Raw genomic sequence first — 288,358 nt, 5'->3', positions numbered from 1 at the left:
AATGAGAAAAGCTTGTGAATAGGTTTGAGTGTATATGTGCGAAAATATTTAATCACAATGATGGTGAGGAGGTTGGCCTCAGGAGGCAATCTCTCAAGGGGCATGGTAGGAATTCTAAGCTTCGTACAGATCTTAGAGAGATCCGCAAAGTGGAGTTTGAGAGTCGTGCCAGGGCAATTTTTCCAAGTAGGCAGGATTGGAACGAGATGAAAATCTGCACCGCAGCTGGTACCTCTGTCTTCACTCCTAGATGGCTCCAAGATGGAATCGCGAGTCGAAGCAGGGACTTTCTCTAAAACGGCCACTTTATCTATTTCCCTAAAACTGCCGAATACTGCTGGTGTTTTTTCAGGCAGAAGTCTTTGCGATCCTGCAGGCATGCTTTGGGAATGTGGGAACGGAGAGATATTAGCACTTTTTCCAATAGTAAAGCCGCGATTAAGGCCCGACGGCGCCATAGAGCAGATTCAAATTGGTCAACTCCTGTAAGGAGGGTATTAAATATCTTGGGTGTGCAGGTAATATTTCTCAGATCTGGGTTCCACGGCATAGGAATATAGAGGGACATGAAATTGTTGATGAGCTTTCCAGACAATGGACTGAATTGGTCTCAGAGACCTCTTAACCGCGCATCGGCATCCCCCTGACTGTTGTTGAAAAGGCACAACTTATTTCTCAGGAAAGCGCAAATCAGATGGAGCGCCATTTCTTCATGTGCTATTTCAAAAACCCCTTGGCCCCAGTAAAATATACAGAGGACTCAGAAAGTTCCGGGCACCCCACGCCAATCAATTTCCAAACTCGTAACTGTGTTTACCGCGCATTGGATGATCGACACACATGCGAAAAAGCTAGATTTGCCATTTAACCCCCATTGCAGAAGCTATGGAGACCTTTCAGAGAAAGAGACTGTAGAGCACTTTCTTTGTAAATGTCCACGTTTGGCAGTTAAACGATTAAGATCACTGTGTACAGGTTTCTTCGACATCCTGGAGCAGTGCGCTAAGCTAAATCCCATCAAACTTCTCCATTATATCAATAGCTCTGGCTGGCGTAGATATCAGCCTGTTGAAGTTGAGACCTTCGTATGGTATTAAAGCTCTAGTGACACTTGGGGAGTTCCAGAGTGGTACTTCAACCATTTCACCTACCTACCTACCAGGGAAGCTCATCAATCTGCTGTGCTTCCAGTGAGTTTGAAACCATTGCTAATGTGCCCTTGCTCTCCATATAAGCAAGGCTGGAAACACTGGTAAATCCCAATGTCGAGCGTTTAGAAATTTGGATTTTCTTGACATACGGAGTCTCTAACACGTCCTACTACTCCTCTCCTCTTGTTGATCTTTACTCAGCCTGAAAGACGCTATGATTCGGTAAGCGTATGCAGAGTTTCAGTGAGAGCTCTTTTCTGAACTAGAAAAAAGCCACAAGCGAGCCGAAAATCAGAAGCCGCAGGCATCACTCAACTTCACGGCTGTTATGTGCGAGACGAGGGAGAAGTTAACACAAACGCACTGAAGATAAACGCAGTCATTTACGAAGTAGTTCACCTTGTCTCTAGGGCAGAAATTTGTTTCACTATTTTGGATTTTCGCTGTTATGTTTGTATGAAGGGACGTCATGGTTCTTCTCTTAGAAATCCCGGTTGTGCTTCTAAAGTTCCTATAGGAGGATTTGTTCGATCTGGTTTCGTTGAGCTGGGAGGGAACTGAATATATCTGTGATCCGAAAAGGAGTGAAAGTTAAACACCCTCCAATCGGAGATTCGGTACATAAAAGTGGTAGAGGTCAGAGTGAGACCAAGGGAGGATCCCTGAGAGTAGCAATAAAAGAGAGGTTCTTACCCCTGTTACAAATAATTAAGTCTTTGCTTAGAATAAAATAAATAATTTGACTCAGATCTTGCATATATGTACAGGGAATTTGCGATTGTACTTATGATAACGGCGGTTTTCCATCATCTCAATTCAGCTAGGACCCTCCTTAACAGCATGAGAGGCAGCTCCATTTCATCATCGTGTACCATATAGACTGAAATTAGCTAGAGTTTTCTGGTAGAGTCCTTAGTTTTATAGATTTATTAATACACAGAAGCTGCCTCCACCATGAGCTTATCTAAACCCAGTACCCCTGGAACTGCAAAGACATTCTCCCTGGTATTGGTTGCATAGACCTACGCTCTCGAAGTAGATTCAGCAAGACGACCCAGAGACTCTACATTTAGCAGAACCAGTACTGGCCGAAATCGTCCCTCGGACTTCGCCACTTTAACCATATTCCAGTTGTGCTAGGAGAGTTTTTTTAATGCAAAATTGCAAACTTATCATTTATTTTTACACTGGACCGACATAGGAAACATCAGAGAGTTGTTGCATGTGGCAAGAGGCAGAGAAGCTTTTAACGAAAGCATAAACAATATTTTTTTAAAATTTTAAATTGTAAATTGTAATTGAATTGTAATGAAACTTGAATTGTACGATCGCTTACGTTCGAAAACGAGCATGCAAATAAAGAAGAAGAAGCGGAAAGTTTCGGCTTACAATAGGGGCCGAGTTCCTTTAGAAGATTCGGACGGGAGACAGACAAGGGCGCGCGGACGCAGAGGCAAATCCTTTTTGTCCACCGACTCCAAATTGATTCCCTTCCAGACCGTCTCAAGAAAGGCCACTGCTACCCCATACGTAAAAGCCGGCCATCAGTCGCCCCAAACTATTCGCCTCTAAGTGCACCAAACAAGGCGGAGACCCAAAGTTCTTCCTTATGACCTTCAAAAAATTCGTTAACACACAATTCCTCCCTGGAAATGGTGCCATCTTCCCTGTCAACTTCCACTAACCCAAGAAGAATGCAGTCTCCCCGTGCAGCGAATTTCCTAAATGATATAGACAGTCTTCCACCAGTTTTAAGTAATTACATCAGTGACCATTGCCTCTTAACCCGCTTTTCTCTGGCGGTGCGCTCACACTTACTCTCTCCATTGCCTGCTCCTTGGTGCTGAGTATACCTTTAGCGTGCCATTGTTTTAGTAACTATGGGCCGATCAGCGAAGGATCTTAACTTTTGCGCTGGCTGCCATTTAGGCCAACAGAAAGCACTTGAGCACAGAGATGTCTCGGAAGCCCATGGAAATCCAAAGAAGATGCCCTTACTGATGCAGACCATCCCCTCCAACTCTTGGACGCCGTGAGCCCCACACTGTACCGCATATGATTCCCTCGCTAAGTAAAGCGGATTTCCGATTACACACCCGAAGATGGCATACGTTTTATGGGGTTTGTGCAGAAATGAGAAAGTTTTGTGGTATTACTGGACTAAAGTAAGTTTACAATAAGCGAACTCAAGCAAAATTATTAACCAAATTTATAAACGCAAATATTTCTACATACGAAGAGAAAATAGCAAGTAATATAAAAGTCCTTTCAAGAAAACTTAAGTTTATGTTGTTGTCTAAAAGAAATGAAATGACAATTGCACAATTTAACGAGATAAAAACTTAAATTTTTACAGCTTTCGCATAAGGAAACTGAATAAATTTCAATAAATTGCCGGCAATTTATGCAAAAACGGCAGCTGTAAAACAGTGAATACTTCTCGTCCTCAAAACAATTTTACACAGCAAAACCACAGCCTGCTTCCTGGAGGCGATAAATAACAGCACTTAAACGATTTACCTGCAGTCACTACTCACACGAAAGCAAGATGCCACTTTCAGCACAATTTTCGCACACCTGATGGGGAAAACGCTTGCAATACACCAACACATTGCCATGGGTGTGTGTGTAAAGAATGGGTAAATACCCTGCAGGAAAAAGCCAAACTAGTACGTAAATCTTCTAGTCCAGGTGCCGGCATTTAATAGAAGAAATCATACCAGTTCGTCATTGTCCAAAAGTAAATACCTTAAATTTAATTTCTTTATTACTGTTTTTAAAGAATATGTTGAAGCTTTTCTAGGATTTACTTATAGCGTAGGTTGAACCAATTTACGGTTTTTTTCTAATTACTGTACTAGAAAAAAGTTTCATTTAATTAAAAAAAACATACGTTTTGTACACTTTTCATATGAAAAATATAGAATATTTTAATATATATATATATATATATATATATAATATGTTTTTCTTATATTTATTAGTTAATTAGTGAGCAAAAATTTTACGCAAAAATATTGGATTTATTTTTGCCAAACTAATATTTTACTAGTCTGAAACTGGTTATTTTAGAAACTTACTGGGCTAGAAATTTTAGCAGACGCACAGCCGGACAATTGACATTTCGAAGGGCATCGCCGGGTTAAAAATACCACTTCCTAACACCCAAATATAGAACACAAACTTGTTTAGCTGAAAAGTGAATTGCTATTATTTTAGTTTACAACTGGTAGTTTTCCCTGCAGGGTATGTTTATGTTCACACATTTCGCACAGCCCAACGACAGCCCCACTTGGTGAAATTGGGAGATTTACTTTTATGAGCAGTCAGAAGAAAAAACTTCGTTAAAAAATTAATAAAATATCCAGTTCGAGTGGTTGAGTTGTTGTAGGAAAATGTCCCGCATTCTTCACTTCGTACGTAGGTAGGAAATTAAGTTCGTAGCAATTTTACCGAAAAATTGTATTTAAACAAAAATCAATAATTATATCAATAAGTTAATCAGTTATATCGCACCCTAAATACAAAAGAGGCACAACTCAAAATTTTCCACACTCGAGCTTGACTTGTTTACAGTAGCACAGAAAACAAACTATGTGACATATCACGCTGAAATTTGCCATGTAAGCTTATAACAGTCCTACCAAAAAACGAAAAATTTATTTTTGCCATATGTCATCCGCGGACCGTTTTATTGATAACGTCTCGTTCATATTTGAGCAGAAGTACATTTTGAGTTGCGACCCTTTTGTATTTAGGGTGCGATATATTCGCCGTTGCTGCTTACAACCTCTTTCCACTTCTCGACCAATTTGTTGATGCCGTTCTGCCAAAAATCGCCTGTTCTGGTGTCAAAGAAGTTGTTGAGGCAGTTTTTAAGGGCCTCTTTGTAATTGAAAGTAACGCCTTTCATATGGTGTTACAGGGAGCGGAAAAGATGGCAATCGGTCGGTGCAAGGTCCGGAAAATACGGCGGATGCTGAAAGACCTGCCATTCGAGCTCTTGAAGCGAGGTTTTGATAACTTGTGTAACATAGGGCCTAGCGTTGTCGTGAACGAATATGGTTAGACCATGTCGATCCGGTATTTTCAGTCGAATAGCCTCATTTATGCGATGTACTTGGACAACGTAGAGCTCCCTTTTGACCGTGGCATTCTTTTCGAGCATTTCCCAGTGCACCGTGCTCTCCCAGTCCCACCAAACACATATCAGGATCTTCTTTGTATGAAGATCCGGGTTGCCTCCTGACTTTGGCGTATTTCCTGAAGCCACCCATCCCTTTCTTTACTTCATATTGCTGTATAGGCACCATTTCTCATCTCCCGTGACGATTCGATACAAAAAGCGCTGTTTATGACCGCATGTTGCTCGATGGCGAGCGAGATGCTGAGAGGCAATTTTAAGGCGACTTTTTTTGTTTTGTTTCGTTGAACTTTTGAGGCACCCTGGGTCCCAATTTTTTGGTAAATCATATTGAATGAAGGTGACTGAGAATGGTTTTATGGTCGCAGTTCATTTTTTCCATCGATTCCCAATTGGTTTGGCGATTTCTCCTCCGCTCCTTCAAAAGTCATTTGAGACGTTCTTCATCGAATTCGAAGGCCTCCCTCTGCGGGACGTATCATCGACGTCAAAGTTACCATTTTTGAACTTTACAAATCATTTACGTGCTGTAGACTTGCCTATGACACATTTTCCATACACGTCGCAAATGTCTCGGTCTGCTTCGGCAGCTTTTTGTCTTCGATGAAATGCAAAGAAGAACAGGTGTCGAAAATGTTTATTTTGCCTCCTGGGTGTTTCATTTCTAAGCCTCAAAACTAATAAAAAATTAAACAACTCAAAAATATAATTAACACAGTTTTGTAGAGCAGAAAGAGTTCTATCGAATGAATACTTGTCCTTTACCAACCAGCAAAAAAATCGTTGCTTCTCTTCAAGTGTTTAGCGTGGAATCCAAGTGCCCGAAATTATATTTGTTTTTGAATTATTGGCAATATAATTAACAAGTTTTTTCAACACTTTGGATAGAATGGGTAGCAGTCAGATAGGTCGGTATGACGTTACTGCGTACGCTGATTTGCCTGACTTGTTGCACGTTAAGACTTTTGCCACTCCAATGGAGAAATAATTTCTCATTGATGTGTGGCTCTATTTGCCTTGCGTGAGCTAAGCGATGCATTTCACCCCGCCTTCACTTTCGAACAAATTAATAGATTGCCAATCGAATGGATTCAGGTGGTTTGCAAAATTCCGAAGTGGTGATTTCGCGGACCATGGCCGGCCACCGAAAAAGTTTGAGAACGCCGAATTGCAAACATTGTTGGATGAATATGATGGTCAAACGCAAGAAATGATGGCAGAGCAGTTGGTAGTGACCCAAAACACCATTTCCAAACGTTTGAAAGACATGGGCATGATTTGAAAGGTCGGAAGATGGGTGTCGCATGAACTGACTTGATGACAATGCACCGCCACATCGAACAAGAGCGACCCGGGAATTGATGGAGACGTACGATTGGGAGCCGCTGGTGCATACGGTTTACTCACCAGACTTGGCGCCTTCCGATTATCATTTGTTTGCATCGATGGGCCACGAAGAAGCCAAAAAATGGCTCTATGATTGGTTTGCGGCCAAAGATGGCCAATTTTTTTTACGCGGCATCCACAAATTGCCTGAGAGATGAGAAAATGTGTCGCTAGCGATGGCTATTATTTTGAAGATTAAATTTGTAATCATTTTTTTGTTAATAAACGTTTGGCATTAAAAAAAAATCACATTTCATAGGTACCTGGTATATGTTCGGTGTTGTTCGTAGGCAAAGAAAAATGGCTTAAGCTGCATGTATTTTTGACAATTCTTACAATTAGTTTTTTAAGGCACTGTCGACCTTTCTGTATGAACTTCTGCATTCATGCGCGCCAATTGAAATTCCGCTACACTAAGAAGAGCCAAATAATCTACTTTAAAAAAAGTAGTAGAATAAGCACCATTTTAAAGAATATATTTTATAATATATAAAAAAATTCAACATATGCCACTGTCAGTATGTGTGAAATCATCATCTAACTAAATGTATTTGCATCAATAGAACCAAACGGATATTGCACCGGATGAGCTGCAAAGCAAACAACAACTACAATCACAAAGTTATGATATAAAACAATTGGCACACACATCCACTTTTATTGACATTCTATACTAGTAAATAAAGACTTATGTGCTAAAATTCCATACAAAAGGATAGTGCGAGGGCGATCCAATAAGTATCCGCGACGAAGCAACGACGGTAAAACAAATTTCAGACTGAGTGATAGGTTTTTTTTTGTCGGGGCAGCCTAAAAAGTACAGCACTCAGAGACAATTAAAGTCCATTGTACTGCACTCGGATTCACTTTTTGATTTTCTTTAAATCTGCTCGACCTCCGAAGAAATCTAAGTAGATCTTGTGGTACCAAGGAGTCAAGGTGTCGCTTCTTAACACATCAATGCCAAAGACCTCAAGCCTGATTCGAACGAAGGCTGGGCAGACGCACAGAAAATGGTCCGCCGTCTCATCCTCCTCTCCACATGCTGGGCAGAGTGCACTGCCTGAGATACCTACATTTTCCATGTGCTTTGCCCATAGAATGTGGCCCGTTATCAGTCCAACCAGCCTCTTACAGTCTCCTCTGCTTAGTGACAAGTGGAACTGCGACAGTCGATCGGATATGATAGGTAACATGAGTTTTGTCCATCTGCAGCCTGTCTCAGCCTGCCAAGCTCGCTTTCTTAACCGTGGCTTCGATGGCTCCAGAAGGGAGTGGCAGAACGGGCCAAGGAAGTTAGCCTCAGAGCCCATTCTAGCTAAAGAGTCAGAGATCTCGTTACCCGCGAGAGTGAAAGTTTGGATTTGGCAGCTATTCGAGTAAGACGTATTTCATGATTTTCGCTAAGACTGAAAAAGAGCAGCATTGTTCGGTAATTCGCTTTTTGTTTTTGAAAGGGGAAAAATACGAGGAGATAAAAGCAAAGTTGGATGCTGTCCATGGGGACGCTTCGCCATCTATGACCACAGTTAGATATTGGTACAGCGAATTTAAACGTAGTTTTTGATGAGGAGTGACCAGAACGCCCAGCAGATGCCCGGAAATCATTCAAAAAGTCCACGAAATGATTCTCGCTAATCGACGAACGAAAGTGCGCAAAGTAACAGAGACCAAAGGTGTGTCGACTAGAATGGCAATTAATATTTCGCATGAAAAGTTGGCGATGAAAACATTGTCGGACCGATGAGTGCCACTATTGCTCACGGAGTGCAACAAGCAGATGCGGCTGTTGACTTCGAAGCAGTGTTTGGAACAATGTAAGCGAGAGCCGAAGGAATTTTTTCGTCGAGTTGTCACCGTTGATGAAACCTGGATTCATCATTACACACCAGGAACTAAACAACAATCAAAACAATGGATTTCTCCCGACCCAAATCTGTTCCAAAGAAGGAGAAGACAGTACTATCGGCCGGAAAGGTCATGGCGACGAGTTTTTGTGATGTGAATGAAAGAAAAAGGCGTTCTTCCTTCACTGGAAAATGGTACAATGAGTTATTGCACCGCTTTTCACAAAAAAATGAAGGAGACACGACCACATTTGGCGAAAAAGTAGGTTCTGTTTCACCACAATAATTCACGAACTAATTCAACCGGAGTTGTCGCCGCCAAGCTGCATAAATTGCGTTATGAATTGATGTCGCACCCCCCGTATTCACTCGATCGGGCTTCCTGCGACTTTTTCTTATTCCCAAACATTAAGAAATGGCAACCGGGAAAAAAACTTAGTTCAAATGAAGAAGTCAACGCCGAGACAGAAGCGTATTTTGGAGAGTTCGACAAATGCTATCTTTTGGAGGGGTTAAAAAAATGAACAGAGTGTTCGGAGAAGTGTATCTTTATAAATTGGGACTATGTTGAAAAATAAAATTTTGTTTTTGAAAAAATGGTACCGTTAGTTCTAACACGGGTATTTATAATTATTATTATTATTATTATTATTATTATTATTATTATTATTTGTTGTTGTCGCACATAGTGATGAAACAAAAGATTGCCCATATTATAGATTACGCGCATTTGCCTTGATCTGGAACCACGGTAAGTGCGTCGACTCCTAAAAACTTGTCAAACTTGTCGCCATGAAAAAAAAAAACAATTCAACCGAATCGTTTGCAATTTTAATATGTTGTTCACAATATCAATGGCTATCGCCCGTACTAGAATTATATAATTATTTCAATTATTTCGTATTTTGTTGATTAAAAAAATGAAAAAAAAACCCAAATTCAAAACCGCGCCATTTTGCCATATTTTTTCTAGAACGGGGCATAGCTACAGTCATTTTTTTTTCTTGTTCACTCCTCTCGGGAGCATAGAGCCTCGTCAAGACTTGTCTTGTGTTGGTTTCATTAATCTATTTGATTTCTGACAGGGTAGGTGATTATTCTGCCACTGCCAGTCGTAAGTGGTGGAAATGCCCACCTGTCTTGCCTTGCTTAGGAACAACGCCTTCTTACTGCTTGAAGCGCCATCTGCGTTTCACATTTTTCTGGCAGAAGGATCGCACAGATGGTTGAGGACTTCGCTAAATTTGGTGTGTCTGCGATATTACCGCGATTGCTCGCTTCCTCTTGCTGGCGCCACTGATGCAATGTGTAACTGTTTGCTTTTGCTTGTCTTAGCAGCCACAGCTAGGATCATACTGATTAATATCACTGTGAGTTTCAATTCAATTACAGTCAAATATAGCTCATTCGATGCAAAATTAAATTTACTATAATAATAGAGTACTAAAAAAAGTCCTCAATAACGGATAATATCGTAAAAATGATGTCAAAATTGAAAAAATGGAGAAAAAAACAAAAAATTCCAAAAACTTACAACTACAGCCTCGTAAGTTTTCAACTTAAAAAATTTATGAATACACTGTCAAAAAGGCTTGTTCTTCTTCTTTCGAACTAAAAAACAAATTCGAAATCGGATGGAAAATGGCGAAGTTAGGTGCTATTGTTCACATCAACCTACTGAAAAACGGTTTTTTTGGCCATAAAATGAGATTTTGGGGGTGTATTGGAAATTTCTCCTATACCATTTTTTTTAGTTTTTCTATACCTACAAGTTGTGCTGGGTCTCCATAAAAGTATAATATCACTGTCGCACAGTGTATTTTTTTTGGTCTTTGTGTTTCAGATAAATAGAAGAGCCAAAATGGACAACATCATCCAGGTCCAATTTTTCAGGACGTTCAACTTCAGCGCTATTTTTAAAAATATTAAAATTAAAATTTTTTTTTTCATTTTTGTATGTAAAAGAAGCGGCCGCCGTAGCCGAATGGGTTGGTGCGTGATTACCATTCGGAATTCACAGAGAGGTCTTGGTTCGAATCTCGGTGAAAGCAAAATTAATAAAAAAAAACATTTTTCTAATAGCGGTCGCTCCTCGGCAGGCAATGGCAAACATCCGAGTGTATTTCTGCCATGAAAAAGCTCCTCATAAAAATATCTGCCGCTCGGAGTCGGCTTGAAACTGTAGGTCCCTCCATTTGTGGAACAACATCAAGATGCACACCACAAATAGGAGGAGGAGCTCGGCCAAACACCTAACAGAAGTGTACGCGCCAATTATTTATTTTTATTTTATTTATGTAAAAGAAGTTAAATAAAAAGTCGGAAAAATTTTAATATCGGTTTTCATTTTTTTATTCTAAAAAAAACTTAATAAATTTTCAAGCTCTAGACTCCTTAAAGAGGGTGCATGAGTCGCAGGCGCTCACCACAACATTCAGATGCTCACATTACTGCTACTGTAGCTGTCAAAGCTTTTACAACTGGCCAGTGTGAGAACGCGAAATACGCTGACTCAGGGCGCGCACACACTGGATCACTTCAACTTATAAACTCCTTTCTTGTATGAATTTTGCATACAAATTCTCAAAAATTATTACCGGCTTGGCGAATTTATACTTTAATTACTTAAAAAAAAAGAAGAAGGAAATATTGTTATCAGTTATTTAATATTTATATGTAGATATAAGTATAATGCGCTGCACCTCTCCGCTTGTTTGCCAATTGATGAAAGCTCGTGCCCTAAGAATGCCGCTTGTGTGTAGCTCAAAATAATCGAATTAATAAAAAATATATATACGAGTATATATATACGTATATATATACAGTGTTTTTCATCGCATGCAATGTCATATGAGTAAGTGTCAGGCGGCCTGCGGAAGCTGTCTGTGGCCGTCATGACATGTCTGAAGCTTGTGAGTGTCTCTCGCAGCAGCGACGGTAATGAAGTGCCATTCAAGCGTGATATGAAAACCGTAAATGTAGAGCGAAGAAAAGTAGTAGATAGGAAATGAATCAACATGAGTTTCTTGGTGAGACGAGTCTTTTGTGGCAGCAGCCTCGTTACACACTTTTTCACCATTGCCTTCATAATCACAGTGTGCGTTATACTCGTATGTATGTGCGTATGAGTACAACTGTTACAGTTATTCACTTTATTGAGTTTTTCGACGGAAAAATAAAGGAAAATGGAAAATAAGTAAATTGGAAATGAATACTATTTGATGAAGAGCGCAATAAAGTAGTTACATGGAAAAAATTAAGGCTGTGAAAGGAGAAGTCGACCGACCACTTTGATTTATTTGAGAAAGGCTACAATATGGCATTTCTAGCGATTTGCCTCAACCGTCTCTAGTAATTTAAGATTTTTTGTTATTACTTTTTTTACTCCATTTTCATTAACCCTACAGGAGGAAATTTATTTTTAGTAGCATCGGCATGCGTTCGTTGGAATCGGATTTTCTCTTATTAGAGTACCAGTGGTTTTAAAATTTCAAAACTTCAGCCACGTTATACAAGGTGAAGTCCAAAATAAACAAGACTGAGCTAGAATAGAAACGACAGGAGCTTTGCGCTGATAACTTCAAGTTTATTTATTCAAAACAGTTCCCTCTGACCGCGATCTAAAAGCTCTTCGAAAGCGTTCCTCATGTCATTGACCGGAATGTCCTTCAAAATGTCGGTACAAGCCTTTTGGATGATCTCTACGGACGAAAAACGTTTTCCTTTCATGGCCAAACACAATTTTCCGAATAGGTAGAAGTCACAGGGAGCCATATCAAGCGAATATGCTGCGTGATTGATGGTTAAAATGTGATTTATAATCAAAAAATCAGTCCCAAAAGTGGATCGATGAGAGCGTCAGTAAGCGTCAATAAGCGTCAGCTTCCTCCTTCGCGGTATTCAGGGCGACGAATTCGACGATTGTGATGCAATAAACGCTTCAAAACGCCAAGATAGAAGATTGCATTGACGATTTGGACCGTTGGCACGAATTCCTTGTGGGCAATTCCCTTGGAATCGTAAAAACAAATGAGCATCGACTTGATTTATGACTTCTTCAAACCGTGCGTATTTTTGGGTGGTGGCTCCTGTGGGGCCTTTCATTTGACACTTTGACGCTTAGTTTCAGGTCCATGTGGAAAACACCAGGTTAATGTGGAAAACAGCACGGAACTGGTGATCCAAAGTTATAAAGGAAATTCTCGTATTTTCTCGCCTCTTTAATGAGGTTTTTCGAGTGTTGAATTCTGAGCAAATTTTGGTCCTCAGTTAACTCAGTCAACTTGTGCTGAATGAAACGTGCAGACCTTTCGTAAGCCCAAATGATGAGTTAAAATGCGATAAATCGATGTTTTAGAGATAATCAACTCCAATTCCTTGAATTTCAGCCATGATTTCGATTCATTTCAGATAAATTTAAGATAATTTTACCAAGTGGAGTTTTCGGTGATTACTGATTTTGGGCGGCCCCTATTTTCATTGTCATTTATGTCCTCACAACCATCTCTGAAACGTGTAAACCACTCATGAACTCTGCCACGAGATAGGCAATCGTCACCATAAACTTTTTTGATCAATTCAAATGTAAAATTAACGTTTTATCGATTTTAAAACAAAATTTGATATTAGCTCTTTGTTCGAAACTCATTTTTGTACCGATGACACAAACATACTGACACCTTAGATGCAATAACTTCGCTTCCACTTAACCGAATGTCACCAAACTTTCACTGGAAGGCAGCTATGAATGTAACTTCCAATGCATTAACTCTTTAAAAAGATGGCGAGATCAAAAACATTTTTCATGACGGGAGTCTTATTTATTTTGGACTTCAACTTGAATATAATTCTGGTTGGAGCGTAGGGCCAGAGCGAATGTATTGAAGTCATTTCGATTGTGTGCAAGTAGTTTTAAAGAATTCCAGGTTGTATTAGAGTTTGTCAAGTCCGTATGCGGCGCCAGGAGGTTTTGGGTCTTCCATCATTTCTAAAACCGTGCGTATTCCAGCATAGAGCAGCCCTGCATGCTTCACCGTCATCTTTGCGCAAAGTGTGGCCTATCCAGCAAAATCGTCTGCATTTGATGAGACTTTGTTGGCCGAATTAAGCAAACTCCTGATTGGAAATAACACGAAGCTACCAGATTTTCTAAATTTTACGCAAGCTGGCGTTAACGAATGTTTGCAGCCTTTGCATAAGCACGAACGTAAGTGAACAGCATTCTCAGCCATATGGCAACACTGCTTTCACTCGTAGCTTAGTTTTGATTGATATGGAATTTGAAACCCAATGTTGCACAACTTAGAAAACGCTGCACGAGCTTTGTTGATACGGTGTGAGATGTCTTCAATTGTTCCACCTGCTGGTGTTATTTTACTTTCGAGGCAGCAAAATTTCGTCTCACGACGTATCTCTTTTCTATACACAATAAGCCAGGGGGCTTCGTTTTGCGTAAAATAACTTCCGTTTTGCTAGCGTTTGTTTTAAGGCCAACTTCGATTGCGACAGCACTGAGCTGGTCCAAATTTGTTTGCATATCTGAACTTTTGACGGATCGAAGCGCTATGTCAGCTGGGTACGCTAACTCTTCTAAGCGTTCATAGAAGTTCCAGGGCACGTAATCTATCATCCTTGAGAATTTTCTTCATAATTCCACTCTCGGTCAAAGGTGTCAGGTCAGGTTATGTCAATTTCTCGCCATTTGCGGGAAGTTTCGAATTTAAGCTTGCGTTTGAAAAATCTGTAGCTGAGACTAATCGAATGTTTTTTAATACTTGCGGAGAGACTGTAATGGAACAACTTATTGTGAGTGATACGAACGCATTAGGAACGGCGATTTTCAGTTCGAAGGCTGGCATAGCGGTTGGGGATAGAAAATTAATAAAAATTCAGAATTGGTGGCACAACCTGATCAAGACTCGTCTCAACACCGCACGAGCTGGAGCTAAGTTTTGAAGTGCAACAAAGTTAGTTTTAAATGGATATCGCACAAAGTATAAGAAAAATAAGTTAGAGTCCTTCTTTAAATGAAATTTGAACTTTAAGCATCCACGTGCTTCTTTTTGTTTGCATTTAAACTAAGCACTAAATATTATCTTGTAAATAAGAAATAATATCCACTTTTTTAAAGTCAATTCTCAGTTTTGAAGTCAATTCTCAGTTTAAAGCTGCATGCATGTGTGTGTGTGTATGGACACCCTCCAAAGGGTATGTTGAGCTTAATTTTAACCTTTCGTGCATTAAATACATTTTGGTTGTTGAAAATGACAGCCGAGCATCAAATGATGGGACCACCGTGCATACATCACAAAATAAGCCAAATAACACTGTGCAACACAAAAAAATATCTGAGGATAAACTTACAGGTAAGGAAAAGAAAAAAGTTCAAGAATAGGATAGAAATAGAGCGAAAAACAGAGATAGAGAGAAGATACCGATACGGAATACGGATATCGATATGGATAAAACCGAAATTGAATAAAAAGAACTAATTACAATGGGGCGGCCGCCGTAGCCGAATGGGTTGGTGCGTGACTACCATTCGGGAGTCACAGAGAGAACGTAGCTTCGAGTCTCGGTGAAACACCAAAATTAAGAAAAACATTTTTCTAAGAGCGGTCGCCCCTCGACCGGCAATGGCAAACCTCCGAGTGTATTTATGCCATGAAAAAGCTCCTCATACAAATATCTGCCGTTCGGAGTCGGAGTCTCTCTATTTGTAGAACAACATCAAGACGCACACCACAAATAGGAGGAGGAACTCGGCCAAACGCCCATTGTACTGCATCCGGATTCCCTTTTGATGGCTGCAGAAGGGAGTGGCAGAACGGGCTGCGGGCCAAGTAAGTTGGCTTCAGAGCCCATCCTAGCTAAGGAGTCAGAGGTCTCGTTACCACCGATACCCACGTGTCCCGAGACCCATGTTAGCAACAGGCTCTTATGTCTACCGACATAGTTGAGCCTGGATTTATAGAACTCGACTACTCTTGAAGTAGTTGAGGGACTGCCTAAGGCCATGAGCGCAGCTTGGCTGTCGCTGAAGACACATGTAGATCTGCCTCTCTATCGGTTTTCCACAGCAGGGTTCATCGCTTCTTGAACAACATCCACCGCCGCTTGAAATACAGATGCATGCATTCCAAGAGCAAAGTGCAGTTTTGTTCCGCTGGATTCCACGTGGACCCCAAAGTCGCAGCTGTGCACGGTCCTGGAGCCATCCGTGAAAATTCAAAAACAATGTTTGGCGGGCTCATTTTCAGAGTTTGACCACAGTTGAGCCTCTGGCAGCACCACACTGTATCTCTTTTCATGTACGACTCTTGATCGCATGGAGTCAAGGGGCATGGGGAGAATCGTTGTGCAGAAGTCCATGCCTTCTCTGTTGTCCAATGCCGGACAAGGGCCATACCAGTTTCCATTGTGTTTCAGTCAGCAGATGGCCTTTAAGACCTCTCCTTGGATGAATGCATCAAGTGGTGGTAGACCAACCAGAGCATCTAATGCCGGGCTGAAGTGGTCGGTACTACTTAGTCATGATGGCAAGAATAATGAGATGGCGCCAATCGGGGTACCGTTACTTTGCTCTCAGCACATTTGATAATGGGTGACGTCTAATTACCACAATTGGTGATCAGTATGGTCAGATTACCATTTTCGTAACTTGATTTAGCATTTTTTTAGTTATTTGTCAAACTCGGCGACACTATAAAGGACTGTTTTACCAACATTCCAGCAAAAAAAATTTAGCCATAGGTATGTGAAACGCGCGCTTTTTAAATGAACAATGACAGAATTTTTTAAGGTAAAAAAGTAGATACTCTTAAGTGGAGAAGATAGAGGGATCATTTATTCCAAAAACAAAAAAAAAGAAATCATAGTAAAATCTTCGTAGTATTCCATATAAAATTGTTAAGCATATTCCATATTGGAATGCAAGATTTTTTATGATTTTGTATGCCTTTCATCCTCAGGGCTAAAGTTTAATACCACCAAAAAAATGAATCAGAACAGATATAACTCCTTGGCGTCTTGAATCAAAGATGAATTAGTGCCACTACCAGAGCAATTGCTAGGCAAACATGGACAAGGCGGAATCCACGTCTGTCTCCAAGAGTATTATAAAATTGAGTAGACTTCAAATTAGGACCTTAGTAGGGGCCCTCACAGGACATTGTCTCATAGGAAATAATGCAAGGAGATTAGGCGTTTACATGCATGATTTCTGTCGTAGCTGCAGGAACGAGGAGGAGTTGAAAACAATTCAATGCCTTTTTTGCACATGCACAGCTCTAGCCAGAATCAGGAAGCGATATTTAAGATCCTACTTCTTAATGAATATGGATGATCTGTACACTTTAGGTATCAACAACCTTTTACGCTTTGTCAAAAGCTCAGGATGGTTCAATATGGAAAGGGAAATGTAGCCCAGCCCCTGCGGCTCACAACGGACCCATTTTGTGATCTAAGTGGCATCGCTGTCTCTATGTGCGATGCAACGGCCAAACCTAACCTAACCTAAACTTGGCATCTGGTTCCATATTCCGTCGACGGAAAATTGTTATTTTGAAAAAAAAAACTGACTATCGTTGCACAGTGTAATTGAAATTCGCGGTACATTAAACACAATACCTCTTTCAAGTTCGATGAGTAAGCAATTTTCGTCACTCGAAGAAATGCAAAAATCCACACCTGAGTGTACACGCAGACATGTGCGTGTGCACGAAATTGCTTTTTTCTAATACATATGGCAACCATATGTGTGTGTGAATGTAATATTAGATATAAATATATGCAAATAGCCACACATGAAGTTGCTGCTGGAAAGTTGGTGATTTCCTTTAGTATTTGAAAAGGCTTCGATTGCGGATAGTCAAATTACAGAAAACCCTTCGGCACGCATAAATCACCACTTATTCGGCTCACTCTGGCAGCCTGTGTCAAGTTGACAAATTTTCCTAAGCATCTACACAGAGACAATGATAAATATGTATATATGTATTGATATTGTATGCAGATATTTGAGTAACTTGCCCATGTTCACGGAAGTGACAGAAAGTAATTCTGCTCAGTTCTCAGTTCAGCCGGAGGGATATATTGGTATATTTAAGTAGGGCCTCACGCGCAAAAAGTAGCAGATTTTCTAAAATCATACAGGCCGTGGCAAGGCGAGAACAGTCGGCCCAATGAATGCTTTAAAAAAATATTTCAGCTAAGTTGGCGTACTTGAAAAAAAATTGAATAAAATATTGCGATTATACCCACCTGTGTCCGATATTATCTACGGCAATAGAAGGCAAAATAAAGAAAACGAAGGTGGTTAAAAGCAGATGCTTAACAGCAGTCCAATGCCTCAAGCAGATGGGCCTGGATGCAAAGAATGTTTGATGTTGGCAATAACTCCAATTCATGGGACATTTTGCATATAATTCGAAAAGGCTCGACAGGGCGGATACTTCTTTATGACTCCGGTGTGGGGTAAGAGAGGGAGAGAAGAAGAGGAGAGAAGAGAGGGATAAATAATTATCATATTGCTATGGCAGGGCTACAGACTAACCCGCTGCACTCAACTGTTGCAATGGCTACAGTCCTTCGTTGAAATGGTGACAGTCTTTTTCTGATTTCACGAAACAGATTTTACCTGCAGGGTATGTGTTATACGCCTACACCAATATTTGAGATGTTAAAGGCGCATTTGATATTTTTGTCGATAGAGTTTGAGGCAGATTGTGTAGCAGATTTAACAAAAAGCAGCTGGAAGGAGACAAATCGTAAGAGCATTAAATTTAAAAGCCAAATTGCGTTCAATGTGGTTTAGTCAATGTGATGGGCTTGAATGTTTGGTGCGCTTGATGAGCCCACATGATTTGTAGATATACATTTAATCAGCCAGGTATGTATTTCATAAATCTGATGAGAGTTTGAGATATGATGGCCTACTAAGGAAACCATAGTGCATTATGCGGCCCGTATATTATCGATCGCTCAGATAAAACTTGGCACAACAAAGACCACCAACAGCAAACCATTGATCTCTGATACCACTTAATTCAGCGCAGAAACGAACTTAAAAGGTAACTTATCAGCGATGGCTCCCTTAGGCCAGCCTACAGAGAGGTGGCGAAGCAAGTAAAGAAATCGGCCCGAAATGATAAGAGAAAGTTCGTTAAAGACCCTGTTAGCGATGTCGAAGCGGCAGCAGGATTAAACAACATGAGACAGCTGTACCGCATAGTTGGCCGCCAAACCAGGCAGAGGAGTAACAGCAACCGGCCGATCAGAGATCTGAATGGTGCTTTGCTGATTTGATGATCAGATCCGCAGTTAGAAGGAACACTTTGAAGCAACTAGCAATATTGCTCTTACTATTGTAGTATACCCAGCATTGAAGTGGACAGCACAACAACAACCAGCAATAAAATAACAATAACCTGCCCCAGCTTAGCGGCGATTACGGATGCAATTAAGAAGCTGAAGCTCAACAAAGCGGCTGGCGAAGATGGCATACAGCCTGAACTAATGACTGCCGACCCGCAAATATCAGTGGAAATTCGGGCGAATGCATACAGAATGGGGGAGTTCGCAAATCTCCAGGCGCACTAAACTACGAATATTCGGCTCATGCGTGAAGTCCGTATTGATGTACGGAAGCGAAACATGGCTGGTCTTTAAGACCATCACACAGAGGCTGCAATCCTTCATCAACAAGTGCCTCCGCATCATCTGCAGAATATTGTGGCCAAACACCATCAGTAACAATGCAAATCAAACGCAGAAAGTGGCGATGGGGCACACGATTAGGTCACACGTTGAGAAAACCACCAGATAGCATCACGGGAATGGCACTTGTCTGGAGAAGGAAGATGTTGCGCGAACTAGCAGATGCCGGCATCTCATGGAACGGTGCAAAAACAACAGCACAGCACATGGGTACGATGGAAGAGTCTTGTCGAGGTCCTATACTCCCGGGAGGAGTGCAAAAGGATAACAAAAAGAATATTATCGATTAATTCGAGTTAGGCGACTATTAGTTCTGCCTTTTCCAAACTGGATAAAGAAGCAAAAAAGAATAGGAAACTAACACTATACAAAGCTTGTGACTAACACTATACAAGGCTTGTGAAGCTTGGACGATGACAATATTCGACGAGACGTCGTTTGGAGTGTTTGAGAGAGAGAGCGCCAATTAAGAAGAAGACTAGGATATAACACGGTTGACTACTATTCTGCTCTACTCCCTTAGAGGAAACTCTGAAAAGTTTGCTGTGAAAAAAACTTGTGGAAAATAGATATAATTGTGTTTTATGTGAGTTTTAAGGAGCCGGAAATCAAGTTTTTTTTTCACGCGAACTGCGCATCTCTTTTTGCTTTGCGAAGAATTTGTAATATAAATTAAAGTAACAACAATTTAGAGAAGTTCAAGCAACTTTTGTTTAGCTGAAATATTTTACAGATTGCATTTTTTTGTTAGGACAACTGGCAAGTACATCACTCAGACACAATTAGGTCCATTGCACTGCACTCGGATTCCTTTCTAAATTTCTTTGAATCTACTCGATCTCCGAAGAAATCTGATTCGATCTTGTGGTGCCACAGGAGCTTCTTAACCCATCAGTGCCAAAGACCTCAAGCCTGATGCGAGCGAAGGCGAGGCAGACTCACAGAAAGTGGTCCGCCGTCTCATCATCCTCTTCACAAGCTGGGCAGAGTACACTGTCTGAGATGCCTGCCTTTTCCATGTGCTTCGCCCATAGAAGGTGGCCCGTCAACAGTTCAACCAGCTGTCAGCAGTCCCTTCTGCTTAATGACAGAAGGATTTGCGACAGTCGGTCGGACATGACAGGTAACATCAGTTTAGTCCATCTGCAGCCTCTCTCAGCCAGCCAAGCTCGCTTTTGGGTTTTAATTTGCTAACCGTGGCTTTGATGGCTGCAGAACGGGCTCCGGGCCAAAGAAGTTCAAATAGTTGAAGTACCAATCTGACACTCTCCAAGTAGCACTAAAACGTGGTTTTGATGTTATTATGGGACCTCCAACAGGCAGATATCTACGCCAGCCAGAGCTATTGATGTAATGGAGAAGTTTGATGGGATTCAGGTTAGCGCACTGTTCCAGGCTGTCGTGGAAAGCAGTACCCAGCGACCTGAATCATCTAGCTGCCAAACCTGGACATTTACAGAGAAAGTGCTCAACAGTCTCCTTCCCTGAAAGGTCCCCACAGCTTCTCCAATGGGGGTTAAATGGTAACCCTAGCTTTTCTGCGTGCGTGTCGATCGTTTAATGACCGGTAAACACAGCTACGGGTTCGGAAATTGATTGGCGTGGAATGCCCAGGACTTTCCGAGTCCTCCGTCTTTTGTACTGGGGCCAAAGGGTTTTCAAAACAGCACATGAAGAAATGGAGCTCCATTTTTTGTGCACTTTCCTGAGAAATAAGTTGTGAAATTTCCCTTTAACAACGGTTAGGAGGATGCCGATTACTTGGTGGGAGATCCTCTTGTATATTTTTAGATGCATTTATTCTCGTTTGCTTTTCTTGCATGCTTTAATTGCTTTACTTGCATTTAAATTTTTTTCTTTGCAAACTGTCCAAACACAAATATTGCAGCCTTGGCAAATCATACGCAGTCGAATTCAGAGAATAGTTTTTGTTTTGTTCACTGCTCGCTAGGTAGGTGGTTAAAGAATTGAAAGCGACTATGAATGAGAATCCAAATTTTGTGGAGCGAAACTTATGTCGGATACTTTGTATTCCATGTCGTCTTTCTACTTCTATTATTGCTGCTCTTATTTGCTCTTAACCCTTTTGCAAAAGAATGTTACAGGATTACCAAAATTATTTGTTTTCTTCAAACTTTAACGAAGAAATAATTTATTGCTGATAAGTCTGTTCTTGGTGATAAGCGAGTTTTTGTTTGCATATTATTCCGTCGAATGATGCAAAACGGTTAATGGTCCTCTTCATATTAGAATGGCGGAAGAATTGCTCTTCACACGAACAGAATGAAATTTGTTTACGTATAGAATGTTTGAGTGCATACGACGCCTAAATGCCGTATGGTAGTTCGCTGCAGCAGAACTGCTACTTTAATGCGAGGCGGAAGCTGGAACAAAAAATGGGGGAAATACCACCTCTCCACCTCTACCGCCTCTAGAAAAAGAGTTGTGCTGGTGGCAGAAATGTTCCACAGTGGGGGTTGTGTATTGCGCATTGTTGTAGTATACAAATACGAGTAAAGTGCGCTTTCAATATAAAATTTCACTAAACCATTGAAAGGTGCAGACTTGTGCTAGACTTGTTCTCGCGCCTTGCATACTTGCAGGCGAGAGAAGCAAAAATGTGTACAACTCGTTTAACTGTAGTCACACAGTTCGTGATAGCAATTCAGCATTTTCACCAGTTTTGACTAAATATACATATATGTATGTATGTATGTATGCTATGTATGCTAATGGAGAAAATGCGCAACACCGTCAGGGGGGAAAACTATGAAAAATTAGCGAGAATTGAGAGTCACTTCAAACTGGCACTTTGTTAGACGAGAATTGGATAACCTACAAAATTGCATACCAACAAATTTTCTAGAAATTCATATTAAAAATAGTTTGATTGTGAAGCAAAATTTGTGGAATTCCTTTTATAAAAATTTTAAAATTGGATTGATGTGGGTTTGTTAGTTAATGAACTATTACTACAAAAATAAAGAACTTTCATGAACAACAGAGAAGAAAAATTGGTCAACATGTTTAGATGCTATCATTTCTCGAGGTCTGTATGAAAATTTACTGTCATTTACCAATAAATTCATGTTTCCAAGTTCCCATACGCATTGTTCTTGCCTCAATTTCTCTCCTACTTATTTGGTACTCAACGGTGATATGCTTGAAATTGAAGTGTTTTGCACGTGATTTGGTCAAGTCTCCAATACACAGGGGTCAGTTCAATGTGCCAATAAGCAGCCCTAATAACTAAATCGTATTAATGTAAACAATAAAATGCCAACAACACTCTTGAGTGCTAAATCAACGAGAAAATCAGTACTTAAGACTGCGGCGACGGCAATGCCCTTTGCACAGTCAAAACAATATTCAACACTACCGGTGCAGCGCGGTGGTGGGTGTAAATAACAACAAAAGAGTAAAAAATGCAAAGAGCATTGCAAAAGTGTTGAGTAGCTGCCAACGATATTGAGAGGAAAAATAACAACAAACAGTCACGAAGTTAAATGTTCATAAATCGGGGAAAAAGATATTCATGTAGATGTGCAGAATTTAGTAGTAGAAAATGGAAATATCGCGACCTGGTTGTAATGTTATTTGGTTTGGTTTTCTTACATTGTTTTTGTTGGAGTGCTTCACACAAACAATGTTTTCAATGTAGTGCGATTTATGTTTTTAAAATTAAGATTCACTAAAAATTGCATGTTTATGAGCGGGGAAGTGACCCCCTATCTAAACACTACCTTAGAACCAGATGTGAGGCAATATCGAGTAGGATTTTCGAAATGGAAAATGGAATTGGAGAATCAATATTAAATCTTTAGTGACTCGCTTCCTTTGTATTTTATATGGGGAAAGAAAATACCATTGCGGTACTCATCGGCATACCGATTTAGACCATGGTGAAAAGATTGTTAGAGGTGTACTACCTAGCAGACTGTTATGTTATTCGGCTCTGTGCGAATTTGGCAGACATGCCGACACAAAATTTTGCTTTAGCTTAGTGATACACAAAACGAATGACGTAGAATCCAAAGTTTCCCTCAAAAATTTTTTTTTCACTATACCTAACGAGCAAACCTGGTATCTATCATCTTTGGATTTACGCGTTTTTCTATATTAAGCACATTTTTTTAGCTTTTTCGTCGAACTTCTCATCCAATTTGTAGTGTGCGCCTTGTGGTACAAATGTCAAGTCTGAATGGCAGATGGTTCTTAGGAGAATCTTTTTTATGGCAAAGAAAAATTTTCCAATAATTTGATGTTGGATCTATCGATTGGTAGCCACTTACAAATCTATTCGGTTAAGGTGTTGGGCCTCTTCATATGTATGTACACATGTAAAATTCTAAAAATCTACAATTTTATTTTCGTGGGTTGAAAATTATTAGGGGAAGAAGTTTTGCTATCATTTGTGAAAAATACTCCTCTAAAATTTAGCCGAGATCATTTATCAGTTAACTTTTTAAGGGATCCCGGTGTTCTAAAATTTTCGAAAAATTTATATGTTTTCTTGATATTTCAAAAGTATAGGCTTTTAAGAATATACTGTCAACTATTTGGAAAGATATTCCCAGTATTTTCGATACTACAGCCGATTTAGCAGATCGTCAAGCGGCCATTCTCCTAACTTTAAGCTCATTTATCTCAAAACTACTTTTTTCGGCCTGGTGTTTCAAAAAACAAAAAAAAAAAAACTATTCAACCGAATCGTCTGAAATTTTAATCTGTTGTTCAAAACACCAATGGCTATCGCCCGTACTAGAATCATATTATTATTTCGATTATTTGTTTGAGTAAAAAACCGAAAAAAACCCGATTTTTAGAGTTTCAAATTCAAAACCGCGCTATTTTGTCAAATTTTGGTTTTTGTGTTTTTTTTTTTTATTCTAGTACGGGACATGGCTACAGTCATACTGATTACTAATTTTTTTCATTTTTGTGTTTCAGATAAATAGAAGAACCGAAATGGATAACACCGTCCAGGTCCAACTTTTCGGGAGGGTCAACTTCAGCGCCGTTTTTTAAATTATTAAAATTAAAAAAAAAACTTTTTTTTCATTTTTGTATGTAAAAGAAGTTAAATAAAATCCTAAAAAATTTAAATATCGTTTTTCATTTTTTTGTTGTACGAAAAAAATCCTGGAAATGCTCTAAATTTTCGAGCTCTAGACCACCGAGACCCCTTAAGTTATAATAAAAATCGTACAGCACAGTGTAAAGTACTGCTCTGACGAAGCTTACGTACTCGTATGTTACGCCCCTTTGAAAATCCGTCGAGGCGTCGCTGCATACATTAGGAAGCAGAAGCACGTTGATATTTTGCTCTGGTTGCCTTTACGTATTTGAATATATCTCGAAAAATTAATGGAATCCCAAAATGAGACTTTCAAGTATTTCTGAACATAGCCTCAACTGTTAATAAAAAAAAAACAATACAAAAAATTTGAGAGGGTTGTTTTTAACAAATGTGTTAAATAAATTTTGTATCAAAAATTTTTAACAAAAAGACAATATTGTTTTCTAACATTTTTTTATCCAAAATATTTTTTTCAAATTTGTTTTTCCAAAAATTTTTCTTTCCATAAGTTTTTTTTCCAAACTTCGTTTTTTCCAAAATTTGGTTTCCAATTTTTTTTCAAAAGTTTTTTCCCAAATGTTTTTTTTTCCATAATTATGTTTTTCCAACATTTTTTTCCAATATTGTTTTTTCCATAATTTTGTTTTTTAAATTTCTTTTTTTCCAATCTTTTTTTTCCCACATTTTTTTTCCAAAATTTTGTTTTCCAATTTTTTTTTCCAAAATTGTTTTTTTTTAATTTTTTTTGCAATATTTTTTTTTTCGATAATTATTTTCCCAAATATTTTTTTTTCTATAATTTTTTTTTTCTAACTTTTTTTTTTCCAAAATTTTTTTTCCAATATTTTTTTTTCAAAACTTTTTTTCTAAAATGGTTTTTTTCAAAATTTTTTTTCCAAAATTTTGTTTTCCAATCTTTTTTTCCAAAATTGCTTTTTCAAAATTGTTTTTTTCAAAATTTTTTTTTCGATAATTATTTTCCCAAAAATTTTTTTTCTATAATTTTTTTTTCTAACTTCTTTTTTTCCAATATTTTTTTTTCAAAACTTTTTTTCCAATAACTTTTTTTCCATAATGTGTTTTCCAAACATCTTTGCTTTTTCAAAATTGTTTTTTTCAAAATTTTTTTTTCGATAATTATTTTCCCAAAAATTTTTTTTCTATAATTTTTTTTTCTAACTTCTTTTTTTCCAATATTTTTTTTTCAAAACTTTTTTTCCAATAACTTTTTTTCCATAATGTGTTTTCCAAACATCTTTTTTTTCAAATATTTTTTTTCCATACTTTTTTTTCCAAATTTCGTTTTAACCAACTTTTTTTTTCCAAAATTTTTTTTTCTAAAATTTTTGTTTACCATGCAGGTTTTGTTCCCAATATTTTTTTTTCAAAATTTTTTTTCCAAAATTTTTTTTCTAAAATATTTTTTTCCAAATTTTTTTTTCCTAAATTTTTCTTCCCAATACTTTGTTTTTCAATATATATATTTTTTTTAATTTTTTTTCCAATATTTTTTTTTCATAATTTTTTTTCCAAACTTATTTTTTGAATATTTTTTTCCCTAATTTTATTTCAAAAATTTTTTTTTCCAAAATTTTTTTTTCCATAATTTGTTTTCCAAAGTTCTTTTTAACCAAATTTGTTTTTCCAATATTTTTTTTTTCCAAAATTTTTTTACCAAACTTCTTTTCTAAATTATATGTATATAAAAAATTATAGACATGTTAAAAAGTACCGAATATATTTAACTTTAAGGGGTTACAAACGTCCAGCAGCGCCAAAAATGCGCTAAAAGGAAAACAGTTTTTAGAAGGAATAGAAATAAGTATAGAAAAATAGAAATAATTATAAAAAAAGTGCATACATTGTTTATTAGTACTTAAACTTTATAAAAAAATTTATTTTAATTTTTCTTTACAAAAATTAGTATATAAAAAATCACGTGACCCAAAGTACAATGAAAAAAAAAGTTGCTCCACGGTCTGCATCAATTCTACTTGAAATGTTGATGGATCTGTAAAAAGTAAAAAAATTCTTGTAAAATAAAGTTGTAGTTATAGTCTGTCTAGCCGGATTTTTGAATTTCGAAAAATTTTGCAATTTATGGCATTTTAAAAAGAAAGTAAGCGTTTTACGTCATAAATGTCACACTTTAATTATGTTCATAAAATTTTTATAAAGCACTTTCGAATATTTTAAAACAAAGCGCATCAAAAAATATTAAAATCTGAGTGAGTTATCATGCAGAAAGTGCCGGAAAAAGTACAATAGTTTCGAGTAAAACAGGTTTAAACTGTCAAGTGCATTTCGATCGAGGTTGCGCGCATTTAAAGCACGCACTTAAAATTAATTTTTTAATTTATTTCGTTAACTTACGTCTAATCTACCATTCCAACTTCATATTATACTCGTATGATTTCCTGATCAGTAAGCAATTGTTGTTGTTTTTTTCCAGTCGACGAGATGTAACGCCCAGTTGTCTCAAACGAAGGACAGCTACCTGTGCGCATCAAACTCTCGTCAGGCAATTACATTTTCTACCAAAACTTTGTTGTATATGGGGAATTTTTACAATTGACTTCCATGGAAATACGCCTTAAACTATAAAGAATAATAAGGGTTGGGTACTTAATGCTGTATGATACAATATTCTGTTTACAAAATGCTGTATACAAAATTGTGTATTTCAGAATTCTGTATTATAGAATTCTGTATACGAAATTCTGTATTTCAAAATTCTGTAAAAAATATTCTGTATTGCCGAGATGCTGTATTGACGAAATTCTGTATTGACGAAATTTTGTATTGACAAAATTCTGTATTGACGAAATGCTGTAAGTAAATGATAAGAAATTCAAGAAATTTTATAAAAAAAAGTCCGCACTTTTTTTCTTCAGTTTCGATAGAATCCACCGTATTTTTGCGTAGAACTCCTTTTCGCGTGGGCGGCCTTCAAAAAAATAACCCTCATCAGTCCGACTCCGGCTACGCAATCCACCGTATTTTTGCGTAGAACTTCTTTTCGCGTGGGCGGCCTTCGGCTGCGCTTCAAAAAAATAACCCTCATCAGTCCGACTCCGGCTACGCAATCCACCGTATTTTTGCGTAGAACTCCTTTTCGCGTGGGCGGCCTTCGGCCGCGCTTCAAAAAAATAACCCTCATCAGTCCAGCTCCGGCTACGCAATCCACCGTATTTTTGCGTAGAACTCCTTTTCGCGTGGGCGGCCTTCAAAAAAATAACCCTCATCAGTCCGACTCCGGCTACGCAATGCACCGTATTTTTGCGTAGAACTTCTTTTCGCGTGGGCGGCCTTCGGCTGCGCTTCAAAAAAATAACCCTCATCAGTCCGACTCCGGCTACGCAATCCACCGTATTTTTGCGTAGAACTCCTTTTCGCGTGGGCGGCCTTCAAAAAAATAACCCTCATCAGTCCGACTCCGGCTACGCAATGCACCGTATTTTTGCGTAGAACTTCTTTTCGCGTGGGCGGCCTTCGGCTGCGCTTCAAAAAAATAACCCTCATCAGTCCGACTCCGGCTACGCAATCCACCGTATTTTTGCGTAGAACTCCTTTTCGCGTGGGTGGCCTTCGGCCGCGCTTCAAAAAAATAACCCTCATCAGTCCAGCTCCGGCTACGCAATCCACCGTATTTTTGCGTAGAACTCCTTTTCGCGTGGGCGGCCTTCGGCCGCGCTTCAAAAAAATAACCCTCATCAGTCCAGCTCCGGCTACGCAATCCACCGTATTTTTGCGTAGAACTCCTTTTTTCGTTGACTTTTGTTAACACAAAATTTTGTTAATACAGAATTTCGTCAGTACAGAATTTCGTCAATACATAATTTTGTCAATACAGCATTTTTTTAAGACAGTACAGAATTTTGTTTTTACAGAATTTTGTAAATACAGAATTCTGTAAATACAGCATTTTGTCACCGCAGAATTTTGTTACGTTAATTTACAGTATTTCGTACGAAAAGAATTTTGATATACAGCATTTTGTAGGGATCCCGAATAATAATTTGTAAAAAAAATCAATTTTTTGAAAATTCTGGACGTATGTAACCCCTTAATAAAATGCATACCAAAATTTTCTGTATTCAATAATTATCGAGATAATTTCATTTCACGCCTAAAATACTTGGATCACTTAACATGGAATCGCTCATAGACATACAAATGGTAGGTAGGTAGGTAAGATGGCAAGAATACCCCAAGTACACTTCAAGTAGCACCTGCGTGCCGTTTTATACCATAATGTGGACCCCTACCTGTGAAAAGATTTAGGGAAGAGAAAAATCATTTAGAGCCATCCAGTGCTATTGATGTAGTGGAGGAGAGAAAAGGGATCTAGGCTGGAGAATTTCTCAATTCATCCCCAAAGGGCACGCTCAGGAATATCAAGCGCCTAGCCGCCAGAGCCGGATTTGCATAGAAAGTGCTCAACAGTCTCTTTCTCTGCAGGATCCCCACAGCTTCTGCAATAGGGGTTAGACATACAAATACTTTTGTAATAATGTTTCTCGAAAGCATAATCCTCGACCTGGGCGGTTATTGCTTGTAACCACAGATTTCATAACTGCCAAACGGATGGTCTTCAAGAACGAACAATGCAGTTTTCCTTTGGATTTGAGTAAGAAATGGTAATTCTTAACTATATATATATATAATTGGCGCGTACACCCTTTTTGGGTATTCGGCCGAGCTCCTCCTCCTATTGTGGTGTGCGTCTTGATGTTGTTCCACAAATGGAGGGACCTACAGTTTCAAGCCGACTCCGAACGGCAGATATTTTTATGAGGAGCTTTTTCATGGCAGAAATACACTCGGAGGTTTGCCATTGCCTGCCGAGGGGCGACCGCTATTAGAAAAATGTTTTCATTAATTTTGGTTTCACCGAGATTCGAACCAACGATCTCTCAGTGAATTCCGAATGGTAATCACGTACCAACCCATTCGGCTATGGCGGCCGCCAATTCTTAACTACACCCATAAAAATTAATAGAATAACGTTTTTTAGAAATAAAAAGAAAAAGCCAATAAAGTTTTTGAATAACTTTTTTTATAAATAAAAAAAATGATTTTGACTTACACGTATTTTTGTTTTTTACCCCAGGAGTTTTTTTTATGTATTCAAGTAAAGTTTTGATGAAATCTGCAGTGATTACCGGCTTCAGTTGGCTCATGGCCTATGCCTTTATAGGCAATGCGGATATCACCGGTGAACTCTGCCGTAAGACAAACAATCGCCACTATAAACTTGGTTTATCAACAGAAAAGTTTTGGTAAAAGATTTTACATGTTTAAAAGAAGAAACTTTATTTCGACTCCTTGATTGATGCTCACTTCAACACCGCTCATACAAATATGCCATTACTGGCCAAATGTCCTGACGCAATAAGTCAGCCACGCAGATGCGAAGCACGTAACTGCCAGTAGATGATTTCACTAGAAATATCCAATTTTAAAAAGCCGCATTGACTTTGTAACCCGCTGTTTGTGTGTGACCCACCTTGCGTATGTGTTTGTAACACAAATACACTTACGAGTATATTTATGTGTGTGGGCACACATAAAGAGCTTTCTTCACTGTGTTAGACACTTAAAGATTATTGCCCTCAAACAATGGCCAAAAATTACAATAAAAACTTCACAAAGGTACCCAACATTTCTATGTATGTATGTGTGTATGTGTGCGTGCATGTATAGTATGTATGTACTAACTTAATTCATTACATGAGCTGTGAGCAAAAGTGGCCACAGAGGACAAGGAGCGCGTCGCGCCTCCTGAGAATACGGCTACATAAATCAAAAGCCTAATAAAAAGTTATTTCAAACTTTCCAAAGTATTCAGCCAATCCCGAAGAGTATGGACATACTATATGTATGTATGTGTGCATGTATTTATGTGTGTATTTGTGTAGGTTGGCATACATACTTATGTACTTGTCTGCTCGAATTCTTGGCATTTTAACTCTCTTTTGAAACATAAAAGTGCAGATTTTTGCGCTTTTCTTTCTTTCTTGTATTTTTTGGAAATTCCAGTGTAAAACTAAGTATATTCACTTAGACGTCCCGCGGTCATATCGTTCATTTGGGACTAGGACTTATTCTAAAGTATTCTAAGTCAGACTGCGTTATTTTTATTAGCAGTGTTTATGTATTTCGACAGTGAAAAGCCAGACTACTCAGCCAAAATGCCAGTTAATGAACTGTTATTTGAGGGACTGACTTCTTTGACCAGTTTGAGAGTGACTAGTATTGTACTAGTTGCAAAATTACCAAATATGCATCCATTACCACAAATAAGAATGTTTCAAGCACTAAGGCTGCATGCAACGAAGATTAGGGGAATATAGGTTAGGTTAAATGGCTGCCTTTGCGAGGGGCGCACTTGGACAAAAAAAAATTAAAAGAGGTCCGTTGTGATACCATACAGGGAGGGGAGCAAGAAAGGGGGAGGAATCAGATAGAATCCGGGGCTTGGATTAGAAGATTTGGGAATGACGACCAACGAGTGAAGATCTACGTTTCTGTTAACCGCTTCAAGCTGCTGATGAATTTCACCACATTTCTGATATTTAAGTACGCAATATCCGTTTCTTGTAGCGAAAAAGTGAGAGTGCCAGATGTTTAAACTTTGGCCCGACGAGAGCAGGGCAGCTGAGAAGAAGGTGCTGAGATGATTCCACCTCGTCCTCCATACAACTTCTGCAGAAAGGACTTGACGCAATGTCAAGCCTCACTGCAAGGACACCTAATGGACAGTGTCCGGTGAGGATGCCTACCAAATTCGATAGCTGTGGCTTTGTGAGCCTTGGAAGTTCTCTCGAGCGCCGCCGATCCACCCGTGGCCAAAATGACCTCGCGACTTTGCACGTTTGCGCACTAGCCCAGCGCTCGCTCAGTTGACACGAGGCCCATATTTCCGGTAGCAGTCCACAGGTTCTTAAGGGAACTCCAATTTTCTCATATTGTGATGAAGCTGTCTCAGACGCTGTCTGGCCAACTAATCAGCCCAGCTGTGTCTCTCTATGCCGCTGTGACCGGGAACCCAAATGAGCCTAAGTATTCCGATGCAATCGAGAGGGAAGTGAGGCATTCCCCGACTAATTTCGAACGCACAAGCAACGAAACCAGGGCCTTAATTGCCGCTTGGCTGTCGGAGTAGATATTTACCTCCTTTACTGTAATTACAGAAGCGAGCAGACAATCTACAGAGGGAAATATAACTGTTAATGTATTTGTCTGATTTTCTTGTCCATTATGAAGTAATTCACTAACTGAAACTACATTGGGGCATGGAGTTATTAATTAATTCATTAAATTCTTTGAAAAAGAAGATAACAGAAGAATTATTTTAATTACAAAGCAGCAAAATCTCTGGGAACAAGAAATCTATTATTTTTACGTAAAATGGTTTACAATTTTTTTATGGTCGATTTTTAGCTCCTGAGCGATGCTACGACTACTAAAATGCCGTTCAACTTCGATTATTTCTGTGATTTTATCAACATTAGCGACATTTTCTTTAACATGAAAATTGCCTGAGCGGAATCGACGAAACTAAAATTGCTCGTAATTAGCCGTTAGAGCATCGGCACCACAAACTCACAACAATTTCAGCGGCCTGTCTTGCATTTTGGCCTCTGACACCGGAAAAATGTACCCAGTTTTCTTGTTGTTGTTGTAACATTATAAACTTTCCCCATACATATACGGGAAATGCTGTAGAAGTGACATTCCTTGGCCGGACATAAATCCGGGTCGTTCCAGTTACGTAGAACCGACTGTCGTGGGAACGAATTTCGTAGGTTTATACGGTGTGCCTGTCTTTTACTCATAATATTATTTCTGGAGTCCCTATTTGTTGGAAAGGAATCGATTTAATCTTCCCCAGCGATCTCTTTGGAACCTCTACCCTTTTTAAGGGGACAACTTTAAAACTAAGTATGCCAGTAATGCTCCCATTACTCGTGCTTTACGGGAATGTAATACCGTTCACAATGATGTTGCTCTCGATTTTTCGCTTTCAAGAGTAGCTTTTTTAAATCTCTTGAATTCTATGTTACATTCTGCCAAAAAAGGACCGGGAATTGTTCAATAAAACGCAAAATAATTGTTTAATCGTCAAAAATTTATTTTGTCGCCATTCGAAGCAATATACAAATGCCAACGCTTAGTCCAGTCATCAAAACACCTTTTAAATGCGTTTGAAGCGATCTTCTTCAGCGAATTCTCCTTAATGGCCTCTATCGGCTCAAAGTGGCGTCCGCGGAGTGGAAATTTAAGTTTTGGGAAACGGAAAAAGTCACAGGGAGCTAAATACGATAAATCTGGTGAATATGGTGGTTGTTCGATGATATTTGTTGAATTTTTGGTCAAAAAAGTGTTCCCAATTTGAGCCTACAAAGACGGTGCGTTATCGGGTGCAAGATCCATGAGTTTTCCTTCCACAAATTGGGCCGTTTTCTACGCACATTCTCTCAAACGTCGCACAACTTCCAAATAATATTCCTCATTTTCCGTAGAACCATTTGGAACGAATTCCGAGTGTACAGCACAATGATAATCAAAGAAAACGACTAGCATGACTTTCATTTTTGACCGACTTTGACGTGGTTTTTTGGGTTTCGGCTCATGTGGATGGCGCCATTCAGCCGCCTGTTGACTGGTTTGCATGTCAAACTCATACACCGACGTCTCATCACTTGTTATGATGCGCTGGATAAGCGTTGGGTTCGAATTCCCTTGCTCAAGCATGCCTTCAACCACCTTCTTCCGATGAATTTTTTGAAAGAAATTCAACTCTCTTGAAACGAGTCGAGCATCTTGGCGTGTCATGCCCAACCGATGGTGTAAAATGTAGCGAATTGATTTGTGAGACACCTTAAGATCACCAGCTACCTTCCTCAAATTTAAATGATGGTTTTTGTGGCCCCATTTCCCTGCCGTTGTCGACGTTTTCATCCGTTGAAGACGTTGATGGGCGACCAGATCGGGGCAAATCTTCCACAACTTCTCGGCCCTCGGCAAAAGCCTTATACAACTCGTAGACCCGTGTTGTTGATCAATCACACTTTCCAAAGGCTTTATGCAACGTTTTCAACGATTCGGCACACGAAATCTCGTTCAAAATCAAAATTTAAGACAAATTCTTTGTTCAATATTTTTATCCATAGTGAAAATCGCAGAGCAAACCTTTGGTTGACTGATGTAATATAATATAATTAAATGCCAAAAACAACCTAATTGACAGTTCACCCTCAAATTCTGCGACACTATAGAGGACAGTTGCACCAACATCCCAGCAAAAAAAAATTATACATTTAATGCGCGCTTTTTAAATAAACAATTCCCGATAAATAAAAAAAGTGAAAAAAATAAAATTAAAATAAATAAATGAAAAATGAATAAATAAATAAATAAAATAAATAAGGGTATTGCAGCATAAATTTCGAAAGCTCGAGAATGAAGTCGCTAAGCCAACTTGCATACAAATGAATGCTCAAGTTTCGCTGGCTGCCTTGCCTTGTACCTTCATTTAATTTGAAATTTATGCGGACGAACATATATCGATATTACTTGATTGTACAACGGATACTCTCAACTTACAGCTGGTTGCAGCGAAATTTCGCATAACTCAGTGAAATATAAGCACAACGCATATCCGCATATATGTAAGTATTTCTGTAACTGTTCTATGTATTTCCCCTTTGTAGAAATTGCTTTTATTGACAATGATGAACAACAGTGCTGTGAAAATATTTACATTTCTGAGTGAAGTTATTTGTTTGAACCAAAAAACAGTAAATCATTCGGAAGACTGCTCAGTGAAGCTGAAAAGTAAAGAAAAATACCTTTCCGAAATGTGCATGTGTGTGTGTGTGTGTATGAACAAAGTACAGCGGTTTGGGATACAAAGGCAATGAAAAAAGCATTCAACCTGACTGCCTAGCGATCTGGAATAACTCTGGGACAGCTACGAGTACTTGCATATGTATGAATGGTGTGAATGGTGCAAATATTTATTCCGAATTTTTTCGAATATTCCTATTTTATGGGTCAATGTGTCCATTTGAACTACAGTGGATTGAACAAGAGTAACTCCTAACTTATTTTAACAGTCTGCACAATTTATTCGTTTCTTATTGAATTTTAATAATTTTTTACGAAAATATAGTTAATTACCCTATAAAAACCATTTAAATCCAATGTTGAAACTTTGAGCAAATTAAAAAAAAAAAAAAATCAACAAATTTCCATCAAAATTTCAAATTTTTTAATCAGCACTTTTAGAAAAATGTCGAGTACTAAGTTTTACAGCCCCTAAATTTTGGCCTTCGCTTTTGGCCAGATACACCAAATTTAGCGAAGTCCTCAACCTTTGTGACATCCTTCTGGCAGAAAAATGTGAAACACAGATAGCGATCCAAGCAGTTAGAAGCGTTGTTCTTAAACAACAACAAGTGGGCATTCCCACTATTTAGGACTGGTAGCGACAGGCTAATCACCTACCCCGCCGGAAATCAAAACCAACGCAAGACTGAGTCTTATCGTGGCCCTATGCTCCCGAGAAGAGTGAACAAGAAAAAAAAAAATGATACAGTAAGGTGGCCTCGACAGGCAATGGCAAATTTCCGAGTGTATTTCTGCCCTGAGAAAGCTCCTCATAAAACATAACTGCCGTTCGAAATCGGCTTGAAACTGTACGTTCCTCCATCGGTGGAACAACATCAAGACGCATGCCACAAATAAGAGGGGGAGTTCGGCCCAACACCCAAAAGGGTATAAGCGCCAATTATATACTCGAACTTATATTTATATACTTTATATTGCTCCAATTTTATAATATATTAAGACTCAAATCTATAGAGAAAACAATATTAAAAAAAAACCGCATCAAAAAATATCAAAAACTGTTTGAGTTATCAAGCAGATATTCTAACACCCTCATGGATATTCTGCGTTCTAACATGGCCGCGCTTAGGAGCTGGACTGAGAGTGGGGGACTCACTATAAATCCCGCAAAAACTGAAATAATTCTCTTCACAAGGAAACATATAATCTCCCCGCTGGTTTTTAAGGGTGTGGAGATTCCTTTGAGAGAGAATGTCAAGTACTTAGGACTCATATTGGATAGGAAACTTACATGGAAACCTAATATTGAGGAAAGAGTAGAAAAGGCCAACGTTGCATTATATACTTGCAAAAGAGCGGTCGGTATAAAATGGGGGTTAACACCTCGCGTTACTCATTGGCTATATACTTCGGTAGTAAGACCAATCTTAATATATGGAATACTTGTGTGGTGGCCATCTGCTCTAAAGGCGAGTTACGCTAAAATGATGAGTAAGGTCCAAAGAACAGCTCCTTTATGCATCTCTGGTGCTTTAAGGACAGCCCCAAACAAAGCGCTAGAAGTGATAATAAATTTGGCTGCACTAAATCTCGTAGGGAAAAACGTGGCTGCCGCCTCGGCGCTTAGATTCAAAAGTATGGCGCTATGGAAAGAACGGCGGTTTGGCCACGCCTGTATTTTGCATACTCTAAACAGTCACAAACTAGAAATAGACTATTCTACTCCTAGACTTACCTTCGATAAGCTCTTCAGGACAAGTATACCGTCATAAAGGGAATGGCAGACAGCAAGACCATGGAGAAGGGGGGAATTAAATTTTTATAAAGATGGTTCCAAGCTAGAGGAAGAAACAGTAGAGCACTTCCTTTGCAATTGTCCAGCCTTAGCTAAAATCCGAGCAGGTTGTCTAGGCAAACACTTTTTCAATTCTCTTACAGAACTATCTGGCACGAGGATTAGAGGATCCTGCGCTTCATAAGAATCTCAAAATGGTCTCATGAAAGTAAATAAACAAGTTCCCGTGTTGTACAGTAGTATTACAACGGACCTGTAAGGTCTAAGTGAGTTGGGAATACGGACCGACTACCACCATAACCTAACCTATCATGCAGAAGGTGCCGGAAAAACGAGTTGAAGCTTTCAAGTGCAAACGAAGGACAGCTACCTGTGCGCATCAAACTCTCGGCGGGCAGTTCTGTAAAAAAAAAATTGATTTTTTTTCAAATTCTTGACGTATGTAACCCCTTAATGGTTAAAGCTCCGCACCGAATAGTGTCGACTAACCCCACATTGCCTTGTTCAATATTTGTTGTCTTGCGGTTTTACGTTGTAAACACGCAGTATGTATGTATATACATACATATATACATACACGTCCTGCTATAAAGGGGGAGAGCCACCTTTCTCCAACGCGAAGCACACCAATGCCAATGTTTAATCGATTACTGGTACACGTAGATAAAGGCGCGGCCTTTCCATCGCGAAATACAGCGCTTTGACGCTATGCAGCCGCTTAGTTTCCGCATCTGTGGTTGCCCCATATCAATAATTTACCGGATGAGCACTGGCGTGCAGTTGCGGCAGCAGTAACGCGCCAGAAGTCCGTATTATCGCAACAGCGTGCAATTATGTTTCTGCAGCTCTACCATAAAATAAACAACCTTAAGAGGTTCGACCTTAACGTTCGCTTTTAACTTTCAAGATTTTTATGGCTTTAGTTTTCTTTGAATTCGGTCGAATTTCCTCGTTTTTGATAATTTATGTAAAATTATTCTGCTTTCGTTTGCAGGCACTTAAACTTCTTCCGCTTCAATTCAAAACCGTACGCAGCTGTGCGGAAAAGCACTGCGGCCTTTTCATTTTTTATATACTTGTATGTCTACTCGTAAATATGTAAAGGGTGGTTAAATTTCAAGGACCGATGTTGAATGTGAACCACACCTAAACGTCAATGACACCGTTGGACTTCTTTCTTTGAGGCTATTTGAAAAAAAAGTGTACGTCGATAAGCCAGCAATAATTCAAGAGCTAAAGGATGAGATAATTCGGCACATAAACGGCATAGAATCTCAATCATGACTCAGCGTCATCGAAAATTTGGATCATCGGATGGAGGTGTGCCGCCGAGGCCCCGGCGGCTATTTGGCCGATATTTTGCTCCATACGTAATTGAACCATACCAATATTATCATAATAAAGAGAAATGGTAATAATTTTCTGAAAAAATTTTATTTTATTCAAAATCAACACCGGCGCTGGAAACTTAACCACCCTTTATAAATGCACATACAATTACTACTTCCCTGTAATATATCAACATGGGAAATATAGTCTTGATGTATCAAAGCTTACAAAATTTGCCACAAACGGAACGAAGTAAAATTCAAATACAGGTTTATCAGCTCATATAAATCATTTTTTATCTACATTTTATCCGTTTCTACTCAGCTTTTCCATTACAATCTCATGGGCTAAATACGCGTCAGGTATCCACATTCCAACCTTGCCTTCAATACTAAGCGCGCCGCTTTTTGCCTTCGCCTGCGGCAAACCGAATTCTGTTCTATATATATAAATGTATGTATGCATGTATGTGTATGTAAATATATATTTCACTCCATGATTTTCTTTTTTTATGCTTTAGCATTTCATACTATCAGCATGATTGCCTGTGGTTTCACTTTCTGTGGTTGTTTGCCCACAGCAGACACTTGGTCATTTTTGGTCACGCTTGTCCGTTCACTGTCATTGTGTCCAAAATAAATAATGAACTTTGACGTGTCTGAAGTTAAATAGACATAAATATTCTTGAGCTTCATTTATTGTCACTTCTGTTGAATGGCAACTTGGTCAAGTGTGTAAATCATACGTATCGCTCGCTCATTTGCTGCGAGAGTGCAAAAAAACAAAAAAAAAAAAAAAACAGAGAATCAAGAAATGACCACAAAAGCTTGTGAAAATTCATGGATATATCTATTAACAGTATCTAAGTAGATAAAATGTGCATTTACCTTTATTTAGGGAGGCATGAATGGAAGAAAGTGAAGATTTCGATACCTCAATCGTTGACGACGGAACTGTCGTTCCGCTACCCGACCATGACGAGACCACGATAACGCGGCTAAAGAACAACAAAGCCGCAAGAGTCGACGGACTATTCAAACTCGACGCTGAGGAGCTGCACCAGCTCCTATGCAAAATATGGTCGGATGTAAGCAAGTCTGCCGATTGGAATTGAAGTGTGCTCTGCCCGATCCACTAAAAGGGTGATGCCGAAATCTGTGCCAATTACCCCGAATTGGCCCTCTAAATATAGCGTATAAGGTTCCAGCGAGCGTTGTGTGTGAAAGGCTGAAGCCCACCGTCAACCAACTGATTGGCCCTTATCAGTGTGGCTTTAGACTTGGAAAGACTACCATCGACCAAATATTTACAATACGCCAAATCTTGGAAAATACCCATGAAAGGAGAATCGACACACACTATCTTTTCGTTGACTTCAAAGCTGCATTCGACAGTACAAAAAGAAGTTGCCTATATGCCGCGAAGTCTCAATTTGGTATCCCCGCAAAACGAATGCGGCTTTGCAAGCTGACGTTGCTCAATGTCAGCAGCGCCATCAGTTGGGATGCACCCCTCCGAGCCGTTTGATACCAAACGAGGTTTCCGACAGGGTGACTCGCTGTCGTGTGACTTCTTTAACCTAATGTTGGAAAAGATCGTGCGAGCCGCAGAACTTAATCGCTCAGGCACAATTTTTTATAAGAGCATAAAATTGTTGGCGTACCATCGGGGTTCTCTTAGTTTAGCCTTTTCCAAACTGAATAACGAAACAAAGCGAATGGGTCTGGTGGTGAACGAGAACAAAACGAAGTACCTCCTGTCATCAAACAAACAGTCGGCGCACTCGCGTGTCGGCACCCACGTCAATGTTGAAAGTTATGACACCTAGTAAGAGACTCCGTTCAGCTAGGAACCAGCACTAATACTGATAACTATGGCCGCCTTGAAATCCAACGTAGAATCTCTTTTGCCAACAAGTGGTACTTTGACTTCTGTCTTCACTAATGGCTTCAAGATGGTATCGGGCGACGGAGCAGGGGTTTTCTCTAAATAAGTCGATTTAGTTTTAGTTTTAAGCGAGGCTCTGACGACGTTATTCTGCAGATCCAAATTAGTCAAGTCCTGAGCAGGAGCGGATCAACTCTCTTGTATGTGCACTCTGTACTGAAATTGCTGATGAGCTTGCCAGGAAGGTGACTGAACTCTGAAAGATGGAGCTCTATTTCTTCATGTGCCAATTTGAAAACCCAGTATAATAGACGGAGGACTGAGAAAGTTCTGGGCACTCCACGCCATTAAATTTTCAAAGCGTCCATTGTACGATGGACACACACGCGGAAAATTACCTTTCGTCGCAAGTGATGGACATGTTTATTTGACCTCTTCGCGCTCTAGTGCTTGTCTATTTGTATACCGCAGCTGTCGACTTCTCAAGTGTCAAATATGATTGACGTACGACGCCATTTGTCAAACATTTTAAATCTTCCTACAGGGTGACTAATATTGCAAATTTTCGTATTGTTTCTATTGCAACACCCAATTATTCCGCATGAACGGGAAATGCTGCTGAAGTGACAGACCTCGGCCGGTAACATAGAAGTGAAAATGCAATTTTCCATCTCCCGTTTTTGCTTCTTGTGTCAATATTGTATGATGCATTGCGAATAGTTTTATTTTAGAGATCGGTTGCTCAAAGGTTTCATGGATTCTTGAATCACAGTTCGAAAAATTAAACCTTAAATAGCTCTAAATACGCTTGAAATCTTGCCAGAGGGCTTTCTGATTAGTGGAAGAAGACGAAATCTTGCTCAACTCTCTTTTATGCCAGATGACTCAAACAGAAATGCAAAATTGTGGTTTTAAAATGACTCTAAGACATTGGAATTTCCCAAGCTTCCTCTTGAGAGATGAGCCATTACTCCTGAATCACCGTGGGCCTGCAGCGAACATTTTTTCACTTTGTTATGGGGCTTCAATTGCCAAGTAATGACTTGTTGACAGCAGGCAATCATTACAAAGTTCTTGGGAACTACTAAAAACTACTCTTTCTTATAAGCAACTGGTGAAGGTAATGTGTGTGTCACTCGCTATGACTGAGGTACTGACGTACTCTTTGCTAGGAAATATAAAATTCTGTAGTTTAAGTTATCTTCTGTGAACAGAGTGAAAACTAAATCCAAATCCAATCCAATCCAAATTAAATACCTAGGGGAAATTTTAAACCGAGTAGAAATACTATCACCACCTAATAAGTCTTTAACCGAGTTGTAATCGAACCACATATCGTGCACAGGTTGCCTATAGCTGTGTTGTGACCCAACCTGTTTGCGGGCCCACCGTCTGGTGGCAAGTGCTTAACTAGATTACATTGAAGAGCGAAATGAATTGTGTCAGCTTCGTTGCTTGCTCCGATGGTCGGTCTTCTACTCCTTCAAAGGCTCTACATATTTTATTCCTTCCCCCAGTGTCAATCGTCTCTAGGCAAGCTATCTACTTTTTCCCCCCTTCCTTTCTGCTGTTTTTCAATGATTTCTCACTAAATTCGAGCCTTCGTTTAGTTGACCAATGTTGAGCCTTTCGTGCTAAACAGACAGAAGTAAAGAAGATGACTCTTTGGCGCAGAACTTCTCTGCTACTGATCGATTTATTCTTCTTTTTCTTCTTGATTGGCGCTATAATCGTTTACGCAATTTTGGCGGGTTTAACAAAGCGCACCCGTTGGAAACACCAAGTGAAGCCAAGTCTTTCTCCAGCTGATTTTTCCAACGTAGGTGCCGCATCCCATCCGACCCAGCCATCGAAGTCGCTGGATCTTTATTCTTTATTAGGCAGGTGTTGATATGCGCCCTAGCTCTATTACCGTTCTCAAATTTCTCCTACGACACAATGGTAAGTTGATAGTATGGCGAGAAAAATTCTGAAGGTGTGGCCAATATCAGACCGTTAATCGTCTCTCAGTGCAAGAATCAGCTGTTTGGCTGACGTAACCGGGAGTATGACAGTGGGATGCTTACAAACAAAATTAAATTGTGCTGGTGATATATGAAAAAAAAAATCAAGACAGTTTACACCCACGGATGGATAACGAGTGATTGGATGAGTGCGTCAGTACGTGGGGAATGGGTTTCTAAGTACTCTTCCACTTACTCTTCGTGGTATCGGCCCGGCGAATAACGTAATCTTAGCTGCCATTCAATCCTCGCGTACATTACTTCTTCTAGATTGCCGTAATAACCGCTTATGCGATTTTGGCTGAATTCCACAAAGCGCGCCAGTCGTTTCTTTCTCGGGCTAACCGGCGATGGTTGGAAATACGAAGTGAAGCCAAGCCCTTCTCCACCTGCTCTTTATAATGCAGAGGAGGCCTTCCTCTTCCTCTGCTACCACCATCTGGTATCGTATCGAATACTTTCAGAGCCGAAGCGTGTGTATCCATTTGGACGACATGACCCAGCCAACATAGCCTCTGGATTTTTATCTATATCTCTATGTCGTCGAAAAGCTCATCGTTCCATCGCCTGCGATATTCTAACCTGCAAAGGTCCGAAAATCTTTCATAGAATCTTTATCTCAAACAGTCCAAGCAACGCTTTATCGGATATTGTCATCGTCCAAGCTTCTGCGCCATACGTTAGGACGGGCATGATGAGAGCAATCTATAAGGTCTGTCAGTTTTGTTCGTCGAGAGAGTGATTCTCCGTTGGATTTCAAAGCTGACATAGTTATCGGCATTAATACTTGTTCCTAGCTAAACAGAGTCTCTTACAACCTCGAAGTCATAACTATCAACATTGACGTGGGTGCTGATACGCGAGTGCGCCGACTGTTTGTTTGATGGCAGGAGGTATTTCGTTTTGTTCTCGTCCACCACCAGACCCATTACCAGCGACTTATTATATATATACATTATTGGCGCGTACACCCTTTTTGGCTATTTGTCCGAGCTCCTCCTCCTATTTGTGGCGTGCGTCTTGATGGAGGGACCTACAGTTTTAAGCCGACTCCGAACGGCAGATATTTTTATGAGGAGCTTTTTCATGGCAGATATACACTCGGAGGTTTGCCATTGCCTGCCGAGGGGCGACCGCTATTAGAAAAATGCTTTTTCTTAATTTGGTGTCTGAGCGAGATTCGAACCTACGTTCTTTCTGTAAATTCCGAATGGTAGCCACGCACCAACCCATTCGGTTATGGCGGCCGCCACAGGTTACAGAATATCCCACGAAACTGCGTCGCGTACGACACAATCGGTTCCACAGGCTAAGCGAGCCTGCATACACTTTGTGCAACTTGACAGCTAACCCAGCGTAATAGAAAAGGTTCTTTATTAGAAAAAATATGAAATAATATTTATTAATGCTAACGTGGGATACAAATTTCTTGACGGACAGTTCAATATTTTACGAAAACTTTCATTGGCTTCAACTGCTTGAATAACTCGTGGCTATTCCAACTCACCGCAAGAACTTTGTAGTCATGTCATGAAGCTTGATTGCTTGGTTTATAATATAATACGAAATAGGAAATGTATTAAATGAAAATGAGTTCTCACCAGCACACAAAAGTTCAAATAAATTTATTTGCTTTTCTATGATATTTAGCTATTTTCCCATAATGCGGATAAATGTTATCACTTTGTGGCATAAAAAGCCGATAAATCTATAGAATTGGCTGAAAGATTGTGAGGTCGAGCGGAAAAAAAATATTTCTTTAGCAAACAAAAAGTGATGCCTATAAAAGAAACGCCCGCATTTGTTGTATGTGTGCCAGTGCTCAGTGCGGTCCTTTGCTGAGAAAATGCAGGGCGTATAGCTGATTTGCTGTTTGCTAGCGCTAATGGCCCATTATTCGCTTGTTGCCATTCACATTTTGTACACACATGTATGTATGTATACATATGTATGTATGTATACATACATACATGTGATAATTCGTATGAATTCGTATGAAAATAAAAAGCGAACCGGCCGCCCAAAGAAGCTGCCCAGAAGAGATGTGAGCTCAATTTTAAGGGAAATCCACCATAATCCGAGAATTAGTTTTCCGAAATTAGTTCAACATATCGCCAAGACATCCGGAAAAAGGGTCTATCTAAGAACTATTAAGGGATGTTTTAGTAATAGGGGATATTTTTGCAGGACACTACGTAAAAAGCCTTTGATTTCAGAAAACCCGTCGCCTGCGGCTTGAGCTTGCACGGTCACATTTTGACAAGAGAATGGATTTCTGGTCAAAAGTTTTACTTACTGATAAATCGAGGTTCAATATATTTGGAAGTGATGAACAGTCTTAAATATGGTGGAGAAAAAATGTGGATATGGGAATGAAAAATTTGATAGCCACGGGCAAGCATGGCGGTGGGAGCGCGATGGTTTGGGGAGCTAGGGAGAAGGGAAGGAAGAAGGAGCCTTGGGATTAGGTAATGGTGACCATGCACTTACGCCGACGTCGACGGTGGCTGATTTACGCTCGTAATTAGCCGCAACAAGCTTTTGATGAACTTCACCACATTTGTTATATTCAAACTCGCTAGAGCGAAAAAGTGAAGGCTCAGATGACTAATTTTTGCCAGACGAGTGCAGGGCAGCTCAGAAGAAGGTGTTAAGATGATTCCACCTCGTCCTCAAGACAGCTTCTGCAGAATGGACCTAAGGTAATCCCAAGTCTCACCGCATGGAGACCTAACGGACAATGTCCGGTTACACCCACCAAACTCGAGAGCTAGGGATTTCTCAGCCTTAGGAGTTCCCTCGAGCGTCCCCGATCTACCCGTGGCCAGAAGGATCTCGCGACCTTGCACTAGCACTAGCTCGGCGCTCGTTGAGTTGACCCGAGGCTCATCTTTCCGGTCTGCTCCTGGACACCTGGACAACAGGTTCTTAAGAGAACCCTAATTCTCTGATTTTGCGACGAAACCGTCTCAAAACTTCCCTGTCTAGCCAGCTCATCAGGCCAGCAGTTTCCCTCTATGCCGCTGTGACCAGGAACCCAAATGAGCCTGATATCGAAGTATTCGGATGCATTCGAGAGAGAAGCCAGACATTCCACGACCAATCTCGAACGCACAAACAACGAACCCAAGGCCCTAATTGCCGCTTGGCTGTCGGAGAAAAAATTTACTTCCTTAACGGTAATTACCGAAGTGAGCAACCAATCCACTGCTTCCTTAATTGCGGCTACCTCGGAAAACATTACGATGGTCCGGAAGCCTGAATTTGAGCTTGAAGGAGAGCTCCTCACAGAATACCTCCCCACCAAACCTTCCGTCCAACTTCGAGCCATCCGTGAACATATTGGCCATGCCTTGCCGCCAAATGTTACAGCCCGCCCACTTATCCCTCGAGGAAATATGAGTGGAAAAAGTTCAGCTCGGACCTAGCGTGGGTGTACAATGATCCAGCACCATGGGGATGAACTCAAAAATTTTTAAGAATGCTAGAGTCTTAGGTCTAGCTTATGGCCCGAACCCCTTATTCTGATTGCGGCGCGTGCAGCGGTAGTTTTTCCTACAATGTCCACGGGTGCCACATTCAGCATAGCGTTAAGCGCTAGAGTAGGAGTGGTACGGAGCGCCTCATTGATTGCAATGAGGGCAGACCTTTGTACCCCCTCCAGCTTCGTAACTGATGCCAAGAGAGGGTAATTTGTTCTGAAATTTATATTTAAAACTTGTCCGTCAAATAGGGGTGTCCGTTAAGAGACGTTTCACTGTATTTCAATTAACATCTACCGTAGACACCTGGACACATCTCGAATCGTTCTTTGCTTTATGTTACAAAATATTTATACAAACTTGATACGAGTTCGTGGTATGATTGGCATATGTGACACCTTTTCCTTCTCCCAAATGAACTGCTCGGAGCAGTGAGCATAGTTCCTCAGTTTACGTATTCTTCTTCCAAAAAATCTCAAAAAAAGATACCCGCCGTCGTTAATTTGCTAAATCTTGGCGCCCTATTCACATCAGCGAAGCAAACCGTCTCGAAAAAGGCGATCAATCTTGGCGATATCTTGGGGTCTGGATCGCCACAAGACTTTGCTTCAGACAGCATTTAGAAAATGTAAGTTCCAAGGCGGCTTCTGTCAATGGTGCCCTGACGCGACTCCTCCCTAATATACTGTCGACTACTACTACTGAGTAAATGTTAATATACTATATACGACTACTGTCATTGGTTGCTGACTCTATAATTCTTTATGCAGCACCTATCTGGGCGGGGACCAAAAAGTCTAATCTACGGGAAGTCAGCCAGGCATATAGGTAAGGGGCGCTGCGTGTAGCTTGCGTGTATAGAACGGTGTCTGATGATGCAATTTGCATAATAGCTAGAAAGATATCTCTGAACCTCTGAACCAGGAGCGCGGCCCACACCAGCACAAAAAGCAGCTGAACGACTGCTGACAATAGGCCGGTGGCAGCAGCGGTGAGATGAGTCACAAAACGGACGTTGGACCTACAAACTCATACCACGTATTGATGAGTGGTTAATGAGAAAACATGGAGACACCGACTATCAACTCTCGCAGTTGCTCAGCGGACATGACAGTTTTCCGGAATACCGGCACTATTTTAAGCTGGCAGTCAGCCTTTTCTGTCCAAACTGCCCGAATACTGACGAAAACGCAGAATACGTCATGTTTTATTGCGACCGCTTTAGAGAGGAACGAGCCATCCTGGAACAAGCCCCGGGTCATCAACCATCTCCCAGCGCTCTCATACGAGATATGTGCGCAACCAGCGGTAAGAAGGAGGCAGCGCAAACGGTCGCAAGTGTGATCATGACGCGACTTCGCCATATTGATTGGGAGCGCAAAGCGATGCAGCAACAGAGAAGGCGAACAGTTTCTGATGAACCAACAACAAGCACAGACGCTTGAGTGAAACACTGAATGGAGTATTGTGGAGAAGACAAGACGGTAGTGAGTTAAGATAACATTACTGCAAGTTTTCCGTTGTCTCCTTTACTTTGGAACCACCACAGTGGGAGTAATTAGTACATGCATATGCCTGCAGGAGAGGAGCCTGGACACAGGTACCTGTTGTGTCTTCGGACGTAAACGCGGCTCTACCCAGAAATTATACTATTGTGGTCCCAAGGTAGAATTAGAAGAGGTGGAGGATTGTTATAGTATTAGTGGGAGCGTACCCCACATACCATTGGTGTGATGGCACCTCTGACATTTTGATTTCAAGCTCCCGCTCCAAAAAAAAAAACAAAAAACCGTCGCTACTCAATTTCCACCATTCCAGATTTAGTGGAATTTCAAAATTTCAATATCTACACACTGACACACCCTGTAAATAAATACATAAAATAATCACTTTGCGCTTTATATCATCCAAGCTCATAATTTAGAATTATTATTGTGGCATTTTATTAAAAATTCTTTTATTTTTGGTACTTAGAATTCTTTGTTATTTCTTTGAACCAAGTGAATTGTAAAAATAATAAAAATTCCCCTGAAGTGGAAAGAGTACGAACGGATGCAGTCAAAGTTACTTTGTTGAACAAAATGTTAATTAAAATATTTACAAAGAAAACAGGCACAAAAAGTAACAAATGAGAATTTGAGAAGTCCTTTGACCTGTTAAAATTGTAGCACAACAAAACAATTTATAAGAGTGCTGAGACAAGCCAACTGTGCGAGCTGTTGCATAATCTTTACTTTTCATTTACTGCCTTTTTTGCCGTTGGCCTAATATTACCCCAACACTAGTGGCAGAGCGGCGAAGGAGTGCAGAAGGCGAAACTAAATGTAAAGAACGGAAAATGAGTAAATGTTAATTAACACGCACACAACCACATGGCAAATCACTAATTATGGCCCTACTGCTCTTAGTCGCCTCTTGGGAAATGTAAGTCATAATTATCGTACGCCTATGGATGTGTGTAGCTTTGTAGGATAGGATGCCTCAACCTCAAAATGTCATCCAGCATTTAGGAAAGAAGCGGTAGAACAGTGTACGGGTAGAGATTCATTGCTATCTTCTAAGTTTTTCGTAAATTGAGCTGAAAGTACGCAAAAAAAACCTCGAATATAAAATTTGAAGCCACATAGATTTACGGATCAGTTTTCAGAACTTCTTTCATCCCTTTCAAAATCCTTAACCACTTTATTTCTCATTCGTTCTTCTTGTTATTTTATAGAAACCTTAAAAAAACAGTGCACTACCCAGATGCTCCTACAGTTTTAAGCCGACTCCGAATGGCAGATATTTCGTAAGAGGAGCTTTTTCATGGCAGAAATACACTCGGAGGTTTGCTACTTCCTGCCGAGGGGCGACCGCTATTAGAAAAAACCTTTTGGTGTTTCGCTGAGATTCAAAGCCATGTCTTCCGAATGGTAGTCACGCATCAACTCATTCGGCTACGGCGGCCAAATTAACCGAAGTCTTCCTTATGACACGAGGTCACATGCCACTCGAGGTCAGCATGCAAATAGGCGACACGTCCTTAGTGACCCGAAAAGTAGTAAAGTACTAAGGTATTCAACTTGACTGCAGGCTTACTTTATGAGCCCAGACACGGCATGCGGCTACCAAAGCAGCAAAGGTCACGGGTATGCTAAGATTAATGGCAAACATCGGTGGGCCAACACAGAGTAAAAGAAAGCTAATTATGGCGGCCACAAGCTCAATTCTCCTGTACGGCGGCGAAGTATGGGGAATTGTGCTAAATTGCAAAGCCAAGCGCAAATCACTGGAGGCTATGCAACGAACAGCGGCACTCAGAGTTGCCTAGCCTACCGCACTGTCTCAGGTACTGCAATTTTGTTGATCAGCGATCAGATACCCATCGACCTCATGATCCTCGAAGGAATGGATGCGTGGGACTCCAAGAAGAAACACGTCATCACTAGCTTCCCAGAGCGGAGACGCCAAGCCATGCTGCGGTGGCAAAGCCGATGGGACACTGAACCGAGTGGCAGATGGACGGCGAAACTTATTCCATCAATTGACAAATGGGTTCAAAGGAACTTTGGAGAAGTGAAGTACTTCTTAACTCAGTTCCTCTCGGGCCACGGATACTTCCGGAGTTACCTATACCGTATGGGCAAAGTAACCGATTCCAAGTGCATATACTGCGAAGCACCTAGCGATGACGCTGAACACACGTTTTTTAGTTGTGACAGGTGGCTCGCAAAAAGAAATGCTCTGAAGGAGCAAATCGGCGACATCGCACCGAGCAACATAATCAGCAAAATGCTCGAACGCGGGGACAACTGAAACGCGGTAAAGAAATACATCGAGAACGTACTACGAAAAAAAAAGATTAACCTCGACACAGTGCAACAAAGCGAAGCCGCACAGATAGAGACGCAAGAAGACGAGCCTATAGCATGAAAGCTGGCTATAAATATGGTGAATCCAGACGTGGTTGAATAGAATTGGTCCTTTATGGATGCCATTCTGGGCCCTCCCGCAGTAATATAGAAAGCAGTTCCGGGAAGGGTGTCTCCCCAGAAGGAGAGGAGGGATCACACGACGCAGTAGACGACGGTCGCTGTAAGTGCGAAGGCAGTTTGAACCCTACCTCACCCATCAAAAAAAAAAAAAAAGGAGGAAAGGGGAGATGACAGAGAGAAAAATAAAGGATGGAATAGAAACAGAGACAGAGATAGAGATAAAGAGATCCTGTGAGAATTTTCTAGCTTCTTTTGCAAATTTGAAAATATCATCCAGCGTGAGAGAACGAATTTCACTCATTCTCATGACATCGGATCCCAAAATTCGTAGGCTTGCTTTAGCAAATGAAGGACACTCACAGAGAAAATGCTCAGTACTTTCCGGTTCCTCAAGCAAGACAATGGTTCCAATGTCGGTCATATGCTAACCTCATGGGTTTTGTTCTGTAATAGTACCGACCGTCAACCGTCAACTTTACGAAGTTTTAGAAGAAAGTTCGTCAGTTGTTTAGGCTTGCCCCAAAATGCTTTGCAGTTCTGCAGCATTCTAGACTGGACCATCGTTCTTTATGTAGAGTGCATACAAAATCGCTGATTCAATTTATGATTCCTGTAGAACTGATGCCGATTGTTGGCTTTGGTCTCTGTGGGGTAACCGCTGATCCACGGTTGGCCAATTCATCACTAAGCTTCTTCTTACACTCTTGAGCAATCTTTGAGGTTTGCTTTACATTTTCCAGAACCTTCAATGCATCCTGACTGTCACTATCGTTTAAGTACCATCCGTCTCCAGGAACCAAGGTTTCAAAGCAACTCTGATGGAATAACTTCGCATATCTCTCTTGAATATCATAAACGTTTGATTTTTAATAGTATTGAAAAGTGAACCTACCAAACTGCATATATGGAGATACTGAATAAGTTGATGCGGAGCACACCTTCTTCAAATGCGAGAGTTGGAGCACAGAGAACAGCTCTGAACGAGCTTTGGTAATAGGCGAAGAAACATGGAACGTTATCTCAAATTTTGTTGACGGTATTGTCCGAAAAAAGAGGTGTGAACAGGAAGCTTTTGCTGTTTTTCAGAACTGGCGACTCTGGACGCAGGGTGAGTAAGTGAAGGTGTCGTTCTTAGGACGCACCGTTTTGGACCTTTATCTCGAAGCAATGCGAAGCAGTCGCGGGTTGATGGAAAAACCTAAAAGAAGAGGAGGGATGTTTTTGAACAAACCAGATCACCAAAAAGAAAAAACAAAAAAGCAATATAGTTTTAAAAAAGTCCCTTTTACCATGAGACAATTTTTGTTATATGAATAGGGTACTTCTTGTCCTATGATGGTCATGAAATCTAATGACTGCTCAGACAATTAAGTAATAATATTGGATAGAAGCTGTCAAAAGCAGTTTACCTGTAAACGGCCATATTTTTCCTGGTTAAGTTTCAAGTTTGTTTTGCCACATCCACCGTATAGTCCGGACCTTGCACCATCTGATTACTTTGTGTTTCGATCTTTACACAACTCCTTCATTGGTAAAAATTTCAATAATGATGATGATGCCAAATCGTACCTGATTCAGTTTTTTGCTAATAAAAACCAGAAGTTTTATGAACGTGAGTTTATGATGCTGCCTGAAAGATGGCAAAATATCATTGATCAAATTGGGCAATACATTACAGAAAAGTGTCTTTGATTTTCTAAAAAAATCCGCAATTACTTAGTTGCCAACCCAATAGATGAGTTCAGCTGCAGATTAAGAAGCTCAAAAGCCTATAAAAAACTGTAAACTGATTCTTGGTGCTGAAAGGCAATCAAATTTTGTCGATATGTGAAGTAATTGCAGCCACAAAGCCCTCCATCCATTATTTGTACATATTTTGCGTATAGCTTAGCTGCCCAGTTGAATGATTCAGCTATAAAGAGGCGAAGTTCTATATAAGTTCGGCGAACGGCACTTGAAGTTTGGAAGTAAACTTCCACAATTTGTAAACAGTGTGCGGCAGTAAGTCTTTGTGTCGTAACTTTCCAGTGTACACTGACAAGAAATGCCAAAAACATTTGCTTACTTGCACAGCAGCTTTTGAGGGATATCCATAGAGAAAGTTTCTTGTGTGACGACGTGTAAAAAAATGTATATGTATGTGTACACATATCCATCCTGGTTTTCATGGATATGCCCCGTTATGCAGCCTTTAGCAAGCCTGTCTGCCAGCTCGTGATGGAGCAAAGTGCAGTGAGGTTGTGTCATCCTTTGTTGTGGCTAAAGTTGTTGCTGCAGTTTATTGCTTTTGCGCTACTTGCGGTTGCAATAGCAGTTGTGAACATGTAAAAGTATGAAGTCATTCTCTTATATGGAGTGTTCAGTTAAAAATCTGAGATTTTTTTCAAAATTTCTAATGTTTCCCGTTGTAAAAAGTTGAGTAAACTTTAAAGTTCGGTTATGCTAGGTTAGTTGGGTTACATGAACTCTTCTTATAACGCCTATATTTGGTGATCACAGACAGACAGTGAACAGGAAAAATGTCTCCATTCTTATCCCAATACGTCCTTATACTATTCCGATATTTTGAGGAATCTAATCAGCAGCAACAGCCAGAGTGCTTTTAAACTCATCAGATCTCCGAAGATGTGAAAAAGAAATTTGAAGTCCATTATTTAAAGTGCGTATTTATATCGAACGTCTTAATTATTTGTAACCACGCAGAAATTCTTATGCGGTGCTTCGTACCAAGCGGTTGTGGGCAATAGTTGAGTGTCGTGTTAAAATTCTCGTGAGACGATTTTTATTTATTTTTGGGAGCCTTAGTAAGTTTCGTGTCCTTTGTTCATTGGCTGCTGGCCAAGGTGAACGTGTCGCTCTGCAGATATCCAGAAAGGGCCGCCTGCTATTAGTAGCTGCCCTAGCCTTTTTCTCAATTTGTAAAATCGTGATACTCAGCGGGTCTCCTATACTTAAACTCGATCCCCAAGTCAAGTAGTATATCAGACTCTTTCTTCGCGCACTCATCCGCTTGTCGATGCATCCCCCGATCGAGAACAGATAAAATGTGTGCTGTCGAAGAGGGTGTGAGGAGTTAGTTCTTTACGGAGTTTTAAATCTCGCGAACGTTTAAAATGATATCAAATTCTCAGACGTATGGCCAAAGTATGTACATAGAACCGGGACGATATTTGCAAATTCTATGTTAGTTTTTATTTAACTTTCGTTCTTCCTTATACTCCGCTTGAGAGCATAGGGCCCCGACAAGACTCCTCCTTCGTACGCGGTTCCGCGCTGTTGTTTTTGCACCATCCCAAGTCATGTCGGCATCTGCTTGTTCGCACAATTACGACCTTCACCAAGTATTCTTTGGCCGACCATGACCTCTGCTCCCTTGCGGGCTTTAGTCCAGTGCCATTCTCGTGATGCTATCTGTTGGTTTTCTAAGCGTGTGACCTATCCAGGTCACAGGTAAGATTCGTAGCTGCATCCGCGTAAAAATAATATAAATATCTTCTTGCGCTTCCACAGCTTAGTAGCGGCGACATGGTGGCGGCAAGCATCGAGCTCGGGAAAACCGTTTTTTGGCTAGCCTCCGCCTATATGGCCTATGATAGAGATGCCCCGCCGGATGAAGTCCGTACTCTGGTGCAAGAGGCAGCTCCGAAAAACAAAGATTTGGTTGTCTCCTGCGACGCAAATGCTCACAACATCCTGTGTGGGAGCAGCGATACTAACGCTAGAGCTGAGTCACTTCGAGACTTTATTTTAGAAAATAAAATTAGTGTTTAGAATTTAGGCTCAGAGCCGACTTTTGCTACTATAAACAGAGAGGAAGTTCTCGACATCAGCCTGGCTTCCAACATGTTTTCTAACCACATTAAGAGATGGCGAGTTTCAAACGAAAATTTGTTCTCAGACCATCGGTATTTTGAATTCGAAATCGACACTAGGTCTGCCCAAGTTAGTCTGTTCAGAAATATTCGGAAAACTGACTAGGGAGTTTACAATAAAAATTAAGAACTTTACTGCCAAAGAGAGCCCCCAAAAACCCCATTACATGTGGGGAGCTGGATAAACTGGTAAATCAGGTAACTAAAGCAATGAAGAACTCCTTAGCTGCCAGCGGTTCGATTGTTCGACTCAGAGGGAAGTCTAAACTACCTTGGTCGTCCAAGCATATAAACTCCTACGAGAATCCCATAGAACACTATTTAATCTGGCCAAGGCCACGATAAGGTCAGAGGACTGGCAAGCTTATAAGGCTGAATTGAAAGACTACAAAAAAGCAATTAGAACTTCGCAGCGTGAATATTGGCAAAATTATTGCAAAGAAATTGAAGAAACTTCAGAAACGGCCAGATTAAGAAAACTTCTCTCAAAGACGCCATGCAACCTAGGTATCTACAAGCTCAAGGGAATACATGGACTACTTCAAGTGAGAAATCATTAGGTTTTCTCTTAGACCCACACTTCCCAGAAAACAAGCCGGTGGAACAAAACGATTCTGCCAATAAAGGCAATCCGACCTAGGAAGTCTTTTAGTTCCAAACGCAAAGATCGAATGGGCTATTAGGAAGGAATTAGGACTGGACCTATTCGTTCGACTACCACACTACTGCAACGTCTATCAAGCAGAGGTTCTAGCTATAAAAGAAGTGACTACATACCCAAATACGCACGCCGTAACAAAAATGACTATAAATATATTTTCGGATAGCCAGGCGGCCATCAAATCAATGAATGCGGCTATACTAAGATCGAAGGTTGCACAGGAATGCCGGGCGGCCCTAAATGATATTAGTGACGTATTCAAGGGCAGCCTTATTTGGGTTCCGCAGCATAGAGATATTGAAGGAAACTATAAAGCTGATGAGCTAGCCAGAAAAGCTACTGCTCTTCAACTGCTCAGTGATAAAAATACCATTGGAATACCCATGGCCACGAGTAAACTAATAATAAAAAACAAAATTATTCAAGAGGCCAATAGGTCATGGGAAGATGAAGATTCATGCTTAACAGCCAGGTTGCTATGGCCGCAAATAAACAAGAAAAGAACAAAAGAATTGCTTAGTCTCTCAAGAGCCAATATCTCGAAGGTCGTGGCTTGTTTCATCGGTCACTGGATATTTGGCAGGTATTCCTCGAGACTAGGAGTTTTCTTCCTTGAATATTGCAGAAGTTGCAGAGATGAGGAAGAGGAAGTAACAGTTGAGCACTTCCTTCGCAATTGTCCAGCCTTAGCTAAAATCAGAGCAGGTTGTCTTGGTAAGTACTTTTTTAATTCTGTTGCAGAGCTGACTGGCGTGGGTAAATGTGGTTCCCGTGTAGCACAGTGATATCACAGCGGACCTGTAAGGTCTAAGTGAGTTGGTTGTGCAGACCGCCTGCCACCATAACCTAACCTAACCTAACCTATCCATCGTTGGTAGTGAGCATCCTCATTATATCATAGCCGTATTAGCTTTGTGGGGATACCAAATTCAGATATCGTGGGAAGTAGGCAACTCCTTTTCGTACTGTCGAATCCAGCTTAGAAATCGAGGACAATGGTTCTGTGTGTAGAAGTACTCGCAAGTGAAGAAGTCCTCGAATGCCATTAACTAGGGATTGGCCAGGACGGTTCTTCTGAATACGGTCTAAGCAGCTCACAACTTCTGGGCTCCCGCCCAACTATCTTCTGGTTAGCATTTCTGGCTATCCTCCTCTAATGAAAATCAAATCAAAGCCTCGGATGAGAACTGCCTACTCTGATGAGGACCCCTGCAAACGAACTAAGGATTATGATTTGAGGGCATGCACCTGGAATCGAATCTCTGTAAATATCGCATCCGAATCTCTGCGGAGATTTCAATGTTTGCAAGTGAATGCCAAAGGAAAAGGCTGTACGACCGGCTCAAACGATTTCGTGTAATTCAGGTAAGAACACATTAGGCTGTGTCTAAATGGTGCACCTCCTATTCGAGTGGCGCAGATGATAGAATGATTTAATTCATCATTTAAATCCGCATTTGCGTCACTTCCAAATACGTACATGAACACCCACGAGAGCTGTCACTGCACAATTACCGTTTTCGAGTCACATGTACTGGCATATGACTGCCATCACGTTTCTGTGCGATACCAACGTCATCAATAACAAGGCAGTGCACTCACTGCAATCTCCCATTGCTATTTATTAGGGATTGTGAAGCTCAAACACATGCACGTACAGACATACATAGGTAACAAACACATCGAAAATGGTATCAAACGGTGTGTCACACTGCGACATTGATTTCCATTTGAATTGGCAGTTTTACTTGAGCTTCATTTAACTTATTTTCTGATGACGTTGACTTTCACATGTCAGCTGCACGAAGGAAATTTTCTATGGACTCGTATGCAAGTGCAGTTTTTATACAAAGCTTACTTCGCTGCAGTTTATTCTTAACGAATACATAAGAGTATATTAAGCCGAAAAATGAATATTTCACTGTGGCTCGGAAATAGTTACTATTCGTTTCAAAAAGTATTTTTGGCAACGTTACCATTTGCCACGTGAGGTTTGCTGCCATCCCATGGAGAATGTGAAAAACGAGAAAACAATGTGGGAGTCGAGTTCGCCGATCACGCGCTTTTACCCGAGATGAAGTCGCACCAGAAGTGAACGCATCTTACGTACAGGACGTCATTTGAGGGCCATCAAAGGAGCTTCGTTGTGCTGTTGTGGAAATGTTGGAATCGTTGCGTAGAGCTACAGTTATTAGACTATTGGCGGAGCCTATAATAAAATATGAGTCACTTGTAATAAAGGGGTTTTCAATTGGCGCGGGTCGATTTTGGCGCCCTGTGGCAGCCATTTTGTTTTGGTGACATCTGTCAAATCTTTTGTTTATTATTCAGTTGTTTATGCCAAATCATCATGGCAAGTTACACGATTGAACAGCACGTTCAAATGAAAAAATTTTTTTATCAAAATGAGTGTTCACTAACGCAAACGTTGCGTGCATTGCGCCCATTTTTCGGTAGACGTGGTGGTCCTTCCAATTTCTTATGGCCCATATTGAACCATATGGACCTAGACGGCATGTGGTTCCAGCAGGACGGCGCTACGTGCCACACAGCAAACGCCATTTTATTCCATTTCAACATCTACCCGCCCTTATTGAAAAATTATATATATTATTAGTACGAAGTAGTACTGTTTCTAAGTGGAGGTAGCCGCAACTTACCTCTGTAATTAGCAGAAAGAGAGGATTGGGGTTCCCTTGACAATTGGTGGTCTCTTCCTGGAAAGATGGGCCTCGCATCAATTCATCGCACGCTGAACTAGTACGCAAACTTGCAAAGTCGCGAGTTCCTTCCGGCCACGGGTAGATCGGCGGCACTTGAGAGAACTTCTAAAGTTAACAAAGCGGCGTATCTCGAATTTGGTAGGTATTCTTACCGGACATTGTCCGTTAGGTGCCCATGCGGTGAGACTTGCAATTGCTTTTCAAGTCCTTTCTGCAGAAGCTGTCGGGAGGACGTGGTGGAATCATATCCAAAACTTCTTCTCAGCTTCCCTGCTCTCGTCGGGCAAAGATTTAGACATCTGGGCTTTTACTTTTTTGATACACCTGGGGATATGGCGGGTATAAATATCGCACATCCTGTAAAATTCATCAGTAGATTGAAGCGGTTAATACAAATGTAATTAGCCACTGTTGGTCGTTATCCTCTAATCCAAAGTCACTTCTTTCTTTTCTCCAAATGCAATTTTAACAGAATAGAATATAAAAAACCCTTGAAAATGCTAATCGAGAGCGCAAACTTCTGCAATTCCACAACTCAGAAAGAAACTCTCCGAAGAAAGAAGTTACTTTAACTCATTTTAGTCCGAGGGTAAAAGATTAATATACTCCATCGTTCAACGGTAGTGAAATGGCAGTTCCATCGTCCGACGTTCGAGATCTTCAAAGTCTCTCTCAATTTCGCTGTATTTTCTATTTAACACAGCTTTGGGGTGTATTCCTGAGTTATATAAAAAAATATGACATATTCAGCGGGTATGTTAGCGTGCGATCGCCGAATGGGTTGGTGCGTAACCACCATTTGGTAGTGCCCGAGTTCCAAACCCGCAATGAACAAGAAACAGCAAACTGATAAACAAATTTTTTCTAAAAGCTTTGGTCCCTCATTAGGCAATGGCAAATCTACCAGTGTATTTCTTCCATGAAAAAAGTTGCTCCTAAAAAACCATCTGCCGGTCGGAGGCGGGAAAAAACTGTAGGTCTCTACGTTTGTAGAAAAACATCAGGACGCTCACCACAAATAGGAAGAGGTGAATGGCAGGGTAAACAACAAGGATTTATTAATAAAATTTTCTTAGCAAAATCTAAGTGCTTCCATAACTGGGCTAAAGGCACATTTGTTGCACACCTCTTGAACTTAAAGTACTCCGTGCAAAATGAGGGTGTAGGCTTCTTTAACCAGCTGCCATCTACACGTGGAAGATGTCAAATCGGCTACTGTGCTGTGAGAGCTCGGAATTGTTATTGATGGATACTATCCATTGGGAATCTAGACGGCGAAAAACAATATAAGCAACTTCGAATTCTTTCCGCAATAGGTGCATGGGAAATGAAGAGGTGTAATCATCTTGCATCTACTTTCCAGCTGCTCTGGTTTTGCAAGGCTAAGATTTAAACATCTCGAGTCTGACTTTATAGGCCTAAATTAGTACCTATTCTCTTCTTCTTCTTAATGGGCGCGATAACCGCTTACGCGATTTTGGCCGAGTTTAACAAAGCGCAGCCAGTCGTTTCTATCTCGTGCTAACCGGCCCCAGTTGGACACACCAAGTGAAGCCAAGTCCTTCTCCACCTGATCTTTCCAACGCGGAGGAGGCCTTCCTGTTCCTCTGCCAGAGTCGGAGCCTTTGTATCCATTCGGACGACATAACCCGGCCAACGTAGCCGCTGGATCTTTATTCGCTGCGCTATGTCTATGTTGTCGTAAAGCTCATACAGCTCATCGTTCCATCGTCTGCGATATTCGCCGTTGCCAACGTGCAAAGTTCCAAAAATCTTACGCAGAATCTTTCTCTCGAACACTCCAAGCGTCGCTTCATCGGATGTTATCATCGTGCAGCTTCTGCGCCATACGTTAGGACGGACATGATGAGAGTCTTGCAGTTGTCTACTTAGTCCAAAGTAGCACTTGTTGGCAAGATAGATTCTACGTTGGATTTCAGTTGGAATTAGTACCTATTAGGCTCCGATATTTCCACCAGCTGAGCTGTTGCAGAACTCTTGATGGTCTTGGGTTAGGCTAGGTTATAACGGTTGGCCAGAGAGTGGCCCCACTTGAACGAAGAAGTGAAGTTCAAGGTGAAGCAAACCGATTGGACGAAAGGAGAGAGAGGAGAGGTGTGGGGGGTTGAGTATTTGTGGATTCCAAAGGGGACCGATTTACGGTTGTGTTAACCGCTTTATGCTGCTGACGAACTTCATCAGATTTTTGACGTCAAGGCCTGCTATAACAGCAGACGTAGACAAGAAGTGAGAACCAACATGCTGATATGATTTCACCTCAACCTCCGCATAGCTGTCGCGAAAAGGACAATAAGTAATTCCAAGTCTCACGGCATGCATACCTCGCGAATAGTGATTTGTGAGGACATCTGCAAAGTGTGAGAGCTGAGATTTTGCCGTCCCATCAGAAGATCCACTCATGACCAGAAAGATTTCGTGGCCTTACAAATTTGTGTACGGAACAACATTAAGACGCATAATTACTTATATATAAAAAATTAAATCTAATAGTCCACAATTCAATTTATGTTTCATATTTTTTTGAGTATTGGCCTTGCAGAATTTTTCAGCAATGTTCAATGCTCTGTTATCATTTTCTGTTTTTATTCCAAATCATTTCGTTGGTTTTGTTAACGGTCAAATTTTTGTTGTTGTTACTGCGCTAGAAGAGACCTTGACATGCAATCAATGTCAGTATGAGCAGTCAAAAAAAAGCACAAACCGTTCTCATTCCACAGGTGGAACTATTTGAACCATCAAAAGAGAATCAGAGCGATTTCTCTGAGCGTTAACAGGGTGTACACAAATGAATGCCGGTGTATGTATACACACACATATATGCGCCTTGTGGATGTAAACATGTGAAAGTACTCAACTTACTGCATGCGAAATATTTTAGTTGAGTTGAAGCTGTTAATTTTTATCGCAACCTAATTTCATATGCATGCAATAAATATTGCTGATAATGAAAAATTATCGCATGCGATACATTTTTTGCTAAAAATATTTTCCAAATAAATAGCCGGCTTCCTTATTGTTCATGTCCGTAGTGAAAATTATGTTTTTTTTTATCAATTTAGCGAATGAGCTAAAAATTGGTGTTATTGTATATTTATTTTACATCCGTTAGACAGTTGAGGCATTGATCCCATATCAGCTAATTCTGTGGATTTCATGACAAACTTCAACGAGGGAAATTAAATGAGACTTGAACGTGGAATGTTCCTACATTTGGACACTTAGAACTTATAAACACTATTACTTAAAGCTAGTACCCATTTCTTTACTTATTACGAAAACTTTCCCATAAGAATCCATAAGTCGGCTAGACATCTTGGACCTGTACCTAGGGTCTACTGAGGATCACAGCTAATCTATTACGTTTCTAATTGAATTTAACGAAAACAAAGGAAAGTCTTCTCAGCATCTCGCCTGCCATCGAGCCACACGCGGTCATAAAAAGCGCTTTTTGTACCGAATCGTCACGGGAGATGAGAAATGGTGCTTATTCATTAATATGAAGCGAAACAAAGAGTGGGTGGCTCCAGGAGATATGCCAAAGACGAGAGTCCCGCCGGATCTTCATACAAATAAGATCGTGATATGCCTCTGGTGGGACTGGGAGGTCATGGTGTACTAGGGAAGTGCTCGAAAAGAATGCCACGGTCAACAAGGAGCTCTGCATTGCCCAGCTATACCGCGTGGGTGAGGCAACTCGACTGAAAATACCTGATCGACATGGTCAACCTATGCTCCTTCGCGACAACGGCACGCCACATGTTGCACAAGTCGTCAAAGCCGCACTCCAAAAGCTCGAATGGGAGGTCCTTCCGCGTCCGCCGTATTCTCCGGACCTTGCACCGACCGATTACCTGCTTTTCCGCTCCCTGTCAAACCATATAAAGGGCATTACCTTCGATAACAAAGAGGTCCTTAAAAACTGGCTCAACAACTTCTTTGACACCGGACCAAGCGATTTTTGGCGGAACGGCATCAACAAATTGGTCGAGAGGTGGGAGGAGATTGTAAACAGCAATGGCGAATATTGATTATATTGAAATTGATTAACTTATTGATATAATTATTATTTTTTTGTTTAAATAAAAGTCTTGGGTAAAAACGCTACGAACTTATTCCCCAACCTAATAGAATTCTGTGCACGAAAATCGTAAAAAATTCACATTCTTAGTGCTGCTGTGCAAAAATGTATACTTCCTTCGAATACTTAAAACTTGTCCTTCGATATTTCGCATGACTTAAAAATACCATTCAAGCTTAGGCAAATCTAAATATTCATCAACTGCATTACGATTTCTAGAAATCCTTAAAGACCCACAGTGTTTTTGTTGCACAACGCAACTTTGTGAAGTTTCCACGAACAATCGGAAAAATAACGCAAAGTTGCAGGAGTTTTGCATAAAGAAGAATCAACGAAAATTATACGAGTATATAAAATGCCAACATTAATTTGTACGCAAATATATTTACAGGTTGTGACACACATTCACACACACAGGCAAAAATAAAACTATCATCAATAAATAAACAAAAGAAGAGTAAATATGGGTTGCTGCTACTAGGTTGTAAACCTCTTCCAGCGCTCCTTTATACATTTTTCTTTCCATCCAAGAAAACATAGTAAAATCTTTTACGAACCCAAATCAACCCAACCCTTTTTGGCAGAGTGATTCGGTGACGCGGGGCTGGGCATACCATATTTCAACTGATTGGTCATTCGATTCAGCACTCAATCTCAATTTTATTGTTTGCCATTGAGAACAACAACAATTCACGGCTAGACCACCCCATACCCGTAGGCATAACAACGCGCGTAGGAAATTTCCAAAAAGCGTTTGTCATCAATGCGAAAGTGTGGATTTAGTACAATAGAAGCGATAGTTGAGTGATTTAGGCTGTCGTGGAGTAGTGCGTTTGTGTTTGACATGCAGGCAATAAAAGTACTTTGTTGCGGAAATATTCAACAGCCGTTTCTAATAACGGTCGTTACTCGGCAGACAATGGCTTTAGGCTATGAAAAAGCATCACAAAAAAAAAACAAAGTATCTTCCCTTGGACATCAAGCTACTGCACACAAATTGGAAGGGAAGTGGGGAATAAATAATAAATTGAACAAATATTCGAAAAATTGTAAGAGGTGGAAATGATGTTAGATAAAGTTCATTTTTTGTAGACTATTACAACATCAGGTATAGTTTGAAAAGAAAAACGTCTACCGCTCTATCAAAGCCCCTACAGCCCCTAAAAAGAAGTGGAAAATGTCATTTTTTGTATAAATTTACGTAATTGCGGGTGGTTAGTTTCTCTATTTTAATTTTTGTATAAGTCTTCTTAGCGCGCCCACTAACCACACTGTCTTAAATAAGTTTTGTACAGCTCCTTCACAAGCAACCAACCAAAGATGAAAAATTATTTATTAGGGAGTGGCAAAGTCTGCTTTAGTGTCAAATTGAGGCATAACTGTACGAGAAGTGAGTGTTGCTCTTATAAACCCATTCCGTCTCTCGTTCCCATACACTTTTGAGAACGCTTGAGTTACTAGTTTTACGCAACGCTCCACAGCTTGCGTGTGGCATGGAATATTTGTTAAATCTATGGTTAATTTTGGTTTTTTGGTAGTAATTTTGGTCTGAAAATCGGGATCATTCTTATCATTGTCAACTTCTGGAGTTATCTCTGTTTCAGATGCTACTACAAGAAGGTCCAGGTAAGTTGGTCTGACTTAAGTGACGATCTTTTCTCTGCAACTTTAATGTAGCTTTTGAGTTTCATTGGTATCTACTGTCCCAATCTTACCTTGTCCGCGATATCTTTGAGCATATAGAAATTTGATTTCTAATGGCGGTATCTTTCTATCTTTAGGGCATGTGCAGTTGATAGTTACCGGCCTGGGACAAATACACCTGTCAAAGCTTCTTTGCAGGACGAAATGTCAAATAATGTACTTGAAGATTGTTCAATAAAATCATTTACTTCTTTTGTTTCTCAGGTGTGTCTTTGTCCCGTGAATAAGATTTGCGAAGAGTGTAGTATCGATCATGTAGATGTTTGATCTTTTGTACAACTCTTGTGTGGGAAACTATTGGAAGCCTTGGAATAAAGGGACTCAGTCTGATGAGCTACAGTATATGCTTAACTTCTGACTAGAACTGGCAGCAGAAGATTCTACTGTCATTTTGTACCTTACTTCTTGGCAACATTGCATAATGTCGGTATTAGTGGAAGTAATTGTGTAAACTATGTAATTCAAAAGAACATCGAATAGACATTTTTTTGACCAAACCGCGCTGTTCGACAAGAGTGAAAGCAGAACTGGTAATGACCAGAGAGTACTAGCTCTTCTGTGCACTTCGTTTATCGGTATGCCAGAATCAAAAGCAAAATGAAAAGAAAGGCGATGGAATACAAGTAATCAGTGGAAGACAATCTAAAGCACAGACGTGTTATAGTAGACGTAAGCCGCTTTCATGCAAGCCTCATTTGGCATAGGCTTCCTTAGTAGATTTGGTGTAAAATTGGTGAAAGTTGATCGCTCAGAACCACATAAATGGATAGATTAGTAAATTAAAAATCTACTATTCAATGCTGAAAGTGCTATGTATAAAAAGTAAGCTCGATCTTTAATCATTTACAACTTCTACAAGTTTTCGTAAATCAGCTAGATTTGGGATAAAATTTGTAAATTTTAAATGCAATGTGGCAAATTTCTTTTTTTCCCTGCTATTACGATATGATTTGAAAAAATTTACGTATTTCATTCCGGCCTATTGTACATTACCCTGATTAGACCCATTATTACATACGGCTCTGTAGTCTGGTGAAAGGCTACGATTGTTAATTCCAGCGTAAAACCCCTAAACAGACTACAGAGAAGTGTGTGCTTGGGCGATGCCCTTAATGCCATTCTGAACTTGCTACCTCTACATCTTCAAATTCGAAAGGAAGCGCTGAAGACGGCGTACAGGCTCAAGCTAAACGGAGTCTGGAGAAAGGGGGGGGGGGGGGGAAAACACAGGAAAACACAAAAAAATGGTATTCCTGAAGAAAACACTGGCCACTGTCAGCTATACCCCCAGTTGTCGGAGCGGTGCGCACTCTTCTCGATGCCAGCGGACATTCGGGTGCCTTACGTTAGGTTCAATAAGAAGTATAATGTTTTGATCCCAGCTAGAGATCAAGAGTTAAGTCTAGAAAACCTATTAACGGGATTTCAGCACACTTTCTACACCCTGCGGATCCAGTGATGGTGGCGGATCTGGATGCTATTTAGACAGGAAACCGTGAGGCAGATGAGCTGGCCAGATAAAGGACATGTGAGGTGATTTCCCCGCAAAGGGAGACAATTGGGATCCCCCTGACTACCTGCAGTCTGCTCCTGGAAAGACAACTCAGCGAGCGTTGGGTAAGTACACACTAGGCCGGGTCGATTTGTGGGGAGGCAAAAAAATCGCCCATTGCTCTGTGAAAATCATATTCTAGGGATCAAAATCATACCTCTAAAACGAATTCTGATGTCCCCCAATTTGGGTCGAACTTTTTAGTTTCTTTTCTCATGTAAAGGCCAAAAATGGTGATATTTTGAAATGATTATATGGGGAACCCCTCAGGGGAGTTCCAGGGGGTGTGCCACTGGCATGGGTGGATCGGCCGTCCAAAGTTAGTGGGGGTCGATCATACATTTGGACTCGATTGGAGCACTCTAAATGGGTCAAAGTGGGATTTTTCGTTCGACCCAAATTGGGGGACATCAGAGTTCGTTTTAGAGGTATGGTTCCTTCGGCAAAGTTTCTTATTTTGATCCCTAGAATACGATTTTCACAGAGCAATGAGCGATTTTTAAATCAACCCGCCCTAGTACACACACTTTTAAGGTCGAAAATCCTTCTGGCCACTCGGGCGAGCTTCTGCGGTTGATAAAATATCAGCTATCGAATCTCGAGGTTTTCTTACAGGACACTATGCGCGAGGAATGCATGCTGTGAGACTTGGAATTACCTGGAGTCCTGTTGGCGTCGGATGTATGGAGATGAGGTGGCATCATCTCGGTACCTTTACTTTAGCTGCTCTGGCGGGGTTAAGATCTATGTATCTTGACTCGTACTTCTTTGCTACGCCTACTGATATATCTGGCGTTGACATTAAAAATCTGATGAATTTCATCAGCCGCACAAAGCAGTTGACGCAAACGCAGCACAGTCATCGTTCATAATCCTCACACTCTAAACTCATCCTCCTAACCATCTCACTAGCACCTTTCCCACCCTCTCTCCTGTCATACTATCGGTTTTCTCTTTCACCTTACCTCCTTCACAATGGTATCACAAAAGGACGACTCCGTTTATCTTCATCCGAGTGTGCTCATTCCTTGGGCAACCATACCAACCTAACCTAACCTAGACGAAGACACGTACTTAGCGTGCCTGCGCTACAGGACAGATGGATACGGTATTCTTAACAGAAACCTATGCCATCTTGAATGTAGCAAAGTGGTCAATTGAGAAAAAGTGGCAGGGTAGTAGTGTTGGCATTTGAAGTGACAGCCCAACTGCACAAAGAGCCTTTGCTCACGCACGCTGCTCTTCCAAATTAGTCGGTGAATGTAAGGTAAAACTGAACAGTGTTGCAAGACACAAGAAAGTTTGTCCTATTTGGGTGCCTGGACATTATGGTATTACAGGGAATGAGTTAGCTGACAAGCTGGCTAATGGGGGCTCTGCAAGCATATCACTAGGCGCTGAACCCTTTCTAGGTGTCATTTCCGCATCGATTCAACTATGGATGGACGACTTATGAGGTCTACCCATAGAAGACGTTGGTCTGCGTTGGGCTCCTGAAGAGTAGCCAAGATCTTTGTGAAAGAACCAAACAGGAAATTAGCGACCTTTCTGCTAAAACGTAGTAGGAAGTACCTGAGAGTACTTGAGGTGGGTGTAATCACAGGACAAAAAGTCAGTGGTTAGCATATGGCTACCATAGGAGTCTTTGGCATCCATTATGCTTATCCTGTCGTGAGAATGAGGACACTACAGAGCGGCTGGTTGGATTGATGACGGGCGACTTTCTATGGGCAAATCACATGGAAAAGGTGGATATCTCAGACAGTGCACTCTGCCCAGCATGTGGAGAGGAGGATGAAACGGCGGACCATTTTCTGTGCGTCTACGCAGCCTTCGCTCGAATAAGGCTTGAGTGCTCTGACACCAATGTGTTAAGAAGCGACTACCTTGGCTCCTGTGGCACCACAAGATCTACTCAGATTTCTTCGGAGGTCGAGTAGATTTCAAGAAAATTAAAAAGGGAGCCCGAGTGCAGTACAATGGACTTAATTGTGCCCGAGTTCTGTACTTGCTAGTCTGTCCCAACAAAAAAAAAATGTCTCTGTAGCTGTACGGCATTTTCTAGAATCAGAGTTGGGCTGTTTGGGTACGATGTACTGAGTATGGATAAAGTTCATACACTTCCTATTCCGGATCACTTGAGATTCATCAGTGAGTCCAAAAGATTCGCGGAAGAGTGACCTGAAACGAATTTTTCCGTCTTACCATCCATTTTGTAGCTATCCTGCCTCTCTATTTTTTCTACTCTAATCTATCCTGGTGTAGTGCAATGATTTTCCTGACTGAGTACTTCGACTTGGACCAGCCCCCCACACGTCTGAATGAGGTTGATTAATGGTTAGCAACGAATCAGTTCGGAGCTATGTAGTACATTTCACTGTAGCAGAAAAGACAAATAACCTTATGAGTAAAATGAAAAATCGATTTTTTGAAAATTCTGCTTTAAGTAAATTTTATGCGGCCATGTACTTATAAATATAAATACAAAGATGTTCATACATAAGAGTATGAGCACTGAATAAAGGTGAGAGGCGGTTGCTTGTGTCCTTTACTACTCCGCTCAGCATTTTCCCAAAGTGATGAAGTATCTCACTGTGCATGATTTTCAGTAGCCATTTCTTTACAAGAGTAATAATGAGTAATCAAATTGCAAACAAAATTGAGGAACAAAAATTTTTGTAAGTACCTACAGAACTTAAAGTAAATACAGAACAAGTAAGGTATACCCCCTACTGAGTTGGAAAAAGCATATTATTTGAGAAGTTATACGGTATGCCCACAACAACAAAGGGCGTAGCAATAGGGGATCTAGGTTGACTAATAATAATTGAGTTCTATACTCCGAACTCTTACTTTGTCCGCGACTATTCTCTCCCACTCTCAATATTGGCTGTCACTCAGTGCCAGATTTTCGCGGAAGCAACCTAATCGCCCCTGCCTTTGCTGCATACGCCCTTGACATACCCACTGCGATACGAATGAGAACACATATGCGGATGAGCGCATGTGAATCATGTGTATGTGTGCGTGATAGTATTTCTCTAGTTGCTAAGGGGGCGTCCATAAATTACGTGAGATGTTTAAGGGGGGGGAGGGGGTCGAGCCAAATCTCATCTAATCTTACGTTGGAGAGAGGGGGGGGGTCTCGGCAAATATCACGCAATTTTTTTCTGATTGAAACAAAAAAATTGTACATGCTTAAGATTTAATCTCAAACGTAATCGTAGTATGATTAAGATCATTCACTAATTCGTTCAAAAGAAAATAATTTCATTCATACTTCGACGTTATACATTACTACTGTCAAACCACCATATTTGTTTTACACCAAATAGCTCAATTTAATCTGAATTTGCGGTACAGTGTAGCCCGTCGGTTGTTTTCGCGCCACTATGAGCCGAACGCCCTATCACTCAGGTTGACGTTTGACAATTCCGGACTTTAAAGAACATGACGGAAAATCATTTGCTCCATTTCTAATACGCGTACCGATTCAACCGCTGAATGCCTTCATCAGCACGCCTATTGATCTCTATTGCCCAAGTATACGTGATGATTTAGAGAAAATATGCTGCAGTACATGCGGTATTTACTTCGCATCTATCACAAGAGCTGCAGAGCACAGGAGAGCAGCTCACATTGCACCAGCTAAGCAAGAGCGTATGTTCCGCAAAGTGCGACCCTCACGGATTGTCACAAGACGAGCTAATGAGTTACTGTGCGCAAGCGTCAACGGCTTAGAGTGGCTAGATTAGAACGAAGTAGAAGGAGCACATGATTTTACTGAAAATCATATGGACATGTTGGTCCCAATAGTCTCTCTTGAAACCGCGCATGATTCTCCATGGACTGAATTAGAGTAGATATTCTTTTTTTAATCGCAGTAGTTACGATTTAAGTCTTCTATTGTTAAATTTTTATTACACTTATAACTCTCAGCAATATTGATTACTAGTCTTAACTAGTCGTAAATAAAAGCACGAAGCAATTTTTTTTTCTTTTTACAATAACAATCCAACGCGTTTACATAAGAAACCCACATTTTGAAAAATCTCACGTGAGATTGGGGGATGGGGGAGGGGGTTGAATAAAATCTCACGACATCTCACCAGGGGGGGAGGGAGGGTCAGAAAATTGAAAAAAACACCTCACGTAATTTATGGACGCCCCCTAAGTGTTCACTGTAGATGCCGTACATTTATAAGTGGCATAAAGTTTTGCTGCTGAGAACGACTTACGAAAACTAAGAAAGAATTATTATATTTAGTTATTTCCTCCAGCAAAGCCCTCCTATGCTTTCGATAGAAATCTTGGTAATAAAAATTATTAATATGCCAATACAGTTAAAACAAAGAAAAAAACACACACACGAAACATCACTAACTTGCCTTGCTATCAGAGGGGCACTCGCTTTCTTGTTTTGGTAACGCATTTACACTTGCAATTCATACTTACATACATATACAGTAGGGTGGCCGTTATTCATGTGGAAAAAATGAAACACCTTTTTTGCGGTTTTACTAGAAAAGTAAGATTACCTAAAAAACTGCAAATTATGAAATCTTAAGCCAATCGGAAAAAATTTAGAGGTTCCGACTAGAGCCTAAAGTTGAATAATAAAGAAAAATGGATATTTTTTTAAATTAATCTCAAGTTAAGTAAATTAAAAATATTTTAAGTATATTTACTATTCACAATTTTCACGTTTAATATTAACGTCTCACGTTCATGCACTTAACCCTAGAACACACACCCAGAAAATACCACGTAAACACACACCCGGGATACGTTTGTACCCGGGACCTTATTTTGCGGTTTTTTTAATGCTTATTCAACTATTTAAAAATAGAAATAGAAAATTCTTTATTTCAAACCCATCAACAGAGCATTTTTATGAGAGATTTACACATAAAGCTCTCAGCCTCCGTTTGCAGCAAACAATCAAGTTGCAAAACTTACTTTGAATTTCCAGGTTATATGGCCTACAACATTTACATTATTTCAAAGAAAACTATTCGAACAGGCTTGAGGTAAGTAGGAGTCCATTATACCGAAGCTTAACACAAGGAATGGTAATTTAATTCAAGTATAAGACGCAACAAATAACATTCACTGTATTCACCCTCTTGCAATGAAATTCAAAAGAAATTAAAACTCAATAAACAAACGAAGCTGCTAACGCTTAAATACTTCTCCGATTTCATTCACTACTCCTGTATTTGTATGTCAAATGAGACCATTCATGCAAGAGCTACTTGTATATTGTAACATATGTATATAGGGTGTCCCGTGGCGAAGTAGGAATTACAACCTAAATTTAAAAAGAATCACTACTACTAAAAGTCGTTTCGAGATAAACGCGTTTAAAGTTTTAGGTACAGGAGCCCGTGGACCGCTCTCTACCTAGTTAATAGGCTCTGTAGAAGCTATAATATTGGGAATTTCGCATGAAAAATTCACAGTATGTATATTCTTAAGATACTCTACTTTCAAAATATTGAAAAAACAAAAAATCGTTTTTTTTTGAAATTTCAAGGGGACCCGATCTCCATTTTGGAGCTGTAGACAAAATAGTTTCATGAGATAAATACAATTTTTGAAAGATCTGAAAAGTGCAATACGCAATATACATCACAAAGGAAGAATAATTTCGCATTTAATCGCACCCGCTGCTCGCCCTTCTGTGAATTTTTCGACCCCACTCCCATACATATGTATATGGCATGCACATACAAATACTTTTCTTGCACATTTTACAACGAATTGCCGCAAGCTTCGCACCAAGCAGCAAAGGCTTCTCCGATAATCGACTGGGAGATTCTTTGAATCAGGGGACTCTGTCAACAAAATGATACGTAGTTAAATACAGAACATCTCCAGAGTAAAGCCAATAAACGGAAAACGGTTTACTTCATCTGAATCTAAATTCTACCGAACGAATTATATTTGTTGTCTTCCTGTTAATTGAATTATGTAAGCAATGCGGGGTAGAGAGCAAATCGAACGTCATTTTTTAATGCAATTCGTGGGTGTATTTTGTATTTGTTGCAATTTCATTTACTGTTGTTTACATTGCAATGCTGTGCATTGATTCTTTAAAATTCATTGAGAGCCGAGTAGCTGTAAGATAAGCACGCAAGCAAGAATGCGCCTTCTCAAGGCCGAGGCGGCAGCAGAGAAAATAAATAAACAAAAACAAAAGGCATCACTCAATTGTGAAATTCGCCAAGAACAAAGTAACTGCGTAACGGGACGCGCCAGCTTCTGTATTCTCTCCACTCTGGCAGAGAATATTGCGTTGCTTTTATGAGTTCTCTAATCGAGCGCATTTCCGGGCGTACAAAGTGCGTGCGAACGTACTTTTTTTTATATGGAAGAAAATGGTTAGCACTGACAACAAAAAAAAAAAAAAAATCTCTAAATTCTACCGTATTTTGTAGTCACTTGTAAGTTGCATTTCGAGTAAATTGAACTGAATATAAAACTGCGTACCAAAAATTACTCTAAAAATTCTGTTTAAAAAGTTTGAAATTTCGGTTGAAATTTACAGAATCTTTGTGCTAAAATTTTTATACAAGGTTTGAAAAAACTATTTATATGTTTTTTGTTGTACTTGTATAATAAGTTAACCATTTATAAAAAACGAATAGAAACTAATGAATTGAAAGTAAAATCGAAAAAACCGGTCAAATTGCCGCACATCTATTGCGAGTAAAACACGCCCGCTCAACTACTACGATTCTTGGTCCATTTGCTCGTCGCATAGTTGCGTAAACATACGAGTATTGATTGCGTTTGACATTTTGCATATTTCAAATATGCACTTTATAACGTGGAAGCAATAGAGCGAAGTACTTTGCATGCGTGTATGTAGTGTCAGCGTGTGTGTGTGCCGCTGAAGTATTGCCACACTCGCATTTATTGTGAAGTTGATAACTGACATTCAATTTCGCTGCCTGCAAGCACACATACACACATACCCGCTTCATTATGTTGCCATTTTTCTTTTACCTCCATTTTCTACAACTATAAAAAGCTGAAATTTCTTATGCAGAAATATGGAATATGGAGTGAGGCATATCACGCATGCTTGATTGTGTGCGTGAGTATTTACATATGCAATTGCATACATACAAGTATACACAGCCATTCCAAATAAAATTCAATAAGCAGCGCATTTCCATGGAAACGGGAATGCTTTGAGGAAAAAAATTTTAGAGAAAAAAAGCGGTAAAAATGTAATTATGTTAACTTTGTGATGCATTCAGTTTAGGTTAAACACTTTTGTGTGAGTATGGAATGCATTTTTGAAAGTAAAAAGAACAAAGGCCATTTAAAAATTATTTTGTAAGAAAACCATACCTATTTTACCTCGTTACTATTATTATTATTTGGTCTATGAACAAAAAATTCTTACAGACTACTCAGAATGAAAAGTAGAATAACTATCGACTGTGATTTAAATACCTAAAACAAAGAGCTGTTAAGTTTCAAGGGCCGGTGTTGATTTTGAATAAAATACAATTTTTTCAAGAAAATATTGTCATTTCTCTTTATTATGATAATATTGGTATGGTTCAATTACGTATAGAACAAAATATCGGCTAAATGGCCGCCGCGTCCTCGGCGACACACCTCCATCCGATGGTCCAAATTTTCGATGACGCTGAATCTATGCCGTTAATGTGCCGAATTATCTCATCCTTTAGCTCTTGAATTGTTGCTGGCTTTTCGACGTACACCTTTTCTTTCAAATAACCCCAAAGAAAGAAGTCCAACGGTGTCAAATCACATGATCTTGGCGGCCAATTGACATCGCCGCGACGTGAGATTATTCGGCCATCAAATTTTTCGCGCAAAAGAGCCATTGTTTCGTTAGCTGTGTGACAAGTGGCACCACCATCCTGTTGAAACCACATATCGTCCACATCTATATCTTCCAATTCGGGCCATAAAAAGTTCGTTACCGGCCTCATTTTGGAAAAAATACGGCCCAATGATGCCGCCGGCCCATAAACCGCACCAAACAGTCACTCTTTATAGGTGCATTGGTTTTTCGGCAATCACTCTTGGATTATCATTTGGCCAAATGCGGCAATTCTGCTTATTGACGGATCCACTGAGGTGAAAATGTGCCTCATCACTGAAAATTATTTTCTTTGATATGCATTTTGATTTGAACCCCCGTTTTCAGAATAAGCCTGAATAACTTTAACGCGTTGTTCGATTGTGTATCTTTCCATTTTTCAAATTGAGTTGGTCTGAAATTGAAAAATGTTAAATGAAATGCAGAAAAAACTTGAAGTTTATGTATGGTTCACATTCAACATCGGCTTTTGAAATTTAACCACCCATTACTATCGAGTTGGTTGCCCTGGCAGCTGCAACTCGTTCTCGGATTAGTTTTAGTGTTTAATTCTAATAAATAAGTAAGTAAATCTATATGTTCTTGCATATGTTCGTATGTGTATGTATGTATACAAGGTGAGGTCCAAAATAAACAAGACTGAGCTAAAATAGAAACGACAGGAGCTTTATTTTCATAACTTCGAGTTTATTTATTCAAAATAATCCCTTCCGGAAAAGTTTTTCGAAATAGTGTTTCAGGTCATTGACCGGAATGTCCTTCAACATGTCGGCACAAGCCTTTTGGATGGCCTCTACGGACGCAAAACGTTTTCCTTTCATGTCCAAATGCAATTCTCCGAATAGGTAGAAGTCACAGGGAGCCATATCAGGCGAATACGATGAGTGATTGATGGTTAAAATGCGATTTCTAGTCAAAAAATCAGTCTCAAGAGTGGATCGATGAGATGAGGATTATAATGCGATAAGCGCCAGCTTCCTCCTTCGCGGTATTCGAAACGCCAAGATAGAAAATCGCATTGGCCCATTGGCATGAACTCCTTGTGGACAATTCCCTTGGAATCGTAAAAACAAATGAGCATCGACTTGGTTTTGGACTTCTCCAAACGCGATTTTTTGGTGGTGGAAACACCACGTTTCATCACCAGTTACAATGTTGTAAAGGAAGTTCCTGTCTTTTCTTGCCTCTTTAATGAGATCTTTCGAATGTGAATTCTGAGCAATTTTTGGTCCTCAGTTAACTTGTGCAGGATGAAACGTGCACGCCCAACGCCCAAATGAGCAGTTAAAATGCGATAAATCCATGTTTTGGAGATATTCAACTCCGATTCGATGAGTTTCAACGATGATTTCCGTTCATTTTTCAGAAATGTACGAACAATTCGGATGGAGTTTTCGGTGGTTACTGATTTTGTGCTGCCATCAGAAATGATTACACAAAGTATGTTTATTTTCGTTTATGTCCTCACAACCATCTCTGAAACGTGTAAACCACTCATGAGTCCTGGCACGAGATAGACAATCAACGCCATAAGCTTTTTTCATCAATTCAAATGTTTCGGTAAACGTTTTACCGATTTTAAAACAAAATTCGGTATTCGCTCTTCTTTCGAAACTCATTTTTGTACCGATGACACAAATACACTGACAATTTAGACGCAATAACTTCGCTTCCACTGAATCGAATGCCCCCAAGCTTTCACTGGAAGGCAGATATGGATGTAACTTCCAACGCACTAACACATTAAAAAGATGGCACCATCAAAAAGATTTCTATGACGCCAGTCTTGTTTATTTTGGACTTCACCTTGTATATGTTGATGCATATGCTTGTATGTGTGTGTGGGTGTGTATATGTTTGGCTTCATTTTTGGCAAACCTAAAACATATCTTCATTTTCAATATTCCTATCCTTTAAATACTTGCAGAAAATGTGGGTAATGTGAAAATTGTATTCTATTACATTATAACCAACATTTCAGCCCACGTAGGCGTATACGCAACAAAATTTAGGAAATACCAGAATGCTTGCTGGCACAGGCATTGAGACAATTTCATACGCCAAGTCATTGCTCTCGGTTCTCATTTCTACTTCTAATGAGTTTGTGTGTATGTACACATGCACACATGCATATTTACGCACGTGAATGGATTGAGCAGAGTTCGTTGACTGCGAATGATGAAAATGTGCTAGCTTATGAGAGTGTGAATTATCAAGTCACTATTTATTCATTTCATTTATCTGCTAACAATCTAGAAAATATTAATATTTATTAATTCATTTAAAATTAAATTGCAGTTGTATTTAGTAGAGGTGAAATTAAAGCAGAAAAGTCTGAGATCAGTTTAAGGGAGACCACCACTGTGAACGCGTGAAAATTAAGTGATCTTCCTGAATTTTTTTTTAAGTAGGGATGATTATTTGAGGATCGGATAAATTATAATTTATTTAAAATATATTCAACTATATTGACACAAATTTTTATTAAAAAATATTGAAAATTACAATTGTTATTAATATTAATGCAATGACGTCATAAAAAACTGATGCACCCTGGTGGCCACGAAACAGCAGTGAAAAATTATCTGAAAGCAAAAAACCAAAAAAATTCTTAATCTATACATCAATGGCTATCGTCGTACCTGGCGGTTTTTGTTTTTTATTTGTTTTGAAAAAATGGTGCAGGTTTGAATAATGAGTTTGTGTTTTTACCTTTTTTTGTTTTCGAAAGGCTTGAAAAAATATTAATTTTTGGAATTTAAAAAACGGCTATGTACGACTGTAGCAAATACATGTACAAAAATTAAAAAAAAATTAAATTCGGTTCATGAGTCTTCGAGAAATCGAGACCAACGTGTACAGAAAAGTCGTTTTGAGAAAAAGGCGTTTAAAGTTTTCATTGGCCGTTGCAACTCACTACCTGCACTTATTTTATTAGGTATAACTTCGTCAATTTTCAAGATTTTAAGTTGACATATTTTTGAATACATCTACTTTAAGAAAATGCAAAAAAAACTGTGGAGGTTGAATTAGTTTTAAAGGTTTTTTTCGAAGATTTGGGGCTTTATTGTGAAAAAACGGTACAAAATATTTTATTCGAAGTATTGGCCATCGCTAGCTACAACTTTCGCCCATCTTTCGGGCAATTTCCGGATGCCGTTTCTCCAAAATTCTGGCCGCTGCTTGGCTATCCATGACTCAACCCATATTTTGGTAGCCTCGTACGAGGAGAATCGCTGGTCCGCCAAATCGGGACTCATATGCCGGAACAAATGATAATCGGAGGGAGCTATGTCTGGACTATACGGGGGGTGGGGTAACACTTCCCAGCCAAGCGTTCCAAGGTATTTTTTGACAGGTTGAGCAACATGCGGCCGAGCGTTGTCATGTTGCAAAATAACCTTGTCGTGCCTTTTTACCGTTTCCGGCCGTTTTTCTTTCAATGCCCGGCTTAAACGCATCAATTGCAGTCAGTAACGATCCCCCGTGATTGTTTCGCCCGGTTGGAGCAGCCGTCGACGTTGATGCGTGGCCGGGCAAACCCCATGATTTTTTGCGTTTTGGGTTATCGTAGTGGATCCATTTTTCGTCGCCAGTCACCACCCGATGCAAAAAATCCTTCCGATTTTGTCGCTCGATCAGCAATTCGCACGTAAAAAGTCGCCGTTCGTCGTCGCGCAGCTTCAACTCATACGGGACCCAATGTCCTTGCTTTTGGATCATTCCCATCGCTTTTAGACGCTTGCAAACGGTTGATTTATCAACGCCCAATGATTCAGCAAGCTCTTCTTGGGTTTGGCACGAGTCCTCGTTTACCAATTCCCCCAATTCCGCGTCCTCGAACTTTTTGGGCTGGCCAAGACGCTCCTTGTCTTCGGTGTGAAAATCACCACTTTTGAATCGTCGAAACCAGTACTCACATGTTGAAATCGACGGAGTATGGTCTGGGTAGGCCTCCTGCAGCAATTCACGGGCTTGGGCTGTATTTTTTTTCAAATTGAAGCAGAAAAGCAAAGCTTCCCGCAAATTGCGTTTCGACGGCACGAAAGTTGACATACTCGGAGCACGAAAACACTGCGTTGTTTATACTTCAGCGAAATGACAGATACTGATAAACAAAGCCTAGGGATGAGGCTTTGTCATGAATATATATTCAGTATTGCCAACGCGATAAAGTGATAAATAGCGCCATCTGTGTGTCACCTTTAAAACTAATTCAACCTCCCAATATGTTTTTGAAAAATCACAATGGTGTTTCCCCTTAAACAATTTGAAAACTAGATTCGGTGCAAGTTTCGAGGTGGTCGCAAGTACGGAGGTTTTTTTCCATACAAAGCTAAATAGTGGTTTACTGTTAGCAAATCGAGGTTATTTGCTGTTATTATTTTATTTAGTTTACTAGTTTTTATTATATTATTAAAAAGCACTTTAAAGTGATAAGTTTCTTTTGAAATCAAGGAAATTTCGATTTTCGTTTGCTTTGTGTACATTTCTTGTTCAGCACCACCCGGATTCTGAGCCTCCGCAGCGCCATAACATCGTTTAAGCAAGCATTGTTTTGCACTGCCTAATCCAAGCAAATATTGAATGCTGGTATTGCTTTCTTCAACGTAATTTTATTCATAATTAGTTCCTTCACTGACTGTTTCGTCGTCTTCATTGTAGTATGGATTCAACAATCGATTGCTTGATTTCAGATTAGGAGACTTGCTGCAATGGTTCTATGTACTTCCCGAAGCAAAGTTGCAATTGCTTGAGTATTGGATGCATCATCAGCTGTCTGTAGTCGTAACTCCGAAAAGGAAATGATATCCTTACAGTCCCAGTCCGACGCTTTTTCAAACAGTGTTTGAAACTGAATTGAAGTTGCGTAAGAGCATCCCATGCACGAGAATATTGCATTTTTCAGGTTGATATTTCGCAGTGACTCATAGATAGGTTCTCCACAAGCAACAATGTGCTTGTGTGACTTAAGAGCGATTTTTGTAGTTCAAATTATAGTAGTAAGTCTTGTAGTGTTTTCAACCAAGGGCTGTATTAGAGCCGTACGGTTTTTATTTTTTATTTATTTTGATTACATTACTTATGATGTCAAATTTCGGGAAAATGGCCATTTAGATGTAGATGACCCATCATAGGTGATGATTTTTAGATTGCAGCTGTTGACAGTGAGCGCATCTTTGCAGAAAGAACCAAAACCTACACCATAAAGTGACTTTTTTGAAGTGTCGAAGCAATATAGTTTCCCTGAAATTTCTATAAGGGTTTGAGCTCATGGTGAACAAATTCAGAGGGTGTGGCCCGCAATACAGTCTTACTTATGGTGCTGAAATCTGGACACTGAAAGCTAATGATATAAACCAGCTATTGCTATTTGAAAGAACCATAATGAGAAAAATCTACGGTCCTATTCGGCTTGAAAACGGCACGAATCGCATAAGTTATAACAACGAAATTGAAAACGTTTTTGGTGGTGAAAATGTATTACGTTTTATTAATTAGATGGCGGATTAGATGGATTGGCCACATCATAAGAATGCGCAACGAAAGAATCCAGAAAAGGGTGGTTACTTTGCATCCAAATGGAGGAAGAAAGAGAGGCCGACCACGAAAGAGATGGCTTGATGTCGTAGAAGCAGACTTAAAAGCTTTGAACCTTCGTAATTGGAAAAATGAGGCAAGAAAGAGGCTGAATTGGAGGAGCATTGTTGGTGAAGCTACGGTCCACCACAGACTGTGAAGCTAAGAGAGAGAGAGAGAGAGAGTCTACGACCACGTAGCTTCGTTGCCGCTTGAACAAGTGTCTGAATACGTGTGACATGAGCGGGTAGAATTCGGCTGTCGAGTACCCGATAACCTGGTAGCCCAAGTTACTCTCACAATTTCGTTTTTCACTAAGCCTGGTAAGCTTTAATTTTTGTAACCGAGCTCTTCTCCTATTTGTACTGTGCGTCTTGATATTTTTACACAAATGGGGGCGGACCTACAGTTCTAGGCCGATACCCTCTGGCAGAAGGTTGCTTTTTGAAGAGCTTTTCCATGGCAGAAATACTCTCGGAGGCTTGCCATTGTGTGGCAAGGTGCGACCGCTATTAGAAACCACTTTTTCTATAATTTGGTGTTTCAGGTCCGATGTTTTGAACTTAGGCACTACCGAATGGTAGCCACGCACTAAACTATTGGCCTACGGCTGTCGCTATCATTTTCTTCTATAATAGTTTAGTTTAATTGTTATTTCGGAGGATCGATTTATTATTTTTACACCTTTAAAAATACTATTTATACGCGCCGACCGATTCACAATTTTTTTTACCGCACCACCTGAGACGGTACGGTCTTAAATATAAGACTGCGCTCTCAGAGAGTGCTTGACGTCACACTAGCCTAGTTTTGTAGTGTTGCCCTTCGCAATAAATTTAGTGGTTTTTTATAACCCAAATGAGAAAATTTTTAAGTTTGGGAAAATTTTAAGCTATCAAAATTGTAAGTTAAAAATAACGCAAATTGCATAATTAGGATCTTCTTCTGATCCTTCAGTGAATTCTCCTTACTGGCCTCTATCGACTCAAAGCGGCGTCCGCGGAGTGGCAATTTAAGTTTTGGGAAAAGGAAGCTGTTTGATGATATATGTCCAGTTTTTGGTCAAAAAAGTGTTCACAATAAGAGCTCCGTGAGCCGGTGCGTTATCATGGTGCAAGATCCAAGAGTTTTCTTTCCACGTATTGGATCGTTTCTTACACACATTCTCTCTCAAACGTCGCATAACTTCCAAATAATATTCTTTATTTACCATAGAACCATTTGCATCGAATTCCGAGTGCACAACACAAAGATCATCAAAGAAAACGAGTAGCATGACTTTCACTTTTGACCGACTTTGAGGAGGTTTTTTGGGTTACGGCTCATGTGGATAGCGCCACTCAGCCGCCTGTTAAGTGGTTTGCATGTCAAACTCATACACCCACATCTCATCACCTGTTATGATGCGTTGATAAGCGTCGGGCCTAATTCCCTTGCTCAAGCATGCCTTTAATCACCTTCTTCCGATGAATTTTTTCAAAGAAATTCAACGAGTTGAGCAGCCATGCGTCTTGGTGTCTCATACCCAATTGGTGGTGTAAAATGTTGCGAGTTGATTTGTGAGATACGCTAAGGTTGCGAGCTACCTCCATAAAACTTAAATGATGGTTTTCCAGCACTATTTCCTTGACTTTGTCGACGGTTTCATCCGTTAAGGACGTTGATGGGCCACCAGATCGGGGCAAATCTTCCACGACTTCTCGGCCCTCTGCAAAAGTCTTACACCACTCGTAGGACCGTGTTTTTGATAAAACAAGCTCGCCTTAGGCTTTTTGCAACATTTTCAACGATTCGGCACACGAAATCTCGTTGAAAACACAAAATTTAAAACAAATTCTTTGTTCGATATTTTTATCCAAAAAATGGCAGAGCATACCTGCGGTTGACTGATATAATTACGCTCAAACTCTGCGACACTATAGAGGACAGTTGTAGCAACGTTCCAACAAAAAAATTTAGACATTTGTGTAACGCGTGCTTTTTAAATGAACAATTCCCGATTTTTCAGACAGAATGTATACCTGCTTCAATACCACAATTCATTTCTGAACCAGCTGTGTAGACTGTAGTGTCGAAGTCCTTTAGTAAAAACCCCTTACTCCATTCCCTCCGAGATGGAAAGAGAGTTTTAAAAATTCCTGCGCCTAGTTATTAGCATAGAAAAATATGTAGTATTTTTATATAAAATTAGCTGTACCCGGCGCGCGTTGCTACGCCAACAGCTAAAATAAATTTAAGAAAAATAACTTTAAAGAAAAATCAGTACACAAATATTCAATTCATTCTAAACCATTTGGCTGATTTTGTTTATTTCGAAAAAATTATGACATTACAAAGTTTAGTATCAATTCGATGCTTATTGAAGTGCTGTGGGATACTCAATATTTCTTGTTTTTCCATCTGGTGCGTAGACGAATAAATCAGAAGGATTTCCGACACGTGAGCAAGCCACAAAGAGCTGTCCATGTGAGAAGCATGGATTCTCCAAATTTTATCCCCATACTTGTAACGATTGTCCTTGTGCTTTGTTAATAGTCATTGCGAAAGCGAATCACACCGAGAACTGTACGCCTTTGAATTTGAATGGCATATCTGTCGGGATCATTGGGATACGTGACAATAGTACTTCTTCACCTTTGAATTTTGCAGTCAAAATTGTTGCTTCAATAATATTGTTCATCATTTTCTTGACTAAGAGTCTGATTCCGGTGCAAAGTCGTGGTGGATTTATGTTTCGAAGAAGAATGATGGGAACGCCAATTTTCAATGTAAGAACGTGCGGCGGCATGCCTGGCAAATAAAGCGAATTCAAGAATTCAGTTGGATAGTGGACAACCTCGTCTCGATTCTCCACAGTATCGATGGACTTATATGTTGTCGTTTCACTGGGTATTCCATGCTGAGTGGTGAAGTTGATGGTATTGACATCGATGCTTTTGAGCCACTGATGGTTTTTGTAGTTTTGTGCAATGTTTGGGAAAACTTTTTGCACCAATTCGTCGATGCTTTCTGTGATCTTACAAAAGTTTGCTGGCGGGGTGATACATTGTGTAGATTCAACAATTTCCATTCGCCCATTTCCAATATCCATCTATGAACATGTCATATTCGTTTCCTCTGTGTAAAAATACATGGTCATAATAATTTGTATGACAATTGGTTGCTACTCTGCAGCGCCACCTGCTGGCGAAAGGCATCAATGAGCATATTCTACAAACCTTCTCCGTGGAAAAATACATATATATACCAATTTTTATAATAATCGGTCCAGTAGTTTTCGAGTTTATCGATGACATACAGACAAACATTGATTTTTATATATATCATATACAGGGTAGCCAATATTCGACGGACCCATCTGGCAACCCTGTATATTTTGACAGAGACGTCAGATCGCTTAATGACATAACGCGTTGAAAGCGCCAGTCCAAGCAGATTTTTACCATGGAACAGTACATGCCACGCGAGCGCTCCCGAATTGTTGAAATTTACATTCAACAAAAGAAGTCAATTGTGAAAACTCAACGTGCGTATAAAAAATTAAATAATGTGAAAAGTGCTCCTTCTAAGAACACCATTAATCGTTTGTACGAAAGGTACGACCAAGGTTTGTACTACCAAGGCGATGAGAGTATGGCTCTTGTACGGGCCAGTGTTGAGACGTCGCCAAGGATATCCCAAAATCACCGTTGGGCATTGCTCGGACCACTTTACAACGAATTATCCGCATTGATTTGCATTTATTCCCGTATAAGATTTAATTGACGCAAAGATTGTTGCCTGCGGTCAAGCCTCGTCGATTGGAATGGGCACAAAAACACATGGGTCCGTCGAATATGGGCAACCCGTTAAAGAAGATGTAGTGATGTAAAAATGTTCCTTAATTGTATTCTCATATTCTCAATTGCAAAATGATGCAATTTCTTCAGTGAACTGGAATATCAATTGAGTTTTGTTTTTCATTTTATTTCATGCTTTAAATAGGTATATTTGCATTTGGCACACCCTTTATTTTTGAATTATAAGGTGTGTAGAGCGAATCGTATTGGCAGTGACGTCAGTCAACAACAGATTCTACACACACTCACACACTCATCTGTGTACAAATTATTACGTAGAAGCGGCTGAAGGTGTCACCTGAAGGTGAACGATTTTTTTTTCGCGTAACGCAGCAACTCGCCTATGATGAAATGTAGCTACACACACACATATGCATATATTCAAGGTGTGAAGGTTAGCCGCGTCATGGCAGTATTAGTCGCGTTGGGTGAATAAGTTGAGATCAAGGTTGGAGGAGCAGATACAGAGGCTGTTGGCAACATTGGCGTCCTTCCAACTGGCCTTTAATGAACGACGACGACGACGCCGCTTTAACGGCTATTTGACATGCATGCGAGTATAAAGCAGAGGTAAAATGGTGGAAAATAGTTAAATTAAATGAGGTGTTGAAAATTTACATTCAAATATATTTTCTACATTACCCCCGTAAGTAGGTCAAAATATGGTTCCATGTGGTGCTTTTTGCATGTGAGTGAGTGTGTGCACATACATATACATATACATATTCATAAGCTTACATACACTTCCTCACATGCTAAAGTGCCATGCTTTTGAAAATATTATTCATTTTACTCATGCAACAACAACTTTACTTCCTAGAATCATATGAATTGCGATGAGTGGCTACAATGAATTTAAAATTTAATTTATTTCTGGGAACTTTTCATACTCTTGGCCGTTTGGCATATTGTATTAAAGGTCAAAAGTTCAAAGTTGAATTAGAATTGCAGCATAAGAACTAACTTATCAAAAATTAAAAGGTACGCAAGGGTGGAGACTGGGTATAGATTGTATGAGATTTGTGAGGAAAGATAATATTTGAGCCGGGGCAAGATAATATTTGTGACTTGGCGCTATTCACAGCTACTTAAATTGAGACTGTTTGGGCAGCATAAAGACTATTAAATAGTCAGCACTTGCGACCGCCGTAGTTAAGTGAGTTTAGTTGTGGATGCCAGCTGTGGATGTGAAATGGCAAATGATAAAGGGTGGCTAAGTTTTAAGGGCCGATGTTGATTTTAAATAAAATACAATTTTTTTAAGAAATTATTGTCATTTTTCTGTATTATGATAATATTAGTATAGCTCAATTATGTATGGAATAAAATATCGGCAAAATAACCGCCGCGGCCTCGGCGGCACACCTCCATCCGATGGTCCAAATTTTCGATGACGCTGAGGCATAATTGGGCTTCTATGCCGTTAATGTGCCGAATTATCTCATCCTTTAGCTCTTGAATTGTTGCTGTCTTATCGACGTACACCTTTTCCTTCAAATAACCCCAAAGAAAAGAGTCCAACGGTGTCGTTGACGTTTAGGTGTGATTCGCATTCAACATCGACCCTTGAAATTTAACCATCCTTTAGAAAAGTTTCTGTCACAGATCTCTTTAATATTCATTAATCGTATCTTAGATTGAATTTGTCTACAAAATATTGAGAATTAGTTGGCCCGAATACGGTCTAAAGACGTATATACCCGCATCATATTATGAAAGTCTACACAGACCTTTGCTATCGGACCTCATCGACGTTTCGATTATGCAGTTTCTGAATTTTATACAGAAATCCCAGCAATAAAAATATGCAGCTGCTTGCTTTAACTGCGTCGATGCCTAGCACTAAATTAGCAATTAGAAGTCCACCGCTTAATTCTTTAACTGGCGAGGTGCGAGAGCGCCGACTGTTTCTCCGCTAATTGGAGATACTTGACTTCGCTTTGTTGACCTTCAGATCCATTCACTTTCCTCGTTTATGTCTTAACTCAATGTGCGCTCTTGTAAAAAAGCGATTTAGTGCTTTAGTTCGAATAATCTGTTCTAGCATCAGATTAGCCCATATACAACCATGCGACCACCTTCTTTAGCGTGGCTGAAAAGAAAGCTTGGTGATGCTTACCTTACGCAGGAACGCATCGGTCACGTCTGCCTTAGGGAATATCTCCACCGTCCTCAGCTGGCAGATAACCCATTTTGCCCAAGATGCCCTAATGCAATCGAAAGCGTGGAACGCGTGACTTTTCATAGTGATCGTTTCGCACGAGAACGCGCAATATTTGAAAGAGTTTTGGGATACTCACAAGGGACATGAGGTTGCTGTAGTCCTATCAACTTCACTCTCATCCAGTACCAAGTGCGAGGCGGATCGAGCGCTTGCTGGAAAAATAAGGCTACATCTACAATTCATTGAATGGGAGCGCACGACCCAGCAGCAGCAGGTACAGTTGCAAGTACGACATTGAGTTGAACTGTTTCTGGACAGGACAACGATAAACGCTGACATTTGAGTCAATTACTCACAATAACATCAGACAGGAGACAAGGTGATAGTTCGTAAATACCTTGCTATCGCAAATTTTCCGATGTTCCACTTCCTCCACAACCATCTACCAAAACAGTGGGAGTAGTGGATACTATCGCTGGCGTAAGATCTGCATACGTCCACAAGAGAGGTACCTGGATGCAGGTGCCTGATTGTGCCAATAGACATAAAAGCATTTCAATTTGGATGAAATGCTTTCAGCGCTCCCAGGGTGGAAATCAGCCGATATCACCACATACCACTATGTGGTATGTGCAGACTATGCAATCTGCCTCATAGCTAGCTCAAAATGCCTATAAACATCCGGGCAAATGTACAGAAGAGGTTGTACTGCTCGCAAAGTACCAAACCGACAGAGAAACTCAAGCAAACAGTACATTTTACCGCGAACGTTTCACCGCAAAATGGTAATCAAAATGGGACTACCAATCAAAAGGCCGGTAGACGTATAGGTTGATGCCACGGATTAACGAGTGGATCTGTCGAAAACACGGAGACGTTGAGTTTTTCCTAATGCAGCTTTTAAGCGGACACGGATGTTGCCAAAAATATCTGCATCATATCCCAAATGCTTGGGCGAAGAGGAAACTGCTGAGCATGTGACCTTTTATGGCATCAGGTTTGCTAAGGTACCCGATGATCTAGCAAACAAAACAGGTGTGTTTCTAACGCCCATTAATATCGTTCCACAAATGTTTGAGTCGGATGGAAAGTGGACAGAGGTGCAAGCTTTTGCAACACGAATTACCGCGAAACTTCGCATGATTGATTGGAGGCGAAGGAATGATGCCGGACGAATGCAGCAGCAAGAAAAGCGGCCATATTGATGAAATTCAGCAAGACGAATAGCAGACGAATGTAACTGTAACTTTGTAACTTTATCAAAAATTTCCATCACTCAAAACCATTTTTTTGTTACTTAGTAAAAAGTTATTCAAGACAAAATTGGATGATTAATTTTGCGCCACATTATATTCCCTTATCAAATATTTTACATTTTCTTTCTCACACGCTTTACAGGTTAGGTTAAGTTAGGTGGAAGCGGTTGTCCACTGTGGGGCACACTCAGGCTTATGGCCCATTGTGATGCCGCATGCGGAACTTGTCCTTATCTCTCTCTTCGAAAACCAATGTGCACTTTTCAAAAAGATCCTTAATTCGACAGAACCGAGATCTTCCAATTCATTAAAGCAGGACAGTGACACAGAAGGTGCGGGATCGTCTCTTCCTCTTCTTCGTCTAGACAACTTCTGCATAAGTCATGTGTTTGCACACCCATCCGCTGGACGTGCCTGCCGATTAGGCAATGCCCCGTAATAACTGAAATCAGTGTTTTAAGACTATGTCTTCTCTTCTTAGTAGAAGTTCTGTGCGTTTAGCATTGAGAATCGGTCACAGCTGCCGGGCGATTTTGCAAGTGGCTTCATTATGCCATCTTTCATTCGCTACTCTTACTAATTTCTTCTATTTATGTCATTGTCTGTGTACTCATCAGTCAATTTGGTACCTATTTTCGCTGGTTCATCGGCTTAACAGTTACCCTCAATGTCGCAATGGACAGGTACTCACGTTACCTTTAAGTGAAATAACTCAGCCATCTCGTTAAAAGATGGAGGTTGTCGACTGCTTTGCGAGGGATTTTATTACCGCCTGGCTGTCAGTGAAAATGTAGATATCACCTCCAAGTATTGCAACAGTGTACCAGTGTCACGGCTTTCATTATTGGCATCAGTTCAGTCTGAAAGATACAACAGTAGGAATGCTATAGAAATTATAAAGAAAATGAACTGTATTAATAGCTAAAATTCATATTCAATTTTGTGAGAAGTAAGGCGAGAAATGTTGAAAATTTGCAAAAAATTCACACATTGCGCTTTCGGACAACGCCCTCACGAAGCTGTATTTCATGTAGTGCATTACAAATTTGCAACTACTCACACTTCATGTAACTTAACAACTGAAGTGTTGATTGAACTCGCGCTCTTAATGCTTTTGCACCACGCATTTCCTGCTCGAATTTCCAGGATAAAACACTTTGCCCTCAAAAACAGCGGCGCAAAAACAGCGCCTAGATACATTTTATAAATAACGACAGGTTCTGGCGGCGCATAAAAAGGCAGGGAAGTGAAAACTATCAGTGGAAGACATGTAGGTGGAAGTGTTTACCTTTTAATAAAAACAAAAATGGAAACAACAAATCAGTACCAGAAATAGAAATACGCGCTTTGGCTCAGTTGCTTTTTATGAATGAATTTTGCAATTAAGCTGCGCAGAGTGGAAAAAGTGATTGCAAAGCGAGTGCTCGGTCACGTCTATGCCAAAGAAATCAATATTACAGGCAAGACCCACCGATAACATCTGCACACTCTATTATGGTGGGCTATAGACTATCGAAAAACAAAGGCAGCCGAAGGTGTCCAAGTGCAAAATTTAGAAACATAAATATTTACATTCACAAATAAATGACTTTTGCATGCATTTTTCGTCGTTGAAGATAAAATCGTTGACACACAGTTTCGTGCATCTATAAATGCACAAAAATACATAAATAACACCTGTAATTGCGTAAAACAACTACACAGTTGCTGATAATACTCGTATCTATGAAAGGGGGAACGTTTAACATTGAAATTTGTAGTAATTAACGTTTCCACACAACTGTTTTGACGATTTTGTGTACACAGATAAATTAAACTATCACACATTTGCCTGGTCAGAGTGCAAAAGTTTGAGAAAAGAACACGAAGATTTTACAAGGCGGAATAAATGCGGCATTATTATGAGAAAAGGAGGAATTAGGATGAGTCAATTTGTATGGAACATTTATTTGGACACCTTTTTGCCACCACCTTTGACAAAAATCGTAGATAGCCAAGAAGGAAAAGTCACAGAGAGAAAGAAAATTGAGAGAACGAGTCAGGTGAGAATTTTCCAGCTTCTTTGGCAAATTTGAAAATATCCTTCAGTATGAGGGAACGAGTTTTACTCATTCTCATGTCATCGGAACCCAAAATTCGTAAGCTTGTTTTAGTAAATGTATGACTCTCACAGAGAAAGTGCTCAGCACTATTCGGCTCCTCTAACTGACAGGCCCATCAGGTTCTCATTGATTCCAATGTTGGTCTATGCTAACCCGAAGAGTTTTATCGTTTATAGTTTAGAATATTACACGACATAGTACCGACCATCAACCGAATGTCTTTTCTACCAAGTTTCAGAAGATAGTTCAACAGTTTTCTGTTCGGGCTTGTCACAAAATATTTTGCAGTTTTGCAGCATTCTAGACTGGACCATCGCTCTTTATGTAGATTGCATATGGAATCGCTCATCCAATTCATGATTACTGAGTTTTTTGTATTTGGAAATAACTTCCTTAATAGTTTGCTTATGTTCAAAGTATATTTTGCCACAATTAAGGGATGTGACCAACCTTTTCCACTGAGAGGTGGCAGATCGCCAAATCGTTCAATAAGGCCAAATGGGACCAAATACTGATGGCACTTCGGAGTAGGAATGTGTCGACTTATCTGACCATAAAATATTGCGGGGTGATGATCGACAGAAGACACAGTTTTAGAAAGCATCTGGAATACGCAAGCTCCAAAGCTGCAAAATCCTGCCCGGCTTTATCGCGACTGATGCCCAATGTGGGTGAACCAAGGCAACAAATGTGAGCATTGTTAGCAAGCGTCTGCAACTCGATCCTGTTTTACGATGTGGAAGTGTGAGGCGACGTAGTTAAATATTCCAGCTACTTGAGACAGGCTAACGGGTGTACAGATTATGCAATGTCAGAATCATTAGAGACTATAGGACCACATCTGACGTAGCAGTAAGGGTAATAATAGGCAGAGTCCCCCTCGATATAAAGGCAAAATGTATGTTATGAAACAAAAATACCAACATGCAAAAAACGCGCGGATATCTGGTAACAAAGCCTCACTGAGGCACGCCCTACAGAGGATCGATGATATTGCTCTGCAAAATTGGCAGACCAAATCGAACGATAGTGGGAAGGGAAGAACCACTTTCACTATGATCCCCGACATACAGAAATGGATCCGGAGAACATATAGAAACGTTACCTTCATGCTGACACAGATTTTAACTGGGCATGGCTATTTCAGGCAGTATTTGTACAAATACAAGCACACAGACTACCCATTCTGCCTATACTGCCAAGGAAAATATGAAACTCCTGAGCATGCCCTGTTGGAGTGCTCTAGATTTGATGGGGAACGGAGCACGTGGCGCTCAAATATCGGCGAGAGCATGACAGCTGCTAGCCTAGTACAATATATGCTAGTGTCTGAAGAAACGTGGAACTGTGGTTGTAACGCAGCCTCAACAATTACACTGTGGAACAAATTCAGGTTAGCAAAAATTAGGTCCATTCTGAGAGTGGCGAGTGAAAATAGAGGCGAAATTAAAGGACCCGTAACGCGCCGTTTGTTTATGTTAGTTCGAATTTTTTTTTAATCGGCCTTCAAAGTTTGCAGTCAAATGCCGATTTTCAGTATATTGTTTATATGGGTTTTCGGCTATAACTCGTCGACTAATTGATATTTTTTCAATCTGTAAAAGCCAAATTATTGCTAGAGACCTGTGCAACAATTACAATTTTTGAAAAAATTGATTTCGAAAATTTGTGTGGTACTTATGAAGCAAAATGTTGGAAAAATTATTTTTTTTTCATGTTTTTTGAAAATATTTTCCACAAAACTAAGTGTTTTTTACTTTTTTTGTGGTCTATAATATGCTTCTCAGTTTCTTTATTGAATTTCATTTGAAAAAAAATTGTCTTAGTCGATAATTTGCGCTTTACGTATACAGTCATAATACAAAACTTGCCTTTTTTGAGCTTAATATTAATTTATTTCTCATTTTTTATTTACCAATTTTGTTCAGTGTTTTGGTTTTGAAGAAACATAGGAAAAGAAAATATAAAAATATGAAAAAAAATCTAATTTTGAAATGTTAATAATGAAAAGTTTTAAGTAGAAAAATAAAATAAATTAAATTAATAATTTGGCCAGCTGCCGTTTAGCAGGCGGCTGTGGATCAACATCACTGCCCTCTCTAATGTCTTGGTCATCGTCATCATCATCAGAGAGATCGATTATTTCGTCCAACAGATATTCTGGATTTTCATCTGTGTCTTCCCCTTCTTCCTCTGTTTCCTCGTCTTCCTCTTCTTCAAAGGTGTTTTTATACCACCAACAAATTTCAGCGAGTATCGCATCTGGAGATTTCTTTCCTCTGTACCTGAAACGAAAACAGTTTTCAATCGTTAACATGTTTAAATTGTGCACTCTGACTAAGATATTAGAAAAATCTAGGAATTCAAAATATGCACTCTATAGTGACCTTATTTCAAATGGAAGCGCAGTTTGGTGATGACGTTCGCCTTGCTCATCAGATTCAGTTGGCAACTGTTGAGCGAGTATTTCAAGATGCTGATGCAAGAGATGAATTTTGTATGACATATTAACCCCAATTTCAGCGAAAGCTGCCAACCTGTTTGCAACAGATTGCCTGTAGTTTTCTTCGCGTTCTTTACCCAAAAGTCCTTTGATGACTGCTTTCAATGCGAGCCATGCATTTAATTCTCGGTCTGTCAGAACTTGCTCAAAATCTTGACGACTCATTAGTTTCCGTATGTCGGGACCATTAACAACCCCTTCCTGAATTTTGGCCTTACTTAGTCTTGGGAAAATGTCTTTCAAGCGGTTGAATACTGCTGGTCTTTTTGCGATACATTTCAAAAAATTTTTAGCAATGCCAAGTTTAATGTGGAGCAACGTCAACAAAATTTTCATTTCAGGAACAAGACTTTCGTGTAGCCTATTGTCATTAGGCCATTTTCGCCCAATTCGACTACTCCAGTTATGTTGTTTGTACTGGTTTCTTCCTTTAATACCTTCTCCGTATCGTGAATCCCAATCGCACAAAAAACACGGATATTTTGGACGGCCAGATGCTGTTAAGCCTGTAATCAAGGAAACTACTTTGAGGTCGCAGCAAATGCGCCATTGGTGTTCGTTATATTTGACTACTTCCAGAATGTCTTTCCATTTTTCGAAAGTTTCACTAGTGTCAGTGCTATACGCAATCGGAACAGAAGGCATTCTATTTGTCTTGTGCAAAAGCACAACTTTTAAGCTGATTAGTGAACTATCGATAAAGATACGCCAATCATCTTTTTTATAGGTTAACCCTATCGCCTCCATTAACTTTTCAATATCGTTGCAATAAGCGAAATTTTTTGCATCATTGACATTGAAGAACTTTTGTAACTCTTTTTGGCGTTTTCGATATGCTGTTACTTTTGTACCTTTCGTCAGCAAATTATTTCCTTTCAAAAATGAAGCCAGTCGTTCTGATTTTTTCTGAGTCAAACACAAATTTGCAACAATTCCATCCAATTGGTTTTGTGTTATTAGGATTGGGTCCTTTGATGTTTTATAGGATGTACCTTCACCAGGGTTGAATTCTGAGGAGAAATCCATGGGTGTAGCAGCGGTGGTTGTAGTACTGATACCTGCTTGAAGATCAGTACTTCGGTATGTTGGTACTGGAACGAATTCTGAGTGCGGTAATGGTAATTGGACACTTGACACTGCTACATAAGTTTTATTCTTTGTTTTCCTTCTATTCAAAGTTTTATTGTAGTTGGTACATCCATAGCAATTTTCTTCTTGATGTGGGCTATTATCTGACCACATCATTGGTACACCAAAAGGCATAGCCTTCCTCTTTTCACTTTTCCATTGCATAAGACTTGAATAGCAATTAAAGCAAACTTTTTTAGGGGCATAGTTTACGTCATTGATAAACTCTTGCGAGAAATATTGTCTATAGATTTCCAAAAAAGAATCAGTCACATTGCCGCATTTTTCATCGCTTACTATGAAACGTCCACAAATATTACAAAAATGGTTCATTTTACATGTTGGTTCCGACATTTTTAAAACAATATATATTATAGATTGTTTTTTTTTTGGTATTTTTATGAAACTGATACACTTAACTTAAATCACTCACAAAATGAAATAGGTTCCAAAAGAATGAATAGCAAATTTTATCACGACCGAGCGAAAATTAAAAGACATCAGCTTCGGCTGAGTTTCGAGTCTTAACTGAATCTTTATTTTTGAAATTAGTTCGCATGCAGATTGTTAAATTTTTTAATTCTCATGCTGTTGTAATTTGAAAGTTTCCACTCTTGAAATAACAAGTTGTAAATAATAAGGTCTACAAGTCGCAATACGTGCTTAAATGTCGCTATGCCAGTAGATTATGATCATGGCAAGGGCAAGTAGTAAACAATTCGCCGAAATACCTGTACCGGACTATTTGGACCCCCTCTCCTGTCGGTATGAATATTGTGTGGGTCATAGTATGGGAAATGGAATTTTGTTTTTTTCAGTTGTCTGCCGACTTTTGCTAAGAGCACTGTGTGCTTCTTTTCTAATACATTATAACCGTTATTTAATCAATAAATATTACACTTAATTAAACTGTTGTTTTAATCATTGAGATTTCAACACAAATGTTTACAAATATTATTTTAATAGCTATTGATTGTTCCTGGAAATTCCCTTTCTTAATTGTATTCTGGGAATTTCCTTTTCCTTAATTATTTTTGGAACATGCTTTCTTCTCGGAAAATCCCTTTTTTAATCCATACTTAGCATTTCCTTTTCTTTAATTGTTTTTGGAATGTTCCTAATTCTTGAAACTTCCCTTTTTAATTACTTCTACCGAAATCGATATTTATTTAATGGTTTTGGGTATTTTTAATTACTATGTGTTTACCAGGAATTTTGGGTTTTTTTACATTAGTTTTATGTAATGAATGTGTGTATATCGCACAAATTTTCGACTGAAACTATATTTTTTTCCATGATATTTATGTGATGGATTGAAAACTATATTTTAGATAAGAAAAAAAGCGAAAAACAATGAGTTGCTTGCCAGATATTAAGGAATAATAAGGAAAACGTTAATTTTTCGAACATTTTGTGACTTTCGTCTAAGTAGCTGCCAAAGTATTTAGTCCCGTAATTTTCTTTTCAAATTACATTTATTTAAGAAACTGAGAAGCATATTATAGACCACACAAAATGCAAAAAAGACTTAGTTTTGTTGAAAATATTTTCAAAAAACATAAAAAAAAAATAATTTTTCCAACATTTTGCCTCATAAGTACCACAAAAATTTTCGAAATCAATTTTTTCAAAAATTGTAATTGTTGCACAGATCTCTAGCAATAATTTGGCTTTTACAGATTGAAAAAATATCAATTAGTCGACGAGTTATAGCCAAAAAACCATATAAACAATATACTGAAAATCGGCATTTGACTGCAAACTTCGAAGGCCGATTAAAAAAAAAATTCGAACTAACATAAACAAACGGCGCGTTACGGGTCTTCTAATTTCGCCTCTATTTTCACCCGCCACTCTCAGAATGGAAATAATTTTTGCTAACCTGAATTTGTGTTATGCGAAGGCTGAGACACGATGACAACGAACGCAGCCAAATGAGTGAATAAGCATATCCTGCCCCCTCGAAGGAATATTTTAACTGGTAATGCCGAGGGGAAAAAGCAGAACAGCGAGGCGATGGGGTGGTTTAGTCCGAATGCACTCCGAAACTCAGTTCAAAAGAGCATCGCATGTGAATCGGGCATACGTATGAGTCGGCTCATACGTATCTTTAGAAGATTCCACCTCCCAGGTCCGCATACCAAAAAAAAAAAAAAATTCAGTATTTCTGTTGAACTGGTGCCGATTGTTGGCTCTGGCTTATTTATAAAAGTTGCAGGTTTTTTATATAACACTGCGTTACAAAAACGAACTTTTTTTCTGTCCTATGAACCAAATATACCTTTCCGGAAAGGGGAGAAAAACTAAAAATACACGTGTATCGGCGATTTTCATGTACACGTCAGAATTTTTTTTTTTTTATGTATAAAATATAGAGCTCGTAGTCCGCCTGTGTGAAAAACTTTGGATCAATTTTTAACCCTTTTTCCGTGATCCAATCGCGCTGAATTTCTGCAGGCAGACTCGTGGAAATGTTTTTATTATGTAAAATTAAAAAAAAAAAATTTTATCAATTCTCAGATTTTCTTGAAAAAAAAGTTTTTCTAAATTTTCGGCATATGTAACTTGAATTTTATTTAAATTTTTAAACAACTTATTAACCTTTAATTCATTGTTTCATACAACACATTCTGTGTCGTTTGTGTGTTTGTTCCGATCATCTGACTACTAGGAGACGTATACTTTGACAATTGTTTTAAGTTCTGTTGCGCGAAAACGTCTTTCTGTATATTTCATCTTACAAAAAATGCAGAAAATATTCTAGACTGCTTATGTTCCTTACTTGTGGTATACTCCAGAGGTCGTGTGCGACTATTGCTATAGAAATTTATGCAAGTTTACTGATGGAAGGTCAACAATAAAGTACTCTGTACCAACAATTTGGCTACCACGTACGGAGCACTGCAGTGAACTGTGCTACTTTTGCGTAACTTTTACTCAAACTAAAGGGTACCAATACTTTCGCCGCAACAAAATTCGCTACGCTAATGTAGAATCGGTTATTCCAGTGGTTCTGTACTCACCAGAAGAACGTATAGCGGCTTCAATGGAGAATTTTGATGAAGTTCCCGAATTAAGGGATGAAGAACCAACAGTAGCACCAACAATGCTATCAACATTTCTTGCATCGAATGCGAGATGCGGGGAACCAGAAGTATCGGAGTTTGTACCAACACCCAGTGAACTTGGGACTGCAGTGCCGCATTTAGTAACGCAAGCCGACTTCAATGACCTTGTACGAGAAGGAAATTTGTCAAAGAGAACAGCCGAACTCTTTGCATTACGCTTTAAGCAGTGAAATACGAGTATAGTGGCGGCTATTCCATATGACGAATTTTTTAAATTGCACGAAGATCGGGAAAAAACCTGGCTTATTGTTGTGATATTGATTCGATGTTTGAAAAAATGCTTACAAACAAATGCTTACAAACGCAAAAATAAAAGGCCTAAGTTTCTTTAAAAGCATTAAAATTTTTAATGCACTAATTTTTTATTTTAATATAATAAAATTAATAAAAAAATTCGGGGTTTTATATCTCTATTGTAATGCGGAGTGAAATACCTTTCTTTTGATACCCATATCGGCATATCTCATGCAATTTTTTTTTTTTTAATTTCGAACAGGTGGCAACCCTGTGAAACATTGTCAGTGGCAACACCTAGGTGAAAAGTCTAGAAATGTGGTACACTATCTGTGTGCCCAATTTCATTTTAATCCGTTAAGCTAATTCTGAGATCGTGTGGCTATACAGATATGCATACAAGAATTGCTCGTTTAAAGTTATAAAATACAAAAAAAAAAAAAAATTGTGACGTGCACATGAAAATCGCCGATACACGTGTATTTTTATTTTTTATCCCCTTTCCGAAAAAGTATATTTGGTTCATAGGACAGAATGTGTGTAACGCGGTGTAATAATAAAATAATTTTTAGTTTAAATGCAATATAAATTTAGTACAGAGTTTATAAAAATCGTTTATATCTTCATTTATCGATTCAAGAAAATGTCCATCATTTTTGTGGCAAACAACTTTTTTCAACGCCGCGCCAAATAGAAAGGAACACACGCACACATGCCATATTATACGCCCGCAATTGTACGGCATGTCGTATTGCATCTTCAAAGGATATTTTGCCTTAGAAAAATGCTTAAATAGTACAAATAAGTACATATCAACTCGCATGTAAGTGTGTAAGGAATTATAGTGCTTCCTTCGATAATAGACTCGCACACCAACACCATTTACATCAGAGCCATTCGCGTGCAAGCATACGAGCTCTTAGTTATAATCATGCGGATAATCGGCCGTAATCGCCAGCAAAGTACGCGCACATGCAAACTCGTTGGCGCTGTGTGCGCCGGCATTGGCATTCCACATAAGCCACTCAACTGTGGCAAAAGACGCTCGCGCCATGCAGGAAAATGCGCTAGTGCCTGCCTAACTGGAGCACTTCAGATGTATTCGACACCGTAACAACAATCCAATTTGATTGTGGAAAGTCTTATATAGACTTTGAATTAGTCAAATGTTCTTTGTTTTGTATTCTTGTTCACTCCGCTCGTGACTCTTCCATCGTACAAGATTCTTTAGAAGGCGTCAAATGTACTCTCAGAAAAGACCTGTGCTATAATCGAGTTACATTCAGTTTATACGATTGGTGCATCACATCATTTTCTTTCGTATGGCTGTCGATCGGTGTACAGATGTGGTGATTCGACCCCTGCATTGTAATGCTACCGAAATCCCCTGCATTTGCATCGATTTCCATACAATTTTTTTTTCATTTGAGCAAGATTTAACAGCGAAAAATCGGACCATACGAGTTCTTTCGAGTGTTAATATTTGTATGTTCGCCACCGTGTATGTATGGAAATACATACCAACATATGTTTGTATATACCAAAATATTTTTTTACTATTTTCTGTTCCTTGAACCCACTAAGGATACATATACATACATATATACACACACACATGTACACATAGCTTCTTCTTTTTCATCCGGCCAAGCAGTCGCAAGCCAGCCAACCAAGATTTATGGGATTTCCACGCCACAAAATGATAGCTTTTATCTGCACTTGAGTGATAATTGTGTGCTTTAATAACAAATACAACAAGCGTAAGTGTATGCGCTGGGGTGATTTAGTGTACTTTGTCATCTGCCCGCTTGAAAATATTTATTTTACGCATCCATCAATTATGGTTTAAGGAGCTGTAACATTTTTGTGCATGCAGCACTTGACGTTTAAAGCGCTGGTGTTCACAGCTGCTATAAACATGGTAATAAAAAAGTGTGCGTGTGTATTTTGTGGCGTTTTGTTAACTTCAGGCGACATAATGGGCACATTTGCGACATAATTGATTTGCGTGACAAAATTTGTCTGCTCTGGCCAACCACAAATCGCATGACCACAAGAAAATATGAAGACACTAGAAATACACAAATTAATAGTATCTAATGCCTTACTTTCTTCCTTCGGGGAGGAGTAATTTGTAGGTTTAGAACAGTGCTGTCCAGAATGAAATATGTGAGTGTATAAGTGAGAACGAGAGAATGGGAGCAGCCCAGTAGGAAATTTAAACCAAAATAAATAAATATTGGATTGGAGTAGAAAATTTGAAACGTTATGTAACTCCTTATATGTATTTGGGTTTGTAAATCTATATTATATCTCTAGTAAAATCTTTAATATGAATACTTTCATGGCAGCTTCTTAATAAAAGTACATTCGATAAATGACTTGATGTTAAACTGTGGCGCTGCTTGGAGCAAATGAACTTTAAGTCCGAAAAAATTTTCTCACAAAAATATGTTGGATATAATGATTCTTCTAAATTTTTCCAGAATTCAATATTATTTCCGTGTGGTGGAACGTTTTCGCTTTGCAAGATGATTAGCTCGGACGGAATTGCAAATTCATACTTACTTATATCGCATTTGAAGGGGTTTTCAAAGAAGTAGAGAAATGGTTGAAAACAAACAAACAAAATCCTGAAATCTGTCTTCAAAATTGGTTAACAATTGTTCGAGAATTGCAAAATGATCACTCGGCTTAACACCCTCATGTTTCGTAATAACAAGCGAAGTTTTCGGAAAATGGGCATAATCGCCAGGTTGAAGCTCCCTTAAAAGCAAAACTAGTTCTGTTTGGAATTAATGCACATTTTTCACAGCCTTGTTTATTCCTGTTCCTTTTCCTTGAAGCTTTAATTGAGTTTGTTCAAAAAAAAGGTGACATCAGCCAAAAATGCTAAATCCAAAATAAAATGGTCATCTCTTAAAGATCGAACTAGGGTGTCTTCATTACAATTAATTTCAAGAAATTGCAAAACTTCTTCCCTCAACTCAAATAACCTGTTGAGATAATCGCCACGACTTAGCCAACGAATGTCTGTATACATTTTTAGGCCATTATGAAGAGCAGAAGTTGTTTTTAAAAAATTTACAAATTTTCTGTGGGTGAGGGAATGGTGTCCTCCCCGTATTTCACTGATAATCTGTTCTGCACGTTTCATGACAGGATGACCGCTCAAAAATTTTGAAGCGAGTGCAACTTGATGAATAATGCAATGAAAATGTCTCCCAGAAATTCCATTTTTATTCAATTGGCTAATGAACCCTTCATTCTTACCGGTCATAACGTTTGCCCCATCCGTGCATACTCCTACAAATTTCTTTGCATCGAAAAGTGAAAAAACTTTTTCATTTACTACGTCGAACAAGATCTTTCCTGTAACATTCCCACAGAATGTTTCAAGAGAAAACATTGTTTCAGTTATTTCATAATTTACGTTAGCTGTCCGAACACATATCGCCAATTGACATAAATCATTAATATCGGTGGTTTCGTCCAAGCATTAGAGAAAAAAATTGGCAATCATTAATTTTTTCCTTCACTGCAGATTGAATGTGTATTCCAAGTTCATCAATCCGTCGGGCTACTGTTTGGCGGGATATGGGTATATTTTTAACTAGCTCTGTATCAAGATTCATTTTTTGAAAAATTTTTAGACAAATGTTTTGAACAAAAACACCATCTATAAAAGGCCGGCCTTGTTTAGCAATATATAAGCTGATCATGGAAGATAGCTCAGCTTTCATTTTTATATTTGATTGCTTAACAACTTCCTCATTTTCTACTTTAGCCAACCACCCTTTGAATTTTTCCGAAAAGTCTAACTTTTTTTCTTCATATGATCCCTGACTACCTTTTTTGACTAAAATTTGTATATTTTTGTGGGAGGAATCGAAATGCCTTTTGATATTACATCTGTAGCCTACTTTGAACGACTTGTAACATAAAAGGCAATGCAAGTCGCCAAAGGCCGTTTCTAGCATAAAAAAGTTCTCACAGGGCATTGTATTGTATACACTAAGCGTCGCGGGCAAACTTGGTGTTTATTCGTTGCTGGTTTGCTAACGACTGAACGATGGAGAGTAAGAATAGGTGTGATCAATTGATCTATGAGATGGACAGCACTGGCTTAGAAGAAATGCGAATATAGGAATTGCTTGTCTGTTCTTTCTGCGAATATATTCTGCACATCAGCGTAAGTCTTTTCTAGTTGAAAAGTGTGAAGTCTATGAAAAATAAATGACCATTTTCGTGGTACAGACGAACAGACTAAGCAATTCTACTTCATGCACTCATTGGAATATGATTTATTAAACTGAAATATTTTTGGTGATTTTCAGAATTTTTTTCGTTTGCACTTTTTGAGGAAATCGACCATCGACTTTAAAAAATCGGCTCTCTCCCTTTAACGCCAACAATTGATTTAGCTGTTCGTAAACCTTGCAAATTGTTAATGGTTTTGCGTTCGTATACTTTTTTGTTATTTTTCTCTTTCAGAGCGAATTCTCGGAAATTCAGTTACTGGGTAATTTTTACATGCATAAACCTATTGACTTTCTGTTAAGATGTACAGTGGCAAAGAGCAGTCGCTGTTAAAATAGGTAAGGTTAGGTTGAAGCGATTGACCGCTGTGGGACACACTCAGGCTCATAGCCCATTGTGATGCCGTGTGGGGAACTTGTCCTTATCTCTCCTTACTTTTCAAAAATTTTATTAGGTGCGCAACTAAGTTCTCGCTGTTTTTTTGATGAAAATGCAACTTTATTCTTAAAAAATGGTTACAAGTGAATTATGGAAAGTATTGCCCATCGCTGGCCACTACTTTTCTCCATCTTTCTGGGAGATCTCGTATACCGTCGCTGTAAAACTGTTCATCTTTTGAGCCTATCCACGGATCAAGTCATTTTTTGATATATGACGGTCTGGTCGATGATGCAGTTTGGAGGTCTAAAACCACTCTGATAAGATCCAATTAGTGAGCTGGCATATGGTTTTAGTCTTTCACACAATACGCTCGACAGAACCTTATATGAGATGACGATAAGACTGATCTCCCGGTAGTTGGCCCATATAGTAGGGTCGCCTTTCTTCAATACAGCGCAAAGGACACTGAGATTCCAACCATTGGGCCTGCTTTCTTCTAGCCATATTTTACTTATAAACTGATGCATGCATCCAATTAGCTCATTGCCGCCGGCCTTGAATAGTTCTGCTGGCAGTCCAACTGCTCCGACTGCCTTACTAAATAGCGACACTGACCTCGTCATAGCTAGGTGGGGGAATATCCACCCCGTGTTCTTCAATTGATGGTACCGGGCTCATTTCCCTATCAGCGGGTATTGATAGCATCATCGTAAGTCAGTAATTTAGTGGAATGTTTCCTCCATAATCTCAGTGTCAGCTTCAGCTTCGTATCTGTAACCGAATTCCCATTTTCATCTCTAGAAGAAAGTACTCGGGGCTTGTAACCTGTAACCTTCGGTTAGACGCTTGACCTTTTGGTGCAATTTTTTGGCTTCATTCCTGCCTCGGTACACTTCGAGTACCTCTCGCTCACGCTTTTCTTGCTCCCGTTTTTCCATCTGAATACCTGTAGGCATCTCTCTTCTTTTCTACTTTCCCGATAGTTGCCTCGCGTTGCAAGAGGCTGCAGCGGTCGTTGGTACGCTGTGTTGCTTGGCAGACCGCCTGATCAAACCATTGATTCGTAACCAATGGTTCGTTCTGCGGCAGTGCGCAAGGAAATGTGTGCCCAAAGACCGCTGGTGTCGCCGGGTAGGGAGTTAGGTTGGGGAAGCAACTTCGAAAATTCAGCGGCGTATGCAGCAGCTATCCATTGTGATTGCAGCTTATCGGGGTCCAGCTTTCGCTGTGCACTAAAACGTTCTCTGTTCTCATTGCATTTTTGTTTTTTTTGTCGGGACAGACTAGCCAGTACAGCACTCAGACACAATTATGTCCATTATACTGCACTTAGGTTCCCTTTTTAATTTTCTTTAAATTAACCCCACGTCCGAAGAAATCGAAGTAGATATTGTGGTGCAAAGGAATGAAGGTAGTCGCTTCTTAACACATCAGTGCTAAAGACCTCAAGCCTGATTCAAGCGAAGGCTGGGCAGACGCACAGAAAGTGGTCCGCCGTCTCATCCTCCTCTTCACATTCCGGGCAAAGTGCACTGTCTGAGACATGCGTATCTTGGCTGCAACAAGATAGTAGGCACAGTCAATGTTGACACCCCGAAACGTACACACGTATAGCAAACTGGAAGCATGCCTTCCACCGGTCACAACTTAATCGATTTGGTTGCTAGTGCGTTGATCAGGGGATAGCCATGTGGCCTTGTTGATGTCGAGGCCATATTAATATCACAGAATGAATATAAGTAGACAAACTCATTTTTTGAAAATTTATGGAACTGGAGCTGCTCTAAAGCCCACGCGATAAAGTGATTGCGAAACAAAGACTGAGTTGATTTCTTTTGATCCTACAAACCAGCCGATCTGGTTCTTATGTTCTTAGATTTTCTTGCACCGTAAGCGATGCACATTTTCGATATCGGATGAAAAAGAGCTGTCGGCGTTAGAGCAACCTATCACTCTAAAGTAAGTTTATTTTCGGACGAGCCTATATTTATTTAATATGAAAAAACTACGTTTCTTACAAAATAAGTATGGTTAGGCTAGGTTATGACCTGTTGGATCAACTCACTTAGACCTTACAGGTCCGTTGTGACACCAATGCTCGACATGGGAATCTCATTTATTTTGCTTCGTGAACTATTTTAAAGCGCGGGATTGATCCAATCCCCACGCCGGACAGTCGCGTAAGAGAATTGAAGAAGTATTTAACTATAAAACCTGATTTGGTTTTGGCTGAGGCTGAACAATTGCAAAGGAAGTGCTCAACTATTTCTTCTTCATCTCTACAACTTCTACAATATTCGTGGGACAGAAGCCCTAGTCTCAAGGAATGCCTGCTAAATCGCCAATGACCGGTTATGCAGGGTTTGATTGAAAAGTAATGAGCCTTCCCGTGAATCGAACCGAATCGGCTGGTGGGGGAAAATGATCGTTGGACCTTCCCCTTCCACTAGAAACCGGTCCCAGTTCGCTGGCAACAGCGGTGCAGTCAACATCGCTCCGCGTGTGAAAGCTGTTTTAAAAGAGTGTTAGGATTTTGCAGTGTCGAAAATGCAGCGGTCGTTGGAGCAACGCTACTCGATCAAATTTTGCGTAAAGCTAAACGAAACGAGTACCGAAACCATTGGGCTACTCAAGGAGGCTTACGGGGACCAATCTATGCCCAGTGCCCAGGTAAAACGGTGGCACAAGTCGTTCAATGAAGGCCGGGAGGACGTCGAAGACGAACAGCGATCTGGAAAGCCTTCGACTACGCAAACAGACGAAGATGTGAACCAGGTTCGTGAATTTTTGAACATTGACCGTCGTGCTAGTCTACGTGAGATCAGTGAAGAGTTGAATTCCCGCGCTTCAAAAGAAAGCTTAAGGGGAGGCGTTTCGACTCCACCGAGGCGATCCAAAAAACTGTGACAGCCGAATTGAATGCGATTCCGGCGGATGAGTTTAAAAAATGTTTCCTGCAGTGGAAGGACCGCTACCAGCGGTGTATTGACGCTCAATGGTCCTATTTGAAGACTATTAGTTGTATAAGCCAAAAGGTTTAATAAAACTGCTTAAAAAAAATTAGGCTCATTAGTTTTTAATCAAACCCTGTAGAAGCCACGACCTTCGAGATATTCTCTCTTGAAATGTTAAGCAGTGCCTTTGTGCTTTTATTATTTGCGGCCATAGTAGCCTAGCTGTTAGACACGTATCTTCATTTCTCCCTGACCTATTGGCCTCTTGGATAATGTTGTTTTTGATTATTAGTTTGCTCATGGCCGTAGGTATCCCAATAGTACCGCTATCACTGAGCAGTTGAGGAGTAGTACCTTTCCTGGCTAGCTCATCGGCTTTACAATTTCCCTCAATGTCTCTGTGCTCCAGAACCGAAATGAGGCTGACCTTGTATACGACACTAATATTATTTAGGGCTTTGCAACCTTTGGTCTTAGTATAGCCGCCTTCATAGATTTAATGGCCGCCTGGCTATCCGAGGTTATATTTATTGTAATTTTCGTTGTGGCATGCATATTTAGATATGCAGCCAAAATAAGTTTATCTAAGGTTATCATTTTCATAAAATATTAAATTAAGCACAAACAGCCAAACGTCTTAAACTTGCAAATTACCATGGCAGCAGAATCACAATTGCCATCACAATCGGCCATTTGCAGTTAGTTGTCAATCGCACCATTGTAAAGAAACTTGTGGCGAATTGCTGAAGATACCAAACAAAATACTTTTCCAGGCATTGCTTTGTTTATTGTACGTCTGGAAAAAGCAGCATAAGCCATTTTGTATCCAAATCTATGCGCAAACAAAGCACTGAATCAACAAAAATCAGTTTCTTAATTGAAAGATCTTCTTTTCGAAGTATTCGTACATCACAAAGCTTTAGGTGCTTATGTAAAACCTGTACAGACACATACCCATGGCCTGCATAACTTGATTTCCCCAACCATTTCAACTGCTAATATAAGAATTATGAATAAACATTTATTCATATACAATATACGCTTTCTGCCCTACACGAATATTAATGTTCCTAACAAAGGGTTGAAAATACAAATTAGAAGCACACAACACAATAAATCCCATCGTCTGCATTCATAACCTGAACACAAGTGCCAGTGTGTCGGAATTCCCTAAAATTAATATTACAGTGATTGAAACACTTCGCATGCACCCACTCACACTTAACTTAGAAGTCAGCCATTGAACTTAAAGTGGAAGTCTGTAAGAAGTCGCACTCGCGGCCATTCAGACACATAAAGCGCAAACCGCACAGCAGGGCGTATGAGTAACACGCGACGTGTGTGCGAGCGAAATGCCAGCGGTGGCTTTGTTGTGGTTACCTATGTGCTTACATGTGTTGTTTACATGACCTTTGTGCACGTTGCAGAGTGCAATTACCTTCATTAAAATATGCGAGATAAATGCGCGTACATCAGCTCATCGATATTCAAAATCAGTAAATGGCGAGTGCACCAACAACAACGTGTGGCAAATGACTGAAATGGCGATGGCTAATTTGAAGTGCTTTTTAAACGGCGCTTCAGCGTGGGAAAATTATTGAATATGATTGATTTATAGCATTTTTGCTTTATTTGGGATGGACTATCCGTACAGTACCCGCGGGTTTGTTTGCGTATAAAATGAAATTCATTAAATAACTTACAAGCATTGCGTTTTAAAACGGAAAGGCACGTTTTATTTGAATTTTATGGTTTCAGTTGAAATTTTATTTTTATTTTAAAGCATATAAATTATTATTATTATTTTTATTTATTGCATAACAAAAAAGGAGTAATCTGCATTAATCGGTGGCAGCTAAGTTGTAAGCCAATCATTTATAAAAGGTGCAAAATTTTACAATTAAATAGCAGTGTGTGCTAGTTGATTCTAACATAACCTAAACGTCATAAGCCAAGCTCAGACATATGTAAACAAACTGCTTCGACACATTAGTGATTGTGTTTTGGTATCATACATTTTTGGTTTTGCGAAAATGTCTGATTTTGTGCCGAATAATCGTCATTTGCGGGAAGTGTTGATTTTCCTCTTTCATTCGTTTCAGTTGCGAAATTTTCCAGTTCTTTAAGAAATCTAATTGTTTGGGAAATGAGAAACTGAGTATGCAGTATTACTGCATAAGGATTATAGTTTTACGTGCACATGAAATCTTTGGTGGATAGTAAAACAATATGATTTTTGTCGCTTTTCGCTGTTTCGTATTTTGGTTTTAGCAAATCTTCTTCTCAAATTAAAAAAAATTGTGAACCTGACGTTTTCTGTTGGAGGGGAATTATTTTGAATGAGACGACTTTGATTAGAATGCGTAAATAAATATTGTAAAATTTATAACTAAAGTTATTCCTAAGCCATAGTATAGTTGGTAAACTTTTTCCAGCCGCCCTCTAACATAGCACATCCGATAATACTGAGCCCATCTAATATTAGCTCCAATTTCAAAATATTAAAAATACTCACGAATATGACGAAGTGTCCAGTTCAAAATGAGTTGCTAAAATTGCATGCACTTTAACATTCGTTAGATTTGCTCTATGTACACGTGAGGGCATTGTAGTGAATTTGATGCTTTCAACCAATTAGAAGGTTTAGCTGCATTTCAGTGGCTATCAATTTACAGCCTCCCCAGCTTACCAGCCGGCTGTGTCAAAACGTTTTTATGTCACGTTATTTATCAACAATGCAGAACACCCACGGCATGCACACATTTGCTTGTGTTAGTGTGAAAAAGTTTGCTCACAATTTGCCAAAGTTTATTTCATCTATACAATTTTTCCATATTTCAATTCGAAATTCGCAGAAATACTCAATGCAAAGCTTTGTTGTTTTTGTGCTTGCCAGCGCACTTGACTCTACTGTGCGCTGATGCATGACAACAGCACAGTAAAAACAACATCCATACTCGTATATGTTAACATGTATGTTAACTTACAAAAAAAATGTATGTATGTGTTTACATGCAGGCATGCGTTTACATGTTGATGTTTACATACCACTGCTGTGCTCTTTTAGCGAAAAACGTGCATCCGCTACCCTGTACGCGTAAGTTGAGAGCAGCTGATTGGTGTAAACAAACGTAAAATATATCAACAAGGCATTTGTCTTGCAAATACTATTAAAACAGCAAAAAGAGAAAATATTGAATAGATAAGAATGCCATCCACTTCTGCAAAGGCGCCACAATCCACTCGCAGAGTGACAGAGAGACAGATTGAGAGAGAGAGGGAGAGATTGAAAGAAAGTTAAGTACACAAACGAGAGAGAGAAAGTGGTGGAAACTGTGCTGTTCATTGCCGATTTCGAATAAATATACTTATTTGTGTGCATATAAACATATATACATATATGTATGTATCTGCATATGCATGCGTTTATTTACTACAAATTATAATATGTGAACGTGTCCTGTAGTATATTGTGAGTAGTAACATATATATGTAAAAAGTAGTGTATAAAAAGTGTACACGGAAGTGAGACCTTAGTAATCAAGCACGAAATTCAACAAAAGTTCTTAAATGCGGTTTTATTATAGCAATACTAACGAGCCGCACAGCTGTGAAAAAATGAGCAACAGCGTCTATATATGTATATGGATAAGTATGTATGTATGTATACACATAGCGTCTATATCATATATGAGCGTGCTGAAGATCTAGTGCCGTAGAGGCGAATGGTAACGGAAGCAGGTCTTCACACCGAACTGTGATACTATAATGATATCTATAATTTATATACATATATACAGCCATGGTCATATAAATAGCACATTTAGACTTTGAAAGCAAAGAGTTGAATGTGTTTTTAAAAAATTATTTTTTATTGGGGAAAAAGCAACATAAAACAAAACTTATTTACTTCAATTTTAGAACAAAAATTGGTTAGAAAGAATTTCAGTTCTGATTTAACTTAGGAGAACGTTGATGACTCAAGAAACCTCCGGGACACATAAGTAGCACATCCTAAAAATTTCCAAATAAAAGCAAAAATAGTAAACAAATCAGATAGTTACGTTTTAATATTGTTTTACCAGATTAGTATTTTTTACTATTTCCACCGTTTTTGATTACTTCCTCAAGCCGTCGCTCCATGCTTTCTACAAGCTTGTGGCATCTTTCGTTTGGAATCGAGTACCAAGCCTCCTCAACTGCGGCCCACAAATAATCAAAATTTTAAAAATTTTTGTTAGCGATTTTGACCTTAACGTCATTCCATAAATTTTCTATTGGATTGAGCCCAGGGCTCTGCGCCGGCTAATCCAGTACATTCCTTTTTGTCTCTTCTGAGCCATGGCTTCACAGTCTTTGCAGTATGCTTTCGATCATTGTCCTGCATAAATGTCCAATTTAATGGCATAAACTCAAACACAAATGGCTGCATTTTATTCTGGAGTATATCCAGATACTGAAACCTATCCATTTTACCAATCACGCGAACAATCGGCCCAGTACCAAGCCAGGAAAAAGCACCCCAAATCATGATGCTTCCGCCGCCCTGTTTAATCGTCTTTTCTGTGAACCTAGGACTTAGCGCTTGATTTTTTGGACGACGTACAATAGTTTCCCATCTGGTCCCATCCTATTTATTTTGGTTTCGTCGGTCCAAAGTACGTTTTTCCAAAACTTAATAGATTTGTCTTTGTGGGCTTTTGCAAAGGCAAGTCGGTGTTTGATATGTTTTTTTGAGAGGGGTGGTTTTTTTCTGCTTATGCGGCCAAACAGCTGGGCTTCGTTAAGTCGCCTTCCTACAAGCTTTCTGGACAACTGTAGACCAGATTCTTGGTTTATTTTACGCATTATTTGCCGTGCCGACTTAAAAGGATCTGCTTTGCTCTTGCGTATTATAGCTCTATCCACATTGATATCAGTTGTTCGCGGCTTTTGTTTTCTTTGCGTTTTTTTGCTTAGATAGGATGAATCTTTCTTAACTAAATTAAGGGAATTATAAACCATTTTTCGAGAGTAAATCATCATTTCAGGTATTTCTGCATAGCTTTTTCTGTTTTGACCCATACGGTATATAAGAGCTCTTTTCTCCGGCGTGCAATCTTTCCCACGCCCCATTTTTAGTAATTACAGTAAAACTTTATTTAAAAAAACCAAAATTATACTAAAAACTTAATATATAAGGCTTACATTTGTGCTATTTATGTGTCCATGGCTGTATATATGTATATATACATCAATCTTGCATAATTATATGAACTCAATAATACATGCATACATAAATATGTATTTACCACATAAATATGTTTCTTTCTTTCTTTCTTTTGAATCTGATATTTTCTATTGAATTTCGCTTGCATTTTTCCATACAAAAAAAAAAAAAAAATCTTATATTAACTCCGAGAACGTATAAACGTAACCTTGACCCACTTAAGAGAATAAATTTGACCATGGAAAGTTTCTCAAAAATTCCCTCCTTGAACTTATCTCTCTCTCACTTTGTAAAAAGTTGTCAAAAATATTACCATCCATGCAATTTTTAAACAAGCCGGGACTATTGCACTCCTCACTACAGCCACCCTGCGATTTGGCATCATTATCACGATCCACCGTACTAAACTGTTGATCTTCATGGTACAGGGTGCGCCATCTTTTACGTCGGTATTTAAACGCTGAATAACTTTGTCATTTACCAACCGATCGACTTCAACATACAAGTTTTCTTTACGTCAATTCAGTACAATTTCAACCATGGATCGCTTTACACCGAAACAACGCGCTGAAATAGTGGCGCTATGCATCAAAAATAGTCCTTCTATTGTTCTAACTCAACGCGCATATCCCAAAAAGTATAGCGGCAAACAGGCACCGTCTGACAATACTATTCGTCGTTTGGTGTCGAATTTTTTGGAGCACGGGACAGAAAGGTTTAGACGGTTACTTAGTTTCAACAAGACGGTGCGCCATGCCACACTGCGAATGCAACAATTGAAAGTTGACTTAAATCACATTAATTTGAGTTCATATTGGGATTGTTTCACTCTTTTTCAACTAATTTTAAATTAGGCAGAAATCTTACTTTCCATTATTTAAGGACTGCGTAAAGCAGCTCTTTTTCAAGATTACAAAACTCTTCGTAGTCAAAAATGAGATTTTAAACCTAACTGGCTCAAAGCTTAAACCATCTAAATAGTATATAAGAATAGTGAGCAATGAAAGCTCCGCGACAAAATTACAATACATTAAAGCCTTTGGCAGTTTATTACTACTTTTCTTTTTTGTTTTTGAATGCTCTTATTGTTTTTATAAAAGTGTAGCTCATAGTGGCCACCGTAGCCGAAACTCTGGGCGCTAGACAAAAAATGATAGAAAAAGTTATTTCTAATAGCGGTCACCCCTCGGCAGGTAATGACCAACTTTCGAGTGTATTTCGGCCATCACGGAAAAGCTCCTCATAAAGACCATCAGCCGTTCGGAGTCGGCTTCAAACTGTAGGCCGCTCTATTTGTGGAACAACATGAAAACGCACACCTCAAATAGGATGTTCAGAAAATGGGGATGAGCAAAAATATATGAATCCAATTTTAAAACTATGTAAAGAAATCAGAAAAATTATACAATAACTCAATACATTTTTCGCTAATAAAGAAGAAATTTGAGGCCGTTAAAAAATCTCATTGAATTTTTATTAATTTTTTCCGTTCCACATAAAAAAAATTCGGGTCATTCGTTATATGGAGAAAATGCGTTGCACTGAAGTACAACAATTGGAAAAACTGGGCATCGAAAAAATGTCCTTTATTTAATTTGTTCTGCGTTTTTTCGTATCTACATATTTACAGTTAGTTAAATAGTTATCCTTAGCGAGGGTTATGAGTTTTCTGAACCTCCTTTGGTTTAATACCTTTGCGTAGTCCCTAGACTTCTCTTTAAATAGTTTGATGCCATAGTAGGGAAGCGCAGGGGTCCTATTGGTAACGAGGCCGCTGCTTCTCTTGCCAATGTCTTCGCTACTTCGTTCTCAGTTATACCCATATGTCATCATCCTCATCATTGTTGGCTGGACAAACCTGGTCGGGTCTTCGCCTGCTGTAGCATATGCCTACAATTGTCTCGGTTTCATGCCTGTGCCATCCATGCCCGAAATCCCAATAAGCCTGCGTCTTTTTCTACACTGTCAATCCATCTAAGCGGCGGGCGGCCCTTTCTTCCCTACATTTACCGAAGAGTATTTGTTGAGGTGGGTAATCTGTTGATCATGATTGTGGTTATCACAGACGGGTGCGCATATAGTTGCTCGAGTTCATGGTTGTAGCGTTTCCGCCACTCGCCTTTATCGCATATCGCGCCAAAATTTTTTCGCAGAACGGTCCTCTCAAAAGTCAGCAGCTATTGTTTACCTGCATCTGTGAGTGTCCTCGTTTCACTACCATATAGCAAAATGGAAATTATAATTGAGCGTAGAGTGAAATCTTTGTTTTTCTGTCTATGAGGAACAGTGAGGACTTAACCGTACAAAATGACGGTGCCACGAGTACCGCCTGACTATCGCTCAGAATACCAATTCGCTCATTCCGGAAACTTTTGCCTAAAATTAGCTCTCCAAATAGATAGATGGCATACACCTCCACTGGGAAGATGCTAGAAAAACTACCCGCGGCAAAGAACTCTTGGTTTTGGTGCCAGATATTCCAGCGCTTATGGCTTCTGGTGCCATCGAGTCAAATGTGTATCAGTGCAGCGTACATTCCTGGAGCTTTCTTTTAAATGCTGATGTACTCCAGTTTACTTTGTCTCCCAGTTCAATTCTGAATTTATTTTCGAATTTGATGACTTTAGTGATATCATCTCTGGGTAGCTGGGTAAGTGGGTGCTACAGACTGAGTAATTCTATGCTCTTAGATGACATCAGTTTTACTTTACCAAAGGCTTTCCAAGTAATAGGCAACAGAGTACGCTTAGCTGATTACTGAATGACTATGTGAAGCGGTGTCAGTTTGAAAGTCACATCCATCGCAGCTGTAGGACCGATCCGCAACTCTCTCGATGCCCAAGCAACTGCTCCATATGTTGTCATTGGCCGTATTATCGTGATATGGGTATATCCATCTTAGGATTCCTGGGCTACAACCACACAATTTTCCTGCTAGACGTTTACAAATCATGAAAACCTTTGATGCTTTGGTGAAGGCTGCATCAGCTTGCCTCTTCCAGTTTAGCATGACATTCAGAATAAGCCCAAACAGTCCAATAGCAACCCCGCCCGTGATGATATCTCTCATTTTTGGTAAGACTCTTTTCCTCGTGAAGGGAATGAAGGCTGTTCTCGAAGGGTTTTATATTCAGATCCACCTCAGAGCACCATATATTCGAAAGGTTAGAGCTCTTTGCATTTGCCATCCACGGATGCCGTTTTTTGTCAGAAAGTAAAGCAAGTCGTTGACTATTAGGCTCCACAGAGAGGGTGATAAGACTCCTCACTGCGGACCCCCTTTACTTGTTTTTACTAGGATAGTACTGTCCGCTGCAGGTTGCCGCTATTCTTGTCTGTAACAGGGACTCTTTCGAGTTGCACGTTCCTCTTCTCTAGTGCGCAACATACCTCCGAGTGAGAGACGTTGTTGAAGGGTCCTCCATTATTAAGGAAGGCACAGAGAACTGACTCCTCACAGTCAAAGGCACTCTGGATCTCCGTACGTAGCTGATATAGCGCAGTACTCCACCATGTGCTAATACCGATTCTCTTAGCTATGTGCAAATTATTAGCAGACAGACTCTATATCAATGATGCTAATGCCCGTTGGAGGTAATCACCTTTTTGCCAAATAAGCAGGCAAACGTGGCCAAAATGGAACTATGGCCGCACAAATTCGCTACTGAATCGTTACTGGATCTTAGGAGACAGGAAATGCGAAATACGATAAAGGTACTAACTGGGCAGTGACTAATTTAAAGGCATGCGAATAGACTGGGGGTACCTTATAATGACTTGGTCGAGGCTGTAAAGATACTGAAGAAGAGAAAACCGTGGAACAAAACTGATACAGAAAAAGGCTTTCCACGCTTTGATTCGCCTTTCTTGACAGCATTAAAGAGGTGTCTCGAATAGGGTTGCCGAAATTAACAAAATTTATTAAATCCACAGGTTGGTTCAGAGAAGACTCTGGAGTATACAGGATGAGTTCCAATGGTATCACAATTTGACTATTCAAGCCTAAGTGTGGCGGATGGCATCCACTCAACCTAACCTAACCTAATCTAACATTACTTAGTTGCTACCCTTTGATTAGAGCTAATTTTATTACGGAAATGACTGCCACTTTGATAAGCTTAATGCCACCTTCATTTACTTTTGCACCCATCTTAATTGTTATCAGTAACTAAGGGGCAGTAACATGTTGCTCCTATTTCCCGTTGAGCGCTCTGTTATCATTATTCTCAATATGCTCTCAATGTGCTTATCATTTAACTGTTTACATTTATTTCTCTTCTTTGTCCTGCTCATAGTGTTACAGGTGCCGTTATGGTGATATGGAAACCTGATTCTGTCTTGAAAAGAAATCGCTGCGAGAGACAGCTATTCGTCAAACTGTTCTCGTTTGGGAAAGTGAAAGAAATTTCGTTTTATCAAAAGTGAGAGTAGACGACATAAAGAATCCACGCATACATACTTGCGCATACAATTTGCGCTGTAAAGCATAAAAGGAGCGTACGCCAAGCGATAAGATTCAGATAAACGGTAGTCGTCGACGCGTACGAATGAGCTTTGGAAAACAGAGCGCGAAGTAAACGTTTGGCAAAAATAAAGATTTCGTTTCAAGTTGAAATATCGCATGCGATAAATATTTATCACTTCAAGGTGGCCAAACTGATTGCTTTTAAACGGTTAGCAGTTAATACGAAAGTAAGTGAAAAGTATAATAAAAAAATTATAATAATAAACTGTTAAAGAATTTTTTGATGACTCAAAAATCAAGTTGCAAAATGAAAACAAACTGAACAAATAAGATTTAAATTATTTTTGCGGTTTTGAAGTGGATTTGTAAAGTGTGAAATATCAATTGTATTTTTAATAAATTGAAATTAAAAGTAATTGAATCAACTGATAGCTTGCAAACATTCAGAAAAAGTAAAAAAAAAAATTATAGTAATAAACTTCCAACAAGAGGAGCAACACCATCGGCAATAAAGTTCAATAAGCGGTAAGTTTTCAATGTAAAAAATAAAAAAATTAAATAAAAAAATGCATTGTGTCTATTTGTTTTTGCTGCTGCACCTTCATTTATACCCTTACGCGTGTGGCAAAAGTACGCGTGTGACAAATTTCCTGTTTGCTGGGCTTGTGGTCGCGTGTTTACCACAAACAGTTCGTAGTTGGTTTACGCTCAGCTGACCGCCCACTGAAAGTTTGTAGTAAAATCGTACACGTGAGCTGAAAACAAGGTCAACAAAAAAGTGATACTTTGTTTTTGTATAGTACGCACATAAAAAAAACAAAAAACTTGGTGAACGAAGTTAAAGTTAGTTTTTTCTTCAATCTCGTTACCAATAAAAAAAATGGGACGAGTTTCCGATAAAGTTACTATATGCAATGCGAATATGGGAATTAATTTCGAGTTAAAAAAAAAATCTTTTAAATCCAACAGAAACTTGTTTTTATTTTTACAGGAATTTTAAATTATTAATACTCCTACTAAGTCAATTTATAAGATAGCAGAAAGCCTCCGATGCTAGCGCTGCACTACTATCAGTTTATATAATAATTTTATCATTATGTAAACCGTTATAAAAAAAAAAGTATAGTATAAGTGATACCTTTTGGGCTTGCACAAAAATGCTATTGAATTTTTGTTTTTGAAAGTTGTTAATGTTAAGCTACAATACCCCGCTCTCACGTACTCTGTTTTGCCAACAAATTTCCGCACAATAATAGCAGGGAGAAATTAATATCAACACTTCACGAGCGCGCACTTAATATCCCCTGCTATTTTTACAGTTGGTTAGAGGCTAACGGACTGCAATAGTCCACTCCACGCGGGGTTTTCTCGCTAACGATCTCTCACTAAACTTATAACTTCGTTTACCTGACCACTGCTGTAAATTAGGCTACTTGAATAAAATAAGAAAAAAGAATCTAAAAAGAAAAATAATTCATAAAAGAAATAATTAAACATAATTTTTTAAGTTATTATTATATAAAAAAAAAAAAACTTATTCAGAACATTCAACCAATTTATTGTATAAATTCGGTCGCTCCGGTTGAAATAACAACAATAAAAGAGGCGCCACTCTTTGACTGCTCCTACTTTTACTGAGCGGCCACTCTTAATGGTTAATTGTTAATGGTAGTAAAGGGTTAAGGTATGGGCCTTTAGCACTGCGACCATATTGACCTATTGTGCACCCTATGCTGTCTATTGACTGTTAAGTATGATTATGAATTGTACCAGCTTCTTCTGAGCGAGTGATTGAAGGTCTTAATCTATAAGATTGAACTTGTTTAAAAACTTTTCCTTCTATGCGCCAACCCCGGACATTCGATGATGAGATGTTCTATAGACTCCTCACCTTCGCAGCAAAATCTGCAGGTGCTGGTGTTAGTTATGTCTAATTTATATAAGTGTTTGTTGCAGGTGAAGTGACCCGTGAGGGCGCCTGTGAGAGTGCGAATGCTCTTTTTGTTTAACGTGAGGGCCATGTTAGCTCTTTTAGCATTGAAACTTAAGAACTTTTTGGAGTGTCTAAGACCCTCTACGTTGTTGCAATGCTGATTTAATAGAGTTTTGGCCCAGTATTTTACTTTTTGTTTTAGGCTGTTTTTGTTAAATCCAGGCATGGGACTAGGTCCGATGAAATTTCCATCTGCCCCTTTTTTGGCTTGAAAGACTGCCTTTTCGTTAGCGTCATATCCCTCATATCCTGGTACCCAAATTAATGAGACATTATTTTTGGATCCCAGGTTATTGAACGCCTTGTGGCATTCTAAGAGAGTTTTTGAGTTGCAGGTATAGCTATCTAAAGCTTTTAGAGCTGATTGGCTGTCCGAGAGTATTCTAATCTTTACTCTCTTGTGGTTTCTACGTTACATGATGTTTGCTGCTTCCATTATTGCGTATAATTCCGCTTGGAAGATGGTGGTGTCCCTGGTGAGAGTGAATGATTTGTGGATTCTGGGCCCCACTACTCCTGCTCCTACACCATAAGGAGTGTACCATATCAGTGTACCTTTTTTGTGAATCATCAGAAAAGGTAACTGTGTATTCTCTTGTGAAACAGAGGGTTGGGTCAATGTGGTCTGAAACTTGAGTCATGCTTATAGTGTTTTTGATTTTTTTTAGGAAACTTAGGTGACCGGTGAGGTCGCCTAATTTGAAATTTTCTTTCATGTGTAGCATGAGTGCTTGCGTAGCTGCTTCCTCTTGGGTTGCTATATGAAGTAATGGGAGATTAAGGAGTGCTTCCATGCCAGCTGTTGGGGTAGTTCTCATAGCCCCTGTGATGCATAGGCAAGCAAGCCTTTGTACTTTTCCCAGTTTGGTTATCGCTGTTTGTTGGATAGATTTGCTCCGCCATACTAGTGCCCCATACAGTATGATTGGTCTAACCATTTGGGTGTATATCCAGAGGGCCATACTAGGGCTGAGGCCCCAGGATCCCCCTAGTAATTGTTTGGTTGTCCACAAAGATTTCGTGGCTTTTTTTGTTATATTATTTATATGTGATTCCCAAGTGAGTTTTTTATCTTAGGTTAAACCTTAAACTTGACCTCTTCCTTTAGTTCTATCACTGTTTCATTTATTTTCAATATAGGAAACTCCAACTTTTTTTTTCTTGTGCAGTGAGGCTTCACGAGGCTTTAATAATCCTCTGATTAATCATTTGGCTTATCCAATGTGTTAGTATAGGGTTTCCACCTCTTTTCTTGAGTGCTGTTTCCATGGATTTGTAATTTGCGTTGTGGAAGGCTCCCTCTATGTCCATAAAGGAACAGAGGCCTATTTCTTTTTGATTTAGAGCCTTTTCTATATTGACAACGAGTGTGTGCAGTGCTGTGACTGTAGATTTACCTTTTTGGTAAGCAAATTGCAGGTTATGGAGGGGTTTTGTGAAGATTACTTCTTCTCTGGTATTCAAGTAGTTTTTCCATTGTCTTTAAGATTTTGGAGAATCAGGGAGTTTGTTACCTCCCTTAGGAATAAATATTACCTTCACTTTCCTCCATATCTTTGGAATGTATTTCAATATTAGACTAGCTCTAGGCCACTCTTTGACTGCTCCTTCTTCTATTGAGTGAGATCTATTACCGTTAACTCAAGCAACAAAGCTCATATTGAATTTCTACTAACAAGACACACCACTTCGAAGGTAACAGTCGAATATAGGAGAGTTCTGAATGCATTAGCTTCGCCAGGGCAAATGCACTGCGAACAGACCTTCTGATAAGGTTAAAAAGCAGAATTGATACGGAATGCCGTAGGTGCGTAGCCTCGAATCTCCGTGCGTTGAACAGGAAAATGATAAAAAAAAAGTTTTTTCTAATGTCGCAGGTAATGGCAAACATCCGAGTGTATTTCTGCCCACGAGGAACAAATTTTTATCTATCTATCATATATTTATTCTATCATCGTTGATTTCTGTCACGAAAAAGCTTCTCATAAAAACCAATTGGGGTTCGGAGTCGGCTTAAAACTGGAGGGCCCTCCATTTGTGGAACAACATGAAGACGCACGCCACAAATACGACGAAGAGCTCGTTCAACCACTCACAAGGGGTATAAGCCCAATTATTTATTTTTTTTTTATACGGAATCCACCCGGCAAGTATCAAAGTAAAACTGGCATAAAATCAATGAAAAAAATTAAAATTTTTGAAAAATATTTACTGGTTGTTTCTCCATCAACTGTTTAATGGATAAACTCGATAATCGATAAGAGTAGCCCAGTAGGATGTGAAGAACGTTATTCACTACCTCTGCAACCAAAGTATCTGAAAACGATTCTTATTCTTTCGAAGGCTTAATACATTTTCGTGATTCATAAAGCCAACTTAATGATTAAATTTCAAAGTAAATTAAAATAACCCACTGCTGCCTCTTCAGTAACTTAATTGGCAATACAACCGCACTGAGCCTGCAAATGCATACCTTGCGAGTGGTGGCGGCAACCAAAACCTAGCCTTGACCTAACCGTTGGTTCTTAACTCAATATCAAAATAGTTAGTAAACTTCAAAAACAACTAAGCAACAACAACAAATAAGTTGAAACTGATTATTTATAGCCAGCGCACGTTTTAACTTCAATAAACGGCATTTGTGTTATTAATATTTGGTAAAGTTTTGTATATAAGTAGGTGGCGCCGCGCCCATTTCCAAGCATATTTTCCTTCTGTGATTCAAATGAGATAATGAGACAAAAGACAAAGACAGCAATGTAGTATAGCAATAAAGAGAGGAAGGAGAAAAGCTGTAGAGTATTGAACAACCCGCCATTTTGCCCCTTAAGGGGGGAGCCTCATGTCTTCTTCTCAGCCTCATGTAGAAGCCTCAAAAAATCAATTTTTTTCGATAATCTGAAATCATAGCATTTTAAAAATATACTGTGAAATTTTCATGCCGAAATTCTCAATATTATAGCTTTTACAGCCCACTAACTAGGTAGAGCGCGCTCCTGTACCTCAAACTTTAAACTCAATTATCTCGAAAGGTCTTTTTTAAAAACTGCTCGAGCTGTAACTCTAAAAGTTATCGACCGAATTGTTTGAAGTTTGGTGAGGCCTTTTTGTACATTTTAAAAATGTCAATAAAATAGCCCTAAATTCTGACTTTTTTTCAAAGGTTTATTTTATAATTAGTTTTATACTTGTTTTTTAATTTTATAGGTTCACCCTTTCCGTTAATATGTTATAAAAAAACCAATTTAATTTTTCGATTGGATAGATTAAGAGTAATATTGTAAATAGAGCAGTTTGGGACCTCGCACCGTAGGCAGCCGACAAGAAATGATCCTGAGCCTCCATTTTGGAAAAACAATTTTTTTTTTATTTCCATTATAAATTACGATCTGTTAATATTAACAATAAGTAATTGGTGTTAGGGTTTGGAATTAAAATGTCCCTTCCCTTTGAAAGAGAACATTATTGTCTTTGGTGGTATTTAGTTACTAATACTTAGTTTTCTATAATTTTATATTATTATATTTTATTTTATATTACAGTACGAGCAAGATCTGTGGGTGTTTTGCGCTTTAGTCTTCTTCGTTTAAGTTCCATTTCCGGTATCAGTCTCATCTCATGGTTTTTGTTCTCTAATAGTCGCAAGATGTGCTTACTGCTGCTTCTTTTTACTGCTTCAGTGACAGTGTCTATGCCGAGGTCGCGGTGAATGTCGTAATTTTTTATGACCAATTTGCGTTTGTTTTTAGCATCCCAGATTGACTTCTCTGAATGATTTGTAGGTTTCATTTACTGGCAGTCCCCCAAATTTATAGTCCGTAGGTCCATGTCGGTCTGACTATTGATTTGTATATCATTTGTTTATTAAGTAAGTTTAGGGTTAATTGTTTTCCTAGTAGCCAGTAGAGTTGTCGGAATTTGTTTTTCATCTCGTTTCTCTTGATCAGTATGTGTTTTTTCCATATGAGTTTTGAGTCAATCGTTATGCCTAAGTATTTTGCACTTGAGTGTATATTTATGTCTTCCCCGTTAATTTGGATTGGATATCTTGCAGATTTTCTCTTCGCGTATATTACATGTTGTGTTTTGTCTTTATTGACCTCAATGTCCCATTTTTCAAACCATTGTGTTGTAGCTGATAGCGTATCTTGCAGTGTTTTTGTTGCTGCTTCTTCATTTTGGTTAGCTGACATTAAAACTGTGTCGTCTGCAAATGTAGCTATCATTGATCCTCGAGTAGTTGGCATTGGTATATCTGCTGTGTATACTAAGTATAGAATGGGACCCAGTACGCTTCCTTGAGGTACTCCAGCATACGCCGTCAAGATAACAGAGCACTCATCGTCATATTTTATGAAGAAGTGTCTATCAGTCATGTAGCTTTTAAGGATATTAAATATGTTAAGTGGTAAAATGGTTTTTAGCTTATTAAGAAGTCCTTTGTGCCATACTCTGTCAAAAGCTTTCGCGATGTCCAAATACACGGCAATGCAATATTTATTCTTATCGAAGTCGTCTGTAATTTTGTTTACTACTCTGTGAATCTGTTCCACAGTTGAATGTTGTTTTCGGAAACCGAGCTGGTGTGAGGGGATAACGTCTTTTTGTTTTAGAATCGGGTCAATTCTGTCAAGCAGTATTTTCTCAAACAATTTAAAAAGGATGGGCAGCAACCTAAATGGCCTGTACGAGCTAGCAACAGTGGCTTGTTTGGCTTGGGGATCGCTATAACTTGTGCAACTTCCCATGCTTTTGGGAAGTATTGTAACCTAATTATTCTCGTATGTATTTTATTATAGTATCGGGTAGCTCCTTTAGTATGTTTCCATTTATTTGGGCATATCCCGGTGTCTTTTTGTCTTTAAGTTTCTTTATATAATATTTGATTTCTTCTTTTGTCGTGTTTTGTATTGTGTGAAAACAAAATGAAAACAAATTTTTTTGTACTCTCGAAAGGTTAAATAAAGTTGTGTTAAAGCTTCAAAATAATAAAATTATTTTATCACCTTTAAAAATATGTTTAAAAAATGACCGATTTTGAGGCTTCTACGAGTATATGAGGCTCTCTCCTTAACGTCACACGCTTTTTTTACAGGGTATTAAAATTTTTTTTATTTGGTATCAAATTTAATATAATGCAAAATGCTTTGAACGATGCAAGCGGGTAGGTAAAATTGTGTGGTCTCGGAGTAAGTGCAAACAGAACTAATAATGGTCACTAAGAAACACAGGATACCTGTTCTAAAGCCCCCACTCTTGGTGGTATCCCACTGAAAGTTGGAGAAAAAGCGAGCTACCTAGGACTAATATTAGATAGGAAGCTTTCGTGGATACAAACGATAGATGATAGAGTAAGAAAAGCAGCCACAGCACTCTATACACGCAAAAGAATAGTGGGAGCAAAGTGGGTCTTGCCCTGAAAATACACTGGCTATATACGAGTATAAGTACAGCAGTGGTTAGACCAATCATGACGTATACACCGTTGGTCTAGTGGTCGACGCTTGGGGGGAAAAATATGGTTAAACGTTTGGAAATATTGAGAAGGGTGCCAGTCTCCGCATAAGCGGGACATTATAGACTACATCCACGGCAGCGGTGAATGTCATGCTGTTCCAGATTGAGACCTAAAGCAAACAACTAGCGGCAAAATCTTCACTCAGGTTACAAGAATGTTCTCACTTAGCCACTGGTTGAAAGGGATACGCAAAAATACTAGGCGAATTCGCCTTCATACCCCATACAGCATAATTTGTAACTCAACAGAGCTACACTAAACTGCATTTTTTATCACAACTTTGCCAACGAGAGAAGATATGGACTATGGGCTAATGGGCAATAGAAGTGAAGTCTGTATTCATGGTGAAACGATTTTTAGAGGTGTACTACCTAGCAGACTCTTATTCGGCCCGGAGCGAATTTGACAGCTATGCCGACGTTATTCGTTTTGTGTTTCACGAAATTTAGCTTTAGCTTAATGAAACACAAATTGAATGACGTAGAATTCAAAGTTCCCCTCAAACAATTTTTTTTCACCATACCTAAAGAGCAAACCTGGTATCTATCTTCGTCTGTATCCATACTGATGGGTTCGAGCTCAATGAACACGTAGACGGAGGCTTTCAATCTGAGGAGATGAGCGTTAGCATTTCCTTCCGCTCACCGGATCATTGTAGCGTAGTTCAAGTGGATATCCTGGCTATCTGGGAAAGCCTGTTGGTTTTAGAGAAAAGTGCCTTCACTACAAGAGAAATAAATTTATGCTCAGACAGCCAATCGGCTCTGAGATCACAACAATCACCCAATGTTACCTCGAAGTCTGTAAAAGAATGAATCAACGTTTTGACAGAACTAACAAAATACTTAATAATAAATCTGCTCTGGGTACCGGATCACAAAGGCACATAGAAGGTAGCTTGAAAGCAGATGAACTAGTGAGATTAGGTACCACATTACTGATAAAACCAGATAAAACGAACATACCTGTACCTCTAGCAACTTGTAAGCTACTAAGAGATATACACACCCTCAAATCTGCCAACGTGCTATGGACTCAGTGCCTGACCTGGGCAACAAGTAGGATAACGTGACAAGAATGGAACATGGGACGCACAAACCAACCGGTTTTTGAAACTTAAAAGGTAGGACGTGTGAACCCTTTTTAGGGTTCTAACAGGGCATTGTCTTATAGGCAGGCATGCCAGTAGACTGGGAATAGCCCATCACGGCTACTGCGGAAGATGTAACGGCATTGAAGAAGAAGAGACTGTAGAACATTTTCTATGCGGGTGCATGACTCTGGGTATAAGAAGGCACAATATTATAGGAAAAAGTTTTTTTGAAGAACTTGGCAGAAGTAGCCAGTTTAAAACAAATTTAACAAATTTTGTGACATTAAGGCCACAGGTTGGTTCAATGAGGACAGTGTAGAGTGAGAAGAGGGAGAACAGCACTTGTGATATCACAGGCCTAGGTGCAACATTTGGTAACCACTATGTCTGCTTACCTATTTGGGATTAAGTTGATCTATTAGGTTGAGGAATAAGTTCGTAGCGTTTTCACCAAAGTGTTTTATTTAAACAAAAAACAATAATTATATCAATAAGTCAATCTATTATCTATTCGCCCTTGCTGTTTACAACCTCTTCCCACCTCTCGACCAATTTGGTTGATGACTTTCCGCCAAAAATCGTCTGGTTTGGTGTCAAAGAAGTTGTTGAGCCAATTTTTAAAAACCTCTTTGTTATCGAATGTAACGCCCTTTATATGGTTTGGCAGGGAGCGGAAAAGAAGGTAATCGATCGATGCAAAGTGAATACGACGGATGCTGTAGGACGTCCCATTCGAGCTCTTGAAGTGAGGCTTGTTTTTTTCTGTTCTGTTCGGCGTTTTCGTCTGTATTCGGGCAGTTTGGACAGACAGGGCTGTCTGCCAGCTTAAAACGGTGCAGGTATTCCTGAAAACAGCCATGTCCGCTGAGCAACTGTGAAAGGTGATTGTCGGTGTCTCCATGTTTTCTCATTAACACTGAAGTTCGACTTTGACAACTTGTGCAACATGCGGCCAGGCGTTGTTATGAAAGAGTATGGTTTGACCATGTCGATCAGGTCTTTTCAGTCAAATAGACTTATTATCGCGGTGAAGCTGGGCAGTATAGAATTCCTATTTGACCGTGGCATTCTTTTCGGGCATTTCGCAGTGCACCATATCCTCCCAGTCCCACCAGAGACATATCATAATCTTCTTTGGATGAAGATCCGGATTAAATCTCGATTTTGGCGTATCTGCTGGAGCCACCCACTCCTTTCTTTGCTTAATTATTGATGAAAAGACACCATTTCTCATCCCCCGTGATAATTCAGTTCAAAAAGCGCTGTTTATGACCGCGTGTGGCTCGATGGCGGGCGAAATTCTGAAAAGCAGTTTGAAGGGGACTTTCTCTGTTTTTTTTTCGTTGAGTTCGTGAGGCACCCAGGCTCCCGATTTTTCAGTAAATCCCATTGACTGAAGGTGATTGAGATTCGTTTCATGATCGCAGTTAATTTTTCCAGTCAATTCACGACTGGTTTGTCGACTATTTTCCTTCAAAAGTAATTTGAGACGTTCTTCATCGATTTCGGAAGGACTTCCGCTGCGGGACGTGACATCGACGTCAAAGTCGCCATTTCTGAACACGTCGCAAATGTCTTTAAGAGTCTATAATAAAATTTAATGGCGCATATTTTTGTGGCGCAATTCCATCAAATACTCGTATATCTTACTTATATGAGCCATATTGACGCTTAATCTTAAAATAAAAAATCAAATCTACGAAGCGTTTAAATATTTTACAGAATTATTCGCCGAAAAATTTCACTCGGGGTCTTCTCACTCAAAAGCAGTGTGTGAGAGCTCCATTAATTTGTGAGTTCTTGTCCTAGTGGACTGCCGCGCACGGGTATAAACTATTTCTGGCTCAAGTGCGTTTTGCATTTGATATTCTTGAACTTGTCGAAAACCAATACGCAATTGATTATACATAAGTGCTCTTGCATCTATGCACTCGTTTATGAATTTGAAGGCAGAAGCATTTAAGTTGTTGTTGCTTCACATTCATTACGTTGCATCTTGTTTGAAGGGCAAACGAAATGCAAGTTGCTTTTTAGAGTTAAAATTTATATCACAAAATTGAAATAATTAGAATAAGACTTTATTATATTTGAGCTATAGAAACGATTGCATTTTTGTTGGGTGTGTCGCAAAAACTTATTTCTCATATTGAGATGTAGGTATGTCGGAAATTTAAATTTGGTGGTATTGATTTAGCAGAAGAAGCATGCATTTTTTATATTTTTTAATTTTTATTTTTTTTGTATTTTTTTTTTTTTTTTGTTTTTATTTTTTTTTTTATTATTTTTTTATTTTTTTTTTATTATCGAAGTGGGAGCTAAAGCAACGGGGGACTGGTTCTCCTACTCAACAGCCCTAACCAACTACAACAAAGAATTGAGGAAACCTAAAAGGGCTATTTGGAGGAATCATTGTGAAAAGATTTGTAGTCTTCCGAATGCTATTCATATCCAAAAAGCCCTACTAAAAGATCACTCAAATGGCATTAGTACCCTGAAAAAATCCAGATGGAAGCTACACAAGGAATCCAGAGGAAACCAGTCAACTTCTGCTGGACACTCACTTCCCTGGATCACTTGTGCTAGACGAGATCTCTGTGCCGGCAGAAACTACTACATCTGCGAGTGCTGAGAACTTAAAACTAGCAAACAAGCTATTCCATTAAAAGCGGGTACAATGGGCGATATCAACATTCAGCCCATACAAATCTCCTGGACCTGATGGGATATTCCCCTGTCTTTTACAGCAGGGTGCATACCATATTATCCCTAATTTGACCAGACTATACAAAGAAAGCTTACTGCTAGGATATTTACCTACAAAATGGGCTGAGATTAAGGATGATTTTTTTCCAAAGGTAGGGGAAAAACCCGAACAATTGCCTAAATCATACAGACCAATTAGTCTCAGCTTATTTTTCCTTAAAACAATGGAAAAGATAGTTGATCAGTATATTAGGCAAAACAATTTAGTAAACTTCCCACTGCATCGACTTCAATTTGCCTATCAACAGGGAAAATCCACTGAGACTGCAATACACTGCCTGGTAACAGTTAATAAAAAGGCTATTGAGTCCAAACAGATAGCTCTATGTGCATTTATTGACATATCAGGGGCTTTTGATAACACTTCCTATGGAGGAGGTACCTGAACACATCACTAGATGGATAATATTCATGCTGAAATCTAGGACGATCAGCACCGAACTAGGAGTAACAATAAAATCTCTCAAAGCCACAAGAGGTTACCCTCAAGGAGGCGTACTCTCTCCTGTTTTGTGGACTCTATTCATAGATGAACTTCTCCACAAACTGAACAACCTAGGTTTTCACACTCAGGGTTACGCTGATGACCTAGTAGTTTATGTATTAGGCTGGCATGAGGAAACCATTTCGGATCGCATGCAGCAAGCTGTTGCAATAATAAACAAATGGTGCACGGAAAAAGGGCTTTCCATTAACCCATCCAAAACATAGCATAAACATAAATCTCAAATGACCGACCCTTAATGGAACAACACTTCAACTCTCGACACAAGCAAACTATCTTGGCGTCAGTCTTGACAAAACGCTTACGTGGAATTCCCGCATTGAGAGAGTTACTTCAAAAGCCACAAGGGCATTCTTTGCCTGCACAAGGCTTTTTGGTGAGACATGGGGACTAAACCCTAGAATGACCTTTTGGACATTCACCACAGTTGGGAAACCCATAGTCACTTATACATCCTTAGCATGGTGGCCCAAGGCCAAGCAAAGAAAAGCAGTAAACGAATTAAACAAGCTGCATCGCCTGATATGTGTTGGTATTACAGGGGCTATGAAAACATGTCCCACGGATGCATCATAGACTACGTCTATGACTACTAAACCCTTAACTCCAACTTCTATACCTTTAATTTTGCTTTGCGGCACCGCCGTCTAAGCATTGCTTCGCAGGGCCAAGCTGGCCAGTGGCTCTTCATATCTCTTCATCACTTCTGTTTACTCTTCATCACTCGATTGTGTCTTTTCTTTACTGCCTTGCCGTTTTTTTCCCCGTAGCTGCTGTAGCACATTCACGGACTATTCGCTCATCTTGGCCCACGCCAACTTCGATTGCAACATATGATTTGCAATATTGCCAGTCTCCCTTTTTTGTTTTTTCTTCGGTCGACATCCTTTCGGATACATATCTCGCGCGGGAAAAGAAAATGTGTTCCCCATTCTCTCTACAACTGCCGCAGAACGAGTAATCCGTTGCAGCAACGTGGCCGAAGCTTTGAAGTCACTTTCTGTAGCAGTCATATTCCGTTAGGAATTGTGCCAAGCAGTAATTCGTGTCAACCCATGCCTGTACGTTTCTGATAAGATTATGTGTGCACCTCCCTTTTGTCTCTACATAAGTCCCAGCAATTCTACCCCTCATTCATGCATGCATGTGGCAAAGTTTGTTTGTGTTGGGGAAGATTTATTTTCTACACACGGAGTATATTGACCGATTGCGGCAGCGGATATTTGGTGTAGCGCTGATTCTTGTTCCGGGCTGCAGGGGAAATAAGTTGAATTTGAGTTACTGATGAGTTGGCCGTGTGTTGGCTTTGTGTGTGCTAGTCGACGTCATTCGATTTTGATACTGCCCTGGGAAGTTAGTATTTTTTTGCTTTATAAAAAGCATGTAGGTATGTACGAGTATGTAGTCGTGTTCTATAAGGCAAGATGGTATTTTCTAATATTTCTGTCGATGAGGTTGAAATTACCTTTAAACATTGTGTAAGCACTCACACAATCACATACTTAACAGCCTGCCAAGCTCGTATCAAGGGTGCCTGTCAAAAAACAGCAAGAAGAAAACTGCTTTTACTTGTATTCTTGTACAATACCTTTAATTCCAGGCTGATAGATTACCAGATTTGCTATTTAGCTATGGTGAAAAGAGAATTGTGAGGGGAAATTTGGCTGCCACGTCACTTCTGCATTCGGCAGCCGAAATCTGCACGATCATTTTCACATGGATTCACACACTCACCCAATCAGTTCTTGTTCAGAAAGCAGCGAAGTGTCATTGGTTGATTTTTGGTTTTGTATATAACTAACACAATCTTAGTTTTTTCGTAAGCGAATTGCTTCGTGAACACAAGTGACGTCGCCCATCAGCTAATTCTATGCTGTCAAATTCGCTCAATGCAGAATAGCGGTCTGTTAAGTACCTTACCTTTAAAATCTTTTCATCATACCTTCAGTCAGTCCTAGGTGTGTTTTTTTGGCTAATGAAGGCTCTGCAAAAATGCCACTAGGCCCTGAACCCGTTCTAGTTGACAAGTCTGCATCGATTCAATATGGATTGATGACTTCATGAGGACTACCCATAGAGGACGCTGGTCTGAGTTGGCCTCCTGCATAGTAGCCAAGTGCTTTGTGAAAGCATAAAACAGGGAAATAGCGACTTTTCTCCTAGAACTCAGCAGAAAAGACCTGAGAGTACTGGTGGGTGTAATCACAGGGCACAACGCCTGTGATCAGCATATGGCTGCCATGGGGGTCGTCGACAGCCCGACATGCCTATCCTCTCTTCATCTGCTCCACCATCTGCCGTAATGATGCAACCGAGGTAGCAGAAGCTATCGACTAATTCCACCAGACACCCGTCTACCAGTATTGGTCTTGCTTTGTAGTGGTTAACTCTCATGGCCTTGATGTTGGCGATGTTGACCGACAGTCCGACAGTACGTGCCAGCACGACTAGTCTGTTCGCCTTCGCTTGCATGTCAGTTTGTGAGTTTCTGAAAGAGGAGGCAGATGTCATCCGCAAAGTCCAGGTCCTCAAGATGTCTGGTGAAACTCCAAATGATGCCTCTTTTGTGCAGGGTCTGCTGGCTCATAACGTCATCAAGGACGATGACGAAGAGACGGGGCGACAGGGGACAACCTTGCCTTACGCCTGCGTTGGCAGTGAATGGATCGCTGATATCGCGTTTGTGAAGCACTGCCAGTTCGGAGTTCTCGTAGAGGGCTTCGATGAGACGGATTATCTTGGCGGGAACTTCCTTTCTACTCAGTACCAGACATATTGCGTCTCGTTTGATAGTGTCGAACGCCTTCTTAAAGTCAACGAACAGCATGTAGAGCGGGGAGCGCCACTCAACTGATTGTTCTACTATGATATAGTCCGAAGTGCGTTGGCTTGGTCAACACAGGTTCTGTGAGGGCGGAACCCAGCTTGCTCGTCTGTTAAGAAGCGTTCGATATGAAAATATAATAGCATAAAAATGAAAAGGGAACTCGGGTGCATTTAGCGAGAGCCACAAATAATCCTTCTAAGAGCGGCAAGTGGCTCGCGAGCCCCCTTTTTATACGAGTAGATGGAGAATGGCGCACAAGGCCTTGACAAGCCAACTGGGCCGACAACTTTCATACTTTAAGGAAAAAATTAAGGGAAACAATTTCTTAATTAAGCGCACGCAGGCATAGCTAAAGGCATAAATGAAACATTTAATGGTCTTTTGTTATATTTAATGCCTCTTAAAGCTTGACATGTGCTTGTATTGCGGATATACTCGTATGTGTGTGTGTGTGTGAATAGGCGATGGATTACTAAGGCAGCAGCATCAAAAATTATTCCTTCACAACTGATGGAAGTAATGTAAAGTATTGCAACATACATACATACACACACATACACACATCCATATACATACACACACACACACATACATATGTATATAATCATATTATAGGTTTGTTTGTTGCCAACGCGCCGACATATCTCGCAAGCGAAACACAATTCCATTATGCAAAGCAGAGTGTCGACATAAGTCGCTTCGCAAAGAGGAATGAAGAGTTGGTTTGTTTGGTTACGAGGAAATAACGAGATTTGCAAATGCAAAGTGAAGAAGACACAGCTTGCACAGTAGCGAAAAGTATGAAATAGTGCGCCGATATTTTCTGGGGAATTGAATAGTTTTTGTATAGACAGATTAGATTATGGTGAATATTTTGCCATGAGCCATTATTTAAGCCCTTCCAAGTATGCATATAAGAATATAAGTAATATGCAAATTTTTTAAGAGCCAACCTCTTATCTGTATTTAATATACATATGTAAAGCAATGTGTGATTTGATCCGCCCGTGGATGACGTCCGGTCGAGGAAACTCTCTTGAGTGCTGCTATATCGGCGACTTGTACCGTACCACTACTACACCTACGTACTAAACACCTCGCCGCAATCTACCACTCTCCCCGAGGAACTGCCAAAAAGGTATTACCTCAGGGGGGTTGTTTAGCTCTAAGGCTCCAAATTATTGTTGACGCCTACCAAACTCCGCGCGTCTTATGGTATATACCTATGAAATGAGACTTTTTTTTTCAATTTCATACGTTTATTAAAAAAAAAAAATGGTTACAAATTGAATCTTCAAAATAATAGCCATACTAGCGACACATTTTTCCCATCTTTCAGGCAATTTGTGAATGCCGCACCAAAAAAATTGGCCGTCTTTGGCCGCAAGCCAATCATTGAGCCATTTTTTGGCTTCTTCGTGAGAATTGAAGCACTGCTCGGAAAGTGCGTGGCCCATCGATGCAAACAAATGATAATCGGAAGGCGCCAAGTCTGGTGAGTAAGCCGCATGCACCAGCGGTTCCCAATCGTACGTCTCCATCAATTCCCGGGTCGCTCTTGTTCGATGTGGCGGTGCATTGTCATCAAGAAAAATTACTTTGTGACGCCGATCGGCATATTCTGGGCGTTTTCGGTGTATAGCGCTGTTCAAATCGGCCAATTGTCGTTGGTAGCGTGCATCGTCAACTGTTTCACTTGATTTTAATAGCTCGTCCCAAATCCCAAAGGCACAGTATTGCGGCCGAAGCGATTTGGTTTGGCCATTGTTTTTGGCATGTGGCCGGGCGGACCATACGATCGTTTACGCTTGGGATTGGAGAAATACACCCATTTTTCATCATCCGTAACGATTCGATGCAATAGCTCCACTCCACGGACAATAGCTTCTTTCAGTGCCTCGAAACTGGTGAATCTTTTAGTTCGGACTTTGCTCTCCAAAATGGCGCAAAGAGCATAATCCATCGGATTCGCGTCTGATGAATTAGAGAGCCATTTTGTGGACATTATGAAGTTCGGAACGTTGTGTTTTAGCCATTCTTCTTTCACTCGAGCTTTGTGAGACTGTGCCGAGTCGTGTTGTAGCGTCCACGGTCTGCCCACCGAAATGTTTGCCTGCCCACGGCCTTAAAGCAACTTCCAGAATATTTTTCCGATAAAATATTTCGCAGTTACCGTGACGCGATTCTCGATGAAAAGGATTGGAGAACGCCCATCTGCAGTTCCAGCGGCCCAAACCATTACCTGTGGCGGGTGCTGCCTCCTGGTGGCCAATCGATTACTCAAATTCTCGTATGAGCGGTCGGTCAAATAAACCCTATCGTTTTGGGAGTTTACGAATTGCTCAAGTTGAAAAATTCTTTGAAGACAATTTGCAAAGATTACTACATAAGTTTGTAGTTACAGCCAAACAGTTTAATAAGGAGGTCTCCGGAGAAGAAACAAAAAGTTTAGTAGTTGCCAAGAATGCGATCAGATGCAAACTTGAAATAGGACGAAGGACGATGATAGAGCAAGTTATGAAATTTAAATACCTGGGGATAGAAATATCCAGTAACCGCGACATTATTAAGGAAGTCAGAGAGAGATGTATGCAGGGCGCACGTATTGCAGGTTGCATTAGGGATGTTGTATGGTGGAACAAATATATGACCACTGAAAGCAAGACGCGTATATACAAGACTGTAATAAGACCAATCCTTACCTATGGAGCCGAAGCACGAGCTGAAAACGCAAAAACAAAACAGCTACTGCGTACAGCTGAAATGCAAGTTCTACGATCCATCATCGGAAAAACACGTCTTGACTGCATTAGAAACGAGGTCACTCGTGACGAAACTGGCGTTAATGACGTAGTGAAGTTTATTGGAACAAGAAGACGAGCTTGAAATGATCACGTTTCTAGAGCTAGTGACGACAGAATTATCCGAATAGCGAGGGACTATATACCATATGGAAAGCGCGGACCTGGAAGACCACCAAAGAGATGGCGCGAAAGCCGGATTTCGACATCAGCGGAAGGACAATAACATTTCGTCATTTCAAATTTTAATAATATTTTGTAATACTTGTATAATTTATAACTATGTAATTGTGTGAAGAAAAACAGGTGAAAACCTATAATAAAAGAATAAGAAGAAGAAGAAACATTTTCTTGTCAGAAAACACATTCGGAAATTGATCGCTCTCGGTCAAGCAAAGCAACTTCTTCGCTCTCTCAAGTCTGACTTGTTGCTGCTTTGGTGTGAGATCATGCGCCTTTTGGATCTTGTAAGGCTTTACTTTGAGCTCATTTTTCAGTATGCGGTGGATGCTACGGTTAGGAATTTTCAGTTCTTTCCGCATTTTATTGGCGGATTTCGTCGGGGATTTCGCTCAAGTCGCCTCTTCACGTTTTGAACCATTTCACTTGACGTTGCAGCCTTTTGTTGGCCACCTCCATGGCGTTTCGCGATGCTACCAGGTATCATTGTAACGAGTAATGGTGCGATGAAGAAAAGCTTTATTTACTTTAAAGTACTCGAGCTCACGCACAATCGCTGGTTTTGATTTTCCAGCCAATTAGAATGCAATCTCACTATTACGTTTCAAATCCCTTACTGATTTTCTTTTTCCGCGTTTACTCTCGGCAAAATGCTTCCGCGCGCTTGTAAACAATACTCTGGACTGTCATTTAGCCAACTAACGGACAGCTGATGTCCGTTCATTACGTTTCTCTATAAAGGGTTTTCCAATAACAGGTATTACAGGTGAATGGCTTGCGCTATCGAGAGATGATTAACGAATTTTTATGGCCGGAATTGGATGGTATTGATCTGGATAAAGTTTATTTTCAACAAGACGGCGCTACGTGCCACACAAGCAAAGAAAGCAATGATCTTTTACGGGAATCGATTATCTCTCGAAGAGGTGATCACAATTGGCCACCGAAATCTTGTGATTTAACACCTTGTGACATATTTCGTTGGAGCCACGTGAAACAGAAGGTCTACGGCAACAGTCCAGAGTCGATTCAAGACCTCAAAGATGGAATTCGTGAGGCTAACGAGGATATAGGGTAGCCACTTTGCAATTCGGTTATGGAAAATTTCATGAAAAGGATACTGTCCTGTAAGCGTGATCGTGATGATCATTTGCCTGATGTTATTTTGTACTATTAACGGAATATCTTCCCCTTTATAATGAAATAAACATCCGATCATTTCTATTAAAAAATAGCATTTTTCTTAGAATATCAAAATAACACTTTTTATTGGAGAACCCAGTTGACATTTTGTAATAAGTCTGCATCTTTTGCGAATCTAAGTAAACCCTGAAGCTCTAACCCGGAGATACATTCCAACTTCTCATATTGTGAAGCTCTTAAGTACCATAATCAATCGTGTTCTAGCTAATGCAGGGCACAAACTTAAAAGGTATTCTAGTGCTTCAAAAGTTAAAGAATTTGAATAAGTTCTTTCTATATTTTCCATTCCATGTGAACGTCGCATAAATTTTTGTGACTCAACTTAACAACACCCAGTGCATTGCAACAAAGAGAAAACTTACGACGGCTTCAATGAACCCCGTTACCTATCTATATTTCCTTCGCGTTAGCCTACTAATACCAACTAATGCTACCACTTCTAGGTGCGTTCACTAGAAAATATATCAATCAAGGAAATTCTGAGGCAAAGTCGTTATAGAACAATGTGAAATCTTTACATATATGTGTAAATGTGTATGTGTTGTATTGTCAAGCAGCATCAGCTCAGTATTCACTTCCTATGGGCATGGGAAGGCACTTCTTAATCTCGTAAGAGAGATCAATGTTCTATGCAAAACATTCAATTAACTATGCGCTGATATGAATGGCGGCATGTTCCAGTTAATTGCTTCTCATTTTACTTCATCTCCTCTCTGCTTTTAAGTTGTTTCTTTATTTTGTTTATTTGCCTGCCTGACTGTTGCGTCACTTGAAAACTTTTCAATATCTTTCGTTGTGTTGAAAGGAAAACATCATTTATGTATGTATGCATGTATGTATGTATGTATGTATCAGCATATTCCGCAATATTTGTCCTTTCTTGTTATCTTTATGCTTGTGAATGGCACGTTTTCTAATTTTCTGCTGGCTAATTTTTTCACTCGAATATGAATATTTATATTGAAGATGCCATGAGTGCTTTGCTACGTCTCCTAAAGTTAAAGAAATTACTTTAATTTTTATCTTAATGCGAGTGGGTAAAAAAAATGTTGAATATCAGTGTGCGTTTTTTCTTAAACGCTCTATTAAAAATGCTAATTTGCTACGCCCCTTTGAGTCAAGGTAATCACTTTTGGAGCTACAACCCTCGACATGCAGGCGTTACCATTTGTGTGGTGTTAAGGACATAATACCCTTTTTCTTTTATTTAATCATGCAAAACAATCGAACTTTAGCTGAAACTCAACTGGGCACAATTCCATCAGAGTTAATTTTTTTGAGGTTCAAGTGCGCCAAATTTCCTTCTTTTAAGTCACACGATTCGGGCTGTACTTAATTTCACTTATTAAATTATCACACTTTGGCATAGGTGGGCACTTTGCAGTAACAGTAAGAATGCAGTAAATATAATATTTTACTGATATTGCAATTTAATTTTCATTACCAGTAAACTTTTACTGATTACTGAAAAAAATTTGCATTACCAGTACACTTTTACTGATTACTGAAAAAAATTGCAGTAAAAATATTTTTTTACTGATTACTGAAAAAAATTGCAGGAAAAATATTTTTTTACTGATTACTGAAAAAAAATTGCAGTAAAAATATTTTCTTACTGATTACTGAAACTGTCGAGTCATCTGAATCGGAGTCAGTGTAAGTTTCCTCATCACTGTCATGTTCATTTATAGATTCTAAATCATTGTAAATCATTAATTCAATATATTGACTGGGAATAAATACGTGTATCTGATATACTATATTTTACATAAATGATTGGATTTCGTGATGAGAGCGTATTACATTTTGACTTCCCATAAACAGTAAATATTATACTGATAATGCAAATCAAATTATATTATCAGTAATTTTACTGCAATTTTTTCAGTAATCAGTAAAAAAATATTTTTACTGCAATTTTTTTCAGTAATCAGTAAAAAAATATTTTTACTGTAATTTTTTTCAGTAATCAGTAAAAAAATATTTTTACTGTAATTTTTTTCAGTAATCAGTAAAAAAATATTTTTACTGGAATTTTTTTTCAGTAACCAGTAAAAAAATATTTTTACTGCAATTTTTTTCAGTAATCAGTAAAAGTGTACTGGTAATGCAAATTTTTTTCAGTAATCAGTAAAATTTTACTGCTTACTGCTATTTGTAATGCAGTAAATTTATAATGCAGTGTGCCCACCTATGCACTTTGGTATGTAAAATTTTGAATACCTGCAAAAATCAAGTTGTTTGTTTATAAAATAATTGTTTAAAAATATTTTTCCAAAAAATCATCCTCAGATAATAAACAAGTTTATACTTAAAAGGTCGGCGCAAAAATTGAAAAAAAATTAATGAAAATAATGTGATTCTTGGAAGTGCTGTCAAATCGGTTCACTTCAAGTTGGTTTATCCAGTGCCTGGATTGCAGCCTGGCTATCCGAAAGAATAGCGATGTTGCCCTTAAAAGAGAAATCTGCGATTAGTTAGTAGCCTACAGGCTTCCCCAATTGCCAGTACTTCCGTTTAGAAGACACTGCTGGTATTAGGGAGACGCACAGATTTCTCTCTTACCAGCTCCAACACGACAATTCACTTTACTGCCATCTGTATGGACTGTAGTGTCGAAGTTGTTTAGTGAGAATCCCTTATTCCCTTATGACACATTCAAAGAGAGTGACAAATTTCTACTGAATGTTACCGTCGGGACGATGTAGTCAGTCCTCTTCGAGGTATACTGGGTTTGTCGCAGTAATAGGCTGGCTTTTTCCTTCCAGCGACCCGCTTCATTTAACCTAAATGCACTCATTGTTGCCATCTTCTTGATATGTAATATAGATCTACCGGAATAACGTGTGTCAGTGCGTTCAGGGCCGCCATAGGACATGGTCTGATTGCACCGACTGTTATTGCACAGGCTGATCTTTGTATTCTACCAAGTAATTTGATGTTGTATTCTCTGTCTAGAGCTTTCCACCAAACTACTCACCTCATGTAAATCTTTAATATTTTTCTACAAATTATTTTTTGAAATATACTTACTAACTTTACTTCATATGGCGATGGAAAAAATTACCTTTTCTTGTTATTGTGTGGAGAGTGACACGTCCTAATGTGGCCATACAAGCGCTTGCTAAGTTGCCACAAGCAGACCGTTTGATTTTCAAGGAACCCGTATGTCTTCATTACGCCGGGAAACCAACTCGAGGGTTCTCTCTCTAGTTAGCTCATCCGCCCAGTAGTTTTTCGCAATGCCTCCGTGACTTGGAATCCAATTGAGCCTAGTGTCGAAGTATTCAGTTGAGGTCGACGGAAAGGTTAGGCATCCCTCGGCTAAGGGCTCTAATTGCCGTTTGGTGGTCGGAGAAAAGGTTTATTGGGTTCCATGCTTTCATCAACTATGTCTATGGCATTTTGAATGTGCGTAACTGGCTAATTGAGAAAACGTGGCGGGGCAACAGTATTGAAATTTGCAGTGACAGTCAAGTGACGCTGCTGTTCGAAGTTAGTCGGTGAATTTAAGACAAAACTGAACAGTGTTGCAAAACACAACAAAGTTAGTCTTATTTGGGTGCCTGGACATTGTGGTATTACAGGAAATGAGTTAGCTGATAAATTGGCAAATGAAGGCTTTGCAAGTATGCCATTAGGCCCTGAACCCGATCTAGGTGCCAGTTCTGCATCGATTCAAATATGGATTGATGACTTCATGAGGCCTACCCATAGAGGACGTTGGTCTGAGTTGGTCTCCTACAGAGTAGCCAAGTGCTTTGTGAAAGAACTAAACAGGAAAATAGCGACCTTTCTCCTAACTCTCAGCAGAATGGACCTGAAAGTGCTGGTGGGTGTAATCATAAGGCACAACGTCTGTGGTCAGCATATGGCTACCATGGGGGTCATAGATAGCCCGATATGCCTCTCCTGTCTTGAGAATGACGACACTGCAGAACAGTTTCTCTGTAGCTGTCCTGCATTTTCCAGAATCAGACTTAGGATATTGGGTTGCGATATACTGAGTATGGATACAGTTCATACTCTTCCACTTCCGGATCTCTTAAGATACATCAAGGAATTTATCCGTCTTACCACCCACTATTTATCTTTCCAATCTCTATTCTTTCTACTGAAATCTATCCGGGTGTAGTACAATGGTCTACTGACTGAGTGCTTGAACTTGTCCAACCCCCCACAAATCTAATCTAATCTAAGAGTCATTCTTTGACAATTGGAGGTCAATGGTCTTTTTGGGAAGCTCAATCTTGTCGAAGACCCGAGCGTTCTACTGATCGCTTTAAATGTAGCTCCAATATATTTTTGTATTTATAAGCTGATATAGGGCTATACTTTCAATAGAGCTCATCTTTCCTGCGCCAGCTACAGCTATAGCTCCCCAAGCGATTACACTACCACCGCCGTGCTTGAGCATAGGTATCAAATTCTTTATTCCCATATCCACATTTGTTCTCCACCACATTTTTGACTGTTCATCACTTCCAAATATATTGAATCTGGGTTGGTCAGTAAGTAAAATTTCAGACCAGTAATTCATTCCCTTGTCAAAATGTGCCTGTGTAAGCTCAGGCCGAAGGCGACGGTTTTCTAAAATCAGAGGCTTTTTACGTGGTGTCCTGCTGAAATATCCGCTATTATTAACCTATCTTAATAGTTCTTGGATTGATACTTTTTCCGAATGTCCCGATAATATGTTGGACCAATTTTGGTGCATTGATTCCCGGATTTTGGTCGAATTCTCTCAAACTGGAGCTTACTGGATTGCCCATATTCGACGGACCCATGTGTTTTTTCTTAAATCAAAGAAAAACACAATTTTTTTGATGTTGACGATAATAATCATTTTATTTGGTTCAATTAGATTTGTTCACATCACTTTTTGAATATGATATCTCTCAAATGGCCGCCTTGAGCCTCTACGGCGTATTGTATCCGTTTTGCAGCATTTTCCATAGTTTTAGCTAACATTTCGGCTGGAATAGCGGCTATTTCCTCACGGATGTTGTTCTTGAGCTCTTCTATGTTCTTTGGCTTATTAATATAAACCTTTGATTTTAAATATCCCCACAATAAGAAGTCAGGTGGCGTTAAATAGGGCGAACGCGGTGGCCAGTCAAAATCGCTATTTTTCGACATCAAACGACGAGGAAACAATTTCTTCAAAAAATCGATTGTGGTGCGAGCTGTGTGTGGTGGAGCGCCGTCCTGTTGAAACCAGAACTGCCTCATATGCTTTCGACGAATAATTGGCATCACAAAAGTGGTTATCATATCGCGATAATGCTCCTGATTGACAGTAACAGCTTGACCATCTTCATTTTCGAAGAAAAACGGCCCAATAATCGTTTTCGCACTAACGCCGCACCAAACAGTGACTTTTTCGTCGTAAAGAGGTACATATTGAATTTCGTGAGGATTTTCAGTGGCGTAAATACGGCAATTTTGTTTGTTTACCGTCCCATTCAATAAGAAATGAGCCTCATCGGACATGATGATTTTGTTCCAAAATTGCTTGTCATCTTCAGCCATTTCGATGACTCGTTGGGCCCATTCCAATCGACGAGGCTTGTCCGCAGGCAACAATCTTTGCGTCAATTGAATCTTATACGGGAATAAATGCAAATCAATGCGGATAATTCGTTGTAAAGTGGTCCGAGCAATGCCCAACTGCTGAGAATGGCGATTTTGGGATGTCCTTGGCGACGCCTTGGTCGGTTTTGGTTTTAGATTAGAAAGAGCATCACCAGTCGAAAACCTTTCGTACCAGCGTTTAATGGTGTTCTTAGAAGGCGCACTTTTCACATTATTTAATTTTTTATACGTCCGTTGAGTTTTCACAATTGACTTCTTTTGTTGAATGTAAATTTCAACAATTTGGGAGCGCTCGAGTGGCTTGTACTGTTCCATGGTAAAAATATGCTTGGACTGACGCTTCCAAATATACAGGGTCTCTGTCAAAATATACAGGGTTGCCAGATGGGTCCGTGGAATATGGGCAACGCGTACATCTCTTCTGGGCAGCTTTTTTGGACGGCAGGTTTGCTTTTTATTTTGATGCGAATTATCACATCACTCAACTGAAATTTTCGAATAACGGTACTTTACAGTTACTTTTTCCAAGCATGCTTTGCTTGAATGAACCCAAGCGACTTTTTATGTAGACTTTCGTCACACCGCTTTTTTGTGGCTTTGATCATTTTTTTTTTATAAAGGAAGTTAAATCATTTAATTTTTGTAAATTTATGAATAAATATGAATTGCGAAAAAAGCTACATCAACAGTTTTTTTTTCAATTACTGTAAACCTTCTGGGAAATAATAAAATATGCTGCTGCATGTAGACTTAAGTGAAGGACTGGCTGCGTCTGCAGTTGAATATCAAAACATATTTGTTTTTTGTTTGACGAATAAGCTACACACATACATACGTATGTGTGAGTATACGAAACGAAATTTTAAACAAATGAACCAAACTCGCAGGCTGTATAACGAAAAGCCGCAAGAATGAAGAAATTAATCTTTGACGTAAGCCAACATTATTTTACGCTAATTAATTCTACTCTTTCATTACTTGTCTAAAGTTATACGAATTGCTCAGCTCATATGCATATGATGAGTATACCATAATTTACACATATTTATATATATAATATGGAGGTACATACACGCTTCCAGGCATGTGCAGATTTTCTAGATACTTTTCCCTCGTTTTTTCTTCTTTTTTTTCTGCTCACTAAGCCATATCAGTTTCCCAGTTTCTCAGCTCATTTTTATTTCTTATCTTTCACTCTTATTTTCTAATTAACTTGATGCCAAGGAATCGCCTGGTTTGAGTGTCTAATTAAAATTTTAATCATCCACATATCTCCAGGGCGTGGACGTAAGATTTTCACAAGGTGAAGGTGAAAGGTAAACACGTGAGCTTGCAGCGGCTAATAGTTGCGTGTGCGTGCGTAGATGAAGTCACATTGACATAAAGATTTACAAAATCCCACTTGCATAGACATAAACGTGGTTAAACAGATTTTCTTTTGTGTGTACACCTGAAAATAGGCCTAAACTTCAAGCCTTACTTTCAGCGGTTGATGATGTTTTGGAATAAAAAAGTTTCACTTTGCTTGTCTTCTTCTTCTTCTTAGCTTCACAGTCTGTGGTAGACCATAGCTTTTTTACTTTTTTTACTTTTCTTGTATTTTATTTATTATTATTTTGTATGCCTGAAACTGCACCCGTTCTAGAGTTGCTTTGCGTCAACGATTTTAATTACAAATATAAATGCAGTAAAATCTATAGAAGTTGGCCACGCGCTGGAAGCACTTCAAAGTTTCAAATGGCCCATTTGCTCTATTATTTGCTCGTCATTCGCTTTTATAGTCAAATAGTTTTGCAACAAACAAATTTAGAAATGCACAACTTTGGATTTGATTACAATTCTCTTCAACAAAAAACTGTGCTTGACATAGAAATAGAATAGAAATAAATTAATAGGAATTTCACTAACACAGATAAAGAAATTTTTATTTCATTTTTAAGCATGTAGAGAAAATTTTACATCGATAAATTGAGTAAGACGTCAGTAGCGAGAAATCTGTGCGTCTGCCTACTACCAACAGTGTCTTCCAGGCGGAAGTAGATACTTGCAATTGGGGAAGCTTGTAAGCTACTAATCGAAGATTTCTCTTTTAAGGGCAATATCGCTATTCTTTTGGATAGCCAGGCTGCAATCCAGGCACTGAGTTCGGCTACAACAACCCCTATGGTGGTGGAACACAGTAGGAATAGCCTCACCACCTTGAGAGAAATCCATAAAGTTACCTTAATCTTGGTCCCGGGTCATCGAAACATTGAAGGTAACGGAAAGTAGATGAACTGGCAAGAGGGGGATCTGCCATGAATAACGCTCTTGCATAACCGGTATTCACACAATTATGTGCAGTCAAGAGTGCAATTTCCCAAAAATACCTCCGAATGGCGGATTGTAGATGGAAAGACCAGACGAAACTCAAAACTAGCCGAACGTTATGGCCCACCTACAACCTCAAGCAATCGTCGACATTAATAAGCATGAAACGACGAGGCGTCTGGAGACTAACGGCAGTCATAACTGACTTTTGGTGTGTGGGAGAACAAGCATACCAAATGGGCATCGCTCACAATACATACTGTCACAGTTCTAAACAACCAGAAAAAAGGGAACAATCTTCCATTTCCTCTGTGAATGCTCTGCCCTATGGAAGGACAGAATGTTAACCCTGAGTAAACCCGCTGTTCAAGAGTCTGGAACAGCTGTATGGCTTAGATGTCAACAACCTGATAAGGTTTTTGAACCGTACAGACTGGATATAGTCATGCTGTAAATAACCTTTAAACAAGTTGGTAACGAGGATGTGGCAACAAAATGGCGCGGAAGCGCTAGTTGGATTCTGGAAGAACCGCACTTTAACCAACCAAGACGCACTGACGACTAAATGAAAACTAACTAAAATTTTGAGAATTTTTTTCAGTGGGACTATTAAATAAATTATTGTAATATGCTGAGAAAAGTCCTTGATTGTGCAAATACGGAAATGCCTACATTAATTTGTCAAAATATTATAAAAGAAAATGGCGAATATACAATTTTTTTTTAAAACGAGCGAACCAAATGCATCTTCAGTTTTTTTCTACGGTAAACATCATCATCATCATGTACCGATTACAGCTTAGGGTGAGCTTTAGCTTTGGTCACAATCCGCTTCCAATCTGCACGGTTCATAGCAATAGACTTCCAGTTTCTAACTCGTAACTTTTTGAGGTCGGCTGTGACTTGGTCAAGCCAGTCTAACCTTGGTCGTCTTTGGACACCGGTCGTTAGGGAGTTTGTTTGAGTTTTGAGGCCGACTGTTTTCTATGCGCATAGTCTGTCCTAACCATCGAAGCCTTTGGAATTTAATGTGATTAAGCACAATTTCTCCCCGGCATAAGTTCAGCAACTTATCGTTGTAGCGCATGGTGCCAAACACTCTTCTAATCACTTTTTGCTCGAATACTCTTAAGCCTCTTTCATCTTTGCTTGTCCTTGTCCAGCACTGGCAGCCGTTCGACAGCACCGGCAGTATTATTGACTGGTAGGGGCGGAGTTTATATTCGCGTGCTAGTAGTTTAGACTTCAGTCATTTTGTGTGGGCGTAATATACTTTTTTTGGTAAATGCCCCGATTTGATGATGTTTTCAGAATTTCGTCGCTCTTCGCTGTGTGAGATCTCCAGATATTTAACGGATGATTTTTTAGCTATTAGTTTCACTGTCAAACATCTTCAGTTTGGTCTATAGTTTATCCACGAATCGTCTTACAAATGAACAACACTTGCAAATTATTGAATTTTATTATAAAAATGCGTGTTCTGTTAAGAAAGTTTATCGCGCGCTTCTTCCATTTCATGGTCAGTTTAATCGACCCACTAAAGCGGCTATTCGAGCTATTGTGACTAAATTTAGAACGAAATTTACATTATTGGACATCAAACCACCCACAGGCTTACGTAGAGTGCGAACTGAAGAAAATATCGCAGCTGTATCGGCCAGTGTTAATGATGACCATCAATTATCGATTCGTCGCCATTCGCAGCAATTGGGCCTCTGTTACTCAACAACGTGGAAAGTTTTTCGAAAGCATTTAGGTGTGAAGCCTTTCAAAATACAGCTAGTGCAAGAATTGAAGCCGAACGACCTACCGCAACGCAGAACTTTTGGTGAATGGGCTCTTGGAAAGTTGGCCGAAGATCCACTTTTTTATCGAAAAATTGTGTTCAGCGACGAAGCTCATTTTTGGATCAATGGGTACGCAAATAAGCAGAATTGTCGATTTTGGAGTGGAGATCAGCAAGAAGAATTGCAAGAGCTACCAATGTATCCAGAAAAGGTCATAGTTTGGTGCGGTTTTTGGGCTTGAGGTATCATTGGACCGTACTTCTTCAAAGATGCTGCGAATCGTAACGTAACTGTGAATGGTGAGCGCTACCGTGAAATGATATCCAACTTTTTTTGTCCAAAATGTAAGAGCTTGACTTGCATCACATGTGGACTTGCTGAAAGGCGAGTTCGGTGAACATTTTATTTCACGTTCGGGACATGTCAATTGGCCACCCACATCGTGCCACATAACGCCATTAGATTATTTCTATTGGAAGACAACATTAAAGCATTTATATGTGAGATACCGGCCGAAACATTGGAAAGTGTATGCCAAAATTGGACTAAGCGGATGGACCATTTGAAGCGCAATCGCGGTCAACATTTGCACGAAATAATCTTCAAACACTAAATTATATGGACTGTACTACGAGGGGTGCCTTTTATATGTCGGGATTTGGCAACCCTGGTGTTGCAATCTGGCAACTGACAGCTGTATCGCAAAGTTTGACATTTTTTGGCTTTTACGTACTCAGAACGTTTTGAAATACCAGTGCTATTTGTGTTGTTTGCAGTAACTTAAAAGATTCATCTCGGTCCAAAAATGGAATTAAATCGTGAACATTTTCGTGCGATTATTTTTTACAACTTTCGACGTGGATTAACTCAGCAACATTGCATGGATGAACTTAATTCATTTTTTGGCGATGAAGCTCCATCAAGGACCAGTATTTATCGATGGTATGGTGAATTCAATCGAGGTCGTAGTTCACCCCAAGACGAATTTCGTGAAGGTCGTCCAAAATCAGTTGTTGTTCCGAAAACCATTGATGCTGTGCGCGAACTGATATTGCAAGATCGTCATGTGACCTATCGTGAGATTGACACAATCTTAGGCATTAGTGGGACCAGCATACATTCAATATTTGACTGTCAAAAAAATTTGTTCGCGTTGGATCCCACACAATTTGTCAATCACTTAAAAAAAGGCTCGTGTCGATTGGTCGAAGGAAATGCTCAAAAAATACGATCACGGGGCTTCGAAATACGTCTATGACATCGTGACAGGTCATGAATCATGGATTTACGCGTATGAGCCCGAAAGTAAACAGCAGTCGACTGTATGGGTGTTTCAAGATGAGCCAAATCCAACAAAAGTTGTTCGCGCACGAAGCACTTCCAAGCAAATGGTCGCCTGTTTTTTCGGAAAAACTGGACATGTCGCAACCGTACCACTAGAACAACGCAGAAGGGTAAATTGTGAGTGGTACAAAACCATTTGTTTGCCAGTTGTCTTTCAATAAATTAGAAAAACCAATCGCCAAAGACGGATCACTCTTCACCAGGACAATGCGAGCCCTCACACATCGGCTCAAACAACTGCATTTTTGAGCACCCAAAACATCGAATTAATGGGTCATCCGCCGTATAGTCCTGACTTGGCACCGAATGACTTCTTTTTATTCCCGTACGTAAAAAACAAACTGAGAGGTCAACGTTTTTCGACACCTGAAGAAGCGGTTGCGGCATTCAGAATGCATGTTTTGGAGGTACCTCATTCAGAGTGGCAAAAGTGCTTCGACAATTGGTTCAAACGCATGCAAAAGTGTATAGATCTTCATGGAGAATATTTTGAAAAACAATAAAGTGATTTTCGATGAATAAAATTTATTTTTGTTCTCTAATCCCGACATATAAAAGGCACCCCTCGTATCGATTTAAAAAAATTTCATTAATTTTTCTGAATTTTACGTGTGTTTTTTGAAAAACTTTCCTATATCTCTTAAAAAATCATCCTTTAGAAAATACTGTGACACGTCGCTACTAAATGGCTTGTATGAGGAATGAATTGACAGATTGAAATGAAACTTCACATACATTCCTATGATAAGTGTACCAGCAATAGCAAAAAAAAAAAAAAGAAAAAAAATTGGCCTAGTAGCAACGCGCAACAAGCTTCTATTAGACAGACTCTAATATCTATAATACAATATATATATTTTCTTTTGCACTTAAAAATAAAAAAATTGATTTTATGATTTACATACATGCAAATTTTCTTTTTTGTGGATAAAGAATTATTCTATTAAATCATTATTCGGATACTGGGCTTAAACTCCATCAAAATATGCGAACTACCTGTGCAAAAATTAGATAAGCAATTCAGTCATGTAAATGTTTACCACATTGCATGTCTAATTGTGTATGTTTGTATATGCATAAGTATGTATGTATGCAAACACCTGCATTTGTCAATGATATGAAGACGATAATTGAACCGGACTTGTCGTACATTCTCCGTAAAGCTATCATAAATTCCCAGATATGCTTGTGCGATATGAGTATGTAAACATATGCGGCATACACAAGCATAGCTGCGAATTTCAGTATCCGCATAACCATTCCACAATACCCTGCAGGGAAATCCAGCTGCTTGAACTGGTGGCCTTTGAATGAATTCGCTTTCTTTACCAAAGATGGTAGCTGATGGATTTTAGATGGCGTTGTCCAAGGAAGTATGAATTGTCTTTCTATTCATGCCTTGCGTCATGCCCTGGACTGCGTTTTTATACCGTTAAATTCTCTCTACGCTTGTGATTAGCTTTCATGAACAACGAAAGTGAACGCCAATTGGCGCACCCGCGGTGGGTGTGATTGTGGGAGGGTACGAAACGAGTCGAAAAAAAATTTCTATCAACTCATTTTTTAACGGCTAAACTTTTTTTCATGTATTGTTGACATTTAGTAGAATAAAGAAATAGTCAGCTGCGGGGTAGAGGGGGGGAAATACGTCAGCTGAACGCAATGATACATTCTTGCTTCGGCTGACGGTCTTCCCATCGCTATAAACGCAGCTGACCATTATTTTTATATTTTCATATGTGTCCAAAAAAAATGAAAAAATTTCAATCGGCATAAAGTAGTTTTACTTTTAAATTTTTTTACAAGTTCGCCTGTTCAGCTGACATGTTTTCCCCCCTCTACCGCGCAGCTGACTATTTTTTTTATTCTAATAAATGTCAACAATACATGAAAAAAATTTCTGCCGGTATTAAATGAGTTGTTAAACATTATTTTTTGACATGTTTCGCAGCATCCCACGTACGTACCCACCGCTACTGGACCAGCTGACGGTTGGTTTCGCCTTCCATTGGATGGCGTCTGCCTTCAGTATTAAAATCAGTCGGCATGAAATGATGAGGTCAAAATGACCCCTGGCTCCTGTACTATTTCGTTAGTTCTTAACCAGTGCAGTTTAAATTCTTTTTTAAGTTGTTTTTCAGATCTTTCAAATATATGAATTTAATCAGGGAAAGTAATATTAATATTCTTATTCTCTTAGAATACAAAGCACGCCGACTGTAGTTGTCTTAGTGTAATATTCTTTATTTGATATATTCACTTGCATTTAGATTTTAAAACACTACCTCTTGTACGAAATATGAGGCTTTTATGATATGCAGAGAAGATGCCACCAAAATAGTCTATATCTGAGCGATTCAAAATTGGATATGGCCCATGCCAAGTGAGTTTCTTTCTCTTTCCTCTTTCCTCTTTCAATTCAAATTCATTTTAGCAAGACGATTCAACTACTCGGGTATAAAAGATTTCAGCGTTGCGTTTTAGCGATTTCTGCTATTGCGTCCATATTTGTGCTCTTAGCGAGATTAAGCCACTTTTTAACCCAGTTAGCAGTTTTACGCACCATTTCCTCAGCAAGTTTACGTGATAGTCTATTATGTAGAAGGCAAGCCTCGGCAAGACAAAACAAATAGCATATGGGCACGAAGGGTGTGAATGTATAGTGGTATTATTTTTGGTTTTAGATGAAACACATATTTTTTTAAATAAATACAGAAGTAGCTCGACTGTCTCATATTTATCTATACCCCACACTTGAGCCTCACAAAATAGTACAGACCTTGAGGCGGCATCGAAGATCTCCATTTTTTGGGAAATACAAATACGGGAGGGGTTCCTATATTTCAAGCATTCAAAAAGCATTAATGGCTTTTTTTGAGTCTGCGATTTTTAAGCTTAAGTGTTTTTTATGTGACAGTTTGAAATGCAAAAGAACTTCCAAGTATTAGTATTCCTCATACAACCAGCTATAGCAACTGCTAATATAGTATTGGGACACAATCCTGACGCCATTAGCACCACATCATCAGCGTACGCCACCGCTTTTACCTCACTTCTATTAAGTTTTGTTAAGATTTTGCTAATAACGCATAACCGGAGAAGTGGAGATAATACTCCCCCTGTGGAGTGCCCATGTGAACCTTCTTGGTTTTGTTGATATTACCCATATTAGTTGAGATGATCCTGGTTTCTAGCATAGAGATTACCCAATTACTAATGCAAGGGTGCACCTCTAAGTCTAACAACGCCCGTTAGATGACATCTGTACTAAGCTTGTTGAAGGCGCCTTCTATGTCCAAGAATGCCGCCATGGTATAATGTTTGTTCTCTAGAGAACCCTATATTGTTCGGATTACCTCGTGAAGCGCCGTCTCCGTAGATTTGCCTTTAAGGTACGCATGTTGTTATGCAGTCGATATACGAGAGCCCTCCAAAGAGCTTCTGAGGTGTATATCCAAAAGTCTTTCAAAGGTTCTTAACAGGAAAGACGAAAAACTGATTGGCCTGAATCCCTTCGCTGATTCATATCCCCTCCTACCTATTTTTGGTATGAAGACGACCTTGACGAGTTTCCAATTATCTGGAATAAAGACTTAGTAAGTTAACTGCACGCATAAAAAACTTCTTTATTGTAGGTGATGAGTGTCGATAAAAGGACTTTCAAAAAAAAAAAGTTTAAAATCAATGTAGTCTATTTCTGCATTGAATTAACTTTAGTTATCTTTTGCTTTCATTTGGGGAATTTCTTTTATATGAACTCCAGAACTTATACTACTCTGAACTTCACGGCAGGTGTATTCCCTTGACGCCTTTCTCTTTTCGATTACTCGATCACTTCAGCCTAGTGCTAGCCATCATGCTGGCTGTGGAACAGATTGAAACCGAAAGTTGAGAAAGAGAGCGACATTCAGACGACAATTGCTCGTAAAGTTTTGGGCTCTTTCACTCTCAATTATATTACAAATTTGTGCTGCACCATCACAGAGTACTGAAGAAGAAAAAAACACAAGCTAAACCAATTCAGCTGGGTCCCAGTTCGTAGCGACATTGAGAAAAGCTTTATGGGAGATGAGCTTGCAAGGCAAAATATGACCAAGCAGGCGCTAATTGGAAAATAGTGCATTAGTATTGTGCATACCATTTCAAACTGCTACATAAACTATTTTCTGGAAATGATAGTGAAAGAGTGCAAGTTAACGGAGTTTAGCGATATTTCAAGGCAGATGTGGCCGTAGCTGGGCCGAAGGCGAAAACGAGGTGTGTGTACACCCGGAAATTATGACACTACAACTGTAGCGAAAAATATTGAGTAAAAAATATATAAATTAAAAAAAAATAGATATTCGGAAATGAAAATGAAAGAAAATTTCTTTCCTTAGCTGGAAGTATCGCCAGTTAATTGTTGTCGCAGAAAATTGTTTTATTATTTTAGGCGGTTATGTATAATAACTTGACAGTAATCGAGCGATTGTATTTATAGACTTACGCATGTATGTATGTACAAATAAACGTACGTATGTGTAGAAGTGAATATGCAAATTTGGTATTGTTGTTATTACATTGCCGCACATACAACAAGCACAATCAAATATTCGGTTATCAAAATGCTATTTATGATACAAGCGCATACACGTACAACATACGCATACATATGTGTGTACACTGATATATATTTATGCTGCTGCGAAAGCTTTACATACATATTTATATAAAATAGCAGCTAATTTTGATTCATAATGCGGCAAGGCGTATTAAAAAAAGTATTAATACCAGCGGGATAACTGGGTATATTTGAAAACAAAGTGAAAGTCGTAAGCTCATTTCCGGCTTGAGTTATGAAACATCCAATTGCAATTAGGGCATAAAAATGTTTGACATCGGAAGCTCCAGACACTCAGAGGGGTCAAAAAATCTACATATACCTCCTAAGTTATTATACAGTCTGCAGATGTTGCCAAGTTTCGTTTATTTTCTTATTTATTTTTTATTGGGTATGGGAATAAATTTCCGCCCTCGCAAAAACGAGGTGTCGCTGCTGATACTATTTTTGTGTGCGCTTCAGTAGTATACTGGTGATTTGAAGGTGTATATGCGAGGTCTCGATCACAGTAGTTGAGATCGTTTGAATCGTAAAGATCCTTTTTTATATGAAGTCAAAATGACGATGATATGTCTAAAGAGCTGGATGTTGACAGCTCAACCGTCGTTAAACGTTTGCTCGTAATGGGAATGGTCCAGAAAGCCGGTAACTGGGTGCTAAATCAATTGAAGGAGGCACCGGAGGAGATATCGTGCAACGTTCGAAAACCATGTGAAACCATCACTGGCAATCGTTAGCGACTGCAGCTAATGCGTTTGAATCGAGGACTTAAAGAAAAGCGGCCGGAATGGGACGGTAGATATGACAAACTGATTTTGCTGCATGACAACGTGTTAAATCACTGCAGCACTCACTGATCTTGGGTTAGAACCGTGCTTGGTAGGCTTCATTGACAACATTCTACATAGCAGAATCATTGAAGCGAATCTATAAGAATCGATACTCAGGAGGTTAGTGAATAAAGGTACATCGCAAGCTGGAGTCCTCTCACAGTTTTTATGGAACGCAGTTGTAAATAAACTTATGTTAATACTGGAATCAGTGGCCTGTAAGGTGATAGCTTACGCCGATGATGTTGTTATTGCAGTCTCTGGTAAATTTAAATCTACATTAAGAGACCTAATACGAAATGCTCCAGATATACTTTCTAGGTGGGCAGAAAAGTGTGGCCTAGGAGACAACCCGAGCAAAACACAACTCATATTGTTCACTAGGAAACACAGAATCCCTCAGCTAAGTCCAATTATGCTCAAGCGGGAAGCTCTTGTGATTTCGGAAGAAACCAAGTACTTGGGACTAAACATAGATAGGAAACTGGCTTGGAAGTCAAACATCTTAGGAAAGCAAACCTAGCTTTTTATGCCTGCAAGAGAGCTTTAGGTAAGACCTGGGGAACTAAAACCTAAGGTTGCTCATTGGCTTTATACTGCTGTCGTCAGACCCATTCTTCTATAATATAGAATCTATATGGAAATGTTGTCTGGTGGTGTGCTATGCAGAACAAAACCTATTATAATTGATTGAACAAGGTGCAGAGTTCAGGGGAATTATCAATATGTGGCGTCATGAAAACCCCGCCATCCATGGCTTTGGATATCATATTACATCTGCCACCCCTAGATCTCTTCTACAAATAATCAGTGGCCTGTTCCACGGTAAGGCCCAGTGCGAGCTCACAATTGAAGACTGTCACACATGGACACTCAACCATCTGAGACTCCTATATAGATATACCCAGTGATTGTGACTATCACCCTGCCATTCTTTGCTTCGAAAGGAATGCCCTAATGAAAGTCCCTTCTAGAGTGGAATGGCTTGAAGAAGATCCAACACCCAACACACCCATTAAAATCTACACGGACGGAGCTAAAACGGATACCGGTATATAATCAGGGTTATATTACGAAGAGCTTTCTATTAGTGAATCCTTTAAAGCACCGGAGAACTGTAGTTTTTTCAAGCGGAAATAAATGCTATTCATGAAGCCTTAAAATGGTTAGAGATAAACAGAATATCATCAACAGATACCAGCATTCTATCAGACAGCCAAGCTGCCCTACGGGCCCTGGATGCATTTCAAATAACATTAAGGGGTATCTTACATTATCTCCAATCTCTTAATGAGATAGCTACACAATATCGTATCATCGCTTGCTGTGTTTCAGGCCACAGAGATATATATACCAGCGAACTGTAGGGCTAACCAACTTGCAAGAGAAGGTACCTGTATGCCAAACATAAGAAATTTTATGGAGGTACCTCTCGCAACTTGTAAGCTTATTTTTAAGGGTGCACTAATCAGTTCTGCAAATCAAAGATATATTAGCGTCAATACCTAAACCAAAGTAAATCTACGTGTGCCCAAGAATATTGTAAAATTGAGTTGATTAGGACCTTAGTAGGGGACTTTACAGGACATTGTCTCAAAGGCAATCATGGAAACAATTCAACAGAATTTTTGCACACGCCCAGCTCCAGCCAGAATCAGGAAGCGATATTTAAGATCCTACTTCTTAATAAATATAGATAATCTATTCCCTTTAGGTATCAACAACCTTTTACGCTTTGTCAAAAGCTCAGGATGGTTCAATATGGAAAGGGAAATTTAGACCAGCCCCTGCAGCTCACAACGGACCCATTTCGTGGTCTAATTGGCATCGCTGTCTCTATGTGCGATGCGGCTACCAAACCTAACCTAAACCTAACCTGGCGATATCGCACAAAGAGAGCCGACCAGAAATAGGAAAAGGTTAGGAAAAAGAAGAAGTTACATTTTTGCAAATTTTACAATGCAATGGATTATATTTTTATAACAAACTAGCTGACCCGGCGAACTTTGCTCCGCCCTAGAGGCACAAATGCAAAACAGTAGGATGACGTTCGTGAATAGGGAATGCGAATATACGCCAAATCGCTTCATTGCAGTTCACATAACGACCAACTTGATAGCGCGCAATTTCATCGTTGGTATTGGATGCCAACGCTGCCTTTCGTGACATATTTGCAAATGTCTTTTATGGACTTTACGGAATTGCAGTACTCAAGGTTGCAATGTGTCTTGAACGTTTTGGAAATAACTGGTGAATATGGAACAATTCGTCGACAACGAAATCCATTATTTTCACTTTTGTTGTGATAGTTCGACCGTTATCATCGGGTGATCGACGGCGATACAGTGGATAACCATCGTTGCCAGTAACGTCTACGCCGTTAATTTCCATGGATATCGTTTGGAACACTTGCCGTCGATCATGCAAGGTGATTGGGGATTGCTGGCACCACACGGTTCATGAATCATATTTGTAATTACAACATCATGTGATCGGGAATCTCGGCACATATGATAGCATCTATTTGGTCTGTTTGAATTCTTTCCACTAACCAAATAAGAATGTGTGCGTGGTTAGTGGTTGCCATTCAATTGAATACATCCATCATCGAGTATCTCCAAAGACGCGTTGCTTTACAATGTAGTTCCTTAGGGACCGCATTTTTTGTCTGAATACACGTGCTGTGATGTCGTGTCGATCACTTGATGTTTGTCCGGGAAGCAGCAATTGAACAATTTCTATCCATTTTCGTTTACAGGTAAAAGTAATAAAGAGGTCTGGCCTACCGTAATGACGAACATATGTCATTGCATCTTGCGCATATTCATGCATATGAGGAGGACTACCTTTGTACGTCGCCGGCAGAATAGTTAATCGACCAATATTAGCTGCATTTCCTTCAGTATCAATCACGTAAATGAAAAGTTAAAAGCTCCGTTTCTATTGTGACGTACATGTCGCCGCAATACTGCTGAAACAATCGACGAAACCGCAGCAAATAGTTGTCAGCATTTTGACGAATCATCAAACGATATGCGTAATAATTCATCGAGCTACCTTTCTTTGTAGTCTCTTCACCTGGCAATAATGGCAATTTCACAATCCGGGCGTTTCTCCGGAAAACTACTCGCAAACAACGTTCATTGGCCCAATACAAACGCTAGGATGCATGCAGTAATCAGTGTTGCAATCATATCGAAACGCAGCTCGATTCAAATTAGCACTTGATAATTCTCTTCTTGTGCGTCGAAAATGATCTACTTGGTGATCTCTGTTATTCGCTCGACGATTTCGCATTGCCAACCGAGCCGTTTCACGGACTGCCTCGCTTTGTTCTTGGGATTGAGAAGCACGAAGTCGAGCCATACTAACGTGGCGCTCTTCACGGGCAATTCCTTTTGCTTCTTCAGTCGTTTCATTCGTAATGTTTCGTATCCTTCTTGCATTACGGCTTTGTCGCTTGTCTGATAATATATTTCTGACAAAATTTATATTATCAAATTTTTCACTTAACCACTTTCGTTTAGCTGTCATTTGCGTTTTGTTATTCCATATCAGATGCGTTTTTGTTATACCACATTTTTTAGAGAATTCACGGAAACGCGTTCGAATGGGATAAAAAGTAACCTATATCTGTCTCCTAGTTCTAAGCTACCTCTCCACCAATTTTCAGCCAAATCGATTCAGCCGTTTTCGAGTTATAAATGGTGTAACTAACATGACTTTCTTTTATATATATAGATTAATGACAAAAATTAAGCATGAAAAATGTGGTGAATTATGTGAGCACAAGTAAATGTGTGAGTAATCATACTAATGCAGTTTTTCTTTGAAAGCTTTGGAAGCTCATCAAAAAGTTTGTGAGTTTGTGAGTCTGTGTCCAAATATTTGTAAACAAACTTAGGATCAGCAATTTTTTTTAGAGTGGGTTAGCAAAATTTCACGCAGCCCTACATACATAAGCACACACATATACAAAAATACTGGAATGTAAAGTTTTTACATACATATATACCTGTGAGTAGAGATGCAACAGGAACTTTTTGTTAAATTTCCTACCTCACTGGATTACTCAACTAATCCTATGAGTGCAATTATATTTATATTTGGAAAATCGTATACAAATAATATTTTTTAGTTTTTTGGTAGCCAAGAAAAATATTTTGTTCAGCAGTAAAGTGATCATATAAAAGCAATAAAAGCAATAAAAAGGACTAGAGAAGATTTTTTTTAATAAAAACTAAAATTGACCAACGTAGCAGTGTTGTGCACTATCAACAGTGGGAAAGAATTTCGAAGTCTGTTGCGGCTATAAAACGTCGAATTAAACAAAATTACAAGAGTTTCTCATCGCACTTGTGCCGCGAGAGGCAATGTCGAGCCTTCAAGCTTAAGCACGAAATAATGCCCCATAAAAACCAGCCGTCACTCGGAAGCAACATAAAAGAGTACGGCCATCCAATGCATTCTGATATACGCACAGACATATCTGCCAATATTACTTCAAACGAAGGCCATAAAACAGTGGCCCACGATAAGATGGGTTGGTTGGGAGGCACCGTTCCATTTATGAGCAACAGTTGCCATGAGTTTCACGCAATACTCGCTTACTGGCGTTCAACTGAATAGACTCATGGCTTTGCGGTTACGATTTCTTAGCTTTCTCAATACCCATTGAGGGAAGTATTAAGAATATACTTAGGAAATTTGTTATTTGCTACTTTCGCCGTAATTCCTACTCGCTTTTGGGTCCAACTGAGTAGAGTTACATGTAACGAGCAACTGCACTTTGCGCCATAGTAGAGATTTTAGGGTAGCTGATTGTGCATCGGAAATAAGACTTGGAAAATTCAACATGGCAGTCAAGTTTTTAAAAAATCGAACGGATTCGATTGATTGGATTTGCACAAGACAAAACTCTTAAGACGATTGAAAATAGGTATTGACTGTCAAAAAGTAGAAAAATTGTTAGTGTATAAGGCGTTGAGACAGCTATGGTACTGGACATCTGAAAACAACAGCATTTGAAGATAAAATAATCGAGCAGGAACGTACGAGAGGAAAGTGGCAAAATACATGGGATCACTCCTCCAAAGGACGATGTACATTAGGTGGGGTCGATTTGTGGGGAGGCAAAAAAATCGCCCATTGCTCTAGGGATCAAAATAAGAAACTTGGCCGAAGGAACCATACCTCTAAAACGAATTCTGATGTCCCCCAATTTGGGTCGAACTTTTTAGTTTCTTTTCTCATGTAACGGCCAAAAATGGTGATTTTTTGAAATCATTGTATGGGGAGCCCCCCAGGGAAGTTCCAGGGGGTGTGCCACTGGCATGGGTCGATCGGCCGTCCAAAGTTAGTGGGGGTCGGTCATACATTTGGACTCGATTGGAGCACTCTAAATGGGTCAAAGGGGGATTTTTCGTTCGTTTTAGAGGTAGGGTTCCTTCGGCAAAGTTTCTTATTTTGATCCCTAGAATACGATTTTCACAGAGCAATGAGCGATTTTTAAATCGACCCGCCCTAATGTACATATAAGTTGATCCCCAAACTAGATGAATGGATAAGCAGAAAGCTCGGCGAAACAGATTACTATCTAATCCAAATCCTCAGCGGACATGGAGGCTTTCTTGCGTACCTCCACAGTTTTAATCTAGCAAATAATTCGACCTGCCCAGTGTGCCACAGCGAAGATGAGAGTGCAGAACACCTGACTTTTCACTGCGCCAGATTTCATGAAGAGCGCCTCGAGCCCACAAAAGTCCTCGGCATCGTCCCCACACCAGATAACCTTGTAATGCAAATGCTGAACTCGAAAGAGAAATGGGAAGCAGTAAAACAGTTTGCAGCAAGGATATGAATGAAACTGCGAAACTTAGAATAGGAGCGCAAAGCGGAAGAAAAGCGAATGCGACCGATATAGAATACCCAACAGATGCCCAGATGCGTTGCCCAAAGAAGCCATTTTGAAACAGATCCCCTGTGGGGATGACTGGATTCACGAACAGACGACAAACACGTGTAGTAAATCCTCAAGACGAACCCAAACAGACGACAAGTCGATATCGAGTAACGGTATTGCAATTTTCCGAAGCCCCAATGGAGACAAAGCAATGGATGTTATCGATAGCGTGTAACGCTAATATGCAATTAAGAGAGAAACCTGGACGCAGGTACCTGGTGTCTCTAAAAGGCATAAACAAGCGGCTTCAACTTGATGACTTTTCAACTTTTAGCAGTCCCAGGTTGGCATCAGCCGAGAGGGCAGGAATGTTATAGTGTTATTCGGAGCATGTCCACATACCACTGGTATGAAGGAACCTTTGATGTTGTTTCTGACATTTTCGATTTTAACTTTCCCTGAAAAAAAGCTATGGTGCTGGTGGTGGTGGAGATGTTGTCTGAGTGACACAGCCCAGACCCATTTTGATACACCAATTGTGGCATCAACGCTTTTTATTAGTCGAACGACTAACTATGACTATGAATTTGCCTATGTCGTCTATTTTTTTTCTGCAAATCCTTTTAAGTTAACCACCGAGAATTCCTCCAGCATTCTGTGTCGTAGAGCATCCAGACTTGGGCACTCACACAGCTCGTGAAAGACTGTTTCTTTAGATTCTTCTTGATGGCAGCTTCTGCATCTAGCATTGTACGGCCACCTCATCGTCTCGTCATGGTCTCCTAAAGACCAGTGGCCGGTTATAGTTGACGTAATTCTGAATATGTCTGCTCGTTGCTTTATTAACCACTCGTCAGTTCTGTATTTGTTGAAATTGGGCCAGGTTTTTTTAGTTATTTTGCAGGTATCCGGGTTAGCACATCTGTCAACTGGCTGATTCTGGAATAGCGAGAAGACCTGCCTTTTGCGCACTCCTTGGTGACAGCCTATTTCTACTGCTTCGGATAATTCACTTTTAAGCAACCGTTGAACCTTGAACCGTTTCGTGCAAACCTTTTGCTCTGGCTTAGATTTTTACTCGAGTCACAGCGAAACGTCGCCGAATTGGCCCGTTACGTCAAATCATTTGCCAAATTTACTGTCTTCGAAAAATCATAACCGGTGACGAAGGCAGTGAGGCAATTTATTTATTTATTTATCTTTTTTATCTATTGTCTGTCCCGTCTAAACGCCAAGTAAGCCGCTTTCCGCAAAAAGGTTGTAACTGGTCCTTTTCTACTCCTAATTGAGTACATTTTGAGATTATCAAATAAAATAAAATTGTTTTCTCGGTTTTCGACTTAAGCGTTGGACAAAGGAAAGGCGGTAGGAAAATTAAAAGAGACTAAGAACGCTTTAAAGATGGGAATAGATTATTGGCACTTTTAATAAATTTTACTGCATTGGTTAGACAAACAAATGAGCCTTAAGGTTATAAAAGTGATGTGAAAATTTATATGCCGTCACCCCTCGGCAGGCAATGGCAAACCTCCGAGTTTAATTCTGCCCTGAAAAAGCTCCTCATAAAAGACCATTTGCCGTTCGCAGTCGGCTTAAGCGGTTACATACGTCGACAGCGCCCAGAAATGTGCTAAAAGAAAAACTGTTTTTAGAAGGGATAGAAATAAGTATAGAAAAATAGAAATAAATATAAAAAAATTGTATGCATTGTTTATTAGTACTTAAACTTTATAAAAAAATTTATTTTAATTTTTTTTTACAAAATTTGGTATATAAAAAATCACGTGACCCAATGTACAATGAAAAAAAAGTTGCTCCACAGTCTGCATCAATTCTCTTTGAAATGTTAAAGGATCTGTAAAAAGTAAAAAAAATTGTAAAATAAATTTGTAGTTATAGTCTGTCGAGTCGGATTTTTGAATTTTGAAAAATTTGCAATTTACGGCATTTTAAAAAAAAGTAAGCGTTTTACGTCGTAAATGTCACTCTAAATTATGCCTTTAAAATTTTTTAATAAAAATATCAGAAATCAAATCTATATAGAAAACACTTTCGAATATATCATCAAAATATATACAAAACTGTATAAGCTATCATGCAGACGGTACCGGGAAAAGTAGTTTCGAGAAAAAGGAGTTTAAAGTTTGAAGTACAGGAACGCGCGGACGCTCTCTAGGAAATGGGCTGTAAAAGCTATAGGGTGGGCCATGTAAAATTTGCTTTTTGAATCGGCTATAAAAAAAAACGAATCAATATTTTTTTAAACTTTTTTTTTTATTTTCAAGATCGAACATTGTCATTTATGAATGAAAAATAATATCGTTCAAATGACTGTCACGACTGGCTTTACAGTAGGTCATTCGATCAATCCAATTTTTAAGCACATTTTCGATTGTTTGGGCTCCAATTTCATGAATTGCAACTTCGATTTCGTGTTTTAAAGCATCAATCGTCTCTGGATGGTTCGCATAGCATTTGTGCTTAACGGCTCCCCACAAAAAATAGTCCAACGGGCTTAAATCACAGCTCCGAGGCGGCCAATTGATATCAGAATTCAAAACGGTAGCCAAAAGTTCGAGTGCAGCTTTGGCAGTGTGACAAGTTGCACCGTCCTGTTGAAACCAAATGTCGTCCATGTCATCCGCTTCAATTTTTGGAAACAACTCGTTGAGCATGTCACGGTAACGCTCGCCATTTACTGTAACCGCGGCTCCTCGCTCATTTTCGAAAAAAAATGGCCCGTGATACCGTCAGACCAAAAACCGCACCAAACAGTGATTCGTTGTGGATGCATTTGCTTCTCTACAGTAACGTGTGGATTTTCTGAGCCCCAAATCCGACAATTTTGCTTATTAACGTAGCCACCGATGTGAAAATCAGAAAAGAAGAAGAAGACTCACCACTTTGGAAATAGGTTTTCAATATTTCCCAATTTTGTTCAAGCGTATAGCCTCCCATTTCGTAAATGTCAAAACTTTAAGTAAATTATGAACACATTTGACATGCCATTTGTGTTACCATTCTCAAAAAATAGGTGGTTCCAAACGCAAACGCCATATGGCCCACCCTGTATAACATTGGGAATTTCCACATAAAAATTTCATAGTATATTCTTAAGGTGATATGCTTTCGAAATATCGAAAGAAAAAAAAATCGATTTTCCATTTGTGTAACAACATCAAGACGCACGCCACAAATAAGAGGAGAAGCTCGGCCAAACACCTAACAGAAGTGTACGCGCCAATTGTTTATTTTTTATATAGCTTTCACCATAGTTGTTAAATTTTAGCAGAAAAATACGTTGGATATACATATAGAGTGCGGCAACGCACCTCTTTGCTTACTTGGTTTTTTTTTTAATTGAATTTTTTAATGCTCCTTTTTTATTAACAAAACAAAAAAAAACAATAATACGAGTAAATAATTGGAAAAGTAAAAGTTGTCATTTTGGTTATGTTTATTTAATAAACATGATTCAATTATTAAGGGTTTGCTCACTTGAGACATTAGAATTTTGACACTCCCTTACAAAGGGTCGCATTTAAGAGGGGCGTAGAAAGTGGAAAAATTAAATACTTTTTGGTAAAAATGGTAGCAAAAAACGTTTTCTTTTTACTTAAATTATAACTGGTACCAACAGAAATTGCCAGGAATGATATTAAAAAAATGTTATTAAGTTAAACCCAGATTGATATTTTGTGAATTAATTTTTAAATTGAAAACTGATCACAAAGTTGGGAGGTTTTACCAATATGAAGCTATTCTATTCCTAAGCAGTATGGCACTAATGAATTCCTTGCGCCTTGCTTTACTATGATATGCCCACGTAAGTTTGGAGTTTTGACCCCCAAGACGCGATTATTCATTCCTAACTACTTGACAAACTACCACGGGAATGATAGAAAATGTTGTTTGTAATAGCAGAGGCTCCTCTACAGGCAATGGTACACCTCCGAGTGTATTTCCGCCATGAAAAAACTCCTCATAAAAAGCCATCTACCATCAGGAGGCTATGATTAGTTACATATTGCTAAATGAGCTCTTGTTGGTAACTTATGTATCTTTAAAGTAACGTAGTATGTACTTTCCCCACCTGTATTTGAAAGGCATTGGACTCAAATTGTCAAAACGTCCATCTTTCACATTCATTGCCCCAAAAAGATGGTTTGTGATATCTTGATTTAAGCTGCATGTCAGTATGTTTTCCATATCGCCTTGGTTATTCACATACCGAGCAAGTGTTTATACAGCATTTTGAAAACGATATGTTTTTCCTACAAATTTTACATTTCTTCCACTTTTGCTAAAAATTTCTAGAGTTAACAACCCAGTGTCTTGCTAAGGGAGCCGATTTGTCAATAGTGAATGAGAAAGCTGCTAACTGAGCAAACCTTTTATTATTGAATCATGTTTAATAAATATACAATATATATATTTTTTTTCATTCTAAAATCCGCATTCACTCCCATTCAAATCGTTTCGTTGTCAAAAATATTATAAAAAATACAGTTGCTTGTTTTCTTTTTCTTTCGTTGTGTCCATGTGACTGTCAGCACAGAATAAAACAAAGCGAATTAATTTTTTGTTTTCTACTTTCCCAATACTTGCTTTGACAATCAAACGTTGTTGTTGGTCTAGTGCCACCACCTTCAAAAATGCGCCTTGATCTGCATGTATACGTTTGTATGCCTATGTGCGTATACACATGCGCCAAACACAAAACAAAAAAAAAAACGTTAACGGTTGCCAATGACAGCAATTTATTGCTTAAAGCTCAATCTCGTCAATTTGGTGCGGCTTTTATGTGGAGAATACACTTTTCCGCACACGCACGCTTTCGGTTGTTCAAATCTGGGCTGTCCTCATACCCATAAAAAGATTAATCGTAATATTCGCGTATAATCAAATTCATAAAGGAAAAAATAAAAAAAGATTATAGAAATGAAAACGAAATATAAAATATAGAAAGGGGCGGAGATATTTGACTGTGAAAAATGCACCACCAAAATTTTCAGCATTGAATAAATTTCGTAATTATGATTTTATGTCATTATGTGTATCTACTTTTTAGCGAATTCTTCTGAAGTGTGCTAATTTTTTAACAACTTCGATATGATCCATAAAATTTAATTCTTTGTCAATAATTACTCATAGATATTTGATTGTGTTGATTTTGTTGTTTATTTGTAAATCAAATGTCGCGTTAATGTTAATTTTTGCATTTTTACTTTTGTTTTTGTTTAATTTAAGTTTGTTTATTTAGTAACCTCGTCTAGATGAGCTAATATTTTATTTTTATATTCTTTCTCACTGAGACTACTAAAAGCACTTCATCAAGGTGGAGTCGCGTTTGTGTGTTTTAGACACACCAGATACTTGCGCCCAGGTTCCTCTCCTAGTTGCGTATGGGGCTTACACGTTATCAATAGCCTCCATTACTGCTTTGTGACCACTGGTTGTCTATTCTGGTTCATCTTGAGGCTTACCTCAGGTTTGTTCGTAAATACAGTCACCCATTCAGATTATCTGGCATCGAGCTCGAAGTGCTCTTCGCAAAATCCAGCGCAGTAAAAAGTCATGAGTTCTGCACTCTCATCTTTACTGCGACATTCCGAGTAGGTCGAATTATCTGGTATATTAAAACGGTGGAGCTACGCAAGAAACTCACCACGCTCGTTGAGAATCTGGGTAAGATAGAAATCTGCTTCGTCATGTTTTCTACTTAGCCATTCATCTAGTTTGGGAATCTACTTATATGCCCAGGGGGAAGGGTGCCCCTTTTGTTTTGCCACTTTGCTATCGAACACGCGCATGTAGGGGAAATGGTTGAAGTGCCGGTCTGGCACCCCTCAAGTAGCACTAAAGCGCCGTTTTGATACCATTATGAGACCTCTAACAGGCAGATATCTACAGCCAGCCAGAACTGTTGATATAATGGAGGAGAGTGATGGGGTTTAGGTTGGCGCACTGCCCCAGGCTGTCGGGGAAAGGAGCGCCTAGTGACCTTAGTCGTCTAGCTGCCAAGCCCGGATATTTACAGAGAAAGTGCTCAATAGTCTCCTCCTCTGAAAGCTCCGCACAGCTTCTGCAATGGGAGTTAAATGGTAAGCTTAGCTTTTCTGCGTGTGCGCCGATCGTCCAATGACAGCTAAACACAGCTACGAGCTTGGAAATTGAATGGCGAGTAGTCCAAAGGACTTTGTGAGTTCTTTTTTTATCGTATTGAGGCCAAAGGGTTTTCAAAATAGCATATGAAGAGATGGAGCTCCATCTTTTCTGCGCTTTTCATTACAGCAAAGAAAAGAAAGTCATGGGGACTGCCAGGTCATGCTTCTACTTCATCGCCTCGGCCGAATATTCACGCTTCGAAGGTTATGCTATGTATTTAGTGAGACCAAGTTGGTGTTATTTATTATGAACTGTTAAAACCAAGCGAAACCATCACTGGGGATCGGTATCGACTTCAATTGATGCGATTGAGCCGATCACTGCACGAGAAGTGGCCGCAATACGCGGAGAGGCATGAAAAAGTGATTCTACAACATGACAACGCTCGGCCTCACAATGCCAAGCCCGTTAAAACCTACCCAGAAACACTGAAATGGGAAATCCGACCCCACCCGCAATATTCTCCAAACATTGCGCCGTCCGATTATCACCTGTTCCTATCGATGACACATGGTCTAGCTGACCAGTAGTTCCTCTATTCATATGAAGACATCAAAAAATGGCTTGATCCGTGGATAGCCTCAAAAGATGAACAGTTTTACCGCGATAGTATACGAGATCTACCAGAAAGATGGGGAGGTGGTAGCATATGCCGATGACTTGGTCCTGATGGTCTCAGGTCCCTTCCCATCAGTAATGGCTGAAATTTTGGAAGGTGCACTGGCTACACTCAGCAGGTGGGCCGCCAGTAGCGGTCTCAGAGTCAACTCTGACAAAACGGAGTTGATGCTATTCACCAGAAAATACAAGCCTCCGCCGTTTAAGCTTCCTAGACTTAATAACCAGTGTCTTACACTTTCATCGGAAGTCAAGTATCTTGGTGTAATACTTGACCCCAAGCTCCACTGGAAGCTGCACATAGAAAATCGAGTTAAGAAGGCTAATATAGCCTTCTATGACTGTAAATCTATGTTCGGCAAGAAATGGGGCCTCAAGCCACGTGTCGTACTCAGGATGTACAACTTAGTGGTTCTGCCAATTTTGACATACGGTTGCCTAGTTTGGTGGTTAGCTCTTCAGAAGGGCTACAACTTCACTAAATTAGAGAGAGTGCAAAGAACTGCATGTGTGGGCATCACTGGTGCCTGCAGAACATGTCCCACCGCTGCGCTCAACGTTACACTCCACTTAGTTCCTGTGGATCTGCAGGTTAAATCCATTGCTGCTCAGAGTGCTATCAGACTGAGGGAGTTTGGCCTCTGGAGACAACTCCCTGTTGGGCATAGCAGCATCTTGAAGCAGATCTCCCCTTCCTTCTCAGATATTCGCACCGACCTCTCCATCCGCAAACTGTGCTTTGAGGGTTGTGCTAGGGCTATCTTTCCGAGCAGCCAAGATTGGAAAGAGGGGAGAGTTGTTGCGGATATAGAGGCCTCTGTTTTCACTGACGGATCCAAAATGGAGTCTGGAGTGGGAGCGGGGGTCTACTCCAAATCAGCCAACATCTCGGTCTCCTATAAACTGCCGGAGACAAGCAGCGTCTTTCAAGCAGAGGTCTTCGCGATCCTGCAGGCATGCAAAATGCTTCGGGATCGCTGTTGGGAGGGAGACATAAATATTTTTTCCGATAGCCAAGCTGCAATCAAGGCACTGTCGTCGCCGCATTGCAGCTCTCTTCTCGTAAGCTCCTGTAAGGAGGAACTTAAACGCCTCGAACGGGCAGGAAACATCTCCCTCATCTGGGTTCCTAGGCACAGGAATATAGAGGGAAATGAAATTGCCGATGAGCTTGCCAGGAAGGGGGCGGCAGAACCGAGTCCAGCTGCCCTCTTCTCAGACATCGGTATCCCCTTGGCCGTCGTTAAAGGGAAGCTACACAACTTCTTTCTAAGAAAAGCGCAAAACAGATGGAGGTCTGTCTCATCGTGTGCCATTTCAAAAGCACTATGGCCTCAATACGACATAAACAGAACGCTTAAGGTGATGGGAACCCCCCGCCATTCAATTTCCAAACTCATCGCGGTGATCACTGGCCACTGGGTGATCGGCACTCACGCGGAGAAGCTTGGAATTCCGTACAACCCCCATTGCAGAAGCTGTGGGATCCTACAGAGAAAGTGTACCACAGTCTCTTTCTCTGCAGATGCCCGGCTTTGGCGGCTAGGCGCTTGAGATTCCTCAGCGTTCCCTTTGGGGATGACTTGACGAAATTCTCCAGCCTAGATCCCTTTTCTCTCCTCCGCTATATCAACAGCACTGGATGGCTGTAGACGGTCTTATCTCCTCCCTTAATCCTTTCACAGGTAGTGGTCCACTCTATGGTATCAAAACGGCACGTAAGTGCTACTTGTAGCGTACCTGGGGTACTCTTGCCATCTTACCTACCTACCTACCTATCAACAGCGAGAACTTTATCAACAGCGAGAATCTAACAATATCTCCCTCGCTCCCGCGTTCCCTAAGCATTTTGCATACCTGCAGGATCGCAAAAACTTCTGCTTGAAAAACACTAAAGGAGATAGATAAATTGGCTGATTTAGAGAAAATCCCTGATCCGACTCCCGATTCCTTCTTGGAACCGTCAGTGAAGACAGAGGTGTAAGCTTCGGTGTAGATTTTCCCCTCGATCCAATCCTGCCTATTTGGAAAGATTGCCCTGGCATGACTCTCAAACTCTAGTTTGCGTATAAAGAGAACTGTTCGAAGTTCGGAGAAATATGGTGTTAACTGCTAAAAATGTTACCATGTCCCTTGAGAGATTGCCTCCAGAGACCAATCTCCTTTAACCTGATTGAACTTTGAGCTGCGATGGAAATGACGGAAAAGTCGATGGGCAGTAAGTGCAAAAGGACATTCAGGGCAGCACTGGGAGTGCTTTGCACCCTTCGCAGTTTGGTGATATTATAATCCTTCCGGAGAGCTTCACACCAAACTAGGCATCCATACGTTAGAATTGGCAAAAGCACTGCGTTTTACATCCACAGCACAATCTGTGGCTTGAGTCCCCATTTTTTACCGAACATAGATTTGCTAGAGTAGCTTCCAATGAAGTTTGGAGTCAAGTATTACTCCAAGATACCTAACTTCCGATGACCGATACCGGGAGAACGTGATTGTTTAATTTGGGAAGTCGAAATATATATTTTCTGGTAAATAGCACCAGCTCCGTTTTGTCAGAGTTTACTCGCAGCCCAGCGACTGTGTACAGCTAGTGACCTTTCTAAAATCTCACCCATGACTGAGGGAAACGGTCCCGACACGATCAGGACCAAGTCATAGGCGTATGCCTTAATCTCACCCTTATTTAGCATTATCAGAATTTTGTCAATAGCAACTAGCCAAAGTAGGGACGAAAGGACACCACCCGAACATGCACGCTTGATTAACTTTTTTTCAGGCATTGGTTTGTGTCCACGTGAGTGATACAGTCGCTTAAGTTCTTTTGCTCGTATATCAAAGGGAAATTTTCTCGCTATAGCGCAGATTGCATCATCCGATACAGTTCTGAGCGCGTTGAGTCTGTTAGCTTACAGTATCTTTTTTGAGCGTCTCTATGAATTTTATGTACAATATAATTTTTCCATCGAAGGGTTGCGCTGTTTCTGTTTCTCTGGCCTCTGAGCAACATAAGCGACGAACATGATGAGAAACTTTGACAGCCTAGTTCGTACTGTTTGACAATTGCCTATTAAATATCTATTTTCAAGAGTTATTCTTTGCCGTTTTCCAAGGAAGAAACTGTGTGTGATATTTAGGCTTGCTCTTCTCTAGATAATTTCAAGGTTGTATTGACCAACAGAGACGTCTTCTTTGTGGTTTGCCAGCTGGTACTTTATTTTGTCCTCGCTAGTACTTAATCCCCTTCTTTTGTCTGCCTTTCTCTTGCAGAAGACTTTGCTGGTGAGACGAACAACGTCAACATTGCCTGCATGCGCCAACAAAACGCTCATTTTTTGTTACATATAAAGCCGCTGAGGTTCAAATTGGTAGCGATATTATTACGGTATCAAATTGATCAAGAGGATGGGTGTAAATTTTTTCGTTGCGTTCTTCTTCAATGTTTCTTGAATTCATGAAAAAATAAATATTATCCTTCAACCTCGCAAATTCTTGAATCGTAAAATCTTCACTTATCCCCACTTATTGTCAAGTTCTTTGTTTACTACTCTGCTTATTTGAGTAGGCCTATTTTTTGTGTTTACTAAACCAAGTCACTTTAATAAGCCACCTACGTTACTAAACAAGCCAATTAACAACCAAATCCTACCGTTTGGCCTTCTATCTTTTGCATATAAAACCGAAAAAAAACCAAGGTCAGGAAATTTCGAAAAGGAAGTAGGAAATTTTGAACAAACTCAAAAGTTAGAGGAGTAAATAGAAGCATTGGTTTGCTAATGGAAGGCAAGTTGTTTTACCACGCAATGCAAATAGCTGAACTAATTGGTTTTGGCGTGGTATTATTAGAATATTTTAATGTGTGAAGAGAATTTCGGTTCGACAGTAGAGAAATCGCTTACTAGTAGTGATGGGATGCTGCAATTATTTTAACAAATTCTTCGTATTTATAAAGGGCTTTCCAATAACAGGTGTTACAGGTGAATGAATTGTGCTATCGAAAGATGATTCACGATTTTTTATGGCCGGAATTGGATGGTATTGATCTGGACAACGTTTATTTTCAACAAGATGGCGTTAAGTGCCACACAAGCAACGAAACCATTGAACTTTTACGGGAAAAGTTTCCGGACCGTGTTATCTCTCGAAGAGGTGATCACAATTGGCTACCGAGATCTTGTGATTTAACACCTTGTGACTTTTTTCTTTGAGGTCACGTGAAAGAGAAGGTCTACGCCAACAGCCAACAGCCCAGGATCGATTCAAGACCTCAAAGATGGAATTCGTGAGGCTATCGAGGACATAGGGCAGCCAATTTGCAATTCAGTTATGGAAAATTTCATGAAAAGGATATTGTCCTGTAGACCTGGTCATGGTGGTCATTTCCTTGATGTTATTTTCCACTATTAACGGCATATCTTCCTCTTTATAATGAAATATTATAAACATCCGATAATTTACATTAAAAAATTGTATATTTCTTTGAATATCAAAGTAACACCTCTTATTGGAAAACCCTTTATTATTAGTATTCATAATATCATTAAACAGTTGGAGGAGTGAATGAAGCACATTTTATTTTCTATTATTTTTTTGAATAACTTTTTTACTAAATAACAAAAAAAAATTTTTTTGAGTGTGGGAATCTGTATTTTGACCCTTATGCGCTCCATTGCTTGTCTGTTTATATACTACAGCTGTTTAGTTCACAAGTGTCACTTACGTCAATAATTTATGACACTATTTGCAAAAATTATAAATATGCCGATAGGGTGATTAATTTTGCGCCACCCTGCAGTTATAATTTTTCTTGTGCACTCGCAAGCATAGAACCTCGAAAAGACTCTTCCATCGTATATGGTTCTGGACTACTGTTTTCGCGCCGTCCCATGTGATGTCAGCATCCACTCGCTTGTGCAACATCGACCTTTTCCAACTATTCTTTGGCCGGCCGCGACCTCTGCTCCCTTGCGGGTTCCATTTCCAGAGATGCTATCTGGTGGTTGTCTAAGTGTGTGACCTATCCGTCGACATTTTCTGGGTTTGATTTGCCATAGGATGGATTCCTCATTCGTTGTTCTCCACAACGCGTCGTTGCTGTTGGTGTTTTACAGATGCTGCAGTGGCATTTGTTGATGAAAGATTGTAGCTTCTGCGTGATGGAGTTGGAGACTAACCATGTTTGATTTCCGTACAACAATACTGACATCACACATGAGCTGAATTTTCGCAGTTTGGAGTGCTTGGAGATTTGCGAACTCGCCCATACTGCATGCTTTCACCCGAATGTCGCCGTTGATTTGTTTAGCCTGCAGTTGATATCTTCATCTGCCCCCGTTCGGCTATCGTGATAGTGCAGCTGAAGTAGCAGAAGCTTACTGCCTATACATACATAACAAGGGCTCACAGCCAACGTTTGTAACAGCTAGAAGGCAGGAGGTGATTGATCTAACCCTATCAAACTCAAAACTTGGGTGGTCAATAAAGAACTGGAAAGTCCTTGCCGAAGATTCGTGCTGGGACCACAGGTACATTGAGTTTCAGTGTGGCGAGGAGGCACAAATGCCATTGCCCTCTAGAAACCCAAGAAAAACAGACTGGCAGAAGTTTAGGGAGGCGTTGCGGGACCTTGACGTTGCGCTACCAAGACCTCGAAAAGAACAGGCCATTGAGGCAGCTGTTGAGAAACTCAACGCTGCCCTAACCGAATGTTTTGAGTCAGCCTGTCCAATTCGACCTCTCCCTAGCCGGACTCCTTGATGGAATCGCGAGCTCCAGATGTTGAGGCGTGAGTCGAGAAAACTTCTAAACCGGGCCCTCAAGACTAACCTTGCAGAGGACTGGGAGCGATACCGTGATGTTCAGAAGAACTACAAGAGGCTTATTCGGGAATCGAAAAGAGCTTCATTTTGGGAATTTTGCACCGGTATTGAATCTCTGAGTGACACGGCGAAATTGGTTAGGATCCTGAAAAGGGAAAGGAAAAGCTTTCTGGCAGTGCAAAGGTGTCTTTGGGAAAACGTGGGGTCTCTCTCCTAGCAAGGTCCTATGGATCTACACGGCTATGATAAGACCTATTATCACCTATGCATCAGTGGTCTGGATGAGTACACTCTCTCTAGTGGGAGTCAGGAGGATCTTATCGAGACTACAACGCACTGTGGCCATCTGTTGTACCGGAGCTTTTCCGACTACTTCAGGCCCAGCACTAGATGCTCTGATTCGTTTACCACCACTTGATGCTTTCATCCAAGGAGAGGCCTTGAAGGCCATCTGCAGACTGAAATACAGTGGGAACTGGTACGGCCTTGTCCGGCATTGGAACACAGAGAAGGCATGGACATCGATCCAACGATTCTCTCCATGCCCCTTGATTCAATGCCATCAAGAGTCGTACTTGAAAAGAGATATAGTGTAGTGCTACCAGAGGCTCAGTTGTGGGGAGACTCAGAAAATGAGCCCGACAAACACTGTTTTCGCATTTTTACGGATGGCTCCAGGACCGAGCCTGGCTCCGGCTCTGGGGTTGGAATGCATGCATCTGTGTTTCAAGCGCAGGTGTATGCAGTTCAAGAAGCGATGAACTTTGTTGTGGAAAAACGATGGAGAGGCAGATCTGTATGTGTCTGCAGCGACAGCCAAGCTGCGCTTATGGCCTTAGACAGCCCTCCAACCACATCAGGGATAGTGAAGTCCTGTAAATTCAGGCTGAACTATGTCGGTAGACATAATAGCCTGATGCTAAAATGGGTCCCTGGACACGTGGGTATCGCGGGTAACGAGACCTCTGACTCCTTACCTATGATGGGCTCTGAGGCCAACTTCTTTGGCCCAGAGCCCGCTTTGCCACTCCCTTCTGCGGCCATCACGGCCACGGTAGCAAATGGGTAACTACCACCCACAAGCAAGCTTGGCAGGCTGAGAGAGACTGCAAATGGACAAAACTGATGTTACCTGTCATGTCCGATCGACTGTCGCAAACCCTTCTGTCATTAAGCAGAGGGGAGTGAAGACGGCTGGTTGGACTGATGACGGGCCACTTTCTGTGGCAAAGCACATGGAAAGGTTGGGCATCTCAGACAGTGTACTCTGCCCAGCAAGTGGAGAGGAGGATGAGACGGCGGACCACTTCCTGTGTGTCTGCCCCGCCTTCGCTCGAATCAGGTTTGAGGTCTTTGGCACTGATGTGTTAAGAAGCGACCATCTTGGCTCCTTGGCACCACAAGATCTACTCAGATTTCTTCGGAGGTCGGGTAGATTTAAAGAAAATTAAAAGGGAATCTAAGTGTAGTACAATGGACTAAATTAATGTCTGACTGCTGCACTTGCTAGTTGTCCCGACAAAAAAAAAAAAGAAAAAGCAGAAGCTTTCGTCTAATTCCAACGGACACCCGTCTATTGGTGCGTGACTAGCATTCGGAATTCAGAGAGATCGTAGGTACGAATCTCGGTGAAAGTTCAAAATAAAGAAAGAAAAAGTTTTTTCTAATAGCGGTCGCCCTACGGCAGGCAAAAATCTACCGTTCGAAGTCGGCTTAAAACTGTAGTTCCCTCCATTTGTGGAACAACATTAAGAAGCACGCCTCTTAGTTTTTTCCCCCCTGTGTGGTATTTTCCCCTATTGTATCACAATGGACGAATTTTGATTCTTTGCCTAAGTCGGCCTGCTCGCGTGGGCAGCCATTTATCCCTTCCTATCCTAAGGCAAACGGAATAAACGATTTCTGAACCGATTCCAACCTACTATTGCGAAATTCATGATAAGGCCTCCATATAAACGTTGCATGCTTCAAGTTGTACTCGATACAAGTGGAATATAGAGTTTTAAAGGGATATAGACCTTTAAAATCGTGACTGAGTTTGTCGAAAAAATGTAGACCCGGAACACAATCTTGAGAAAATATAGCTAATATTTGTTTTAACGGTAAACTGTAAGTCGAAAAAACATTTAAGAGCCTTCAACGCCTCGTTCAACAAATCTAAATATGGATTAAAAACATAATACGATGTCTGGATAGACCTACAGATTTAGTTATTTGATGGCATTTCTTAATATTAACACACTTTCAAAATAGTTCACATAAAGAGTATATTTGACCAAGTTCAGCCTGAGGCTATATGTCCATACATTTAATATACATTTACGTACAAATTATATAAATCCAATTTTCTTTTCCTTTTATTTTTCCACAGAAATTTTCATAACAAACTTAAGGATTTAAAATACACCAGGACACGCGTTCCACGTACACCGGAAGAAAGGAAATAAAGTACATTGCGTAATTCTGCTGAGTGAAAAGCTGGATGAGGCAAAAAGATTGTGTTAATTGAATTAAAAACCAAGGCTGATGGTAGTTTTTCTGGCCAGTAATAATTGAAGAAGAAAAAAATCGACTCCCATGCAGCAAAGCTCTGCACGACGCACCGCAGCTCAATTAAAATAAATCGAAGCGAAATAATTGATGCAGACACATTTTACGACACAGAAGTGAGTCTCACAGTGCCGCAGACGCCAAGCTTATTTATCATTGCATTCATTGCATACAAGCACAATTTGTAACACTCGAACACCCAAACACACAAAAGCACAAGCGAACAAGTGCAACGAAAACGCCAATACCATCATCAACAACATCAAACAGAGCCGAATAGTCGGGGGAGACAAGTGATTGGTGTATTCAGCAGGAGCTGCAGCAACTGTTAGGCGGCGCAGTGGCAGCGAGTGGTCGTTTAAGCACAGCCGCGGCCATGCCAGGGTCTTGCCAGCGTCTCCGTTTGCCCTCCCTGACGGCGATGATGCGCGCCACGCGCGCTTCTACCACCGACTATACCGCCTCCACGATACGCAAGGAGCAGCGGCGTGTCGTCATGATGGGCGCAGGACGTGTCGGCAAGACTTGCATCATTTCACAGTTCCTTTATGATAAATTTCAAACGCGTTACAAACAGACGGTGGAGGAATTGCATCGTGGCGAATATGAGCTGCCCGATGGCTCAGCATTAACGCTGGATATTTTAGACACATCCGGTTCGTATGAATTCCCAGCCATGCGCACCCTGTCGATATCAACAGCGGGCGCTTTCATACTGGTCTATGCTGTGGATGACAAGCAATCATGGTACGAGGTGGAACGACTAAGGAATCAGGTGAGTGAGTGATGAGCTGACGTGAAAGCGAAGTAATTGTGCGGGAGTAGGCATATAAATATTGAAGAAAATATATTTAATTTTAGTTTTCATTGCTTTTAATGTTGGGAAAATTTTTATTCCTCGCTGAATGAGCAAGCGTGAGCTGGCCTATTGTATTTGTACACTTTGGTCTAATGATTAAGTGAATTTTTACTGATTTCCTTGGCGGGTTAGTAGCCAATTACCTGAGTATTTAATCTGACAATTTCTGGCCAAAAATAGCTCCTCTACAAATCTTTGAATTTAAACGGTGAAATAGTTCGTCAAATATTTTTGAAGTGAAACTTTTTCGGCGTCGATGGACGAGCGAGAATGGAGAGTAAAATTTCAAGGCCATGCAACGTTTTGAGCATTTTCGTTCCGTGAGAGAGAAAAAAGATATAATGTAGAGGAAAAGAAGAGAGAGAGCTATACCTTATATATATTTTAGATACACTTTAGGCTATTTTTCCTTGTGGTAGATAATTTCTAGTAAGAAATAACACTGCCTTCTTCTTGGCGCTCGTTTGGTGCCTATGTTTTGGCGCTATATTTCTTTGGTGCTTACTGTTTGGGGCGTTTTTTGGTTCCAATTTTTTTTGGGGTTTTTGGCGCTTATTTCCGTTTCCTGGCTAGTGCTTGTGCGTACTATAGAGGGCTATCCATTCCGGCTTCGGATTTATTGGTATTTCCTTGCGGTAATTTGTGCCGTTGCTGCGATCCTGGAATCGCAGCGTTTGTGTGGGTGATAAACGCTCGGAATAGTGCGCGTTGTTGCTACGGTTTGTGGCTGGCGTTTATTACACCGTTCGACCCTTCTTCGATTTTTGTAAATTTTGTCATTTGTATTCTCTGCAAATGTTGTGATATTGTATATATTCTTTCTCTCTCTCTTTCTCTCTCTCATTCTCTCTCGGGTCTCTCCCTCTTTCTTTGTCTGCCTTGAAAGTTTCACTTCTGTTTTGTGTACTACGCTATACGCACTTTTTATTTATTTCTAACTGATCAAGCCGATTTTCGCTTGGAAGAGATATAAATATAAGTAAAGCTATAAAAACAAAACAAAAAAAGTTGAAAAAGTTACTGTTCAGAATGTAGCAAATCTGCAGGGTTTTAGTGCGCCAGCCTAGGTGCGCTACTATGAGTTTCTTTAATGGGCAGTGGTCGTGGTATTTGCCCGATTTCCTTAAATCCATATCACACTTGTCATGACCAAAGGGCACTTTGTATGCTAAATTCAGTAGAGTTTGATAAAGCGACTTGAGAGCAGTCGTAAGTTCAGAGTAAGAATTGTGGGCTATTACTCCTTATATCTTTCTCTGACAAACATTTTGTTTACTTTATTATAAATTTTAAATTTCATTGGGTCTGCTAATTCGTGTTGGAAAAAATTGTCTGAGAATAAAATATTATATTTTTATCGGTGCGCAAGCAAACAAAAAGTGTGAGAACGAAATGTTTGACACCAACTAAATATTCGCGTGAATTTGAGAAAAACAAAAAAAAAAAAACGAATCTAAACTTATACGATGATCTGTCCGCTACTGCTTTATAGATTTACTTGCAAGACTGAAAATGTCTTGCATTCATTATGTGGAGAAAATGTGAAAAATCCTCTGGGAAAAAATGATCAAAAATCAACGAGCAAACTTTACTATTTTTGTTGATAGCCAAACATCGATCGAGGCACTGGCCTCAACGTGCATCAATTCAAGATGCGTTAAAGTATGCAGGGGGTCGATCTCGCTTATCCAATAATACAACACCACACTTTGTTGAGTCCCTGGCCACTCGGGAGAGGAGTGAAATAAAAGATGAGTGTGATAGATGACATAAGTATCCCTCTTAACGAACTATACCAGTACACTGCGATTGACTTAAGCGTAATCACAGAAACCAATAGAAGGTGGTCTCTGACTATTACAGAACTACAGGGTCTTCAAAGCGCTCTGGCCAAAACTAAATGTTAAAAGTATAAAACTTCTGCTTGACTTTAATAGATCAACCACCAGCTTCCTCACAGGTGTACTATTGGCTCCTCACAATGACTTCTGCAGGAGTTGTAGGGACGAAGAACAAATTGAGTCGGTACAGCACCTCTTCTCCGAACGTGCTGCACTTCGACGAAGTCGTGCCAAATATATTAGCGATTATTTCTTTGAAGACTTGAGAAATTTGCGAAATGTCTCACTTGACGGACTAGTTATATATATACATATATATATATATATAATTGGCGCGTACACTCTGTTTGGGTGTTTGGTCGAGCTCCTCCTCCTATTTGTGGTGTGCGCGTCTTGATGTTGTTCCACAAATGGGGGACCTACAGTTTCAAGCCGACTCCGAACGGCAGATATTTTTATGAGGAGCTTTTTCATGGCAAAAATACACTCGGAGGTTTGCCATTGCCTGCCGAGGGGCGACCGCTATTAGAAAAAACTTTTTCTTAATTTTGGTGTTTCACAGAGACTCGAACCTACGTTCTCTCTGTGAATTCCGAATGGTAGTCACGTAGCAACCCATACGGCTACGGCGAATATTATTACTCTAGTTTAAGATGATACTGAAATCTACACTGGCGGTTCTAAGATGAACTGTGGGGTGGGAGCTGGCTTCCATTCAGAGCCGCTCAACCTATCTCAGTCAATTCGACTTCCTGACTATGCCAGCGTGTGCCAGTGGAACCAATTAGCGATCAGAGAAGCATGCAAATCACTCAAACTCTACAAGGAAGTTGGTGCAAGAGCACCTATCCTTTCAGACAGTCAAGGAGCTATCAAGGCTAAGGAGCTAACAACTCCATTTCATCCAAACTGGACTTATAGTGTAGAAAGGAGCTGAAATTGCTTAGTCATTGGCTTCATATCACTCTGATATGAGTTCCTGGTCATAGGAACCTACGGGGTAATGAGATAGCGGATGAGCTAGCAAGAAAAAGTTCGACACTAGACATAGCGGAGGCGGTGGCGGTGGCAGTCTCCACCCCACCCAGCACAATAAAAGCATCCATTGCTTCACAATATCATGCTTTAGCCGAAAGAAGATGGAAGCAACTAACTACATGCGTCACAACTAAAAATCACATGGCCGTCGTACGAAATCCAAAGGACGAATCACCTGTCAGGATGTTCTCGACCAAACATCTCACGCATCACTGCAACCCTTACAGGTCATTAGAAAGTAGTGGGTCATGGAGCCAGACTCAACCTCCCCTTCAATACCATCTGCAGAAGCTGTCAAGCGGAAGAGGTGAAAAAAAGTCTTTGAGATAAGAATTGCTGCTATACTTGGATCTCACAAAATGGATCTGACGGAGAAGAGGGATCTGAATAAAAAAGAAAAAACAAGACACCATCGTCCTCGTGGGAGGTATTAAAACGGTGCTGGTCGCTAATTAGAATTATTTCAATAGAAATACTCAACCACTTCAACAACAACAACTAGTTTAAGATACCATAAACCGAAGGCCCTGGCAGCCAGTGCTTATTTCGTAAGGGGAATAGTTATTAAGGGGAGAGCCTGATTTATAAGGTCTAAAAATTGCATCTCTTTGGGATTTTTTTTTTTAAGGAAAAAATTAATTTAGCACCGCAAAGTTTTTTCTATCTTTTAATGAACAGAATTTAAAAAGTATAACAAATTTTTGTACTGGTTAAAACAAGCTAAAGAAAATGTTTAACATAGAAATTAGTAGAGCGCTGCAACGCTGGAGTCTCCAACTGCCGTACAAGATACAGCTCGTAATTATTATTTAAAGCAAAAAATTCAAATGGATTTCTAATTATCATAATTTTTTATTCTAGAATCTAGATGAACTAAGAAAACTGAGAGAAATTCCAAAATTTCAACTTTTTGGAGGCTTTAAAGAAAAAAATGCCTTTCTATAAAAAAAAAATTCACTTCGACTTGGTATAAAAATCTTGAAAATTTTTTTTTATCTATTTTGTTAGTTCAAATAGAAGAGAATTTAATACTGAAGGGAACAAGCTATGATTCATTTCAAAAGGTTCATTAGTTTTTTTCAAAGAAATCATAAAAATGAAAAGTCTGTACTACAGCGTAACTACCTAACGCTCGCCTACCTTTGGCTTTGTATCTACGGAAATATTGAGAATTAGGCTCTGTAACTTTGTGTGAATATTCTGAAATATATTAGGAATCGCTTAAAACGAAAAAAAAAAATGATTTTTTTGACCTTATAAATAAGAATAAATAAAAAAATTTCATACATTTGATTAGTGGTCAATATCCTTTTTTAACTTTAAAATTTCATGTGCTCTCTCTCTTCATGAGGTTTTTGTGCAAAGTAGGAATTTACCTGTACAACAAGCAATATGAGGCTATGGCATAAGTGACCAGCTTTGCGCTGTCCGCAAAATTTGCGCTGCTTACAAAATTGAATGTTTCTACCAAATGAAAAGTACTTATTGGCTTAATTTCTAGTGTTCGAAGTGTACTGTTATGAAATGTGTGATAATTATTATGCTTGATTTGCGTTGACCTCGACCTTACACATTTCTACCAATGTCAGTCGCTCAAATTCCAATGTAATTCAATATAATTTTATAGGCCATGTGGATTGTAATTAAACAAGGGGTGTGGCATTTATAAAAACATACAAACATACATACATACGTCCGTTCATCCATTCAGTCATATTATCTACTGAATCTGAATTGCATCACCTCAACTGTCTCACATTCATCACCTTATTCTCTTTACTTTTCGCTCCAGATAATTGCGGCTCGTGGTCTCAAAGTGCCCATCGTCATTGTTGGTAATAAGGTGGACTTAAATGAAGCCGAACGGCAGGTACAGCAGGAAGTGACCGAAATGATTGTGTGCGAAGATTGGAAATGCGGCTACATCGAATGTTCGGCGAAAGACAATGTTGGCATTGTGGAGATCTTCAAAGAGTTGCTGGCACAAGCAAACATTCGCTACAATCTCAGTCCGGCTGTGAGGCGGCGCAGGCAGTCACTACCCTCCTACAGCAGTGCAGCAGCAGGTGCAGCACGCGCCAGCAAGAGCCCATCACACAAATACACATTGAAACGTCATTCATGCACCATGACATGAAGGGCATGAACGGATGTCATGGAAGCAAAGGTGATGAGAATTCCTTGAATACATATAAGGAGCTGCACTGATTTTATTTGAAAACAAAACAAGAAGAACAAGCTAAAAACAAGCATAGGGCGGGTGTGAACAGGTGGTGTGTCAATACAGCTAAAGGTTGTGCCATTTATTTGCGGCGAGCTGTCAATGATCAAATGTTATTTAAGCGCTGGGCGAAGGTTGTGTACGTTGACGTACCGTCGAAGGCAAGAGCAGGTGGGCGCCATTGAGCGGTGTGGCAGGTGTCATTTGGAAGGCTGCTATCAACGTCTTTGGGTTTGTTTTGTGTATTTTCATTTCACCGCCGATGACGTTAACCGTAGCGCCGTCAATGTCAAGTAAATTTCTGTGACATCGTCAATATAAACGCGCTTTTTTTTGTTTTTTTTTTTAATTTTTGTTTTTCGTTTGTTTGATGTGGTTGCATTTGGATAAGGCTGTGTTGAGGTTAGAGGCAACGAGAAAATAATTAAAAAAAAATGAATAATGAATGAAAAAATAATTCGTAGAATTGTAATATATGTCTTTGAAACTCACATAAGAAGCATAAGAAAAACGCCAAAATTATGAAAGATAAACGAAAAACGCAGACAGTCAAAGTATTTTTCACAGAACTGATATTAATTTTTTATATACTTATTAAGTCAACAATTTTGGAGCAATTTAAGGACAAATACGGGCGGGTTTTCGAAAGACGTAAATTTACGCATACATACACACATACATACATATTTAGTCAAGAAGTTGTCTAACCAAGTAAAGTTTAAAAATATCCCATTTTGATAGGATACGCGTGGGAGTGTCGTTTTGTAGTATACTAAGGATACAATTTAGTAAATACGTGTAGACTTGAGTTTTTTATATATGAACATTTTTAATAGTCTATTTTTAGGTTGGTTATAAATAGATTTTGCGCTGGTATTTGTAGTCACTTTAGCGTAATAAAAAATGACTTTATTTACATTCAGTTGAACTTCTACGAGGAATTCGGCATCCGCTTTTGTGATGCCGGCAAAGCAAACAGTCAATAAATACGAGTATTATTACTTACTCATGCCGCCAGAGAGCCAGAGCCGGCATTGCACGAAAAAATCTATGAACTCTGCAGCGTAGCATTACATTTGTTTCATCCCACAGCGCCAGTTCTGCTTACCAAAAGTGACCCACTGGGCGCATTATATCATAACCTCAACCTTCATATCAAGAAACGGGAGTTCTTACCCACTTAAAGTTTGAGAATAGATTAAAACCGTTTCGACCCTAAGGCCTCTAATCATTCGCTTTACCGGATGAGTTCATTTTACATACATTTTAAATGCACCAGCTATCCTGAGGGAAACTTCGGAGGGAACTAGCTACTAGAATCGAGGAGAAATCGCGTTGGTCTTTGCAGTAGAAATTTACATATCGTGCACGAGAACACGTCAAAAAATTTGTGCGAATGATGAGGAAGGATCGTAAACATATCGCACCCTAAATACAAAAGGGTCACAACTCAAAATGTACCTTTTGCTCAAATATGAACGAGACGTTATCAATAAAACGGTCCACGGATGACATATGGCAAAAATAAATTTTTTGTTTTTTGGTAGGACTGTTATAAGCTTACATGGCAAATTTCAGCGTGATATGTCCCATAGTTTGTTTTCTGTGCTACTGTAAACAAGTCAAGCTCGAGTGTGGAAAATTTTGAGTTGTGACCCTTTTGTATTTAGGGTGCGATATATTGGGTTGGGGAATAAGTTCATGGCGTTTTTACCGAAGACTTCTATTTAAACAAAAATCTATAATTATAGCAATAAGCTAATCAATTTTATATTCGCCATTGCTGTTTACAACCTCTTCCCACCTCTCGACCAATTTATTGATGCCGTTCCGCCAAAAATCGCCTGATCTGGAATCAAAGCAGTTGCAGAGCCAGTTTTTAAGAGCCTCTTTGTTGTCGAAGGTAACGCCCTTTATATGGTTTGACAGGGAGCGGTAAAGATGGTAGTCAGCCGGTAGAAGGACCGGAGAATACGGCGAATGCTGAAGCATCTCACATTCGAGCTCCTGGAGTGCAGCTTTGATGACTTGTGCTACATGTCGCCTGGCGTTGTCGTGAATGAGTATCGTTTGGCCATGTCGATCAGGTATTTTCAATCGAATAGCATTTTTAGCGTGGTGTAACCGGGCAGCATAGAGCTTCTTGTTGACCGTGGCATTATTTTCGCGCATTTCCCAATGCACCGTGCCCTCTCAGTCTCACCAGAGACATATCACGATCGCCTTCGGATGAAGATCCGGCTTGACTCTCGGCTTTGGCGTATCTCCTGGAGCCACACACTCCTTTCTTTGCTTTTTAGCGCTTTGATGTAAAGGCAATATTTCTCATCCCCCGTGATGATTCGGTACAAAAAGAGCTGTTTATGACCGCGAGTTGCTGGATGGCGGGCGAAATGCTGAGAAGAAATTGTGCCGACTTTCTCTTTTTTTTCGTTGAGCTCGTGAAGCACCCAGGCTCCAAATATTTCGGTAAATCCCATTGAATGAAGGTGACTGAGAATCGTTTTATGATAGTAGCTCAGTTTTTCCGCCAATTCACGATTGGGTTGACGACTGTTCTCCTTCAAAAGTGATTTGAGACGTTCTTCATCGTATTCAGAAGGTCTTTCACTGCGGGACGTGTCATCGACGTCAAAGCCATAATTTGTGAACTTTGCAAACTATTTCCATGCTGTAGATTCGCCTATGACCTCTTCTCCGAACACAAATGTTTCGGGCTGCTTCGGTAGCTTTTTGTCCTCGATGAAATTAAAGTGGTTGATCCATCAGATCCATCCAAGGGCCACTGCATCACGTGTTGTTAGCGCCAAAGCTTCTCCTACTCTCCTAAAGTGTAGTTTTTGCGCGCCGAAAGTGAAATTTACTACTCAACTGCCTATTTCAAAGCTGATGCTATTGCCGCTGACGTTTGTCTAGTTGCAAAAAAAACAAAAAAAAACAAAAAAAATTGTTTATTTGTTTATGCTGCTTAATCCCTTAACAAAAAAAAAAAAAAATTAAAATGTTGCACTGGGCCTGCAAAATAATGGACACCACTTCGTTATCTGCAGAACACTTTTTCGCTCGAATGCCTATTTTTCATTTTTGAAAATCAATAACCATGTAAATGAAGAGGCTTAATTTAGATTACAAGGCGCAGGTAAATAGGTCAGCCGTCGGTCGCAGTCGTGCAAACGAAGCAAATCCGCAGAGACATCTTTTAATTTTTTAAAAGTGTAGTGCGATTTTACTCCTTTAATAGTCACACGGTTTTAAACTTTAAATTGTTTGATCGATACTTCACGAGATTTCGATCACTACAGCCATCTGTCGGGAAAATAATGGATTTCTTTTTCCCCAAACTCATAATACCTTTCGAATCCCAAAAAACTGTAATCATCATCTTTCCCAGCCATTGTAATATTTTAAACTTCTGGTAGTACTGCACCACTTTTGTGCCATTGCATGGACTATTGGAAAAAAATCTGGCCAAATTCCGCTGTTTCATTTCAAACTTCCGGGTAGAAGTTGGACCGAATGTAAATACGGACAGATCCACGCATACAAATAAGTAGTTTTAGATGTTTGAGTATATAATTCGTGCATACATTTTAGAAGGTAAGAAAATAATTGAAAACATATATAAAGGAGGCGCAAAACTAATCAACTAATTCGTTTTTGATTAACTTTTTTAAAAAAAATTTAAATTAAAAAAATACTAAACAAAATTTTTTTTCAATTGTGGGCCTTTATGGGGTTATATACAGTTAGAAGGCCGAAAAAAGCGAATTTTCCAGAATGTTTTCTAAAAAAACTTTTAAATTTATTGATATAAAAATTTTTACACACACTATGTTATCTTATAGCTGTATTTTAAGACTTAGTATTAGTAAAAATATTTGTTTGGAAAGGAGCTACAGCTGATCTCCGGGTACTACTCTCAAAAAAGACGTTTTGCGGTGACTACTATATCTCCGAACTGGAGCCTCTGAAATTAAAAAACCAAACAGATTTCGTTAAGGTAATATTAAATCTAGTAATTAATCGGAGAAATAAACAAGAATTTTTTTTTGACAAAATGGCGGTTTCTCAAATAAAAAAGAATTCTATTATCTAATATATCTTCTATTAATTACTAAAAAATATATTTTTGAAGCTCGTGGTAAAAGTTGAGACTAATCGGTTTAGCCGTTTTCGAGTAATGTTGGTCAGCGACTTTGAAAACACCATTTTGAGAAAACGCGTATAAAGTTTGAAAAGCACCAGGTCTAAGTCTGAAACGCCTTTTCAAATTTGCGTGTAACTTCGAAAATATCCACCGGAACGATATTAAATTTTCTGTGTGTATTCTTAAATATGAGCACATTAAGAAAATAAATTAAAAACAAAATCGATTTTTTGAAAATTCTAATATAACTGTATATAACCCCTTACGCGCTCCATTACTTGTCTGTTTGTATACGGCAACTACCTACTTCACAATTGTGAAATATAATTGACGCACGACGTTATTAGCAAAAATTATAAATCTTTCGATAGGATGATTAATTTTGCGCCACCTTGTATATGTACATATGTAAAGTATATTCGCAGATGAGTAATATAAAAAAAAATTGTTTAATAAGCATGAAAAGTAAGCGAATCCAATTTTCAAATTTAATTTTTCACAAACTTAAGCCATTTAATTCGTCAAACCAAGGCGCATTTATTAAAAATGGTGACACTAGACAAACAATAATATTTTGTACGTTTGATTGTCAATGCAAAGTATTGGTAAAGCAGAAAGCAAATAATGTATTCGCCTTGTTTCATTCTGGGCTGACAGCCACATGGACGCGGCGATAGAAAAAACAAATCAGCTGATTTACTGAAACCGCCTTTAATAGATTCGCCTTGCTTCAAAATCAATTTTTTAAATTTATTTCTCTAATTTCGACTTATTTTATTTATTCATTTATTTATTTAAATAGAAATGTTTGGAAATGGCACCGGTAATTAGGTTTGGTATTCCAAATAATAAAAATTTACTGCACTTCGCTTCTTCGTTTAAGTTACACACAAAATTCGACGGAAAAATTTATGCTAACACCTTCTTGCCCGATTTCCGGACACGAACTCATTTGATAGTCGAAGAATCAAGCTCACACCACTCTTTAGTCTCTTCTTTTGATTTAGTATCACGATGATAGACCCGAAGCTCATCTATAGTGATGAATCGACGCACGAAATCTATCCTTTTATCTTTTCGAATACGCTCTAAATATTGCTGAGAAAGTCGCTTAGTCGCATTCGAATGTGCTTTTGTTCCATTGTTAGCGAATGTGGCTCTCCTTGTGCACACAGGTTTCTGTCAATACTTCAGTCAAAATATTGCTTACACTGCCCAATGAGATGCTTAGGACTTCTAATAGATCTCTTTCAGTCACTTGATGAATTTCCAATAAGATTAACTGCATGTTTTATTTCTGGTGTTGTTGCTGTTTTTTGACGTCCTTACCGTGGATCGTCTTCAAGGTTTGTACGACCACGCTTAAACTAAGAAACTCATATTTTTATCGCACTAATTCATGGCGAAGAGTCCACACTTTCAATATTCGTTCACAAATTGCCTTTGCAAGGTTTAAAGCCGCCAAAAATAAAAATTCAATCACTGCGCGATACTTGATTTTTTCCACTGTATAAAATACTGGACATGGCGTTACTAAATGGCAAAGAATGAAGGGACAGATTGAAATGAAACTTCACGTACGTTCATATGAAGGGAAAGAACCAACTTAGATGTTAGGGCTGTGATTCATTCGCTGGAAAACTACGATTTGAAACCTGCTGAAGACTTTTCATTATTTCCGAATTATAATTTCAATATCGAATAAGCAGGCAAAATCACAGAGGCACTAAATATTATGCTTAACCGATTACCAATAGAGCAATTCGGTAAGCAAACAGCTGCTAAATCAGCTTTCAGATTAACAGAAATCGGACCACTCAGAACGAACCGAAGAGGACACTCTTCAATTTTAGAAACATTCCTCTACATTCCTAGTACAACGGGTTTCTGTAAGACCAAGGGTATCGACTGAAATAAATCCTTCGTCACAGAATTTCCTTCTAAAGAGAAATGGGATAACGGACTTATTGTTAGAGAAAATGATATATATATCTATACAGATGGCTCTAAAGTAGAAAACAGAGTAGATGGAGGGGCTAACTCTGATAAATTCGGAGTTAGCCAATCATTTCGCCTACCTGATCATTGCACAATGAAGTCTTCACATATTCGGACAGTCAAGCGGCAATAAAAGCGTTAGAATCTAAAACACACTCGTCAAAAACAGTCATAGAATGTTTTAAACTTCTAAATGACGTATCAAAATACTACAAAGTACACCTTATTTGCGTACTAGGCCACAGGAATATAGCAGGGAGCTGCAAGGAAGATGAACTTGCTCGAACCGGTACAACGCTTGATCTCTAAGTGGATATGACGCTGATACCTATGCCTGTAGCCACTTGTCAACTATTTACAGATAGATAAACCAACAACAAGGTACATACAAGTTGGCAAAACCTCACAACGTGCGAGCTAAGCAGACAGTCATGGCCGAAATGGAACAGCGGTCGTACATAAAGTCTGTTGGGATTTAACAGAGAAGCTATAAGAAAAATGATAGGGGTATTAACTGGCCATTTTTTAATAGGCAGCCACGCTAGAAGGTTAGGACTCCCGTACTTTGATTTCTGTAGAAGCTGTCTTAATACTGAAGAAGAGGAAACAGTCAGACACCTTTTATGTGAGTGTGAAAGCTTAGCTATAAGGAGGCTGCGCACTCTTGACACGGCATTTTTAACCGATGTAGCGGACATAACGCATCTAAAACTAACGAAGCGCTGCTCGTTTATTAAAGCGGATGGTTTGAAAAGGAACCCATAAGGTAAGGATATGCACCAGTGGTATCACAAGGGATCTGCGAAAGGTCTAAGTGAGTCGATGCGACAGCCACCCTACCTACCTACCTACCTAAGCAGGCACATTTGCACATTCCATAAACAGTTGGTTAAAGAGGGTAAAATTTACCGCATATGCCAGTGACCACCGACGCGACATAAAACTGGTTACAAAGTACACACAAATTTGAGAATATATTAGGTTTTTTTTTTCGTAAAATTTTGTATTGCTTTCTAAGCTGTGAACACTTTTAAATAATTAGAATAAAGCTTTTTTTATTATTTGTTCATTAGTGTCCACATAGGACAATGGGTGCCGCTTAATATATCAGTTTGGGGGAAAATAAATCCATTATTTTTGTGGAATTTTTTTTTTTTTATTTAATATTTATTTTATTTACAATAATATAATTTTTTTGTTTTTTTATTCCTTCATAATTATATTATATATTATTATTTTTATATTATTTATTCTTATTTAACTACTTTTTATTCATAATGTAAAAATTATTTGTAATTTTAAGTGCAAAGTTCAATTTTAATTTTAATTTTTGTATCTAACAACAGAAAATTAAAACAAAAGTAATATATTTCAAAAATTTAAGTATTTGGTCAGTTGAAGTCATTGAACCCATAAATAAGATAAATTCCAAATGCTTTTATTTCGACTATTTTTAATATAATTAAGTTATTTTTTTCAATTTTAATTTTAATTCCACTGTTTATAAACAGAAAATGTAAAAAAAGTATATCAAAAATGAAAGTATTTGAAGTGGTGAATAATCAACCCATAAATGAGACAAATTTCCAACGCTTTTACTTCCACTATATTCTTCATTAATTGATTGCCATTTTTGTTTAATGAGATGCAGTGAAAATGCAAACAAATCCTTGAATGCATTAATCGAAATGATAGTTTACGCAGGCATAAGGCAATAATGTAGAATAAAGTTTGGAAGCAACTGCATTACAACAATAAAACGCTACCATATGGAGATGCAGAAATTTAAGGTTTCTATCAAATGCAGAAAGAAAAACAAATTTTCATTTACAAAGAAAATTTTTGGTAAACTAATTGTGCAAATATTTCATGCCCAGAGCTTAAGGTATTTTTAGAAAAGCATTTTTGAACATCAAAAATATTTACAGAAACTATTAAAATAATTAACACAAAAATTTATAAATGTATTTGCATTTAGATGTATTAGAAAACAAACGCACAGTTGTGTGTACGTACCGATGTGCATGCGAAATAAAGTAAAAAAATAAAATAAAAAATAACAAATATTCCAATAATCCAATAAAATACAGTTTTATATGCAGTTTTAGTATTACTTATTTAATAGAGATTGAACGAATCGAACAAATAAATGTGGCTGCATAGAGAGGCATAGATTAAAGCAGCTGATATAAACACATACATACACAGTTATATCTACATACGCATATGCATGAGAAACTTTCAATAGTGTCATGTAATTTTGAGTGCGCGACATTCGCTTGCGAATTCTGTAATAGCATTTTTGTGAGCGAAATTGAAAAGCAGCGTCAAATCGCTTAGGCGTACCTATCGAATTATTACACCAAACAGCATATGACAAACATATATATGTACATATAACTCCGCTGTCTAAAATAAATAATAAATGTTTAATCGCAGCGCATCAAGCTGAATAATACCTACAATACATTATTACATATTTACAATCACAAAGAAGTACACAGAAGTAAAGCCTCAATCAAATAGTGGAGCGCAGGTGTCAAAAGCCTGCATTTGCATAGAAGAAATTTTACAAACAGCAAGGCAGTTAAAATTATGCCAACATATGAAAATACGCGTACCAATGCAGATATAAGAACGTTAAATGTGAGCAGTTTTCTAAGGAACTGGTTTTGTTTCACGCGTTTTGTGACTTTTTCTGAACTAGTGGAAAATGGTTAGAGAATGGATTATTTGGTGTTTGAGGACGCATTTTCTAAAGAACTAGTTTTGTTACATTCGTTTTGTAACTAGTGATGAACTAGTGGAAAATGGTTAGAAAAAGGGTCAGTAGAATGGCTCAGTTGGCTTTGGAGTACGCGTTTTCCAAAGCACTAGTTTCGATTGATGCATTTTGTAACTACTCCTGAACTAGTGGAAAAAGGTTAGAGAATGGGTAAATTGGTTTTTGAGTATGCATTTACTAAAGAACTAATTTCGTTTCATGCGTTTTGTGACTGGTTCTGAACTAGTGGAAAATGGTTAAAAAATGGCTCAGTTTGTATTTGAGTATGCGGGTTCCAAAGAACTAGTTTCGTTTCACGCGTTTTGCAACTAGTGATGAACTAGTGGAAAATGGTTAAAAAATGGGTCAGTTGGTTTTTGAGTATGCGTTTACTAAAGAACTAGTTTCGTTTCACGCGTTTTGTGACTAGTTCTAAACTAGTGGAAAATGGTTAGAGAATGGGTCAGTTGGTTTTTGAGTACGCGTTTTCCAAAGCACTAGTTTCGATTGATGCATTTTGTAACTACTCCTGAACTAGTGGGAAATGGTTAGAGAATGGATTAGTTTGTGTTTGAGAATGCGGGTTCTAAAGAACTAGTTTCGTTTGATGCATTTTTCAACTTATCCTGAACTAGTGGAAAATGGGTCAGTTGGTGGTTGAGTACGCGTTTTCCAAAGCACTAGTTTCGATTGATGCATTTTGTAACTATTCCTGAACTAGTGGAAAATGGTTAGAGAATGGATTAGTTGGTGTTTAAGTACGCGTTTTCCAAAGAACTAGTTTCGTTTCATGCGTTTTGTGACTAGTTCTAAACTAGTGGAAAATGGTTAGAAAATGGGTTAGTTGGTGTTTGAGTACGTTGCACCAGTTTCGCTTCACGCATTTTGTGATTAGTTCTGAACTAGTAGGAAATGGGTCAGTTGGTGGTTGAGTACGCGGTTCTAAAGCACTAGTTTTGTTTTATGTGTTTTGTTACAAGTTCTGAACTAGTGGAAAATGGTTAGAGAATATGCCAGCTTTTGTTTGAGTATGCGTTGGCAGGGCCGCCACCAATATGGTATTGCTTGGGAGCGGTTCCACGGCAAGTGAGCCAAGCATATTGTGCTTTGTAGTAAATTTATCAGAAAATGTGTGTATTTGTGGGCTTGAGTGTAATCAGTTAAACAAGTTAACCCTCTACCACAAAATTGTAAAATTTGCACATTTGTGCTTTTCGCATAAAGAAGACGAAATATTTATATACTTGCAATTTTTTTAAAAACTTTGATTATTATTTTAAAATCATTTTTTATAAAATTTTTAAATTTTTACGATTTTTTTTTTACTTTTTTAATTTTTGTGTAACATTTTAATCCTTAAGCTAGCTGACTTTTGTTGTAGTTTGAACTATATTTAAAAAAAAAAACTAAAAAAAGTTAAGCAAAAAATAATTAAATTATCACAACTTTCAGTTTGTCGCGCTGCTATTATTTTGAACACACCTGTAAGTTTTTTTCGAGATAAAACACACTTCGCTTTATTACTTCATTGCTTTATCACAAATAGGGGAAGGAGCTCGGCCAGATACCTAATAGAAGTGTACACGCCAATTACTTATTTATTTTTTTTTAATTTTATTACCACAACAAATTTCAGCACTAAGCGCATTAAAATACCTTTATTACTTAATATTTAATTAGGTCAGTTTCATTAAATTTAAAAGAGTTATTGTGAAATGAGTAAATGAACTAATTCAATTTTAAAATTTATTAATTTTTTTAACATAATTTGTTAACCACAGCATTAAAAGGTAAAAAAAAAATAAATATGTCCTCATGCCTTCTACAAATTTCTCTAGAATTCAGTTTTAACAATAAGCTGGTGCCACTCTGAAAGATCGAGAATTCGATTTTGCATGCTTTTTATGAGGCTTTGAAATGGTTTTTTTTATGTTTTTAATTTAAAAAATTTTTTTTTTTGCTGTTTTGTTTTTTTGCAGATTATTTTCGCACTATCACAGTTATCTGGTGATCCTAATTTCTCACAATTTTAAATATACGTGTCATTTCAAAATCTCAAATAAATTTTATATGAGGATCTGGTTCTTAATGAGCCTGAAGTCTCTGCAGTGCCAAGTTGCCCTTACTTGATTCTTTCAATCAAAGTTCTATAACTTCCTTAGTTTTCCTCCGATTTGCTTGAAATTACACAAAATTACAAAAGTGTTAAGCTTTCTTAATATGCAAAAAACCAAGCATTGATTAAAAAAATCAATGAAATGAGCCTTAATTGGCACTAGTACCAAGTTGCCCCTCATTATCATCATCATCATCAACATCACTCCTTCGTCTCCGTTGCGGAGCATAGCGCCAAAATAAAATTTGTTCCATTTTGTGCGATTCCCGGATATATTTTTCACTTGCTGCCGGGTCATTATTTTATCCACGGCTTTGTATTCCTCTTTGCTGCAGCGTCGCCAAGAACCCCTAGGCCTGCTTCTTCTGCGCTGTCCTTGGGAGTTTCAGCCCAGCACTTGTCTGCTGATTTTAGTGCCACCTTTCCGTAGGGTACGACCGAGCCATCTCCATTTACGTTCTCTTAATTCAGTTGTACCAAGTTGCGCTTACTACGCCAATATTCCACCAAATCGGCCATTGCGTGACCGAAGTCAGCGCGTGCTAAGCTGCAGTTTGTTTTATTTTTTGCTCTTACAAAATTCAGTGCAGTGAACAGAACCAGTTTAGAATGCCTGCATAAATTCGCCAAAGGGTCAAAATTGCCACTTCTTAGGAAAACGTCGCTTAAAAGTAGTCAATTGAGAACACAAAACGCAGTTAAAGATAGCCAGTGTCTAGCAGTGCTGTGCCAAGTTGCCAGTGTGTCAGTTTTAAACTACTTCGTTTTTCTGCATGGTATTTTCTACGTGGGAGAGCAACTTTGAATTTGTATTTGTAGCAAACTTTTACAAAGCAGATTTTTCGCAAAGTTTTAAGAAACGCGTCATAGTACGGAGAAAGTCACAGAAATTTGATGCTCAAAAGTTTTGCGCCGCATTGGATGAGTCAGAGAATGTGAAAATCATTGCAGGTTGTTGTTACAAAGTTTGATTCATATTTATTAAGAAAAAAATAGCAGCATATTTGCTATTTTAGAAAAATAGAACCAGTGCAATTTTATAAATTGCTTGAAAAGTTGTTGTTTGTAAAAATATTTATTGAAAAACTTGGAAATTATGGAGGTAAAGTAGTATTGGAAGTCTTATTGATACTTGCAAAAGAGTTGAAATTAAGTGCAGATATGGGAAAGAATTAAGAAAAGCAGAATTAAGAAACAAATTTATAAGCAAATGCTCAAAAGCCATTTTTATATTTATTGAATGAAATGAAATCAAATGGTTTAAGAGAAATTAAAATTACGTATTTGCTTTTTGTAAGAAAACTCCAATAATACAATAATTGAGATAAACAGAATTTATTGTGTATGAAATTTATAAAAAAGAAAAATATTTATGAGGCGTATTGCGTTGTAATAAATGTGCAAAAAAATAATTAAATATGAAACCAAGTCTTTTAATGCTAAACCCTGAGGAATAGCTTTACGTAACGGATGACGCAGGTAAAGTATTAATTTATATGTTGTTGCTGCTGAATCTAAGTAAAATATAGACCAGGGCCCAAATCGACACAAACTCGTCGTAGATGAAAAATTGATAATTCGTATTACGGCTGAACTTCGCAGGTCGCGATATTATGAAAGTGGAATTTGATTAGGTCGAACCAAAGAGCACCAAGCGATTTGGTGACTACTAAAACACTCAGGCTAAGAAGCCCATTGTATTTGGAGCTCTGGAAAGAGGGTAGATAGTCAAGGAGGAAAGGAGAAAAGTATCAGAGAAAGTGATAGGAAAGAATAGAGACAGAGACAGACAAGAATAGTCCTGTGAGAATTATCTAGTTTGAGACAACGAATTTCACTCATTCTCACGACAACAGAACCCACAACTCGTAGCCGTGCACTAGTAAAGGCAGGACAGTCACAGAAAAAATGATCAGTGCTATCCCCCCTTTCCAAACGTGACAGGCACATCGGGGCCGCAATGATTTCAATGATGGTCATATGCTGACCCCATCGTTTGTGTCCTGTAATGATACCGACCATCAACCGAACGGCTTTCCTTCCAAGTTTTAGTAGAAATCTTGACAGTTTTCTGTTCGGGCTTGTCACAAAACACTTTGCAGTTCTGCAGCATTCCACACCATCTGGACCATCGCTCTTTATGTAAATTGCATACATAATCACTGATCCAATTCATGATTCCTGCGGAACTGATGCCGACTAGCTCACTTATACCTTACAGTCCAGTTGTGATACGATTGTGCGACGCGGGAGCCGAATTTATTTTTTTTTATGAAATCATTTTGTGGCTTTTTCGAAGCACAGGATTTGGGCCTACTCCTCGCCGGACAGTTCCGCAAGAGAATTTAAAAAAACATCTACCTAGAAAACCTGCTCCGATTTCAGCCAAAGCTGGATAATTGCAAAGGAAGTGCTAAACTATTTCTTCTTCATCTCTATAACCTCTACAATATTAGTGGGAGACAAGAGCTAGTATCAAGGAATGCCAGCCAAATACCCAATGCCCAGAAGTACAAGCCACGAGCTTCGAGATATTCTCCCTTGAAAAGCTAAGCAGTTCCTTTATCTTTATTTGTGGCCACAGCAGCCTAGCTGTTACGTATGTGCCATATCTCTCTTTGTCCTATAGGCCTCTTGGATATGTTGTTTTTGATTATTAGTTTGCTCGTGGCTATAGGTGTCCCAATGGTACCTCTATCACTAGACAGTTGAAGAGTAGTAGGTTTCCTGTCTAGCTCATTGGCTTTACAATTCCCTGCAATATCTCTCTGCCCGGAAAGCAAATAAAGTTGACCTCTTTCTTTCATTGCTTGCTCTGGGGTTCCACAAGGTAGTATTCTGGGCCCGCTTCTTTTTGTTCTGTTTATTAATGATATGTACTCTGCTTTTCGTCAGCAAGATTCCTGCTTTATGCAGATGACGTTAAGATTTATTCGACGATTACTAGTTCCCTCGACTCTGAATTGATGCAAATTGATTTAGATAATTTCAGCAACTGGTGTATCAATCAATAATCGTCATCGGTCAACATAAATAAGTGCTTCCAAGTTACCTTTTCGAAGCATACCACTGTTATTGACTCCTCTTATCACATATCGGGAACACCCCTGTCACGCGTAAGTGAAATTAAAGACTTGGGTGATATAATATTTGATTCGATACTTACTTTTACCAGTCATATAAATTTAATTATTGCCAAATCTTACGCCATGCTTGCTTTTGCTAGGCGTCATAGCTCCGATTTCTCCGACCCTTATACGCTGAAGCTTTTGTATACGGCGGTTCCAAACTGGGGTATGCATCTTTCATTTGGTCTCTGTATTATTCGTGCCATGCTGCTAGAATTGAAAGAATCCAGAAAGTATTCTTACATTTCGCATTGCGTAATTTACGCATTCGGATCCTATTCCTACATATGAATCGCGATGCTTATTGATCAACTTAAAGTCATTGCAAAGCAGGAGAATAATCCTATCTTTAACTTTCATTTTCGACTTAATCCGTAGGGCTGTTGACTGTCCGATGCTTCTTGAGAGAATTTTTTTTAATATTCCGCCCAGAGCTCTGCGTTGGTCGGAGTTCTTCTATGCTGGTCTTTCAAGGTACCTTTATGTTCAGATTGCTCGTTAATTTAGTTTAATAAAATCTCTAAATTTGTTGAGATAGAATTTTCATTTTCCAAAGATCACCTATTAAAATCTTTGAATATTTATTATAAATAGTTTAATTGCACTTTCTTCTTTTTTATTGCTTATTAACCATAAAATATGTCTTTTAATCCTATAAGAATCTATTATATATATTCATTGCTTCAATAAATATTATAAATATAATTTAGGGTTGTCCGGTATGCCTGTGCAACCTTTGATCTCTGTATGTATATCCAAATTCATTGAGAAAATATCCCGTTGGGGAATAAGTTCATAGCGTTTTTACGGAAGACTTTTATTTAAACAAAAAACAATAATTATGTCAATAAGTTAATAAATTATATATTCGCCGTTGCTGTTTACAACCTCTTCTCACCTCTCGACCAATTTGTTGATGCCGTTCCGCAAAGATCGCCTAGTCTGGTGTCAAAGCAGTTGTGAACCAGTTTTTAAGGACCGGTTTGCTATCGAAGGTAACGCCCTTCATATGGTTTGAAAAGATGGTAATCGGTCGGTGCATGGTCCGGAGAATACGGCGGACGCTGAAGGATCTCACATTCAAGCTCTTGTAGTGCGGTTTGGCGACTTGTGCAAAATGGGGCCTGCGTTGTCGCGAAGGAGTATGCTTCTAGTTTGACGATGTCGATCAGGTTTTTTCAGTCGAATAGCCGAATAGCCTCATTAGCGCGGTGTAGCTGGACAATACAGAGCTCCTTGTTGACCGTGGTGTGCTTTTCACGCATTTCCCAGTGCACCATGCCCTCCCAGTCCGACAAAACACATGTCATGATCTTCTTTGGATGAAGATCCGGGTTGGCTCTCGGCCTTGGTATATCTGCTGGAGCCACCCATTCCGTTTTTTTTGCTTCTTTTTCTTTGATGTAAAGGCAACATTTCTCATCTCTCGTGACGATTCGATACAAAAAGCGCTGTTTATGACCCTGTGTTGCTCGATGGCGGGCGAGATGCTGAGAAGCAATTTGAAGGCGACTTTTTTGTGTTCTCCTTCAAAAGTGATTTGAGACGTTCTTTATCGAATTCAGAAGGTCTTCCGCTGCGGGACGTGCCATCCACGTCAAAGTAGCTATTTTTTAACTTTGCAAACCATTTCCATGCTGTAGATTCGCCTATGACCTCTTCTCCGTACACGTCGCAAATGTTTCGGGCTGCTTCGGCAGCTTCTCGACTTCAATGAAAAGCAAAGAAGGGGAGGTGTCTAAAATGTTGATTTTCCTCCTGGGCATTGCATTTCTAAGCCTCAAAAGTATCATAATTAAAAATTAAATAACTCAAAAATACAATTGACATAGTTTTGTGGAGCAGAGGAGTTCTATCGAATGAATACTTACCCTTTGCCAAACAGCAAAGAAATCATTGTAAAATAAAAGAAGATATAAAAACGCTACGAACTTTTTGTCCAACGTAATATTTTATGTGTCAATACGAAGATTTGTAATGATAAAATAGTCTGTAAGAAATTAGATTTCATCGATTCGATAAATAAAAATTTTAAATATAAAAGGTGGCGCAAAACTAATTGTCCAGTTTTTTGAATAACTTTTTTGCTAAATAAAAAGAAAAAGTTTTTGAGTTATGGGCATAATTTAGATGAAAATTTTATAAAGCTGGTTAGTTCTTCGATTTTATTTTTATTAAATAACATACATACATACAAACAGTAGTGAAAACTCTTTTTAGCGCTTTGCATTTTTTATTGAATTGTAAATTTCCAAGTGTTAAAATATAAAATTAAATAAATTACATTAAGGCCACGTGAAATGTGTATTATAATTTAAAAAAAAGATATAACATACAAAAATTACGTTTGATTTTTATATTCTCAACAAGTGTTGGGCCTCCTCGCCTTCATTACTCTGCCGCCAGTTTATGTAGCAGCTGCGCCATCTCCGCCAGCCGTTCTTCGATATTCCTCAACCTTCGATCCGTATTCTCAACCCGCATTTTGTCATGCTGGGCTGTTGCCGTGCGTTCGATCACTGCTATCGCCAGCTTCACTGTGCGACTATCCATTTCCGAGCACTTGCCCGTAATGCAGGTGCAGCAGCAGGGTAAGAATGAAACGGGCGCATCGAGCAGCTTCTTGGCGTGATCCCCATCCTCTTCTGCTAATGGCAGGAATGTTGATTTCGAGTTCCGCACCCCATTTGTACGCGATAAATCAGTTTGCAATTCCACAGCTCCATTGCTCTTGGGCACACCGACCAGTACTTTGTTGTTATCATTCGGCAGAATAGCAATTTGTCGGCCGACAATATAGTTGGAGTCCAGATTCATCAGACGACGGCATATGGTGCGGAACGGTTCATGTGTTACGATGAAACTGGCGTGTCCGGAGCGTCCTGTGAGGACTTGTTCGTAGCGCGTGAGCAGAATGGTGCGACAAATGGAGCCGTTCAGTTCGGCTTGTGCTTTAATGGCCTGCGGGTGGAGAAGAAAAAGAAAGACAGACAAAATTATTAAAGTTATTGCAACGGCAGATTTATAACCTTAGCAAATGGCCTCATACGTCAATCACGCTTGACACTTGTGACCCCAGTTGTCCACTGAGGTATGCAAACACAAAAGCTATGGAGCGCTGTACGGTCCAGATAAAGATTTCTATCAAAAGGTTGAAAAACAAAATTGGATGTTCTATTATTTCTTTTTAAAGAACTAAGCTGCGGAAATTTTGAGGGGTAGGCTTTATGTTCCAGATCGAAGTTCAATCAAATATATTTTCAAAATTTCTTCGGTAAATTATTCGGCATTAAATATTATTTATGGCATATGATTTCTTTGGGGCCGTGTCGCATGCATGCGCTCTTTCAAACACATTTTCTCTATTCTTTCCGATTTCCAATTCTTGTGCACGGCATTGAGGGCAAGCACCGACACATTTAGTGACAATCCGCCTGATTGCATCAATGCTTTCATGGGCGAAGGAGCTTTCAACCTGCTTTCAAGAGCAAGAGAGGTAGATAAGAGAGCGAGACATGAATAAGAATATAAAAGAGAGGGATATGTTTGTGAGCTACCTACAGGGTGAAGTCCAAAATAAACAAACCTGGTGTCTTTTTGATGGCGCCATCTTTTTAATGAGTTAGTTCGTTGGAAGTTGTATCCCTAGCTGACTTCCAGTGAAAGCTTAGTGACAATCGGTTCAGTGGAAGCGAAGTTATTCCGTCTAAAGTGTCAATATGTTTGTGTCGTCGGTACAAAACTGAGTTTCGAACAAAGAGCTAATATTAAATTTTGTTTTAAAATCGGTAAAACTTTACCGAAACTTTTGAATTGATGAAAAAAGCTTATGGCGTTGATTGTCTATCTTGTGCCAGAGTTCAAGAGTGGCTTACAGGTTTGAGAGATGGTTGTGAGGACATAAATAACAATGAACAATGAACAATGGGCGGCGGCCCGTAGCCCAGAATTAGTAATGACCGAAAACTCCATCGAAATTTTTCGTTAATTTAGGAAAAATGAACCGAAATCATCGTTGCAATTCATGGAATCGAAGTTGAATATCTCCAAAACATCGATTTATCACATTTTAACTGATCATTTGGGCATACGAAAGGTCCGTGTACGTTTCATTCCGCACAAGTTAACTGAGGACCAAAAATTGTTCAGCATTCAACATCCGAAAGACCTCATTAAAGAGGTGAGAAAAGACGAGAATTTCCTTTACAACATTGCAACTGGTGATAAAACGTTGTCGTTTCCAACATGAACCTGAAACTAAGCGTCAAAGTGCCGCATGGAAGGCCCCAGACGAGCTACCACCCAAAAAAGCGCGTTTGAAGAAGTGAAAAATCAAGTCGATGCTCATTTGTTTTTACGATTCGAAGGGAATTGTCCACAAGGAGTTCCTGCCAACGGACCAAACTGTCAATGTAATTTTCTATCTTGGCGTTTTGAAGCGAATTCGCCCTGAATACCGCGAAGGAGGAAGCTGACGCTTATTGCATGATAATGCACTATCTCTTCGATCTACTTTTGTGACCGAATTTTTTGACTAGAAATCGCATTTTAACCTTCAGTCACCCACCGTATACGCCTGATATAGCTCTCTGTAACTTCTACCTATTCGGAAAATCGCATTTGGCCATGAAAGAAAAACATTTTGCATCCGTAGAGGTCATCCAACAGGCTTGTGCCGACATCCTGAGGGACATTCCGGTCAACGACCTGTAACACTCTTTCAAATTGCTTTTAGATCGCGCAAAATAGTGTATCGAGGCCAGAGGGGACTATTTTAAATAGATAAACTTGAAGTTATCAGAAACCAAGCTCCTGTCGTTTCTATTTGAGTTCAGTTTTGTTTAGTTTGAACTTCACTGTACTAGTTAAGTGGCTATTCGCCGAACTCAGAGATTCCCCATACAATTTGTAGGCACACATTGCGTTAGCCAGTTGTTACATAATCCTCAAGAAAGTTGAAGCAATCAGAGGAGGCCAATGAAACTATAACTCCTCAATGGAGAGAATAATGAGGTGACGCTTATTATGCCTTCGTTACTTTACTCTCCACAAATTTTACAATATCAGCAGATTTTCGTGACGTCATCATAGTCCAAGGGTGATCAGCGTGACCAGATTACAATTTTCGTAACTTAATTTAGCATTTTTTTGTGCCCCATCCTCGGACATTTTTCTATCCTCTTTCGATTTTAGTTCCACGTGATTCGTTGTTAAGTGAACAACAACTATACTATACTTGACCGCCTTTTACTCACCTGTGTGTCACTAACGGCCAGGCCATTGAGCAAATTGAACAGCACAATCGACATGAATACCACGAACATCAAGAAAATCAAATAGCTGTAGAGAGTGTCGAACTCAATATCACCAGCATCGAACTCTCCGGTTAGCATCACAATCGTTTTGATGACGGCCGTGAAGGGGTTGGCAAACTTATTGAATTCACCACCATAGTTCGCCGCATCTGCACCATTCGCCCCCTCACTTCCTTCCGATGGTTTGCCGAATAGAATGTAGAAACACAAGCTGAATGTGATGACAAAGATCGAATAGAGCGCAAAACTCTTGATGAAGCTCTTCGAGACGGCGCGCAGCATTAGCATGTGCGTAGATATGGAGAGTACGGGCAGTGAGCCGACCAGCAGGCAAAGTTCCAAAGCCACGAGTAATATCGTAAATACTGCGATTACGCGTTGCGTTTCGCGCGTGTAACTCGGCTCGGTACAGGTCATTATGGAGAGTATGATGAGCGCAACTTCCATGTAATTGGTGGGCGAGCGGAAATATTTTAGTGGCGCCAAAACAAACTGAGTTATCTCGCGCAAGAGCAGATAAATAATACCGATCCACGAGAAGAGGCCGAACAATACAGTAATGGCTTCGTGTTCACTCTCACGGAATTTGAGGATAGTGTGCGTGATTATGCTCAGCGCAAAGAAGAAGTAGAGCAGAAAGTTGATGTAGAAAATGACAGAGAGTCGATGCCATTTGAGAAACAGAAAGCTGGTGATTAGTGGATGCTGAAGTAGATGACGGTGCTCTTTAGACTCGGCTATAAATGCGATAGGTGGCATCTCTTCACGGAAATTTTGTGCACGCAACTTCTTGGCATGACTTGAGGATGGATGCGATATGAGATTCTTGAAATTGATCAGTATTTCAAAGTCATTATCACCGGGCTTGCGGCCATTTGTGCTGATGCAACTATCGAAATGTTCCTCCAGCACTTCGGGGTGCATGCCATCGATCGGTAGATCGGAAAACGCGCTACGCATACCAATATAGGCGCCATGACGCAGTAGTTCTTGTATAACTAAACGATTGCGATACTTGACGGCATAGTGAAGCGGTGTGGAACCGCTGGGATCGGATTCATTTACATCGATGCGTTCCGAATTCAAAAGTATGTAAAAACATTTCTGGAAGTTGACAAAATCATACAAAGGCTCGTCACCCAAGTGACCGATTACAGTTATTAATAATTGATCCTGTCGGCGTAATTTTAGATTTTCAAGCGCCAGTAGCGCTTTGAGTGCACGCCAATTACCCCAAATGGTGGCAATCTGTATGGGTGTTTGGCCATCTTTGACGCCATTTATATTGACATCGTGATTCAAAAGCATATCGAATGCTTCGTGTGCGCCTCGCTTAATCGACTCCAAGAATAGTTGCAGCTTTTGCTCTTCATTCTCATTGTTGCCCCTTTCTGAAGTGCTACGCTGATACAACTGGAACTGCTGCACGAACTTCTCTTCATCGCTGTTGCGTAAATGCGAAATCAGCTTATCAAAGTTCACTTCGGCGCCACTCGTTTGCGGCGGTGGTAACAACACTTCGGGGTAATCGCGACGCAGCAATTCGCGTACCTCACCATCACGAAAACTATCTACGTCTAAGTCTTGCAGCGAGGTGAAAAACTGAACGAGATCGCGCTTTGTCTGCGGATCGATCTTACGATTCTTCAAAACGTAATTGAGTGGTGTCATTTCGCGGTCGTCGGGTTTGTTGGGCGAGGCGCCGTAATCAAGCAGCAATTTAATGCAAGCGCTAACATCGCTCTGATTGTCGGCAGTCAAATTTTTGGCGAGTGTGTTGAGTGGCGTAAGTTTTGCATAGGGTCGGTCCACTTCTATGCCTTTATTACACAAGAGTACGGTTAGGATTTCTGGGTCACGCGAATCGGCGGCGAAACTGAGGGCTGATTTCTTCCAGTGTTGATTCAACTGAAATGGGGAAAAGAAGCAAAAGTTGAAATGATGAATTGAAAGTAGAATTAAATAAACCTGATGCGAAATGGAACGCGCTGTTAGTTCTGTCTTATCCAAACTGGATAATTATCCAAACTGAATAAGGAAACAAACCGAATGGGTCTGGTGATGAACGAGGACAAAACCAAGTAACTTCTGTCATGAAAGAAACATTCGGCGCACTCGCGCTTTGGCACCCACGTCAATGTTGATAGTTATGACTTCGAGGTTGGAAGAGACTCCATTTAGCTAGGAGCCAGCATCAACACCGATAATAATGTCACCCTAGACATCTAACGTAGAGTCTCTCTTGCCAAGAAGTGCTACTTTGGTTTAAGTAGGCGGCGCCGTAGCCGAATGGCGTGTATACTATTCGGAAGTGCGTAGGTTCGAATATCCTAGAATGAACATCAAATAATAGAAAACGTTTTTTCTAATAGTAGTCACCCCTCGGCAGGCAGTGGCAAAGCTGCGAGTGTATTTCTGCCATGAAAAAGCTCCTCATAAAAACCATTTGCCATTCGGAGTCGGCCTAAAACTGTAGGCCCTTCCATTTGTGGAACAACATCAAGACGCACACCACAAAAAGAAGAAGGAGCTCGGTCAAACACCCAAAAAGGGGGTACTCGCCAATTATTTATATATACGAGTATATATAATTGAGTAGAAAAGTCATCTCTCGACGAACAAAATTAACTTTCTGCAAGGCTCTCATCATGCCAGTCCTAACGTATGGCGCAGAAGTTTGAACGATGACCACATCCGGTGAGAAGCCCCTTGTAGTGTTTAAGAGAAACATTCTGTGGAAGATTTTTGGACCTTTGCATGTTGAGGACGGTAAGTAACGTAGGCTGTGGAACAATGAGCTGTATGAGCTTTACGATGACATAGACATAGCGCAGCGCATAAAGATCCAGCAACTTCGTTGACTGGGTCATGTCGTCCTAACGGATACAAACGCTCCGGCTCTGAAAGTATTCGATGCGGTACCAGCTGGTGGTAGCAGAGAAAGAGGGCGGCCTCCCCTGCATGGGCAATATCAGACGGAGAAGGACTTGGCTTCACTTGGTGTGTCCAACTGGCGCTGGTTAGCAGGAGAAATGAACGACTGGCGCGCTTTGTTAACCACGTAGGCGGTTATCGCTCCAATCGAGAAAAATAATAAGTTTATTCGTTCATTTAATAAATTGCACTGTATTGGTTGGACGAAGAAATGAGCTTGAGCATCCATAAGTTCTTTGTTTTGACGAAAGAAACTTAAGATTTACGTTTCATGGGGAAGAAAGACAGAACTAAACTTTGCTTACATTTACTAATTTTTCTCAAACCTCCAGAACATACGTCACTTTGTACTTGAACTTCACATCACTCACATGATTTGGACTGCAGCCACGCCTCAAACACTCCTCGACAAAAGCAGCACGTCCATGTGTCTTGAGGGCCAGTTCATAGACGCTCATATGTTTGTCATCGGCTGTTGTTGGGTTCGCGCCCTTATCGAGCGCTATACGAAAGTCGCTTATGTTGTTGTTGGCAAAGGCGGCACCCAGCTCACTCTGTAAAACATGGGTGTGTGTGTGTATAGAGCAATTGGCGATTATTCTGTGATTGTACTTTGTAATCGATCATGTGTCAATTACCTGTGGGTCATCTAAACCGCAATTGGTTATACTAATCGAACTGTATGGCTTATTGGACATTTTGCTTTATGCTTTGCGTCTCGGGTGGCACTTGCTTTGATTCCCACAAGTTTTCAGCTGTCAGCACAATGTTACTCGCAATCTGGAACGGTAAGCGGATTAGGCACAGTGTGAGATCATTGGACAACATTGATAAAGGTATTTTGCTTGTCATTTACTAATATTAAATTGCTTCCATGGCAAAATAGTGTAATGCCAATCTGACACAGATTAAATCTATAGCACGTACAGACATATGTCTGTTTACCCATTTATTTTTTTTTGTTTATTTCAAATCATTTATTTTTGTTATTATACGCTTTAATTACTACATTTAGGTGAAATAGAAAATAATAAAAAATGGTGTTTCCATAAACTATAGTCGTTGGAAGAAATATGTTCGCCGTAATGGAGATTATAATTTGATATGTAAATTTTCAACTTCATAAAAAACAAAAGACAAACAAGTTTTTCTCATACATTTGCTATGTGCTAATAGGGCTTTAGCTTCTAGCTATGGAAATCATTTATTATAACTGCATACAGGGCATTTACTAAGTCTTGCCATAAATAATGTGACAAATTATACAATACGTACGACGGGAGCAAATTTGTAGAAAAAAGCTCCGTTATTTTTGCTTTTATTCGTATGAACAGTCTACTCATAAATTATACAGGGTTGCCCATTTTCGACGAACCCATCTGGCAGCCCTGTATCTTTTGACAGAGACGTCAGATCGCTTAATGACATACCGCGTTCGAAGCGTCAGTCCAAGCAGATTTTTACCATGGAACAGTACACGCCACGCGAGCGCTCCCAAATTGTTGAAATTTACATTCAACAAAAGAAGTCAAAAGAAAAAGAAGATCAAAATCATCATGTCCGATGAGGCTAATTTTTTATTGAATGGGACGGTAAACAAGAAAATTTGCCGTATTTACGCAACTGAAAATCCTCACGAAATTCAAGAGGTACCTCTTTACGACGAAAAAGTCACCGTTTGGCGGCGTTAGTGCGAAAACGATTATTGGGCCGTTTTTCTTCGAAAATGAAGATGGTCAAGCTGTTGCCGTCAATCAGGAGCGTTATCGTGATATGATAACCACTTTTGTGATGCCAATTATTCGTCGAAAGCATATGAGGCAGTTCTGGTTTCAACAGGACGGCGCTCCACCACACACAGCTCGCACCACAATCGATTTTTTGAAGAAATTGTTTCCTCGTCGTTTGATGTCGAAATATGGCGATTTTGACTGGCCACCGCGTTTGCCCGATATAAATCCACCAATGGCTAAAAAACAACGTTCCGAGCTTTACAACGTCCACATAATGGCTCTCAAATTCACGAGACGTGAATCCGATGGATTATTCTCTTTGGGTCATTTTGGTCTGAACTAAAAGATTATCCAGTCTTAAGGCGCTGAAAGAAGCCAAATGTCCGCGAGTGGGCCAAAATACCTGCAAGTCACATTCGGGCAGCTTGCGATTCGTTTCTGGACCGTCTCAAGGCCATAGTTCCAGGCAGAACTTTTAGCGATCAGAGAAGCATGCAAATCACTAAAGCTCTATAAGAAAGTTGGTGCAAGAGTAGCTACCCTTTCAGTCAGTCAAGCAGCTATAAAGGCCTTAGACTCCAACTCCATTTCATCCAAACTAGTCTTACAGTGTAGAGAGGAGCTGGAATTGCCTAGTCATTGGCTTCATATCACTCTGATATGAGTTCCTGGGCATAGGAAAATAGAGGGAATGCGATAGCAGGTGAGCTAGCAAGAAAAGGTTCGACATTAGAAATAGCAGAGGCGGTGGCAGTCTCCACCCCACTGAACACATTAAAAGCATCCATTGCCTCACACTATCTTGCTTTAGCCGGAAGACACAACTAGAAAGACATGGCCGTCGTACAAAATCCAAAGGACAAATCGCCAGTTAGAAAGTTCTCGACCAAACATCTCACGCATCACTGCAACCCTTACAGGCCATTGGAAGGTGGAAAGGGATCATGCATCCAGACTCAACCTCCCCTTCAATCCCATCTGCAGAAGCTGTCAAGTGGAAGAGGCGAAGGAAAGGCTTTTCCAATACTTATGTGAATGTCCAGGGCACGACTGCGCTCCTTCGCTAAGCCTTTCTTACAGCAAATTAATGAGATCTCAGACATCGAGATAAAGGATTTGCTGTTATACTTGGACCTCACTAAATGGATCTGACTTAGAAGAAGAAAAAAAAAAGAAGACATCATCACACGAGGACAGTGGTAGTGAAACGGTGCTGGTCACTAATTAGGAGTATTTCAGTGGAAATATTCAACCACTTTAACAACAACAACAAGACCATAGTCGAGGCAAAAGGTGATCATATCGAGCAAAAGTAATTTGATTCTTAATTTTGTATTATTTTCACACTTTTTTTACTTTGAATTGAATAAAAGTAATTTTCCAAACTAAATTTAAGGCCTTTTTAATTGGTTACACTTGGAGTGCCGGACCCTCTAATAAAACAGTTATTCAAAAGCAAAATTTAATGACTAATTTTGCCCAACCGTCTGCTCAACACATTCCACTTAAACACAGAGGCACTTTATTGAAATAAATTAATTTATAACGAATTTAAACACAAACCCATCCTTTGCCTTTATTCAGAATCGGCCAAATATTGTCGACATACCCCGACATCTTCATTGAAATTTTCGCGTTTTCTATTTGTTAATAAAAAAATTTAAGTACATAAACGATAATCGGCTTGACTTATACATTTATTAGCTGAAAGTTTCTAAGTGCAATTTCATTTATTTACATACGATTATAGATATGTATATGTATGTATGTGTGTCTGTATGCACTGCAAGTCATTCATAGAATTTATTCACCCATTAGGGCGTGTAAACTATTTCACTAGCAGACACTTTATTTCTACGGCTTTCATGCAAAATTAAGTCTACTGATAAAATATTTATGTGGAGCGATTATATCTTCTTTTCAGATATGAAGAATTTGCTTAGCGATAAAGATTGGATGGGGAGGTGGTTGATGAAACAAACGCCTGTTTTAAGCGCCTCGAAAAATCGTAGTATTTGGAAGGCATACAAAATTTGAGAAACGGTGAATGAAGAACAAGGCGAGAAGAATGAAATTATAAATTGAGTAAAATTAACCCTTCGGGGATGGAGCCGCTGGACGGGCGAGCGTCGTTGAGAACGAAAGGTATTTGAGTGCACAGTAAAGAAAATAAATACGTTGAACGTTATATAATAAAAACTAAGGCTTTATTAAACACAAGAAAAATTTTTGATAAAATCAAAAAAAAAACAAAATTTAAACAAACTATCACTGCTAATGTTGAAATGCCTGAATGGATTCTTTATTGCATGGATTTCATTTCCTCTTGACGAAGTAATGCCGTCATCTTACGTTTTATCAGATTCAAAGTAATGTTCATCAGAACTGTCACTATCGTGCGTGAGATAAAATATAAAATATATAAAAAGCCAGCTGGTTCCTCTAGTGACCCGGAGAGACTGAATTGAAGAACTCAAATTCGTTCTGACCTTACCGTCGTCTCATATCGTAAGTTTACATTATAAGGAAGATAAAACTTCATCGCTAATGGCCCCCGGTATCTTTGAATGAAAACCTGACTTTTTTACTATACCTAGGCGTATCAGCCTTGTAGCTATGAACTAATTTTGGCGTTGACACTCTTCATTATTTCAATTTTCAGAGACTTACTCATCCATCCTCGTATGCTTACGTTGGTCAATTATATGAAAGCAGTCACAATTGCGTACTTAATATGTACGTCAAATTATGTGAGTCGGAGTAGCAATTACTCAATTTAAATGAGTATTCATATGAGTTGTCCGGCACAGTCACTTCCAATTATTTGTGGCTTAATTAATGAGGCTCTCGAAAAAAGAGAAATAATAATTTGCAAATTAAAAATTTGAGGCCAATCAAAAAAGTTTGCAATTAATGCGCATAGAAGCAGAAGCAATTGTGCACTTACTAGGGATGATATAAATTTCAAGGGACGGTGTTGAATGTGAACCACACCTAAGCTTCAACGACACCGTTGGACTTCTTTCTTCGGAGTTATTTGAAAGAAAAGGTGTACGTCGATAAGCCAGCAATAATTCAAGAGCTAAAGGATGAGATAATTCGGCACATTAACAGCATAGAACCTCAATTATGTCTCAGCGTCATCGAAAATTTGGACCATCGGATGGAGGTGTGCCGCCGAAAATTGTATTTTATTTAAAATCAACACCGGCCCTTGAAACTTAACCACCCTTTATAATAAAAATGTAACGCATAAAAATGCAATACCCACTACGAGGCCTTCAGAAAATTGATAGGCGAGAAAAATCTATATCCCCAGTTCTATATAATATTTTTGATATTTTCGAGTAAAAAAATACTTGGAAAGAATAACCGAATGCCATGAACTTCGCCCGAAACCAAATAGAATAAAATGCCTTCGTTTTTTGTTATGCTGAAAATCAGCAAAAATCAATTATGAAAAGCTGTACGTTTTAAGGGGACAGATATCTGTAAACGGCCATATTTTCCCTGATTTTTATTAAAATTATTTAAAATGAAGAAGGTTATATTTTTTTTTAAATTGGCATACAGTTTATTTATACATTAAAATAATATAATTTTTTTTTTTATTTTAATCATTTCAAATGGCGGATGTACTCAATTCGCAGCGGGGCCTTTCAATCGGCGGGCATTGTAGTATCGGCGTTAGTGACCTGAATACAAAAAACCAAAAATTTGTTTGTTTATTAATGTCATAATTTCTATATGAATTAAAAAAAATGGAACAAAAGAAATTCGCGGAATAAAATTCTTTAAAAAACAAAAAATGAATTTTGGGGCCATTTTTCCTACTATTTTTGCTTCGAAAAAATTATTTTTTCGAAAAATTTTCGAATTGTGAATTCACATAGAAAGTAATATCATAAAAAAGGTGTGTTCAAAATTTCAGGGAGATCGGCCAATAACTTTACGAGTTATCGTGTATGACAATTCGAAAAATTTAGTTTCGAGAAAAACGCGCCTAAAGTTTGAATACATGAAAATTTCTCTCCCAGCGCTCGAACGCAAAGAAGAGAGTCGTCACGGTTGACGATCTATAATATAAGAAATACTTAAATTTACGTTCTTAAATTTTTTTGACATATTCTTAAAGGATTATACTCGTATTAATATTTTATGAAAAAAAAATTTTTGTTTTCGAAATTTTACAGGTATCTGCCCCCTTAACAACGCTAACAAATGGGCGAAATTTGTATTTTGGTAGGTTTCTTTATTATAACTGCACCAGTAGTGGAATTCACTGACTTATTTTAACGATATTGGCATTATAATTTTTCCTTAACCATGACTTAACGATTTTCGAACGATTTTAACGAAAGTCGATAAGACGAAATCAGCAGTTTGCCTTAACAAATCGATTATCGCGAACTTAACGACATGAATTGAGGCTTGGTTAAATCAAATGTGAAAAGAAGAATTAGTGGTTTTAATTAAAACTGTGAGCTCATATGCCCTTCGAGTATTTGGCTTATGACTTATCGCGTGGAGAGGAAAATCTATAGCCCTCAAGCAGTGGTTGGCCGTTTGCTTTGGAATGTGGACAATCCTTTGCATTTTGCTCTAGGGCATTCTACAACTATAACTATATAAATCAATGCCTCTAACTTTGCACAAAATTCGCACAAATTCGCATCTACGAGCACATACACACACACGAGTACACACAACATGCGAGTATACGTGCGCTCTAAGTGCTTAATGAGTGTGGCCTAATTTTGTTTTTGCTATAGACATTTACGAGAGTTTATTCCTACACAATAAATAACAAAAAACTTAAGAGCTCTTGATCAAGTTTTGAGCTTTCTTACTCAATTACCGTACAAACACTCAGACAAAATCAATCATTTCTACATTTGTGAATATTTATATTGCTTGACGTGCGCAGCAATAAATTAACTTAAATTGTTGTTTCAAACTATTTCGAATATTCAGCCTACGTTTGGGAGGCTAAAGGGAGCATCTTCAAAGAGAATACTCAGACAAGATTTTGCTATACTTTTAGCCCCGTAGGCCCTGGTAGCCAGCGCTTATCTTTAATGGATTAATTATTTATAATTAGTTCTCACTACGAATGAATACTAATTTCGCTGTCTTGGACTTAATAAGTGACCAATAAGAAATAATAATTGCTGATGAGCTTGCCAGAAAGGTGACTGAATTGGTTTCAGAGACCTTCTCCCCGGTCATCGGGCCATCCCCTTGACTGTCGTTAAAGTGGAATTGCAGAACTTATTTCTTGGGAAAGCGCAGAAAAGGTGGAGCTCAATTTCTTCAAATGCCATTTCGAAAACCCTTTGGACCCAGTACAGGAGACGGAGGGCTCAGAAAGGCATAGGGACTCCCCGCCATTCAATTTCAAAACTCGTAGCGGTGTTTACCGGTAATGGGATGATCGACACACATCCGGAAAAGCTAGTTTTACCATTTAATACCCATTACAGAAGTTGTGGGGACTTTTCAGAGAAGGGACTGTTGAGCACTTTCTCTGTAAATGTCCAGGTTTGGCAGCCAGACGATTAAGGGTGCTTCTTTTTTCGACAGCCTGGGACAGTGCGCCAACCTAAATCCCATCACTCTTCTTCATTACATCAACAGTTCTGGCTGGCTGTAGATATCTGCCTGTTGGAGGTCTCATAATGCCATCATAATGGTACTTCAGCCATTTCACCTACCTGCCTACCCCCTGTCATAGTTCGCTGGTGACTCTCCATCTACGAAAATGGCGCAGCCTTGAAATACATATTTTAAAATTAGCAAAGTTCCGTTGAGCCCGGTTAAGAAAATTAATCGAACAATCCGAGTCGATCGGCTCAATTGAAAATATCATTCATTTAAAAATATCCTTACTGTAAAAGAAGGCATTCAAAAAGATTATTATAACAACTGGAAATGCGCTTATGCAGATTGCGATGTCAAGATATTAGGTGCGCAACTAAGTTCCCGCTGTTTGTCAATAGATGCCGCCAGCAGTGTGTGCTAGTCGTTTCTAACATAACCTCAACGGCATAAACCAAGCTTAGACGTATGGTAAACAAACTGCTTCGACATATTAGTGATTTTTTTTTAGTATCATTTACGTTTGGTTTTGTGAAAATGTCTGATTTTGCGCCGAATAATCGTCATTTGCGGGAAGTGTTGATTTTCCGCCTTCATACGAAAAAGAACGGCGGTTGAAGCGCATCGAGAGCTACAAAAAGTTTATGGAGATGCTGCTTTAAGTGAAACAGAAACATCGTGCCGAGACTGGCTCCATCGCTTCAAAGACGGTGATTTTAATGTTGACGACCGTCCGCGTGAAGAAAGACCAAAAACCTTCGAAGACGCTGAATTGGAGTCATTGCTCGATGAGGATCCGTGTCAAACGCAAGAAGAGCTTGCTTCAATATTAAGAGTAACCCGCCAATCCATTCCCAAGCCATTGCATGCTTTGGGAATAATTTAGAAACAGGGGACTTGGGTTCCTTATGAGTTAAAACCAAGCGATGTTGAACGTCGTTTTTTCGCCTGTGAACAACTGCTCCAGCGGCAAAACAGGAAGGATTTCCTTCATCGCATCGTGACGGGTGATGAAAAATAGATTCATTACAGCAATCCAAAGAAAAGAACGTCATGGGGACTGCCCGGTCATGCTTCTACGTCATCGCCTCGGCCGAATATTCACGCTGCGAAGGTTATCCTGTGTATTTGGTGGCACCAAGTTGGTGTTATTTTTTATGAACTGTTAAAACCAAGCGAAACCACCACTGGGAATCGGTATCGACTTCATTTGATGCGATTGAGCCGAGCACTGCGCGAGAAGCGGCCGCAATACGCGGAGAGCCATGAAGAAGTGATTCTACAGCATGACAACGCTCGACCTCACGTTGCCAAACCAGTTAAAACCTACCTGGAAACACTGAAATGGGAAATCCTACCCCACTCGCTATATTCTCCAGATATTGCTCCGTCCAATTATCACCTGTTCCGATCGATGGCACATGGTCTAGCTGACCAGCAGTTTCATTCATATGAAGACATCAAAAAATGGCTTGATCCGTGGATAGCCTCAAAAGATGAACAGTATTGACGCGACGGTATACGAGATCTCCCAGAAAGATGAGAAAAAGTAGTAGCCGGCAATGGGCAATACGTTCAATGGTTCACTTGTAGGAATTTCTTTCACTTAGTGCTGATGGTATGGATACTTACGATATGTAAATTCTATTAAATTTAATTAATTACTTTTCAACTCCAATACCTATTTTTAAATCTGCCATTGACGAGCTGTCCCATTAGTATCGATTGCCCTTTTAGGCAAGTTTTCATTTAGGTAAATTTGTATACTCCTGGTTTGTAAGATTTTTCATGTCATAGACTGAATATAGTACATCGAAAATGTTGTTAAAAAATACGTTGCCAAATGCCTCGCAGCGAGCAAAGAACCAATGAATTCATCGCAAACGAAATTCCTGGAAATAATAACCACACGATTTTCGACAAGAATTTGACCAACAAAATCGTCCGCGCTTGGTTATTGTAGAGCCAACTCGAAGATACCATAGAGTTTATGTGGACAAACCAGAGCATTAAAAAAATAGGATAAGCTGAGGTAGAGCCGCTCCAATTATGCTTAAGGGCCATCGAAAATTTCACCAAAAGAAATCACATCTGCAATCCTGAATGCGTGGCAGATTTGGTATACCAAACAATATTTTTTATCATTCAAAAATTGTCTACCCTTTATTAAATATTCATCAGTCAGCAACTAGTAACTGAATTTCCATTTACAATTAGTATCCTTTATTTGGTATATAAAAAATAAACTCGTACTTAAATGACTCTGCATTTATGTAAGCTCTGCGCAACTCGGCCACAAGTAACTAAGGAAACGGAACCGCATAATTTTTAGTAGATTTGTAAATGCTATGGACACTTAACAAATAAAATAATTCCTTGAAGAAGTCACTTCTTGCGGGTCACAGTTACGTGCAACAAAGACCTATATGTGTTGTTGTAGTGTGGAGAGATCAAAATGTGCCACATTTGGCATTTGCGTAGTGGCAGAAGTCAAGAGTCAATCACTTGAAAAGAATTCGGAAGCATTGTTTAAGTAATTAAAGTGAAAATACAAACGTCTGCGAGATACAAACAGATACAACAGATACACGAGAACAGATACAAATTGAGGAGAAATTCAATGAAATCATCTAAGATACAAAAGATTCGTTGGTATTTCTATTGTTTGTAAACAATTCAAAGTGAAATGAAGCAGCAGCTAAGCTCTATGAGGCAAGAAAAATATGCACTTTTGGTTATGTGGGGCATAGAAACCTACTTAAAAAGGGTGATCAATTTAGAGGTATCGGATTTTTACATGCAATAAAAGAACGAAAATTCAAATTGATTATTTTTGTTTAGAACCTTTCATGACCTTTTTTTAAGATAATCCTTTTCAATATGAACCGCAATTCGGTCATCCGTAAACACCAATTTTGAATGACTACGCGATTAGCTGGAGGACTTCGGTCGGTCGGCATCTCATGTATAACTTTAGTGATATTGGCTTAATTCGAGGCGGCCTCAATCGAGACGGGTTCAACCACAAATCATTTAGACTTTACCTATTCCAACAAATAAAAGTCCAAAGGTGGCCAATCGACTGGTCCAAGACGAGAGATAGATTGCTCACCGAAACGACAACGCAGTAAATCCATTGTTTCACGGGCTGTATGCCAAGTAGCGCCGTTCGTCGTCGTGTTGGCACCAAATGTTGCGGAGATCACGGGCTTCAATTTCCGGTAGCCAAAAATGGGTCTCATCGCTGAACGAAATTCGGTTATCAAAATGCGGATCTTCGGCGAGTTTTTCAAATTTCGACTAGCTGTATTTTATATACTTTCAAACCAAGATCTTTTCGTAAAATCGCCCAAGTAGTGCCGTAAGATAGGCCAAGTTGTTGAGACCGGCGCCGAAGCGATGCTTCCACATCTTCGGCAAAACTCTCGTTTACAGCCGCAATCTTCTCTTCACTTTGGGCTGTAACTGGTCTAATCGGTTGAGTATCATTTAATAATGTAAAATTATTTACAATTTAGCCAATGGTGGGCCGATGCGTTCGGTAGGACGGTTGCATACACTAAAAGTTGGTCTCAGCACCTTGGGGTGTGTTTGCAACGGGATGCTTATGAGAAGTAATCGGAGAAGTACGAATTAGGAGAAGGTAGAGCAGGTGTAGGTGTTAAGTAGGTGTATACCTACCTACTTGAGTACTGAGTTTAACCCTATAAAACTATTCAAAGGTACAATGAACTCGAGCGCTGTGAACATAGGATAACTTCAGCACAACGCTGGAGTAAATTTAATTTAATTTAATTTTAGTTTTAATTTAATTTAATTTTATTTGGGCTACGGTAAATTTGTTGAAAAGGTATAAATCATGACCAAATAGCTGTCAATCATATTTGTAGGTATGTATGCATGTATGTATGTATATGTATATGTATATGTATATGTATACATATATTTTAGTATTATAATAGACTGGTCGTCAGCTGTAGAATTATGTTTGCTTCGTTTTTCCAGGCATTTCATTGTTAGTTAGAAGCATTTTTGATTGATGAAACTTATTTGCGAAATTGTGCACAAAAAACTGAAAGTTCATAACTCCTAACGAACGGTTGGACCTTTTATAATTTTTTTAATTTTTTATTCTTTTTAATAGGACTATGAATAAGTTCGTGCGGTTTTACAACAGATGGCGTAACTTGATTATTATTCCATCGATCCACATTTCCAAACATTCATTGGAGAGCTACTGTCGTAAGGCACAAACGTCAGTATAAGTTTTTTATTTGAAGCGTAAACAACAATATTTTTACCACACTTGAAAATGTCGAATTTCGTGCCAAATAATGTGTTTTTGCGGGGAATTCTTCTTCATTATTTTAATATGAAGAAAAAAGCAGCCGAAAGTCATCGTATCTTGGTGGAAGTTTATGGTGAGCATGCTCTATCTGAGCGAACGTGCCAGAAGTGGTTTGCACGCTTTAAAAGTGGTGATTTTGGCTTGGAAGACGAAGAACGCGAGGGTGCGCCGCCAAAGTTCATGGATACCGAATTGGAGGAATTGCTCGATCAAGATCCGGCTCAAACGCAAGAAGAGGTTGCAAAAACTTTGGGAGTTGATCAATCAACCATTTCCAAACGTTTAAAAGCCATGGGAATGATCCGAAAGGTAGGCCATTGGGTGCCGTATGAATTGAAGCCAAGAGACGTTGAACGCCGTTTTATGGCATGCGAACAACTGCTTCAACGGCACAAAAGAAAGGGTTTTTTGCATCGAATTGTGACTGGCGATGAAAAGTGGGTCCATTACGACAATCCAAAACGTCGGGCAACGTATGGATACCCTGGCCATGTTTCAACATCGACGTCGGCGCAGAATATTCATGGCCTGAAGGTTATGCTGTGTATCTGGTGGGACCAGCTGGGTGTTGTGTATTATGAGCTACTGAAACCGAATGAAACGATTACGGGGGATGTCTACCGACGACAATTGATGCGTTTGAGCCGAGCACTGCGAGAAAAACGGCCGCAATACGCCGATAGACACGACAAAGTTATTTTGCAACATGACAATGCTCGGCCACATGTTGCACAAGTGGTCAAAACATACTTAGAAACGCTCAAATGGGATGTCCTACCCCACCCGCCGTATAGTCCAGACCTTGCGCCATCCGATTACTATCTCTTCCGATCGATGCAACATGGCCTGGCTGACCAGCACTTCCGTAATTACGATGAAGTCAAAAAATGGATCGATTCGTGGATTGCGGCAAAACCGACCGAATTTTTCACAAAGGGAATCCGTGAATTGCCAGAAAGATGGGAAAAAGTAGTAGTAAGCGATGGACAATATTTTGAATATTAAATTTGTAACCATTTTACGTCAATAAAGTTTCAAATTTCGAAAAAAAACCGCACGAACTTTTTATTTTTGAATTTTGTTTTGTTTTAGTATTTCTTCTTATTTATTTAATTTGTTTTTTACTTATGTGTCTTAAAGCATAAACATAATAGCGTTTTGATATTGCAACTAGTACAGCATGAGGATACTAACGAGCAATTTTCATCGAAGAAATAAAAGCATGGAAAGCTAAGATGCCTTAATATTTACACTTTCAGAATCAATGTACAAATATACAGTATTGGCCAAAACTATAGCACCCCCCCTAGTGCATACGCTGAAGAGAAGATTGAACCATGAACGAAGGGATGCGTGGGACTCCTAAATCCTGTTCCGGTGCTTCCCCACCCTCCCTACAGCCCAGACCTGTTCCCTCCGGACTTCTTCTTGTTCCCGCGCCTGAAAAGAAAGCTGAAGGGGAAGCGTTTCGACTCCATCGAGGCGATCCAAAAAACTGTGACAGCCGAATTGATGGCGATTCCGGCGGATGAGTTTAAAAAATGTTTCCTGAAGTGGAAGGACCGCTACCAGCGGTGTATTGACGCTCAAGGGTCCTATTTTGAAGAATATTAGTTGTAACTATAAGCCAAAAGGTTTAATAAAACTGCTTTAAAAAAAATAAGGCTCATTACTTTTCAATCAAACCTTTTATTGTATGTAAAAAAATGTTAGTTATCGATGGAGCTGGATGTCCAACACTCATTCCAGCGTTTAAGGGGCGTTCGAGTAGCCTCGTAGTCAGCGGCTTTCCCATAACTACTGATTTATCCAAGCTATTATAAAAATTTAGAGCTTGAAAATATGAGCACTTTACTCCGTATAAACAGATAACCCAAATATTAGGTTCACACTATCAGGAGTTTACTGTACATACATTTAGTATGTATGAATGCAGCTTCCCATACAATTTAAACGCCCACCAATCAACAGTCAAACTAAACAACAAAAGCAACTCACACATTGCCATTGCAATTGGTGTGAAGTGGACGAGTAAATAAATGATTCCAGCATTTCAAATGGATGAACTCAGCGATGATGTGATAAGTGACGAAAAAAACAAAAAAAAAATAATAATACACCCAAAAACAAAAAACCAAACAAAATATTAACTAAAAGTTGCAGGCCCAATTTCAGAGTTCCGAATTCGGCAAATTTCAGAAAACATTTTTTTGGGGTAAAACTTAATTACGAACTGGCATTACAGACAAACAGACAGAGTAATTGACTGACAGAGTGAGTGGCTGCTGCGTTTGCCGTCACTGTCAGTATGGGACACTGGACGTATGTATGTATGTGCGGATTTTTTTCCGAACACAGATAAATGTGAAGTGATTCTCAGTTGAAGCTCGACGTGGGTCAGTGAACAAAAAAAAACAAAAAATGCAATAAACATTCAAAAAACTATAAATCAAATGTACAACTATTTAGGGAGGAGTAGTGTGAGTGAGAGAATTATGCGTACCGCAACTGGACAAGCTGAATGAATAGATGGACATTTAATGTAAATGTATGTATGTTGGTATGTGTCTGTGAAATAGTAAATTGTTGCGGTTGTTATTTTGACCCCATGTCAAACGCGTCTCTTGTCATGCACATTACTCACTCGCAAACAGTTGTTTGTGCTTATTTCACTCTACATACGAGTACCCTACATATCGCGCTCTCCAGCTGTGACACCGAGAGCTGAGCTTAACTTTAACTTGTATGTAAAGGTGCGTGTGTATAGCACATTCATACGAACATTTATGCTGGTACAACCATGGCAAAATGTTAGTAGCAGCGCAAAATGTGAGTGGCAGAGAAAGGTTAGTAGCAGCAAAATGTGGCGCTTACGCATTTTTTCAGATTTTTTTGTAGGTTTTTTTCTGGTTTTCAACAAAAAATGCCTTTATATGTTAAAATTTGTTAGCTTAAAATGTTTTCGTTTGTTTTGTTTGCAAAATTCTTGAGAAATGTTTAAAAGCCTGCTCGACGCTACCAAAGTAAGTACGTACTTAATAACTGTGTAGTTTCTTTGACTGCCCTCAAAGCCTATTAACGCTCTCAAAAGCAACAAAACACCAGATGTTTATTTTTCTTTTATTCAATTTTGTTGGTTTTTCGCGTTTTGCTCGAGCTTTCCAAAGAAGTTAATACTTCGCGGCATTTCTAAAGAACTTGAATGCGTATATTTGTGTAAAAATGTGTTGACACATTTTTTTTTTCGGTCACACCGATGAAAACATTTGCCACTTGACAGCTCTTTCCTCAAAATGATTTCAATGCTTGCTGCTGGTTTTGCGGATGCTATTTTTTTTGTTAGTTTTGCTACTCCATCAGACAATGCCAGTGCAAGTAACCCTGCAGGCAAGTCTACTGGTGCGGAACTACGTTACTATCAGTTTGCTTTGTAGCTGAAGAGCTTATCTTCTATCTCTTGTCAATGTCAGTTGCTATAGTTTCTACGAAATTTCTACACTGGACACAAAAGGAGTTGATTGCCTCTATCAACATTTCCATTCGTCTAGTCCTCATTCGCTTAACGTTGAGGTGGTAAGGTAATGTCACCTTGAGTGGATTGTTTGAAACATTTTTGTGATTTAAATGCCACACTAATAGCGTAAATAGTTACGCCACGCGCAAAAATTTTAATTTTTTGAATTTCGAAGTGAGATAGTTGATAGATGAGCTTCTGTGTGGAGGCAAGATTTTTATAATTCCAAACTATAATTTTATAAATTTATTCGACGTTTTAGTTTGGACTTTGTTGACGTTTTAGTTTGGACTTGTTTGACTATAATATTGGACTTTAGAATGCTGTGTGCACAATGGGTGACACATTCGCTAACATTTGTAATTTATTAGCTTTTACTAATTTTTAAACCTATTCTGAAAATTTTTGGGAATGATCTGCTTATGACAAAAATTTGTTCTTTTCAGCAAAATATACCTTTTTTGAAAAACAAGTAATCAAAGATCCGCGAGCGTAAAAAGTTATCTAGCGATTTGAACTAAACAAGGGTATATAAAAAGAAGACTGAATGGATACAAATATGGTTGACCTAGACGTGGGTGAATAGAATTGGTCCTTTATGGATGTCTTTCTGGGCTCTCCCGAAGAAATATAAAAAGCAGTTCCGGGAAGGGTGTCTCCCCAGAAGAAGAGGAGAGATCGTTTTAGTGGCCACACCACACGACGCAGTAGACGACGGTTGTTGTAAGTGCGAAGGCATTTTAAACCCTACCTCACCCACCAAAAAAAAAAAAAAAAAAAAAAAAATTGTGATACGTCTTCTTTCCCAAAAATTACTTTACTTTTGTTTACCCTTCTAATTGGTCCCTTGAGAACCTGTGGTCTGTTATTGGAAAGAAGGGCCTCACTCAGCGAGCGCTTGGCTAGTGCTCAAACGTGCAAAGTCGCGAGATCCTTCTGGCCACGTGTAGATCTCGAGCGCAAAGGAATTTCTAAGCCTAACAAAGCTGCAGCTGAATTTGGTAGGTATCCTTAACAGACATTTTCCGTTAGATGTCTATTCGGTGAGACTTGGGATTGCTTCAAGTTCTTTCTGATAAACCTGTCTGGAGGACGAGGTGGAATCATCTCAGCATCTTCCTGTCAGCTGCCCTGCTCTCATCGGGCAAATATTTACATATCTGGGCTCCTACTTTTTCGCTACACCTGCGGACATTGTGGGTTTAAATATCACACACCTGGTGAAATTTTTCAGTAGCTTGAAACGAGAAATATGAACGTAAATAGCCACTGTTAGTCGTCCTTCTCTAATTTCAAAGCCCCTTCTTCCTCTTTCCCCCCTCTCTGGATCCTTTACTTCTTGTTTCCCCCTTCCCCCTATATGGCATCAGAGCGCACAAATTTGGAGTCCAAGTGGACTCCTCACCCGGGCAGTAATTTATCTTAACATAATTCGTCCTCTTACAACTCGTACATTTTTAGTCGGTCTGGAACCAGTATGTCTTCTTCCATCGAATAACAGCTCACGAACATTGTTTTCTGAGTTTTTTGGCATTTCCCAGCAGGGAAGGTTTTAGTCTACACATACAAAATTCGGTCGTTAAACTAGTAACTCAGCTTAAATTCGCACATCTCAAGTGAAGAAAACTGAAGAAGAGCTGAATACCAAAAACATTTCCAAATAAATGATAGTAATTTTTTAAGCTTTAATTATAAACCATTTGCTGCGTTTATTTTGTCTCTACAGCACATATAATTCATAAACATTTTTCTTGTTTTAATTTTTTTCCACCGACCGCTTTTACCATTTTATGTGGCTGCTACTTTATGCCTGAGAATCGTCTTTTACCTAAAACTCATGCGACTAGTCGTACATAGGTAATTTCAGTTATACAACAAAGTAGAAAGTTAGTGGTCATATGAATGGACACCTCAATTAAATTAAAAAAAGTTCCAGCTTAAGCTGCTAAATTTAGAATTACTTCCAGTTTCACAAGTATTACGAAATTTAATACTAAACGCAGCAGACGGACTCTTATGGTAAGTAGCTCAGCCTGCGTGGCAATTCAAAGAAGTTGTTGGTGCATCAAAATTTGAACTATGAACTACTTTCTTTGGAATATTCCGAGTTGACTTTTCAAGATGGACATTTTTTGTGTATGTAAATTTGATGGCAAAAAGTAAATAAAAAGAAATTAAAATATTTCGAACCAAACTTTTTGAGCAAAATTTCGTGGTGAAGTAGCTTTTACGCTGTAAAATTTTCCTTATACGTAAAGACGATTTTTTATATAATAGAAAATAAGACAAATAATGATTTCCAATGTATTTATTTACTACTTTTGTTTAAAAATTGCATTGGATTCACTCCATCAAAGAAATTTGGGCACCACTTTTATTGAATGGAATTTAGAGGGAAACGATTAATGGATAAGTTTTTATTGAAGTATCTTTGTTACAATAAAATCTCTTTGAAATTAAGCAATATATTTTTCTTTAAAGGCTAAACTAAATTATTTTCCGATGAAGCGACGCTTGGAGTGTCTGAAAGAAAGATTCTGCGCCAGATTTTTGGACCTTTGCACGTTGGCAACGGCGAATATTGCAGGCGATGGAGGTTAGGTTAGGTTAGGTTGGTATGGTTGCCCATGGAGTGAGCAGACTTGGGCGAAGAAAGATTCGTCCTTTGCGATACCATTATGAAGGAGGTGAGGTGAAAGGGAAAGACCGATGGGATGCAGGGAGAGGGCGGGTAGAGGTGGTGATGGGATGGTTAAGAGCGTGCGGAATACGAACGATGACTATGTTTGCGTCAACCGCTTTATGCTGCTGATGAAATTTATCAGATTTTTAATGTCAGCGCCAGCTATATCAGCAGGCGTGACAAAGAAGTAGGAGCCAAGATGCCTAGATCTTAGCCCCGCCAGAGCAGGGCAGCTAAGGAGAAGGTGCTGAGATGATTCCACCCCATCCTCCATACATCCAGCGCAAAAAGGACTCGAGGTGATTACAAGTCTCACAGCATGCATTCCTCGCGCATTGTGTCCTGTGAGAGAACCCACTAGATTAGAGAGCTGCTATTTTGTCAGCCTCAGAAGCTCGCCCGAGCGCCTCCGGTCCACATGTGGCCAGAAGGATTTCGCGACCTTACAAGTTTGTGTATTTGCCCAGCGCTCGCTGAGTTGGCGCGATGCCCATCTTTCCATGAGCAGACCGCAGGTAGTCAGCGGGATCCCAATTCTCTCCCTTCGCGGGGAAATCATCTTACATGTCCCTTGTCTGGCCAGCTCATCCGCCTCACAGTTTCCCGCAATGTCGCTGTGACCAGGAATCCAGATGAGGCTGATGTCAAAGAATTCGGATGCAGTCGAAAGTGGGGCCAAGCATTCCTTGACTAATTCCGAATGCACCGTCATAGACCCGAGGGCCCTTATTACCACTTAGCTGTCGGAGTAGATATTTACTTTTTTGACTGTTAGTACGCATTTGAGCAGCCAATCAGCTGCCTCCTTGATTGGGGCTACCTCTGCCTGGAACACACTGCAGTGGTCCGGTAACCTGAATTTTAGTCTGATGGGGAGCCCTTCGCAAAAGACTCCTCCGCCAACCTTTCCTTCCAACTTCGATCCATCCGTGAACAAGTTCACCAGGCCCTGCCCCCAAGTGTAGCCTCCAATGTCGCCTTCTCTAGTGAATTCCACCAGACTATGACTCCATATAACAAGATAGGATTTACAATAATATTATATAGCCATGAAACAACTCTAGGCGAAAGGAGGCGATGGAACGATGAGTTGTATGAGCTTCACGACGACATAGACATAGCGCAGCGAATAAAGATCCAGCGGCTACGTTGGCTGGATCATGTCGTCCGAATGGGTACAAACGCTCCGGCTTTGAAAGTATTCGACGCGGTACCTGCTGGTGGTAACAGAGGAAGAGGAAGGCCTCCTCTGCGTTGGAAACATCAGGAGAAGGACTTGGCGTGTCCAACTGGCGCCGGTTAGCACGGGAAAGGAACAACTGGCGCGCTTTGTTAAACTCTCTTTGTAAAACTAGCGCAAGCGGTTATTGTGCCAATTAAGAAGAAACCAAATTATTTTCTAACCTACACGGACAATATGACAGTTATTCTTTGCGTCGAATTGGTCACTAATTGCAGGCTGACGCTAAATTCTCTCAAGAAGGAGTTCCGTTTTAAGCTCCGAACGGCAAATGGTTTTTTATAAGAAACTTTTTCATGCCAAAAATACACTCGGAAGGGGTGACCGCTGTTAGAAAACAACTTTTCTATAATTTGTTGCTTCAGGCACGAAGTTTCGAACCCACACGCTTCCGAATGGTAGTCACGCACTAACCGATTCCGCTACGGAGGGAGCTAGCTGTGCTAAAATTAGCTTAAGACGCGCGTGTCCTAGGTCCGATTTAAGCTGAAAGCAGGCCAGAATTTTTAGACATTTCGAATTCATCTCTGTCTAATTGATCAGAGTGATCCAAATGGACCCTATCAATCCACATACCCTCAAGTTAGGAACTGATGTAGTGCAATATCTGGCAGCAGGACTCTGTGCACCTTCTCACGGATCGTTTGAAACAGCACGGAAAAGTTGATGGAAGAGTCTTCTACGAGAAACTCTCCATTAATTTTAAGTTTACGCTTCTAAGTCATTGCTGTGTTCGCTCTGTGTTTCACTGGTGTAACAAAATTTAAGGAGACGATCAACAAGAGAATAAATCCCTCACTCGATGATGCGCTCGAATTGGGTCATCGAATGACTGACTTCTGTTTCGGTTACATCTGAATACTTAGCTATTAAGAGTAGAAAGGTCACTTGGACGGACGTTCAAGGAAATTTTATAACTAATGAATTGGATAGGAAGGGCAACCGTGAGAGGCTTACATTGTGCAAAGAGAGGAAATATGTTCACTATGCTACGCTTGCATAAGTGAGCTTGAACTCCACTAAGTGAGCCCTAGATGAGAAATACAAAATATTTAGAAGATTGCGCGGCCCTTCCGGCTACTTATGGATCGAGAGTGTTCGAAAAAGCATCAAAGAATAGCAAAGATCTAAATCTTGATTGATCGGAGTAGCTTAACGATACACCGCCCGATGGGTATCCATGCGATGTGATCTAAAATTACTGCGAGTTCCTTTTGCGACAATTGTTTGAAGGGTGTAAGCATCATCATTGTAACAGCATGCATAGTTTACATAAACATTTGTGGGATACTGCTATAGTGACAGTCCTTTTTATTTCCTTGACATTAAATACCCCCTCCGGGGAACCTGTTATGCCTAGAGAGTGCGTTTCTCAGTAGCGGATGGGAGAATACCTCCCAGATATGGGTGGTAGAGAAAAATTAAATTTCTCCAGGTCGGAGAAGTAAACTTCGTTAAAAGAACTAACTCTCCTCGACGTCTGACTTCTCGTGTGAGATGCGGTCGCAAGCGGCTCGCTATAAAAATGTGATATGACAGGCAGTACTGGTTGCCTTAAGATGTATTCATCAGTGCTTTTCCCACTAACGTACTTGACGTTGTACAAGGTTGGTAGCCCAGTCGTAAAACCAAAATAGCCAAGAAATGGAGAACCGATTGTCCTAGAAACAAGCAAGTATTTCTCAGTTGACCTGCTTTAGATCGGCTGAGATTTTCTATTAAGCAGGTGTTCATTGATTTATATATTGACTGAATTCTCTCATCAGCCCGTAGTGTTTTTAGCATCAATTATTCCAAGTCTGATAGACTTGTAAAGTTTTGCCAATAACTACATATGAAAAAGAAAATTTGTGAGCGGAACTTCGGCTGCCACGTCACCGGGGACTCCGCAGCCGAATTCTGCCCGCTCATTTCACACGTATTCACACACACTTGTCCAACCAGTCGTTGCTCTACAAGACAGTGCTGAGCTCTTTCGACAAAAATTCCTACATATTTACACGTATTTTATTAGTCGCTAATACATCCGCATTATCAGAATACATATACAACATTTTAGATGGGGAAATAAAATATTTCATTTGATATTCCTTTCCCCTTGTCGGTGTGAATTCTATCTCTCTTTCACCAATAGCAATTTCAAATAAGTGAAAAATATATCTGCTGTACTTTAAATGCCAAGGCAACTCATTTGTATGCTTCTAGTGTTGCTGCTCTGAAAGAAGCTCTAGTGAAGTTTGGCTGTGTTTGTTGCATGGTCGCCATAGCCGAATGAGTAGATGATTGGCTAACATAGGAAAATTCGTGAGTTCGTATCTCCGTGGCTGAAACACCGAATTGATATGTAAAAGTTTACTAATAAAAATAAAAAATATAAATTTTATATATTTCTAAATTTCTAAAGATAACGAAAATGAGGAGTTTTCGTCATCAGTCTGATTACGGTTTACAAAAATGAGGAGTTTGTGCTGATTACTTTTTGATAACGAAAATGAGTAGTTTGGCCCATCAGTGCAGTATGATTATTAGTGCTGAGAAGTTTGTGATGATGACAATGAAGAGTTTCGTTGTCAGCAGTTATTACATTGTAAGAATAAAAATGATTAGTTGCCTTGCCTTTAGAGCATAGTAGATATATTATTCAGTTATAAGAAATTGCTATTGGTAAAAGAGAGATAGAATGTCACACCGACAAGGGGAAACTATCAGAACTTTCCCATGGCTAAAACGAAAATGTGTAGTTGGATAAGGATAGTGATGATGATAATATGAGTGCTTATATGATAGTCAGCTGTCTTGTAGGGTGATCAGATGGCAATGAAGTGACATTGTGTTGATTTTTTCCGAATATTAATTACTAACAAAATCTTAGTTTTTTCTTAAACAAACCGATTCATAACCCCAGCTACGTCAGACCACCAGTTGATTCAAAGTAAAATTCGCTGAGAGCCAGATAATGGGCGGTTATTGGTCTCACCTTCTCAATTCTCTTAACCAAGCAATTATTCCTTACCACCTCCAATTACCCTCTTCGCCTCTTTTCTGTTCATTGCTAACTCGGGTTGAAGTCACCGTTCAAGTGAGTTTTCTTCCTTTTGGCCCAACTATTTTAACTAATCTATGCACAGAACGATTCCGATTATTCGAAGTTTCGCGCGAATGATGCAGACTTCCCGTTAAACAAAAATATTTCGGAAGTCTTAATAATACAACTAAACTCGGCTGCATGATTGCTACATACATAAATATTCTATGTTTGTATATTTTTTCAGAGAAGTAAAGCTAAACACCTTTTAATGGATAGCTACTAGAAATGGTGATCGATATGGAAGAAGCTTTGCACCCTAACTATCATTTAAATTTACTTCTGACGCTTTAATGCAATTGATTTTTGTGTACACACGCAAACTCTTACGCGTGGAATCCATTGATAGAGATTAAGATGACAAAAGCAGAAGTTTCGAGTACTTCGTCAACAAAGTTTGCTTTTATGATATTCGTACAGGTGGCATCCATTTCGACTGCATGCAAAACTTACCTGCAGTCTGAAACTTTGTTAATCCTAATTTTATTAGAAAAGTTGCAGAGAAAGTGCACTTTCGAAAACAAAAAGAAAAAATAAAAGAAAAATAATTGATTACCATTGAGCTCAGCCACTTCTAAAGACAATTTACTATATATTAGTAGAGCTCAAGAAGTAGTAAAGCTCAATTAAGTACACTCGTTCGAAAAGAAAACAAAATTTTGACATTCCTGTTGGCATACATACGAGGGTGGTTCAATAAGTGCCCGTGTTTGATGGCAGGAGGCGTTCCTGAAGGAAGTTGGTGTTAGCATCGTGCGCTGTCATCTATCAACCGACGGCAAAACAAATTACAGACTGATTGATAGGTTAGTTTGGATTTGGCAGCTATTCGAGAAAAACGAGTTTCGTGATTTTCGCTAAGATGGAAAAAGAGCAGCATCATTCGGTAATTCGCTTTTTGTTTTTGGATGGGAAAAAATGCGACTAGGTAAAAGCAAAGTTCGATGCTGTCTATGGGGATGCTTCGCCATCCATGACCACAGTTAGATATTGGTTCAGCGAATATAAACTTGGGCGAACATCACATCCGTTTTTGATGAGGAGCGACCAGGATGCCCGGCAGACGTTACCGAGGAAATCATTCAAAAAGTTCACGACATGATTCACGCTGATCGACGAACTAAAGTGCGCGAAGTAACAGAGTCCACAGGTGTGTCGACTGGCACGGCAATTAATATTTCACATGAAAAGTTGGCGATAAAAAAATTGTCGATCCGATAAGTGCCGCGATAGCTCATCATTTCAATCCTCATTAAAATATAGGGTTATTCAATAGGTGCGCTTCAACTTTTTTCCGATAGGGAGGGCGAACGACGCAATATTTTTTATTTTTCACTTGTCATTTGTAAACTTCATTAGTATACATTTCATCATGGAACGCTACACACTTGAGCAACGATTGCAAATCGTGCTAATTTTTTATGAAAATAATCGTTCTGTTGCTGCTACTTTAAGAGCATTACAGCCATTTTACGGTCCATTTAACAAGCCGTCCCGTTTTGGGGTTATGTGAAGTCATTGGTCTACAGTAACAAGCCGGCGACGATTTGTGAGCTCAGAGCCAATATTGAACGCGAAATTGCTGGAATTTCGGCCGATTTATGCAAAAGAGTGGTCGAAAATTGGGTTCAACGATTGGACTTCGTAAAAAAGAAATCGAATTTCATACTTAAATGTATATATTCAAACTCGATAATAAAAAAAAAAATAGTTAAAAAAGTCAAACCGTTTGTGTTTTATTCAAAAAAGTTCAAAAGTTGAAGCGCTCTTACCGAAAAACCCTATATTTAAATTTAATCCAGAAATTAAGAAGTTTCACTTCAAATATGCGCACATAGTGCGGCTGGGCTTTTTTTTTTTATTTTCATTTAGTTTCAATTTTTTTGAGTCACCGTAGAGGAGTCTAAACTTTGCCTCCTGTGCGACACGCCTTAACACCTACATACAGGGTTTGATTGAAAAGTTATGAGCCTAATTTTTTTTAAGCAGTTTTATTAAACCTTTGGGGTTATACAACTAATATTCTTCGAAATAGGACCCTTGAGCGTCAATACACCGCTGGTAGCGGTCCTTCCACTGCAGGAAACATTTTTTAAACTCATCCGCCGGAATCGCGTTCAATTCGGCTGTCACAGTTCTTTGGATCGCCTCGGTAGAGTCGAAACGCCTCCCCTTAAGCTTTCTTTTCAGGCGCCAGGCACCAGGTTTCATCTCCTGTGATACAATTGTCTAAAGTATTATCCTGTTCGTCACCTTCCAATACTTCACGCCTCTTTTCCAAACGCTATTGCTTTTGTTCATCAGTCAAAACCTTTGGAACCAATTTGGCACACACTTTGCGCACTTCAAGTTTTCCGGTCACGATTTCCCGCACATTGTAAAAAGTTAAATTTAACTTTTCATTGATCTCACGTAGACTAGCACGACGGTCAATGTTCAAAAATTCACGAACCCGCTTCACATCTTCGTCTGTTTGAGTAGTCGAAGGCCTTCCAGATCGCTGTTCGTTTTCGGCGTCCTCCCGGCCTTTCTTGAATGACTTGTGTCACCGTTTTACCTTGACACTGGACAGATATTGGTCCCCGTAAGCCACCTTGAGTAGGTCAATGGTTTCGGTACTCGTTTCGTTTAGCTTTACGCAAAATTTGATCGAGTAACGTTGCTCCAACGATCGCTGCATTTTTGTCACTGCAAAATCCTAATACACTTTTAAAACAGCTTTCACACGCGGAGCGATGTTGACTGCACCGCTGTTGCCAGCGAACTGGGACCGGTTTCTAGTGGAAGGGGAAGGTCCAACGATCATTTTCCCCCACCAGCCGATTCGGTTGATCGCATGGCAGACGCTCCGCGCGGGAAGGCTCATCACTTTTCAATCAAACCCTGTACACATAGAAGAGTAAACCCTTTTTCTCACTGAAAATACTCGTGGCTGCGTATAAGTTGAAGGAAAAATTTGTTATTTTTCCAATATGGTATAATAAATATATGTAACTTTTTTAGATATTTCTCATAATAGTTAAGTCTCTGTGCACTTAAGCAAACTCATCGCTGACGTCGAGGACGATCTTTCCATCAACGTTTCTACTCTTAATTGTTAAAAAATCGCTTCACAAATTCATGGACATAGACAATCAAAATTCGGATTCCGCCTCGGCCACTAAGGTCAAATTAATATACAATCAATTAATCTACAATAACAACAAGAATGAAGGGTTGTAGCAAATCAAACAATCAAACAAAAGAAGCAGTGAAACAGCAACGAATTAGTTTCCCATATAAATTTGTAAATGTCGGCCGACATGCGTGAGAATCCTCATTTGATTTCAAGTTAAAAGGTCAGTTACCAAAAATTTTTGCGGGCATAAACGAGGAAGCGCAAAACACAAATACGAATTAATTAAAAAGTGATTTTTGTTCAAGTTCGCCGATGAGCGTCGAGAGATAAGCGATTTTCACACGATTTTTATGCGCAACGGGAATTGAAATTTGAAATCTGTTATGAGCGAAGTCAGTTTTTTTTTTCTACAGTAAAGTTGAATTAAACTGCTAATGATTGGGCGTGGCATTAAATAAATTTGATGTTTAGTTTGTGCTTTTATTTTCTAACATAAAAAACATTCGTAAGCCACTGGATGCGGTATTAATTGCCTCAGTATTGATTGCTCTTGATTTGGCTGCCGTTATTGATGGCTCATTGAGGCTGCTGCGCTTTGCGGCGTCTTGGCATTTCAAAGAGGTGTCCGAAATAACACTACAAAAGAGAAGCCGCCAATTTTGATATTACGCTTTTATTGTTTAGCATTTTTTTTTTAATTTTATTTTACAGACACTTCGAAATCAACGCAGCTGTCCCTCCTACCGAATCTATGGTAGGCTAATCGATCAGCAAAACAAAGCGCAACAATTAGCAGCGTATAAGTTTACAAATAAAAATTTATGATATCAATGGCATTTGCATAATTTTAGTTCGGCGCTTTTCGTTTGTGACGCTTCGAATAATCGTATGCCGCTTTTTCTTCACAATTTCGTCAATTCGCTTGCGTACAAATTTATTAAGGCAAACTTTGTGTTGAATGTTGCTGTGTTCGACTTTTTTTTTTTCGTTTGGTTGTGCGATATGTCGGCGGTATCAGCACGTTCCACAAATTAAAAGGCGGCATTTAAAAACTCATAAATTTCTCAAAATATGTAAAATGCGGAGCTTACCAAATTACTTGCTGATTTTCATAAATAATATAAATGTTTCGTGTTCTGTTTTTGTATTTTTCTTTAAGTAGAATGTAAACTGGCCAAGGGACAGAGCTCATTAGAAAATGAGAAAAAAAAAATGAGATTCAACAACTCAGCAACAACTAAAAGTCTTTGCCTCACCTGACAGCTGCTCATTACTTAGAGATTTTTGCTTTTTTGTTAGTAATTACGCGTAATTGCCCTTGGCGCAACACCTGGTCGGCAACGGCTTAGGTCAAATGATAGAGTTAATGTGAATAATCATCACTTTATAAATTAACGATATTTACCACTCTGCTAACTGCAGAAGCGCGCTGCGGTAGCCAGATGCTGCTGCTAGGGGCTACAAGTGGAATTAACCATACACACATACATATATTACATACATACATACATGCATACATACATACATACATACATGCATACAAACACACATACATACATACATGCATACACATACATACATACATACATACATACATACATACATACATGCATACACATACATGCAATTAGTGCACTTATACCCACACATACCCACACCAGTGGATTAAAATGAAAGTCGTGCGTTCTGCTCGCAATTGAGTAATTTTCAATGGCGCAAAGCCAACACACCATTCATGTTAAATTATGTGTAAGCAGAGTCGAGCACCAAACCGGCAATCTCCAATCGAAATAATCGAAAAATATTTCACGCCACATGCCACAATGGCAGCAATGCGCGAGCATTTAATTCAACCTCAATGGGCATCCACGATTGCTTTTTATTTTACTAATGGCTCGTCTTGAAGTGAACCAGCCAATTTTAGAACAAATCTGGATAATGACGCATTCAATCCCGAATCACTTTGCACTGATCGGGATTTCGAGGTTTTTCAATTACAATGATATTCCGAGACTATTGTCGTGTTATATAATGTCGGGATTTCGGGATTTTGCGATGTCGGAATTTTTCGATTAAGCGATTTTTTCATTACAATGATATTCCGGGATTATTGAAAGTTAGAAATAATAGTGCCGTTAGTCGAGATTTCGGAATTTTGCGATGTCGGTATTTTACAATTTCGGGATTTTTTCTTTACAATGATATTCCGGGATTATTGAAAGCTTGAAATGATAGTTCCGATATTCGGAACTTCGGGATTAGGTAACTTTGCTGCAGTGCAGGGAATTTAAAGCCCTGAAAGCATCGTAGCTATAAGTACCCTACTTGTACGCTTGTATAATTTATACTGTAATTTATTTTTTTATAAAAATATAAATAAATACATATAATAAATATTTTTTAAACACATTCAATCTTGTGATTTAGAAAAGCCACTATCCATATTGTCAAAAGTGTCATTTTGCGGCGCTCTCAAATTTTATAAATGTAGCCCGAAACCATGATTCAATTACACCGCGTTACACACATTCTGTCCTATGAACCAAATATACTTTTTCGGAAAGGGGATAACAAATTAAAAAATACACGTGTATCGGCGATTTTCATGTACACGTCACAATTTTTTTTTTTGTATTTTATAACTTTAAACGAGCAATTCTTGTATGCATATCTGTATAGCCACACGATCTCAGGATTAGCTTAACGGATTTGAATGAAATTGGGCACACAGATAGTGTATCACATTTCTAGACTTTTCACTTAGGTGCTGCCACTGACAATGTTTCACAGGGTTGCCACCTGTTCGAAATTAAAAAAAAAAAAATTGCATGAGATATGCCGATGTGGGTATCAAAAGAAAGGTATTTCACTCCGCATTACAATAGAGATATAAAACCACGAATTTTTTTTTAAATTTTATTATATTAAAATTAAAAATTGTTACATTAAACATTTTAATGCTTTTAAAGAACCTTAGGCCTTTTATTTTTGCGTTTGTAAGCATTTGTGCCAGTATCGCGACAAATAGACCAACAGTATTCGCCAAGCATATGCGTAATGTCTTGTCCTTTAAAGCGCTTTTCAATAGCCGCAATGCCCTGATGAAACCTTTCGCCATGTTCATTGCTACAAGCTCCTAATCACCAGGGAAACAATCTAAATGATTGTGAAGGAAATGGATATTTAGCGACATTAATATGCCCATTTCGCCATATGCCGAAATCATTTGTTGCCAAGAAACTGCTCAATAACGGCAACTGTGCCTTTCCATGCACGTTGTTCGATAGCATTCAATTTTGATGAAAATTCTTAACTTGCAACTATTTTTTTTATCTGCGGCCCACTGAAAACACCTTAAATTATTCACTTCATTAAAAAAATAAAGTTACTAAAAGCCTTCAAGTTATGCCGAAAATTTAGAAAAAAAATTTTTTTTTAGAAAAAAAAATTCAAGAAAATCTGAGAATTGATAAATTTTTTTTTTTTTTAATTTTACATAATAAAAACATTTCCACGAGTCTGCCTGCAGAAATTCAGCGCGATTGGATCACGGAAAAAGGGTTAAAAATTGATCCAAAGTTTTTCACACAGGTGGACTACGAGCTCTATATTTTATACATAAAAAAAAAAATTCTGACGTGTACATGAAAAGCGCCGATAGACGTGCATTTTTATTTTTTCTCCCCTTTCCGAAAAAGTATATTTGGTTCATAGGACAGAAAAAAAGTTCGTTTTTGTAACGCAGTGTATTAATTAGAGGTTTGCTCGTTTTGACATTAGAACTCTGACACTCCCTTACAAAAGGTCGCATTTAAAAAGGATGAAGAAAGTGGAAATATTAAATACCTTTTGCTTAAAATAGGCAAAATATCCCTTTTTTAGTTAAATTATACAAAAATGTAGTAATTGTTGGTTAAATTTCTAGGGCCGATGTTGAATGTGAACCACATATAAACGTCAAGTTTTTTTCTGCATTTCATTTGACATTTTTCAATTTCACACTAACACAATTTGAACCATGGGAAGATGCATAATCGAGCAACGCTTTAAAGTTATTCAGGCTTACTATGAAAATGGGCGTACAAATCAAAATGCATATCGCGTACTTCATCTTCAATGATGAGGCAGATTTTCACCTCAGTGGATTCGTCAATAAGCAGAATTGCCGCATTTGGCCAAATGATAATCCAAGAGTGATTGCCGAAAAACCAATGCACCCACAAAGAGTGACTGTTTGGTGCGGTGTATGGGCCGGCGGCATGATTGGTCCGTTTTTTTCCAAAATGAGGCCGGTCAGGCAGTTACTGTGAATAGTGTTCGCTATGGTGAGATGATATCGAACTTTTTATGGCCCGAATGGGAAGATATGGATGTGGACGATATGTGGTTTCAACAGGACGGGGCCACTTGTCACACAGCTAACGAAACAATGACTCTTTTGCGCAAAAAATTTGATGGCCGAATAATCTCACGTCGCGGCGATGTCAATTGGCCGCCAAGATCATGTGATTTGACACCGTTGGACTTCTTTCTTTGGGGTTATTTGAAAGACGAGGTGTACGTCGATAAGCCAGCAACAATTCAAGAGCTTAATGATGAGATAATTCGGCACATTAATGGCATAGAACCTCAATTATGCCTCAGCGTCATCGAAAATTTGGACCATGGGATGAATGGAGATGTGCGGCCGAGGCTGCGTCGGCTATTTGGCCGATATTTTAATCCATACGCAATGGGGCCATAACAATATTATCATAACAAAGAGAAATGACAATAACTCCCTAAAAAAATTGTGTTTGATTCCAAATCAACACCGGCCCTTGAAACTTAACTACCCTTTAGAAGCTTTAGGGATCCTGCAGAGAAAAGAGACTGTTGAATACTTTCTATGCAAATGTCCGGGTATAGCGGTTAGCCGCTTCACGTTTCTTAGTGTGCCTTTTGGGTATAGCCTGATGCAGTTCTCCAGCTCAGATCCCTTTTCTTTTATCCACTACATCAACAACGCTGGATGGCTGTAGATGGGTTTTCTCCCTTTAAGTTTTGTATTTTTTCACAGGTACTCGTTTCATCTAACCTACCTACCCACCTATGATGAAAGTTAATATGATAATGAAAAATTTAACTTCCGTTGAAAAGAAATGCAATTTTGGCTATTGGATCCCGATAGAGTATACCTTAATACCATATACATATGAAATATTTCCAGTTACAGTTAAGCCACTGACCCTTATAGTGGTTTTACTATTTTTTTAATTTTTTTTAATTTTTTCAAAGTATTTTTTTTTTTCATTTCAGATATTACATTTTTCCATACTTGGCCATTTACTATATTTCTTCATGAACTATACGCGACAATTTGCCTTGTAATTAAGCAAGAGAAAACACACACCCCCACGTACGAATGGCCAATTCTCTTCGTAATTGTGCGCATCGTCCGCCGGGTGGATGAGTGAAGAAAATTCTTTCAACAGCGTTGAAAATTAATTGGAGTAAATTAGTGATTAATTGCAAGTTTTTTCGTTTGAGAGCTCACAATTTAACAAATACATATAAGTGTACATATGAATGCGTGGCATGAGTGCTCTATGATCCATTGCCCCTAACACATAGGGGTATGAGGGTCAAATCAGGGGTAAACCGTATGTGATGTGCGGTGATAGGCACGTAGATGCTTGTGAATGTACAAAAAATTTGACTGCATATAAAACTCATGTAATAAAAATGTAGAGCAGTCATGACAGTCCCGTTGAAAATAACATAAAAAAGAATTATTGTGGATGATGTAGGGAGTGTGAGTGAATAGAAGAAGACTACTTTTAATAACTTTGGCTGGTTGTTTGGCCGTTTTAACACCTTAATCTGCGAAACTGATGGAATTTTGGAAGGATTTTCTAGGCGGCTTATATTTAAGTTGGTTTTTTCCTACAAATATTACTCTCCGGGAGGCGTTGGCGCCAAAATATTTCTTAAAATACAGTTTATGGCCTGATTCGGCTCATTATCAAAATATGCTTTCTTAGCTTAAACACAAGCTTTTTCCAAAAATTTTCCTGATTGGTGCTCGGATCGAACTGATTTGAAAAAGTCAATTTGTTGGTCGCTTTGTTTCATATTCAGAATATGGGGTACCTGCATAGAAAAGTGTGCGTGTATAAAGGTTTACATACACAAAAATTTACCCACTAAGTGACGCTTATTTATCTTCAAATTCAGAGTATTTATTACTGAGGACCTCTGAATGATGACAAGCACTGGGATGATGCTCTGGTTTTAGTGGCACTTCACGTCGCGTGGTGGTTATTCAAAATTTGATTACCTCTATAGGAGGTGACCCTCTTCCTAAAATCAACTTACCAGCACCGAAAGTGGAAAGAGAAAACTAATAAAAACAAATGCCAGACAAAATTCAAGGCAAGAAAATATAAACAATTTTTTAATGCATTTGTATCTCAAATAAATAAATAAATACTTTTACAAATTGCATCACTGTTAGGGTGTTGAGGAAGAGGGTAAAGTCGAATGGGGGAAGTGGCCGTTTTTACTTGTGGCAAGAGCGCGCACCAAAAAGCTTGAATTTAAATGCATTGAGAGGCGTAATGGATGAGTTACAATTACTATTTAAATTTATAACTTTGAAAAGTGGAGGATTTTGATTACTTAACGACTAATATCAACCTCGATATCAACGCCAGTTCGGAAATATTGAATTAAGCATTACTCTTACCAACAACTGCACATAGCTCTGAGTTGACTAAAGTCATCGGCACATGAACAAAACCAGAGTGCACAAGTTAAAGTCCCTTCTTATATCCCCGTTCTTGTGGGGTGCAAGAGTTTTGATGATGTGCGAGCCAACATCCGACGTATCAGTCATTAAAGTGCTTAGCAAAAAAGGTTCGACGAAATGATGAATTGCAGAAATTTATATCAATGGGAGAGATATTGAAAATCCAGGACATCACTGGCTAAATCGGTCGTGAATGATTAATCGATTCGTTATTTGATGGTGGTGGCACAAAAAAGGTCCATCTTAAAGGGAAGTGTTTTTATTGTAATAAAGAATAATGAAGAAAATAAGGGAACAATTTGAGAGGAATTTATTTCACACATGACAAAAGAAAAATTGTTAGAATAAAAAAAAGTTAGAACAAAAAAAAATAAAAAATAAAAACATAAAAAAATATTGTAAATAAAAAAAAATTTGTATATTTTATCTTAGAAATAAAATAAATATTGCAAAAATTAAAAACAATGTTAGAACAAAAACAAAAAAAACTAAAATAATATAAAAAAAGTTGGAACAAAAAAAAAATTATATTGTAATAATAATGAAATAAATTTAAAAAAAAATATGTTGAGTATATCTTATCTTAGGAATAAAATAAATATTATAAAAACAAAAAACAAAAAAAAAAAATATGTTTCAAAAAAAAAAAAAGTTTTGTATATTTTACCTTAGAAATAAAATAAATATCATAAGAATTAAAAAAAAAACAAAAGTGAGAACAAAACAAAATAAAAAAATTGATTATATTTTATAGTAGAAATGAAACAAATATAAAAATTAATATAAAAAATAATAAAAATATAAAATAATTATAAAATAAATAAATTCAGAAAAAAACAAAATTTTGAGTATATTTTATCTTACAAATGAACTAAATATTATAAAAATTAAAAAGTTAGAACCAAAAAAAAAAAGAAACTAATAATAAAATAAATAACTTAAAAAAAAATTTAGTATATTTTATCTTAGAAATAAAATAAATATTATAAAACTTAAAAAAAAAAGTTCGAACAAAAACCAAAAATAAATAAATAAATTTAAAAAAAAAATGTTCAGTATATTTTATCGTAAAAATAAAATAAACATTACAAAAATTAAAAAAAAAAAAAAAAAGTTAGAACAAAAAAAATAAAAAAATTTAGTATACTTTATCGTACGAATGAAACAAATATTATAAAAATTAATAAAAATATAAAATAGTACCTAATAAAATAAATAAATTAAATAAAAAAAAAAAATTTTGAGTATATTTTATCTTAGAAATGAAATAAATATTATAAAAATAACAAAACAAAAATAAAAAAAGTTAGAACCAAAAAAAAAAAAATAATAATAATATAATAAATAAATAAATAAAAAAAATGTAGTATATTTTATCTTAGAAATAAAATAAATATTATAAAAATAAAAAATAGGTTAGAACAAAAACAAAAAATAAATAAATTAATTAAAAAGAAAATGTTGAGTATATTTTATCGTAAAAATGAAATAAATATTATAAAAATGAAAAAAAAAAAATGAAAAGTTAGAACCAAAATCTCAGAAATAAAATAAGTATTACAAAAACGTAAAAAAAATCGAAGATATATATTTGACTATAAAAAGACCCCATACCAAATTTTAAACATTCAAAATATCAAAAAAATTTATAAATAAAAAAAAGAAACTTCTACTCTTCTCAAGCCTACAAATAAACTAATTTTCAGAAGCATTGAAGACTATGACCAAAATATTTGGTACCATTTGACATGGGATCGCCCTTGGGATTTGTTGGTCATTACGATAAAATTGTCTATGGTATTTGGTCAGCACTTGGTTAGTATTTTGGAGTAATACTAGACTCCAAACTGGCTGCTAAAACAAGCAAAAAAAAAAGAATATCACACAGTTATACACTGCATCAGTGCCGCCAGCAAGAGGAAGCGGGCGACCGCGGTAATAGCGCAGACACCCTCAATTTAGCGAAGTCCTCAACCATCTGTGCGATCCTTCTGTCTGAAAAATGTGACACACAGATGGCGCTCCAAGCAGTAAGAAAGCGTTGTTGCTAAGCAACGACAGGTGGTCGTTCCCACTACTGAGGACTGGTAACGGCAGGCTAATCACCTAGCCTGTCAGAAGTCAAAAACAGATTAACGAAACCGACGCTAGACTGAGTCTTTTCGAGCCCCTATGCTCCCGAGAGGAGTGAACAAGGGGGGAAAAGAAACTAGACTCCGAACTCCATTGGAAGCTACACATTGAAAATCGGGTAAAGAAGGGCGGTATAGCTTTCTATTCCTGCAAATCTATGTTCGTCAAAAAATAGGGACTCAAACCACAGATCATGCTTTGGATGTACAACGAAGTGGCTCTACTAAACTATCACCTATTTGCGGTGGGTGCAAAAGATTGCATGTATTGGCATTACCGAAGCATGTAGAATTCGCCCCTGTGCTGCTTCCCACCGACTTTTACGTTATACCCGTCGCTGCTCCAAGTGCTATCGGGTTAAAGGAGGTTGGCTTCTGAAGGCAATCTCTTAAGGGACATGGTAGAATTTTTGGGCAGTTAACACCGTATTTCTCTGAACTTCGTACAAATCTCTCTCTCTCGGCAAACTGGAACTTGAGGTTCGTGCCAGGGCAATCTCTCCAACTAGATAAGATTGGAATGAGGGGGAAATCTATACGGAGGCTGATACCTCTCTCGTCACTGACTGCTCCAAGATAGATTCGTCAGTTGGATCAAGGTTTTTCTCTGGATAAACCAATTTATCTATTTCCTTAAAAAAATTTCATATACTGCTAGCGTTTTTCAGGCAGAAGTCCATGCAATTCTGGAGGCGTGCAAAATGCTTAGGGAGCGTGGGAGCGAGGGGGATATTAACACGTTTTCCGATAGTCAAGCCGCGATCAAGGTTCTGGTGACGTCATTGTGCAGATTCAAATTAGGAGCAGATCAACTCTCTTGTGTGTGCAAGTAACGTTTCTCTGATCTTGGTTCTACGGCATAGGAACATAGAGGGAAATTAAATAGCTGATGAGCTTGCCCGGAAGGGGTCGATTGAATTGGTTTCAGAGGTCTCGCACCCGTTAATCGGCATCCCCCTGACTATTCTTAAAATAGAATTGCACAATTTATTTCTCAGAAAAGAGCAGAGAGGACTGTAGGAGGCTGGTTGGATTGATGGCGGGCCACTTTCTATGGGCAAAGCACATGGAAAAGGTGGGCATCTCAGACAGTGCACTCTGCCCAGCATGTGGAGAGGACGATGAGACGGTGGACCACTTTCTGTGCGTCTGCCCCGCTTTCGCTTGTATCAGGCTTGAGGTCTTTGGCACTTATATGTTAAGAAACGACTACCTTCGCTCCTTGGCACCACAAGATCTACTCAGATTTCTTCGGAGGTCGAGTAGATTTAAAGAAAATTTAAAAGGGAATCCGAGTCCAGTACAATGGATTTAATTGTGTCTGAATGATATACTTGCTTGTCTGCCCCGACAAAAAAAAGAAACAAAAAGGTCACATGGAACTCCATTTCTTCATGTGCTATTTCGAAAACCCTTTGGCCCCAGTACAATAGACGAAGGACTCAGAAAGTCCTATGTATTCCATGCCATTACATTTTCAAACTAGTAGCTGTATTTACTGGTCTGGTCATTGGACAAGCGGTTCGCAGGCGGACAAACTAGGTTTACTGTTCAATCCCTATTGCAGAAGTTGTGTGGACCTTTCAGAGTAGAAGACTGTTAAGCACTTTCTCTGTAAATATCCGGTCTTGGTAGCCACACGATTAAAGTCACTGGGTGCTCCTTTCTTCGACAGCCAGGGGCAGTGTGCTAACCTAAATCCCATAAATATTCTCCATAACATCCACAGCTCTGGCTGGCTGTAGATATTTGCCTGTTGGAGTGGGCTCTCCTATTGCGGGTCGGCTCTCCTTATGTGAAATCTACACGTCCGGGGTTCTGAGTCGTCTCTTCGTTAACGTTTCTGCATCGCATGCCATTTTCCATGCTGTTTTTTCAGGTTTTTGGTGGTCTGTCCGACCCTCGTTTCGCCCACTTGCCTATGGTATTCTCATCATACCAATGACCGTATTAGCGTATACAGTTTGTTGGAGCTTAATGCTGCTTCGAGCGACTTTATTGCTACCAAGAATAAAGACAGTGTAACACTTCTGGTCCACTTCAGCATCCGCATTTCTGCCGTAGAGCTCAGCACTCGGACGCATATGCCATTGGTTAATGTAATTTGACATCTCTACAGAATTCTCATCATTTTGGTCGCGGATTTTCTCAATTTCTAAGCGTGTTCGTCAGCATAATTCTTTATCACTTCTCTTCTTCTTAATTGGCGCGATAACCGCTTGCGCGATTTTGGCCGAGTTCAACAAAGCGCGCCAGTCGTTTCTTTCTCGTGCTAACCGGCGCCAATTGGACACACCAAGGGAAGCCAAATAATTCTCCACCTGATCTTTCCAACGCAGAGGAGGCCTTCTTCTTCCTCTACTACCACCAGCTGGTACCGCATCGAATACTTTCAGAGCCGGAGCGTTTATATCCATTCGGACGACATATTTATATAAATACATAAGTCGTAGAGACATTCGCAACAAGCAGTTCATTTGTAGTATCGCCTTAATGTATTTAGTGGCCAATTCTTCCTTTTATGTAGGAACAAAAAAAGAATTTAATTGAATTGTGTGTGTAAATATGTATGTATGTAAGTAGCTTTCGACTTTTATGTAAACATAAACGGTAACTGTTTCCCACCAAATTGACTGAACTTTGTTTATTTACCTGCCAATTATCGCTGTCAGTGCGTAAGTTTTTGATAAGTAAAAAGAGAACAACAGATATTATACTTTATTGGACCATTTCCAAGCACTCACTTCCACACTGAAACGGATGTCACGTACCCTCACTGCCGCATGCACACAAGCACACACAATGGACGCTCTCACACAGTGGCCACTCGCATACGGAGCACAACTCATTAGCTGTAAAAGTATCATAATTCGAAATTTTCTTAATAAGTAGAAATCTCCACCGGCTCTCCTCTTGTTGCGGAAAAATGTTGTGCAAAATAGGCTAGCGATATCTATTCAGCTATTCATGAAAATGTGTTTTTACATTTGCCTCGTTTTAGGGGGCGTAGAAAATTGAAAACTTTAAAGTACATTTTTTCGAATTTGTGATTCTTGAGTTATGACGTTCTTTCAGCAAACGAGCAATATGCATTATAATCAAGTGGCAAGCTGATTCATGGCAATAAGCCAACGACTGACCGCTAGTTTTTACCTATTTTGGCTTAAATACAGTGTCTCAAAGCGAAAATCGTACAGCGAGCAAAAAACATATCAATTTTCTTGTAATAACTAACGATTGGTATTTTGCACAGAAATTGTACATGTTTTATTTTTATAATAATTATGAGTAATTAAAAACAAAAACTATTTTATAATTTGATTTTTGCGAAATAAAGAAAAAAATTAAAAATTTTAATACGAGTGTTCAGTCATAATGAAATCTCCTTCAAAATACAAAAGCAGCCTTCCTTTATATTATATATTAAGTTGGGCAAAACGAAATCCATTATTTTTATTTCTTATTTTACACAAATGGCTTAAAACTATTTTATAATCGATCTCAGCTTCTGGGCAATGCTACGACTACTAAAATGACGGTCAACTTTGATTATCCCCATACCCGAACCGTATTGACGGCATCCACGAAATCAAAATTGCACGTAATTCGCTGTTATGGTGCTCACACTCACCAACGTAAACGTACGCCCGTACGTTGGTATCAGCTGCCGCTTTATTTAGGGTGGTCCTTAAAGCGCCGGTGATACATAAAAAATGCAGTTCCAAGGCCCAAAGCTCAGTAGTTTGGTATAACTTGCCTTTTGAGCAGATGGCCACCGTACAAGTATTCCACATATCAAAATAGGCCGAACTACCGGAATGTTAAGTCGAGTGTAATACGAAGTGTTAGTCCCCATTTAATTTCGACCGCTTTTTTGCATGTGAGCGATGCAATGTTGGCCTTCTGAACCCTATTTTCAATATTTGGTTTGAACGTAAGTTGCCTGTCTAATATAAGTACAAAGTATTTAACATTCTTCTTCAAAAGAATCTCCACACCCTTGAAAATTAACGGCGAGACAGTAGGCAGTCTATGCTTCCTTGTAAAGAGAATGAGTTCAGTTTTATCGGGGTTTATTCAGAGTCCACCATTCTCAGTCCAATTACTACTCCAATTGCTACTGAGATTTTTTGTTTTGTGGGTCACTTTGTGTGACACTCAGAGCTTAGCTGCTGAACAGTAAAATATTCAGCTTCTTGGGAAAAACTATTTTGTTGATTTTCAAAATGTAAAGTTTCCGGTTCGCCTAACTTAATACCGATTTAGTCTTTTTTTCTTCTTATTTCGAGTATTTCAGCAGGAAATATACAATTTAAAAATAAATTAATGCAAATACAGCTTTAGGGGTTCCTAAAAACAAGTTCAAATAATCACTTTGCACTTGTACGAGTTTCGCTGTGATCTACTGTACCTACATACACCTGGACACACATGAGTAGACGTGTGTGTTTTGGTAAGCGCAGAGTAATTAGTTCGTTACTACGGTTTAAATGACACAGCGGATATGGACGTCGAGTAATTCAGGTGTAGTAATTTAATTGTAGCGCAATGAAGAGAGACGGGCGCAAAATAAAACAAGCCAAATAGTTTTCACGACATAAATGTTCACGATTCTTGTATTCAAAATTAAAAAAAAAAATAAAAAAAAAAAATTAAAAAAAAATAAAAAAAAAATAAAATAAAATAAAAAAAAAAAAAATTTAACGACAATAGCACCGATTCATACCTGGAAATGACCACGCATAGTTGCATGAACTGCGATGGACAAAATGTTAGACTGCCTGTTTTCCACGTATGGCGACCACCGACAATTGTCAATTGTCAAAGCGACGCAAACCGCAATTTAGAATTGAGTGCGCGCAAATGCCACAGAGTTGTATATGGAGATGTATGCTTGTACAATTATGTGTGTGTGTATGTAATAAAAAAACATATTTACTTAAATGTTATCATAAAAACAGTAAGTGGCACATACAATGGCGAGCATAAGTGAGTGCATGACGATTTTTGTTTCCTAATAAACATTGTAGTTTTTCGAGTTCAACATTTTTAAAGATTTTTTGTTTTTTGCGCAAATCAAAACTATATCAATCAAACCTTCAAACCTTTTTAAAAATTAAAAAAAAATTCAATGCTTTCTCTGAAGGCCGGAGCTGTAAACTTCGTTAAAAAAATAACTTTCCTCGACGTCTGATTCATCAGGTCAGATGCAGTCGAAAGCAGGTATCTGTGACTTGGAGCAGGCGGCTCGCTATAAAAAAATGTGATGTGTCAGGTAGAACTGGTTGCCTTAAGATGTATTCACCAGTGCGTACCGAATGGCCGTCCACATCAGTGAGGGATGAGGGCTTCAAAGTTAAAATTCCACCTGAGGTGCCTCCTAGAGAGATCCTAATTACCAAAATTAAAGGATGGAAACTGTGCAGATCGGGGAATAACATAAGACAGTTGGGCAAGACCACAAAAGAAAACAAAATTTAATAAACTACATTTTTTATCCCTATAGGGCGCGTCCCCAGGTGGTGGATAGGGGAACGCCTCCCAGATATGGAAGGTAAGAGAGTAGGTCTCCCGCGAACCACACGGGTCGAAGACGTAAACTTCGTTAAAAAACTCCCTCAACCCAAGATGTGATGCGAACCGTGCCTATTGGGTTGGTTTGCCAGCCGGAGGACTAAATAAGGGTGTCTTCGAACGGAGACCTCCTGATATCAGGAGGATCAGGCCGTCTCAGGTTGCAACGGTGGCCTTGCCATGGTATGGCGCTGCCATGGTCGACCGAATATGTCCCCTTTATCCTCTTTGGTCACCGCGAATGGCGACATGCGCAGCACCCTTGGCGGGGCAGGTGACCGTACGAACCAGATGAAATGTTCAAACAAAAAAATAACCATTCGGATGACGGAAAAACAAACACGAAACAAACGGAAAAAATGACTGGAAAACATACGGACGCATCGACAGCACGGACTGATAAAAAAACGAACACGCGGACAAAACCACAGGACAAGCAAACAGATAGATAGGAGAAAGGGACGGACGCACTTAAAAAACAGTCAGACAAATGGACAAGACGTACGAACAAGGACGAACTGAGGATATTTGGGTGACCCTCAGAGGATGAGCGCTTGGGCTCCGGCCAAGAAACAGTTGAGGGCAAAGCTGTGAGTCCCAGAAGGCCAACAACTATAAATCGACCAACAACATCCGCTAAAGCCATGGGACAAAAGTGTGGTAATAAATTTCCCTCGAGGTATAAACTCTACCAAAGCTCTCTCGCTGTCCTTAGCAGGATTCGAAAGAACGAGACCGAAGGTAATGTTCATCCCAAAGATGCGACCGACAAGGCAAGATGTCAAAAGATGGTTGACGAATACTTGGCATTCCAAGCCGCCAACAAGACAGACGCCAAAAAACGAAACCGCTCGCATGACGAAACTTCGATTTAGTGAGATGGCACGGGATACTCTTCAAATGGCATTGGTGGATGAAACCTCTAACCACGGAAAACCAGTGCTTGACAATTGGTCAGAGATTGAGGCACGGTTGTCTCGCATAGTCGTTGACCATGTCATGGCGAACCCGGAGGACCAAACACCAGGTTTCGACTCGGTGGGGGTAGTCCGCGGTTACCGTCTCATTAAATGCGACGACCAATTCTCACTGCATTTTCTGACAAACGTGATTGGTAAAATCCAGAACAGCTGGGAAGGCTTGAAACTCAAGCTAATTCCGGCTAGCGAGATTCCACGAAGGCCAAGGGGCGCATCTGGGTATCAAACATGGAGTTTGAAGCCAATCAATTAATCCCATACCTTCAGGTGCATATCCGCTCGGTGCCGATGCCCGATTGGTCGATCATCAAAGCGGAGGCTCCGCAAAGGCGCAGCATGTTTTTTTTCCTTCTAATTACAGAAGAGAGTCTGGGACCACTAAATAAAAAAAAAAAAAATATTTTAGATATTAAAAGAAAAAGTCATCATGCACTCAGTTATGCTCGCCACTGTACATATACTTGTACATACATGTATACATACATTTGCACGTTAGTATGCGTGTAAACACATACATACTTTACTCTCAAAACAAGTGTCACTTTTCATTGTTGAATTGTCTATTGTTTATGTTTTTTTACTCACTACTACAGCTACGACTTTGTCGTTTTCCTGCTCCAATTACACCATTCCCGAGACTCTGATATTTACTGCTGTATTGCGCAACTTTATACAAACCTTTTTGACTCAACTTTATACGAAATGTTATTAACCCATTAAGGGGCCCCCCGGTGGCCTAGAAATTTCAAAAAATCGATTTTTTGTTTTTTCGATATTTCGAAAGTATAGCATCTTAAGAATATACTACGAAATTTTCATTCAGAAATTTCCAATATTATAGCCTCTACAGTCCATTAACTTGATAAAGAGTGTTCCGCGCGCTCCTGTATCTCAAACTTTTAACTCGTTTTTCTCGAAACGACTTTTTTCGGCCTGGTGTTGTAAAAAAAAATTTTTTTTAGCTTAGCGGTAACCTCATTTATCTTCCTTCGTGGAACCATTTTGTGGCTCTTATGAACCGTAGTATTGATGCCAACCCCACGCCAGACAGTTCTGTAGGTGAATTAAAAAAGTATTTACCTAGACAAACTGCTCTGACTTTAGCTGGGGCTGGACAATTGCAAAGAAAGTGCTCGACTGTTTCTTCCTCTTCCTCATCTATGCAACTTCTGCAATATTCAAGGGAGAAAACTACTAGTCTCGAGGAATGCCAGCCAAATAGCCAGTCACCGGTTAAACAAGCCACGACCCTGATCGACTAAGCAATTCCTTTGATCGTTTCTTGTTTATTTGCGGCCATAGTAGCTTAGCTGTTAGACACGTATCTTCATTTCTACATGACCTATTGGACTCTTGGATAATGTGGTTTTTTATTATTAGTTTACTCGTGGCTATGGATATTCCAATGGTACTTTTATCACTGAGCAGTTGAAGAGCGGTACCTTTACTGGCTAGCTCGTCAGCTTTACAGTTTCCCTCAATATCTCTATGCCCCGGAACACAAATAAGGCTGACCTTGAATACATCACTAATATCATTTAGAGCTGCCCGGCATACCTGTCCAACCTTCATTCTTAGTAAAGCCGCAATCATTGATTTGATGACCGCCTGGCTATCCGAGAATATATTTATAATCATTTTTGCTACGGCGTGCGTATTTAGATATGTAACCACTTCTTTTATAGCTAATACCTCTGCCTGATAGACGCTGCAGTAGTCTGGTAGTCGAACGGATAGTTCCAGTCCTGATTCCTTCGGGAAAACTCCATAGCCAACCTTATCGTCTAGCTTGGAACCATCAGTATACAAATTTAATTAAATAAAAATCCTAAAAATATTTAAACATCATTTTTAATTTTTTGATTGTAAAAAAATCCTGAAAGTACTCTAAATTTTCGAGCTCTATACCATCGGGATCCCATAAAGTCGGGAAATTCAATTCCTGGACAGATTTTTTGGATTTTTTGTGCACCGGCGACCTTTTAAGCTTCCAGTTCATGGTATTGGTAGTTAGATTTCGATATATAAATTAAAAATCTATTCGTCTAAACGAGGTTCTCTAATTAAATTTAGTCCACTAAATCGATTACGCGATACTCTTCACCCAAAGCTTTTTCAAATTTGTGATGCCTTGCAAATGATAGCATTTCTTGAGGGTCTTAAAATGGGCAGTTGTTTCATTGATTGCCTCTCCATTAGCCACTGTATCCACTGTATCTTACCTTCGCGTAAATTTTTCGCATTTGGAAACAGGGGATTATCATGGAATAGCTGGCTGAGGAAGCAAATCGTTACCGAATTCATCTTATTTTTGGCGTTGACGCCTGTAATAAATAAACGCACGCGCCGGTGCGTTGTACTGGTAAAAGAGACTAATTTTTTGGCTCAAATTGGCTTTGAATCGATTCAACTGCCTTGCCATAGTAGGCCATCAAATTTCACATATGGAAAACCGTCCAGGAGGCAAGAAAGCACAACCCACTGAAAAGGTGTCGCGATCTCATCGATTCCATGCCACGCAGATGCGCAGCAGTAATAAAAATGCGTGGTTATTCAAGTAAATACTAGGAGAACTAATGCAAGTAAGTAATAATAATTTAATGAGTCTTGTGCTTAACCCCTATCATTTTGAAGACTGAATTGCGTTTTTGTATTTAAATATTTGATTTTCTTATTTTTCCTCTTCTTCAGTATTGATTATTCGTTTACGAATGTACGGCGATCATACCATATTTTATATCTTTTTGTTTCTTAACTACATTACAAAAACAATGTTCCCAAAGAACTTTCTCTTGTTTTTGTTGTAGCAGCATGAATATTCCCCATATTTACATATGAACTCCGCAAGTTCTTTTGAGCATATTGTGAAGATTGAAATTATCAGCCTCTTTATTACATCGCATTGATTTTTTTAACCACTCAGCACCGCAACCCGGATTTTTCGACGAATTTCCTGATTTAATTGCTTGTAGGTTTCAATGTGTCTATTTTTATGAGTTTTCTTTCATTTATCAAACTTATCACTTCATCTGCCATCCATTCAGTTTTGTATTCCGTTTCTTTTAAGATTATACATATTAACAAAAAATATTTTAATGTATGCAGAGACTATATGGAATGAACAATTTGTGGTAAAAAAATTACTGCGTAAAATTAAATTTCTTGTTTCAACAAATATAACTTTTTGTTTTATGTAAAGGTCACTCCTATTATTTTGCACACAACTGTATATATTGTGCATTTTATACAATAAAGCATTACCAGATATTTGAGCGCTTTGCGCATTTAAGTGCATAAATAAAGTTTCCTGAAAAATGTTATGTATTTATTTTTTCTGTTTGTTAATTCAGCGCAATTTACCGTTGTTTTTCCTATTAATCCAACGGAATTGAATGCTTTTAGTGTTCTGTTTTTTCGAAATAACTACGGTTGTGTTTATACATAAACATGGTTTTGAAATTTACTCTCCTAGCAATTTTAGCTGTTTTCGTTTTGCCAACCATTTATTGGCTTGTCATTTATTGAATTGTCACAAATCAATGGAATTTTTAAGCCACCTGGAGCTTCTACTTTATTGTAGTAAAATTGAATGGGCTGTCAAACTGCATATGTGAAATTTTTCGAAAAATTGTGATTGAAAAATGTGAAATTCTGATGGAAACTTGTTGACTTTTTTTTTAATTTACTCACAGTTCGCAATTTAGATTTATATGGGTTTTGTAGGAGAATACAAAATATTCGCATATTATTCTTATTATGAGGCGATTTAATGCTGAATATTTTCATAAAAAAATTAAATAAGAAACAAACAAATTGTCAAAACTGCGATTGTCTTAGTTATTTAATGCCATGTACGTCTACGCCTTGGCCAAAAGTAAAGAGCGATCAGATTGGAGGTACTTTTTCCCATTAGGGGTTTTTGACAGATAACGCCTGACTATTGTCAAACTAAATACATACTTTTTTCAGTATTCATTGACATTTCATCATCGAAAGACTTCCGCCTCAACACCGTTTAAAATCGTAAAATTTTATTACGAAAATCGCGCGCTCAGGCCAACTTATGGTGATAAGGTCCATTTGCAATTAACAAAATTTCCATATTTGGGTTGAAGAGCAACCCGAAGCCATTCAAGCACAGCCATTACATCCATTGAAAACAACCGTTTGGTACGGCCCTTGGACTAGAGGAATCAAAGCCGAGGCTGACACCAATGTACCAGTGAACAAATTTTAAATCCAATACCTCTAAATCGTTCACCCTTTACTTAATTCACGACATGAAGGACATTTGTTTTTTTAAGGTACTGCCATAAGGGTGATTTAACCTCTTTAGTTTTCTAACATATTTTGTGAGTGCAAAGGATTTTATGGAAACCAAGCAATAGTATCTGGTATAGTTTGTTTCAATTCCCAGTTGTAGGCAACATCAAGCCTTGAACTGAAATATTCATTTTCACCCAGTCATACAGTTGTCGCAAAAATTTTTTTTTTCCTCAAATTCAACTCCGAAGCTTAAAGTAAGGGCTACGAGAGTTGATTTATTTCTAGTCTTTTCAATGTCTACCAGGAAGAATTTTATATTGAACCACTCACAGCATGCAAATTAACCACTCTCAGCGAATTTGACAATGAGTGACGTAGTATTAGCACCAGTATGGCCAGATTACCATTTTCGTAACTTGATTTAGCATTTTTCTTTTGTTATTTAGTCCCGGAGTTTTAGTTCTTTCTTCATGTATTTCTTCTAATTAAAATGTCAGGTTTAAAATTTTTTAAAAATTAGTTCAATAATTCACTCAGTTTTATTTAGATTCACTTTTTTTAACATCTGGTCGCATCGCCCGCGACTGCGTTTGTTGTTGGAGTTCCTCTCCTTCAGCAGTCAAATCTCTCTCTTGCTACTGTAGTGTTGCCTAGTTTTATTATATATATAAAAAGGCAATAAAATTCGCATTTAAAGAAAATAAAATACCAAATTTTTATTGAATTACTTACAGAACTTTGTATGCGTGACGAATTGTCTTTAAAATGTGCGTTTTTTAAATAAATGTGTTATGGTTATGTGCAATTTAATTTATTAGTTTTTTGTTGAGAGAAACTATTTTGTCAAGAGAACGACTTTTTTGCTATATTTGGGGTTATGTAATAGGACTATGAATAAGTTCGTGCGGTTTTTTTTCGAAATTTGAAACTTTATTGACGTAAAATGGTTACAAATTTAATATTCAAAATATTGTCCATCGCTTACTACTACTTTTTCCCATCTTTCTGGCAATTCACGGATTCCCTTTGTGAAAAATTCGGTCGGTTTTGCCGCAATCCACGAATCGATCCATTTTTTGACTTCATCGTAATTACGGAAGTGCTGGTCAGCCAGGCCATGTTGCATCGATCGGAAGAGATAGTAATCGGATGGCGCAAGGTCTGGACTATACGGCGGGTGGGGTAGGACATCCCATTTGAGCGTTTCTAAGTATGTTTTGACCACTTGTGCAACATGTGGCCGAGCATTGTCATGTTGCAAAATAACTTTGTCGTGTCTATCGGCGTATTGCGGCCGTTTTTCTCGCAGTGCTCGGCTCAAACGCATCAATTGTCGTCGGTAGACATCCCCCGTAATCGTTTCATTCGGTTTCAGTAGCTCATAATACACAACACCCAGCTGGTCCCACCAGATACACAGCATAACCTTCAGGCCATGAATATTCTGCGCCGACGTCGATGTTGAAGCATGGCCATGGTATCCATACGTTGCCCGACGTTTTGGATTGTCGTAATGGACCCACTTTTCATCGCCAGTCACAATTCGATGCAAAAAACCCTTTCTTTTGTGCCGTTGAAGCAGTTGTTCGCATGCCATAAAACGGCGTTCAACGTCTCTTGGCTTCAATTCATACGGCACCCAATGGCCTACCTTTCGGATCATTCCCATGGCTTTTAAACGTTTGGAAATGGTTGATTGATCAACTCCCAAAGTTTTTGCAACCTCTTCTTGCGTTTGAGCCGGATCTTGATCGAGCAATTCCTCCAATTCGGTATCCATGAACTTTGGCGGCGCACCCTCGCGTTCTTCGTCTTCCAAGCCAAAATCACCACTTTTAAAGCGTGCAAACCACTTCTGGCACGTTCGCTCAGATAGAGCATGCTCACCATAAACTTCCACCAAGATACGATGACTTTCGGCTGCTTTTTTCTTCATATTAAAATAATGAAGAAGAATTCCCCGCAAAAACACATTATTTGGCACGAAATTCGACATTTTTAAGTGTGGTAAAAATATTGCTGTTTACGCTTCAAATAAAAAACTTATACTGACGTTTGTGCCTTACGACAGTAGCTCTCCAATGAATGTTTGGAAATGTGGATCGATGGAATAATAATCAAGTTACGCCATCTGTTGTAAAACCGCACGACCTTATAAATAGACCTATTAACAAGATAAGGTACTATTTTTGAAAAAATGCCATTATAGTTTCTTTAGTAGTATTTTGTTGCTTATTTTTACCATGAATACACCTCTTGATTCCCTATGTCCCACTTAGGATTGAGGGCCGGAAGAAACGATTACACCTCTATGATTTTAATTCGCATTCATTAAATTCAGATATAGCTTTTTTAACCTTCTTGTGTTTAATAATAAAGTTTTTTTTTAACTTACAGTTTCGGTAGCTTTAAATTAAAAACAAAAAGAAACAAACACCAACCTTAAAAAATGTCACATTTTGGGTATAAAAAAGCACTAAATTTATTGCGAAGAGCAAATGGTTGACAACACTGCACAATTCAGCTAATGCGACGTCACGCACTCTCTGATGTTTCTATCATTCTTGGCTTAATACTGGGTACTCACCACAGTCACTCAGCCAAAAGGGTAACGGGACACTCTCTCTTGTGCGCTGTTAGGCATCGGCGCTCATTCAATTTTTAAGCTTAGTTTTAAAATTAGTGCAAGAAATGTTTATTTCTTGTAATCAGAAGGCGAATAAAAAAATTTACTAAAATGAAATGGCATAAAACTCAAAAAAGTAAGCCAAAGCAGCAAAACTAAATGTTATAAAAACAGTGAAATAATAAACAGTGAGAGTAACGAGAGTAAGACATACTGACTTATAATACAATATTGATTTAAAGTATTTTCAATTTTATATTTTTATTTATTTTTATTTTTTTTTTTTTCTTATTTTAGAAGTGACGCAATTCTGCTTAACGTTTGTCATGATTTTGTTTAACATAATTTGCCATTCGGCAGCACAGCAGGGCCGCAGCAACAAATGGTGACAGGAGCGCGAGCCTTAATTGCTTTTCAGCGTTGGAAATAAAAATAACCAATGAAGTGCCGTAAAATTGAAAAGTAATGACCGCATTTAGGCAGAGGCGAGTTGGAAGTATAACTTCACTCACATCCACATATTTCAAGCCCGTACACTGGGCATAGGTATAGGCAAAATTAATGACACACGTTTTTGGTTAACAAGTGCATGAACTCTGCTGTGGTGCTGCTGGCTTGTAACAACTACAACATATTTAAGCTTTTTTCTCAACGAACATATTTAAATATCAGTTAATTGTACTAGCTCCCAAAGTATTGGAGAAGCCAACTGACTGGCGGGTCGTCGCTGCCCAATTATTTAAATGTCCAAACATGTCAGACGATCGACACAAATGACACGACTTACACGAACTCAATGGATTGACTTTTACGCACACATTTGACTATTGACTTCTAAATTATTTGACACATGTCTTAGACATTTGGAATTTTAAATCTTTTCCATTTTTATGTTTGAATGTGTGTAAGTAAAAATATATTTACTTATATGATAGAACCACTATAAAAAATATGTAGCCAGACAAAATTTGTTCGAGACTGTAGGGAGAGCTATAAGCAATCGTATTTAAAATAATGGTTTTTGATAATTTTCTCGGGCAAGGCTCTGCATCTACTTCTACTTCTCTTCAAGCTCTGCCAATGGGTTCCACTCAAAGAAAAAGTCGCTGAGGTTAGGATACGCAATTAAGTGAAACGTTTATTCATTTGCTTTTCTTCATGACAATCAGGGCAGGGCATTGAATCAGGTGGTTGTATGACCAATATTTAACGCTTGATTAGTATTCGGCTGAAGAGCCGCATATTCGTAAGACTTTGCTGAGCTCAAGGAGACGCCCTTCGTATTTCTTCGTCCATTGCTCTTGAAAATGAACGACTTGTTCGCTTCTTCAGGTGCCTAAGCTGGCCCGCGTACTGTTGATTACCAGCAAAAAGTAGGCAACCGACAAATGAAGCCCTTTACATCATTGATAAACTTTATATAAATCATTTAAAAAACTATATTAATAATGGGTTAGGGAAAAAGTTCAATTTCCTTTGCGACGATTTGTTTCCTATTTGCCAAAAGGTAAAGTATTCATTCGAAAGAACTCTTTCTGCTCTATAAAACTATGTCAATTGTATTTTTGAGTTACATATTTAATTTTTAATTACTTTTGAGGCTTAGAAACGGAATACCCAGCAGAAAAATCAACATTTTCGACACCTGCTCTTCTTTGCTGTTGTTGCCGAAGCAGCACGAGACATTTGCGACGTGTATGGAGAAGGTATCATATCTAAGTCTACAGCACATAAATGGTTTGCGAAGTTCCAAAATGGCAACTTTGACGTCGATGACACGTCCCGCAGCGGAAGGCCTTCTGAATTCGATGAAGAAGGTCTCAAATCACTTTTGAAGGAAAATGGTGACCAAACCAGTTGTGAATTGGCGGAAAAAATGAACTGCGATCACAAAACGATTCTCAATTACCTTCAGTCAATGGGATTTAACGAAAAATTGGAGGCCTCAAGAGTTCAGCGAAGCAAAACAAAGAAAGTCGCCTTCAAATTGCTTCTCAGCATCTCGCCCACCATCGAGCAACACGCGGTCATAAGCAGCGCTTTTTGTACCGAATCGACACAGGAGATGAGAAATGGTGCCTATTCATCAATAATGAAGCAACAAAAGGAGTTGGTTGGCTCCAGGAGATACGCCAAAGCCGAGAGTCAAGTCGGATTTTCATTCAAAGACGATCATGATATGTGTGGCGTGGGACTGGGAGGGCATGGTGCATTGGGAAATGCTCGGAAAGAATGCCACGATCAACAATGAGCTCTATGCTGCTCAGCTACACCGCGTGAATGTGGCTATTCGACTCAAAAGACCTGATCGACATGCTCAAACTATACTCCGTCACGACAACGCGAGGCCACATTTTGCACAAGTCATTAAACCGCACTCCAAGAGCTCGAATGTGAGATCCTTCAGCGTCTGCCGTATTCTTCGGACCGTGCACCGACCGATTACCATCTTTATCGCTCCCTGTCAAACCATATGAAGGGCGTTACGTTCGATAACAAAGAGGTCTTTAAAAACTGGCTCTGCAACTTCTTTGACAACAGAGTAGGCGATTTTTGGTACGGTACGGCATCAACAAATTGATTGAAAGATGGGAAGATGTTGTAAACAGCCACGGCGAATATAAAATTGATTAACTTATTGACATAATTATTGTTTTTTGTTTAAATAGAAGTCTTCGGTAGAAACGCTATGAACTTATTCACCCTCTTAATATAATTTTTGATAGTTTAAGCGATATTTTATTATTATGGCTCGCACGGTATACTACCTGAGTTATTAAAATTTGGTGCTGATGAAATAACCCCACTACTCCGTCCCCTCTAACTTCAAATCTGGTCAACAAACACTTATCACTGTACTTGATGACATTATAAGAAAAACAAATATCGATATTCCATCGGGCATTCATTGGCGCCCATATCAGAAGCTCTGCGATCTGGATTATGCCCTGATAGATGCTTTTTGACACACACAAATTATCTGAAGCACACGCACTGCCTTAATACGATATGCAAGCCAAGTTGCGTATCAAAACTCCAAACCAGGACGCCTGACGCTTGAAGTGGGTGGCACGCTGGTTACAGTTGAGGACATCGAAAACTTCTGCTACCTTGGCAGCATAGGGTCAAAAAATGGTGGAGCGGAAGCAAACATAACATAAACAAAGCTCGCCACGCTTTCCACAGGATGAATCGAATCTGGTCATCAAGACATATCAGCACAAAACCAAAATTGCGAATTTTCAATACAAGCATCAAACCAGTGTAACTTTATGCGTACGAAACATGGAAAGTCACAGATACCATATGCAATACTCGTAGCCTACAACGATTTATCAACAGATGTCTGCGCATTATTCACTGCATATTTTGGCCAAGAGTTATCACCAAAGAAAATCTTTTAAACATTTCAATGTGCAAGTACATCGCAGCTGATATCAAAGAAAGGAAATGGCGTTCGATTGGGCACACCTTACGCAAAGAAGACAATGACATCGCAAAGATGGCCCTAGAATGGAATCCACAAGGCTCGAGAAGAAGAGCACGACCACGAACAACTTGGATGCGATCAACACACGCGGAATACCAATCAAGGTGTTCCTGACATGAAATTCGAAAAATTGCACAAGATCGCTCACGTTGGTCTGAGTTTGCTCCGCCCTATGCTCTGATTAAGAGCGGTATTTCTTCATATAGCTATATAAATAATTTCATGTACAAACTATTTATTGTTAATTTGGCAAGAGATATCAAGGAATAAAAAAAAAATTATTATTTCAAATCAATTCGCCAATACAATAATCGAGTAACAGATAGTTTCAGTCACACTATGCATGATTCTAAGATGAACTGTGGTGTGGGAGCTGGTCTCTATTCGGAGCTTAACTTATCCAAATCCATTCGACCTCCTGACTATGGCAGGGTGTTCCAGGCAGAACTATTAGCAATCAGAGAAGCAGCACTAAAACACTACAAGGAAATTGGTGCAAGAGTGCCTATCCTTTCAGACAGTCAAGCAGCCATCAAGGCCTTAGATTCCAATTCCACTACACTCAAACTTGTTTACAGTGTATAGAGGAATTATAGTTGCTTGGTCATTGACTTCAAATTACTCCGATATGGGTTCGCGGTCATAGAAATATAGAGGGAATGAGATAGCAGGTGAGCTAGCAAGGAAAGGTTCGAGACTAGACATAACAGGGGCGGTGGCAGTTGCTACCCCATTCAACACAATAAAAACATCCATTGCTTCACGCTACAGGCACTAAAACAAGAGAAACAGGACCGTCGTACAAGATTCAGAGTATGAATTGTCACCTAGGATGATCTGCCCCAAACATCTCACTTAACACAACAACCCTTACAGGCCAGTGGAAGGCAGGGGATCATGCAGCCAGACTTAACCTTCTTTTCAATCCCAGCTGCAGCAGGTGTCAGGCGGAGGGAGTGAGAGAAAGTTTTTTCCACTATTTATGCGAATGTCCAGGTCTAGCGAGAGCCAGTTTTCGCTGTTCCGGTAAACCTTTCTTACAGCAAATTTATGAAATCTCAGACATAGAGATGAAAAGTTTGCTGCTATACTTGGATCTCACGAAATGGATGTGACTCAAAAAAAAAAAAACGCCAAGAACAAGGCATCATACGAGAACAGTGATAGTCAAACATCGCTAGTCACTAATTAGCATTATTTCAGTAGACATACTCTTCTACTTCAACAACAACAACAACAGACTATGCAAGTTTAGTTTTCAAAATTAATTGCCGAAATGTCGACAAGAGCTCTGCCACACTAATTTTCGGATGTTGGCAAGCGAAAGTGCAATTCTGCCAGGAAAATGATTTGAACATTTTTTTTCCTTGGCTCGTCTGGCTGCATCTTAAGACTACAGCTTGCCCAATCACTTTTGGAGTAGAAGCTGGCTTTGCTGGTGTGACCAAAGACGTTATCGGGGTTTCACTAGTCCTAATAGTCAGAGACGGCGAACAGATTGTGTCAGCTCCTGGTATTACCTTACCACAGCAAAGAAGGCAAAGAGTTATTTAAGTTTTAGTTGAATCAAAATGAGTTTTCACACAAAACTCAAGCACTCGAAAGCTGCATTCAATCGCATCCGCACGCTCTTTAACCAACCTCCATACATATGTACGCTTGTGCACAACTATATAATAGTATGTATGTATGTATGTATGTATGTGTGTCTATGAATGTTAAGTAAATCCAGCATTTAAGCCACATTTCTGAACGCGCAATACGGGCATTTGCTGTTGCATGGCATTTAAAAGGGTTTCAGACATTTCTTTCTTTCCGCCTGTGGCTAAGGTGCAGTCAAGCCAGTCGAGCTGATGTTGGCAAGCCGACGTATTCGCGAGTAGATTTGCGGTTTTTTGCAATTCATATGCCACACGTACAATATGGCTACAATAAACCGTATTGTGTTGTGTTGCAGAACAGGGGATTAGGTGAAAAGGAGGGAACAGAATGAAAAACAGTAAACAGCAAACAGTAAAATAAAGAAGTCAGCGCAACCAGAGTGACCACAAAATGTATGTAGAACTTTTTCCGCTCATACGAGCATACAGAATAGAACAACAGCAAACTCCTCTGGCACAGCATGCGATCTGGCGTATGGACACACACACACACACACAAACATGCGCATATACATTCAACGCTGGAGCACACCTTTTGTGTTGCGGCTGGCTGGTGGAGTGGGTAGGTGCGTCTTTGTTGGCAAGCGCAAATCAGTGGATGCTGTTGTTGTAGGGAGGCAAACACGCAAAGTGCGCATAAATTGAAACGTTGAACAGTAAATGTGAAGTATAAAGAATGAGTATTAAATTTATATACGCGCAGTATTCGTAAAATAAATATTTTAGATGGTTTCATCATATCGGCGGGCATATGGATATGACACACCATAAAAATTGAAGGTAAAATGCAATGATAGCTGGACGTGCATGAAATATTCTAAGTATCGGTGCGCATTTAGTGAATCATTTTTAAATGAAAACAGAAATAATATACAGAAATTATGCATTACTCATTTAATATCTATTTTTCCGCGCTTCCAGTTCGTTGAATTGGATTTGCATGATAAACTAAGAGATAAAAAAAATTATTTCAAAATATATTCTATAGAAAAATAAGCCTTTTATTTATGTGCCAGTATACTAAATGCCATTAGAGCATTGTTGGGTTCGCATTACTGCAATAAAAATATTTTATGCGAAATATTCGTTTAGTTTGGAAATCCTATAAATACAAAAACCTCAATTTACCTTTATTCAATAACATATTGAAGAAAATTTTAACTGTGATGTATTAGATGGACATACATATAAATAGCAACTTCGTGTGAAGAATCGCTGCTTATATACAGGGTCCGGCATTTGAAGTGTAACCAGCTTCAGACCACTCGCGCAGCTGATCCATGGGCATCAACTATCTGTTAGTTAGCTAAATGACAGTCTAGGGTATTATTTACAAGCACGTGGAAGCATTTCGCTGAGAGTAAACGCGAAGAAAGAAAATCAGTAATGGATTTCAAAGGTAAAAGTGTGATTGCATTATATTTGGCTGGAAAACCAGCGATTGTTGGTGAGCCCGAGCAATTTAAAGCAAATAAAGTTTTTGTTTATCGCACCATTACTCGTTACAATGACACTGGTAACATCGCGAAACGTCTTGGAGGTTGTCATCAAAAGACTGCAACGTCACGTGAAATGGTTCAAAAAGTGAAGAAGGGACTTGGGCGAAATCCTCGACGAAGTGCCAATGAAATGGCAAAAGAACTCAAAATATCTGATCGTAGCATCCGCGGCATACTGAGAAAGGATCTCAAGGTCAAGCCTTAAAAGATCCAAAAGGCGCATGATCTCACACCAAAGCAACAACAAGTCAGACTTGAGAGAGCGAAGGAGTTGATCGGCCGCCGTAGCCGAACGGGTTGGTGCGTGATTACCATTCGGGATTCACAGAGAGAACGTTGGTTCGAATCTCGGTGAAACACCAAAGTTAAGAAAAACATTTTTCTAATAGCGGTCCCCCCTCGGCAAACAATGGAACACCTTCAAGTGTATTTCTGCCATGAAAAAGCTCCTCATAAAAATATCTGCCGTTCGGAGTCGGCTTGAAACTGTAGGTCCCTCCATTTGTGGAACAAAATTAAGACGCAAACCACAAATAGGAGGAGGAGCTCGGCCAAGCACCCAAAAAGGGTGTACGCGCCAATTATATAATATATATATCTATTTTCTGACAAGAAAATTTTTCAAATTGAGCAATTCGTAAACTCCCAAAACGATAGGGTTTATTTGACATCGATTGGCTACCAGCAGGCAGCACCCGCAACAGGAAATCGTTTGGGCCGCTGCAACCGCAGATGGGCGCTCTCCAATCATTTTCATCGAGCCTGACGTCAAGGTAAATGCGAAATATTATCGAGAAAGTATTCTGGAGGTTGCTTTGAAACCATGGACAAACATTTCGGTGCCAGATCATAGACGTTTACAGGACTCGGCACCGTCTCGCAAAACTCGAGAGAACCAAGAATGGTTAAAAACAACGTTCCGAGCTTCACAACGTCCACACAACGGCTCTCTAATTCACGAGACGTGAATCCAATCGACTATTCTCTTTGGGCCATTTTGGAGAGCACAGTTCGAACTAAAACATTCACCAATCTCTTGGCGCTGAAAAAAGCCATTGTCCGCGAGTGGGCCAAAATACCTGCAAGTCACATTCAGGCAGCTGGCGATTCGTTTCTGGACCGTCTCAAGGCCATAGTCAAGGCGAAAGGTGATCATATCGAGCAAAAGTAAATTGATTTTTAATTTTGTATTATTTTCACACATTTTTTACTTTGAATTGAATAAAAGTAATTTTCCAAACTAAATGTATGTCCTTTTCAATTGGTTACACTTCGAGTGCCGAACTCTGTAATATTAAACTCTAGGCGGGACGTTAACAACTACCACTGTTCCCTAAAACCGATGATTCGTATGTAGGCAGGTTGGTTAGATGGCAAGAGTACCACGGGTACACTACAAGTAGCACTAGAATGCCATTTTGGCATCGTAATGTAGACCACTACCTGCGAAAGATTGCAAAACTTAATGGAAGATGAACCAGCTACAATCATCTAGTGCTGTTACTGTAGTGGAGGAGGGAAAAGGGATCTCTGCTGGAGAACTGACTCATGCTATCCCGAAAGGCGCACTAAGGAACCTGAAGCGCCTGGCCGCGAAGGTCGAACATTTGCAAAGAAATTGTTCAACAGTTCCTTCTCTGCAGGATCCCTGCAGCGTCTGCAATGGGAATTGTATGTACGTCCTAGCTTCTCCGCATGAGTTCTGATCACCCAGTGACCGGCAACCACCGTTATGCGTTTGGAAGTTATGGAAATTGAATGGCGTTCGATCCCCAGCACAAAGTGTTTTGGCTTTAATCTGGCTTCCTGCGCTTTTTTAAGAAAGAAATTGCCCAGTTTCTCTTTAACTCTCCATTGGGCACCCGGGTTTGGCCAGACTGGCTTTTTCGACTTTGGAGGGGAATTTAATATATTTCTATTATAGCTAGCAACCTTAAGCTGCCATTTGAAATGGATCCTCGAACAGGATAGAAAAAGGCCAGACCCGGTTGCCTAACCGAAAAAGCTGTCTAACGGAGGGTTAACAACACTCACACTCAAGGGGACACCAATGTCTGAGATGGGAACAACTGAAATCGGTTCTGTCGACCCCTTTCTAGCAAGCTCGTCGGTAATTTCATTCCCCCCTATGTTTCTATGCGCCAAACCCAGATGAGAGAAAAATTTCCCGCACATTCGAGACGTTTGATTACCAGTTGACCCGGAGAGAGCTGCAACAAGGCGTGGACGGGGCCTTGACTGTAGCTTCACTATCGGAAAAGATATCCATGTCTTCCTCTCCAAAGCAATTCCTTAGCATTTTGCATGCCTGCAGGATCCCGAAGGTCTCTGCTTGAAAAGCACTACTAGTTTCTCCCAGATTCTATCTTGGCTCCGTCGGTGAAAACAGAGATACCTATGTCCGCGTAGACTCTCCTCTCCTTCCAATCCAGTCAGCTTTGAAAGATAGCTCTAGCAAAACCCTCGAAACTCAGTTTGCGGATGGAGAGATCTGTACGAAGTACAGAGAAGGAAAGGGAAATCTACCTCAAAGTGAAAGCTCCTTGTCTATGAAGGCCGACAATGTGAATTGTTACCCCCTAGAGGTTTCTCCACAGTCATGTAAGGCTGTTTTGGTAGGTTTCCTTCTCAGGTAGGCATGCTGAGATGGAGATAATTTGAGATAGAGAGATGGAAAGGTGGAGATAAACACCAGGGAAACCTCTGGGAACCTGAACTGCCGACTCGTGTCATCTTCACAACCTGGAGCAAAATAATTTTCCGGAAAATGAGCAACAACAAGAATTTTCATACTTTCTAATCAGCTTTTTTAGAAGAAAGTTATTAAATAGAATCAGAAAGTAGTTCAACATAAAGTAAAATCGATTCCCTTAAATCCACACTGCAAAGTTTAATGCGATTTTCAGACTTTTGCTGAAGAGAGTTAGCGCTTAGTCAAAAAATCGGCTCTAAATGTGCAAGAAAGTGGACAGACAGTGCACAACGGTCTAAGCAACACACACCAAATTAAGAAAAGCATACCAAAAATTCTTTAGAATAATAAACGAAACTGATTATGAATTTTTTTTCCTTGAACCATGTTTTTTCTCCATCCATACCTGTACATCTGTCCACTTTGAATCTTTATGAGCTCTTCCAAACGTGGGATGGTAAAAAGTTTTAATCTGAAATTTATGAATCCTCAGGTGGCCAACCTTTTAATCTAAGCCAAGCAAAAAGAAAATGCTGAGCCATGGATTTTAACTAGAAATAAGTTTTGCTCGTACATACATACATACAGACGCACCAACACAACTAATGCAAAATAGATAAATATTTTTTTGGCATTTTTTGACAAATTTTATGCGCGCGACGTGACCCGCCAAAGGCCAATGCTCCGTCGAGTTACTGAGCTGGACGCCAGTCGCAACGGCAATTCTATGCGTGGCAGTGCCGCACGTCATGTCGCTCAGTTCAATTTTCGACAATAGCGTGGGAAAAATAAATCGAAAGTCTCCACCTACGCCGTGGAAGTGGAGTTGTTTGTTGCACTGTCCATTTAATTGTTTGACCCAGTTTCGGTGTATTTTCATATTAAAACAAAAAGTTTGTGCCACAACTCTCATAAAATGACCACCAGGTAAATCATGGCGTTAACCTCACCCACCTCATTATTTTTTATGTGCGTATGTGTGCGTGTGTGTGCGTGTGATTGTATCCAAAGAATTTTGTATTTATGTATGGAAATGTTATTTGATGTGGTTTTTTTTCTTCTTTGTTTTTTGAGCTAAATTGTCGCTTGGCCGATTGCGTTCTGCCTAACGTTATTTTATGTTCAAAACGCAATTGAAAGTTAAAATGAAAGAATTATGCACAGAAAAACTTGCTTAATGAAAATTTAATATTTACATACACCTCGGCATCTGCGCCGTTGCTTTGTAGTGTCGGCACTTGTTATTTTTGTTTACTTTTGGAACTACTCGTTTCTTGTCTTGTTTGTGTTTTAATTATTCTTGTTTGGTCAAAGAGCGTTGTTGTTGTTTGCGTTGGCTGCCTGCATTTCATTCAGCAGCTCCGTAAGTAAAATATTTACATACAATGTATCTGTGTATGTATGTGTGTGTGTGTGTGCATATTTCTTACACCCAGTGGATGAGTACATATTTGAATGAGGCTTCTTAGAAGCTAAGAAATCCGTGTTGTTGTTGTTGTAGCAGCTCGCTAGGCCCTGCCAGTGCGTTGGAGTCACCGATCGTTATCGCTTAACTCAACCAAGAAACATGCTGTCTCAACAGGCTGGGTCCAGAGAGAGAGAAAGAGAAGGAGAGAGAGAGAGAGAGAGAAATAGAGAGATAGAAAGAAGGAGAGAGAGAGATAGAGATAGAGAAAGAGATAGAGAGAAAGAGAGAGGAATGGAGAGAAAGAGAGAGAGAGAAAGAAAGAGAGAGAGATATTTAGAAAGAGAGAGAGAGAGGGAGGGGTGTTAGTCGAGTTGGTTTAAGAGGGCATGTCAACAGGTGGTTAGTTTCGTGCGGTGTGCCCTCACATGCCGCACATATATTGAGAATATCGGGATCGATTTTGGATAGGTAGAAGTCTAACCTGCTCTAATATCCAGGACTGCCTCTCCAGTAAACTTGCCCTGTCTTGATTTTCGCTCGAGTAATTCCTTGTATCGACAGCCGGATGGATTAAATTAACTTAATTTTATCAGTCCGGTTCACTTGATTATATAGTATATAATTGGCGCGTACACCCTTTTTGGGTGTTTGGCCGAGCTCCTTCTCCTATTGTGGTGTGCGTCTTGATGTTGTTCCACAAATGGAGGGACCTACAGTTTCAAGCCGACTCTGAACGGCAGATATTTTTATGAGGAGCTTTCTCATGGCGGAAATACACTCGGAGGTTTGCTATTGCCTGCCGAGGGGCGACCGCCATTAGAAAAATGTTTTTATTAATTTTGGTTTCACCGAGACTCTAACCAACGTTCTCTCTCTGAATTCCGAATGGTAATCACGCACCAACCCATTCGGCTACGGCGGCCGCCAATATAACAAAACAAAAAATAATAATTATCACTTAGAAAATAATAAAATGTAGCATAATCTAAAGCAAAATGGAATGTTTATCTAGCATAGGTTAGAGAACAAAGAATTCCAATACTAAATATATACTTTAAAAATAATTACTTATTGTTTAAATTTAACAGATTGTAATTTAAAAAGGGAAATAATAAAAAAAAAGTATATCTATTACTACTGCTTCATTTAGCTTCTCTGCGTTTAGGTATCTTGTTCTAATCTCCTTCAGTACCGGACATCTTCCAAAGAAGTGGTGCATATCTTCTTCCTCGTTTAGATTGCAGAGGGTGCATATTTTCTGAGCATTTCCATACATAGTTGCATTTAGCTTCAGTAAACCACATCTTGCTTTGAAAATTGTTGTAATGTCAGCTAGTCGTATATCTTCTTTAATATATGATTCCCCTTTTGAGGAATTCGCGTCACACTTTACTGTGCCTTTTGCCTTGCCATGTTGAGATCTTTTGTTCTCATTTTAGTAAGAAGTTGCAACATGAAACGACGGGACGCCTGGAGACTAACGGCAGTCGTAACTGGCTTTTGGTCTACCGGAGAACAAGCAGACAAAATGGGCATCGCTCACAATACATACTGTCACAGTTGTAAACAACCGGAGAAAAAGGAAACAATCTTCCATTTCCTCTGCGAATGCCCTACCCTATGGAAGGACAGAATGTTAACCCTGGGTAAACCGCTGTTCGTGAGCCTGGAACAGCTGTCTGGCTTAGATGTCAACAACCTGATAAGGTTCCTCAACCGCATGACTATGCTGTAAATAACTGGTAAACAAGTTGGTAACGAGGATGTGGCAACAAAAAGGTGCGGAAACGCTCGTTGGATTCTCGAAGAATCACCTCTTAAATCAACGAACCAAGAAGTTGCACACAGCGATCTTGCCAGTTTATAGCGGTGATGTTTTCTTCAAACTTCAGATCAAACTCCATTCCCATGTCGCTTAGATACTTAAGCCAAAACACATTTTTACTTAAGATGCCTGGTGTTGGTTTGTGTGGGAGTCTGTTATAATTGTGTTTATAAATGGTTTTCCAGATATAAAGGTTGAATTTTTAAGAGCTATAGGAAAGATTTTCAAAAAAACACACGTAAAATTCAGAAAAATGCATGAAATTTTAGTCCAATTTTGGCATACTCTTTCCAATGTTTCGGCCGGTATCTCACATATAAATGCTTCAATGTTGTCTTCCAATGCGTTAATTGAAACAGGCTTGTCTGAATAGGCATGAGCTTTAACATAGCCCCACAAAAAATAATCTACCCCACGATCTGGGTGGCCAATTGACAGGTCCCGAACGTGAAATAAAATGTTCAGCGAACTCGCCTCTCAACAAGTCCATTGTTACGCGTGCTGTGTGGCATGTGGCACCGTCTTGCTGAAACCACATGTCATGCAAGTCAAGCTCTTGCATTTTGGGCAAAAAAAAAGTTGGATATCATTTCACGGTAGCGCTCACCATTCACAGTTACGTAACGATTCGCAGCATCTTTGAATAAGTACGGTCCAATGATACCTCCAGCCCATAAACCGCACCAAGCTGTGACCTTTTCTGGATACATTGGTAGCTCTTGCAATTCTTCTGGCTGAACTTCACTCCAAAATCGACAATTCTGCTTATTTACGTACCCATTGATCCAAAAATGAGATTCGTCGCTGAACATAATTTTTCGATAAAAAAGTGGATCTTCGGCCAACTTTCCAAGAGCCCATTCACCAAAAATTCTGCGTTGCGGTAGGTCGTTCGGCGACGAATCGATAATTGAGGGTCATCATTAACACTGGCCGATACAGCTGCGATATTTTCTTCAGTTCGCACTCTGCGTAAGCCTGTGGGTGGTTTGATGTCCAATAATGTAAATTTGGTTCTAAATTTAGTCACAATAGCTCGAATAGCCGCTTCAGAGTGGGTCGATTAAACTGACCATAAAATGGAAGAAGCGCGCGATAAACTTTCTTAACGGAACACCCAATTTTATAATAAAATTCAATGATTTGCAAGCGTTGTTCGTTTGTAAGACGATTCATGGTTAAATTATAGACCAAACTGAAGATGTTTGACAGTGAAACGAAACACGAAACGTGCGTCAGCTGTTTAAACCATTTGTTTAAAAAGATAATAGCTAAAAAATCACCCTTTACTTCAGTGTAGCTCTAAAGAATAAATGTGTTTCTAGTGTTATTGCATAATTCTGAGTGAACTCGGGTAGTTGGAGGATTCTTTTAATGAAGTAACGTTGAAGTTTATTTACTTCATCGAATAAGGCATACCCCGAAACTTGTGCTGCGTAGGTTTGTATCGCTCTGCATACCGCTTGGAGCAGCTTCCATTTTGATTTTAATGAAATCAATGGTTTCGCTAAAAAATCGTTCCATGTGCAATTAATACTAGCTTTTGCTGAATTATTTCTAGTTTCTACGTGCTTGCCAAATGCCATTTTGGGTGTGAGAATGACACCAAGATACTTATATTCCGCCACCAATTTAATTTCTTCATCTTGGTACCACCATTTTTCTGCCTGGGGAAGTCGTCCACCTCTTCTAAAGACCATCAGCTCCGATTTATTTGAGTTTACTTCCATATTCCATTCAGCGCAGTATTTCTCCAGGTTATTAATCATGGATTGCATGACTTTAGGGTATAATATAATTATTATTTCGAGAGTAATTTAGAAAGCCTATCCTCAGTTTTGTACAAATAAAAGTACCTATGTATATATATATGTACATGTAGATATGTAAATGCCCCTCCTCTGACTCACTTTGAAACGATTGAAAATGTCTCGCTACTTTTGCGCTGCATTGTATTTGGCTCATTATTAGCCACTTGTAAATAAATGCTTATGACGCTAATTTTCCGCCAAGAAGTAGGTATTCGCACACAAACCCAGACACTCACCCATACACCCAACTGGCCACCCAACCATCGGCTTGCACGAATAGCAGCAGTAATCGCCTGTGTATTTGCGGCGCTGAATTGAAAAGAATCGAGAAACGGCCAACACAAATTTATTGACTTGAGTGCTTAGGTAGAGTACGAGTAAGCGTCTGTAGCCCAAAGTTTTGGATTTATGTTGTTTGTTGCTGTTTTAATAAATTTCATTATGCACTTTATGTTTACTTTGTTTTCTCAATAAACAAAAGCAGCAGAAAAACTTAGAGTAATAAAACAAAGATTTCAGCCAAATATCTACTTGTAAACAACCAGAATATTGGCTTTTTGTGAATTTTCGAATTTTTCGATCAATCGCACGCCGCTCGAAGCTCTATAGGTACTTTATAAACAACGGTGAAAATAATTTTATTGCAGCCGCTTGTGTACACTTTGCTGCTGACATACAAATGTACACATATTTACATCACTTTGCACTCAATGTGTCTGTGCCAGATGCCAGAGACCAGCAAATGGGCAAATTTACATACCTTTACAGATGTGTTTCGAAGAAATAGGAACAACTAAAGTAGGATGCAAAGTGTTTTGTGACAAGCCCGAACAGAAAATTGGCGAACTTTCTGGTAAAACTTTGAAGAAAAAATGTTCGGTTGATGCTGGGTATTATTGCAGGACACAGCTCATGTGGTGTTGGTGTATGCCGATGATATTGACAACTACGGCCTTAAGGGGACCCGGTGGTCTAGAAATTTCAAAAAATCGATTTTTTTATTTCTTCGATATTTCGAAAGCATAGTATCTTAAGAATATACTGTGTGATTTTCATGCTCAAACTCCCAGTATTATAGCTTCTACAGTCAAGTGAAAAAAACCCGATTTTACGAACTTTTTTTTCAAAAGTGCGCCATTTTGTCAATTTTTCATTTTTTCGATTTGTTCTAGTTCCGACCATAACTGCACTCTTTCTGATTAAGAATCTTCTTGAATTTTGTGTTTCAGATGAGTAGAAGTCTCGAAATCATCTACGCCGTCCGGGTTCGATTTTTCGAGAAGGTCATCTTCAGCGGCATTTTTATAATAATAAATATTGTTCCAAAAGTAAAAAAAAAAAATTTTTGTATGCTCAATAAACGTACTAATAATCCCAAAAAGTTGAAACATCGCTTTTTAAATTTTTAATGGCAAAAAAAAAAATCGTGAAAATAGGTGAAATTTTCGTGCTCTAGACCACCGGGTACCCTTAACAACCGCGCTGCTAGTTCTGCCTTTTCCAAACTGGGTCAAGAGCAAAGCGAATGGGTCTGGTGGTGAACGAGGACAAAATGAAGTACCTCCTGTCATCACACAAACAGTCGGAGCACTCGCATATCGGCACCCACGTCACTGTTGACAGTTATAATTTCGAGGTTGTAAAAGACTTCGTTTATTTAGGAACCAGCATTAACACCGATAACAATGTCAGCCTTGAAATCCAACGCAGAATCTCCCTTTCCAACAAGTACTACTTTGGACTAAGTAGGCAACTGAGTACTAAAGTTCTCTCTCGACGAACAAAACTAACACTCTACAAGACTCTCATCATTCCCGTCCTAACGTATGGCGCAGAAGCGTGGACGATGACAACATCCGATGAAGCGACGCTTGGAGTGTTTGAGAGAAAAATTCTGCGCAAGATTTTTGGACCTTTGCACGTTGGCAAAGGCGAATATCGCAGGCGATGGAACGATGAGCTGTATGAGCTTTACGCAGCGAATAAAGATCCAACGGCTAAGATGACTGGGTTAGGTCGTTCGAATAGATACAAAGGCTCCAGCTCTAAAAGTATTCGATGCGGTACCAGCTGTTGGTAGCAGAGGAAGAAGAAGGTCTCCTCTGCGTTGTAAAAATCAGATAGAGAAGGGCTTGGCTTCAGTTGGTGTTTCCAACTGGCGCCGGTTAGCACGAGCAAGAAACAACTGACGCGCTTGGTTGAAGTCGGCCAAAATCGCGTAAGCGGTTAACGCGCCAATTAAGAAGAAGAAGAATCCATGTGGTCAGTACATATATGACCACCATTGGAATCATTGAGGTCCCGATTTGCCTGTCTTACTTAGAGAAGCCGGATAACACTAAGCAGCTTCTCTGTGAGTGTTCCACCTTTGCTAGAGCAAGGCTACGAATTTTGGGTTCCGATGTTATGAGAACAAGTAAATTGCGTTCTCTGTAGGATACTTTCAGAGAATCTGGAGAATTCTAGCATACTCTAAAAAATTCTCACAGGACGAGCTACCTCTATGCCTCTATTCTATCCTATCTCTTTCTCTCTTTCTCTTTGTCACTTCTCTACTTTCCTCCTTGACTAGCTACCCTTTTACTTTCCAGAGCTTTGAATGCAATGGACTTTTTTAGCCTGAGTGTTTTAGTAGTTACCAAATGTCTCGGCGCTTTTTGACTCGACTTTTTTAAATTTCAATTTCAAAGTAGGCTTATACCTAAATTGACTTCTAAAAGTTTTACAATTTCATTTGCTTAAATAATACTTTTTCATGCTGAAGCGCTTACTGTCTCGCAAGATTTTTGCAGGCGCAGTTTCAGATTACAGAGTTTGCCGCAGGAATCTTTTGCTATTTCAAAGTAAAGAAAGTCAAACTACTCTGAGAACTCCGCCGCAGACCCGCTGGCAAGGAAGACAACCATTTTTTTTGTCCGCTTAGGTCGCCTTTCATTGAATTAGCAAATAGTAAATGTGTTATTGAACCCATGCGATTTCGTTTCTCCGAAAAAATGTTGCCTTTTCATTGTCCTCCACTTCACTTGTATTCACTTATAGAATAAGTGCAATTAGGCGCAAAAATTCGACAGCAAAGGAGACAAATTTAATTTTTTCCCATTTTATTTCATTTTACCCAATTTAGTTTAATTTTATTTTAATTTTATTTCATTTTAATTTTATTTAATTTCAGTTCATTTTATTTCAGCTGATTTAATTTTATTTATTTAAATTTAGTTTATTTTTTTTCAATTTCGGTCATTTTATTTCACTTCATTTAATGTAATTTCACTTATTTCAATTTATATTAGTTTAATTTTCGCTCTTTTAATTTCATTTAGATACATTTTATTTTGTCTACTTTCAATTAAGTTTTAATTTCATTTTAATTTCAATTTAATTTAATTCATTTTAATTTTTTTAATTTTCGTTCATTTCATTTAATTTAATTTTATTTTGTTTCATTTTAATTCAGTTAATTTAAATAAAAATATTTTTACCTATCCATTTTTTAATGAGTTATTCACTAATGTTTTAATAATAAATAAAAAAAATTAAAAATCTCAAAAAACAAAAAACTCAAAAAGTTATAAGTTGCTGAAGTGGGGGGTTAACAAAAAATGGCGCGCCACACCTACCACGATTGCAAGCGTTCTTATAATTTGAAACAAAAAAATAAAAAAGGTTATTAATCTTGATGAATGCGCTATTGTAATATACTTACTACAAAAAAGTCGGAAAAAAAAAATTTATTTGGGCTGCCCGAAAAATGAAACATTTATTTACTAATTTTTTTTACTTTTCGGAATTTTTTAAAAATAGTAACATTTTTATTTTGCTTAGAATAATAGTAAGTACGATAGATTTATATATTGAGAAGGCTCATACCAAATTTCAAGTAAATCGGTTAAGTAGAAATCAAGGTAAGCATTTTGAAATATATAGTTTCAGGAAAAACGTGTTTAAAATTTTGGGCGCAATTACGCTCTATGGCGTTCCAGCCGAGCCAGTTTAGAAGTCGGGACACTAAAATAGCCTATTTCTCGAAATAATGAAAATTTTAACAAATCCTATTAAGGACATATTCTTGAAAGGTTAAGCTTTGAGAATATCAAAAAAAAAAACCATTTTTTTGAATTTATACACTAGAATACCCCTTAATTTATTTACATATTTTTTTCAAATTTTGTTTATTTTATTTAATTTCATTTCTCTTCTTTCAATTTAATCTAAGTGAATTTATTTTTCGCTACTTTTATTTCATTTCACTTCATTTAGTTTGATTTTATTTTGTCTCATGTCAATTTAGTTAATTTTATTTAAATTAGTTTTTTTTCAATTTTCGTTCATTTTACTTGATTTAATTTTAATTCACTTTCTTCCAGTTAATTTTTTTCATTTCAGTCCATTTAATTTTACTTCAGTTAGTTTAATTTAAAGGGTTTTTCAATTGGCGCCCTGTGGCAGCCATTTTGTTTTGGTGACATCTGTCAAATCCTTTGTTTATTATTCAGTTGTTTATGACAAACACGATTTAACAGCACGTTCAAATGATAAAACTTTATTATCAAAATGAGTGTTCATTAACGCAAACGTTGCGCGCATTGCGCCCATTTCTCGGTAGACGTGATGGCCCTTCCAATTTCTTATGACCCATATTGAATCATATGGACCTAGACGACATGTGATTCCAGCAGGACGGCGCTACGTGCCACACAGCAAACGCCATTTTATTCCATTTCAACAACTACCCGCCCTTATTGAAAAACCCAATAGTTTAAATTTCATTTCGTTTCATTTTAATTTTAGCTCATTTTATTACATTTCACTCTAACTTAAATTAATTATTTTATTTTAACTTTATTACTATATTTTTTTTAATTTAATTTATTTGATGTAATTTTAATTTTATTTCATTTCATTTTACTTCAGCTAGTTCATGTAGCTTAAATTTCATTTCGTTTCATTTAATTTTGTTTATTAAATTTTAATATAATTTATTTTAATTTTCGCTCAATTTATTTCATTTCACTTTGACTTAAATTAATTTAGTTATTTTCACTATATTATTTAATTTTTTTTTTAATTTAATTTATTTTAATTTGCGTTCATTTTAATTAGTTTAATGTAATTTTAATTTTATTTCATTTCGTTTAATTCGGTTTTATTTTTTTAATTTTAATCTAGTTAGTTTTCGTTTGATTTAATTCGTTTCATTTCAGTTCATTTCAATTTAGTTAATTAGTTCGTTTTAGTTCACTTCATTTCCATTTCGCTTTGTTTCATTTCATTTCTATCCATTTCGTTTCACTTGCTTATAATAGGACTATGAATAAGTTCGTGCGGTTTTTTTTCGAAATTTGAAACTTTATTGACGTAAAATGGTTACAAATTTAATATTCAAAATATTGTCCATCGCTTACTACTACTTTTTCCCATCTTTCTGGCAATTCACGGATTCCCTTTGTGAAAAATTCGGTCGGTTTTGCCGCAATCCACGAATCGATCCATTTTTTGACTTCATCGTAATTACGGAAGTGCTGGTCAGCCAGGCCATGTTGCATCGATCGGAAGAGATAGTAATCGGATGGCGCAAGGTCTGGACTATACGGCGGGTGGGGTAGGACATCCCATTTGAGCGTTTCTAAGTATGTTTTGACCACTTGTGCAACATGTGGCCGAGCATTGTCATGTTGCAAAATAACTTTGTCGTGTCTATCGGCGTATTGCGGCCGTTTTTCTCGCAGTGCTCGGCTCAAACGCATCAATTGTCGTCGGTAGACATCCCCCGTAATCGTTTCATTCGGTTTCAGTAGCTCATAATACACAACACCCAGCTGGTCCCACCAGATACACAGCATAACCTTCAGGCCATGAATATTCTGCGCCGACGTCGATGTTGAAGCATGGCCAGGGTATCCATACGTTGCCCGACGTTTTGGATTGTCGTAATGGACCCACTTTTCATCGCCAGTCACAATTCGATGCAAAAAACCCTTTCTTTTGTGCCGTTGAAGCAGTTGTTCGCATGCCATAAAACGGCGTTCAACGTCTCTTGGCTTCAATTCATACGGCACCCAATGGCCTACCTTTCGGATCATTCCCATGGCTTTTAAACGTTTGGAAATGGTTGATTGATCAACTCCCAAAGTTTTTGCAACCTCTTCTTGCGTTTGAGCCGGATCTTGATCGAGCAATTCCTCCAATTCGGTATCCATGAACTTTGGCGGCGCACCCTCGCGTTCTTCGTCTTCCAAGCCAAAATCACCACTTTTAAAGCGTGCAAACCACTTCTGGCACGTTCGCTCAGATAGAGCATGCTCACCATAAACTTCCACCAAGATACGATGACTTTCGGCTGCTTTTTTCTTCATATTAAAATAATGAAGAAGAATTCCCCGCAAAAACACATTATTTGGCACGAAATTCGACATTTTCAAGTGTGGTAAAAATATTGTTGTTTACGCTTCAAATAAAAAACTTATACTGACGTTTGTGCCTTACGACAGTAGCTCTCCAATGAATGTTTGGAAATGTGGATCGATGGAATAATAATCAAGTTACGCCATCTGTTGTAAAACCGCACGAACTTATAAATAGACCTATTAGATTTTTACAATCTTCTTTTGCTACCAAATTCGTATCACTCAGAAAGTTTTGCAATGAGCGAAACAGGTAGTAATCGCTTGGTGCTAGTTCCGGACTATGTGTTGGATGCATTAGAGCTTCCCAACGATGCTCCCAGTGTTTTTGGCGAGCCACTGCAGACGTGTGTGGCCTTGCGTTCTCCTTATGGAACACAACACCTTTTCTGTTGGCCAATTCTGGTCGTTTCTGGTCAATCACTAGCTTCAAACGGTCCAGTTGTTGACAGTAAAGATCTGAGTGTAGTGTTTGGCCGTACGGAAGCAACTCATAATAAATGATTCCTTTCAAGTCCCATCAAATACACAGTATAGCCTTCCTGGCCATTAGTCCTGGTTTGGTCACCGTTTGACCTGCTCATCACGATCATTTTCGCGCAATATTGTCGAGTGTGATACATTTCTCACCCTCGGTTACCATCCGTTTATGAAATGGGTCGCTTTTTCCGTTTGGTCAAGGCTTTGCAAATGGAAATTCGATCCATCGTTTTTTTGGTGTTAATTGGTGTGACACCCAAACACCGAGCTCCTGTTTGAAGCCAGAGTTGCGTAAATGATTTCAGACTGTTTTATGGTCGATCTTTAGCTCCTGGGCGTTGCTACGACTACTAAAATGCCGGTCAACATCGATTTTTTCTGTGATTTTATCGAGATTTTCGACATCTTTCATCATTTTCGGCGTATCTTTAACATGAAAAATGACTGCACGGAATCGACAAAAATTGCACGTAATTAGCTGTCATAAAGAGTGGTTCAATTTCAAGGGTCGATGTTGAATGTGAACCACTCTTAAGCGTCAACGACACCGTTGGACTTCTTTCTTTGGGGTTATTTGAAAGAAAAGCCACAATTCAAGAGCTGAAGGATGAGATAATTCGGCACATTAACGGCATAGAACCTCAATTATGCCTCAGCGACATCGGAAATTTGGACCATCGGATGGAGGTGTGCCGCCGAGGCCGCGGTGGCCATTTGGCCGATATTTTGTTCCATACGTAATTGAGTATTACGAGTATTATCATAATAAATTCCTAAAAAAAATTGTATTTTATTCAAAATCAACACCGGCCCTTGAAACTTAACCACCCTTAGTATCGGCACCCTGAACACCGTTCACAATTTCAGCGACCTGGCTTGCATTTTCGCCTTTATCAAAGAAAAAATGTAAAATTTGCTAAATTTTTACCCTGTAACTTATAATGGCATCGAACGAACAAAATATTGCAAAATAATTTTTGTGAAAGTGTGAAAAGTCACGTTGACAACGAGCATGAACTTTAAATTATTTGATCGTTACTTTTCGAGATATCGACCGCTATACCCATCTACCGTGAAAATAATGGATTTCTTTTTCCCCAAAACTAATATCTTCTCCGGATACAATTGAGTTATTTTGAAGAAGTTTGCCGATTTTGTCACTGTTTCCCGTTTTAATATAATATTTATAATAATTTTAATTTATAATATAATAAACTTCTTGATTTTTAATATTTGATTAACAAGCCAGTATCATAGATTTCCAAGATATCCACTTCTAAATTTACCACAAAATTCATTGTAAAAATCTCACTAAGCCAAAATGCAACCAAAGTAAAATATCGCAATATTTATGTTGAGTATCAGCTGAGTATCTGCAATATTTTATTTATTTATTTATATCCGCACGAGAGTAACAGGCTTGCAGTGCCGCAGCAATTAGTGAGTAGCTCGAACAAGCCCGACCTGACGCTTGAAAAGTGAGTGGTATGCGACTACTTCTCTTATGAGGCCTTCTCGTTCTTTCTACAGAGTAGCGTCCATTCTTACGTATGTTGGTGTTGGTAGACTTTGTAGAGTCCGTTTATTATTGCGTTCACTCGTTCACTCGCTCATTTGTTTAATGTTTGAGAATTTCGTTAGCAATTTTGTTTTTGTGCAAAAGAAATCAAATCAACAGTAGATTAGTTGTTGTAGTTAGTTCGCACGTACTTTTGGGTAGCAGTCAGTGGATTGGGTAGAGAAATACGAGTATATAAATTTAAACAAATACATATGAATATACACAGGAATTACTCATAAACAAAATGGCAGCTCAGGTAATACAAATTTACGCACAAACATGTCCAAATATACCTGGTTATTTATGACGTATCTGACATAAAATACGCAAAATTCGAATTTGCAAGAAATTTCTGACTAATGATGCAGTTCGCAAAAGCGATTGAGGTACATAAGCGAAATTAGCGCAATCGGTTTTACGTAGATTTATGTATTTTTTACTGCAAATACGGATGTATGTATGGATCTGTGGGTATAAATAAAGAATTACGCCATTTGGAATAATTAAAAGTGTGAGTTTGGCGAGGAGAATTCAGATATTTATAGACTTGTTTGTCTGGAAATGGGAGGAGCTTTGCGTATTTGCGCTTTTCAATGAGTTAAGACAAATATTTTTAAATAATTAATAAATAAATTAAAATAATTTGAGTTAGTTTTTAAAGTCTGTTTGCTGCTAAGGTCTACCATGCAAATCTGTTTCAAAAGCTTCTCATATCAAAGGTAGAGTTTACGCTTAACTCAAGTGATCGCAAAATCAAATCAGTCAGGCAAATCAAACGCAGAAAGTGGCGATGCATAGGTCACACATTGAGAAAACCATCAGATAGCACCGCGAGAATCCGCAAGGGAACAGAGGTCGCGGTCGACCAAAAAACACTTAGAGAAGGCCGATGCAGCGCGAACTAGCAGATGCCAACATCTCATGGGACGGTGCATAAACAACAGCACAGAACCGTGTACGATGGAAGAGTCTTGTCGAGGTCCTATGCTCCCGAAAGGAAGGAACAAGGAAAAAAAACAAAAAAATTTCAGTTTTTTCCAAACTTCTATAGGCGGGCCCACCTCAAAAAGCTACCCTAAGTAGATAATATATTGCAATTTTTATTAATCCTTATAGGGCAACTTTTCATTATGATTAAAAAAAAAAAAAAAAATTTCCATATGCTATCGTTCCTCCTTAGTGTATAACATAACGCAGATTCATAAACGTACTTTCCACAAGTGTATTCAGTTCGCAAGGGTTCCAATGGCAAGCGAACTCAAAATTCGCAGTCCATTAGCACTCTAATTCTGCTGCACAGGCCCAACATTGAGGTTAACATATTTCTGCTGGCAAACAGGCCCCGGATCGCATCGAGTTTTAAAGTTTTTGGACTATCACAGAACGCTTAAGGTGATGGGAATTTCCCGCCATTCAATTTCCAAACTCATTGCGGCGTTCACTGGTCACTGGGTAATCGGTACTCATGCGGAGAAGCTTGGAATTTCGTACAACCCCTATTGCAGAAGCTGTGCGGATCCTGCAGAGAAAGATACTGTTCAGCACTTTCTGCAAATGTCCTTAGCGTGACCTTTGGGGATGACTTTTCTTTTCTTCCTTTTCTCTCCTCCGCTACATCAACAGCACTGGATGACTGTAGACGGTTTTCTCTCCTCCCTAAATCCTTTCACAGGTAGTGGTCCGCATTATGGTATTAAAACCGTACGTAAGTGCTACCTGAAGTGTACCTGGGGTACTCTTGCCATCTTACCTACCTACCTACCATCACAATGTCGGCCCCGGCACTTAGCTTTCCCTTTACTTAGATTGATTCCTTGTACAACTTGATCGAAACGCCTCACCTTTGGTAGCAGGCAGCTACGTGAATGACAGGTTCAGAGCTGGAATGCTACTACAGAACTATTTTATATAATCTGCAGATATACAAGTTCATTAGGACAGGCTTCCACTTATGAGGTGAGATATTGCCGTGGTCCAGGGATGGGGCTTGCGGCAGCGGATCTAATCGACGTTCTGTCCCCAGATTTCGCCTGTCTTTAAAGGGTTAGGGGTAATCAGAGGCCCGAAAAAATTATGATTTTCAATACATTTTTTTGCTAGTCTACTACTTTATTTTACAAAAGCATAAACAAACATTAGTTCATCATATTTTGACTTGACTTTAGTTGAATTAAAAAAAAAAAAAAATTTATAATTGTAAAAGTTGTCGCTGTTTGTGTGGAGCCCGTTTCTCTAGAGGTCCCTTGCGGTGATCATCACAAGTCCTTGGCGATTCATCTTGAACTAACCGGACCAGAGAAATTGGTTTTCCTAATAGATAAGCTTGTGCTTGATTGAAGCTTTTTTGGTTTTTTTTCAAAATCAACAATATGGCGGCCTCAGGAAATATTTTTCAGATTTTCGAGAAAAAAAACCGATAATTAATTGCTTAAAAAAATCTGAATTTTTGAAAAAAAGTCCTTCGATCAGGCACGAGTTTTTTGTGTTTTTCAAAAGCAGTATAAATAGTTTTATAGTTTTGAGAAAAACGCATTTAAAGTTTTGCTATCGAGCGTCCTTTGTTAATTGTTGAATGGCTCGAAAAGTTTGGTTAGGATTCACTTCAAATTTTCACAAAATATTTTTAAGATATTATACTTTAAGAAAATCAAAAAAAAAAATTTAATTTTTTGAAAATTCTGACTACCCCTAACCCCTTAAGAAGCATTTGTCACACAGGAGGGAGATAATATTTATTTCTTTAGAAAAGCAGAGCTATTTAAAATTTTGGAGTCACTATCTGTTAATGTTTGGCCATGAAATATGGAACAGCTGTTGCTGAAGGCTTTAATAAGCAGGAACGCTGATCCATGTTTCCCTCAAAAAGACTATTATTTCCATTATGCGGCATCCGCACGATGACATGAATGATTCGGACCGTTTACGCAATTACTCAGAACAAAATACCTGTCGTCCACGGCAGAGCCTCTTCCCAGGTGGGCACTCAGGATTTTTTTCAGAGAATTTTTATAAAAAAACCTCTCAGTGTATTATAAATTTATATAATTGGCACCTACACCCTTTTTGGCTATTTGACCTAGCTTCTCTTCTTATTTGTGGTGTGCGTTGTTCCACAAATAGCGCTCTGAGCCAACATTGAGAGCGAAATTGAAAGCCATTCTTGTATATATATATAAATTTATATTATATAATATCATAACAAAATAATGTCATGAGTATTGTAAGTAGTTCATAATATTTACTCAAGAACTCATTTAAATCTTTTCTGAATCGATAAGAAAATGCTCTACCTAAATTATGTGCGTGATTTCACTAAGTAAAATAAACTTTTTAATTAAATTAAATTCTCAATTAAGCAGTCTAATTGTATGCACATATACGTAAAGTTATGTTGAGGTACATAGCAGCAGAGGTATACGTATCGTAGCAATCCTTATATCCTTTAGGACTCCCCAGCCACGCATGGCGTATACGCAACAAATGAACTCTGCTGACGCCCCTTCGCGAATCAATTAACTAAACACAATCTTATTTGCATATGATTATTAAAGCACCAGAATGGCCAGAACCATAAACGTTTTGTCGCATAGTTATGTAGATACCTATGCAAGTAAAATGTACAGTACATCTGTACGCCAGTAAATACATAGTTTTATGCAAATAAGCGTCTGCATATGGCCGTAAGTACGTTGGCATACGCACTTTTTAAGGCGCATAACGCGATTTACGTCTGCTAATATAGATAAACATAAACGTACCTGTACATATGTATGTATACACATACAAACATACGTACACTTGTTTGTTTTCCTCGCCTTTTCGTATGCTTTTTGGTATGAGGGCGCCCACAGGTAGCTGCCATTCCATAAATGGTTGGAACAACGACTTTTTATGAATATATTTCAAAATTTCAGCGCAATAATAAGCCCACAGTTTTTATTTGAATATTTTCATGAAGGCAAAGTAAATATAAAAGCCATGCAATAATCAGTTAAACATTTTTTTATTGTCATGCTAAGCATGACGTCATGTTGGTAACGGACAAGAATTGCAGTGAATAAATTTTTTGTTTTTTTTTTACTATTTGGATTTGGTAAAGAATTTGCAGCCTGTTTAGCATAGCGTTAAAATCATTGTATCTCTTGTATGATTTTCAGCCTTTATATCGAATTCGAGCAAAATTGCTTCATTAGTCACTTAAGTATGCCCAATAATAGCCGTCCATGCACCTGCGCATCATTCAGGTTATTGATCTCGGGAGTTAAGCCGAAAAATGCTGGAGGCACTGATAGCCTTCTTAAAGGGTTAAGGATAGTCAGAGGCCCGGAAAAATGATGATTTTCAATAATTTTTTTTTTTTTTGCTAGTCCATCACTTTATTTTACAAAAGCATTAATACATCATGATCCGACTTGACTTTAGTAAAAATTCAACCAAAAAATGTGCGTGTAGCGTATAGCGAAGTACACATAACAGAAGTCAAACTTTCAATGCAGACAAAGAAAGAGGGAGAGACCCGAGAGAGAATGAGAGAGAGAGAGAGCAAGAAAGAATATATGTATCTAAGTAAATTCACAACATTTGCAGAGAATACAAATAGACAAAATTTACAAAAAAAGGAGGACCGGTGTAGGTAAACGCCGGACACAAACCGTGGCAACAACGCGCACTACTCCGAGCGTTTATCACCCGCACAAGCGCAGCGATTCCAGGACCGCAGCAACGGCACAAATTACCGTAAGGCAATACCAATAAATCCGACGCGAGAATGGATAGCACTTTATAGTACGCAATAGCACTAGCCAGGAAACGCAAATAAACGCCAAAAAGTAGGCATAAAAAGAAAGCCAAAAAAATTGGGACCAAAAAACGTCCCAAACAGTAGGCATCAAAGAAATATAACACCAGTAAGTAGGCAGCAAAAATATATTTCCTACAAGTTTGCACCAACAAACAAGCGCCAAAAAGTAGGCAGTGTTAATTCTCACTAGAAATAAGCAGCCACAAGGAAAAAATCAGGAAGAGTAGCCTAAAGTGTATCTAATATATATTTATATATAATGTATCTCTCTCTCTCTCCCTCCTTTTCCTCTACGTTATATCTTTTTTCTCTCTCGTGGAACGAAAATGCCCAAAAGGTTGCATGGCCTTGAAATTTTACTCTCCATTCTCGCTCGTCCATCGACGCCTAAGAAGTTTCACTTCAAAAAATTAATATTTGTAAAAGTTATCGCTGTTTGTGCGGAACCCGTTTCTCCAGAAGTCCCTAGCGGTGATCATCACAAGTCCTTGGAGATTAATCTTAAGTCAATCGGACAAGAGAAATTAGTTTTATCAATAGATAATCTTGTGCCTGATCGAAGCTTGTTTTTTATTTTATCAAAATTAACAATACTGTGGTCTCAGGAAATATTTTTCAGATTTTCGAGAAACTGACAATTAATTGTTTAAAAAAAATCGAAACTTTTGAAAAAACAAAAAATCCTTCGCTCAGGCACGAGTTTTTTATATTTTTCAAAAGCAGTATAAATTTTATTGAAATCTACCAAACGGTTTTTAAGTTAGAGTAATCACCAGCTCAAAAAACATAGTTTTGAGAAAAACACATTTATAGTTTCGCGAACGCTCCGGAACGCCCGAGCGCCCTTTGTTAATTGTTGAATAACTCGAAAAGTATTTTTCGGATTCACTTCAAATTTTAACACAATATTTTTAACATATTAAACTTTAAGAAAGTGCAAAACAAAATCCAATTTTTTGAAAATTCTGACTACCCATAACCCCTCAAAAAGATCCAAGTTGTCGTCGGGCCTACAATTCCGCTCGAACCAGCAATGGCCTAGAAGATATGTTACATTTGAACGAAATTACTTAGCTAGCTCATTGAGAGATGTGCGACTGCTTTCTGAGGGATTTCAACGCCGCTGGCTGTCAGTGAAAAAGTGGGTATCCTCTACAGGTAGCATCGCCTTTTACCAGTGATATGGCTATAAATATTGCCATCAGTTCAGCTTGGAATATACTAAAATTGTTTGAGACTCGAATGGTAAAAGCGAACCGCAAATGTTCGGAATATGCACTGCCGTCCACGTTGCCAGCAGGCTTTGAGTCAACTGTGCAAATTTATATGGATGGATTTCACTTCTTACTCTACCATTTCGCACTCTTTTATGAGTATTTAGTCACTTCATATTCCAGTTCACTTCATATTTAACCTAAACTTTGATTTGTTTGTAACTCTTTAGAAGAGGTTATGAATTCCAGCAAATCACTCTACACTATTTCTTTGGTATTGCAAATATTATATTAGCCGCACTAGGCGTGCACATTTCGTTAGTAATTCACAGAAAATTCTTAAGAACGAAATTTCCAAAGCTGTTTGAGGTTCTGAGTTTCACAATTTCTGGCTGCAATTTCTAATTCCAAAGCTATTGAATTTCACAAATTCCACTTCTAGCTTAACTGTCGTTCAATTTTTTCACGGTTCTTTATATATTTTAATATACTTATTTCGCTCTTTTTATGCATTATTAAGATTTTTTTTGAGTAGGCGGTTAAAGAATTCAATTCTTAGAGAAACCAAAAAAATATGAAAAACTAAAAAAAATGTACGGTCGGTTTTAGTAGGCGTTTAAAAAATTTAATTTTTAAAAACCAAAAAAAAAATTTTTTTTTGATCGGTTTGAGTAGGCGGTGAAAGAATTTATTTCTTAAAAAAACAAAAAAAAAAACAAAAAAGAAGTTTTTTCGTTCGGTTTGTGAGACGGTTAAATAATTTAATTAAAAAAATAAAAATAATAAAAATAAAAAATTTTTTTTTTTCTAAATTCTAAAATCCATTTCATGTATCATTCAAAAAATTCCAATTCAAGCTTAGCAGTAGTTAATTTTTTTTCACGGTTCTTTATATATTTTATTTATTCCTCCCTTTTTATGCATTATTAAGATTTTTCTATGAGTAGGCGATTAAAGAATTTTATTCTTAGAGAAAAAAAACAGATAAGAAACTGAAACAAAATTTATTTTTAAAAACAGAAAAAGAAAAAATTTTTTTGATCTCTTTAACTCTTAGAGAAACCAAAAAAGGATGAAAAACTGAAAAAAAATTTAATTTTTAAAAACCAAAAAAAAAAACCGATCAAAGTTTGAGTAGGCGGTTAAAGAATTTAGTTATTAAAAACACCAAAAAAAAAAAATTACCAAAAAGAAGTTTTTTCGTTCGGTTTGTGAAGGCGGTTAAAGAATTTAATTTAAAAAAAAACAAAACAAAATTATTTTTTCTTCTACATAAATTCTAAAATCCATTTTCTGTATCATTCAAAAAATTCCAATTCTAACTTTTTATTTTATTTTTTTATTTTTTTTTTTATTTTATTTATGTACATATTTCTCTCTTTTTATGCATTATTAAGATTTTTCTAAAATTTCAATACTTCGTTATTTTAGCCATTGCACTTAATTTTGAGAACACGAAATATTTCATACATTGGGTCAGTCCCACATTCAAGTTGATCACTGAACAAACAAAATTAATCACATTTCCCCATAATTTCTTCTTTTTTATAAATTTGTTGCTTTTAGTCATCCTTAATCACAGCTCGCACAGATGGTGAAAGCCAAATCTAGCCACTGTTCAAAAATGAGTGTTGTGAGCCATTAGCAAAAATTATTTAAATTTACGCTTGCGCATTATTTTGATTAATTATGACTGCATGTCTATATTTCATTTTTTTTTCTCGTTTTTATCTTTTGTTTTATTTTTTTCTCGTTTTTTTTATTTTGTTTTATTTTTTTTCTCGATATTTTATTTATTCCACTTTTTTTATATCCACATTGCAAAATTTTATTAGCCTTGACTTGATGACGCTTTAAAAAGCACTTCGTAATACGTTTTTGTTGTAATATGGCGCTGACCAAAGCATTTAAAATTTTTGCATTGCTTTGCAAAACTGGTATTTGCGGGTTTGTTGCACTTGTCATTCACCAGCAAAACAGCAAAACAAAAAACGCATAGCAAACACAATTAAAATGTTGTTTTTCAAAACTGTCAATCCAATCATGAATCACAGCTTGAAACTTTGCGCATTTCATATTCTCACTGCCGTACAAAGTTAACACTTTTGACAATAGAAATGTGCAGTTGAAATGAAATAACAAAAAAAAAAAAAATATGTGAAATAATTTAAATTTATTATATTTCGAAATTAATTAGATTTCTATTTTTGCATTTTATTTATTTTAATTTTTTTGCATACTAACATTTCTACTGAACCTGGCTGCCTTCCTTTATTTCCGCTACTTCACTTCACTTCCACTATAGAACTGTATTATTCGTTTTGTTGTTGCTGTTTTATTGCAATTTCCTTCGTGTGCAGGCAAAAGTAATTGCACATTCAATTTAAATCAATTGCCTTCGCTGTCTCTTTCCTTTTTACCACAACGCAATGACATTTCTTTTGTATGTTTGATTTCCAAATTTCAATTATTCGCGCGCACTTTTCACTCTTTCACATAAGCTTTTGAGCCCCAGCTTGAGCCCCAATTATCACTACATACATATATGTATGTATGTGTGTACATATGTAGCTGTGATCACTTCGTTTATCCGCTTCCGCTAATGTTTTCCAACGAACGATCCGCAATGCACCAACTCAAAATACGAACTACATAAATGTTTCGCGCCACCGATGCCGATCGCTGGTTGGTGGCTTCAGTCAGTGATGTAAATTCTGTACGAGTCGTACCGTTGGCGGTACAATTTAGTTTGCAAAGGTAGGTATGACATAGCATGTAAAACTCTGAACTCTTGAGAGTCAGAATGGCGTATGCATTTTTTCACAATTTTTATTGAAGTAATAATTTCTTATTGTGTTCATCAACTGTTTGTGAGATCTTTTCTCAAAAACATAGATAGTTAAGTATGACGACACTATCGATAGAGAATAGTGCCGATGTCAACGTTCTACTCAAGATGCCAGAATATAAGTTGGCGTAAATTTACCGAGTTGTGTTGAAATTTGTGAGAGAACTAAAGGAATGCCGAAATAGCGAAGATTTGTTAACAAATAAAACAGAAAGCTAGGTGAGGTTAATGCACACAAAGAATGCAAATTTAATGTAAAAAAAGTAAAAATAATAATAAATTAAAATAATTTATCGCACATCACAAAAAACTGCAAAATATGGCGTCCAAAGATGATGGCGTGGTCTTATAAGGCAATAATAGTGCCAATGATCACCTACGCTTCTTGGGTAAAGTGGCCAAAAGTAGACCAAATTAAAACTCAGATGGGTCTTAACAAGGCATACATAATAGCCTGTCTGAGCGTAACGGGAGCAAAGCGAACTTGCCCCACAACGGCTTAGGAATGGTCACTAGACTCGTTTTACGCCCCCTTGTAGCAAAACGGTCGGCAGCTAGTGCAGTCCTATGGCTTCTTAATCTATTTCATCTTAAAGAAGCTAATCATACAGGGCATGAAATAATTCTGGGTTCAATCCTTAACTTTCCGCGCCTGACGGTCTGTGACAAGATGGGATGAAAACTAGAAGTCTCCAAGAATTTCTGCTCGCTCAGCGGGGAGAAACAAAGAAATATCTTTAAAACAGGGTTGGCACAGTTGTGGTTTACTGATGGGTCCAAAATGGAAATGGATGGCATTGCCGGGGCAGGAATTGTCGGACCACATTTCAAGAGAGCAATTGCAATTTTTCAGGCGGAGGTGCACGTCTTAGACCTTTGTGCCAGGCAATGTCTTCATAGAGGCACGCGTGGTGGCAATATAAACATTCTTCAGACAGTCAAGCAGCTCTAAAAGCGCTAGATAGCTTCTCATTCCAATCAAGGTTAGTCTGGGAATGGTTTAAAATTCTCGAAAATCTAGCATCAAGAAACTTTGCTACTCTGATGTGGGCGCCGGAACATGAGGAGCACGAAGGGAATGAGATTGCGAACACTTTAGCGAAAAAGGAAGCAAACACTTCCTTCATTGGTCCTAAACCTTGTTGCGTGGTAAGTAACAGCTTAGAAACCATCCACGAAACTATTGGAAATATGTATTTTTTCAGATAGTCAAGAAGCCATCTTTGCTTCAAAGTCACCAATATAACCAGTTCAAAAATCATCAGACAATGCAAAAAAGAAGTTAATGCTTTAGAACGCACGATAGACATCACTCAGACGTCATCTGGGTACCTGGCCATAGCAACATTCAAAGAAATGAAAAAGCTGATGAACTATCAAAACAGGGGGCATCCTATGATGAATCCGAAGTGATAGAAATAGACAGTCACCAAGACGTGCGCAAAAGGGAAGGGAAGGGAAGAAGCAGGCCGTTGACAGATGGACTAACACGGAAACCTCCAAAAGCAAACAAATGTGGCCCAATTTCAGGAAATCCAAGATTGATGAGTTGTTAAGAAAGCCAGGAGCAGACATATTCAGATGTACGTAAAAAAATACTCGGCCACTGCCCGTTGGGAAAACATACCAGGGAGACGGGATGGTCGTACAATGATAGATGTAGAAACTGCAATCGTGAAAAACCTAAGTAAAAAGCTGTGTGAGTGCCCAAGCCTAGATTCTCTGTGGCCCTGAATGCTGGGGGAATTCTCGAGGGTAAACTTGAAAGAAATTGCAGAAAAGAAAATAGACGACATAGGCAGATTCATAGTCCAATGAAGATGGTTCGACTATTAACCAATAACACTAGTTTACAAAATTTCAGCTTCAAAAATGGTTCTCGACCAAAAAGCGTTTGTTAGACTAATTTGAGGTCGCTGAAACGAGGCGAGCGATTTCATCAAGATATTTCTACGATTGAAAAGCGTTATGAGGGCTTTTGGGATCAAGGAATGATGAGCGACTACTGCTCGATGCAACTTCGTGAAGATTCCGTGCAACATAAAAGAAGAAGTTCGAGAGTAAAAGCGTATTTTCGACCTCAAACATAGCCATGTCAAAAGCTGCAAATTCACATGCGTTGACTTTATGGGTCATAACTTCTAAAATCTTTCGTCGATTCAGACAAACTTAGGCTTAAAATGTAGGTGACAAAATTGTCTTTCAGAAAACTGAGTTAATAAGCTTTGATAATTTAGTTAAAAACGTCAAAAATGGCTTCTTCTTTACTTTCAAGAGCTATTTTGCGAAAACTACGACTTCCATTGACTCGAATTATATATTGCCATGTAGGTTAGGCGGCCGCCCTAGCCGAATGGGTTTGTGCGTGATTACCATTCGGAACTCACAGAGAGATCGTTGGTTCGAATCTCGGTAAAAGCAAAATTAATAAAAACATTTTTCTAATAGCGGTCGCCCCTCGGCAGGCAATGGCAAACCTCCGAGTGTATTTCTGCCATGAAAAAGCTCCTCATAAAAATGTCTGCCGTTCGGAGTCGGCTTGAAACTGTAGGTCCCTCCATTTGTGGAACAACATCAAGACGCACACCACAAATAGGAGGAGGAGCTCGGCCAAACACGTAACAGAAGTGTACGCGCCAATTATTTATTTTATTTTTTTTTTATGTAGGTTATATGTGTGCCTTTCGAAATTTAAGCACTTCAAAGAAATGGCGCGCACTGTTTTCGAGATTGCAGGTAATAACTGCACTATTGCACAAAAAACAAGTTTTTTGGGAATATCTCGGAAACCGTTCTTTGAAAAAAAAAAAATATAAAAGTAATTTTAGGTTTCAGCGACCTCAAATTAGTCTAAAAAACGCTTTTTGGTCGAGGAGCATTTTTGGTGTAAACTAGTGTAATTGGGTCTGGGTTTTGTCATTCAGTGAACACCTTTACCCCCACACTTATGTTACTGGCGCGGTACCAGTTTAGTAATTTCTTTGAATGCTTCTGCAATATGCTTTCTCCACGGGATTACAAGGCCAAGATAGTAATCAAGCGGTTCTATGAACACAAACTGAAAAATTAAGCCAACAAAATACAGTTAAACTCAGAAATGAGGATATTATTGAGCCGAAAGCTGTTCTCGTCTAAACTTCAGCTACCTCTGGAATTCAGTCAAAGCGCGTAAGGTACGCAGCATCTGCCGGAAAATTTCATGAGCTTATAGACTTAGAAAAAGTGTAGATTTCTAGCAGTATTTGATTATACTCGTAGAAAAATGCCAACTTTTTCGGCAAATATCGAGAATTTGTGTGATTTATGTGTACATATTTCTGTGGCCATATTTCTGTGTCTACTATATTTCTATTCCTGCTCAAAATGTTGTCAGAGTCCTAAAATAATTCACAATAAATAAACTACACACAAAGCACTCATAATAATGCACATCGGTACTCGTACCGTTTAAACATTTTACCCATCAACACTACTTAATTGGATGTGGGTTGCAGTACAAATACATTTGCACATCAGCAAATTTATCGGTATGCGCATGTGTTGAGTACAACAACGCAGAAGCAATTTCAACCAAATCAACAGCAGCAACAAGTGATCTTCGTGATCATCATCACCATTACACAATCGCTCTCAATGAGAGTCGCTCGTGCGCGCTCTCTTGTTGTGGGATGAATTGCTTTTGATTTTGCTATTGCTTTTGCCCTTATTATTGCTTTTACTGTTGCTTCTGCTTTTGCCCTTGCTTTTGCGTTTACTCTCGTTATTGCTTTTACTCTTGCCTTGCCTTTACTCTTGCTTTTGCCTTTTCCTTGAATCCAGTGTGATTTAATTGCGAATACGTACGGATGCAGTTTGTGGCAAGATAATTGCTTTAAAAGCGTGTTTTACTATTTTGTTTTCGCTTATTTTTATTTGCAGAGTAACTTGTTTTGAACTCCTTTTGTATCGTTTGTAGACGTTGCTGTTGTTTTAGCCGGCGACATTTGCTCTCAGGAATGTGATGATGCTGACTTTATTTTTGTTTTTTATTACTCTAAGTGTTTATGCCGCTGCCTGTGGCCAAACGAATGCAGGAGTCTCTTTTTTTTAATATTTGAGAGCCGAGGGAAATCTAACAAAACGAGTTGGGTTAAGTGTAATTCGGAGGTTTGGCAACAGTCAAAAAGTGACTACGAGACTTATATGCTATGAATAAAAAGTAGATAACTTTTTAAGTGTTATAAAATTGATATTTTAAGTAAAAAGGACTTGCTAAAACTAAGAAGGTAGGTAGGGTGGCTTTCGCAACGACACACTTATAAAACTTCGAAGCTGGACTAAAACTATATTACAAAGTTAGAGCACCAAAATAAATGTCATTTCTAGCGCCGAAAGGGCTAAATAATCTGTTCACGCTTTCACTAGTTGTACAATTTTCTTCATTCCAATTATTTTCGTTTCATTTGAACTAGGAAAAAAATACAGAGTGTCATTTTTGTACCTGACACACGAGAACTTAGGTTAACTTGGACAGTTGTTGCGCGACAGTAAAAATAACGCATAAGTGCGTCATTTCGACGATGTCTACGGTCATTGACATAGTAAATTGTATTATATCAAGTAAAAAAAAAATTGTCTAATTTGTATAGAAGAGTAAAATACGAAAAATAAATTTTAATTGGTGTTACAGGGAAAAGCGTATTTCTCCTAAGTTGGTGGACTGCTTACTAGTAATTTTTCAAAGAAAAGCTTGAATCAATGAGTGAAACCCCATTTACGTTTGTTTCACAATGGCGGTTTGCGTGCAAGATATTTGTAATTACACTCGTTTGCATGAAAAACTATGTTGGGGTTTAAAGACAAATTTCCAATCTAGTCAATTTGTGGTTTTCACTTTGCGGTGCCTAAAAGTACAAGGCGAACAAGACTGGTGTCAGAAAAATGTGTTAATGAGCTAGTTCGTTGGAAGTTGCATCCCGAGCTGACTTCCAGAGAAAGCTTGCTGACATTCGGTTCAGTAGAAGCGAAGTTATTGCGTCTAAAGTGGGAGTATGTTTGTGTCATCGGTACAAAAATGAGTTTCGTACAAAGAGCTAATATCAAGTTTCGTTTTAAAATCGGTAAAACGTTTACCGAAGCATTTCAATTGATGAATAGAGTTTATGGCGTTGATTGTCTATCTCGCGCAAGAGTTCATGAGTGGTTAACACGTTTCAGAGATAAATGACAATGAACATAGGGGCCACCACACAGAATCAGTAATCACCGAAAAATCCATCGAAATTGTTCGTGAATTTATCAAAAATGTACAGAGATCATCGTTGAAGTTCATGGAATCGGAGTTGAATATCTCCACAACATCGATTTATCGCATTTCAACTGATCATTTGGGCTTACGAAAGTCTGCGCACGTTTCATTCCGCACAAGTTAACTGAGGCTCAGAATTCAACATTCGAAAGACCTCATTAAAGCGGTGGGAAAAGACGAGAACTTCCTTTACAACATTGGAACTGGTGATGAAACGTGGTGTTTCCAACATGAACCTGAAATTGAGCATCAAAGTGCCGAATGCAAGACCCCAGACGAGCTACCAACTAAAAAATCGCGTTTGGAGAAGTCGAAAATCAAGTCGATGTTCATTTGTTTTTATGATTCCAAGTGAATTGTCCACTAGGAGTTCGTGCCAAAGGACCAAGCCGTCAATGCGATTTTCCATCTAGGCGTTTTGAAGCATTTGTTGCATCGCATTCGTCGAATGCGCCCTGAATACCCCGAAGGAGCAAGCGAGGGCTTATTGCATGATAATACACCATCTCATCGACCCACTCTGGTGGCTGATTTCTTGACTAGAAATCGTATTTTAATCATCAATTTCTCACCGTATTCGCCTGATGTGGCTCCCAGTGACTTCTACCTATTCGGAAAATTGCATTTGCCGATGAAAGCAAAACGTTTTGTGCCCGTAGAGACCATCCAAAAGGCTTGTACCGACATCGTGAAGGACATTCCGATCAATGCACAGTGGTTCCGCCGCGTAGGAAGGGCGGTCATAAGAACTTTTGGCGTGATAAATGACTTTTCAGTACGTTTTTAAGTTGAGAAATGCTTTTATTTGTTAAAAAAATATTAAGACATATAAAAAGTAATGTATATATAATAAGAATATATATAAGATATAATAATAATAATATATAATAAAGTAATATATAATTAATATAAAAAGTCAATAGGTACACACATTTTTTATATAAAATTTTTTTGTTTCGTTTAAAGTTTTGCATAAATCTTAAATTATAAACAATAATAGAAAAAAAACATTAAATTCCGAAAGGATAAGCATAAAGTATACTTTGATGCCAGTTAACTTATTCTTATTTATGAAAACAATAAAATATTCACTTCCCAAAAAGTTAATGTACTTAGAAATACAAAGCTTTTAACTCAATAAATCTGACACTTCTCTTGACATCAAAGATTTTTTTTTACATGGTAATTTTCGTAGACTAGATATAAATGGATCGGAATTAAGAAGAAGCCTGTGCAAAAGATCCGTGTTAGTTACAGTTCTTGAGTGCTTTCTGGTATTGTCACGTCTGAATTGTTTCACTAATTAATTACATGATTCAGCTGCCTCCTCTGATAATTCTCTAATTGATAATAAACAATGATCGATCACCTCCGACCCATGAATGAGCACTTTATGAACTGATGCAAGTAAATTATACCATGAATATTTACTAACTAGAATTTTAGCAGTGTCTAGTGCGTATATTTTGAATTTATTCGAATTAATTTTAAAACCAGATGAAAGACATTGTAGGAGATAACTACATCTGTCTATAACGTGTTTGTCTATTCCTGTGGTTTCGGATGATATGGTTGAATGAAGGAAAAATTTTCGTGATGTATTTCCATCATTAGAGGTGCCACTTCCTCCACTTCGCGGTTTGTCAACTATCAAGCCTAATTGTTCTCTAAACTCCCTCTGAACAAATTCCTTTCTCTTAGCTAAAAGTGCTTTTTCCTCAGATGAACGTGCTTGCACCTTTTAAATTCGATTCTATAAGAAACATGAATAAAGTATTCAAAAAATCTAATCCAAGAATGCAGGGGTGATAAACCAAATTCAAATCTACTGGAGTTTACTTGTTTGTTTCTATACTTTTCTAAGTCATTCATTTCTTTAGGTGTCGCACCACAAATATAACATTTACTCGTAGATGAGTCACTAAGAGCACAGCACACTTTACCATCAACCATAGTTAATTGTAAAGAATGACTTACTTTATAACTATGGTTATCGGTTTTAACAACAGTCGGATTCAAGTCACTAATAGCTTTTTTAAAATACTCTTCTTCTTGAACACAAAGAGCTTTAGTTTCTTTAGCAAATTGAAAACGTATAGGCCGACAAAACCTTGTGGAGGATGGGCGAGTGTTTTTCCAAATTATCTTATGGGTCAGAGGTAATCGATTTACAAATTAATTTCAAGGGTACATAAGATGTAACAATTAAACTTCCATCTTCCGTTCTCGGATCAGAAAAACTTTGGTTGTATTCGCTATGTCCAGTGCTGCCATCGAAACCCATTTACCTACTAATTCTTACTCAGTGCAACTTGATTCAGATATATTTACCAGATATGAGATTCGAGAGCATGTGTGGTCCAACAAACATTGTAAATTAATTTCGGCAGATGATTCTGTAACGCCAACTCCTGTTGGGTAACACCGTTTTTTTGCGTCAAGAACTTTTTTATAAGATGGTAAAGCGTTAGGCAATTTTGAATGAATAAAGTCTCTTAATAACAAATACTGATGTTTGGTGAGTTTTGCCGCATTAAATAGAGACAAAACTTCGTCCGTATTGAGTTCTAAGGAATTTGAATTTGATTGCTTTGAATTACTTAGTATTGCATGAATAGCGGAACTATCAACATTAGCTAGATCGGATAACCTGCGACGCTTTGTCCTCTTGCTGCACTCCTCAAAATCTTTTCTGTGTCCCTGTCTGTGTTCGCTCGGAGAAGGATTCGTAGAGTTTGTCACCTCGCCCGACTCCCGCTTTTTCAACACACATAATTCGGTTTCAGTTGACCAATTACTGTACTTGGCAATCAGCCTTGTTTTTGATCTTTGCACTATTTTCCAGTATCGAGAAATCCGTGAACAGATCCAAGAAACACGATTTTCAATGTCTTCTAAGGTTAAATTCTCAGAGTTTGGTAAAGCTTGAATTATGTTCTTCAGTACGTGGCGACATCTATCGACATCAGTTTTAATGCTATTGTAACATAACCACGAGTCCAGAATATACATGCGCGTAAATGAACACTTCAAATTTACACCTAAAACAAAAAAAAATCTTTATTACCAATCTTGATAGAATCACATTTTTCAAATCCCTACACATAGGTACAGATTAGACCCTATATCAAGCGCAGTCGCAGTTCATCGCAGCTGGAAATTATTTTTCCTTAAAGAGGACATACGTAAGAATATTTTAATGTATGTTTCATTTGTGCAGATTCGTGCGAAACGGCAAATTTTAAAGTACGTATTTCGTATGGTCTGAAAACCTATTAAATAATAATTAAAAAAGATAACAAAACGTTTAACATGTCGTACATACCTTCAACTTGAATTTCCATTGTACAACAGATCATAAACACAGTAATGCTTAGAAAAATAACACTTCCCGGAACTGCGTAAGTACGGAGCGGAGACCACGCTAACTATCACTTTTCAAATTCTCTTACTTTGGAGGCACAATTATAAGTGAATTGTTTGCGCAGTTGAAATTTCTTTTATACTCTAAGTTACTATGACTAATGAACTAACATTTAGCTAAACATTGTTGCATAATTTTAACATGACTATTTTCATCCAATGTCCTATGGCGGAACCTCTGTGCAATGGTGTGAAAAACTCTTTCGAAAAGCTCTTAGATCGCGCAAAGCAGTGTATCGAGGCCAGAGGGGACTATTTTGAATAAATAAACCCGAAGTTATCAGAAAAAAGCTCTTGTCGTTTCTATTTGAGCTCAGTCTTGTTTATTTTGTGCTTCTTGTAGTTCATAAATATTGAGGGAACCGATTTCTTTGTTAATTTTGGTGCGCTTGACACAAAAATTATGTCCATTGTTTTCAAAGAAGTCGTTCTGAATTTTTCCCGATTTTTTCCGAATTTTTCAAACTTTTCTTTCTTTTTCTGTTTTTTTCTTTTTATGTGTCGTTGAAAAATAATTTTCTGTATATTCATTTTATTTGGGAGATAAGGCCGATGAATGAGGCAGAATCAGTTACTGCACAAAATTAGAGGCTTAAATGAAAAAGCTTATTTTAGACCGAAAGTAAAGGGTTTTCCAATCAGAGGTGTTATTTTGATATTCAAAGAAAAATGCTATTTTTTAATATAAATGATCGGCTGTTTATTTCATTATAAAGAAGAAGATGGAAAATAACATCAGGCAAATGACCACCACGACCACCCTTACTGGACAATATCCTTTTCATGAAATTTTCCATAACCGAATTGCAAAGTGGCTGCCCTATGTCCTCGATAGCCTCACGAATTCCATCTTTGAGGTTTTGAATCGACCCTGGGCTATTGGTGTAGACCTTCTCTTTCACATGGCTCCAAAGAAAAAAGTCACAAGGTGTTAAATGACAAGATCTCAGTGGCCAATTGTGGTCACCTCTTCGGTCCGTAAACTTATCCCGTAAAAGACCAATGGTTTCGTTGCTTGTGTGGCATATAGCGCCGTCTTGTTGAAAATAAACGTTGTCTAGATCAATACCATCCAATTCCGGCCATAAAAAATCTTTAATAATCTCTCAATAGCGCAATTCATTCACCTGTAACATCTGTTATTGGAAAACCCTCTATTTTGAAGGGTTTTAAGAGTCCGTATAAAAAAAATCATAAATAGTTTTCCTTTTATGTAAGATGTTAGGGTCGTCAGAATTTTCCAAAAATTTGATTATTTTCCAAATTTTCTTAAAGTTTAATATCTTAGAAATGTTGTGTGAACATTTGAAGTGAATCTGATAAATACTTTTCGAGTTATTCAACAATTAACAAAGGGCGCTCGGGCGCCACGGAGCAGATAGCAAAACTTTAAATGAGTTTTTCTCAAAACTATGTTTTTTGAATAGGTGATCACTGTAACTTAAAATCCGCTTGGTAGATTTCAATAAAATGTATACTGCTTGTGGTAACCATAAAAATCTCGTACCTGATCGAAGGATTTTTTTTAAAAAATTTCGATTTTTCGGGTTTTTTCTCGAAAATCTGGAAAATATTACCTGAGGCCGCCGTTTTGGTAATTTTGATAAAACAAAAAACAGGCTTCGATCAGGCACAAGTTTATCTATTAATAAAAAAGTTTCTCTTGTCCGAATGATTTTAGATGAATCTCCAAGGACTTGTGATGATTACCGCAAGGGACTTCTGGAGAAACGGGCTCCACACAAACAGCGATAACTTTCACAATTATTAATTTTTTTTTTGAAATTTCGCTAAAGTCAAGTCGAAACATGACGAATGCTATGTTTTTATGTTGGTAAAATAAAGCGATTGACTAGCAAAAAAAAAATTTTGAAAATCTTAAACTTAATAAAGCAAGTAGTAAGATTTTCATAATTGTTTTTTTTTTTTTTGGTAATTTTAAGTAGATCGAGAAGCTATAAATACAATTTTTTTTGTTTGCCATCCAAATGAGCCCGCACTCCTATCCATAGCAAACAAATTCTCACAACAGTACGCAAATATTCCTCACTTCTCATAAATCAGCAAAGTGCAAAATTTAAGTTGGAAAATCTTACCTTCTTTACTTTATTTGATCAATTCAATACGAATATATTACAATATTTCTACCAAATTTCTCTGATTTTTATATTTATTTTTATAATAATTTTCAAGTCTATGACTTTACTGCACTGAGCTGCATTTAATTTACTGCACTATTTGTTGTTAACTTTTACGATATTTTCTTTGTTTACGAAAATGTCAGTCACTAAAAATTATTAAAACTTCACTTAATTAACTAAAATCACAGTTGACACTCTTTCGCTGGCCTAAAAGTACTGAATGACTTTGAAACCAGTACTCCAAACTCAACACCTCCGCTTTGCGACGGGCCAGCGTTCACTTCCCACATAAATTTGCCTTATTTGGGCTATCACTCACCGCTCTGAGGTGTTGAGGGCCGTTTGCGCTCCTCTAAGAAATACACCCACATTTCGTTGTGTCATCTCAACTGGCTTTTGCATTTGTTTCAAAACATTGTTTACAGTTGCTTTCCGAAGCTGCGTTCATAGCGCGCAAACAGCTAGAAAGCTGGAATGGCACTCGTACGAGCAAAAAAGACGCGATTCAGCTTGCGGTTCAAGCTTGAAGTGGCGGTGATTCACGTGCGTCGCAAGCGGCTGTAAAATGCGCTGCTGGAGCGCATTATCGACTCATCGATTTGGTTGGGTTTGTGGCGAAAAAGTAAGCTGCCGGCTTTTATGAATGAATTTGTTTTTAATGGCGCTCAGCGGATGTGGGAAGCAGAAACTAAAGGTGGCGGCGCAAAGCTAGCTTGCGTTGCTCGGTTTGTTTTGCTTTACTTTGAAAACTAGTATGGCAAAAAGCCATATATGTAAGCCATATAAGCATATATAAGCCATGCCTGTTGAAAAAAAATCGGTAGAATGAGCCTAAAGCCTCACTGTAGCACTTTGCCCTGGGTAAATTCTTTCAGTCGACATTCTATAGCTCGAATGCTCGAAACGCCAAGAATTTAGCCAAGACAGCTTGCTACTAGTGAGTCTTTAGACTAATTTGATCAATTTTTTTTAAGTCTCGTTTTTCGCATATTTAAAAAATTTAACGCTTCCGTAATTTTGTGTAAAAATTTCCAGCAACGTGATTTAAAAATTCCTAAAACCGTGGAATTGGATGAACATCAAAGAACCGAAACCGAAAGCCCGTGAATCCAAGAACGTAAATCATTTATCGTGTAGCCGCTTGAGTCAGAGAACGTAAGAGTTTACAATAGATTTACGTTCTCTGCTTTAGTTATGATTTACGTTCTTAGCTGCTGCTTCCGGTGCTTTTGGTTTGTGTATTAGATATTCACGCAGCTTTTATGAAGTGAATGCTACACCTTTTCGAAGATGTCGAATATTATGGTGGCTCTTTTTTTCATAAGGAAATACATATGCTTAAATAATTAATAACATATTGCTTTAATGGGTTTATTTTGAAGTAAATTTGAAGTAGGTCTGGGAAACCAATGTCGCAATATGTATGTGCATATATCGAGTAATGGCATTTTAAACAGTGGATTGAAAAAATTAACAAATTAAATATTTGTTTTGAGATTTTCTCAACTTTTTCGGCTGTTAATTTTGCATCGCACCAACGATGCAATCTTTTCAAAAATTTTTATAAAAAAAAAATTTTGGTATTTTTCATTAATTTTTGCCTTATTATAATGATTTTATTTCAATAACTGCCCTAGTTGGCCCCGCAGTAGCCTATCCTGTCGAACCAGTTTTACAGCACATTTGCGATGATTTCGCCAACCAAGTCAACTACGAGGGTCATTTAAAAAGTCCGTGCAAAGTCAGAAAAATGACACTAGTGGCGCGCATCGAGGCTATGTTTAGTTAGTACCAACTTTTGTAAGAAGACACACCAAGTGGCATCCAGATCGGTCTACTGCTTTGTGTTTGGAATTCGTGTGAATTGAGGAAGTCGAGTGATCTTCAAACTTCAAATACAACAACTTGGCTTGAAATGGAGATGCTGCTCCCCAAAGTGACAGTCAGAGAAGCAGGTAAATCACTAAAACTCTACAAAGAAGTTGGTGCAAGAGTAACTAGCCTTTCAGATAGTCAAGCAGCTATCAAGGCCTTAGAATCCAACTCCATTTCATCCAAACTTGTTCTATATTGCAGAGAGGACCTAGAATTGCCTGGTCATTGGCTTCAAATTTCTCTGCTATGGGTTCGCGGTCATAGGAATATAGAGAGAATGAGATAGCGGATGATCTTGAGCTAGCAAGAAAAGGTTCGACACTAGAAATAGCAGAGGCGGTGGAAGTCTCCACCCCACTCAACACAATAAAACCATATATTTCTTCACATTATCATGCTTTAGCCGGAAGAAGATGAAAGCAATTAACTACATGTACTACAACAAGAAAAACACGACCGTCGTACAAAATTCAAAGGACCAATCACCTGTTAGGATGTACTCTACCAAACATTTTACCCATCACTGCAAACCTTACAGGTCATTGAAAAGTAGGGGATCATGCAGCTAGACTCAACCTCCCCTTGAATCCCATCTGCAGAAGTTGTCAAGCGGAAGGGGTGAAGGAAAGTCTTTTTCACTACTTATGTGAATGGCCAGGGCTAGCTAGGGCACGTCTGCGCTCTTTCGGTAAGCCCCTCTTACAGCAAATTAATGAGATCTCAGACATCGAGATAAAGAAAAGAATTTGCTGCTATACGTGGACCTCACTAAATATATTAGATCTGACTTAGAAGGAAAAAAAGTGTGTGTAGTGTAGTACACATAACAGTAGTGAAACTTTCAAGGCAGACAAAGAAAGAGGGAGAGGCCCGAGAGAGAATGAGAGAGAGTGAGAGAGAGAATATATATATAAATAAATTCACGACATTTGCAGATAAAATTTACAAAAAACGGAGAAGGGTCAACCGGTGTAGGTAAACCCGGGACAAAAAACCGCCCCAAACAGTAGGCACCGAGGAAATATAACGCCAAAAAGTAGGCGCCAAAAATATATTTCCCACAAGTTTGTACCAACAAACAAGCGCCAAAAAGTAGGCAGTGTTATTTCACACTAGAAATTAGCAACCGCAGGGAAAAACTCTGGAAAAATAGC

The 288,358-nt window shown here is 38.9% G+C and overlaps 2 protein-coding genes across 2 annotated transcripts; one reads left to right on the top strand and one right to left on the bottom strand.

The window, feature by feature from the left end:
- The first annotated feature begins 110,420 nt into the window (after positions 1–110,420).
- Positions 110,421–172,841, top strand: LOC128866954 (ras-related protein Rap-2a-like). Its single transcript, XM_054108025.1, has 3 exons — positions 110,421–110,858; positions 166,561–167,514; positions 172,270–172,841. The coding sequence occupies exons 2-3, from the start codon at positions 167,116–167,118 to the stop codon at positions 172,612–172,614; spliced, it is 744 nt and encodes a 247-aa protein (XP_053964000.1). The 5' UTR covers positions 110,421–110,858; positions 166,561–167,115; the 3' UTR covers positions 172,615–172,841.
- A 16,210-nt stretch (positions 172,842–189,051) lies between these two features.
- Positions 189,052–274,267, bottom strand: LOC128865956 (transient receptor potential cation channel protein painless). The gene is made up of 5 exons (XM_054106401.1): positions 273,875–274,267; positions 195,739–195,880; positions 195,472–195,654; positions 192,107–194,074; positions 189,052–189,812 (listed from the first exon to the last, which is right to left on the bottom strand). The coding sequence occupies exons 2-5, from the start codon at positions 195,796–195,798 to the stop codon at positions 189,243–189,245; spliced, it is 2,781 nt and encodes a 926-aa protein (XP_053962376.1). The 5' UTR covers positions 195,799–195,880; positions 273,875–274,267; the 3' UTR covers positions 189,052–189,242.
- Between the last annotated feature and the right edge of the window lie 14,091 nt (positions 274,268–288,358).

Source organism: Anastrepha ludens, chromosome 6 (genome assembly GCF_028408465.1).
Source record: "Anastrepha ludens isolate Willacy chromosome 6, idAnaLude1.1, whole genome shotgun sequence".
Lineage (NCBI taxonomy): Eukaryota > Metazoa > Arthropoda > Insecta > Diptera > Tephritidae > Anastrepha > Anastrepha ludens.
This window is presented reverse-complemented; position numbering and strand designations above follow the sequence as displayed.

Coding starts and splice junctions, on each gene's coding strand:
- LOC128865956 (XM_054106401.1), bottom strand. CDS start 195,798: ATGTCCAATAAGCCATACAGTTCGATTAGTATAACCAATTGCGGTTTA. Junction 195,655..195,738: donor GCGGTTTAGATGACCCACAG/GTAATTGACACA, acceptor CATGTTTTACAG/AGTGAGCTGGGTGCCGCCTT. Junction 194,075..195,471: donor GTGGCTGCAGTCCAAATCAT/GTGAGTGATGTG, acceptor TCCCCATTTCAG/TTGAATCAACACTGGAAGAA.
- LOC128866954 (XM_054108025.1), top strand. CDS start 167,116: ATGCCAGGGTCTTGCCAGCGTCTCCGTTTGCCCTCCCTGACGGCGATG. Junction 167,515..172,269: donor TGGAACGACTAAGGAATCAG/GTGAGTGAGTGA, acceptor TTTTCGCTCCAG/ATAATTGCGGCTCGTGGTCT.